This window comes from Choloepus didactylus, chromosome 11, assembly GCF_015220235.1.
Source record: "Choloepus didactylus isolate mChoDid1 chromosome 11, mChoDid1.pri, whole genome shotgun sequence".
Taxonomy (NCBI): domain Eukaryota; kingdom Metazoa; phylum Chordata; class Mammalia; order Pilosa; family Megalonychidae; genus Choloepus; species Choloepus didactylus.
Genome location: NC_051317.1, coordinates 41934723 through 42223080, shown reverse-complemented (window position 1 = coordinate 42223080; position 288358 = coordinate 41934723). Strand labels below are relative to the sequence as shown.

General features: G+C 41.3%; 3 protein-coding genes and 3 long non-coding RNA genes across 8 annotated transcripts in view; 3 read left to right on the top strand and 3 right to left on the bottom strand.

The window, feature by feature from the left end:
- MYO10 (myosin X) overlaps positions 1–53905 on the top strand; it is a 238625-nt gene extending 184720 nt beyond the window's left edge. Inside the window, exons 20-41 of the mRNA XM_037798873.1 lie at positions 12707–12831; positions 12928–13042; positions 19623–19729; positions 20573–20854; positions 21505–21550; positions 21896–22759; positions 23616–23739; positions 27256–27499; positions 30328–30423; positions 33919–34012; positions 35535–35590; positions 37221–37363; positions 37637–37831; positions 38852–39009; positions 42265–42388; positions 43557–43854; positions 44862–45069; positions 45874–46010; positions 46861–46981; positions 48004–48456; positions 50716–50907; positions 52391–53905. Of these exons, the coding sequence (XP_037654801.1) occupies positions 12707–12831; positions 12928–13042; positions 19623–19729; positions 20573–20854; positions 21505–21550; positions 21896–22759; positions 23616–23739; positions 27256–27499; positions 30328–30423; positions 33919–34012; positions 35535–35590; positions 37221–37363; positions 37637–37831; positions 38852–39009; positions 42265–42388; positions 43557–43854; positions 44862–45069; positions 45874–46010; positions 46861–46981; positions 48004–48456; positions 50716–50907; positions 52391–52492 (4284 nt within the window). The 3' untranslated portion in view covers positions 52493–53905. The remainder of the gene's footprint in view (positions 1–12706; positions 12832–12927; positions 13043–19622; positions 19730–20572; positions 20855–21504; positions 21551–21895; positions 22760–23615; positions 23740–27255; positions 27500–30327; positions 30424–33918; positions 34013–35534; positions 35591–37220; positions 37364–37636; positions 37832–38851; positions 39010–42264; positions 42389–43556; positions 43855–44861; positions 45070–45873; positions 46011–46860; positions 46982–48003; positions 48457–50715; positions 50908–52390) is intronic.
- A 24580-nt stretch (positions 53906–78485) lies between these two features.
- On the bottom strand, positions 78486–81500 carry LOC119505890. Its single transcript, XR_005210896.1, has 3 exons — positions 81144–81500; positions 80863–81037; positions 78486–80634 (listed from the first exon to the last, which is right to left on the bottom strand). It is a non-coding gene; the product is annotated as an uncharacterized LOC119505890 (long non-coding RNA).
- A 98-nt stretch (positions 81501–81598) lies between these two features.
- RETREG1 (reticulophagy regulator 1) lies at positions 81599–256033 on the top strand. 2 transcript variants are annotated; one of them, XM_037798769.1, is made up of 9 exons: positions 81599–82041; positions 149437–149543; positions 156306–156336; positions 243385–243505; positions 246210–246294; positions 248237–248374; positions 249102–249166; positions 249417–249543; positions 251663–256033. In XM_037798769.1, exons 1-9 carry the CDS (start codon positions 81713–81715, stop codon positions 252157–252159), a joined length of 1500 nt encoding a protein of 499 aa, XP_037654697.1. In that variant the 5' UTR covers positions 81599–81712; the 3' UTR covers positions 252160–256033. The 2 variants fall into 2 exon arrangements, with proteins under 2 accessions (XP_037654697.1, XP_037654698.1); XM_037798770.1 differs by lacking the exons at positions 81599–82041; positions 149437–149543; positions 156306–156336 and adding an exon at positions 205193–205334.
- LOC119505889 lies at positions 166408–180263 on the bottom strand. Its single transcript, XR_005210895.1, has 3 exons — positions 179144–180263; positions 177896–177964; positions 166408–166508 (listed from the first exon to the last, which is right to left on the bottom strand). It is a non-coding gene; the product is annotated as an uncharacterized LOC119505889 (long non-coding RNA).
- On the bottom strand, positions 210915–259906 carry LOC119505891. The gene is made up of 3 exons (XR_005210897.1): positions 259848–259906; positions 212563–212652; positions 210915–212400 (listed from the first exon to the last, which is right to left on the bottom strand). It is a non-coding gene; the product is annotated as an uncharacterized LOC119505891 (long non-coding RNA).
- Positions 259907–259981: 75 nt separating this feature from the next.
- On the top strand, positions 259982–279862 carry ZNF622 (zinc finger protein 622). 2 transcript variants are annotated; one of them, XM_037799277.1, is made up of 6 exons: positions 259982–260723; positions 261681–261944; positions 262188–262350; positions 269190–269302; positions 278211–278354; positions 279589–279862. In XM_037799277.1, the coding sequence occupies exons 1-6, from the start codon at positions 260111–260113 to the stop codon at positions 279714–279716; spliced, it is 1425 nt and encodes a 474-aa protein (XP_037655205.1). In that variant the 5' UTR covers positions 259982–260110; the 3' UTR covers positions 279717–279862. The 2 variants fall into 2 exon arrangements, with proteins under 2 accessions (XP_037655205.1, XP_037655206.1); XM_037799278.1 differs by lacking the exons at positions 278211–278354; positions 279589–279862 and adding an exon at positions 271779–274732.
- The last annotated feature ends 8496 nt before the right edge of the window (positions 279863–288358 follow it).

Below are 288358 nucleotides of genomic sequence, written 5' to 3'. Positions count from 1 at the left end.
TAGCCTTTGTAGATATTGCTAGAGTACTGCTAGTACTACTAACACTGCTAGTACTATTAGTGAAAGCACAGCCATGATGACCACCATCACAGAGACTTAACGCACACCAGTGGCTACACCAGAACAGAAGCACTTCAACTCTGTCAAGTCCTTGGCCACTCCCGTGGCGACCATTTGGACTTCGAATGTTGATTGGTAGAGGAGCCACCGCAGTCTAGGGACCTTTGGCAGAATTGGCATGGATTCTAACCTTAGAAGAGCTGGTTCCTATTGATCCTCTGTTCCGGTGATAGCTATGTGAGGTGACTCAGGTACTTACATTTTGGGGGTCTGTATCATGAAAAGACTAATAGCTGCCTTGCCCACCTCAAGGTTGGGAGAAATGAGCAAATGGTATCTTGCATGCAAAGTACTTTGGAAGGTGTAAAATGCTACACAAATGTTAGCTAATAGCATTTTCTGAATGGTTGCCTTTCTTTGCCTTGTAACACACTGTTAACTTTATCATTTTGGGTAGCATTACTTAATCTCTCTCCAAGGCTCCTTTTCCTCATCTTTAAATTGAGATTAACAACAGCACCTGCCTCATACAGTGGTTGTAAGGATTAAATGAGATAATAAAGGTAAAGGGCTTAGTCCAAACCTAGAAATACCGTCCCTGTTCAGTAGGGAGCCATTATTTTTAATACTAAATTTTCAGTTAAATAGAGCATTTTATCATACCCCATCCCTTCAGATTTCTAGCTATCATTTGTACTAGAAATATCATTAAATGGCCTTGTTAGATGGTGTGTCAGTGAAGGTAATACAAGCTGCTGTAAGAGATAAACTCCCACATTTCTGTGGATTTGCACACTAGAAATTTATTTCCCACTCACATCAAGTCCACTCGGCCTGGGCTGGGGTGTGGAGCAGTGGAGGCTCGGCCATCTTCAAAACAGATTCCAAGGTGGCCCTGCGTGTAGACAGACTTGGTAAGAGTGGGACAATTGCCCGTGGGAGGTGTTCTTTTGGACCAGGCAGAGGAGAGACACCTGTTACTTCCTCCTGGCTCCAGTACTCCAGAGCTCAGGCACATGTTTGCACCTGACTCGAGCAAGGCTGGGAATATGCCGGGGCTCTCTGCCCAGGTGGGCAGTCTAATGAGTCACCAGCTAGTCACAGGGCAAACGAACAGTTTAAATTCAGACAGTTGCTAGACCGTAACTAACCAAGGTCGTTTCTACAAACACACACCCATGACATTTATAAATGAGATTTATACACATTTATAAATTATATCTTCCAGGCCAAGGACCTCAACTTCTTCTGTCTCTTCTTCAGCATATGTTTGGAAACACAAGAGAAAAATTGGCAGAATTAAATAGAATCTTCTTGTTGTCAGTAATTAATCTCTGCCTGGCTGATTAATATGTTGACCTAATATTGATTCACAAACACTGACGCCTTATCAAGCGGGAGCTGAGGGAGTCCAGCGATGGAATCTTCTGTAGAACAACAGCCTGTCCCACAGCTGAGGCATTTCATCAGGAAGAGAGGTGGGGTGGAGACAGAGGGGGTTAGGAAACTTCCCATCCAAGTGAGTGACCGTCTTCCAGTCGGTTCTTTGTGCTTCTAACTAGTGGCCGGGGCAAGAGTGGGCGTGTATTCGCCTTGAAACACAGTATTGTTTGTGGGGCAGGGAACTCTCAGGTCAGGGACTGTGCATTTCCCCTTTTCTGTTTTCTTTTCATTCACTGAAAGTTGGATGAGAGAATAACAAAAACCATCCACAGGGGTCTGATTAAATACATTCTGAGCGTGATTTAACATGCAGCTGTGAAAAAGAACATGAGCAATCTATGGGTGCTAACAGGGAATCCCTGCTAAGATTCTTTTAGGTGAAAAGGGCGAAACGGAGAGTGTGTTTTCATTTTCATTTTTAAAACCAAAATGTTTGCCTGTATGCATATGTGAGCATGCACACACATGTATACTATGTGTGCACAGAATGTGTTTGGAAGGACACATAAGAAACTGCCAAGAGAGCTGGGAGGGTTCACTGTATAGATTTGAGTCACTGAAATAATGCTGATTTTTAAAAATTCTTTCTTGCATTATTGTTTCAGTTAAGAAAATAGTTGGGGAAAAGAGACAGCTTGGCTTTTATCTCCCAGTTTCTTTTGCACCTGTCCTCATGAAGCTATACTTGCACGTTACTTCATTACGTTCTGCAGCTGAGACATTTTCCATGGAAACATTTTCCAGTTATGTCATAAAAGTAATTGAAAAAATAATTGGACACTGGGCTGTGTTTTTGGCACATTCTGTAGAAACAGATTTTGAGGGCTGGCATCTTCTGAGGCACTGTTGAAGCCACATCAGGTCCCTGTGTTTTAGAACTCTTATATTTTTAATTAAAAGGTGGCTGAGGTTAAAGACTTACATCTAAGTGGTGAAAATGTTTTCATGAAAATCAGTCAAATCTGCTTGGATGGAAATTAATTCCATTTGTTTTCTTGCAAAATTAGCAATCTCAAAGCCTATGGCAGAGGGTCGCTTTTATGAATAATACTAAAAGGGGCTGGCAGAATTCATGTTTTGGATGCTTAAATATTTGGTTTGAAGTAATGTTCAACATGTATATATTTTTTTGTCTATAAATGGCTATGGTTCTTATTGATTTATCGACAAAACCTTTACCTCACTGGGGATTATTACTTCCATTTTAGACAGTGGGAACTATTCTGTATTTCATTGTGATAAATTGAGAAAACTGTCCTCCCAAGATTATGTATGTCAAATAAAATTGTTGGTGCCGCAGCAAGGACAAATAATCAGGAAAAATTTTCACTTGTCCATCTGCCTGGTTAGTTTTATAAAACATGAGTTGATGAGATTAAGTTCAGCACATGAAAATGTTTTGTGAAGCTGACTTGGTAGTGTTATCTGCATCAACTTAGTACTGACATATTTTTAAAGAAATTGTTATTATTAAGAGACTTATTTTTAGAACATTTTTTGATTTACAAAATATTTGATCGGATAGTACATAGAGTTCTCACCCCCATTTTCCCCTATTATTAATAGCTTACTTAGTATGGTATGATTGTCCAAATTAATGAACGAAAATGATGCATTATTATTTCTAAGGATATAGTTTATTCAGATTTCCTTAGTTTTTACCTAATGTCCTCTTCCATTCCAGGATACCACAGTACATTTAGTTCCAGGATACCATATTACATCCTCTGGCTCCTCTTGGCTGTGACAGTTTATCAGACTTTCCTTGGTTTTGATGACCTGAGAGTTTCGAGGAGTACTTGTCAGCTGTTGTAGGATGCCCCTCTATGGAAATTGTGTGATGTTTTTCTCCTGATTAGACTGGGATTATTTATGAGTTTGGAGGAGGAAGGTCACAGAAGTAAAATGAAGTTCTCTTCATATCAAGGGTACATTCTATCAGCATGACTTGGCATTGATGTTGAGTTTGATCACCTGGCTGAGGTGATGGTTAGCAGGTTTCTCCTGTGAAGTCCCTCGTCTCCTCTTTCATAGCGTGCTCTCTGGAAGGAAGTCACTATGTGTAGCCCACACTCAACAAGTGGGGTGTTGCTCCCCTCTAAGGTGGAGTAAGTACATATTTATTTGCAATTCTTCCATATGGGACAGTTGTCCCATACAGTTATAATATTTATTTATTCAGTCACCTGTTTATATCAATATGGACTCATAGATATTTATCTTATTCTTTTGGATTTTAGCCATTCTAATAGATGCATTTTGGTATTGTTTTAATTTGCAATTCCTTAATGACAAATTATGTTGGAAATCATTCCATATGCCACTTGATATCTGTTTATTCATTGGTGAGGTGCCTGTTCAGATCTTTCACCCATTTTTTAGTTGGGTTCTCTGCTTTCTTCTTGTTGACTGTAAGAGTTCTTTATATAAGTTGGTTATAAGTCCCTTATCAGATACGTGTTCTGCAAATATTTTCTCCCAGTCTGTGCTTTACTTTTTGTTCTCTTAGCATTGTCTCTCTCAGAGCTGAATTTAATTTTAATTAAGTCCAATTTACCAATTTTTTATTTCATGGATGGTGCTTTGATGTTGTATCTAAAATCTTGCCACCAAACACAAGGTCACCTAGATTTTTTTCTCCTATGTTATCTGTAGAAGTTTTATCATGTTGTATTTTATATTTAGGTCTGTGATGCATTTGGAGTTAATCTGGAGGAAAGTTAGTGAGGTCTGGGTCTAGATTCTGGTGTGTGTGTTTATTTGCATGTGGACATCCAGTTGTTCCCACGCTGTTTGTTGAAAAGCTGTCCTTTCTGCATTGACTTGTCTTTGCTCCTTTGTCAAAAATCAGTTGGTGACATTTGTGTGGTTTGGCTTCCTTTTTTAAACAAGGAAAAAAAAAACACACCACATTTTCATTTCTTGAAGATCCGCAATAGAGGCAAAAACTGTTTAATGTTATTAAGCAGATAGTTTAGAGACAGTTGTAAGCAGAACCACAGTTTTATTAGTATAGTACAAAATGTGTGTGTATTTGACGTGTTAGGTCTGATGCCAGGCAGTTTAGGGAATCATAAAATTCCACTTCTCCCCATAATCTAATAGGTGGTTCACAGGGATATAGCTAACGGATATGCAGAACTGTGTGATGAAAGGAAGAAGCCTAGTGAGGGCCCCTCACCAGGCAAGTACATGTGCCCCAGGACTCCAGGGAAGGGGAAAGAACACCGATGGCCCCAGGTGGTGCATTAGGAATGATTTTCTGGAGGAGAGAGCATTGGAGAGACACCTAGAAGAGGCTAGCTTCACCCCAGCTTAAGACAGGAAATGAGGGTTTTCATCACGGGCAACCAGAGTTACCTATAATTTGACTAAAATGTAGGGTTTGTGTAGGTGCATGTTGACTGGAAATGTGGAACGGAGCCAGATTGTGGGGCCTGGAATGTGAAATTGAAGGCTTTGCCTGAATTTGGCCTATGCCGGAAGTTCATGAAGAGGCCTGTGATGGAACCAAAGCTAGGCCTTTGGAAGATTTAATGAAAGGAAAGTTTTCTTTTCGTATTAAGTGGTTGAAGTTTGTGTGGACCTGAGGTAACTGTGACCGCTCCCAGCTTTGGTGTAGTTTGGGTTTCCCTTGCTTTGGGCGATGTCCGTCCTGGGTCTCGGGAGGGCGTGGTTTGAAGGCCGCCCTTGGGGAGTGGGGCATTTCCACGCACCATAATCTGACCCCAGGACTGTCCCATAGCTCCTCTCTTGCAAGTCGTGTACCCGAGTCGCTTCCTGTTCCTGCCTGAGGGGTCGCCTGTCTCTAGGGGAAGTTAATTTCTGCCTCTTTTCTCAAAATGCGAAAATTAGCACATGGCAACGACCGTGTAAAATGTTTAACAGCCCCAGAGTGAAATAACTGATGAAAGTACAAAGAACCTCTGTGGCTGGTTTAATTGGTCCTTGTTTACAGCCTGTTCAAGGTCAGGAAAATGATATTGCTGCTGTAGTGACCATGTTTTGAAAACGGTTCAAAGAATGATAAACTGCTTATCTGATAATATGTGTTAACAACCCTGAAGAGTTTGATGTAGCAAAGAGAGAACCGCGGTGCCTTGCAGAGTCCTCACCATTAAATAGTAAGAGGCAGGGACGGCAGTCTATGACCTCATGCAACCAGAAATGATATCTTATTAGTGTAACATAGTTGACCCTTAGTAAGCTCTTATGGGATCTTTAATGTCAGGTTGAAAAGGGTTGACAAAAGGTAAGGCTGGTTTGTGTTTAAGTTGAATAGGGTAGAGGTATATCCTGTAGGCTAATGCAAACCCAAATATACCTAAAACATTCCATCTTCTCTGGAAGGCTATGTGCAGGATGCCTTCCCGAGCCCCAGTATGTACCTAGCAAAATGAAGACTCGTGTCATGGTTCTTTTGTCTAAATAATCAGTTTCTTTTATATAGTTGAGGACACCAGGCGCTAATCCTCCATAATAGGGACTGTGTAATGAGTCCTTGAGTTGAAGATCTATATGTGTCTAAATAAAGTTGAAAGTATCTCACATAGAGATAGGTAAGAATTTCTTTAAAGAATATATGAGGAAAAGTAATTCTGTGATTAATTTTAGAACATGACACCACTTACTCTGGGAAACAATCTGCCAGTATGGTTTGTTTTGTTTTGTTTTGCTTTTTAAGTTTTAAAAGATACAGAGAGGAGATGTATGTGAGTGTGTGTGTGTGTGTGTGTGTGTGTTTTCACAACTGCTGCTCTGCGCAACTAGGCCCTGCTGAAATCGTGTTCAGCTCCTGGGGTTGGCTTTCCCGAAGCCACTCCTCTCTGTCCTGAGGATCTTCTGGAACGCCAGGCCATGGGCCTGCTGCCATGTTGCACCCCAAGCAGATTGGAGCCCAAGAGAGCCCACGTTTGTCAAGTAAGAGCAGGGATAGCTCCCCAGATCCCATACAGCAATCTGTAAGGTTGCTCGGCCTGTGGAAAGTGTTTAATAATATTTTTGATTGATTAAAATAGTAAGTGATGTTTTCTTTTTGTAGCTTTCCAGACGTTGTTATCATATTGAGTGATTAATTTTTAGACTTTGACGTTATCTCCATAAAAGGGAGGAAAGCACCCGTTCCCGACTTACAACCTGTGTTTCAAAGCACTGGACAAGGTGTCAAAGTTGCATTGGTTTTTGTTATTAAAGCAAAATTGGACATTATTAAATGTGTTGTCTCTTGTGGGCAACTTCCATGGGATTGCAGTCTTTGAGGTGTGGACAGAGTTCAACATTTCCCAGTGACCCGGGTCCTCTGCCCACTGTGTGTGTTGTATCTGCTCGGAGGCAGGTCCTTGGCCCAATACCCAAGAGAGAGAGAAGACATGCAAGTAGAGTTTCATCTGTGTTGATGAAAGTATTCAGAGTTGGATTTGCCCAGACTTTGCTATTTGATTTTCTAAAAGGTTTCCTTTGATAACTAGCTATTCTGTTAACTAGTGAACTAATTCTTTATCTACATTGCCATGACCCTTAGAAATGTAATTTTCAAATCTTCTGTATATTTAGACCAAGTCAGCACTTGACAGCTTGCTCCGTATGGCCCCTCCCAGCACTCAAATATTCTTTCTAGCACCAGAATCTTCAGAGCATGGCTCTGTGTTGTCAGGTGAGGGCTACCTGGAATGTACACTGTAGACACACACTGCCTGGATTCCATCTTAATCTTTTCCCTAAACAAGTTTTCAACTCATGCCTTTGAGAATTATGTCCTGTGGAAATATGGCCCCAGTTTTATAACATGTCGTTTAAAGTACAATTTGATGTGTACAAGTTTGATTCACATATGAATTTTGGGGAATGCCAAGAAAAGCTCTTTGAGACTTAATTTCCTAATCAGTTTGTACAAGTCATTTAGCCTTCCTCACGTCCAAATTCCTTATCCATGAAATGGGATAATATTATCTGTAACCCACCCCATCGGGGTTCCAGTGCTGTATGGGTTGAAGGATTGCTATCAGCATCTCACAAACATAACACAATAGCAGGATTCCTGCAAAGTCGCCTAACCAAGGATGTGAAGTTCTGTGCAAATAATCAGCAGCAGATCTTTGAGGATAAAATCATGGAATTATTTTTCAGAATTATTGTTTTTACTATGTTACGTTTTTGTGTTTGTAATCTTAGACTTGAAAAATCTGTCCTTCTAATACTTAAAAGAATTGAAACATCTACTGACTAACATCTATGAAAAGCCATTCAAAAATTAAGGCAAAATAAAACACCTGGTTAATGATAGTGGAGAATTAAATTTACATTTGAGCTTCCTGTCAGCCAAGGCAAAGAGGAAAATATAATGCTTTTTTTACCCTTTTACTTACTGTGTTTATTTTCAGTATATTTTATCTTGCCTTAAGTCCTCATTTGGCTCAAGGGGTTATATAGGTGTCAATTTATAGCCAAATAAAGCATGTCATTTCTTCTAGAGAATCCCCCCCCCCCACTTCAACCAAATTCTAAAAGAAATGTTGATCTCATAGATCCATGTTAAGTGGATGATGTTAGCTTGAAATGAGAAGCAGTTCTGTGCCATACCTGCCCCCTTACCTGGCTTCTTGTTCCCACCCTACCCCAACCCCTCAGTGGTGACAAGTATTAGGGTATCTATTCTTATCAAGAGATGGCAAGGTGCGGACAGGGTCTCACGTTAGTGGCAGTGCTGGAATGCTCCATTATCACCTGGCATGGTTTCTTGCAGATGTAGATACTTGGTGCACATGGCTTTCAGAGAGTACAGAGAAATGCTTTCTCCCTAAAGCTGTGGCAGCTGCCCATGGCCAAACCCAAGGGGCAGCTGTGTGGCAGGCTGGCTTTCCTGTCCTGCCTCCTCCTGGGCCCATGGTCCTTGGTTTGTTTTTGTGAGATTCTCAAATGCTGAAAAGCATTAGAAGAACTCGGAGGGTCTGTGGATCATAAACTCAGCTTCACTTTATTTTCTTTAATTAAATGAGCACAGCGTGAATATCCACTTACCTTGCTGCTTCCAAGTCTGACATATGTGTTAGTGTCTTTATGCAATATTTATGAAATTATGGGAGCCTAGGTAACTTTAGGGTAGTCAGATTCATTACAACATAAATGCATTTAATTTTGCTTTTTCACTGTAAAGTACCTCCCCTTGTCTTTATGTCCCTGTTAGTCAGTGCCTCTGTTTCCCTTTATTTAGATTTTAAGCTGTAGTGTGTCAGACTTCTTCTGAATTGATTTTTGCAGAGGGTTTAGGGTGCTCTGTTATCAGTCATTTGTTTGGTGTAGGCATTCTGTAATCTTGTTTTTTAGATTATAGGGGGGAAAAACTTTTTATCATTTTTTGGGCAGGATTAAATCACCTGAAGGCATACATTGAAATTAAATCTATTTAATCTCATTTCCAAATCTCTCTCTTGCATCAGTCCCTCCTTGCCCGTTCTGAGTGCCTGTGGGTCAGCCTGGCATTTAAAGTCCTCTTGGAGCAGCTGACTCCCAGCCTCACTCTTCCCCTTCACCCTTTTCCAGGCAGGCCACCAGAATCTATTCATTCTGTGTCTGATTTGTTCTTACTCGTAAAAGAAAATGTTGTTTTTAAATATCTTGAAACATATATAATCACATGTAAATTTTTCATACTGTGTAATATGATTAATTCCCTCATTTAGTGAGGTTTCCTTTTTTCTTTTGTTTTTCTTGTCTTCTTCCCACCACCCGTAATAGTGCCCACAACTCAGTGACAAACTAGTGTGCATCCTCCCATGTGTGTCTCCATGTTCATAACTAGACATATACACACACACACATAAATAGAGCAATTGGAGGAGTCACTGATTCTTTTATAAAAATGAGATTTATGATATATACACTTTTCTGTATCTTGCTTTTCTCAAGGAAAGGCCTCAGAGTGAGCTGCTGTGTCTTAAATTTTTTTTAATGGTTCTATAATATTTCATGATGTGGCTGGTGGGAAGATATGCCCAGCCATTCCCTCTGGTGAGGTTCTTATTGTCGGTGTTGGCTGCCAACAGGGCCTCTATCTGCAGCCCAGGCCTGCCCAGTTCCTTTCTGGCTCCGAGCCTCCTGCATCTCCTTACCTTGAACAAAGGAACCAGCAAATGCTGGAGTGCAGTGTCCACCCTCAGCCCATGTCCCTCCCTGCCTCCCCTGTTCTGTCCCAGGCTAACTGAGCATCTTGCCTTTTCCTGAGCATGCCACCGTCTTCTGCCCCCTCTTTGCTTTGGTTCCTGCAGTTTTCTCTGCGAGGCTCGCCCCTTCCGCTCCAGCACTGAATCATAGTTATAAGAGCACACGGTTCAAATCTGCACACACGGTTCAAATGCGCCTCACATGCGGCGTGGTTGTCATGTGATTTAAAGAGGTGACTTGTCCTCTCCACGCCTGCCAGGGACGTAATGAGCTCCCCGGAAGTGTCAGCGTAAATTGCAAACTCTGCACGCCCATCCTTACTCACCCTTCCCTGAAGAGCCCATTTAAAGCTCACCTTCTCCTTGAAGCCTTCCCTGCTGCCGCATCCTCAGGAGTTTTCTGTCTCCTGTGTTCCAAGGAACTGAACTTTCATCTCTGAGATGGTTTATGTTAGGCTTCCTTCCATGTAAGTAGCGATGTTTGATGCACTTTCACCAGAGTTCACCCTCCTGGGAAACAAAATCCAGATCTCACATCTTTTTTTTTAAATCCTCCCTGAGCACGACTCAAAACCCTGCACACAGTAGGTGCTTAATAAATACTCAGTGGAATGAGACCGGACTCTGATGTCCATAATTGCCCTGGGTTAGGGCTTTTACTTCCAAGATCCAACCTATTTGTTGCCATCAAAACGTCACTGTTGGTTCTTTGTGGGAAGGGACACAAGTTCTGGAAAACTAGTTACCAGTTCAGGCTCAAGTGCCTCGGCACAATTTTGAAAGGCGAAAGGCCTTTGAATTGTTACTTGTCCAGTCAGCTGTGTTCATCTTTGAACATTAAATTCTTCAGAAAATGAAGTTGGAAACCGAAAAGAAAAAAAAAACACCCATCGAAATGCAGGTTTCCCCCATCCTGATTGCAAGGTGGGTTGCCCAGTGCGACAATCAGTCTAAGGATCCCCCTTCCCCCTGGTTAAATTACTGTGAAGGGGCAGAAATCCAATCTCGCCGGGAGCCTGGACGCTTGGAAGCAGCGGCTGCTCTCTCCCCTCCCCTCCCTCCCGGGCTGTATCAAATCCTGCAACCACACCACACTAATTAGCCTGAGAGTGGAAGGGGTTGCCATGGTGACTGAGCACTTTTTAAAGCACCGGAATGGTGTTCATTATTGTTCAGTGTCTTTAACTGTGGGGAAAAGGTCAGCGTGGCAGTTGTTTTCCCTATGAATTTTGGCCTGGGAGCCAAAACGAAGGTGGAATGTCCCTGAGATTGCAAGATGGTAAGTGTTCCTGAACTTTTTTGGATGGGGCAGCCTGTTTTGGTAATGTCTTTTAGGATGTATGCATAACTCTAGTAGCAAACTGAGAAACTGTGTGGAATTGTTAAAGAGAGAGTGGAAGAAAATAAGCAAAAAAGCAAAGTATGAGTCAGGAACAGTGGAAGGTTTAGAGATATTTAGAGGTGTTTATTTACTACAATTGTTGAAGTCTTTGAGCAGCAAATGATTAAATAATAAATTGGAAGGATTTTCTGGCTAAAAATAATAAAGTTGAATAATTGCTATACGTTATTCTGTGTTCATTCTGTTAGTGCTATACTAGTCTTTGTAGATTGCAAGTGGTCAGATGATATTCCCAAAGAAATATAACAAAAGTATTTGAATCAAATACTTTCAGAAAGTTTGCTTCCCCCTACCTTTGCACACCTTTTTATTTCTAATCCCAAAATTTGGAATAAAAGAAACAAAGGATCATTTTGTTTTCATACTTCTCTTACTTTCTTAGGGATATTTAAAGTAATTAAGACTAAAAATGAGATGCCACATTTCTTTGGATATGTGTCCTAATTTGTTGGGCAGAGTATTGCAGAATAAAGACAATTTGACCACAGTATTTGTAGAAGAAATTAAATGTAAGAGAAGTCAGCCCACTAGAGAGTTTGGCAACTATTCAGTTAAAAGCTGTAAGGGAGATTTGCAGAGCATTCTTGAAATTTATTTTTGCCAGTTTTGAAAGTGCACAGAATAACATAGCTTCAAACTGGATTTTGTATTAATGACTAGCTGCGTTCTTAAGGGTCAAAAATTAAGCCATGTTACGTTTTGTATACTTTCTCTTTACTTAAATCTTGGGACCCTAGTTTCGGTTACTTCCTTCACAGCTGTGTACAATAATGAAATACAAATTAAATGAAAGGGAATGTGTGGTCAGATTTAAAAAAATCACTGTCCAAATAGCTGTAACTGGTAAATGACATGCTTTTTCTGCTTTATTCTGAAAAACGATTGCCCTGTCAGCACTGCCAGTTTGTTTAGCTACTGAGCAGATGAGAGAATCCATTTCAGAAAGTTAAGCCCTGGTTTGATTTTCTCTATATTTAAGTAGATTAACATTTTAATTTGTATGTTCTTGGACTTACTTTCTTTAGTGATAATAGTGTTGAGCACTCAATAAATAGGGTGCTTGACTAGAAATTGAGCAAGTTTAAATTCTTTTTTTATTTTGTCTCTCTTCTCTATTGACTAGCATTGTGTGTGTGTGTGTGTGTGTGTGTGTGTGTGGACATGCATGTCCATATCCATCCCTCACTGCATCACTGTATTCTTTAGCTAAAACAGTGCCTTTAATTGAAAGTTTAAAAACTATGATATTTGCATGACACTTTAGATTCTTTGAGTAAACTAGATTTTAAAATGGTGTGGTACATTTTTGTACCATATTTGTGAGACAACCAGAAATGTGAACAGATTAATATGAAGGAATTACTGGTATTTTTAGAGATGTGATAATGGTTTTGTGTTTATATTTTTAAAATGATGCATGATATGATGCCTGGGACTTGCTTGAAAAAATACAGGGGGAGGGAGGAAATGGCCCATGGGTGGGGCAGGTTGGGCCTGGGTAATGTTTTTTGAAGCTGGGTGATGGGCATATAGGAGTTCTGTTTTTTATTCTTTATGTTGGTGTTTGCTCAGAATTCTCATGCATGCATTGGTGGAGGCAGCTTTTGTTAACTTTATCTTCTTACCTTCTCTTATGTTTTAGATGCCAGACCAGTTTGATCAGGCCATTGTACTGAACCAGCTGCGATACTCTGGGATGCTGGAGACGGTGAGAATTCGAAAAGCTGGGTATGCAGTCCGAAGACCCTTTCAGGATTTTTACAAAAGGCAAGAGAGGACCGAATGGCTCCTTGTTCTTTTTAAAGGGACTTGGAAAACAGGGCATCTTAGCAAAAGGTGACACTGTGCATCCTTATATTGCAGGTATAAAGTGCTGATGAGGAATTTGACTCTGCCCGAGGACGTCAGGGGCAAGTGCACGGCCCTACTGCAGCTCTATGATGCCTCCAATAGCGAGTGGCAACTAGGGAAGACGAAGGTAAAATTATGGGAAAAGAACAGCCGTCATCTCCACATGCCTAGGAAATGTTAAAACGACACTCACAGGTTTAATGTTTGATGGCACTGCTACTTGATTATTTTTTAACATGGGGAACATACTCATGTTATCATGCCCACCATAATCTTCTGTCTTCCAAACAGTTAATATTTTATTTGAAGTCCACAGATACTCTTGTTTTTGCTCAGGGACAGCTCAAAGTATCTGATCCTAAGTGTTTTTGTGCATGTGTTTGTTCAGGAGATCAACAGATGTTGGCTGATGAGTGAATCAGTGCCACAGAAGCACTGAGTGGTCTCCAGAGTCTTAAGATTGTTAGACCCCAGACCCTTCTCAGTTTGCATAATTCAAATGCTGGCTGTTAGGCCCACAGTGTGGGAACCATTATGGTGGGAGGCCAACAGACAGGTCTCGAATCCCATAGATTGCCAAAACCCAATCCAGAAGGCCGAGTAAAATTTGGTCTTTGAACTTACTGGTAGTATCTTTCTGCTCTTGAAGAATGTTTTCCTGGTTAGGGATTTAAGATATAAACATTGAATGGGGTAGAGATGGCAAGCAGAGGCATTGTATTAGCTAGCTATTGCTGCATAACAAATTACCACAAACTTAGCATCTTTAGACAACACACATTAATTCTCTCACAGTTTCCGTGGATCAGGAGTCTGGGCACGACTGAGCAGGGTCCTCTGCTCAGGGTCTGACAAAGCTGCCATCAGGACATTAGCTGGGCTGTGTCACTTTCTGGAGTTCAGGGTCCTCTTCCAAGCTCACAAGGTTATTGGCATAATTCTGTTCCTTGTGGTTGGAGGACTGAGGTCCTCATTTTCTTGCTGGCTGCCAGCCAGGAGCCACTCATAGCTGGTAGAGCTTCCTGTATTCCTTGTTACGTGGTTCTCTCACAGGTCCCTCTCAACAGGAGACCCTCTCACTCCAGTACAGAGTATTATGTCATATACCATAATCATGAGAGAGGCACCCCATCACCTTTGCCATAAACTGTTCGCTAGATTCAAGTCTCAGCTCTAACCCATACTCGGGTATAACTCATCGGGGGTCATCTTCAGGTGTGCCCACCACAGGTACCTCATCCCCTCTGCCTGGAATTTTACTCCCCACTCATTTGGCGAACTCCTCCTTCAGGTCTTGGCTTAGACATAGACGTTGAAATGAAACCGTTTTTTAACAACCCACTCTTACCTCCAAAACTGAGGTAAGCCCCTGTTTATGTGGCCCCCCAGCACCCTGTTCTTAGCCCTGTCCTAGCACTTATCATGCCGTCTTGTCATTACCTGTTGGCTTCTTCATAACTGCCCAATGGAGAATGTAGAGTTGAATTATTGCTCCTATTTCCATTCAGTGCACATAGTAGGTGCTCAATCAATATTTGTTAAGTGCTGAAAAACTTTAAGGGACGTCACAAAGATGCCTTAGGTTTAGTTGTTCAAGAAAAACTGCAAAGAAAATGACTCAAGTGGGACTCATGACAGTACAATGTAGTTTGCTCTGATGTTTTCTTTCATCAAAAAGCCATTTTATTCTCTATAAAGTGATATTCCTCCATCTCACTGCCTTATTCAGTGGATTATCATAGATGTGTGTGACTCACCCCACCAATAGCAGTCTGTTTTCTGATCACCAAAGAACCAATCCAGTTTCCCTTATAGCTTATATTATGCAAATGAGGCCCAAGAAAAGTCTGGTAGAATGGGGAGGGTACAGAGCCTAAAGACAGAGGCTTTGTCCTCAGTTTGTGTTGCTGAAAGATAAGAAATCCATGTACAACTGATAAATTAAATCGTGCAGTATAATCTCCTTGAAGATGAGAATACAGCTTCTCTAGGAAAGAGATCACCATTCACGGAAATGATCAGGAGAGTATTCAAGAAAAGGAAACCTTTAAATGAGGAGTTACGTTTTAATTGGTAAACAGTTGGAAGTAGAAGTAGGGTGGAAGCCTTTTAGTCCACAGAAATATTAGGAAGTAAATAGAAATGTTAAAGCATTTAAATTTGTGTCCTCTAAATGGCTTTGACCTTGACCGATATTTGACCCTCGTTGTACACTAGCATGTGTCAGCATTGTCATCAGAAGGTCTCTGTATTTTAAGCTATGAATCTCTAATGAACAGCTGGATCTTAAGGTACAGAAATCGCAGTTGTACTTACACAGAGGAAGAGGAGGGCAGTGTTGTAATCAACATGTACTGAATTCAGATTCAACATAACACCAGGTCTGAATTGGCCGACATATGTAAAACATTTAATCCTTGAAGACAAGAATTCCTGTACATCACCGTGAAGTGTTCTGAAATTCTGAAAGATGGTGGGAGGCCTATGCAGGGGATTCTGGTATCTTTCCCCATTAAGAAGTTGAGATTTTAGGGTGCTAGAGCTAAGCCTTGCCCCTCTTCCCTCCCCTAGTTTTGACTTTCCCTTTGTCTCCAGACTCCAATGCAGTTTTCTTTGACACATTTCACTTTTCTGACCTGGATTCCATTGCAGGCCTGCTTTTCCCATCCGTTCTATAGCAAGAAAACCTGCAAGGGGTATTTTCATAAAGATAGCATCCTAGAACAATCCATAGAGTCTTAAGCTATCCAGGTAATGGTGGGGAAAAGTCTCATAAGACTGTTCTTGGTGGATATTGAATAAAATTAAGCCGAGGAGGTGGTTGAGGGTAGAGGAACTCAGACTGCAGTGGGCAAGCTCGTCCTTCCCTAAGCCGCTTTCTCGTGCCTCCTGCTGACAGCGCATCCATCCATGTTCACTGGGTCCAGCCGAGTCCATCCTTGACCACGGCCTGGGACGTGGCCACCTGATGCTGCAACCCACTGCTGACCTGGGAGAACTGGCGAGTTTTCCGTGTACTGTTGCATAAATCCAGGGTGGATATTCTTCATGAAGAAGCAGAGTCAGGCAGCTAAAAGCATTCTGCTTCGTTTGCTAGTGAAGGAGAGTCATCATAAAGATGTGGAAATTAGAAGGGAATTTAATTGAACAGGTATAAAATAACTGTCAAATTGTGAAAAATGTTGCTAAATGCTTTATCTCGTTGTGGAACAGGACAAATAGTTCTTATAGTCTAAGTAACAAAACGATACAAGCTCTTAGGCAGAGCCTAAGAGTTATCTTTTTAATGGGCATAAAAGTAAAGCAGAACAATAATCCAAGAAGAACAGATAAGCTATTTAACGTTCTGGGGATGCCCAGGAATGACTATGGTCTGTTAATTTCTGATGGATATAGTAGGAACAAGTTCACAGAAATGTTGCTATATTAGGTAACTTTCTTGGGGTAAAGTAGGAACATGTTGGAAGTTAAGCAGTTATCTTAGGTTAGTTGTCTTTCTCTTACTCCCTTGTTATGGTCTCTTTGAAATGTTCTTTTATTGTATGTTTGTTTTCTTTTTAACTTTTTTTTCATACAGTTGATTTAAAAAAGAAGGGAAAGTTAAAAAAAAAAAGAAAGAAAAACAAGGAAAAAAAAAAGATGTAGTGCCCCCTTGAGGAGCCTGTGGAGAATGCAGGGGTATTCGCCTACCCCACCTCCATGGTTGCTAACATGACCACAGACATAGGGGACTGGTGGTTTGATGGGTTGAGCCCTCTACCACAGGTTTTACCCTTGGGAACACGGTTGCTGCAAAGGAGAGGCTAGGCCTCCCTATGGTTGTGCCTATGAGCCTCCTCCCGAATGCCTCTTTGTTGCTCAGATGTGGCCCTCTCTCTCTGGCTAAGCCAACTTGAAAGGTGAAATCACTGCCCTCCCCCCTACGTGGGATCAGACACCCAGGGGAGTGAATCTCCCTGGCAACGTGGAATATGACTCCCGGGGAGGAATGTAGACCCGGCATCGTGGGACGGAGAACATCTTCTTGACCAAAAGGGGGATGTGAAAGGAAATGAAATAAGCTTCAGTGGCAGAGAGATTCCAAAACGAGCCGAGAGGTCACTCTGGTGGGCACTCTTACGCACACTTTAGACAACTCTTTTTAGGTTCTAGAGAATTGGGGTAGCTGGTGGTGGATACCTGAAACTATCAAACTACAACCCAGAACCCATGAATCTCGAAGACAGTTGTATAAAAATGTAGCTTATGAGGGGTGACAATAGGATTGGGAAAGCCATAAGGACCACACTCCACTTTGTCTAGTTTATGGATGGATGAGTAGAAAAATAGGGGAAGGAAACAAACAGACAAAGGTACCCAGTGTTCTTTTTTACTTCAATTGCTCTTTTTCACTCTAATTATTATTCTTGTTATTTTTGTGTGTGTGCTAATGAAGGTGTCAGGGATTGATTTAGGTGATGAATGTACAACTATGTAATGGTACTGTAAACAATTGAAAGTACGATTTGTTTTGTATGACTGCGTGGTATGTGAATATATCTCAATAAAATGAAGATAAAAAAATTAAAAAAAAAAAAAAAGAATTTATGGTGATAAAAAAAAAAAAAAGTAAAGCAGGATTTTTCACGGATTCTTATTCCAACCACAATATTCTTTAGATTTCTGGTAAGAGATGAGACATTTGTTTTATATAGTTTTCCACTTGTTTTTTTTAATATAGTTTTCTACTTGTTCACCTTATGAGTTTTATCACAAATCAGAATCTACAAACGTTTGTCTAATTATGTCACCACCAATAATACCATTATTCTCCCAGGATTTCACTTTATCACTTTTCTTTTACTACTCAGCACAGGAAAAACACTAGAGTAAGATACTTCATCCCAAAAAATACTCTTTGAAAGAGTAGTTCAAATACTGTATGCAATAAGAGAAGCACCTAGAAAAATGTGATAGCAATTTGCTTGTTGAATCTAATAATTTAAAAAAAATAGGGGTTACATTTTTTTTTTTAACTTTTATTTTGAAATAATTTCAAACGTATAAGACAGTTGCAAAAATAATACAAAACCCACACAGGGAACTCCAAGATACTCAGATCCTCCAATTTTAACATTTTGTCCCATTTGCTGTATTATTCTCTCTGTCCATCTATCTATTGATCTATGAATTTCCTAAACATTTGAGAGTTGTATGTATCATGATAAGGGCTTATATTTTATGTCTTTAGATTACATCTTCCTAGTAATATATTTTTATTGTATTTTACAAATGTCTTGAGGAGACCTGCTTTTGGTCCATGTTCTAATAAATACAGAGAGATTCATGTTTCTGAAGACCTTTTAGCATTATCAAACCAAGTACACTTTGTAGTTGTAGCTTATATCCTTTATGTTAAAAAAAAAAAAAACCACATGCACAACTTGCTAAAGGTACAGTCTCTTGATACATAAACAGAGCCTGTTAATTGCATTGCTAGGATGGGGATTGCATTACAGAATTTTCTGGAGAATTATACGCACAGTTGATTTTTAGAAATGCTCAGGAAATGAGTGGAGTAGGTGATATGTCTGAGTCACATGGTGGTTGGACTTTGTATTTGCTTTTTTTACCCAAATGTTAGTGAAGAGATGGAGCAGAGAGCTGGAAATTTGGGCCCTCAGTGGGGCATAGTGCAACATTACAAGCCAGAATGAGGCCTGGCAGCCTAAAGCAAGATTGGGAGGGAGAGGTGTGTCATTTAGTGCCCTCCCAAAATGCCTCCAGGCTGACCATCAACAAAAAAGCACAAAGATTTTCAGCATGAGTTTTCTTTTAGGGAATGATATGAAACTTCTTACCCCTTTGTTAAATTTGAAATTGCAGAATTAATAAGTCACCTTGACCAAAGGTGGAGGGGGGGAGGTATCTTAATATTTGCATATCTTTTCAAAACTTAGGAATTCTGATATAAACGGCCAGTCATCATACACCCTTATCTTATTTAAGAAGTATAGGATCGAGATGTCCATATCCAGATAGTGGACAGCAAATACCTTCAATTTATTTAGCACCTCTTCTGGCATTTGTGATAGTGGAATTAAGCTGTAGCTAAGTGGTTCAATCCTGATTTCAAACCAAGGTTTCAGAATTAGAGCGTTGATGTCAGTTTTTTTATGTGCATTCAAATTTTTGAAGCCCAGATGCCCTGACAGGCCTGAAGAGAAGGTTTTCATGTGACAGTAAACCACATTTGAGAAATTTCCTGTTTTTTTTCCCTTCCTTCCTTCTTTCCTCCCTTCCTTCTTTCCCTTCTTCCCTCCCTCTTCCCCTTCCTTATTTTGTTTTGAATCTAGCTTGTATCATTTTTGTTACTTAGACTATAAGAACTATTTGTCCTGTTCCACAATGAGATAAAGCATTTAGCAACATTGATCATAAACCTGTTGATCTAATCATATATATATATATTTTTTTAATTGGGTCTTTTATTTTATTTTATTTCATCTTTCTAGTAATATATATTATATTTTACAGATTAGTCCGTGACAGGAAATTTAAAAACCAAAAAAACTCATTCCCACAGGGCGTTTGAGCAGCACTGTTGTGGAAAGCATGCTTGGCGCAAACATAAGGAACAAGATAAGAACCTTCCAGGTCTCTATTCAGAGATGTCTTCCTCTGCCTGCCATGCGTTTGAGTTCTCACACCACCTCTCTCCCGGGCAGGTGTTCCTCCGGGAATCCTTGGAGCAGAAACTGGAGAAGCAGCGGGAGGAGGAAGTTACGCGGGCCGCCCTGGTGATCCGGGCCTACATCTTGGGCTACGTGGCAAGGTATGAGCCCCCGACACAGAGAGAGGCCGTTGGACTTCCCTGAAAAGTCCACTGTTCCCCTGTGTGCCACCAGCACAGTAGCACGAGCTGTTTGCCTTCAGTGGAAAATGGATCTGAGTCCTGGCTTAGACCTGGAGTGGGGACCTGGCTCCTAACCAGCAATGCCAGCCCCCAGTTAGCGTGATCAGGGCAAAAGAAGGAAAGGGGACGAGTCGCTTTTTGACGTCTCACTTGGGACAGTGACATTACGGGACTCTGTCCTGGTGTTTAAAAAGGTTTTCCTGGTTCCTCTGCATCGCTTATCGAAGCCGCAGGCCCAGCCACTGTGCTGTTGTCTCACTGAGTCAACGGAGGCCCGTGCTCCAGTTGTTTGTGGAATGAGGGTTGCTTTTCACATGCATTTTAGTTCTGTCCACCTGTGCAGAGCAGCAGGCCACCTGGAACCTGGCACATTGCATTTTCTGAAATCCAAAGCTGCCCTGCTGTGGGGATTTTTTCCCCCCATATGAAACAGGAATATATGTCAAATCTCTTTTGGTCCTGTTTGCAACCCAATTTCCTGCCAGCACTATTCAAAGTAAGCTTAGGGGTTGTGTGTTTATTTAGCCAAGATAATGCCAGAGTCCTTGCTCTCATTTTGTCTATTAGTATTCTTTTGTTTTTAGTCTCTTATTTGGGGAAAAGGGGCCTCCGTGTTCTCTCTAGATTCTATAATAAGACTCTCCACCCCAATCTAGGGCCTCTTCTTTTGTTTTGTGGCATGAGTGTAAATTCATTTGAATAGCTCGAAGCCTCATTACAGCAACAGTCGTTCTGTTGTTTTGTTTCGGTTTTCATTTTCAGAAAGCAATACAGAAAGGTCCTGTATTGTGTGGTGACGATACAGAAGAATTACAGAGCGTTCCTTCTGAGGAGGAGATTTTTGCACCTGAAAAAAGCAGCCATAATTTTCCAGAAGCAACTCCGGGGTCAGATTGCCCGGAGAGTTTACAGACAGCTGCTAGCAGAGAAGCGGGACCAAGAAGAAAGGAAAAAACGGGAGGAGGAAGAGAAGAGGAAACGGGAGGAGGAAGAGAAGAGGAAATGGGAGGAGGAAGAGAAGAGGAAACGGGAGGAAGAGGAAAGGTACAGTTCATTTCCTGCTTGGATGAAGCAGAAGGACGTATTTTGAATTTTATGCTCAATATCCATCCATGTGAAGTGTATACGTGAATTACAGTGTATGTTCAAGGATGTGTGCAGCTTGCTCTCATATGTTCAGAAGACAGAGCAACAGATGATGGATGATAGATAGGGAGGGAGGGAGGGAAAGAAATAGCGATGTGACAGTATGTTAAAGTTGGTGGATTGAGCTATCGGGGGAGGGGAGTCGGTATGATGGAATTCTTTGTATGGGGTTAGTATTGTTTTTGCAACTGTTCCTATAACTTTTAACTTATTTCAAAATAAAAAATATATATATATAGCCATCCATGCAGCAGGAATTCCCAGTGGATGCTGCAGAATCTCCTGTTTGAAACAGGAACTCTTGGTGGCTCAAGTGTAAAATTTTGGGGCAACATGAATGACCCAGTTCTGTGTGTATCTTTATTTGGGGCATAGAATAAGTGTATCACCAAAGCAAGAAGCTGTGTCCTTCATGCTTTTAAGTTGTCTGTAGCAAAGCATTTAAAAAAAAGAAAAATTAGATCTCTTCCCAGAGTGGTTTTTAGGATTTTTTTTGTTGCTTATTATTTTCACTTTTTCTTTTCTCTTTGTTTGTTTACTATTTTTAGAGAAAGAGAGAGAGCACGAAGAGAGGCCGAGATCCGTGCCCAACAGGTGAGAATGCTTTGACACCTTTCAACTTGTTTATCCCTTTCCTTCATGCTTTACCTGCTTTGACTCGAGGATTCAAAACGGAAATAAAGCAAAAAGCTAGAGGAAGACGAAAACTTTAGAGGCAATGGCTTATGATGCAATTTCTAATCCATGACAGTTGATTTCTGGCTGGGGTAAAGCTTAGTGACTAGCTAAGATTTTCTTATGACTACCTACCAGATGATATCTCTAAACCAGAATAACCACACTTCATCGTGGTTCTTCATTGCAAAGGGGAAATGAATGATGCTTATATATATTTTTTGTAGTGAAACCTTCTAATAACTACCTTCCCTGTATGTCTAGGAGGAAGCAAGGAAGCAGCAAGAACTTAAAGCCTTGCAGAAGAGCGAAAAGGAGGCCGAAGTGAACCGGGAAAACAAACAAGTAGAAGAGATCCTCCGCCTCGAGAAAGAGATAGAAGACCTCCAGCGCATGAAGGAGCGGCAGGAGCTGTCCCTGACCGAGGCTTCCCTGCAGAAGCTGCAGCAGCTGCGGGACGAGGAGCTCAAGAGGCTTGAGGACGAGGCGTGCAGGGCCGCCCAGGAGTTCCTCGAGTCCCTCAACTTCGACGAGATCGACGAATGCGTCCGGAACATCGAGAGGTCCCTCTCCGTGGGCAGCGAGTTCTCGGCCGAGCTCAGCGAGCTCGCGGGGAGCGCGTGCGGGGTGAAGCCCAGCTTCAACTTCAGCCAGCCCTACCCGGAGGAGGAGGTGGACGAGGGCTTCGAGGCCGACGACGACGCCTTCAAGGACTCGCCGAACCCCAGCGAGCACGGCCACTCGGACCAGAGAACCAGTGGCATCCGCACGAGCGACGACTCTTCCGAGGAGGATCCTTACGTCAACGACACGGTGGTGCCCACCAGCCCCAGTGCCGACAGCACCGTGCTGCTCGCCCCCTCGGCCCACGACTCCCTCAGCCTGCAGAACTCTTCCGGTGGGGAGTCCACCTACTGCATGCCCCAGAGCACCGGGGACCTCCCCTCCCCGGACGGGGACTACGGCTACCACCAGGACGACTATGAAGACGGCGCTGTCACCTCCGGCAGCAGCGTGACCTTCTCCAACTCCTACGGCAGCCAGTGGTCCCCGGATTACCGCTGCTCCGGGGGCACCTACAACAGCTCTGGGGCCTACCGGTTTAGCTCGGAAGGTGCACAGTCCTCGGTGAGTATCCGTCTCCTCTTGGGACCGAGGAATTGCCACATTGAGAAGGAAATTGTACAAAATCCACATTCCTGTTGCAACATCATTGGATTAAGTCACGCCCTGCAGATGGTGCAGAGTTTCCAAGTCACAGTCTTCAAGATAATCTCGAACCCCTTTCTCTTTCCAAAAGCAGTTGCATTGGTAAATGGAAGTTTCCCCGTGCCTTTTGTGTATTCAGTTCTCAAATCACAGAAGTGAATTTTGCCTAAAGCCTAAGAAAACTGCCATTTTAAATGGAGGCTTTTGCAGCAGGTTGGGAAATGAGAAACGCCCTAAATTGGAGCTGGAATTGCCAGGGGCGTATTGGGGAGCTTTGGTTATAGTAGCTTTACAGTCCTCGCCACAAGATGTTATTTCTTATACTGGTTGTAAAGGAGGAATCTTTAGGACTTAAACATACTTCCCAGTCTCCGGATTTATTTATTTTTCCCATTGGCCATGCATTAAATGCTCCCTTGTCTAAGACTTGGAAATATTTTTAGTGTAGTAATTTAAAAGGAATTAACTCTGGCATGGTTTGATTAAAATTATACCCTTAAACAGCAGTGTTGTTTCTTAGAATAGACAGATAGCCTTTGGATTAAAGTAACATTTGTATTTTAAGTATCAAGTCAACAGGCCCTTTGACCTTAAAAGCTAGTATTTTGTAATTCTGAGTTCTTTTGATCGTCACATCTGTTGTAATTTTACAAATCAGAGGATTGCTTCTTTGTTGGTTTTTTTGTATAATTAAAATTTTGATATATGCTGGGCATTTTTGGTGCTTGCTTTCTGTCCTCTCTGCTCACCATCAGCTTTCTCTCCCCTTGTCCAGTTTGAAGACAGTGAAGAAGATTTTGACTCTAGGTTTGATACGGATGATGAGCTGTCGTACCGGCGGGACTCTGTGTATAGCTGCGTCACACTGCCGTACTTCCACAGCTTTCTGTACATGAAAGGTATGGCCTGCAGCCCCCACCGAGCCTGGGTCAGGGGCAGAGCAATGGAGAACTGCGATTGTGCACTGAGGCTGATTGAAGGGGGTGCTGGGAAAGTCACCCAAATACCCCTTACCTTGGTGTTAGGTGCTCGTAGGTGAGTGGAGGATGCCATGGCGATATAACTTGAGTGACCCTGTCCTACCGCAAAGGATGGTTCCTTGACTCTCCTTGGGTAGGTGCAAAGTGGTAGGACAAAGAGTTTGCAGCCACTGTCCCTGTTTTCAGCCCTCTTTCCTTTCCTTTGCCTCCTCCTGTCTTATCCTGTATTTCTTTCCTGTCTCCATACCTCTTTCTCTTTCCTTCCCTGTTTCTCCTCTTTCACTCACTTTTCCTCTCTCTCATACACTCACACGGGCATGCACTGCTGGAATCAGTATGACCGGTTACAATGAGAACATGCATTTTTCTCTCTCCACAGGAGTATTAGGATAGGCCATGCATATGGAAAAAAAAAATTCAGAGAGAACACACCTTGCTTAAACTGCTAACTAGTATCCACCATCTGTCCTACTCTGTGAAGAGAGTTTTAGTCATCTGTTTCAGTTGCTATTAAACTTTGACTGTACTATTTACACTTGATCTTAGCCAAAAGGCAGAAAAGCAATGAATATACTATCTTAAACCTCAACACTTGGGAACCTTGAAAATACTCTTTTTGGAAAACTGTTTAATTAGGACCCTGTGCTCACACCTTATTCAGGTTTTTGAACTTTGTCATTTTCTAAGTTGGTGGCAGTTTCAGATAAGTAGGGATAATGCAATACCATAACCATCCCCAGTTTTTGATAGGAGCTTTAGAAGGATCCTTGAAAGAGGAGAGCATCTTGTTTTTCGCATTGTCCTCATCTGGGTAAAGGGAAAGAGTCAGAAAGCTTAGGAATAGGGCAAGGATAACAAGAACCATGATCCCCAGGTGACATCCTTTTTGCTACATTTTCTTTTCTCTTCTCTCCTTTTATTGTTTTCTCTCTTCTTCAAGTTTTGTTTGTTTGATTTTTGTTTTTTTTCTTTTTGGTCCTTGACATTTTTCTTTATTCTGTGCTGCTGTCTTCGTTTACCTTTGCTGTTTATCTCTTTTCCCCACTAATTATTATTATTATTATTATTATTATTATTAGCCTGACCTCCCTTTCCCTGTTTCTTCTTTGTTTCTGTCTTCTTTGGGCTTATTTATCCTTTTTCACAAGACTTTCTTTGTCCTCATGTTTTTTTTTTCCTTTCCTTTTCTTCCCACGTTTGATTTCTGTTTTGCTACTTTTTAAACTACCACTTCTCTTTTTCAGCATTAGTCTAGTTGCTAACATCAGCCATTTGCTTTTCAACGTTCTACTACTCTCAGGCTCAGAATCCACCACTGGATTTAGTTTAGGGGAAAATTACGGAGAGACCCTGGTTGGTGCCGATTTTTATAGGCATGTTGGAATGAAAAAGATTGAGGAATCCTAACCATGTGATGTATCCAGCATCAGAATACCTGACAAAGGAAAAACTATAATCACAAATCAGAACTGAAGAATCCACTAAGTACCTAATCATTTGAAGATTTTCTCATCCAGTTCTTGGGTGGAAGAAATATGAGCTTTTTATTATTATCTGGTCCCCTCGTTCCAATAATGTTTAGTTCCCTAAACTAGCTTTAAAACTCCCAGTCAGCAGCACTGTGGTTTATAATGCATGGCTTTGGATTTATAACATAGTTTTATCTGGTTAAAACAATGAGATTAGGAAAGTAAAAATACATTCAAAGCATTGAAATCAGCGCTCAAGAAGGTAAGTCGGTGAGGGTTTTTGCCAAACTTGTTTCTTAAAAAGAAATTATTGTGCAAATGCAGCATCATTTATTGTCAATAAGTCTTAAAGTAGTAACCAAAAAAATTGGAGAAACCATTGATATAGAAAATCCCATCACCAGATTATAATTATGAGCATAAATGAGTTTTTACCACCTGGAGCCTACTGAAGGTGTCTGCAATTAGGAAATTAATGACATTGATCACATTCTCAAAATGATAAAGTATGAAGAGAAGGAGGGCTGGGGGTACGATTAATAACACATGGGCCACAGATTAAATAAATTAGTGGTAAGGGCTATCGCGAGAATGGTTCTAATCTGTGTCTTTGAAACAATTGTGAATAACCCTGATCATTGAAAGATGAGAGGATAGCAGAATTATCTTCCTCTGGGCCTGTTTTGAGAAACCCAGATTAAAGTCACATATTTTTTTTTATAAAGTGTTTCATTCTGATAGTCCTTGGTAAGTTTACTCTTGGTTAGGAAAAGGTCTGGAGCTTGACATGCTTGCAGAGACTTCTCAACAAGGTGAGCAGGAAATACTTCAGGTAGAAGGAGGGACTGCAGCTTTGTATAGTTCAGCTAAGGATGTGCCCTATCTATCCATTGCACGCTGAACACAGAACAGCAGTGTCACTACTTCATTTGTTCCAATGTGAGATTTCACTCTTGATCATGACAGAACCGGTGAAAAACAATCTGAAAAGGTCTCCTGTTTTACGTGTATTTTCTGTTTATATTGCGTATATGTTAAATATCTATTTTTAAGTGTTCCTTGTTTTTATTACTGGCTGATCAAAAAATACTTTGTGGACATTTTAATAAATTGCTGAAGTAGATTATGTTTTTCCACATATTAAGGAAAAGAGATTTCAAAAGGTGGTAGTAAAATGTCACCCTTTAGCATCCTTGGGGAATCTGGAAAACTAAGGTAGAAGTTATCCTTCTAGAAGAATATCAGAAATATTTTATCCTACAAAAGATGACACCTGTATATCCTTGTCTGATTTCTTTCAACCATCAGTATTTTTCCACTAGATACATAATAGCTAAATTCTTGTTTTTTAGTACCATCCACAATGCAGTTTGGACTTTTGCTGTGTTTCAAATTCTAAACTATATACTTCAGACATAAAAAACATTTTAAGATGATGGTGCTTTTCTTTGAAATGACATGCTTATCTGAAAATGCCGTTTTTTGTTTCCCTAAGTAAATCAGAGTTTATTACTAAACTCTGGAGTGGCTGATAATTCCTGTTCCCATGCTGACCATATAGAGAAGGGAACATGTAAACTTTGACACCATTTAAAAAGAATCTCCGTAGGCATGCTCCATACATACGGAACCCATGGCCTTTGACTCATCTTTAGGATTAGAGGATCAGAACTCGCCTTTCTGTTAGCTCCTCACAGAGATTTCTCAGTTAAGTGAGCAGAAGCTGCTTTGGATGTCTGCCTGTAAGGAAGGTTCCACGTTCTTGTATAATTCACCTGAGCTTGGGTAGCATCTGTTGCACCCAGAGCACCGCCTGCAGGTGCCCCTGCATAGAGGACATTCTCGGGGGCTGTTCAGTTGGGGCAGATTTAAAGGTAGACGAAACCTTCAGGTCTTCCACTGATGCTGTTGGCATCTGCTTTGACTGACATTCCTAAACCCTCCCTCCCCAATCTTGGGAGCACAGGTGGCTTGATGAACTCCTGGAAGCGTCGCTGGTGCGTCCTCAAGGACGAAACCTTCCTGTGGTTCCGCTCCAAGCAGGAGGCCCTCAAACAAGGCTGGCTCCACAAGAAAGGAGGGGGCTCCTCCACGCTATCCCGGAGGAACTGGAAGAAGCGCTGGTTTGTCCTCCGGCAGTCCAAGCTGATGTACTTTGAAAACGACAGCGAGGAGAAGCTCAAGGGCACCTTAGAAGTCCGGACAGCAAAGTACGTAGACAACCCTCAATGTGGCCCGGTGGGGTGGTTTTCTGGGGCTTGTGTATCCCAGTGGTTACCAAGCTATCTGGTGCAAATTCTTTGCAGCAGTAGGATATACTCAAGAAGGATTTGGTTAGTCCTAATAATTCACGTTCGGTGGATTGAATTAGGAAACTGGGAAACAACTCAATCTGTGAAGAATTCACTTTTTGTGGTTGCATTCAGACATTTGGTTCTCATGTATAAGACAAAGGTTGACCAGTTGGACATATAATTAACCCGTGGAAATATAATTGCTGTATGCAGGGATAATTGTATGAATACTAAGCAGTTGGTTGAGTCTCTTTATTGGTCAAGAAAGCACTTTCACTTCTTCCTCACTCCCCATGGTTAGCCAACAGATTACCAATTGGAGAGCGGTCTTCCAAACTGAAGATATTTTCTTAAAATGAATTGTTTGCCTTCTACTTTAGTTGAATATACTAGGCATCTGCCTTCCCAGCCACGGGAGGAACAGAGCTGGTCTTTGAATCCAATATACCCCTTTTTCCTGCCACCCCATTATGGAACCAAAGCACCTGGTATTTTTGTTGAAACTTAAGTAACGTTTACAGAAAATTACTGAGGTTGGGAATCAGCTGGTTTTCTCAGGTAACCAGATACTGAACGTGGAAACCTATTTTGGAATGACCTATAGCTATACTCCACTCGATACTGAGCAACCACAAGAATTTAGACAACTGGTAAAATAAACTTTGAGAGATCAAATTAATTCCTGAAGTCATGAGACTTGAAAAATGAAATGTTTCTAATCAGCCAACATCAGCAACTTCAGAAAATTATTCATTGGAAAGTGGAAAGTTAAATGAGGAGAGTCTTTTATACATTTAATTTTAGGGCAAATAATGAAGTGCAGACAGCAGAGTATTTTTGAACTTTTCCAGGCTGCCCCTAGGAATTCATTTGGAGCCCGTGATCCACAACAAAGTGGCTTTGTGGAAATTCTGATCCAAACCGTAGGACAAGTTCTCTTGGCCTTATATACCGTGATGTTCTTCATTCTATTCACACACTCCCCTCCCACCCACCACTTCCCCCATCTCTACCCAGAAGGGGGACCGCAAATGCTGGGAGGCATTTGGTGGTGTTGAATTTCTCTAGAGTAAATGCATGTAGTATGTCATGTTTACAGCTCACTGTGCTGCTTAATACAGCCCTATTCTCTAGATGCTTCGTAGAAACTACCCTAAGTTATGGAAGTGTTAGCTCTTGTTCAGCCATTTCTGTCACATTCTGTAGAGGAAGGGCAATGAGTTATTAAGGATTCACCAAGTATCATTATGACCCTGTGGATTTTACCATAGTCAGTGGTTCCTGGTCATTGCTGCTGTTCTTTGGATGATCTATTGGGCTGATCTCTGGCCAGGAGCAGCCTCTTGACCTTGGCCCCTGAGTCCTCTTGGTAGTTTTCGCTGGTAGTTTGTGACAGCTTCTCTGCCTTCTGGTATGACAGGATGTTTCTTACATCCTTATAAGATTCAGGTTCTGGAAACAGAAGGCTGCCTGAAAGTTTGCTTTATTACTCTGAACTTCGGTCTTTGTGACTCTGAACTTCAGACTTTGTGGAGGAGTTCTGAACTAGGACTTAGCTATGTTTATTGCCGCCCTGACAACATATCATGATTCCCCCCATCCTGAGGGAAACTTTACACAGTACAAATCCTCAGGCATTTTTTTTTATTCCATTGACCTCAAGGGAGACCCAGCCCCCACCTGTGTTTTCTGAGAGTTTCCCAGGATTCTGATGGGTACCTGGGGTTCAGAACCACAGCCTTCACCCACTCATTTTGTCCACGAGCTAGCTGACTTCCTGGGTGGGGAGCAGCGTGTCCAAGATGACGTGGTTTGAACAGCTTTCCCCGGGGATGTCATCATACACAGGAGGCTCTGGTGCCAGCCCCATCTCCCTGCCAGGGTCACTTCTCACCTTCCTCTCTGAGGAGGACTCACAGGCAACTCTGTGAATTTTTATTTGTTTATTTTCATTTTTTCTTGTTGTATCTGTTCTCAATTATTCTAGCTATAAGGTTGCACAGTATTTATATTTTCTAGCCAGCTAGAATGTTCTAGTTTTGTTGATATAAGATAACTGTTTTCCTGTGAACACGTGCACTACCTCCTTTTTCAAAGAAAGCTGGCTTGATCCCAAGACCTTTCTGCGTCAAATTACTACAGTTCCTGCCCCGATCCTAACATCTGCTTGTGTTTTATCCTGATTGCGTTAACCCAGGCCACCTTTTTAATTTTTCGGGTTGTTGGGGAATGTGGGGTTGAGCTTGAGAGGTGGTATTAGCTGGGCGTCCAGGCACACCCAGATCCTGCCGGAGTCCTCAGTGGAAACCAGGTGCCTGCATCAGGCAGGCTCAGCCACAGCTCCCGCCTGGGCCTCGAACCACAGTGGAAAGCCGCGAAGAACCGAGAGGCCACCTTTGGGTGTCTACTGTAGACCCTGAGTGGATGCAAAGGAAGCTGCAGGCAGTATCTGGGGGCCACTGCCCCAAGCCTCTCCAGGGTCTGAGCAACAGGACAGTTGGGTGGGCCCCTCCCCAGGGAAGCCCAGGAAACCAGCCTTCCCGGGAACAGACTGGAGCCTGGCACCCCTGGAGGCCACGGGAATCTCCATCAGTTCTAAAAGAACACGAGGCTCAAAGTAGGTGTGCAGTTTTGTTCAGTTGCAGTTTCCAGTTTAATTACTAGTTTCAGGAAATTGCTTTTCTCGCTTATGATTGAGAAATCTGTGTTGCTGATTTGTGCTTGGTGCTTTTGTTCCCTTGCAGAGAAATCATAGATAACACCAGCAAAGAGAATGGGATTGACATCATTATGGCCGACAGGACCTTCCACCTGATCGCTGAATCCCCAGAAGATGCCAGGTGAGGGGCGGCGTCTCCGATTCAGCAGCGTCCTCAGACATGCACAAACCTGGGTGTCCCACAGATAGGGGATTGTTCATCCTGCTGGCTGTGAAAAAGTTTTAATCGATTTCTGGTTGGGTTTTTCTATGAAGATGGATGAAGAACTGAAAGTCCCATGGGGAATCTTTTTTTCTTTTTAAACTCATTTTTCTTTGAGGTATATTCGCATACCATGCAGTCATACAAAGCGTACATTGAGTTGTTCACAGTAGCATTATATAGTTGTGCGTTCATCACCAAAATTAATTTTTGGACATTTTCATTACCACATACAAAAAAATGATAAGAATAAAAATTAAAGTGAAAAGAGCAATTAAAGTAAAAAAGAACACTGGGTGCCTTTTTTTTTTTTTTTTTTTTTTTTTTTTTTTTTTTTTTTTTTGCCCCCATTTTTTTATTCATCCATCCATACACTGAGCAAAGGGGAGTGTGGTCCATATGGCTTTCCCAATCCCATTGTCACCCCTCATAAGCTACATTTTTATACAATCGCCTTCAAGATTCAAGGGTTCTGGGTTGTAGTTTGATAGTTTCAGGTATTTACTGCTAGCTGTTCCAATTCACTAGAGCCTAAGAAGGGTAGTCTATATTGTGCATAAGAGTGCCCACCAGAGTGACCTCTTGGCTCTTTTTGGAATCTCTCTGCCACTGAAGCTTATTTCATTTCCTTTCACTTGCCCCTTTTGGTCAAGAAGATGTTCTCCATCCCACAATGCTGGGTCTAGATTCTTCCCCAGGAGTCATATTCCATGTTGCCAGGGAGATTTACTCCCCTGGTGTCAGATCCCACCTAGGGGTCTTGGGGAATCTTTTACTGGGCAGATGTGTTCAAGGGGAGCACACGGTAAAGGATTTCCAGCTTCAGATGACTTTACACAGACCCCTGGTTATCTTGGCTCCGGCCGTCATTGTTGCTAGCAGCCTATGTAAACTGTACAGCTGCACACAGCTGACGGTCCACCCTGTGGAAGCTTCTGAGCTTTGAAAGTGAACAGCTGTGTTTGCTTAAGGATCGGCCGAGCAGGAGTGTTAACCAGTAGCTGTTTAAATAAGGATAGGGCTTGGGCGTGTGGAGTGTTGTAAAGGTCTCGATATTGAAGAATTCAATAAAGCAACAGAGAATTAACACTTACATAGAATTTTCCTATATTCCAGGTAGTATTCTAAAGTGTTTTACATAAATTAACTGATCTAATACTCACAGCAATCCCACGAGGGGGTATTACTGCTATTAGCTGCATTTTACAGATGGGGAGACTCAGGTACAGAGAAAAGGATGCTATAACGTGTAAGGTAGCAAAAGCTTATTAAATGGAAGTAGTAAGCCTTGTGCATTGCTTTTTTTAAGAAGCTTAGATGTATAGATTCTTGATGAACTCAGAAGACATTGGCTGTGGCAAGTTGTCTGGCTTTTCTGGACCTCAGGGATTCATTGTCCGTTTCTAAGGAGTGCTGAGGAGATGTAACCTACGATTATGGAGAACTGGTGTTTACTGTTCAGTGTGGCACTTCTCAGGGCCATAGAGAGGATCTTTTATGCAGAGGAGAATATCTCTGTTTCCACCACTTTCTGAGTCTTTGTAGGTGGCTGTCATCCCTCTGAGCAAAGCCAGAGACCATCTTCAGATGTATGAGAGTGAAATCCTTGGGTTCGTATTCATCACTTCTCAGCTCAAAAATCACTGGAACCTGCCAGCGAGGGCGGTAGGTTCTTACGGCTTCTCCATGCCACGTGCCCTTTGAAATGCCTCTGAGTTGCTGCAGCACCATCATAGCAGCAATAAGGGCAAAGCACCAGGAAATATTTCTTCCCATGGGAGCAACCCTGGTTGGAGCCATAAATTATAATGCAAGCGGGGAAAACAAGAATGCATGGAATTATAGCCCCATCTTTCCATTTAGGGCTCCTAGAAACCATGTGTGGTTTTTTGTGGTTAAGGGAAGAGACCACAGCATTTCAGCCAAATTGTAGGTCCAGGATTTGGTGGCTTTACTGTCTGTTTAGGCCATAAAGAATCTGCTTAAATTAACATTTGGAATATTTTTGTCAAGGACTTTTTCCCTAACCAGTGCTGGATATTTTTTTAGCTCTTTCCAGATTCCAGATTATACTTGATTCACGGTGAAAACGGTCATTTTAAAGGGTATCATCTGTAAAGATTGAAAGAACAGAATTTTATTCCTTTGCTTCTGTGATCACATGTGCCTACATCTTGAATGTATGTGTTTTTCCATGTTTGATTTGGAATATTTTTGAGCTTAATAAAGCCAATGTCTGAACTCTTGCCTTTTGGTTCACCAGAACTGATGGAGCAAAATCATATTAAGATGTTTCGCTTGGTCTCCCTTAGAGTCTGTAGGTGTTGAGTAATTTTTGTTGTTGTTGTTGTTGAGTGTTTTCAAGTGCTTGGTCAGATTTTTCTCCTTTAGGAGTCATAGGAGAAAGTTAGATGTTAGTGCTTTGCTGGAAATACATGTTTTGCTTTTATATATGGGTGCTATTTTGTCACATAGATATCCCTTTGCATACTGAGTACTTTTTCCTCTGACCTCGCAGGTTACGTATTTTTCCTGAGACGCTAGGCGTGTGATTCCTTATTCAGTAGGAGTTCACACATATGTCTTACAAGCCCCCTAAGAGATATCCTAGTATCCCTCTCACATTTGGTACCTCTTACATTTTGTAGTTAATTAAGAAAGGTTGGTTGAGCAGATGATGGATGGATAGATGGTTGGATGGATGGATGGATGGATGGATGGTTGGTTGAATGGATGATATTCATGGTCATTTTCCTCAAGCACATGTTATTTTTCTATATTATGGCTTTTATTCTGCTTTATTTCTCTGGGGTTGCCTTTCCTTTATTATAATCTGATTCTGATAAGGCTAGAAGGTAAGAAAACTCATTTTGAAATGAAGATAAAGGAGTTCTCTGGTCAAAATAATTTTCTACTTCAGGCAATTGTTTTAGATTTCCAACCCTCCTCTGGTACTACATACACTCTTAAGTAGAGATCCCATCAAGAAGTTAGAAACTACTCCCAGGAATGAGCAGGAAAAACAAGCATCACGTGGCTCTTCCAAGTTCATACTCTTACCCTATTAGTCCTTTCCTTTAAAGTTATCTTTTTTAAAAAGCCACCCGTATGTCCCCTAGGTTATATATAGTATCTTCAATCAAAGTATCATCATCCTTATATTTCTATAAAAGTCTGTGGACCTGAAGGAAGGGGTCTTCCATGGACCTAAAATTGGAATGATTGGTAAAAAGGTTCTTTGGCAACTTCTAACTTTTCTCGTTGGTAATATGAAACCCACATTAACCGATGGAAAGTAGACAAATTTAAAAGCAAAGATGCTCAGAGAGGATGTCTTTTTAAGACAGAAGGTGGAGAATGGCAACAGATCTAGAGGTTGCCTTTTCCTTGACAGTTGCTCTCTCCTTCTTCTAGCCAGTGGTTCAGCGTGCTGAGTCAAGTCCACGCATCCACGGACCAGGAGATCCGGGAGATGCACGACGAGCAGGCGAATCCACAGAATGCTGTGGTGAGTGTGCGTCCAGCTGGGGGGAGGCTCGGGGGGGCCTGGGCAGGCAAGGGGGGAGTAGTCATGATGGAAAAGGGGGCAGCACTGGGAATCTCTAGAAAATCCTTTTTTTTTTTTTTTAAGTAAAGTTGTTATAATTCAAGAAGAGGAAAAGAAGAACATTTGAGTTAAAAAATCATAGAGAAAAGCAGAGTAAATTACAGAAGCTTCTAAGTGGTAGTAGATGCCAAACCTCCCACCTTAAACACTTAAAAACAACCCCCTCCTCCCCTCCAAAAAAATCCCAATTTTTATGAAACCATGGCAGTATATTACCCTTTTCCTTCAAAGGGCTTGGTCATTTCTAGATCCTTTCCTTCTGTCTTCTCTTTATCCCAGAAACGTTTAGGGAGTCACACCATGATATTTTAGAAATAGGGTTTTTTTTTTCTCATAAGGAAAATGTAGAATCAAAATTTCTTAGAAGAATAAGTATGAAAATTACAGAAAGAATTTAAATCAGAAAATCTATACTGTTGAAAGAAATTCACAAATGCTCCTTGCTGATAATATCTTATGAACAAACGGGAAAGGTTAATACATAGCTGGGTTTGTTTTTGTTTTTTTTAATGACTGAGCTATAGATTCTGTCCTGCCTAGAGGCCATGTGTACTCGCTAAGTGAAGGGGACCTTTCACAGATGACCGTTATTTTACAGTTGACAAAGAAAGAGAAAGCATTTTTTGTCTGCCTCTTTGGGGAGTGTTCTAGTTTGCTAATGCTGCCGGAATGCAAAACACCAGAGATGGATTGGCTTTTATAAAAGGGGGTTTATTTGGTTACACAGTTACAGTCTTAAGGCCATAAAGTGTCCAAGGTAACACATTAGCAATCGGGTACCTTCACTGGAGGATGGCCAATGGTGTCCAGAAAACCTCAGTTAGCTGGGAAGGCATGTGGCTGGCATCTGCTCCAAAGTTCTGGTTGCAAAATGGCTTTCTCCCAGGACGTTCCTTTCTAGGCTGCAGTTCCTCAAAAATGTCACTCTTAGTTGCACTTGGGGTATTTGTCCTCTCTTAGCTTCTCTGGAGCAAGAGTCTGCTTTCAACGGCCGTCTTCAAACTGTCTCTCATCTGCAGCTCCTGTGCTTTCTTCAAAGTGTCCCTCTTGGCTGTAGCTCCTCTTCAAAATGCCACTCTCAGCTGCACTGAGTTCCTTCTGTTTGTCAGCTCATTTATATGGCTCCACTGATCAAGGCCCACCCTGAATGGGTGGGGCCACACCTCCATGGAAATATCTCATCAGAGTTACCACCTGCAGTTGGGTGGGGCACATTTCCATGCAAACAACCTAATCCAAATGTTCCAACTTAATCCCCACTAATATGTCTGCCCCACAAGTTTGCATCAAAGAATATGGCTTTTTCTGGGGGACATAATACATTCAAACTGGCACAGGGAGTTTTAATTTAAGGTCATTACTGTCAAGCACATTCTATCCTTGAATGACGCTCTTAACTCTGCCTACTCTTGCTCCTTCCCAGGGCACTTTGGACGTGGGGATGATTGATTCAGTGTGCGCTTCCGACAGCCCCGACAGGTAAGCTCAGCTGTGGCCTTTTTTTTTTTTTAACCTTGATCCTCACTAACATTTTGTTATGAAAAAGTCAGACATAAAGCAAAGGTAAAATAATTTTACAATGAAGTCTATTGATACCACCTAGATTTTACCATTAGCTTTTATTAATACAGTTTTATTGAGATATTCACATACCATACAGTCATCCACAGTGTACAGTCAGCTGTTCACAGTATCATCATACAGTTGTACATTCATCATCGCAATTTTTGGACATTTCCATTACTCCAAAAAAAAAACAAAAATAAGAAAAAAAATACAAGTAGAAAAGAACACCCAAAATATCCCATCCCCCACTATTATTCATTTAATTTTTGTCCCCGTTTTTCTACTCATCTGTCCATTCACTGGATGAAGGGAGTGTGAGCCACAAGGTTTTCATAATCACACAGTCACACCATGTAAGCTACATAGTTATGCAGTCGTCTTCAAGAATCAAGGCTACTGGGTTGCAGTTCAGCAATTTCAGGTATTTCCTTCTAGCTACTCCAGTACACTAAAAACTAAAAAGAGATATCTATATAATGCATAAGAATAACCTCCAGAAAGACCTCTCAACTGTTTGAAATCTCTCAGCCACTGAAACTTTGTTTCATTTCTCTTCTCCCTTTTGGTCAAGGACATTTTCTGAATGCTACAATGCTGGGTCCAGGCTCATCCCAGGGAGTAATGTCCCATGGTGCCAGGGAGATTTATACCCCTGGGAGTCACGTCCTGTGTAGCGGGAAGGGCAGTGAATTTACCTGCCAAGTTGGCTTAGAGAGGCCACATCTGAGCAACAAAAGAGGTTCTCTGGGAGTGACTCTTAGGTACAATTATAAATAGGCTTAGCCTCTCCTTTGCAGTAACTGGCTACTGTGGTCCAACTATTCTTCCCGTCCTTGAGTTTTTGCAGCACTTGATTACGGTGAACATTTGGAAACCCACAAAGCTTTGACATTGACTAGCTTAAGTGGTTAGATAGAGGAATTGAGTATATACAAGACAAGGGCCTATGGGTTAAGGGCATTGGCAGCCCAAAAGAGATGATGGAGAAGGGAAATGTCTATTCTTACTTTACGTGACAGTGAAATGCACCCTTGTTCAATCACTTCAAAAACATGGCCCCACATGGCGTTTGATACCAGGCATGATCAAGTGTGTAAAATGTTCCACTTACACCGATTTTCTGATCCTCTTCTATTATTGGTATCTGACATTTCATTACTAATCCACAGAAATATTATCCAAGGCAATATACAGAGGCAAAATAAGTTTTCTTTGGAGAGGCATCCAAAAAAAAGTTTTCCCTTGCAGTCACCTTATTTAGCTTTCCCGGAACTGAGATTCATCTGGAAAGTTTTGCATGAAGAAATGTTTTTCCTTCCCGCACCTTTGGAACGTGTTGCTCCAGATTTAAAGGTTAATGGTGCATAAAATAAATCCTGCAGAAATGATCAACATTTTCCTTAATATCAAATAGAAATAGCACAGCAGCCTTTCTCCCTGTGACCTGTAAGCCAGGGGGAAAAAACCAGAGTCTTGGTTTAAACAGAGGTGATGCTGGCAGAAGAGCTAAGAGACTTTGCTTCTTTCTTGCCCTCTTGCTCAGACCCAATTCTTTCGTGATCATCACGGCCAACCGCGTCCTTCATTGCAATGCAGACACGCCAGAGGAGATGCACCACTGGATCACGCTGCTGCAGAGATCCAAGGGGGACACCAGAGTGGAGGGCCAGGAGTTTATCGTGAGAGGTGACTATCTTGGTGATGCTTAAACCGCCTTTTTTCACAGAGCCCTGCTTTCACTTTGCTTTGATTCCTGTGGCATTTTTATATTAATCATCTTTTCTGAGTCATTTTGACTCTTGAAGTGTTAAAAAATAATCAAATAAGAAATGATCATGGTAATTTCTAGCAAATATGTAGAGAGGTGATTGGTTTAAAAGCATTACGTAAATTATTACCTGGTGTTGGTGGCCTCTCTTCATAGTTTTTAATTTGTGTTTTTTAATATAATCCTTCAAGGATGGCTGCACAAAGAAGTGAAAAACAGTCCGAAGATGTCTTCGTTGAAATTGAAAAAGCGGTGGTTTGTGCTAACCCACAATTCCTTGGATTACTACAAGAGCTCGGAGAAGAGCGCACTGAAACTGGGCACTCTGGTCCTCAACAGCCTCTGCTCGGTGGTCCCCCCGGATGAGAAGATATTCAAAGAGACAGGTAACAAGCGCCTCTGCTCCTGACCGACTGTGCCTGAAACTCCAAATATCAAATGAGAAAAGATCTGGGCTTGCTTAGCTCGAAGGAATGAGCTAGAATATATGCTTTTCCCCCCTGAAAAGAAGCTCTCTTCGTGAGCTTTCTCTTGAGGCCATCTCTGGGTAGCTAGATGAACACATGGTGTTTAGACCATAGTAAAAAGGTCTTGACTTACTGAGTTGTAGGAAGATTCTTATCAGGACCATAACATGTAAATCCAGATTATCCTATGAGAAATCTTCATTTTTATATGCCTGTATTTTCATTTCTTTCATCATTTTACCATGAAAGCCACATGCAACCTAAAAAAGGTAAATCCCAACTGGTGGTGAAATTAATCTAGTAGAATAAAAAGCACACATATAAGCTTATTGGTCTATTTTTTCTTTTTGGGATCATAAAAATGTTTCTAGAAGATAGTTTATTGTGATTTTTGTTGCTGGTTGCAGTTTTGTGCTTTTTAAGTGTTGTTTCTCCATTTGTGTCACATTTAAGGGTGGTGGTTTAGACAGCTTCTTTCTGAGCACAGACTGCTCAGCACAACTGTGTTCCTTTGGGCCAAGGTAGGAGTGGGGCTAAGGAAGGGAAGAGAAGAAATAGGAAGTAAAAATTAAATCTGAGAGACTAGCTTCTGTTTTTGTTCCAGAGCCTTTAAGGGAATATTAGCTTACATCTGTTCTTTCTTTCAGAGGAAATGTTAGTTTTTCTTTATGCATTTATTTCTGCTATTACCGTGTTAGCGTTTGTCATCTCCTCTCGATGACAAACTCCACAGAGCAAGAATCACATGTGTTTTGTTGACCACTGGGTGGCAAGCACAGGTCAAGGCAGATGTAGGAGTTTTAAGTATTCACTGAATTAAATACCTAATAAAGTAAATTTAAAGGTGGAGAAGAGAGAGGCTTCTAGTGATGCAGAGTTTCTGGAACCCTGGTCCCAGAGGTGAGCGTTAACCTGCGTGCACTGCCACTGCTGTCGTAGGCTACTGGAACGTCACCGTGTACGGGCGCAAGCACTGTTACCGGCTCTACACCAAACTGCTTAACGAGGCCACCAGGTGGTCCAGTGCCATCCAAAACGTGACCGACGCCAAGGCCCCTATCGACACCCCCACCCAGCAGCTGATTCAAGATATCAAGGTAAGACGAGCCAAGCACACACGGGGGTTAATAGGGCACAGATCCTCAACCTTGGAGTGGCAAGACCATTTGTCGAGCTTGGTTTTTAGTCTGTGATCAAAATTAGCTCTTGGTTAATTTTGTGTTTGAGTAGCCCTGCTTTTAGGAATCAAATGTTGAGATTTTAGGTAAAATTTGATGCTAAAATATTTTGTCCCTAGAGTGGTATTAGATGTCACCAGTGAGGCAAACCCAGTTGCTGGACTCTTCAGGCAGGAGGGCAGCCATCTGCAGTGGGGCTGTAGGGCTTCCTGAGCTTACAGATGTGCTGGGAGCTCTGTTAGGGACAGCAAGCTTGGCCATGTGTTCCACTTCAGCCCCAAGTTAGGGACCCACTGAGAGTAACAGTAATTCTGTTCTTACCGTATGGTTTCTACACCACACAAGTGGGTTCCCAGGGTCCAGATTGGTCTAGAAAACTTAGGATCTCCATCAGGTGCCTCCAAACTTATAGATGCTTCCAAGTCTCAGGCCTGGCATTGCTCGTGGTAAACTGTAATTTCTTCTTTATAAAGATTAGTTCCTCAGTAAATGTATGTTCAGTAATGCATCAATCAATAAATAGTTAAATGTCAGCCATGAGCAAGGATTACGGCTTCCGTTTTGCAGGCCTGGACACAGACACACAGAATATTCCGGTTGCCTTGCTCATTTAGCCAGTTGGTTGCTTTGCAGGACCAGGTCAGGGGAATTATTTTTACTGCCCTCCTTCCAAGTTCTCCGTGCAAGCAGATTGTAAATCACAGGTGGCAGAGCAGCCAGAGATGTCACAGAAGAGACGGTAGAGTGATGGTGAATAAATACATAAACATATGAGACAGGTGTTTTTCTAATGCACATCAAAGGAAATTAGCTAATTGGATCCCAGGAGTGTTAAGTGAATTCTGCCTTTGTGAGGTGGGAAAGGGTCTAATCTTAGCGGTATATAGTTTCTCACCAAATTGAAGTCTGCATCTTGATTCTAAAGTGATATGTTTTCTGGGCATTTGAGGCTAAATTCCATCAAATCAGTTAATCTCCAAGACATTGGACAACTTTCCATGGAATCCTGCATGCTATATACTTATACTAATAATCTTATTTCTCTTAAAATAAATTGTGTATTTTTAGTTTTGAAGCTTTCTTTTGAGAAAGTAGAAAAAAAAACATGTATTGGTCAAGCTTGATTTTCAAAACTATCTTACTTTATTAATTCTTCATTTTCTAATGAATTAGAATTTAGACATTAAAAGAATAAATAGAATTTTCTAAATATGAAACAGTGCTACTTAAGAAATTTTAGAGAAGTCACCGTAATTAAGTCCATCCAAAAATTCTTAAGTAAAAAATGACTTCAAGATGTTTTTCTGCCTTTTAATTTGGTGTTACTGAAAAAGTTTCTTAATGGAAATGAAATTATCACAGTAGAATGATTCATTAAAGTTCTAAAAGTGACCTTGGGTTTTTCCCAAATTTCCATTTTTAGGAGCATGAGTACATGCTGGAAATTCCATGAGAGGAGTGCCTCAATTTCAAGGATGAAAGGGAAGGTGGCATGTGGCTGGAGAATATTCTCCCCAAATTGATAACTCTGGAACATTCACTTAGAGTCATTCCCATTGTTGTTTTAGTTTAGCAGGCACATTTTTTTTAATTCAGTTTTATTGAGATATATTCACATACCATACAATCATCCATGGTGTACAATTATCTGTTCACAGTACCATCATAGTTTTGCATTCATCACCCCAATCTATTTTTGAACATTTTCCTTAAACCAGAAAGAATAAAAATAGAAATAAAAAATAAGAGTAAAAAAAAGAACACCCAAATCATCCCCCCACACCCTATTTTTCATTTAGTTTTTGTCCCCATTTTTCTACTCATCCGTCCATACACTGGATAAAGGGAGTGTGATCCACAGGGTCTTCACAGTCACACTGTCACCCCATGTAAGCTACATAGTTATAGAATTGTTGCAATTTGTTCGTTTCAGGTATTTGCTTCTAGCTATTACAATATACTAAAACCTAAAAAGGGATATCCATATTGTGCATAAGAATGCCCACCAGAGTGACCTTGACTCCATTTGAAATCTCAGCCACCAAAACTTTATTTTTTTTTTCATTTCACTCCACCTTTTGGTCAAGAAGATGTTCTCAATCCCATGATGCTGGGTCCAGGCTCATCCCTGGAAGTCGCATCCTAGCAGACACATTTTGATCGTAATTAGTTTTATTAATATATTTTTCTGTGCAGTTTTCAGGTAAAGGGAGAATACAAAAGAACAGTTAAAGAGCTAGCAGCACATACCCTTACAATGAATCCTAGGTAAAGAAAGCTTGATTTGACTAAATGATCAATGGCTAAATGATTAGCAAGAGAAGTTTAAATTAATTTTTTCTAAGTATATATAATCTCCAGGGAGAAAACTTTTTAAATGATGTGGGAAAAATAGATGCAAATTAAATGAGGAGAATGAGCTATGTAAGAAAAATTTATTATGGTGATTATTCTGCTAAAGCAGATTGTGGGCATCTTTGTGTTTGAAAAGCTAAGGTACCCCAGGCAACTCCCCTGCACTAGGCTTGTGGATGTTTTAGGATTTTGAAAAATATGTAGGAAAATACAGATGATTTTGTTCCTTAGATATGTTTTTTTTACAGTAAACGTTCTCCTTCTTTGTTTCTTAATTGTGCATTTATTTATTTATTTATTCAATTTTCCCTGAGTCCGGAATGAGCCCAGCAAATGATGTTTTATTTATTTTTAATAGTTTTATTCACACGCCATACAGTCTATCCAAAGTGTCCAATCAGCAGCTCTTGGTATAATCACAAAGTTGTGCATTCACTACCACAATGAATTTGAGAACATTCTCATTGCTTCAGGGGAAAAAGAGATCTCATAGCCCTTATACCCAACTATTATTCACTCAGCTTTGGTATAGCACCTTTGTTATAATTGGTGAAAGAATATTACAGTGTTACTGTTAACTAGTACTTAGTTTGCATTAACACCTTGTCATAGTGACTTGTTTGTTCTAGTTCATGTAAGAACTTTCTTAACATTTATACAAATTTTTTGATAAAGTTAAAAAAAAAGAAAAAGAACCATTTATACAATTAACCATAGTTTATTGTCCACAACACGTTTCACCGTCCCATGTTTTATCCTGTAGCTTTCCTTCTAATGACATATATGACCCTAGACTTACCCTGCTACTTTATTTTTAAGGAGAACTGCCTGAACCTGGACGTGGTGGAGCAGATTTACAAGCGGAACCCCATCCTGCGGTACACCCATCACCCACTGCACTCTCCGCTCCTGCCTCTCCCGTATGGAGACATAAATCTCAACTGTGAGTATAGAATTCCACCCGACTGATCTTTTCCCCCTCTTAACTCTTAGCTCTAACATGTTAGCATTTGCTTTAACTTAAGGACTGTTTTTGTTATAAAGAATGAAAAACAAATCATAAAATAGACTCAGATACATTACTAAAACAGGGATTTTGAAAACTTGGATGTAATGATGCTAAAGGTCCCCCACGGATTCAGGTACGAAAAGAAAAGATTTAAATGGGAGTCAGAGTTGGGTAGTTCCTCAGAAGATTAAACAGAATTGCCATATGATCCGGCAGTGCCACTCGGTGTATACCCCAAGGAACTCAAACAGATATTTGCACACCGATGTTCATAGCAGCATTATTCACAATTGCCATGGGGTACAAGCAACCCAAGGGTTCATTAACAGACAAATAGATAAACAAAATGTAGTCTAGACATACAACGGAGTATCATTCAGAGAAAAGGAATGAAGTTCTGATACATGTGACAAAGTGGGCAAACCTTGAAGGCATTATGTTGAGTGAAACAAGCCAGATATGAGGACAGATATTGTATGATTCCCCTTATATGAAATTTCTAGAATAGGCAGAATAGACGGAAAGTAGATTATAGATGACCAGGAGTTGGGGGAAGAGGGTGTGGGGACTGAAGACTTAATTGGTACAGAGTTTCTGTTTGGGGTGATAAAAAAGTTTTGTTAATGGATGATGGTGATGATAGCACAACATTGTGAGTGTATTTAAGTCACTGACTTACACACTTAAAAATCGTTGAAGTGGGAAATTTTATTTTATATGCAGGTTATCACAATAAGATTTTTCTTAAGTGGGGGGTGGGGAGGCTCAAAAATGCCAGCACTCTTCATGAAGTCAGGGTAGCCATTATTATTACTAGAAAATCAGATCCTAAACAGTTTTGCATCCCCAAAAATATGGAACCTGTTTAGTAGTAGACCAGCTTGTAAGTAAGCATGCTGTTCAATACAACGGTTCAGTTAGATAACAAAGCAGTGTAGTTTCCCTACTTCTGTGTTTTTATGACCCTGTTGCACTGATTCAAACATATAGGAACAAGGTGTGCACACCATATCCTGAAGAAGCTATTTTCCCATTCCTTCCTCTCATCTGCTGCTCGGATTCTCCAAGTGGGTGGCATTCATGTTTACTTTGCTTTTCCTAGTGCTCAAAGACAAAGGCTACACAACCCTTCAGGATGAAGCCATCAAGATCTTCAATTCCCTCCAGCAACTGGAATCCATGTCTGACCCTATCCCCATAATCCAGGGCATTCTGCAGACAGGGCACGACCTCCGCCCCCTGCGAGATGAGCTGTACTGCCAGCTCATCAAACAGACCAACAAAGTGCCCCATCCCGGCAGCTTGGGCAACCTGTACAGTTGGCAGATCCTGACCTGCCTGAGCTGCACCTTCCTGCCCAGCCGCGGAATCCTCAAGTATCTCAAGTTCCACCTGAAAAGGTAAAGCGGCCAGGAAAGGGAGATCTGTCTGCATGGCTGGTGCATACGATTGTAGTTCAGATCAAGAGGGCCTTGACCAGAGGACACCTAGTGTGGTCTGGAGCCTGCGTCAGATTCTTACGTCACTGGAGCAGCCCTACAGGGTGCAGTCATCCTATTTGTCACAGCCACACAAGGCTATTTCAGGGACCAAGTTGCTCTTTTGTCAGCCTATAGGACATTAGATAACTGTGCTCAACACTGCTCTATATAAAGAAACGTAACTTGGTTATTTACTCCAGATCAAAATGTGGGGACAGTCCGATGCAGATTTTGATTAACTGCGGAGAAACAGTTTTCATACGACAGTACAAGTCATGGCTCTTTCAAATTATTAAAAGAGCTGCAGACACAGGACATGTTCAGGGCAGTGAAATTCTTCTGTATGATACCATCATGGTGGGTAACATGACGTAACACATTTGTCAAAACCCATAGAACTGTGCAATACAGAGTGAGCTCTAAGGCAAACTCGACTTGAATCGTAATGTATCAATACTTAGCTTTGAAGCTGGGCTAGCAGGCACAAGCCATCTTTTAAACTGCATTTTATAGCTCCTGGACCTACAGTATTTCACCTATAACTCTTAGAAATGTCCCACACTAATGCAAGATGTGAATACTCGGGGAAACCGTGTGTTGGGCTTGGGGTCTGGGGGTATATGGGAACTCTACATTTTGCGCATATTTCTGTAAACCTAAAACTGCTCTAAAAATAAAATTTATGATTTTTTTTTAAAGTGCTGCAGAGATGAGCTTGCAGCAAAAGGACTCCAAGTCAACTGTTTGTTCTCTAGTTCTTAAATTTTTTGTACTTAAAATGAACCTGCAGGGGATGAAGTGGGAAACACAGGAAGTCGCTGTGTTGGGTGTTCTCGCCACCAGGGGGCGCCGCAGTCACCGCGCTGGGCTGAGCAGCCAGCCACCCTCAACCCGGCGATTTAAGAGTTAAAGTGTTTGTTTCCTAGGATACGGGAACAGTTTCCAGGAACCGAGATGGAGAAATACGCCCTCTTCATTTACGAATCTCTCAAGAAAACCAAATGCCGAGAGTTTGTGCCTTCCCGGGATGAAATAGAGGCTCTGATCCAAAGACAGGAAATGACGTCCACGGTGTACTGCCACGGCGGGGGCTCCTGCAAGATCACCATCACCTCCCACACCACGGCCGGGGAGGTGAGCGGGAGGCGCGGCTACCCACAGGCCCACGTCGGGGAAGTTAGGCACCCTTAGGTCCGCTTTAATGCACGGCTGTGAGCTGCATAGCGCAGCTGCTCGGTCAACATGGAAAGCGAGGTAACCTGCAACCACATGTATAAGGAGGTAAACATGTATTAAAGATGAGTGGAAACCCAGAGTTAACCTCGAGGCTGAGACATAATTTTGCTAATTTGAGAAGCAGTTGAGTATCTAGTGCAGGTGGCAGACTTGAATTGGGATATACCAACTATGCCAGGGGTTTCTTTAGCTTCAAACACAAGGTGTCTCAGTTTGCCACGTGAATATCTAGAATGTTTGGTCAGATGAACCATTTCCTTTTTTTCTAGTTTAAGTATTAGAAGACAATATTGGCAAAAAGAAGCAGTGCAATACAACTCAAGCAGCTTCTTGTGCAGAAGAAACATCATTCAAAGACACTGCTATTTCTTAAAATTGAAAAATTCATCAGATTAGGCTTTGGCTTTTGTGTACTTTTCCTACTAGGAGGGGCTTGCAGGAGATTGGCCCAGCACCTCCCCATACTGTTGGGCAAAATCCCACTGTTCTTTTTATCGGGGAAGAGATAAAACTGATTTCAGCAGGGTAAGGGAAAAGCAGTGCCTCAAAATTCCAGGGTGAGCACACATGACAGTTTTAGGGAGCTGTTTTGACCCTCACTTATGCCAGCAGCTCGCTCTCGGTTCAGATCAAAGCTTTTTGTTAAGCCATGTGTTGGGATCACAGCTTCTGGAGCTGCAGACCCCATAACGTATCTTTCAGGTGGTGGAGAAACTGATCAGAGGTCTCGCCATGGAGGACAGCAGAAACATGTTCGCCCTGTTTGAATACAATGGAACCATCGATAAAGCCATTGAAAGCCGCACCATCGTGGCTGATGTTTTAGCGAAGTTTGAAAAGTAAGTTCCTTCTCCCTAAAGTGCCACCCTATTACATAAAAGAATGTGAGCGCTAGGGTTGTGGATTCGAACTTCCATTCCATTTTTGGCTTCCTTGTGTATTTGAGTTAGTTTTATTTTACTTGTGTTAAAGCATATGTAGTTTTTCAGATCCCTTCTCTGCTGCTAATGTGTTTTTCAGGATTTCCAGATAAAAAAGCCCATGATTTCATATGATTCATCTCATCATTGAATATTCCTTTGCCCCATCTTTTCTCTCAGCCCTTTTTTAAATCATCACCTTGGAATTTCCTGATTCTTAGGCTTTCACGTGTCGTTAGCTTTGAAACTGGGCTAATTGGCTCAAACAGCTTATAAACTCTTTAAACTGCATTTTTATATCTCCTGGACCTACAGTATTTTACCTATAACTCTCATTTCTCCAAAGTAGCACACACAAAAAAAATAATGCAGCTTGGTATAAACACAACCCCATACAAAAGTATTCATATCAAGTTTTATAAGTACAAAATTATATGAATCATAATATTACAAATTTTATTTGATGGTTGATAAAAAGGATGAAAAATAACCCTTGTTTCTTTTTATGGATTCACCATAAAGCCTATCGAGTACTGATTGAACCAGGACCCTCGGAGATACTTGTCAGCACAGTTTAATTGAAGGCTGCCTGTTTGTTCTCTTAACGTGAGAGCAGGATGAAAGCATGTTTTCACCTCTGTTGCACGAGTGTGGACAGAATGTCTGTATTGCCAGGGAACATATAGGCCATATAAAGTCAGCTCCTGGGGGATCCCCAGGCCTTTCTCTGGTGGTCTTGTTTCTGAGTCTGTCCTGTCTTCTTTTGCAGGCTGGCAGCCACGTCAGAGGCGGGTGACCTGATGTGGAAATTCTACTTCAAACTTTATTGCTTTCTGGACACAGATAACGTGCCAAAAGACAGCGTGGAATTTGCATTTATGTTTGAACAGGTAAAAGGAACTTTGAGAAACAGGTTCCTTCCATGGTGAGCAGGGGTGAAACTTAAATATACCTGTTAATTAACTGCCAGTCCTAACACAGCGTGTGCAATAACAGAGCCCCCAGCCTGGGCAGGGTGGGCTGCCCTTGATTCATTCGTAGAATGAACTCCCTACGCATTTTATTTGAACTCCTGGACCAGGAACTTGTCATTGGGTGAGAGAGAGACAATAAGGAATCAAATACAGGAGATCCTCATTTTGGATTCTGTGTTTACGAATTCACGTACTCACACCAAATCAATACTTGGGCTACTTTCCCAATCACTCTGAGTTCCCTGGCATTAACATTCCCAGCTGAGGTCAAACAAGCTGATGGTCTGCCTTCTTGATTCGGTTCTCCTACTGTAAACAAATAGCCTTTCACGGTATATTTAGTGTCATGTGTTTTTCTAATCTTTCTGCTGCTTGTTGGTGATTTCGCTGTTTGAAATGGCCTACTAGCGTAGTGCTGAAATGCTGTCTTGTGTTCCTAAGGACAAGAGGGCTGTGATGTGCCTTAGGAAAAAAACACATATGTCAGATAAGCTTCCTTCAGATATGAGTTACAGTTAATGAATCAACCATACATTAAATAAGATATCTTTAAATAAAAACACATGTAAAACAAGATTATGTATTGATCGGTTGACCTGAAAACCGGGTGACCAGAGGCTGGTAGGAACCTATCGCTGAATTTCCCCTGAGAACAAAGGTTCAGCATTTCTTAATTAATAAATTAATAATAAATTTATTAATATATTAAGTCCATGATGACTTTATAGAATATAACTCCTGCGAACAATGAGAATTGACTATCTGTGGTGTATGCTAAATGATTATCAGTGCTGGAGAGAAATGTAAAGCAGTGGAGAGGCTTAGGGAATGATTTTAAGCAGGATGGCAAAGGAAGGGAACACTGAGAAAAATCCCCAAGGGATGAGGGAATCAGCCCCAGTATCCTGACAGTGAGCTGTTGACCGCCTCCCTTTCAGGCCCACGAGGCAGTTATCCATGGCCACTACCCAGCCCCGGAAGAAAACCTGCAGGTTCTGGCTGCCTTGCGGCTGCAGTACCTACAGGGAGATTATTCTCTGCACGCCGCAGTCCCACCTCTCGAGGAGGTTTACTGCCTGCAGAGACTCAAGGCCCGCATCAGCCAGGCAACCAAGAGCTGCACTCCCTACGAGCGGCTGGAGAAGAGGCGGACGAGCTTCCTGGAGGGGACGCTGAGGAAGAGCTTCCGGACAGGGGCTGTCCTACGGCAAAAAGTGGAGGAGGAGCAGATGCTGGATATGTGGATTAAGGAAGAGGTCTCCTCCGCCCGAGCCAGTATCATTGACAAGTGGAAGAAGTTTCAGGGCATGAACCAGGAACAGGCCATGGGCAAGTACATGGCCTTGATCAAGGAGTGGCCGGGTTACGGGTCCACGCTTTTCGACGTGGAGGTGAGAACTGGCCGCTGGTGGTGGCTGGGGGTGGGCAGGGTGCTGTCCCATAGCAGGTTACGCCTGAGGACCTGAATCCCGGCCAGGTTCACATGGAGGATAAGATATGGGACAGCTGGTTCTCCCACCCTCCTTTGTTAGAGCCCCCAATTTTTTTTTTTTTAATTCAGTTTTATTGAGATGTATTCACATACCATACAGTCGTCCATGGTGTACAATTATCTGTTCACACTACCATCATAGTTTTGCATTCATCACCCCAATCTATTTTTGAACATTTTCCTTATACCAGAAAGAATAAAAATAAGAACTAAAAAAAAGGTAAAAAAAAAAGAACACCCAAATCACCCCCTTCCATCCCACCCTATTTTTCATTTAGTTTTCATCCCCATTTTTCTACTCATCCATCCATACACTGGATAAAGAGAGTGTGATCCACAAGGTTTTCACAATCACACTGTCACCCCTTGTAAGCTACATTGTTGTACAGTTGTCTTCAAGAATCAAGTCTACTTGGTTGCTGTTTGGTAGTTTCAGGTATTTATTTCTAGCTATTCCAATATACTAAAACTTAAAAAGGGATATCTATATAGTGCATAAGAATGCCCACCAGAGTGACCTCTCAACTCCATTTGAAATCTCTCAGCCACTGAAACTTTATTTCATTTCATTTTGCATCCCCCTTTTAGTCAAGAAGATGTTCTCAATCCCATGATACCAGATCCAGGCTCATCCCTGGGAGTCATATCCTGCGTTGCCAGGGAGATTTACCCCCCTGGGAGTCAGGTCCCGCGTAGGGGGAGGACAGTGAGTTCACCTGCCAAGTTGAGAGCCCCAAATTTTTACTGTTAACACACCTACTTCCACTTCTCCAGAGTTTTTTCTTCTTTATAGTAAATGCTTCCATAATATTAGGAATGAATGGAAAATTAAGATGTCATCTATTCTTGAACAACTTCCTACTCTTTCTTATGAAGCTAGAGAGCCAGTTTAAAAAATGCTGTTAAAAAACTGCATGTGAAAAATAAAAATAGATATACTTTAGAACTCTATACATAAATTAGAAACTTTGGATGTGCTCACATTTTACATTTTTGGTTTTTGCCATGACCATCTGTTTAAAGGGAAGAATTTCTGTTTCATAATTGGAATTTAGCCGTTAGCATTTATCCAGTACTGGTTGATATCCTTTAAAAAATAGACCATTTATTGGAAGGAAATCTTACTGATGGGCAAGAGCAGGGGTCAACAAACTGTGACCCAGATCCTACCTGCCACCTTTTTTATAGATGAAGTTTTATTGGAACACAGCTGTGATCATTTGTTTACATATTGTCTGCAATTTCTTTCCTGCTAAAACGGCAGAGTTGAGAATTGTGACAGACACGATATGACCCACAAAACCTAAAATAGCTGCTATCTGGGCCTTTACAGATATGCCCCGGAACTTGGTGTAGGTTAACTTCAATTTTTCTTATGATAGAAATAATTCAGCATGTTATTTGGTGACCTTTAAATGAGGCTGTATAAAGATCTAAATATTGCTTATATATTCTGGTCCTTTAATGGCTTTTCATTGGATTCTCTCTTTGGTTGGTTGGTTGGTTCAGTTATTGCTGTTTTTTAGGTATAAATCAGAAACTTTGTCCAGTGTACTTTATTTTCAGGGTCACTAATTTATATCCCTCCTGTTTGTACTGGCTCAGATCACCCCTGTTGTTATACCCTACATCAGGGTGTGTTTTTCCCTTCGATTTATCTGTGCAAGAAATTCTGTGCTACCATCCTACATGTGTAAGGTCATCTCGGCTTCTGGTCAAGAGTCATGTTTTTCAAAAGGAGCCAAAACTCCTTAGGGCAGAGGAATTGGGAGAATTTTCCTCTGTGCTCCTAGATTTGGCATTTGAAGAGCAATCATGTAAAAAATGATTTGAGGCAGAACTAGAGAGTAAAAAGCACACCCAGCTTGTGCTTTGCCGGATCTTTGTCAAGTCCCTTGGCCAGAAGGTGTACATCAGGTCACTTCCATTTAGCTAATTAAGTGATGCAAAAAAATGATGGGGGTGGGTGATCAGGGTTTTCCAAATGTTCTGGATTGTTCACAACCACCCAAAACCAACCACTAACCAAAGAGATCTTATTTCTGATAATTGCATCCCCATGAAGCATATCTTCACATCTGTGCAGAGTATATGACTCCAAGGCTGTCTTATAACTCCTTTATGTTTTACCCTTTATACTCACTTTCTCGCCCACCAGTGCAAGGAAGGTGGCTTTCCCCAAGAACTCTGGCTGGGCGTCAGCGCGGACGCTGTCTCTGTCTACAAGCGTGGGGAGGGGAGACCCTTAGAAGTCTTCCAGTATGAACACATCCTCTCATTTGGGGCGCCCCTGGCAAACACATACAAGATTGTGGTTGATGAGAGGGAGCTGCTCTTTGAAACCAGTGAGGTAAGAAGCAAGCCAGGAGCACCCTCCCACTTGGCCTCAACGCAATAGAAAAACAACACCCTATTTCCTGCTGCCTTTGGCCAAATCATTTTATTTGAATATTCCGCGTGAAGACGTGTGTCAGTGCAGGATGGTGATCCCTCCCCAGGCACGGGTTCCTTGTGTGGCAAGACCTGGTGACCCCAAGTGTGTTCTGTATGCCTTTGCAACAGAGAAATTTGTTTCATTGGATCAGGGGGTCTTCCCCATGGAGGAAAGGTATAGAGAGGGGAATTATATCAATGTCAAATAAAAAGTATATTGTTTGGCAGTAAAACCTGTGAATGTTGGTGGATGGTTACAGAAGGCAGTGGGAGCTGTGGGGCTCGGCTCCGGGGGTGTCTGGGGAGCAGGAGAGTGCGGTGGGGCCTGACATTCTGGGCAGAGCTAATTCTGAATCACAAAAATCACCAAAAAACCCTCTTAAGTATGGGTACCAACAGCTCCAAAGCTTGAAAAGTAAAAACACAAGAAGCCTGTGGAGCCCTCCAGGAAGGGAACTGCTGGCAGTCAAAGGTGGTGAATTGGACTGAACCTCTAGCTTCCTGTCTGGCTGCTGTTGTCAAGTCACAGAAGGGGGAGGAGGAAGGCATTCAGGTGCTGCATGTGGGGCGGGTAGGTGGATCAAAGTGACAAGGATATGTGCTGTGGGATGGGAAAGAGATTTGGGGGGCCTGGCCAGGAGGTCAGCACCAGGCTGTGGGACTTGGTCGAACACCGTAGACAACAAGGCCCTGCTCTGGGATCTTTAGTGCACAATGTGACGTCAGTGGTTTTACAAATAATGATCTGGAGTTGGATTGGAGGGGAGGCCAGTTATACCCAGGCCAGCGGTGAAGAAGGACACGCCACAGGCGGTAACAAGGAAAGCATCATTGGAGGGAGCTAACGGGAGATGGTCAGCTTCAGGAGAGAGCTGGGCTGGAGCAGAGCTGAGCCAGGCCTCTGGGGGGCTGGTCACAGCCTCTGAGCGCCTCAGTTCTGTTCTCAGCCACATCATGAGGAGTGGACCAGAATTATGTGATCCAGTCTTTAGAGGTTGTGTTTACGGACTCTCCTGTTGCATTATCTTGTTTACAGGGATTATCATCCCAGTCCAGATGACACCACCAGACTTTACTGTCCTCAATTTTCGGTTTTTTTATAACACGCAGTTTGACGATTTATAGCAAGCAAAATTGTCATTTTTGTGGGGCAAAACCACCAGGTGGTACACATGGTATTTGCAAAAAGCCATGATCACCATTCTCCCTGCCTGGGAATAGGTAAAAGCAGCTAAACTTTCAGCTTAATACAAAATGTGAGCCAGGGTTTGGCAGAGCTGCTGGCTTTGGCATGGAGAATGGGCCCTGGCCTGCCTGTGTTGGGCCGAGAGGGTCTGGGTGTTGGGCGCTCTGGCTCAGTGGCCACGCCTGACTGTGAGCTGGTTCTGTTCCCCTGGCAGGTGGTGGACGTGGCCAAGCTCATGAAAGCCTACATCAGCATGATCGTCAAGAAGCGCTACAGCACCTCCCGGTCCGCGAGCAGCCAGGGCAGCTCCAGGTGAAGACGGCAAGGAGCTCCTTTGTCTTTTGTCTCTGAACGTGCCCCTGCGGGCCTCAGTGGGCTCTGCGTGCCAAGCTGACCTGAGCTGAGCGCCGAGCTGCCCAGGCTTTCCTTAAGCCCCTCATCGGAGGGAGAGATCTCTGAGGGGCCTTTCGCCCTGTCAACTTCAGCAGTCACGTATTAAGCTGTCAATTTTAACAGTCTGCACAGTTTCCAAAGCTTTAGTACTCTGAGATGACACATGCCTTAAAAAAGAAAGAGGGGAAAAAAAAACTCAGGCTGCTGCCAAGGCAGCCAGAAGTGCCTTAACTTGTGCAACCAACACTAACCGACCTTAACTGTGTTACTGAAGGGAAATGCATTCCCCCTTTTCTGGGAAACTTAACAGAGCTTGGAAGGGGGGTGTTTTGACCGTCAGTTCTGCACTAACCTCCCAGCCTGATTTCCCACGTTTGAGGGAAGGTGAGGGAGGAGGGAGGGGGGCGCGAGGGAGAGCAAGGGGACAGTGGATCTGCGTTGGAGCGCTGCTGGCAGCCATCCTCACGGACACGCATCAGTTTTTCTCTTCGTTTCATCTTTTAAGTATATGTTCTTGCCCAGGCATGCGTGTATCCCATAAACTCATCCCTTGAACCCTGGCCTCTTGAGCATTAAAAGCAAAGGGAAAAAGGATATGCAATGGTGTAAACAGTCTGTCTGTATATTTTAATAGTTCAGAGTTATAGTCATCAATTATTACTTTATAAGGTGGTTTTATTAACAGACTGGAATCCTGGATTTTCCTGTCTTTGCTGTACTTCGAAAAACACATCCTGACTCGGTTTTAATTTTACATGTAGCAAGTCTGCATTCTGTGTCTGCTGTATTATAAACAGATATGCAGCCTCTGAGATAACGGTATTTATAAACCACTTGTAAACAGAGGACTCCAGTGCCTGTTTTTAGAACAATATGAAGTTCATGTTGGAGTCTTTAGTTTCTAAAAGATTTGAAGTTTAAAAAAAAAAATGTTTCTTTGAAGGTTAGGCTTGTTTCACTCTCACTCTGGATAGATTAAAATATAACTACGTTGACTATGAGGTAAAGATGCTGCAATCCTGAAAGACGCACCATGTGAGCGAATGTTTAAAGGACCCTGACATTAAACAGAGAGGCTTTAATAAAACACATATTTTATCCCAATTTTATAAAGTGGTCTGAAGCAGGCACCTGTTGATAAATCAGCATTTATGACCAGAAATAAAATAAAACTGGTCTTGGCCTTTTATTTTTATATGCAAACGTTGTAAAGACTTAGCCCAACCAAGTTTGCCCACAAAGAGAAAAGAAGTCTGCTTTATCCCTGTGGAAACCCGGCGAGATCATGTTTGTTGGCTCAAAGAAGTTCTGACAATAAAACATATTAGCTAACGTGCCATGTATTTCTTTTATCATGGGTGAGCTAAGTAACAATGCATGTTTTTGTTTCCTGGGATACTCCAGCAAATACTATGAAATGGGTCGACTTAAACAATGGGGATTTATTAGCTTACGGTTTTGAGGCTGAAAGAAAGTACAAATGAAAGCAATACTTTCTCACCGAAGCCTGGCGTTCTGGGGCTGGCTGCCAGTGATCCTGGGTTCTCAGCTCAGCCCATGGCGAAGCATTTGGCGGTCTCCTGGTCTCTCCCTTCTCTTCTGGGTTCAGCGTCTTGCCTCTTGTGTCTTTTTTTTTCCCTCTCATGTCTGAATTCATTCCATTTTAAAAAGGACTCCGGTAATAGGATTAAGACCCATCCTGATTGGGCTGAGCCATGCACGCCTTAACTGAAGTGACCTCATCAAAAGGTCAAACTTACAATGGGTCCACATCCACAGGAATGGATTAGATTTAAGAACATGTTTTTTCTGGGGTACTTACAGCTTTTCAGACTACCACTGTGTGTGTGTGTTTTAATTGGTTTTTTTGTTTTTAAAAGCCAAGTGTCTAACCTTTTGTGTCTTGCACGTGATGACCAGCTCTAAAAACACTTGTGCAACAAAATGTGACAGCAAGGAAGTCGAGAAGGTAAAAGAAGGGCTGTTAAAAAGAAATCACAGTAATCTGAAGACTCAAAAGTATGTGTTTAGGCTGAACATCCTCCCATTGCCCATCTCCGAAACGTGCCTGACTGCAGAATCCAAGAGGCTGGAGCCTGCCTCTGGCCCTGCTGCCTGGCGAGCGGAATCAAGGCCCCGTCCTCCCACTCCTCGGGGATGGGAACATGACCTTGAGGCGCTGCCGAGAACCCGTGGCCTCCGAGAGCAGCAAGAAGGAAGCAGCTCACAAAGACTAGGGTGTTGGCTGGCTGTCTTTCATTTGAACACCAGGGAGAATTTGTCCAAGTGCCCTTTCCACCGCTGTCCCTCTCACTTCTTTTACCCTGGAAGGCTGTCCCACACCCCCACCCCCAATTACATAGGAGGAAATAGGCAAAGGAAGGGGAGGGCTCTCCTTCCTTTGTAAACCCATAAATGTCAGTAGCTTGTCTTGTTTTGTTTTAACTTTTTTGTTGCAAAAATAATTACACATTTAGAGGAGGTTGCAACAAAACGTACAGGGAGGTCCTTGTCCACTTCCCCTCATTTGCCATTGGTAACATCTTAAAGTGTAGGAAAATAATCCCAACCAGGAAACTCAACCCACAGGATTTACTGAGATTGCACTAGTTTTACATGCATTCGTGTGTGTGTGTGTCTGCAGCTTTTTAATTGGTCATGAGGTAATGTGGACTACCTCTGCTAATGCACATATGTGGTTTTTTTTTAATTCAAATGGTAAAAGTAAAAAGTTATTTTTTCTCCCAGCTATGACCCCCCCACTCTTGCTCATTACCAAGTTTCCTTCCCCTGAAGCAATTATTTACCATTTTTTGAATATCCTTCCAGAAAATATTTTTAAAAGACCAATCATCCTCTGCCTCTCCCTTTGTAGAACAATATAATGGTAGAATAAGCTCTTCTCCACCTTGTTTTTGTTTCTTTGTTTTGTTTTGTTTTTCTCAGTAATATTTTGGATAGCATTCCACACTTGTACCTATACAGGTGAGTTGTCTTATTCTCTTTGATGATTAATATAGTATCCTGCACAGCTTTATTTAAAAAAAAAAAAAAGACACCTAATTTCTAAAAATATTTCAGGATATTTCAGAATAATTGTTTGCTTTAAGAAGGCAAACTTTTTTTTTTTGTTTTTAAGACTTTATTCAGATACTACATTATGTTGAGGTCAAATAAATGCCATAGTAAAGTCCTTTATTGTTATCTATATATACTGGGGACCTTATCTGATAAACTCAAATATTTGTGTAAGTGCTTTAATGAATATGAAAATCCCTTCCCATCACAAGCTTATAATTTAATAGACAAAACAAGCATACCTAAAAATAAATTTAACCAGTGCATTTAAAGCACCTTCATGTAGTTTTTTATGATATGCTGGAAAATATTGGGCCTGGATTCTAGGTTTGGCAGTACCATTTTCATGGCATCTAACTTCATGGGCCAGCAAACTACAGTCCCTATGACACCAGGGTTGAGGAATTTGTAACAGCAACCATCCGCAAATCCGATCCTTTACAGAAAAGCTTACCAACCCCTGTTTAGGTCATTCTGGAAGTATGGTATTTCCTTTATAACCAGTTGTCAACTGTAGTTAGAATTTTGAGATTGCAGGTATATTATGCAAGGAACATAGTCCCTAATTCGGAGATCATTTTTTTCAGTGTTAGTGCTCCACTCTACAAAGCCATTTCTGGCAATGCCTCATGGCCAAAGGCACAGAGTATGTCTGTTTTTCTCTTTGAAATTGTTACCTAATACTGAAATATGAATGCATAAGTATAAGATGTGGAATGAAAGAAATGGGTGAAGGTTGTTGGCTTCTTAACTAAACCAAAGTGCTGCCACTGACTATCCTTTCCCGACAAGCACCTCTCCTTGGTGCTAGCTGGCTTGGCAATAGAGAGGGAGCAGGCCCGGGAAGCTTTTAGGTAGGTGGGTGATTGTTACAGCCAAGTATGATTCCTCTGGGGTGCTACCAGATTCAAGAGACTTAAAAAACTGAGGTCCTGGGATTGTTACGATGTCTACCTTTTTTTTTTTTTTTTTTTTTTACCTTTATTAGGAATTGCTGTCTCAAATCAAAAACCTTTACGGATATGAAAATTAGATGTGATATGGGAATCTTTTTTATTCCTTTTTAAACCTTTCAGAATCATTCATGTGATTTGGACTTGCACTTATCAAGGATATGCAAGTCTTGAGGTCAAATAGATGCCATAGTAAAATCCTTTATGATAAACACTAGAAATATTTGTGTAAATGCTTTAATGAATATGAAAATCCCCTCCCATCACAAGCTTATAATTTAATAGGAGACAAAACAAGCATACATAAAAAATTTAGTGCATTTAAAGCACCTTCATGCAGTTTTTTATGGTATGCTGGAACATATTGGATCTTGATTGTAGGTTTGGCAGTGCCATTTTCATAGCATCTAATAGCTGATGGATAACAGCAAACTATATCTGGGGTCCTAAAACCCATCTTTGCAGATGACCCTATTTATAAAGTCTCCTGTTTAGATGATTTGATACATTACTTTGCAAAAGGCTAGCCAAAGTATAATTTCATAAAGTTCAAATCATGCCTTTCCTACAAATATCTAGTGAGCATATATTATGGATTTATTTAACTCCTGAATGAAGGCACCAGTTGGGTGGTAAACTGGTTCAAAGATGAATACAAGAGACTGGGATATGTCGTGGGTAAAAGAAAGTGCTGAAACATGATCATTGAGTGAGAATACTGGTTAGTGTCCTGTCCAGCAATCAAACCATAACCTTTATGGCTAACTTTTCTTCCAGTCTGAAGTCATTTCCATCTTTTCCTCACAAAACAGCTTTCAACCAATCTCTGACAAGTTAACATCTAACTTCACAAAACCTGAGGGATGGTCAATAACGAAGAGCCAAAGTTTCCTTTGCACTTCGGAACACTGGTGGGGCTTGAAAGGGCACACAGTAATTCTTCTGCTTTATTTCCAAGTGTTAGATAATTAAAGGGTATGTAATTGCTTGCAACATAAATTTTCTAACGTTTCTAAACTTGTTAAACACAATACATTTTCAAAATGCCAACCATCCTTCCAACACCATCTGGGTCAAAGGAAAAGGAAAGCGTTGACCCTCTTGCATTGTGAAACTCCCCAGAAAACAACCTCCTTGCATCTGAACACCCACTACTTTCCTTTGAAACGTTTTTAAGCATATTTAGATCAGAAGGGAGCATGGAGGCAACTGTCCTGGGTATGGGGTTTCCAAAGGGATCTGTTGTCTCTTCCGTGAAAGCCTGGATTTGACTCCTCATGCTCATGCCAGGGTGGTTTTATCAAGTTACATTTGGCACTTCTCTTGTTATATTTTCTATCTTTACCCTGAACACTTCAAAGTGGTTGTTTCTATGATCATCACAGCCACAAAATCCTCCCAAGTAGGAATGTTTAACAAAAGGTGCCAAATAGCCAAATGATTACCATTGGCAAGCAGGATGAACATTTTTCCTATGGATAATTGTATAAGAAAAAAAACATAGTTTTTGAAAGCAAAATATAAAGAATTCATTCCCTGGTTTGAGATTCAGATCAAGAAAAAAAAAGTTGTCTATTATTTATTGAACACCCACCTTATCAGACCCTGTGCTGGATACTGGAATACAAGGGACATGACAAGTAAGTTCCTAGCCCTCATGAAGCATAGACTCGAGCTTGCTTTATCTTTTAAAATTTAACTGCAATTAATAAGAAATATATTTCATCTCCTTATTAGTACAAGAAGGGTACAAGAAATAAATAGAAAAGGAGTGGTACAGGAAAACACAATAACCTTTTCTCTCTGCCCTTCCCCTCACAACCCTCCCAACCCCAAATCCAGAGGGAAGCTCAGTTTCAGATACAGAGGCCAACGTCAGTCATCTTTACCCAAGTGACATTAAACCCCGCTAAAGCCAAGTTGCGTTTTCACAACAATAGGCATAACTGTGGATTAATACTTTGAGGTTCCCTCCCCTTCCCCTCCCCAGCCCAGGTGAAAGTAAATCAAGACCCTGTAAATCAAGGGGCTTATCTAATCCTTTGAAAGTTCTAAGTTTCCCACCCTTTTGAAGATAGCAATCCATGGAAACAGGTTCTCATGTACCCAAGAGAAAAAATTCCATTAGCATTAAGAATGATTTTGCAAACATGGTTTCGAAATCTGCTTACGTTTTCAAGAATGATAGTTAATTTTTTATAGCATACCTACCACCTACTGAACTAGGCGATGTGCTCGTTGTCATTCCCGTTATCTCGTTTAATCTTCCCATGGATGTTAGGACGAGTTTTATTTGACAGATGGGGAAACTGAGGCACAGAGCACCTTTAAAAACTTGCTCAGGACCAAAGTCGGGGTGTAAATCCAGGTCACTGACACGAAGGTCAACGCCCTTTGCACTGTGCTCTTCTGTGCCTTAGGTTACTCATCTATGAAACGATGACCCTATTTCCTACCTCGTGAAGCTGGTGCAGTGATTAGATGACACGTTATAGGTAAAACATTTTGAGCAAGGCCTGGCATTTCGTAAGGCTGTATCAGCGGGTCCTGAATGATCATATTAATATATAGTCACCACACGTCATTTATCTTTGGGTGGCTGATGGTGAGGCTGGCAACGGTGGCCTAGTTAAGAAGAAACATGAAGTTAACAGCAACATGGCTCAGGGGGAGTTAGGAAGATACCCGTGTGACTTCCACCCTATTTGGTAGGCAGTTCAAAGCTACTCAAGAAACAAAGAAGAGGTGGTGAGATTGGAAGCTCTGCACTATGGGAAGAGCCAAGAGCCAGAGGACATTTACCACCCAAAGAGAGGAGCAGAGGGTTGTGTAATGGTCATTAACAATAGATCACCTTTATTCAGCTTTTACTCAGCCCACTTATGGGCCTTAGCATTCTACTAGCATTATCTCATCTTCTCAACACCCTTCTGTTACCCCTATTTTATAGACAGGGAAATTGAGGCTTGGGGGATTAACCTGCCCAGATTCACATAGTTCAGATGGGGCAGGGATTTACATCCAGCACAGCTGACACTGTGCTTTGCTCAAAAGGCATCTACAGGTTTTAATGCATTGGAATAGCTAGAAGCAAATACCTGAAAATACCAAACTGCAACCCAGTAGCCTTGACTCTTGAAGCAATGTAGCTTACAAGAGGTGACAGTGTGACGGTGAGAGCCTTGTGGATCACACTCCCTTTATCCAGTCTATGGATGGATTAGTGGAAAAATGGGGATAAAAACTAAATGAAAAATAGGGTGGAGGGGATGATTTGGGTATTCTTTTTTATTTTTATTTTTTATTATTATTTTTACTCTTTCTGGTGTAAGGAAAATGTTCAAAAATTGATTGGGGTGATGAATGCACAACTATATGACGGAACTGAACAGCTGATTGTACATCATGGATGATTGTATGGTATGTGAATATATCTCAATAAAACTGGGTTTAAAAAAAAAAAAAAGGCATCTACACAGAAGCTGAAACAGAGTGATCTGAGACGTTCCACAGACAGAAAGTAAGCAAATACTCAAGAAAAATGTGGTTTGTTGCTGCTTGGTTTAGTTATTGATTTTTAACTCAGTTACAACTCCAGCACTTGTTCTTAGAGAATTTGATCATAAATAGAAAGTTGAGGTAACTAAGTTGAGTGATTTCAAACTCACTTTTCTTATCTCTACAAGATCCCTAAAGACTTTTTAACTGTAGAAGTCTATCGTTATCTGTTATCCAAATAATTAAAGGTGGGTGTTTTTACCTGAAAGAGCACTAATAAATGTATTAGGTGCACATCCCATTTTCTTTCATGACTTCCTAAATTGTCTCAGTTCCTACACACCTCCACCGAGCTGCTTGAGCCCCAAGGCCCATCTGCTTTAGTGAGAACCACAAAACTCCTCGGACCCGTGGCTAGAGAGGAAGGAAGCTGCCCTTGGAGATTTTCTGGCTCTGGTGGATGCTACAAGTTGCCTACACCACATCCATTCTCATGTATTCTTTGCTAACCAAACTCCAGTTTGTACAGATAGCAAATTGTGTTTGGAGCAATTAATTTGCTGTAGCAAGGGGTGGCCTTGTGAACTGTATCGGTCCAATGAAAAGCAGGTGACATTCCTGAGTAGACCTTTAGGCAAAGACTTTAAAGGAGCCACATTCAGGACGCATCCGGCCTTTTACCCTTCTTTTCTCTCGCCTAGAATGTGATGTCTGGATAAGGAGCAGCCATCTTTTGACCCAGAGAATGGTGGAGCTTGGAAAGTAACCCCATAATATTGTTTACTAACTCCTGGCTCACCACCACGCTGACCGTGCATGGATATGAACCCAAGATGAGAGAGTTCACCATCCAATATCAGCTCGGATACTTGGCAAACACATTTGACAGATGCAAATAGCATTGCAAACTTTGGAAACGGAAATCACGTTGAAACCACCAACCACAGAAACCTGGTTGGAACTTGTGACCTGAAGTCAATCAGATTGTCTGCTAAAACAAGAATATCAATATTTACCATAGGATTTAAACAGCCAGAATTTCATAACATAATTTTCAAAATGTCCTAGATACAATCCAAAATTACTCAGCAGATGAAGAACCAGGAAAATCTCAACTTTCAAGGGAAAAGACAATCAACAAATGCAAACACCAAACTGACACCTATGTTGGAATTATTTTACAAAGACATTGAAACAGCAATTATAAAAATTCTCCAAAAAGCTTGGGTGAACCCTCCTGTAATGAATGGAAAAAATAGACAATCTCAGTAAAGAAGAACCAAATGGAAATTTTAAAACTTAAAATACAGTAACTGAAATAAAAACTCACTGGATCAGCTCCATAGCAGAATGAAGATGAGGAAAGGGTCAGTGAACCTGAAGATAGATCAATAGAAAGTACTCAATCTGAACAACAGAGAGTAAAGGGGTGGTGGGGTGGGTAGGACAGAGACTCAGGTTTCTGTGAAGCAATACTGAAAGATTTAACAGTGGTGGAGTAAAATAGCCCCAGACACAAAAGGACAAATGTATGATTTCTCTTACATGAAATACTTAGAGTAAGCAAATTTATAGAGACACAATGCAGAATAATGGTTTCCAGGGGTGGTAGGAGAGGGGAATGAGGAGTTATTGCTAAATTAGTATGAGTTTTGGTTTCAGATGATGAAAAATATTCTGGAAATAGATGGTGGTGAAAGTTACACAGAACAATCAGTGTGCTTAATGTCAAAGAATTGTCCACTTAATAGGGTTAAACTGCTTTTTATGCTATGTGTATGTTACCAAAATTAAAAATAAATGAATTGATTATTTTTTAAAAAAACCATAATGATAGACAGCAGATCAGTGGTTTCCAGGGTTTAAGGTCAGGTGAAGGCCCACAGAGGAAAGTTTTTTGGGGTGAGGAAACTGTACTATAATCTGATTGTGGTGGTGGTTACAAGAATCCATACAGTGTTAAAATTCATAAAACATACACCAGAAAAGTCAATATTACTCTATGTAATTAAAAAAAAAAATTCCCAGGTAATTGGAACTTGCAACCAGGCTCTTGCAAACCCTGGGAGGACACCCTAGGCCAGACCGACTTTCCCTGTGAAGCCATGTTTTTATAGCCCCGAGAAGATAGCTTTCCACATCCATCAAGAAAATGAAGCCCATCGTTTCTTTATGAAGATAATAACAGCTTCTATTTTGTTAGGTCTGCTTTCAAGGTATTCAAAGCCCTTTGCTGACATTATCTCACCACCCCTGGGCAAGGCTACTTCAATCTTTTCTTGTGCACTTTTTGAATGAATCTCTTCCAGCAACTCTAGAGCAAGTCTGGACTTCCCTGCATTTCATCAGCAGCACCAGGTGGCTCAGAATCATCTGTTGGCTCAGCATCATCTGTTATTTTGAGTGGATGAATCAGGAAATTGAGTAGAACCTCGCTAGGGAAGAGACTCTGTCTTCTCTCTACACCTTCTAAGTAATCCAGCAGCATGCCTGCCTTGGACACTGTAGGAACTTAATTTAGCCATAAATATCAAACAAGTAAGATCCCCCAGTGTGCTCATTTGAATCCATTATGTACCTATAAAAGCCAATCTTGTGGGGGCAGACCTATTGTGGGTGGAACCTTTTGAGTAGATTATTTCCATGGAGATGTGACCCCACCCATTCAAGGTGGGTCTTAATTAGTTTACTGACATCCTCTCTGAGAGGATGAAAGGCAGAGACATTTTGAAGAGAGCTCAGAGATGCTTAGAGAGAAAACACCCAGAGACATTTTGGAGACAGCTGTTGAAACCAGAACCAAGAGAGAAGCTAAGAGATGAAATCCAAAGTTTGCCCTGGAGAAGCAAAGAGAAAACCCCCAGACACTTAGAGAAGAATGCCCTGGGAGAAACAAGCAAGGATGCACAGGATCTGAGAGAGAAGCTAAGAGAGACCGAAGACCAGAGAGTTCTTGTTTCAGAGATCTGAAACAAGAACCCAGGAGAAGAAGGACTAGCAGACATTGCCATGTGCCTTCCCATGTGACTCTGGAATCCCAGATGTAACTGGCCTCTCCTCAGAGAAGATATCTACCTCTTAATGCCTTAATTCAAACATTTTCATGGCCTTAGAAGTGTGAATGTGCAACCTAATAAATAAATTAAAAGCCAGTTCATTTCTGGTGTATTGCATTTCCAACAGCTTTAGCAAACCGCAACACCCACTTCCAAGAACTTCGTTAGAGATATTAGACAAATGCACATGAAAATGCTTATTCCCCATACAAGGCAGGGAAGTGGTGTTCCAGGTACCCAAAGCAAGTGGATCGATGTGGCTGGAATGGCCAGGGAAGGATTGCAGGGGGAGGAGTGGTGGGCCTTGAGCTGGTCTCACAATATGGCAGGACTTGGGTGGGTGGAGAGGAAGGTCCTGGTGGAGGACTCCAGAAGGAATACAAGCTAAAGGGGAGAGTTAGAGATGGGCATGGAGCAGGTTTCAGCACAGAGGTCAGAAGCTGTGCTGAGGCCCTGGGTCCCTGCACTGACTATACCATGTGCTGCTGAGGATGCAGAGCCACCAGAACTCTCATTCATCACTGGTGGGAATGCAGAATTATGCATCTAGGCTTCTTGTTGGTCTCCTTGCTTCCACGTTTGCCCCTCCAAAGATACCCACAGGAATCTAGGTAAAACATAAACTCATAAATTTCCTTCTAGCTTTCCATCTCACCAAAAGATAAATCTCTACTCCTGTAGGGCCTTGTGTGCTCTGCCCCTGGCTGTCTCGCTCACCTTGCCCCATGCTACTCTCTCCCTCACTTTTAATATTTCAGTCACACTGGCTCTGACTCAGCAGCACTTGCCTTGAACATGCTTTCACTTCGTCCCCATTTTATCAGTCCCTCAGCTTAGAGTATTGTGCTGCCCAGCAGTGAGGAAGGTGGCTCTGGTGTTCTGATGAAACCTGGTGTCAGGACTCAAGAAGACGAGAGCTGTAGTTCCTAGGCACATGGCCCTCTGGCTATAGTGAGCTGGTAAATGTTTATCATCCGTCTCTTCAGGGGAAAAAAGCCCTGATTTGTAGAGTTGCCAATTTCAGTAGTGTAAATATTCCCACTATGGCCAATTCCATGGTGACATAACTGAATAAGATTTGGAAAGAGATGCACACAGTCTATTCGTGCAAGCTGGTAGGGCCAGCTCCTGCACACCAATGATAGGACAAGTGATGGGAAGAGCATGTGCCTTTTATTTCAATAAAGAATTGGCATCTGCTCACTCAGAAGGAAACCTCTGAGTAAAGTAAAAAGAAGATACGCTTTGCATGGGGCGGGGAGGAGGGTGGTTAATGTGGGGAAATTAAAGATGTTTTCAGAGCATAGAATCTGTTCCTGTTTTAGTTTTCCCAGGGACTTTTATTTTCCCTTTCAAGTAGTAACAGGATTACTGCTGGTAAGCAGCCTGAGATATAAACAAAGTCTACTGCCCCTGAGGCAGCCAGGCATTTGCTTGGTGGGAACCAGTAGCCATGTGAGAGTTCTCATCGTCCCTGAAGACATGCTGAAAAACAAAACCAGTAATTCCTATAAAGCTGACCTCTTGGGGGAATCCTTCTCTATAATTTTACTTAGTGACTTGACATTGAGGAAATTTAACAGTCTTCTGATTAGAGATAAGAGGAGCCCAAGGATCAACACCAACCGTAACGTAATTTAATTGACTTTAATTTACCAAGCATTTACTAAATTCTAGCTGCTTGGATAGGAAAATAACACTGCCTCGTGGGGTTTGCAAAGGAAACAGAAGAACTGTCTTAAATTACGTAGATCCTAGTTGAGGATAAGATGTAAACATAAGAAACAACAAGACAATGATGACATAGCAAGAGTTATGTGGACCATCTGTATCTGTTTTGAAGGAGTCCAGAAAGGAAGAATGCAAAGATGAGAGATTTCAAAGGAGGAGAATGCTGAGCAAAGAGAATGCAGATTTGTGATGGGTAGTGCAAGGATATGCTGGTGAAGCAAATAAATTAAGAAAATTCATGAGACAAAAATGAACACTCTCATTTCTTTGCGTTATTCCCTTGACCACATCTCTCTCTGATACAATGAATGGCATTTGTTACCCTTTGCTTAGAACATAACATGTTTCAGGCTTGGTACCAAGTTTAGAACCATCATTATCTTAGTTTGTTCCCAGCACAGCCTGTGATGTCCAAACCTATTTTGGAGTGAGGAAATTAAGATTTAAAAAGCAATTTGTTTAACTTGTTAGAGCAGTTAGCTTTGCTGTGTAACTAATCACCCCAAAATTCAGTGGCTAAAACAATAGCCATTTACTTGGTTCATAATTCTGTAGGTTGTCAATTTGCGCTAGGCTCAACTGGGCAGTCTCTCTCTGCTGGGCTCACCCAGGGGTGTTTAGTTCAGCTTCAACCAGCTCAACTTTGTTGATCTTGCCTGGGCTTTCTCGTATTTCTGGGGCCTCAGATGAGATGGTTTATCTTTGCTCCACATGGTTGCATACCCCTGCTAGGCTGAGCCTGACTCACAGGGCATTTGGCAAGGTCAAGAATGCTGGGGGGAAAGGCAAGGCTTCTTGAAGTGTAGGTTCAAAACTGGGACAGAGTTAATTGTGCTACATTCTACTGGCCAAAGCAAGACACATGGCCAGCCCTGAGTCAATGGTGGGTGGGTGGGTGGGGGACAGGCAGACTCCTCATTGTGATGGGAATTGCCTCAAAGTCAGTAAGGGGTCATGGAAACCTGGAGGGGTGGAGAATTGTGACCATTCTTGTAAGCTAACACATGCTGAAAACATCAAAAAACCTAGTTGGACATAGAATTCAAATCCAAGTTCATCTCACTCCAAAGTCATGCTCTTCGTCAAAAACTACTCTAAAATTCAACACTTCTCTCTCTTTTTCATCAGCTTTCTCATATGGCCACACCCATTCTATATGACATCAATAAATGCTTTCCCATCACCAGCTTCCTTTAATTAAACACACAATTTTAATGCAACCAGATGCATATGCCCAACCTATTTTTCCCTTTACCAAATGTTCATATTCTTCTTTGACTGAAATGTCTTTCTATTCACAGTCACTCCATCCCTAAAAACCTTCTTCAAGTTTTAATTTTTCCACAAAGCTGCCCATGACAGAGAAACTGCTAACCATTCCCCAATACCACAACCATTCTTTCCTTTTGCATTTTAATAATGGAATTTCCCTAAGTTTTAGCTTGAATTGGCTGCCTAGCTATAGATTATATTTCACAGCCTCTTTTATAGCTTAGTTTTTTTTTTTTAAAATAGCAGTTTTTTTTTTTTTTTCTTCCTTTTAATCCTCATTCCACTGAGATATATTCACATACCATGCAGTCATACAAAACAAATCGTACATTCGATTGTTCACAGTACCGTTATGTAGCTGTACATTCATCACCCAAATCAATCCCTGACACCTTCACTAGCACACACACAAAAACAACAAGAATAATAATTAAAGTAAAAAAGAGCAATTGAAGTAAAAAAGAACTCAATTACATTTTACTGTTATATCACCTAAAATTATTAGCTTTACTTTTCCCTAATGATTTCAGAAAATAAAATTCAGTCAACACATATACTTTATTTAATAAATGTGAAGTATTTTTATACCGTATAGTAAGAGTTTCTCAATTTAAGAATATATTTTTAGTTTGCTGTTTGCCTTTTAGTGTTGCATGTAATTTTTGACATTTAAGTTGTATATTTGTAATTGTCAAATCTATTAATTCCTTTTGTATGCTTAGAAACTCCTTATCCATTCTGTATGTTAAATTTTATACTTTTCTCTTTTACATTTCTATTCATTTGGAAGTTATTTGGGTATAGCATAGCGTGATTTTTTTTAAATCATATAGTTTTCCCAGTATCATTTATCGTTTAATCTATTCCCACCCCCATTGGTTTGCATTCCTTCCTGTATTATGCACATCGGCACATGCCTGTTTTGTCCAATTGACTTGTCATTTCTTCCAGCATAACACTTTTTAATTGCTATCACTTTATGATGCATTTTAATAACCAAGAGGGCAAGTTCCCATTGCTATTCCTTTTTCTTCTTTTTAATCTTGGTATTCTGGCAAATTCCTAATGAAATTTAGACTTTTAATTTTCATATTCAAAAATCAAGTAAAATTTGGTTGAAATTGCATTATGCTTATAAGTTATAAGTTAATCAGTCTTTCCATCCATTAATGCAAATCTTCATTTAGATCTCGAAGTTCTTCTCTTAAGACTTGTCTCCATGGAGTTGGAAGATGCATTTCATCTCTTGTCTGATCATTCAGCATGCAATATACAGAATTGAGAAACAATGTGCACTGATACCATTTAGTTCCCTAAAATCAGCTCCTCCCTGCTCTTCCTCCAGTTTCTCTTTTTTTAGTTTAATCTACATCAAGTAAGTTTCTGCCACTGGCAACCAGTCAAATTGTTGGTGGAGAAAGGACTACTTCTGGTTAAAACATGCAGCATGTGCCCAATATTGTCTGTTTGCCCTCCACATCCATTCAACCCAGAAGGCTGACCTGTCCTCATCAGTGGGCTCTCTTACTTCCTGGTTTCCTGTTGAGTTCAGTCAATGAGGACCCCAGGGACTCCGAGTGGAATTCAGGTCTAGAGATTCTCCAGTCCACCGCTGTCCTGGATGCGCTGCATCGACCGGCGGACTCGGGGTCAGGAGCTGAGCCCCTGGCGCAAACCCGCTCCATGGCGACTGCACGACAGGCAGACCTGTCTTCTTCCTGCTGGACGCCGCTACCGGGAAGGTCACCAGGCGAATTTCCAATTCAGGCAGGATCTCTAGCAGGCGCCAACACGGCACGGGCCTCCTCCTGGCCGCGAGGGCCCGTCGGAGCCTGCTAGTATCTGCGCGGGAGAAGCACCGGACGAGGAGCGCGAGACCCTGGTGCGCGGAAGCACATACCTAAAATAGCAGTTTGAATGATCTTTATTTTACTAAGAAAATGGTGATCAAGTGCAAGGAATACCATTTTTTTTTACATTGAGTAACATGCCATATACAAATGCTTTTAATATATGTCCTTTCAGCAGTAAGACCTTAGCTTAATAGTTGTCACTTCAGTAAACCATCTCTGATTACCCTATCTAAAAGCACCCAATTCCTTCTAGATCATTCTCTCATTTAGCATCATGTGATAGGCTGAATAATGCCCCCTTTAAAGATGTCCATGCCCTAATTCCAAGAACTTGTGACTGTCTTACCAATAGGGAGAAAAAAGACTTTATAGATGTAGTTGAGATGAGTTTCTTGAGATGGGAGATTGTATTGGAGCTGGAATGATGCAAGCAAGAGATTGGAATGATGCAAATGATTGTAGCTTAGTTTTAAACATGTTTTAAAACACATTGCAAATTCTTAAGACCTTTCTCATAAAAATTCACATGATTGAGGGCCATCCTTAGTACCTCACTTCTAATGGCTATAATGTGACGGAAGTGATACTGCATGACTTACAAGGCTAGGTCATAAAAGCTGACAGGCTTCCTGTCTGATTCTTTCCCTTGGGACACATGTCTTAGAAGACCTGAGATGGCGTATAAGAAATATCAGTAACCCAAGCCACCATGATAAAGAGACTACAAAGAGATAGAGATGCCCAGACAGCCCCAGCAGCCCCATCCTCCAGCTCTGTGTCTTCCTAACATTAATTATACAACATGTGAATGAGTCTTCAGAAAATTCCAGCTCCCAGCCTTTGAACCACCCTACCTGATATTGAGGGGAGCAAAAATGAACTGTCCTTGCTAATCTCTGCCCAGATTGCAGTTTTGTGAGCAAAATAAATGTTGTTTTAAGTGATAACTAAGTTGGGGGGCACTTAGTTTCATAGCATTATACAACTGGAATGTATTTTGGTACTAGAAGTGGGGTGCTGCCTTAACAAAATCTAAAACATGTGGCTTTTGGACTGAGCAATGGGAAGAAGCTGGAAGGAAATTGAGAAATGTGGTAGTGAGAGTATAAAGGCCCTGAGAGATCATTAGTAGAAGCCTGATGACCATCTGGAAGGTTGTTGGTGAAGACTAAAAGGAAACTGAGGGAACTATTACTGGAAGCTGGAATAAAGTGAACCGTTGGGATGTAGTGGCAGGGAGTTTAGTAACACTGTTGCCTGTGGTAATGTGGAAAGTAGAAAATATACATAATAAACTGAATGTTCTAGTGAAAGAGATTTTCTGACACAATGTTGAAGGGCTTCTAAAAATCTCAAAGGAACTGTCCCACTGTAGCCTTTCAGGGAGCCCAATGTAGAGAAAGACTTAGCTCAAAGAAAGTGGCTATAGCTGTTGTTGAATGGAATTAATTCTGATAGTATACATAGTAAATCCACAATTTTTAAAAAGAATTGTATTGAAACAAGATATCCACAGGGAAGATGTAGGCTGAAAAAACTACTCCATGGCAAACACAGTTACATTTTATGAAAACATAAGCATGACTCAAAGGTTCTATCCAAGTATCTATGGAGAATCATTCCCAGTTAGTGGAAATGAGTCCTAATCAAGGAACAACCAACCATGGGCCCATCTATATTTCAGAAATGCTATGGACTAGTGATTGCAATACACGTCCCATTTCCCCCTTTTTGAATTAGAGTAGGTATGGCATTTAACCTATGCATGTCCCACCATTGAATGTGGTCTGCGGGAGACAGAAAACTTGTCTCTTTAGTTCACAGGTCTTCAGATCAAGAAAAATGTTACTCAATGAGCCATTCTCGAGGAACTATACCCATGGATCCTCATGAACACTAGACCTTGATTTAGACGATAAAAGCCTGGGTTTCAACCCTGAAACCCATGCCTTGATAGATAAGACTCGGGTAGGTCTTTAGAGCCAGCGTATTTTTACGCAATTTTATTGAGATATAATCACATAACATACAATCATTCAAAGTGTACAATCAGTTGTTCACAGTATCGGCATATAGTTGTGCTTTCATCACCACAATCAAACTTTGAACATTTTCATTACTCCAAAAAATAAAATAAAAATTTAAGTAAAAAAGAACATCCAAAACATCCCATTCCCCTCCAGCACCCATTGTTCATTTACTTTTTAAAAATACAGTTTAATTGAGATATATTCACACACTCTACAGTCATCCACAGCATACAATCAGTTATTCACAGCACCATCATACAGTTGTGTGTTCATTATAAGAATCAATTTTTGAAACTTTTCCTTACTCCAGAAGAAAAAAGAAAAAAAGGACACCTAAATCTTTCCATCCCCTTCATCCCACCCTATTCTTCATCTAAGTTTTGTCCCCATTTTTCCACTCATCTGTCCATACACTGGATAAAGAGATTGTAAGCCACAAGGTTCTCACAGTCACACAGTCACACTATGCAAGCTACATAGTTATACAATTGTCTTCAAGAATCAGGGTTACTGGGTTACAGTTTGACAGCTTCAGATATTTCCCTCTAGCCATTCCAACACACAAAAAACTAAAAGGTGATACCTACATAGCACATAAGAATACCCTCCGGAGTGACTTCTCGAATCCATTTGAAATCTCTCAACCACTGGAACCTTATTTTGTTTCATCTCTCTTCCCCCTTTTGGTCAAGAAGATCCTCTCAATCCCACAACACTGAGTCCAGGCTCATCTCCACGAGTCATTTCCCACAGTGCCAGGAGGATTCAAACCCCTGAGAGTTAGGTCCCATGTAGGGGGGAGGGCAGTGGGTTCACCTGCCAAGTGGGCTAGAGAGAGAGAGAGGGCCACCTCTGAGCAACAAAGAGGAGCCAGTGTATTTTGCATGCAGGATAAAGGTAAATAATTTTCGCCAGAGGATAGATTGTGGTGTTTTAAAGACATATCCACAAATTCTTTGACCCTCTTCCCATAAAAAGATAGACTCTAACTCTCTTTTCCTTGAATATGGGCCAACCTTACTTCTAACAAATAGAATGTGAGAAGTAACACTGTGTGACTCCCAAGACAAAGTCATAAAAGGTGATATAACTGTCTCTTTTTCTCTTGGGACACACGCCTTTAAAGTCCTGAAAGCACCATGCTGGAGAGAACACATGGAGAGGATACATAGGGAGAGATGCCTGAGAAATCCCAACTGTGCCAACCCTCATCTATTTAAGTCTTCCCAATATCACTCATTAGATATATGAATGAGAGAGGCTTCAAATAATTCCAGTTCCCAACCTTCAATCCAGCTCAGCTGATGCCAAGGGGAACAGAGATGTGCTGCCCCCACTGAGTCCTGCCAAATTGCAAATTCATGAGCAAAATAAATGTTATCTTTATAAGCCACTAAGTTTTGGGGTGCTTCATTACAAAGCATTAGACAACTGGAACAGCATGGCCTTGTGATTAGGATCGCACCAGTGGATTAAGAGTGGAATTGATGGATATATCACTCCTTCAAAGAAAGTTGAGAGAGGTGGGGCAAAATGGCAGCACAGGGAGGTGTGGAATTTAGTTAGTCCCCTAGAGCAACTAGTAAATAGCCAGGAACAACTAGAAGATAGTCTGGAACAACTGATAGGGGGACATCCGTGACCAGATAACATTGTACACCAGCCTGGAATGGGTGGAATGGCTGAGATTGCAGCATAGAACCGTAAGTAAAGCTCACCGAACTGTGGAGCATAGAACTGTAAGTAGTTTCCCCCACAGGCACAGCAGGCTGAGTTGCAAAACTTTGCTGTGGGAAAAAGAACCAGTACATGCCAGGAGCAAGGGAATGTAAACTCAACCAAGCTCCAATTGTGGTTTTAACTAACAAATTTGGACTACTGAATACATGCTATGAGCACAAATAAACCCAGAGTAAGCAGGAAAGGAACCGGAGGTTTATCCTGGCAAAGAGGAGATAGGGCTGCTGGAAAAAAAAAAACATACATAAATAAATAAAAATAGAGGCTTTTGGAGTCTGTTGAGCTCAGAATACTGGAAAAGGGCTGAGTCCCAAGAAAAGGGGCACACAGAACTGGGTACCAACTCCAGCACTTTCCTGGTGATCTGGAAGGCTTGGGATTGGCTCTAAAAAGGAGCCTTCTCACTTTTTTCCTTTTTTTTCCATCTCATTCTAAGTAGCTCATTAGAGAAAGCCTCAGGCAGTTTCAATTGTCAGCACTAACCCAGGCAAGGGTGGAGTTAAGACAGTCAGAGTCAAAGGAAAAACTCAAGTGTAGGAGACAATTCCCCAAAGGGCTTATCTTCTGTAAGAAAAGAGGAGGGGGGCAGGCAGGGCACAGCTCAAGTGGCAGCCCACCCTCAGAGAACTCAGACCCCAGGGACTAAGGGGGAAAAAAAACGAAACGGAAGCAGCCTAAGTTTGGCTTCTGACACCTTTGGTCCCCGGCCAGGACAGGGTCCACTGAGAATTAAATACACTGCACCACTTTATGCCAGTGGGGAGCTGTGGGCTGACAAGCACCACCTGCTGGGCAGGATAGGAAAAGCACAGAGTCTAAAAGCCTCACAGGAAATTCTGACAATCTGCTGTGTCTCACCCTGAGGGAAACCTGATACTGAATACAACCTCCTCCTGAGACCTGGGCCTGTCTGGTCTGGGAAAATCTAATTGGGGTAATCAAGGAAGCCAGATGCCTAGATAACAAAAAATTACAAATCACACGAGGAAAAATGAAGATATGGCCCAGTTAAAGGAACAAACTTACACTTCAACTGAAATACAGGAATTGAAAAAATTTATTATTTTATTATTATTTTTTTTAAATTCAGTTTTACTGAGATACATTCACATACCATACAATCATCCATGGTGTACAGTCAACTGTTCACAGTTCCATCATAGAGTTGTGTATTCATCACCCGAAGCAATTTTGAACATTTCCCTTACTCCAAAAAGAATAAAAATAATAAAAATAAAAGTAAAAAAGAACACCCAAAGCATTTCACCACCCCCGTCCCACCCTATTTTTCAATTAGTTTTTGTCCCCATTTTTCTAGTCATCCATCCATACACTGGATAAAGGGAGTGTGAGCCACAAGGTTTTCACAATCACACAGTCACACCATGTAAGCTACATAGTTATGCAATCATCTTCAAGAATCAAGGTTACTGGGTTGCAGTTTGATAGTATCAGGTATTTCCTTCTAGCTATTCCAATACACTAAAAACTAAAAGGGATATCTATATAGTGCAAAAGAATGCCCTCCAGAGTGACCTCCTGACTCCACTTGAAGTTTCTCAGCCACTGAAACTTTATTTGAAACAACTAATTATTAATCAAACAAATCTTCTAAACCCATTCAAAAATCAAATGAATGAGTTGAAGGAAGATGCAGCAAAAAAGAAAAAGGATGTAAAGAAGACATTGGTTTTGATAAAGTTTAAAAGAAATCCTAAAATAGAAGAACAAAGTGGGAGGACTTACACTTTCAGACTTTGAAGCCTACTATAAAGCCACAGTGGTCAAAACAGCATGGTATTGACACAAAGTAGAAATATTGATCAATAGAATTGAATTCAGAGTTTGGAAATAGACCCCCAGATCTATGGTTGACTGATTTTTGATAAGGCCCTCAAATCCACAGAACTGGGACAGAACAGTCTCTTCAACAAATGGGGCTAGGAGAACTGGATATCCATAACCAAAAGAATGAAAGAGGACCCCTACCTCACGCCCTGTACAAAAATTAACTCAAAGTGGGTCAAAGACCTCAATATAAGTGACAGCACAATGAAACAATTAGAAGATAATATAGGGAAACATCTTCAAGATATAGTAATAGGAGGTAGTTTCTTAGACCGTACACCCAAAGCACAAGCAGTGAAAGAAAAAAAATAGATAAATGGGAACTCCTCAAAATCAAAAGCTTCTGTGCCTCAAAAAACTTTGTCAAAAAGGTGAAGAGGCAGCCAACTCAACAGGCAAAACATTTGGAAACTATATATCTGATAAGAGACTGATATCTGGCATATATAAAGAAATCCTACAATCAACAATAGTTCAAATAGCCCAATTATTAAATGGGCAAAAGATATGAGAAAACATTTTTCCAAAGAGGAAATACAAATGGCTAAAAGACATAGGAAAAAAAATGTTCATCTTCAGTAGCTATTAGGGAAATGCAAATCAAAACCACAATGAGATACCATCTCACATCAATAAGAATAGCTGCTATCAAGCAAACAGGAAATGATAAAAGCTGGAGACAATGTGGAGAAATTGGAACTCTTATTCATTGCTGGTGGGAATATATAATGGTACACCTGCTGTGGAAGACGGTTTTTTGGCAGTTTCTCAAAAAACTAGATATAGAATTACCCTACAATTTGGCAATTCCACTTCTGAGTATATACCCAGAGGATAATCTAATATGTTCAGATACATTAATGACGGTGAATTCAAAGGTATGGGAATGGATAGGGGTGATGACTATTTGTCAATGGGATTATAAGTATCAGAGCTGTATTGAAGGTGAATAGGATCGAAAGGGGTTGTTTAAAGGCATGTATCCCACAGATCAGTACTACAAATATAGATAGGTGCTTGCATGATACACTTCTAAGGAATGACACTATACAGAGAGTTGCCGACAGAATTGTATATGGGAAAACTCTACCTATTGCATACTAGGGACCATAATTAATAGGAATACCACACTAGTACCACACAAATACTAGGGACAAATAATTAAGGACTGAAAAAAGCTACGAGGTGTGTTGGGTCATAAGATGTTTTTTAAATGGAGATTGATGAGGATTATACAACTAAGTGATGATAATGTGAGATATGGATGGATTATCATGGACATAACATATGCCATGCAGACTTAGGAACCCCCTACTTTATAAAGCAAGCTCTTGAGCTTGGTGCTTGCTCTGGTGAAACTTACGGTTGTAAAGGGGAGGCTAAGCCCACCTATATTTATGCCCAGGAGTCACTTCCAGAGAACCTCTTTTGTTGCTCAAATGTGGACTTTCTCTCTCTAAGCCTAAGTCTGCAACTAAATTCATCACCCTCCCCTCAATATGGGACATGATCCCTCAGGTGAATGAGTCTCCCTGGCGATGTGGGGCATGGATTCCAGGAAAGAGCCTGTCCCTGGCATTGAGGGGTTGAGAATGCCTTTTTGACAAAAAGGGGGGAAAGAAAGACAACAAAATAAGGTTTCAGTGGCTAAGAGAATTCAAATAGATTCAAGAAGCTGTCCTAGAGGTTACTTCTAGGCAAGCTTCAGCTAGATTTGCCAAATGAGCACACTATGATAAGCGCAAGTCAACAAGAGTCCCAAAAACCCTAAAGAATACCCAGATCCCTATCTGAGACTCTATAAAAGTTTCACTCCCTAAATTTATTCTTCAGAAACTTAAATCCTCCAGAGAACTCCTATGCCAGCTAAGTTCCAAAATCCAAAGGCAATAGCCTCTTCAGGAACATCAATAAGATGTGTCCCCTTCACCCATAATGTCGATACCCCTTTTCAACATGAACAAGTTAGGTTGATACCCCTTTTCAACATGAACAAGTTAATTCTGCCTAAACATCCTTGAAGATTGGGAAAGTGATTAAACTAGAGGAAGGGGTAGCAACAGACAGGATGGAATTTAACAAAGGATTAAGAATACTGAATCTCTATATAATTTTCTTTTTCTCAGTTGCTGGGGCATTAGAATAGCTAGAAGGAAAGAACTGAAATGATAGAACTGTAACCCAAAGCATCCTTTGAAATTTGTTCTATAGCTACTTGTTAAATTGTAATTTGAAAGTTATCACCTTTTTGTATATATGTTATATTTCACAATAAGGAAATAACCCTACCGTGGAACTGTAACCCATGACATTCTTTGAAATTTGCTCTCTAACTACTTGTTAAATGGCACTTGGAAAGTTGTTGCTTTTATGTATATATGTTATACTCTACAATAAAAATATGATAAAAAGATTAATGTCCATAATGAAGTCCAATATACATACATATTAAAAGAAATCAGAAATCAACCTACCAAAATTAAATAATGCTTGAAGACAACTGTACCACCATTTTTTTGAAGTATGATGAGCATCCTATTCATTTTAATTGCGGTAAAAAATATATAAATATATATAGCATAAAACTTGTCAATTTAACCATTTTTAAATGTTTAATTCAGTGGCATTAATTACATTCACAACATTGAGCAGTCATCACCACCATTCCCAGAATGTTTTATCACCCCAAGCAGACACTCTACCCATTAAACAATAACTTCCAAATCCCTATCTTCCCAGTTGCTGATAATCTCTAGTCTACTTTCTTTCTCTATGAATTTGCCTTTTCTAAACATTTTATATAAATGGAATCATGCAATATTTGTCCCTTGTGTCTGGTTTACTTTCCTTAAGGTTTTCTGGGTTTATCCATGTTGTCGAATGTACCAGAACCTCATTCCTTTTTATGGCTGAATAATATTCCACTCTATAGATATACCACATTTGGTTTATTCCCTCATCTGTTAATGGACACATGGGTTGCTCTGAACATTGCAAACATATCTGTTTGAGTCCCTGTTTTTAATTATTTGGGGTATGTACTTAGGAGTGGAATTGTTGGGTCATTCAGTGATTCTATGTTTAACTTTCTAAGGAGCCACCAAACCACAATTTTATTTTGATAATGAAAGTCAAACCAGAGTTTCTGGGACCTCAGGAGACTGGTGCCTTAAATCTAAAACTTCCTTGATAAAATCAAACCAACCACCACCACCAATAACAAGAAAGAAACCCACAAACTTCGGGAACTCTCATTGGCCACAGGATTGCATCTAAACTTCTGTGACTAATACTCAAAACTCGGGTCTGATGCATTTACCCATACTCGGCTTCTTGAGTCAATCTGATCTCCCCAGTGCTCTTGAACTGATCTTGGTCTTGCCCTCTGCTCACAGGATCATTCACTCTGCCTCAAGCTTTCTCTTGTCCAAACTCTACTGCTCTCTGAGCTGCCAGATTCTTGTGTCCAGCTACCCGACTGCCATCTCCAAAGACGTTCCAAGCGAAACTCATCCGCCTCTCTCCCAAACCATCTACCCTTCCTCGCCCCTATCTCATCTCAGTGAATGTCAGGGAAAAAGGTCTCATGCATCTTTCCTCTGCCAGGCTCTATTTAATCCACTGTCCTGAGATATCTTTCTAAAACACAAACCTGCTCAAAGCCTATTAATTGCTCCCCAGTGTCTCAGGACCAAGTGCAAACTCCTCAGCATCGCTTGGGAGGAGGACATTTGTGAGCGGGACTCCTGCTCAGCCCGTCCCTGCTCTCCGACTCAGAACTGCTCAGGGTTTCCTCCGAGAGCCAGGCTGGCTTCTCTCCTGCCTCCAGGTCATCTGTACCACGTGCTTCCCCTTTCCCTTCACCTGGCTACCTGAGACCCTTTATCCTTTGTCTGTACCCTAGCATCTTGAGGGAAATAAGCCATCTTGTTGGTCTTAGTGTAACCACAATATGCCCTCAATAAATGTTTAATGCTCAGTGGATGAAGAAATAATACAAAAGTGCAACGAGGCAGGCCAGTTCCCTGATAGTATAGAGGCTGCAGACCAGGGCCAGAACAGTGATGTGTCTGCTGATTCAGGTACAACTGACAGCCGGGTGGGAAGGAGCAGGCTTACAGTCAGCCTTCTGATGACACATGAGCATGTGTTTATGTGTGTGTGTGTGCATATATACTCATGTTTTAGTGTGATCTCAGTTCTTTTTAATTACCCACTTGAAGCCTTCAAAAAGCCCTTTTGGGTATTATTAGTGAGAGATACCCAAACTGGAAACCGCAACTGCTATATGAGTTGTCATGGGTTTGGTGCTAGGTTGTTCATTTCCGGTAAGCACGCCCTTTATCAAATGCTTGTTAAATGCTGACTATTCTAGTTTGGATATTCCAGTTCTTCTAAGCATGACAGACAACCAAAAAGAGAAGCAGTGAATTCCTCCTGTGAGCTGGGCACTGAGCTGAGTCCTAGAAACCTGAAAGAAACAGGACACAAGCTTCCCCTCCGTTTTCTTTGTTGTCGTTACTGCTGTGTGATTTTCTTATTTATCTGTGCTTACAGTGAAGGATGTGGTTCTCTTGGCTCAGTGACAAGCAAATAAGGAGAAATGAGGAATATGGAGTAGAGGATATGCTAAGAATAGGAGGACAGAATTGCTTTTTTTTTTTTAACTTTATCAGAAAATTAAAACAAACAACAAAAAAACACACAAGATTTCATACAAAGCAAATGATTAAGAAAAGCAAATAACCTAAAATAACTACTTTGCTTCCAACATGTTCCTACCATACCCCACGAAAATTAACAAACCATAATCAAAGGTATTAAAAAAAACAAATAAGCTAAAATAATTACATTGAAGTACATTTTTTTAATGCAATAGCTTTTTTTAAATAAAAGAATTAAAAAGCAATTCAAACAAAACAAAACAAAGGATTAAGAAAAACAAATAATGTAAAATAACTGTATTGCTTCCAACCAGAATTGCTTTAATAAAATTATCAGCACAAAAATTTTATATGCAGGGCTGAGAAACAATATGCCATGTATACACCGCTCCTTCCAATCAAGGAGTTATGGACCTACTATTAGGATTCTAATATGAAAACATGTTAGGGCAAAAGAAACAATACATTGTCCCCTTATTCTAAGGCTCACCCTGACGTTCCTGTGCAACCTCCTGTAGTGGGAATTAATTATTCATGATTTTTCTCTCCTATTACAAACTTTCTACCTACTTTTGGAAGAGAAAGCTGAGTGGCCTCTTATAAGCAATTCATATGTATATTTTGACTTTCTTTACTGCAGCCAGGTTATTTTCCAAACTGTGCCTTAGATTCCGAGGCTACATTTTGTTCTCTTTTTCTTTTCTCGGACATATTTCCAGTTTCCTTGTTATCCAGCTCATACCCAACATGGAGTGATGTAAAAAACAGAGGAGATTCTTAATCTGCGAGGTCAGCCACAGGGGTTTGAAGCTTTGTATGTTCTTGAAACTAGGGGACAAGGTTTATTGCAACCACTGTTAGCACTGTTTTGATGTCCTCTTAGCACGGAATAAATTACTCAAGCATTACAAAGATAATTAGGCACAGAAAAAAACACCCAGTAGCACCCATTTATGTGTCTACTGCAGGCTCTAATCCTTTCTCAATTAGACTGTCAGTAATTATTAGAGGTCAGAGGTGAAAATGACAGATTACAGTAATTAGTCCAGCCTTTTATGCAAAACAGTTCTGTTAGCATTTTCTGCATAGTAATTTTAAGAGAGAGAAAGAAAAGACTTCACAATGCATAGTTGTGAGTTGGGAGATTTATCATTAAGCAGAGATAGTAAGTATTGCAAAGCACACATAGCAACTGGGGCTTAGCTTTTATATGTCTTGGTTGTCAACAGCCTTTACTACTTTAACGGATCCGGAGAATAATAATTAGAACCCAAGGGTGAGGAGGAGGAACATGAAGAATCTTGCAAACATGTTTCTGGAAGCACATCAACCCTGGTGTGGACAATGGGGACACCTGGTTGCCCGTCTCCTCTGCCTTGAATTTTCTGCACCGGCTGCCATACAAAGTGCTTAGTAACAAATCCAAGAATATCACAAGCCCTGGGCTGTATCAAGCGCTAAACAAAGGACTAACGACACAATGAAGCATCGTTTGTCTTTCAAAAGCTCCGGTGCCAGGGTCAAATGAGAGGATCCACAACTGGGAAAAGGGAGTCTTACTTTTGCGGAAAAGAAAATACTTGCATTGTTTGCACCCAGGCCTCTTTCCTTTGGGCTGACAAAGGGGTTTTCCCCAAAGGCGAGATGGAAGTGCCAGAGACCCCACCTTGCCTTAAAACCAAACTCACTCATCATTAGTGCAGCATCCAAGGCCCTTAGTACCAGCGATTATACCTAACGAACCCTCCATCCCTAATGTGGCACCTCCACCTGCAACGCCATGCCTTCTCTTCTGTTGATTTCCTAACAGAAATCATTGCTTCCTTCCTCCACCTCCACTTCACTCCCCTTATAATTCAGGGCCGATGTCATTCATTCCAAAATGTCTCCTGCAACCTGATTCCTCCACACCTCCCCTAGTCTGGGATGCACAATTTAAGTACGGACAACCCCAGCACCTAGAGATGATTGCCGTCGCACATTTGTCAGCGTTGTAATCGGTCGGTGAGCTCCCTGAGGTGGAAGTCATAGTCACAGTGCTTAGCAACGCATTCGGCGCTTAGTTCGCGTGAACCCCCTTGAGGTCTAACACGAGTACAGCAAAGGGCACACATCCAAAATGCACAGAGCTACACATTTTTACCTATGTACACACCACTCTGAGCGCACATACAACATCCCCCTCGAGGCGCTCCCTTAAGGCAAAGAGCTTTGAACGCTCTAGGCGTAAGTTCCAACCATCCTAGGAAAGCAGGTTCCCAGAGTGGCCTGGAGAGAATGAGATATCATGATTCATCCTCACGTAGAACTCTCAGGATGGGGGGGGGGGGTAGCATTTCATTCTAGAGAAAATCAAGAACAGAGGGATTAAAGAATAGATAAATGTTGAAAATGCAAATAGGGAAAACTGAGCATAATTAACAATTAGCCTCCCCTCTCCCCCGCGCTCACTCAGAAGCCCCAGGCCCGGCACTGCGAGTTCTCAGAATCCCTGCCACCCCGCCCCCCGCCTGCCTGTGACTCGGAGACCCGAGTGACACTCAGATAACCGCAATCGAGCCTCGCCAAACCTTGGGCGCACGCAGAACGTCTCTTCCCCGCGGTGCTCCTTGCTCCTCAGCCCCCACGCGCTTGCACCTTGCACAGATCAACGGGCTTTTTCTGAGCCAGCTCACTTCACCCACAAGGAAACAAAGTCGAGAGAGGAAGCGCCTTCCCCCATTGCTGCAGGCTTGCGTTTCCTCCCTTGTAAAACGAGACGGTCAGACCCACCTTAATTTTAATTTTTTCCTGCTTCCTCAACCCAACACCTCTCTCACCACATTATTTCTAGGGTGCCAGAGACTTTTACCTATGTTTGTGCAGAGGCCCTACAAGGGCCCTAGGCCGGGGGCACTGTGGGGGGCTGAAATCCACTGCAGGGGGAAGGGCGACCCAGATAACGCCCTCAAAGGTTGCAGGGGGAACGGGCGGCGGCCCTGACTGGAAAAAAAGAGCGGCCAATTTATTTTGCCCGTAATCCTGACCCCTTTTCAGATAAGTAATCACGCAGCGGCGCCGCATTTACTTCACCCCCACCCCTCACCCTGCACCCCGCAGTTGGGAGGAAAGGTGGGGAGGGCGGCGATCACTTTCCTGGCGTCTCGGGCGAGGGGCCCGAGCGCCCCGGGACAGCGCGGGACGCGGCACACACCGCGCGAGGGCTGCCAGCCGGCCCGCCGCCCCGCCCCTGCGCGCGCTTGGCCGCACCCGTTTCTCCTGGGCGGGGCCCCAGCCGCGACCGGCGCTGACGTCGCAAGGCACCCAGCCGCCGGCGCCCCGCGGTGCGCGCCTATCGCCCGGACCCGCCGCCGCCCGCTCGGCGCTGACACCCAGGCGCGCCCCGCGCGTCCGCGTCCCCGCCCGGCAGCGCCGCGGAAGATGGCGAGCCCGGTGCCCCCGGAGCACGCCAAGGAAGGATGCCCGGCTCGGGCCGAGGAGGAGCAGCAGGCGCCGCGGCCCCCCACGCCCCGGGCTGCCCGCGAGGAGGAGCAGGAGGCGGCGGCCACGCAGGAGGAGGAGGAGGTGGCGGTGGCGGCGGCCCGCGCGGGGCAGCAGGTGGAGGAGGCCGCGGGCCGGGTGGCCGCCGCGGTGACCTGGCTGCTCGGGGAGCCGGTGCTGTGGCTGGGCTGCCGCGCCGACGAGCTCCTGAGCTGGAAGAGGCCGCTGCGCAGCCTGCTCGGCTTCGTCGGCGCCAACCTGCTGTTCTGGTGAGAGCCCGGGCTAGGTGGGGGCTCCCACGGGTGAGTGGGGGGCAGCTGACCTTGGGGCGCCTAAGGGTGGCGGAGGGCGGGCGGGGAATCTGGTATGGGTGTGTGTGTGTGTGTGCACGCTCAGCCCTTCCGCATTTTCTGGGCCACCTGTCTCGAACAGGTAAACACAGACCTCAACTTTCCTGTAGACGTGCCGCCCCGTGCTTCTCCGCCAGCGCGTGTATGCAGCCTCCGGTGCGAGGTGGGCAACTGACCCCTGTGCACCTGTAGCTACAGGTGTGCCCACCGTGCTCGAAAACTTCGGCCTTTGCTTTCTGATACTCCCAGGTCTTGACCTGGTCGCTCAAGCGTATCGGATCTTATGGGTTTGAACTTGGATTTGTCGCTTCCGCACCCCAACAGGCGTATCTGGACCAGCTTGAGTACACGTTCAAGATCTTCGTAAGCCACCTGAGATGGGCGTTAAATGATTTGTTTTTCCTTACCCCAGAGGGTTGGGTTTACTGTCTTAACTCCCTGGCAAGAAAACAGGAGGCAAACTAACAGGTAGATTGTGTACCTCACTCCACCCCACCCCAGGCAGCACAGTGTAGAAAACAATGTGAAGAACAAAGAGAATGCATAGGCATTATTCTCATAAAAGCCTGCGATCAACAGTTCTGCATCTCCAAAAAGTGCCGTTCATTGGTAACAACACAGGAAGCATCTGGCTCCTTCACTGAAGGGCATGCCTTCTCATCTGTCACCTGCCTGGACTGAGGGCAGAGAAAAAGCCGCCTTTGTTTGCTAAAGGGTCCTCCTAATAAGACCCAGGCAGCGCAGAAGCAGTGGACCTGGGGTATACCTTGTCAGAGGACGTGGATTTCTTAACCTTAAAGTTAGGAAAGAAATCAATGCACAGAACATACACGCCTGCCCTTTTCTAGGTCAGCTTGAGACATGTGAAGATTTTTCTGGAGAGTCTGTGCCAGTCCCGGTTTTCTCTTAAAATGAACTGCATCTTGTCAGGGTCCCTGGATGGACTTTAACTTTACTTTGGGTCTTTTAGATCTCTGTGTTTCTAGAGTTTATACCAGATTTCTTCATATACCCTGTTAAGAAGTTACATGAGTACTCACATAAGGAGAATATATGATACTATGCTGGACTAGTCAACAGTCCAGTATTCTTAGGGATAGAAGGGACCTCAGATCATTTCGTCACACTCATTTTGCTAATGAAGGACATGGTTTTTAAATTCTTTTTCTTAATCTTAAATTTCATTTATTTTTTAAAATAGCTTATAAAGTCTCAAGGTTCAAAAGTTTAAGGATACAAAAGGGTACACATTTTGAAAATCTCTTTCTCATGCCTGTCCTTGGCTACCCAGTGTTACAGTGTTAACAGTTTCATCTGTATCTTTTCAGATAGTATTAGCTGTCCAGATAGTATTAATGCATATTTCAGCAAATACACAGGATTCTGCAAATTCTGGAATACTATGTAGGCTAATCCTCTTCATGGTATTTCTTAGTGACCGCGTCCCTGTTCTTTTTCGGCCGCATCGAATTCCGTTGTAAGGATGTCTCAAATTGTTTAAACTGTCCCCTAATGATGGGCTAACGTTTTGAAAACTTTTGCTCTGTCAATTTTATAGCTAATAACCTTGTACATGCATCATGTTGCATACATGAACTTATTCCTGTAGGATAAAATCCTAGAAGTGGAATCAGAGGGTATATGCACTCATAATTTTGAAAGCTGTCACCAAATTTCACTTATTTGGGTTCTCCCAATTTATACTACTTCCAGTGATTGTAACTGCTTGTTTCCTGACACCCTTGTCAACAGTATTTTATCAAACTTTTATCTTGCAAATCTGGTAGGTGAAATTGGGCATCCCAATATGGTTTTAATTTGCATTTCTCTATCTATGAGATTGAGCATCTTTTCTTATGTTCAGAAGCCATTTTAATGATCTTTTCTCCACATTGTCTGTTTATAAATACCCTTCATTTTTTAAATTGGGTCATTGGTCTTTCTCTTATTGATTTGTAGGAGCTCTTTTTATATTAAGGGTTTTAGTCTAATTTCTGTAATATGAGTTGCAAATATTTTTTCTATGGCCTATTCTTAGTAATATCTATTGAAAATAGTGTTTTTTTTGCATAAAACAATTGAAAGGCATATTTGCTGTTATTCAGGAGTGATGTCCTCCATGTATTTTATTTATTACTCTGATGGACAGGCAAAGAATGGCCATGCATTCAGCCTCCTTCTAGCTTTCCGCTTATCTGTTATTTCTTCTCCTGTTTGCAGTATCTACATTCCACACATTTATTTTTCTTGACAGAACGATAACAGTCCTACTCTTTGAATTCTGAAATGCTTGTTATTGCTTTTGTGCTTTGTGTTATAATCCTTTGGAATTTCTAACCCATTTATTACTTTGATTAAATTTTTGGAGTGTTTTCCCCTCTCTATTTATTACCTCCAGAGTTAAAACACTTTTCAAGGATATTAAGTTTTCTTTTAATAGTATGTTTCTTAACCATTAATCTTAAATTATGTGACCCTCTGCCATTCTGTGTCCTAGGAATTCTAAAGCACTGTATTTTCTATGAGAAAAGCAAAAGATCAGTGTTTTAAAATACAAGGGACCCAAATCTTGTCTTAAGCAATAGGATGTTGTTTTGACTTTATGTGCTGTTATTCCATTTTTATGGAAATGAACTTTTCAAAATCAATTTTTTTTCAGTTATTTGGTACTTGATACCAACAGTAGCTTTCAGGAGTTTGAGTTTGATTTCAAAAGCTCTTAATACTTATCACCTGCCCATTTTCTGCAGTGTTAGTGCTAGGCACAAAACAGACAAAAATTGAGTAAGTGTGGCCATAAAAAATGGGTATAAAACAAGGATGCATGAAGCAAGTGTGATATAAGAGTCAGAGAAAGGGTGATTAGTTTTGATGCCGTAGTTTGGAGAGAGTGGGGATTTTCATTGCTTGGACCAGATCTTCACAGGCAGAAATGATCTGTGCAGGTCTAGTATGGGGCTATCAGCATTTCAGACCTAAGAAATAAAATGAACACAAGAATAGCATCTCAAAGGTGTATTTAATATTTCAGCCACAACACTGTTCAACTGATGCAGTGGCAGCATGGATTGGTAGAGAAAAATCATAGGAGATGAGATTGGCTAGATGCTTTGGGGTCAAATTGGGTGGCTGTGTGGGGTGGTGGCCTTGAATGCCATACTACGTGTTTGGACTTGTTTTTCCTATATGCTTGGTAGAGGAGAAAATGCCTTTAACAAATGTCCATAAATATTTTAATGGATAAGTGAATTGTGGCACAGTTAGTTCTACAATAGGTTACTGTAACAATGAAAATAACCTGTAGCTATAATGCAGCAACGTGGATGAATTTCACAAATGTAATTTTGGGCAAAAGAATCACAACATAATAGTGCAGAATGATTCCTTATATTGAAAGTTTTAAAATGTGCAAAACAAAAGAGTGTTGATTAAGGATACATACATAGGAGATAAAACTACAAAGAAAATAAAAGATTTTTATTTCTGTTGTCAAGTGGTTATCCCTGGGAGAAGTGAGAAGGTTATGATTAGAGAGGGCACATGAGGGGGTTCTGGGGTTCAGGCAGTTTTCTGTTTCTTGACCTGGATGGTAGCTACATGAGGTTCAAGTTATAATATAGCGTAATATATGATATGATATATATAATGAATATTATATATGTTTATGCACTATTATCTATGATATATTTTATGAAAAATACTACAAAAATGATATTCGTTCAGAGCTCAGAGGAATTTGATAAAATACAGACCAATATATAGTGCCTGTCTCAAAAAACAGGTTTTCCATAAAAGTTTATGTCTTAATTAAGGATTATCATGAAATAGAATGAACACAATGAAACAGCAAATGCCGGTTCTTGTTTGTAAAGAATCAACTTTTTGAGGTGTACTTTATACGTACAGTAAAATGCACGCTCTTTATTTGTACAGACAAACATACATACATCTGTAAACACAGCCACAATCATGATCTAGAACAATTTCCGTCACCCCAAAAGTTTCCTTTGTGTCCCTTTCCGGTCAGTCCTGACCCCCAGCCCTGGGCAAGCACTGTCTGTTTTCTATAGCTATCCATTAGATTTGTCTTTTTTTTTTTTTGTGGAATTTCATATAAATGAGATATAGTATATAGTATGCAGTATGCGGCCGCCTTTCACTCAGCATCAAGTTTGGAGATTCATCCATGTTGGGTGTATCAGTAATTCCATTTCATTGCTGAATAGTATTCTACTTCATAGATACATCACAATTTGGCCATTTATTAGTTGATAATCCTTTGGGTTGTTTGCAGAGTTGGCTCTTAGGAAGGAAGCTATTATAAAAATTCGGTACAAATCTTTGTGTGAATGCCTGTGTTTGATGAAGGGAGTAGCCTGCTTAGATCTGTGCTTTGCATGGCCTTGGGATGGTTGCCTTGGATAGAAAGGGAATGGAGCAAAATGCCCATCTGCCAAGTCTCCTTGCTAGTCATAATACACAGTTTGACTGGTTTACAGTGCAGCTCCCTCCTGCAGCCTAGAAAGCCACTCCAGTGTGATTTTGTTTTGAACCCCCTGTGGAAGACCATGGCGTAGGTAAGTTTACACATAGGCCCCTTTCCTCAGAGCAGCTGACATTGCATGATATTACCCTCTATTTGCATAAACAGAAAGACTGCAAGATCGTGATTTGCCTGAGGTGACTACCTAGGTGGCACACGTGACAGTGGGCCTTGGGCACTCTGACTTTTGAGTTGGCTCCCAGGCTGGGCATCCGTGCAGTCTGGAATGCCGACAAGACCCACTGGCTCCGTGGAGCGCTGTCCTCTTAGAGCAGGTTTGGAAGGTCTAACCTCCCGCTGGGGTCGGGCATTGGTGATGGGTCCCCCAGCTTGGCTAGGAAAGTGCCCTACCAAGTGCTGTCCTGGACCAGCATCTCCACGCCACCTGGGTGCTTGTTGGAGATGCAGGTTGGTGAGCCCATTCACACCCATTGAACCGGAAGCTCTGACGGTGGTGCCAAGATGTCTGGGTTGTCCCCAGCTCTCCGGGTGATTCCAATGCTCACCCAAGATTGGAAACCTCTGGGTCTGAGTGCTTTCAAGGATCATGAGCTGTCTTCTCCAGAAGGCAGCCATTTCCACTGTTGGACGACTCACACTGTAAAGTTCCCTCACAGTGAGTTAAGCCTGCCTCTTGGTTATTTGTGCAGCTGTCTAGGATCAGTGTCCCTTCCCCCAAGATGGCTCTTTGGCTTTTCAGAGCTCCTTCTGTTCTCGGTTCCTGCTGCATCTGCTTTTCCTGGGGTGTGAAATCCTGGGTTCTTTTCCCTCATTGCTTCCCTATGTGGTTTCCAGACTCCTCTGGACATGCTTCAGCTTATCTGGATTCTTCCTCAGATGCAGCATACCCGAGACGGTCTGAGCCACGTGTGCTTTCTCCCCCCATCCTGGACGGCGTCCTTCTGTTCACATAGGCTGAGATAGAACTTCTTTATTCCAGATGATAGTAACGCCCTTTGACAGCTGCCACCACTGATGACTAATAGACACAGGTCTTAGCCAAATTATAAGTACTAAAACTATTTTAAAATCCGTTCATATTTAGCACCCATTTAAATCTTACGGCAACCCAGTGAGGTAGGTATTATCTGCATTTTGCACAAGGGGAAACTGAGAATTACCCAAGATGATTTAGACCAGTGAGGGCTTGCAGTTCTCCATCTGACTATCCAGTACAGGAGCCACTAGCCGCTCGTGGCGATTGAGCATTTGAAATGTGGCTAGTGTGACTCTGGAATTCAGTGTAAAGTTTTAACTTTAAATGGCCACATGTGGCCAGAGACTCCCGTGTTGGTCAGCACAGATGGAGACACTGCGTCGTGGGGCTGAGTCATGAAGCCAGATTGTCTCTTTCCACCAGCTCAGTGTTTTTCCTACTCTGTCCCTCTAAAGGACATGTGGAGACAGAGCCTGTGACCCAATTAGGGCTCACTGTTTTCCAGTACTACAGAATTATGCTTCTTGATTCCAGTGGTAGGGGTGGGCGGTGGGGGGGGGGGATAATTATCTTGGGAAAGAGTTGCTGTTGTGTTCATAAGGATCTGCTTAGTGTCTTGGTGCAGTCCGATTTCCTCGCCGTCCCCGTTCTTGATGTTTGGGCATCGGCCAAGTGTCTCCTCCGTGCCCAATGTGGCACTGGGTTCAGGGGGAGACACCAGAAGCCCAGGGGCCTCCAAGAGCTAAATGCTGGTTCAAGAGCGAACTGATTGGAACGATACACCCAAGTTATTCATCATCTACCACCACCTCCAGTGCTTTAAACTTTAGGACTAGGTGGAGACCATGGGGGGTTGGCATATTTGATGGGAGCTTTGTGGGATCTATTGTGTAAGCCTAGAAGAAAGGGTGTATGCGGTCGGGGTTACTGCTTCTAGGGGGAGTGGCGGCCGGTAGCCGAGCCCTCAGCTCTCGGGGCTGCTTAAAGGGTACCGGCGGCGGGGGCTCTTTCCCGGAGGCGAGGGCGAGGCGGAGGACGTGGCCAAGGTCCTCGGCGAGAGGCGTGCAAGGTATGGAGGGCGGCGATAAGGACAAAAACCCTCTTCATCCAGTAGGAGTATGCGCCAAAGAGATTTATTCAGGGGTGATTACAGGTTATATAGGCTGGTAAGAAGGGCAGGGCTGGAAAGGAGGTGAAGTAGCCTAAAATGGCAATAATGAAGGGAGAGGGGCTAGGATTGGTTCTGAGAGGACGCAGGAGCCGTTGCAGCGGGCGGGGGTTGTTCTGGCCACGGTGCATGCGCACTGGCGGTGGCAGAAGTGGCCTTGGCACAAGGGAGTATGTGGGTAAGATAAGGAAGTGGGGAAAGGGCAGTTGGGAGAAAGGCGGTTTCCTCCGGCAAGCCTCCCCTGCCAGTGGCATTTTGGGTGAGGAAAAGGGAGCTGCCCTGACCTCGCTCCTCAGGCTCGGGGGGGCTGCAGAGGGCACTCACGCCCGTACCTACTACCCTCCCCAGGGGGTGATCAGGTCCCCTGGCCCAGGCCTGGCAAGCCGAGGTACAAGCTCAGTCCCCGCAATTCCCCTTTCTTTTCTAATTAGAGGAAGAGGCTTTACCGGAGAGGCCCGCTAAGGGTGAGGGAAGGGGGAGGTAAGGGAAGGGAAAAAGGGGTTGACGGTGGCTCAGCGAGGCTGGAGCTCAGTGTTGGTGTGGTGCCCGGGCGCTTGACAATGGCTTCGCTGCAGCAGGCTGGGCGAAGGTGAGGGGTTTAAAGTTCAGGGGTTTAAAGTTCAGGGGTTCAGAGAAGCTGGAACTCGAGGCGAGAGCGATGTTCAGGTGATTGAGAAGGGCCTCGCGGTCGGCGGGTTGACCGGTGGCGTTGAGGTCGCGGAGGGTTGGCTGTCATCTTGGAGTGGGGGGCGTCAGAGGTGGCGAGTCGCTGATACTGGATTTGCACGAACGAGGAAAAAATGGCATCTGTTTGTTTTCTTACAAGCTGGACAATTTTGCGGATGAGGCAGGGTCCTAAGATGAGAGCTAGAATAATTATTAATAGGGGGCCAAGAAAAGGAAGGATGTATGGGAGGATGGGAGTGAAAAAACTGGACCAATAATTGGTGGCTTCACGATCTCTTTTACGCTTTTCCAGTCCCTCTCGGACCCTTTTCAGGCTGTCCTCGACGAGACCTGTGGAATTGGCATATACACAGCACTCTTCTCCTAGGGCGGCGCAGAGGCCTCCTTCTTTGAGGAGGAGAAGGTCAAGACCTCGGCGGTTTTGGAGCACGACCTCAGAGAGGGAATTGACAGAATTTTTTAGATGGTAAATAGCGTTTTGTAAGTGACGAATGTCCTCGTCAACAGCCGCCCTGAGGTGAGTTAGGGCGGAGCCTTGACTGGCTAGTGCAGCGATTCCGGTGCCAGTGCCGGCAAGACCTAGGAGGGAGGCAATTGTGAGGACGGTGATGGGCTCTCGCTTTTGCAGAAGGGCAGGAGCTGCAGTTCTTTCCAGACGGAGGAAGAAGTCTTCTTCGCTGTGGTATAAGACCCTAGGGATAAGGACAATTAGGAGGCAAGTTTCTTTATATTCGCTGATGATATTCGTGCTGAGACAGGGGGTAAGTCCTGTAGAGGAGCAGAGCCATTGGGAGGAGTTATGAGGAATGAGAAATTTTGCCGAGCTGCTGGGAGATGAGTAGCTGGCACAGGCAGTGAGGTCGGGAGAGTTACTGGAGCGAGGGCGGACGCACTTTCCCGTATAGGAGACTGAATGAAAGGTCAGGGGGACGGCAGAGGTATTCCAACTGCATTCCAAGGGGCTGTCTTCTGTGCTTTCTGAAAAGGAGAGGTTGGAGGCAACGGGCTCGTACAGTGAGGAAGAGGTGGAGAGGCAGAGCCAGCAGGAGGAGGTAAAATTGGGGTTGGAGGAGTTCACTGAGGTAAAGGCGGCTTGGATGAGGCTGAGGAGGGGAGAGGAATAACGAGAAGGGGGCAGAGGAAGCTGGGGTGGTGGGGTTGGCGATGCGTTGTTTGCAGCTGAGGTGCGGCCTCCGGATGCGCTACTTGTACTTGAAGTGCGGCTGGAGGGCTGTGGAAAAAGAGGGTTAATGACCTTGTTGGGACTAATGTTAAAGGGCCTTTTTATAACAGTATTTTTCTTTGGTTGGTTTAAAGCCTCCTTTCTTATTAGAATAAGTGATCCTCGGTCGGCTCCTTTCTTATAGATTCTGAAGCCTCAAGTTTGACCGAGTAACCAGGAGGGATCAGTGGGGAGCTGCACTGTAAGATTAAGATGTGTGCAGGATCCCTTACTTTTTTGGCCGAGCCAGTTAATAGTAGGGAGTTTGCACCCTGTAGGGGCCCACTTTAGGGTAAGGTAATGATTAGGAACAGGAGGCTTCTAATTAGTGGCTAATGTTTCACACCCCCAGTATGCACAGTAGTACTCGTTGGGGGAATTACAGCATGATTTTCCAGGATTTGAGGATGGGCACATGTAATATTGGGCCTGGGGATCACTTACCTTTCGAGCGCAGGTTTCTTCGACCCTGGAGACAAAGGTGGCGAAAGGCCCACTCGGCTCCTGGAAGAGCTCGGTAAATTTGTTAGGTCGACGGGCAGAGCAATTGGCAAACGCGCGTAAGGCGATGCCTCTGAGGACAGTCCAGAAGGTGGCAGGGACATTAATATAAGCAGACGCATTTAGAAACGCTCCAGTGCCCAAATAGGCTTCGGAGGGATGATAGACTCCAATGGCTGCATCTTGCTCACTTTGCTTAGCTGCTTCTGCCTGGAAGTGAGCACGCCAGTCAACAAACTGACCGGGGTTAAAAATTGAACGGGCAAGCGAGGCCCAGTCTTGGGGGATGCAATAGTCCATGCTGAGATCCTGCAGTATTTGGGAAGCATATGGGCTACCTAACCCGTCCTCCTTGACGGCCCTGCGAAGCTGCTTGATAGCATCTGAGTCAATGGGATACCAGTCGTACGGTTTCTGTGGTGTGGGGGTAAGGTTAAGAGGAAAGCAGCGAAAAGCACGAGAGAAAGGAGGACGCGCTTGTAGAGGGCTTGGCGCGGGAGTGGGGGTAGGGGGAGCGTTGTCCCAAGGATTGCCTTGAGGTGTAGAAGGCAGCCAGGGGTTGTTAGTCGGCAGGGTGGGAGGAGCGGCGGCAGCTGCCGGTAGCGGCTCCGAGGGGGAGCTCGCCGGAGGGAGAGGCGGGAGTGGGAGGCCCCAAGCGTCGCAAGATGGCGGCGCGGTAGGCGTGGCTAAGACACAAGATGGTGGATCAGCCCCGCCCTGTGAAAGGGTGGGGCTCAAGGCATAAGATGGTGGACTAGCTCCGCCCTGTGAAAGGGCGGGGTAAAGCGTATGCGGTTTCCGGCCCAGCTTAGGGCTGATGTCATCGCCGGAGCATTTCCTCCCCTCGATGGAAGAAGAAGGAGGAAGTTCGCCATCTTGGCGTGGCGCAGTGTTATTTTGCTTTTTGGGAGTCACCTCGAGCGCGTTGTTAATCTGCTCGACTAAGGACTCCGTGTCCGAGTCATGATTTGAATTAGTATCGCTATCTGAGTCTGTTGGCTGGGTTGATAGGGCCTCTTTGGATTTAACGGGGCCTCTATCAGGGGGGAGGGAGCCTTGAAGGCAGGAGCGGATGGTTATTAAGGTGGGGAGCAAGCCGGGAGGGAAACGCTTGCTCTCATGTTCCATGGCGTTAGTGACTCGATCAATAAGACGATCATAAGTAACAGGGTCCCAAAGATGGCAAGTGGTGAGCCATGGGTTAAAGGGCAGCAGGAGATCCCAGTATATCTGCAGCTGCCGGACAGACACTTTACAGCGATGCGTGTCTAGGAGACCCGCTAGAGCACGAACTTGAGGTGCCTGACATGTAGATATACGATTACCCATAGCTGAGGGGAGAGGAGGGGGAGTTGCTCCCGAGCCGGGCCGGCCCGGCTGGCGGGGAGGAGAAGGAGGAGTAGTTTACTGAGCAGAGAGAATGAGATAAACTGTGGCTGCAAGGCCGAAGGAGACGGCGAGAGCAGAAAGCAGTGCCCTTTGGCAACGAGAGCAGTCAGGGGGGGCGGTTGCAAAGAGGCACACGGCACCAAATGAGGAAATAAAGATACAAAGAACTACAGCAAAGTAATGGAGGGGAAGAGGGAGAGTGTTAGGAGGAACGGGGGTCATAGAAGTGCGCATACAAGAGGACGAAGAGAGCGTGGGGGAAGGGAGGAGTTCCTACTGGATGAAGAGAGCGTGGGGGAAGGGAGGAGCGGCTTCGGAGCAAGGAACCTCCCACGGCTCCGGAAGCGGCGAGGGAGAGGCGGCCCTTACCTTGCAGGCGAGGAAATGGGAAGCTGGAGGGGCGTCCGGGCGAGCGGGTGACCTGCCAAACTGTTGTGCGGAGACGTCCCTCACACGGGGCACCAGTTGCGGTCGGGGTTACTGCTTCTAGGGGGAGTGGCGGCCGGTAGCCGAGCCCTCAGCTCTCGGGGCTGCTTAAAGGGTACCGGCGGCGGGGGCTCTTTCCCGGAGGCGAGGGCGAGGCGGAGGACGTGGCCAAGGTCCTCGGCGAGAGGCGTGCAAGGTGCGGAGGGCGGCGATAAGGACAAAAAACACTCTTCATCCAGTAGGAGTAGGCGCCAAAGAGATTTATTCAGGGGTGATTACAGGTTATATAGGCTGGTAAGAAGGGCAGGGCTGGAAAGGAGGTGAAGTAGCCTAAAATGGCAATAATGAAGGGAGAGGGGCTAGGATTGGTTCTGAGAGGACGCAGGAGCCGTTGCAGCGGGCGGGGGTTGTTCTGGCCACGGTGCATGTGCACTGGCGGTGGCAGAAGTGGCCTTGGCACAAGGGAGTATGTGGGTAAGATAAGGAAGTGGGGAAAGGGCAGTTGGGAGAAAGGCGGTTTCCTCCGGCAAGCCTCCCCTGCCAGTGGCATTTTGGGTGAGGAAAAGGGAGCTGCCCTGACCTCGCTCCTCAGGCTCGGGGGGGCTGCAGAGGGCACTCACGCCCGTACCTACTACCCTCCCCAGGGGGTGATCAGGTCCCCTGGCCCAGGCCTGGCAAGCCGAGGTACAAGCTCAGTCCCCGCAGGTGTAATTTTAAAAGTGAGGGAAAGGGTGAGGGCTTTCCCCAGAGGACACCCTGCGGGTTGTCAGCATGTGATGTTGTCAGAACGGGAGCCCCCGAATCAGGCTGAAGGGCTGTTTGGGGGAGTGGGGAGTGCATAACAATAACCCTGGGTGCCTGGCACCCACACAGGGTCTGAAGCATCTGCAGATGTTCAAAAAAGGTTTGGAGGACCGAGCTGGACTAGGTGGAATTCAAAAATGGGGTTGCCTAGATAGAGCGGGGCTGGCTTAGGAAAGGCCTGGGGAAATAGAAAGGAGTCAGTTCAGTTGAAAATTGTTATGGACATTTTTTGCATTCAGCACTCAGTGAATGTTCCCTGAGCCGTGGCCTTGTGTGCTTACACTTTGACACAGCGGCTCCTTTGTGACTTGCATGGGAGGCTGTGCTTGCAGACCTAAGTGCCAGGAAATGCTGGGTGAGGGCCCAAGAAACGGGGCTGTTTTTACCAGATGAATGTTCACTCTTGAAACCCATCAGGTTTTCCTCTCTGCCGTAACCACAACAAAGCTCAAACCCAACTTTTAACTCCTATTTAGTCATTTTGCAAAATTTTATCATGATGCTACTTGGGTAGTAACTTAATCTCAGTGTCATTATGCTGTTCTTTTTTTTTCTTTTCACCCTGTTGTTGTGTAAAAATGTTTTTAAGCTTCCTGATTGATCCAAATGAGTAAAAATAAATGAGATGTCAGGATTACTAGCTGCTGGGAATACAGTGATGACTAAGGCACATTTTGGTCCCTGGTGAGAGAAGCAGGTTAATTAGCAAGGAAGTAATTATAACACAGGGTTGTGCTGTTAGGGCCAAATTGACACACAGAGCCCGAGAAGAGCCAATAGGATTTTCTTAGGCAGGAAGGCAGGATGATCAGTACGTGAAAAGTGGGAGGGAACAAATACAGATAGAGTGATGATTTTGTACTAGGTGCTCATTTAATCTTAACAAATAACTGTAGACTGGAGGCATGAATGGGGTATGCAGTCGCGCTTAGTAAATATTTATTGAAACAAACAGATAAATAAAAAGAGAGAAGGGGGTGGGGGACAGGAGGGTGATTTTATTTTCTAGAGAACATCCAGAGGAGAAGTTGGGACCATTTTGTGAAGCGGTTACTACTGGACTGTGCTAAGGAATTTGGATGATATCAAATAAGCAGTCTCCTGTTACCCTAGTATAAATACCATTGTACCATTCCCTTTCAAGATCTACATTCAAAATTTTAACAAGTATTTATTGAGCATCTGCTACTATATGCCGACCCTTTTCTAGGTGCTAGGAATATAACAGTAGACAAAAAAAATAAGATCCCTTTTCTTATAGTGCTTATGTTCTAGTGGTGGAAAAAAGATAAGAAACAGATATAGAGAAGGTACTGGGTGCTGTGAAGACTGTTAAAGTGGAGACAAGGGACAGGAGAGACAGAGAGGTGCTACCTGGCTGGAGTGGTCAGTGCAGGCCTCTTACAGGAAGTGACATTGAGCACAGAGCTGAAGGGGAGGTGAGGAGTGATCCAGACGGAAACCTCCAGGTGTGGCGTGTCCAGGCAGGGGCACAGCACGTGCAAAGGCCCTGGGTTGGGAGCATGCCTGGGATGTCTGTGCAACAGCAAGGAGGCTGGCATGGCTGGAGCTGTGAGCAAGGGGGAGACAACTTTAGTTTCAGTTAGGACTAGACCGAAGCCTCCTTTTCAGTTTTCCATCGACCACTCTGGATGAGTTAGGGGAGTGAGAGCCTGTGACCGAGATGCCAAGTAAGGAGACCTTTGCAGGAGTGAGTGGTGAGGAGGGGCTGAACTAAGGTACTGGCAGTGGAGATGGGGAAGAAAGGATGGATTCAGGAGAGATTCTGGAGGTAAAATTGGAAAGATCGATAATGGGTGGGGGAAGACTCAGGTTACAAGTGTAAATAAATGGTCAGTGGGTACAGTTGCCTTTAATCAACATGAAGATTGCTGAGGTGGTGGCAGGGCAGGAGGGAAAGAAGCGTGATATCCTCCACTTGGGGATGTTGACTTGGACGTCCCTGTGGCCATCAGGTGAAGTTATCCAAATAAGTCATCCCAGGGTTAGATGCCTGTTCCGACACTCGGGGTACAGGTTGGGGTGAAGTATAGATTTGCGCGTACTGGTGTTGAGTTGGTTGCAGCCTTGGGAGTGTGTGAAATTTCCTAGAGGGCATTTGTTGGGTTACAATGGGAACTGAACTTGGGCGAGAATGTTGAAGAAAACTGACATTGCCGTGGCCGGGTGACGGAAGACGAGTCGGCAGAGCGGTCTAGAAGGAGAGCTCAGAGCGTGGGGGAGCCCCGGGAGAGGTGTTCCAAGAAGCCAACCAGTGGAAGAACTGAAGTTGTCCAGCATTTGACCTGCAATCGCTCCTTCCTGACCTTAATGAGAGCAGTTTCTGCAGGGGCAAGGCGTTCCCAAATCACACCAGAAGAGCGGGATGCTCTCTTCTTTCCTCACTGCAGTTCGTGGCTCCTTCTCACAGGAGAACAGAGCAATGAGCTCTAGATTTGGGGACCCCCTTTGATTTGTTCCTCAGGCTCACTCCTGACTTGTTAAGTGGGAGTGCAAGGTGTTTAGGAAATCATTTCTTCATATACAATGCCTGGCTTTCACACCCGATAAAATGCCCTGTTTTGAAAGTCAGAAGCTGACTCTCACCTCTGTTTCTATTTGCATTCCTTCTGTAAAAGCCCTAACCCCATCTGCACCATTCTCTCATCTCCACTCTTCAGCTGCGTCGAGTTGTCCTCTGGAGGATGGTGGAGAAGAGCCTACTGGAATTTGCAGGGAAGGAGGCCATGGAGAGTGAGGGGGAAGACACAGAGGGAGACGGAACTTAGTTTTGCGGCTGCCGTGACAAATACCACAGGATAGGTTGGCTTAGACAAAGGGGATTTATTGTGTTAGGGTCTCAGAGGCTGGAAAGCTTGCTTCCTCCCGGGAATGGCAGTGTTGGGGCTGGGCCTGGAATCCTTGGCTTTCCCATCCATGGCCATGCGGTCTTCTTTCTCTTCCGGGTTCCCACTGACTTCCGGCTTCTGGCTCTTCCTGGTGGCTTTCTCTATAAGGACTCCCAAACGGATTAAGACCCGTCCTGAACTAAAAATAACATCATCTTCAGAAGGTCCTGTTTACAATGGGTTCACACCCACAGAAATGGGATTGCCGTTACAAACATTTTTTTGTTTTTCTTTCTTGGATTTATCCCCAGAAGGGAATAAGTGACAGTCTGAGGCTCTGGGAGATTGAAGGGGCTGGGCTTAGAAGGACACCTTTTCCTCTGATACCTGAGGACAAGGGAAAAAGATGGATGTACCTGCAGTTGAAGTGGCGAGGAAATATGTGCCTGCTCGGGGGCTGCTAATTTCTCTCCAAACAAGGCTGAGATTGATGTTGAGGATGTTGAGAGAGTTTAAGGTCCCTGAAGAGATTGCTTATAGCTTTAGTGGGAAATCCTATCCAGAAATCACAAATGCTAGTTTGCATGGTTTTCTTGGCTTGGTTTGTGTTTGGCCATTTCTTCGGTGAATACATTTTGTATCAAATTCCAATATTTTCACCTCTGTTCTCATCCACCAGTTTTTTTCGAGGTGCGTTTTTTTGTGGTACAGTACTATATTTAGTATTGTAGTCAACCCTTTATTGTATTAGTTTAAAATAAAATATTTTATGAGAAATTTCCCATTTGCCTGGCCCCGGGCTATGCTCCCCTAATTCATCCAGAGTAGCCCAGGGAGATTGACAGGCAGAATCTGGCTCAGTTATAGCTGAAGCTTCAAGCTGAGGAAAGCAAGATAATATGTGTTCACAGTCTCCACATATCCATACAAAAATACTTTTAAAAGCATAAAATTCTTAACTATTTTCAAAGACTCTTCAGGAAGATTCATGGCAGAGCTCTGTTCTCTGCCAATTTCTGTTTATTTGGAAAGGAAATATTTTTGTTTCGGGGCTAAAGGTGGCAAGACCTGAGCGAAAACATGTTGGGAGTGGTGTGGCCCACTCCCTATTCCTGATGGAAATCTGGGAATTGAGGGAAAGGGTTGAGCCCCCACTGGGCAGCCAGCCTCTCCCTCTCTTCTACCCCCAGACACCAGCACAACAATCAGAAGATTAACTCAAATGACGTAGAGGGCTCACCTAAGCTGTGGCCAGGAAGGTCCACCGTGTTTCTAGATAAACCCATTTGGCTACTGTGCGATGCACCAGCTTTCTTTTGGCTTTCTGTGGCCTTGCCTGATTTTACTACCTGATACCTGTGGTGGTAATTGACAATAACAATGCAGATTATTGGGCTTCTGTTGTGCCAGGCACTTGACATCCTTATTTAATTCTCATACCACTCAAGCAAGGTATCATTGTCCCATTTTGCAGAGGAGGATGTTGAGGCTCCCAGCACTTAGTTTATTTGCCGCACGATGACAGAATTTGGCAGAACTTGGATTCCAGCCAAGCTTCTCTCTCTGTCTTTTTCCCAATAAACTAGGCAGTAGGGCAAAATGAGGCTGCAACAAACAATTAAAGCCCAGGCCTCATTTCCCATAACCTATACCTTCTGCCTTCTAGAGGACCAAGTTACTTTGCTTCTTGAATTAAAATACCTGCTCTCACATCAGCTTTAGAGAAAGAAGTTAGTTTATTATTCAGAGTAAAATTCTGACATGAACCACGGCATCCTCCCCACAGAGCCCTCCACTCCACCACATTTGTTTTTCCATTTTGGGCATTAATTACCAAACTCCAGTGTGGACTTCTTTGAGTTGTCAAGTGGTAAGTCTTCATCATTTTCCAGGTCCCTTTTGCATTTGTCCTTCAGGCCCAGGGATGGCTCTTTCTTACAGACGAAGTGTCGTGTAGCATCTTGCCTGTCCTTTGATGATTTTACCACTTTGTGGTGTGGAATGGTGTGTAAAATAAGTACAGGTTGGGATGTGATCCTGGGTGAATTTATTATTGGGGAAAATGACTCCTTGTCTTTAAGGGTGGAGTTGGGCTGGCTTGGAGGATGGTGGTTGTGCTGGTTTGGATGTATTATGTCCCCCCAAAGGTCATTATCTTTAATGCAACCTTGTGGGGACAGATGTATTTGTGTTGATTAGGTTGGAATCCTTTGAGTGTTTCCATGGAGATGTGACCCACGCAACTGTAGGTGATAACTCTGATCTAATGTTTCCATGGAGATTTGGCCCTGCCAATTCAGAGTGGGTCTTGATTAGTTTACTACAGTGCTTTAAAAAGAGCCACACAGGTACAGACACTTGCTGGCTGGCCTTGATGCTTAGACATGCTTGGAGCTACAGCTTAGACAGACATTTTGGAGATGGCCGTTGAAAGCAGACTTTTGCTAGACCAGAGAACCTAAGAGAATGCCTCAAGACACCTAAAGAGAAACGTCCTGGGAGAACGCCATTTTGAAACTCAACCTGGGAGCAAGCAGATGCCAGCCACATGTCTTCCCAGCTAACAGAGGTTTTCTAGATGCCAATGGCCTTTTCCCAGTGAACATACCTTATTGTTGATGCCTTACCTTGGACAGTTTATGGCCTTAAGACTGTAACTTTGTAACCAGATAAACCCCCTTTATAAAACACCAATCCATTTCTGGTATTTTGCATAACAGCAGCATTAGCAAACCAGAACAGTGGTTTCGTTGAAGGAGCATGAGAAGGTGTTGGGAGAGCCGAGATCAACCAAGTCCTCTTGTCCATCCCGCGGCAAAGCCCTCTTGCTCCGTGTTCTGCCTCCCAGGCCTCCTTCTCTGCCCCCTGAGGTTCAACCTCTAGGTCTCTGGGTCACCTCCCCAGCTGGGTCTTCCCAGGCCCCCATCCACGTCTCACCTGTTACTTTCAGTTTCACATCTGCTTGTATCTTTCACGGCACTTGATGCAATTATTTTGTTTATTTTTCTGTTTATTTGTTTTTCTAATTTTTAGAAATCAAGACTGTTAAAGACCACTTGGATCAAAGAAAAACAATCAAAACTACAATTGCAGAATACTTAGTAAATGATGTGGAGAATACTAAATTTGAAAATCAATCTCTTTCTTTCTCTTTTCTCCTTCTCTCTCTCTCAGGTCAATTAATTTTGCCAGGCATTTCATTGAAAAGAGATGGCCTCTTGCCCTCCCTCTCCCTTCTTCCCCGTCCGGTTTCTCAGAGCAACTGCTGTTAAATTTATGCTTTTAGCTCTAGTTAGATTTTCTAAATAATATGCTTAAATTGCCATTGCTTGATTTAGCAACTGGAGATGTTTTCCTCCTCCTTGCCTTACATGCACATCCATCCCCTCCTCTATCCACTCTTAATTATGCCACAATTTCGGTTAACTCCTTCTGACTGTAAAACGCTGTTCACACATGAGCAGAGTAGAATACCAGGCTTACGTGTTTCCTTTCTTGGACAACCTTTTTTTGCTATTAATATTACCTTTTTTCTTTTTTTCCTCTGTTGATCTTTTAAATTCTCTACCAGGGAGACCCAAACATATCAGCCTATCAGCTGACACTTCCGTTTCTCTATTTTTCTTTCCCTTGGAGCTGGCCTCTTGGAGTCGTCCTCCTGCTCTGGTCTCCACTCTCCGCTGGGCCTGCTTAGGACAGCCTGTATCTTCGTCCCCTTCCTTTTCTCCTGCGTTGGAGCCTCTACTGCTGTCCCCCATGTCATCGTTTTCCTGGATGTGTCGTGCACTCTGGGGAGGGCTTGTTCTCTAGCTTTGAGACAGTACAAAGGAAATGCGTGTTTTGAGAACACATGTCAGAAAATGTCTTTATCCCACCCTTACAGTTGATGGATAGTTTGGCTTGGTTTAGAATCCTGGGTTGGGAATAACTTTCCCTTAGGATGCTGAAGCACTGCTTCTAGCTCACTTCCAGTGTTGATTTTGGGCTGCCTGATGCCCTTCTAATGTCCGATCTTCTCTAGATGATTTCTTTAAATTCTCAGGAAGGTTTTAGTATCTTTATCCTTTATATTTTATCTTTATATATGTCTTTATCCTTGATATTTTGATATTTCATATCATGATACTGCCTCCCCTGGTCTTTTGTCATTCATTCTTCCAGTATTTATGAACCTTCTAATCTGGAAATTTAGATCCTTGGGTTCTGAAAAATTCCCTAAGCATTTCTTTGATACTTTCTTCCTCTCTGTTTTTTTATTTTTATTTTTATTTTTTTCTTGCTGTTAATCTTAGTAGTCAAACATTGGATTTTTTGGATTGCTCCTAATTTTCTTTTTTGTTTGTTCCTACTTTCATCCTTTTGTTTTTCATTCTCCTTGCAGGGAGATTTCCTTAACTTTAGCTTGCAACCCATTCCCAATGACTTAAAATTTATGCTCTCATTTTTAATTCCAAGAAGCTTTTCTTATTTTTGATTTTTTACTTTTAGAATCTATCTTGTTTTCATTCTTGACTTTGGGGTCTTGGGTTTTTCTTCTTGAGAATATTCATGATAGTTTGTTTTAGGTGTTTTTTTTTTAATGTTTGTTCTGAGTCCCTTATTTCTGTTTGTTTGGATTCTACTAGATGTTGGAGACTTTGTTTGACTATCTAAGATGAGTCTTAGGTACTCATTCCTATTTAAAAGTAAAAGGCCGCAGAGCTGACTGGAAATGCTGTGTGCAGGCATGAGGCTTGCTTGGCCTTTTGATGGAATTTACTGTAGGGTCATCAGATCCAGCCCCCTATAAGGGACCCCCAAGTGGGAATGCCCTTAGGTATTTCAGCTTGCCCAGTTTCAAGAAAGAAAATGCTGGCGTCTCTTATGGGGACAGGGCAAGGGAAGGGGTGGAGCCTCCCCATTCAGGACACTGACTTCTATCCCCCCCCTCTGTTTTCTGTAAGATTCCTCGCCCCTGCTCTCTCTGTGCTGGTATCCCCAAGGCTGACACCTCTAGGCGTTAATTTCTTCAGAGAACAAACCACCATTTTCCTTTAGGGTGGACAAGGAGTGCCATTACTTGTACAAGATGGGTGATGAGATCTGAAGTTCTCCTATTTTCAGTTCTCCTGGTCCCTGTGGTTCCTGAGCTTTTCTGAGTTCTGCAGCATAAGCCAACACGTCTTCTAAAGACATTTGTTTGGCATGCTCTTGGCTTTGCATTGTCTTCTCACTGCTACCTCTGTTATTACTCCCTGTCTTAGCTTTTCATCTTCCAGAAATTTGTTCACATCTTGGTTGTTAATTCCTTTCCTGTTTTCTTTTTACCTCATGCATGGATATCTTTTTTATTATTTTACTTTGATTTTGGCATGGTTTGGGGAGGGAGGAGGACACAGACACATGTTCAGTCTATTCTGTGTACCCCCAGGCTTGTCTTCCTCTCCCCTCAGTGCTGGTTTCAGGAGGGCAGAGGCCGTGTCCTTAGCTTCAGCTGTGGGCTCCAGCACCTTGGCATGTAGGATGTGCTTTATAAATAAAGTTATCTAAAAGTGCAACTGCAGTGACCCATCTTGGACTTTTAATCCATTTTCTCATGGAGCCAGTGATTGTGGAAAGAGATAGATATGGAAGTCCTCTGCAACCCCTCCTTGACAAGTATCATCTTTGCTGTTTTCCCATGTACTTCCCAAAATACTGAGTATGCAGCCATGAGAAACCTTACACAGTCTTAAGTGCAGCACTTTGTAGTTTTAAAATTAAAAATTAGCTTGATGGTAATTTATTACTGAGTAATGCATGCCTAGATTCTAAAAAATTTACTAAGAATATTTATGAATGAGATATATTTGTTTCTAGCTAGTCTTATTAGCATGAGAATGGCATTTTATTATGGGCTATTGTGAACATTTTAAAAAGAAACTAAACAAATAGAGCATAATTTGGGAAATGACTCTAAATTTCAGGGGTCTTGATTGGACATTTAACGTTAACTGGCAGTGGGGCTGGAAGGACTCAGGTGGGTCTATAGCTGCTGGAGGTGGACAGGAGAGTTCCAGGCTCTCTTACAACCTTAGAGCCACCAACATCTATGGATCTGGTGTTTAAAGTCTCTTGGGAGAGATGGCAAGTAAAGCAGCAACTGTAATTTGGTGCAGTAAACATGAGGAGCACGTACCCAGGCTGGTACTGTCGGAGCATAGAGGTCATCTAAAGAGGATGACCCCAGTGAGGTTGAACTTCTGCTAAGTTTTGAATGACAAGTAGAAGTTGTTGGGGTAAATAAAGGTGAGAGGGGCCTTCCAGGCCAAGGGAGTGGCACACACAAGGGCACAGAGGGATGGAAAGGGATGACGTGGCCCTAGTTCACTTTGAGAGCAAATAACCCTGAGAACCTGCCAGGTAGAAGCCACCATGCTAGACCCTCCTGGAGCTCAGAGTCTGGGGAAGAAACTCAGGTCAAAGATGCTTGTGAGATGTTCTCATCAGTGCCAGTAGGTCGGAGGGTGACCACGGCGGCTTGGCGAGCTTGACCAACCCGGAGGAGGTGGTGCTTTAGCTGAGGCCTGTTGGGTCATTAGGAGGTTGCTGGGTTGCTGGCGGCCATGTAGGGGAGAGTTTTCCCAAGCCAAGAGAGCAGCATGAGTAGTGGATTGTTGAAGGAGTTACAAGAAAGTCAGTGTGATTAGGGGATTGGGGAGGTGGAATGATGAAGCGTGCAGAAGATGAGGCACAACAGGCTGCCCATCAGGGGCCTTCGGAGGGTGGGGTGGGTGGTGGGGCCAGATCCAGAAGGTCTCGGGTGGCACTAAACCAAGGTCTAGGACCCTTTGCAGGCCTGGAGAACCGATGGGGAGTTACAAACTAGGGAGCTTCTGGGATTGGATTCTGTACTGAGAGCACCCGGCTGGCAGGGAGGAGGACAGATGTGGAGGCATGGAAACCCATTTTGAATTCTGGAGAGTGGGGCATGAGGGTGAAATCTGTAAGATCCCTAGAGCTTTTCACCCGAGAACACCTCCATGGGAGGTGGGGGGAGGTGACCGGCAGTGCAGCCTGGGGTGGAGGGACCTTTCCCCAGGAGGGGCTCTGGACTGGCAGCTGGTGTCCCACTGAGTCTGGGGCCTGGCCCAGCCCCGATTGCCCCCCTCAGAGAGACCACAGGGCTCCTGGGTATGGGGGAGAGGCGGGGATACTCAGGGTCCAGAGGAAAAAGGCAACTTGTTTTATAGGGCACCAAGGTCAGGGTTGCTAAAAGACCTGTGATGCTTTTGGCATTAATGATGAAAAAACAGTGGTATACCACAGATGAATAATATTGCAATTTACATCCAACATATATTGAGTGCTTCCCCAGTGCAGATGTTTTAGGCAATTTACCAAGTGTTCTCTTAATTTGTGTGTAACAACTTTATGAATAGGTAGGCATCATTGCTGATATTCCCATTTTACAGATGGTACAGTGGCCCAGAGGAGTTAACTTGCCAAGGGCATGCCGCTCCTAAGTGGTTGAGCCTGGTTTATACCAGGGTGTTTTGCTTGGAGAGTTTGCCCTCGACTCACTGGGTGTTTTCGCTCATCAGTTGCAATTTGGCAGCTTGCTCGTTCAACATTCTTTCTGTGTCATGTAGTGTAGATGGATTTCTCTGTAGTTGGTCCAAGTATTGATTTGTCATTTCTACTATTTAGGGAAGCAGAGAATCAGGCAGGCTACTGTGGTATTACTTCTCGTCTGTTTGGATCTTCAGGGCATGCTTCAAGTTTTTCTTTCTGCCTTTCATACTTTCAGTACTCAACATTGGCTTACTATATACAGGCTGCTTATGAACTTTGCAGTCCTTTCTCTAGGTGAACAGAATTCAACCCAGGTCTTTGGGTTGCACATCTCCAAGCAGCATTCACAAAGAAAACAGTGTGAGTGGTGCCCCCTGGGGTTGTGCAGTGAGGCTGTATGACTGAATCTTGTCTGCTTTGCTGAATTGTGCTGGGTGGAGGTGGGAGGTGGGGTGGGGTGTTGCCAGGCCAGACATGAGTTTCCAGGAAAAGTGTGAAGTCCTGGAATAGGCTGTGCTTAATCAAACCAAAAGGCGGAGAGATTCATACCTTGGCCTTGTTAGCACAGCACTCAAGTCAAAGATTCTAACCTGTCATAGACCAAGATGCATCCAGTTTAGAGAGTGTCACTGCTGTTTACATTTTGGATTTGGTTTGGAGCTTCTTGCTACTTAGGTGCCAAATTCCACTTGTCACCTTCCAGAAAGCCACCCAGGTACTTTTGCTTGTATTTTGCCTGTCTGCGTGGCACTGAAAGAAATGTGCAGTAGCCAATTTCAGCCAAAGAATCATAGAATGAATCTATTAAGGTCCCCCCATGATCCTGTGCTCCCCAGTTCTTTGGCGGTAGTAATCCATTTTCGGAATTTCAAATGACCTCATGGAAGACATATACTTACTTCTGTGATCAAGCTGTGCTAGCTCTGACCCAGCAAACACATTCTATCTGTTTTCTTTCGGTAGCAGCTAAAACCTTTCAAAAGAAGGCATCCTTACGAATAAATAAAAAATAGGGAACCTTTGATCCAGTGTAACCATCTCATTTTAAAACCAGATACTGCTCAGTGTTGAAACAATGAGCATGAGGAAATTTAGGAAAGCAAAATAATTACCTTCTCAAGTGCTGGGTCACTGATATGCTTTATGGGTCAGTGTAGAAACTTTGTTGATCCAACCTTCCCTTTGGGGTCTGGAGTGGGTGCATCGTCTGATCTCCCCATGATTTTCCAGGACCCTCAAACACTCCAAGCTGTGGATCTCAGGCATTTGCCTCAGATTTTACCATCACTACTTGACCTCCTCACAAATGAGCCAGGGCTTGTCAAAAGGCCCTGCTCCCAAGAAGTCTGAGGGCTTTCTCTCACCCTCAGTGGCTTGCATTTGGCCACATCTACTTGAAACAGGGTATTTTAACATCTAGTTATATTGCTTGCTTCTTTCAAATGAAAAGCATAACTCTATCCTTGAAAATCTTTCACAGGGGGAGTTCTTCTAAATTGAAACATATTTACTCTATAAAGGAACCCTTCTGTATATTCCTGAACTATAAATTGGTGCCTGTGTTTGCTAAAATAACACAAAGGTCTGTTGAAATGCATTCTTTTAATAGTTATATTAGTTGTCATAACATAACTTGAGGACTGTTTTGCTAATAAAATCTCTCTGATTTGGCTGTTGGCCTCTCATTAAGCTCCTCCGTAGCTATTGCACATCCTGCACTGGGTTCACAGACAAGAAACATGCATGCACTTGGTATTTAATTCACCTTGTGGGTGAAATTAAGACAAAACTTAAAGCAAGGGCCAAAAGAATCAAGAAAAATGGCACAGTTTAGGGGGCTCGATGCACAAGATTGCAACTACTAGAAACTTCCACATCACCAGTACCCTGAGAAGGGAATTTCAACATAAGTCAGAAGATGACTTCGTGGGTATTGTCTGGGGCTCAGGAGTTGCATCAAATACAGATTCATTTCTGTATGTGGAAGAAATGGCTCATAAGCCAAAGCAGGGACATTACATAAAACCCTTGCAATTGAGTTCCTGTAACCTTGAATGGGAATATCTTGGGGTATTGACTATTATGGAATTGTTGCTTCATCTTTTTCATCCTCTTTTTTTTTTTTTTTTTTTAATTCAGTTTTATTGAAATATATTCACAAACCATACAGTCATCCATGGTATACAATCAACTGTTCACAGTATGATCATATAGTTATGCGTTCATCACCACAATCTATTTCTGAACATTTTCCTTACATCAGAAAGAATCAGAATAAGAATAAAAAATAAAAGTGAAAAGAGAATACCCAAACCATCCCCCCATCCCACCCTATTTGTCATTTAGTTTTTACTCCCATTTTTCTACTGATTTTTTTTCAATTTTTTAACTTTGTTTATCAATAAATTAAAAACAAACAGGCAAACAACAACCAAAAAAACCCCACAACATTTCAAACAAAGCAATGGATTAAGGAAAACAAATAACCTAAAATAATTACTTTGCTTCCAATATGTTCCTTCCATACCCCAATAAAATTAATAAACCATGTCCAAACAGAGGAGTAAGAAAAACAAATAATCTAAAATAACTACATTGCTTCCAACATGTTCCTACCATACCCCAAGAAAATTAACAACCCCTAAGAAAACAAAGGAATAAGAGAAAAAAAAAACCTAAAATAACTCTATTGCTTCCAACATGATCTTACTATATCCAAGAAAGTTTACAAACCATAATCATTCCTGAGCATTCCCATAACATTGAGATTACCCTCCATAGTTTATCTGTTCTTGTTAGATTATCATTCCCCCTCCACTAATTGGTATCTCTAGGTCCCCTACATTCTACAGTATAAAACATTGTACATTTTTCACAGAATTCACATTAGTGGTAACATACAATATCTCTCTTTTTGTGCCTGGCTTATTTTGCTCAGCATTATGTCTTTTTTTTTTTTTTTTTTTTTTTTTTAATCTTCATTTTATTGAGATATATTCATATAGCATGCAGTCATACAAAACAAATCGTACTTTCGATTATTCACAGTACCATTACATAGTTGTACATTCATCACCCAAATCAATCCCTGACACCTTCATTAGCACACACACAAGAATAACAAGAATAATAATTAGAGTGAAAAAGAGCAATTGAAGTAAAAAAGAACACTGGGTACCTTTGTCTGTTTGTTTCCTTCCCCTATTTTTCTACTCATCCATCCATAAACTAGACAAAGTGGAGTGTGGTCCTTATGGCTTTCCCAATCCCATTGTCACCCCTCATAAGCTACATTTTTATACAACTGTCTTCGAGATTCATGGGTTCTGGGTTGTAGTTTGATAGTTTCAGGTATCCACCACCAGCTACCCCAATTCTTTAGAACCTAAAAAGGGTTGTCTAAAGTGTGCGTAAGAGTGCCCACCAGAGTGACCTCTTGGCTCCTTTTGGATTCTCTCTGCCACTGAAGCTTATTTCATTTCCTTTCACATCCCCCTTTTGGTCAAGAAGATGTTCTCCGTCCCACGATGCCGGGTCTACGTTCCTCCCCGGGAGTCATATTCCACGTTGCTAGGGAGATTCACTCCCCTGGGTGTCTGATCCCACGTAGGGGGGAGGGCAGTGATTTCACCTTTCAAGTTGGCTTAGCTAGAGAGACAGGGCCACATCTGAGCAACAAAGAGGCATTCGGGAGGAGGCTCTTAGGCACAACCATAGGGAGGCCTAGCCTCTCCTTTGCAGCAACCGTCTTCCCAAGGGTAAAACCTGTGGTAGAGGGCTCAACCCATCAAACCACCAGTCCCCTATGTCTGTGGTCATGTTAGCAACCATGGAGGTGGGGTAGGCGAATACCCCTGCATTCTCCACAGGCTCCTCAAGGGGGCACTGCATCTTTTTTTTTTCCTTGTTTTTTTTTTTTTTAACTTTCCCTTCTTTTTTAAATCAACTGTATGAAAAAAAAGTTAAAAAGAAAACAAACATACAATAAAAGAACATTTTAAAGAGACCATAACAAGGGAGTAAGAAAAAGACAACTAACCTAAGATAACTGCTTAACTTCCAACATGTTCCTACTTTACCCCAAGAAAGTTACCTAATATAGCAACATTTCTGTGAACTTGCTCCTACTATATCCATCAGAAATTAACAGACCATAGTCATTTCTGGGCATCCCCAGAACGTTAAATAGCTTATCTGTTCTTCTTGGATTATTGTTCCCCCTTCCTTAATTGTTCTCTATTGCTAGTTCCCCTACATTCTACTTTATAAGCCATTTGTTTTACATTTTTCAAAGTTCACATTAGTGGTAGCATATAATATTTCTCTTTTTGTGCCTGGCTTATTTCGCTCAGCATTATGTCTTCAAGGTTCATCCATGTTGTCATATGTTTCACGAGATCGTTCCTTCTTACTGCCGCGTAGTATTCCATCGTGTGTATATACCACATTTTATTTATCCACTCATCTGTTGAAGGACATTTGGGTTGTTTCCATCTTTTGGCAATTGTGAATAATGCTGCTATGAACATTGGCGTGCAGATATCTGTTTGTGTCACTGCTTTCCGATCTTCCGGGTATATACCGAGAAGTGCAATCGCTGGGTCGAATGGTAACTCTATATCTAGTTTTCTAAGGAACTGCCAGACTGACTTCCAGAGTGGCTGAACCATTATACAGTCCCACCAACAGTGAATAAGAGTTCCAATTTCTCCACATCCCCTCCAGCATTTGTAGTTTCCTGTTTGTTTAATGGCAGCCATTCTAACCGGTGTTAGATGGTATCTCATTGTGGTCTTAATTTGCATCTCTCTAATAGCTATTGAAGCTGAACATTTTTTCATGTGTTTCTTGGCCATTTGTATTTCCTCTTCAGAGAACTGTCTTTTCATATCTTTTGCCCATTTTATAATTGGGCCGACTGTACTATTGTCATTGAGTTGTAGGATTTCTTTATATGTGCAAGATATCAGTCTTTTGTCTGATACATGGTTTCCAAAAATTTTTTCCCATTGAGTTGGCTGCCTCTTTACCTTTTTGAGAAATTCCTTTGAGGTGCAGAAACTTCTAAGCTTGAGGAGTTCCCATTTATCTATTTTCTCTTTTGTTGCTTGTGCTTTGGGTGTAAAGTCTAGGAAGTGGCCGCCTAATACAAGGTCTTGAAGATGTTTTCCTACATTATCTTCTAGGAGTTTTATGGTACTTTCTTTTATATTGAGATATTTGGTCCATTTTGAGTTAATTTTTGTGTAGGGTGTGAGGTAGGGGTCCTCTTTCATTCTTTTGGATATGGATATCCAACTCTCCCAGCCCCATTTGTTGAAAAGACCATTATGACTCAGTTCAGTGACTTTGGGGGCCTTATCAAAGATCAGTCGGCCATAGATCTGAGGGTCTATCTCCGAATTCTCAATTCGATTCCATTGATCTATATGTCTATCTTTGTGCCAGTACCATGCTGTTTTGGTAACTGTGGCTTTATAATAAGCTTCAAAGTCAGGGAGTGTAAGTCCTCCCACTTCGTTTTTCTTTTTTAGAGTGTCTTTAGCAATTCGAGGCATCTTCCCTTTCCAAATAAATTTGATAACTAGCTTTTCCAAGTCTGCAAAGTAGGTTGTTGGAATTTTGATTGGGATTGCATTGAATCTGTAGATGAGTTTGGGTAGAATTGACATCTTAATGACATTTAGTCTTCCTATCCATGAACATGGAATATTTTTCCATCTTTTAAGGTCCCCTTCTATTTCTTTTAGTAGAGTTATGTAGTTTTCTTTGTATAGGTCTTTTACATCTTTGGTTAAGTTGATTCCTAGGTACTTGATTTTTTTAGTTGCTATTGAAAATGGTATCTTTTCCTTGAGTGTCTCTTCAGTTTGTTCATTTCTAGCATATAGAAACATTACTGACTTATGTGCATTAACCTTGTATCCCGCTACTTTGCTAAATTTGTTTATTAGCTCTAGTAGCTGTATCGTTGATTTCTCAGGGTTTTCCAGATATAAGATCATATCATCTGCAAACAATGACAGTTTTACTTCTTCTTTTCCAATTTGGATGCCTTTTATTTCTTTGTCTTGCCGGATTGCCCTGGCTAGCACTTCCAGCACAATGTTGAATAACAGTGGTGACAGCGGGCATCCTTGTCTTGTTCCTGATCTTAGAGGGAAGGCTTTCAGTCTCTCTCCATTGAGTACTATGCTGGCTGTGGGTTTTTCATATATGCTCTTTATCATGTTGAGGAAGTTTCCTTCAATTCCTACCTTTTGAAGTGTTTTTATCACAAAGGGATGTTGAATTTTGTCAAATGCTTTTTCAGCATCTATTGAGATGATCAATTGATTATTCCCTTTTGACTTGTTAATGTGTTGTAATACATTGATTGATTTTCTTATGTTGAACCATCCTTGCATGCCTGGAATGAACCCCACTTGGTCATGGTGTATGATTTTTTTAATGTGTCTTTGGATTCGATTTGCAAGTATTTTGTTGAGGATTTTTGCATCTATATTCATTAGGGAGATTGGCCGGTAGTTTTCCTTTTTTGTAGCATCTTTGCCTGGTTTTGGTATTAGATTGATGTTAGCTTCATAAAATGAGTTAGGTAGTGTTCCATTTTCTTCAATGTTTTGAAAGAGTTTGAGTAAGATTGGTGTCAGTTCTTTCTGGAAAGTTTGGTAGAATTCCCCTGTGAAGCCATCTGGCCCTGGGCATTTATTTGTGGGAAGATTTTTGATGACTGATTGGATCTCTTTGTTTGTGATGGATTGGTTGAGGTCTTCTATTTCTTCTCTGGTCAGTCTAGGTTGTTCATATGTTTCCAGGAAATTGTCCATTTCCTCTACATTATCCAGTTTGTTGCCATACAGTTGTTCATAGTATCCTCTTATAATTTTTTTAATTTCTTCAGGATCTGCAGTTATGTCACCTTTTTCATTCATTATTTTGTTGATATGGGTCTTCTCTCTTTTTGATTTTGTCAGTCTAGCTAGGGGCTTGTCAATCTTGTTGATCTTCTCAAAGAACCAACTTTTGGTGATATTTATCCTCTCTATGTTTTTTTGTTCTCTATGTCATTTATTTCTGCTTTAATCCTTGTTATTTCTTTTCTTGTACTTGGTTTAGGATTGGTTTGCTGTTCATTTTCTAGCTTCTTCAGTTGATCCATTAGTTCTTTGATTTTGGCTCTTTCTTCCTTTTTAATATATGCGTTTAGTGCTATAAATTTCCCCCTTAGCACTGCTTTTGCTGCATCCCATAGGTTTTGGTATGTTGTGTTCTCATTTTCATTCGTCTCTATATATTTAGCAATTTCTCTTGCTATTTCTTCTTTAACCCACTGATTGTTTAGGAGTGTGTTGTTTAACCTCCAGGTATTTGTGAATTTTCTAGGTCTCTGATGGTTATTGACTTCTAGTTGTATTCCATTGTGGTCAGAGAATGTGCTTTGAATAATTTCAATCTTTTTAAATTTATTGAGGCTTGTTTTATGTCCCAGCATATGATCTATTCTGGAGAAAGTTCCATGAGCACTAGAAAAGTATGTGTATCCTGGTGATTTGGGATGTAATGTCCTGTATATGTCTGTTAAATCTAATTCATTTATCAGATTGTTTAGGTTTTCAATTTCCTTATTGGTCTTCTGTCTGGTTGATCTATCTATAGGAGAGAGTGATGTGTTGAAGTCTCCCACAATTATTGTGGAAACATCAATTGCTTCCTTTAGTTTTGCCAGTGTTTCTCTCATGTATTTTGTGGCACCTTGGTTGGGTGCATAGACATTTACGATTGTTATTTCTTCTTGCTGAATTGCCCCTTTTATTAGTACGTAGTGGCCTTCTTTGTCTCTCAAAACATCCCTGCATTTGAAGTCTATTTTATCTGAGATTAATATTGCTACACCTGCTTTCTTTTGGCTATAGCTTGCATGAAATATTTTTTTCCATCCTTTCACTTTCAGTTTCTTTGTGTCCCTGTGTCTAAGATGAGTCTCTTGTATGCAACATATTGATGGTTCATTTTTTTTGATCCATTCTGCGAATCTATATCTTTTAATTGGGGAGTTTAATCCATTTACATTCAACGTTATAACCGTGAAGGCATTTCTTGAATCAGCCATCTTATCCTTTGGTTTATGTTTGTCATATTTTTCCCCTCTGTCTATTAATAGCCTTTATTGTACCCATACCGAATCTCTTTAGTACTGAACCTTTCTCCAAGTCTCTCTGTCCTTTCTTTGTTTCTCTGTCTGTAGGGCTCCCTTGAGTATCTCCAGTAGGGCAGGTCTCTTGTTAGCAAATTCTCTCAGCATTTGTTTGTCTGTGAAAAATTTAAGCTCTCCCTCAAATTTGAAGGAGAGCTTTGCTGGATATAGTATTCGTGGCTGGAAATTTTTCTCACTCAGAATTTTAAATATATCGTGCCACTGCCTTCTCACCTCCATGGTGGCTGCTGAGTAGTCACTACTTAGTCTTATGCTGTTTCCTTTGTATGTGGTGAATTGCTTTTCTCTTGCTGCTTTCAGAACTTGCTCCTTCTCTTCTGTGTTTGATAGTGTGATCAGTATATGTCTTGGAGTGGGTTTATTTGGATTTATTCTATTTGGAGTTCGCTGAGCATTTATGATTTGTGTATTTATGTTGTTTAGAAGATTTGGGAAGTTTTCCCCAACAATTTCTTTGAATACTCTTCCTAGACCTTTACCCTTTTCTTCCCCTTCTGGGACACCAATGAGTCTTATATTTGGACGTTTCATATTATCTATCATATCCCTGAGGTCCATTTCGATTTTTTCAATTTTTTCCCCATTCTTTCTTTTATGCTTTCATTTTCCATTCTGTCATCTTCCAGGTCACTGATTCGTTGTTCAACTTCCTCTAGTGTTGTACTATGAGTGTCCAGAATCTTTTTAATTTGGTCAACAGTTTCTTTAATTTCCATAAGATCATCCATTTTTTTATTTAGTCTTGCAATGTCTTCTTTATGCTCTTCTAGGGTCTTCTTGATTTCCTTTATATCCCGTACTATGGTCTCATTGTTCATCTTTAGTTCTTTGAGTAGCTGCTCTAGGTGCTGTGTCTCTTCTGGTCTTTTGATTTGGGTGCTTGGGCTTGGGTTATCCATATCGTCTGGTTTTTTCATATGCTTTATGATTTTCTGTTGTTTTTGGCCTCATGGCATTTGCTGAACTTGATAGGGTTCTTTTAGGATTTGTAGACCAATTGAAGTCCTTATCTCTAATTTATCAGATCTACAGCTTCGTGGAGTACACTTTCTCTAACTAACCAGCAGGTGGCGTCCACGAGCCAACTGTTCTCCACAAGCCAGTTCTCCCCTGCTTAGCCTTTTTGGTGAGTGGGGGAGTGAGTATTGTGGGGTCCAATTGGTGTACCAAGCTTGCGTGTGTAGTTGGTGTTGCCTGCCCTGTATATGGGGCGTGTTTCTGGGCAGTCAGGGAGCGGGGGGGGTGGCTCTAACAATCAAATCTCCCTGGTGATCCTAGAGTTTTAAAGCTGCTGCAATAGTCTAATCCTTCAGTTCAGTCCTGCCACAGTTTGTCTCTGCCACTGACCCACAAGTCCTTGGTATTGGCGTATGGCTCCTGAGACTTGCAAGTGGGCCCCTCTTCCAGGCCGTGCACCCCGGGTCCTCTGTTGAGGGATGACTGTGCTATGTCACAGGTGAGTGCCGTCCCCCCAGGGCAGTCCTGGGCTGCTGGGCTGTATAGGGAGGCTCCCAGTCTGCTGAAATGATGGCTGAATGGGGCTTTGTTAATTCACACTGCTCTACCTTCCCAACTCTGGGGCAATCAGCTGAGGTTGCAGGGAAGGCTAATGTCCACGCCCAGTTTTGTGGTGTGTGCCTGTTATTTGAAGCACTTCCGTCACACTGGGTTGTCTGGGGCAGTTCTGGGCTATGGGGCTGGCGACGGGCAGGAGTGTTTCCTGTCCACCAGGATAATGGCTGTGAGCGGACACACCCCTTTTCTTGGGAAGTTGTGGTGTTTAGTGAATTTTCTCAGCCACTGGATTATTGCGTTTTGTCTCAGAGCTCTCCTAGTTCTGCTCTTGACTTGACCTGCCCAAATATCAAGTCTTTGAAGCTTTCTGTATTGGGCTTCTTAGAGTAATTGTTTTAGAAAAAGAAAAAAGGATTAAAACAAACAAACAAACAAAAAAAAAAACGGGCCCTCCTGGGAGATCTAATGGGTTATTGAAATGCTAAGAGACAAAGCAACCAGGGCCATTAAGGAAAGGTCCACAGGGCAGAGAGATCAGCTTTTCTTCAGGATTTGCATATGCGCCTCAGGGCCCTTCCCCTTTCTATGTTCACCAGAACTCCAAAAATCCTCAGCTTTTATTTTGGAGTTTTTCGTGTTGTTTTTTTTCTATGCCTGTCTCCTCTCTGCTGGGCTGGCTGCTCTCAGATTCTCTGGTGTCTGGTCTCAGTCTATCTATGGTTGGAGTTTGAATCAGTAGAATGAGTTTCCGATAAGGGCAGCCACTGCAGTTCTCCCTTCTCCTTCCCGGAGCTGACAGCCCCTCCTCTCCCGGGACTGAGCCTGGCAGGGAGGGGCGCGGGTCCCCTGGCCGCAAAAACTTACAGATTTCGCTGATCTCAGCAGTTCCACGTTTTCATGAGTGTTGTATGAAGTATGCCCAAAGTCAGATTGCTCTGTGGTGTCCAGTCCATGCAGTTCCTGGCTTTCTACCTACTTTCCTGGAGGAGTAACTAAAACATACAGCTCACCAGTCTGCCATCTTGCCCCGCCTCCCTTCATCCTCTTTTTAGGAATGGATGTCTATCTTCTTGGTAAACCTTTTGAATTTAATTTCCAAATACCTTCTGAGTAAATTAAAAATAGCAGCTTGCATCATTATATCACCTATCACATCAGAAATTTTTGGTGTGAGACTAACCAATTTATTATGGCAATTGATGAAAAATGGTGTGCTTAAACCTTTAGCATTTTTCTTATAGAATTTCTTTAATATATTTAAAGATATTTAGTAAGACAATTTCACTTTTGACTCAAAAGCTTAAAAACTGTTAGAATAAATTTTTAAGTATGATTCAATGGAAATGAAAATTAAGATTTAAACATTGCTTTTCTATCATTTTAAGTTCACTAGTATTAGTGAATGCTAGTTTCACTTATCAAAATGGAAATTGGGCTTCGAGAAAAACTTTCACTTTTAATAATATCACTATATTTACCTGAAAAGTTTAGCCAGAGGAACAGGGGGGAGGACAAGTGACAGCAGAGGCAGAGATTGGAATGATTCATCCACCAGCCAAGGAGCACCAAGATTGCCAGCAAACACCAGACCCAGAAGAACCAAGGAAGGGTTCTCTCCCATTGGTTTCAGAGAGAGCACGGCCCTGCCACCAGCTTGATCTTGGCCTTTTGGCCAAAAGGATAATTTGTGTTGTTTTAAGCAAAAAAAAAAAAAAAAAAAAGTTGAGCACATTTGTATATGGAGGCTAAGGTTGACTAAGACGTTGACTCTGCATAGCTGCCTGCTTTTAGCTCTGATGTTGCCTGGGGTATCCCTGGCTGTGTGGGGTTTGCCCATTGTAAACAGGTGTGTGTCTTAAGGCTTATGAGGACATGATTGTTACCTGCCTGCTGTGGCGTTCTGCAGCCTGGCTGGGAGCAAATGAGCCACTCTGAGGTCCATATCCCCATATCCCCAGGATGTAAATGGTGATCTCTGGCTGTTGGACCTGGGAAGAAATGCAGACACACGCTGTGCAGTTGGGTGACTTTCAGAGTAAGCCTGGCTGCTCAGATTTGAAGGAGGCACAAGGTCAATGAGTCGGCCAGGTCACCGTCCCCTTTGACCTGACCAACCACCCCATCTCAAGGGGGTTTTAAGCTTGGGGGCAAATGAGGAGAGCCGGACTTCAGAATCCAGCACTTCCTTTAAAGAAATAAAAATTAACATAAGCCAAGCTCCAGGGCTTATGCTATCAGTTGCCCCCCAAAAGCTCATCAAAAATTGAATAGTATTATTTTTCCTATGTTGGCCAACTGTTACCATTACAGTGTGCTTTAGGGAATTCACAATTAATGATTGTGTTTGTTACATTCACAATTAGTTAATTACAGTAATTGTGTCATTCATTCAACAAATATGGAATGAACAACAACAGAAACAAGTATTGATTGAGCATGTGCCACGGGCCAGGCAGTGACCTAGCGCTAGGGTGACGTTTGGTGAACAGGGAAAGTGGTCCCATCCCTCATCGAGCTTGTAGTTTGGTGTGGGAAGGACAAATGGTAAACAAGGGACAAGCAACTATAGGATTGGGAATCAAAATGAGTGCTATGGAAGAAAAGAACATGACTCTGCGAGAGTAGCAGGGTGACCTGATTTTGACTTCAGGCTGAAACTGGGTTTTGCTTTCTGTCCTTGTTGCTACCAAGTGTGACCGGTGGGCACGTGGTGGTGTCTTGACTCATGTTGTGGCTTTGCCAAGCTTCTGAGAACAAATGCCTTTGCCAAAGAACCCACGTTCTCATTTATCAAAATGAGAATAGTAGATTTGAAGCTTGGAAGTGGTTGACTGCATGATTGGGGCTATTTTTAAAAGACGGTTTATAGAGTGAATGAATTTCTGGGTCATTTGTAAGCATCATTTACCTCCCAATCACTTCTTGTCTGATTGAAACGTAGGCTTATTATTGAAATATAATTTTTCCAGGTTCATGGTGCTGCCTAGGTTTGTGGTTGAACTCGGGTATTTTCTTCTGTTGTTCATTTTTAATTTCCACTATTGGAAACACAGAAGCTGTGTCATTCATTGGGAGAGCTTAGTGAGAAAACGTGATCTCTCCTTACTTATGTATTCTTTTATCCTTGTTCCCTGCATTGTTTTTCACCGGCTTTTTCTTTCTTGTTTGGAGAGTTAACGTGGCCCTGGAAATCTCAGGTGGTATTATCAGGAGAGACATATGTTTTTCCATCGGAGCTTGGTTGGGGCCCCTTGCGAAGGAAGCGTTTTGTCTCCCTTGTTTAATTAGAGAACGTTGTCAGGGTTGTTTCTACCACTGGGTTCCCAGTCCATGTGGGCTTTCAGGGGAGCAGAATGGACAAACCTGTGGGGTAAAGATGGCACCGTCTAGCAAACCCGGGAGGGTTGTTCAATGGTGAACGTCTGGGGAAGCGGCTGGCTAATCACCATTTCTCATTCTTCTTATTTTATTCCTCCTTTTTGGCAAACAGTTAAAAAAAAAAATTAAAAACAGACACCCCTAGAGAATCACTTTTAACACATCAGGGTGGTGTTGCTGTTCAGCTCATTCTGGCTCTTGAACTCTCAGAGTGAGCTTGGGGTGGTCATCTGTGATGGGCACATATTTTTATAGGCTTGCTGCTTTATTAGTGGATTCCTTTTATATTAAGAAGATATAGAAAACATTCTTTGCAATTTGCTAAATAGCTACTCGTTGACTTGCGCTTTGAAAGTCTTCGCGTTTCTGTATATATCTTATATTTCATAATAAGGAAGGAACTGAAATGTGGAACTGTAACCAATAACAATTTTTGAAATTACCTATATAACTGCTTGTTGAACTGTACATCAAAAGTTAACACCTTTCTGTATGTATATTTTATTTTACAATAATGGAAATAGCTGAAGTTGTGGAACTGTGACCCATGACATTCTTTGAAATTTGCTGACTACTTGTTAAATTGTACTTAGAAAGTTATCACTGTTATATATATATATGTTAAAGTTCACAATAAAAATGCATTAAAAAACAGCTTTATTAAGGCAAAACTGTAATACAATAAATTACACCTATTTTCAGTTGTTCTCGTTTGCTAATGCTGCCATTTTTCAAAACACCAGAAATGGATTGGCTTTTATAAAGGGGGTTTATTTGGTTACAAAGTTACAGTCTTAAGGCCATAAAATGTCCAAGGTAAGGCATCAACAATAGGGTATCTTTGCTGGAGAAAGGCCGATGGCGTCCAGAAAACCTTTGTTAGCTGGGAGGACACATGGCTGCCACCTGCTTGCTCCCAGGTTGTGTTTCAAAATGGCTTTCTCCAAAACATCAGTGTCAGCTATCAACGGCTGTTGAAAATGTCTGCAGCACATTGGGGGTCCACAATTCCAAGCTTCTTTGAGCTAAGCCAGCTAGCTTCTGGGTCTCTGCCAGCGTTTTTTTTTTTTGTTGTTGTTTTTTAATTTTATTTTGAAATAAATTCAAACTTACAGGAACAGTTGCAAAAACAATACAAACCCCATACACGGAACTCCAGCATACCCCGGCACCCCTCCCCTGATACCCCGATCCACCAACTTTAACGTCCTGTCACACGGTTTCTTTCTTTCCCTCCCTATCATCCATCATCTATTGCTCTGTCTTGTGAACATATGAGAGCAATCTGCCAGCGTTTTTAAAGGACTCCAGTGATTAAATCAAGACCCATGCTGAATGGGCGGGGCCACACTTCATTGGAACATTCAATCAGAGGTCACACCCTACCCAAAGGTATCACTCACAGTTGGGTGGGTCACATCTCCATGGAAACAACCTAATCCCAATATCCCAAGAGATTGGATTAAAAGATCATGGCTTTTTCTTGGGGGACATAGTATATCCAAACGGGCACATCAGAGGGAAAAAAAAAAAAAGAAGATGTAGAAAAGTTCACTGTATTAGTTTGTATTCTTCTCCTTTGGGGGTCCAAAGGGGAACCCTAATGATGAATTATTAATTTCTTACCCTGAAGAGATCATCTCAAAACTGAATTTGTGGCTCGTCTTCTTGCAGCTCAACTGTGGATTGAATTCTTGTGGTCTAACCTTAAACCTGAGGAATCTTCTTTTCCTTAGTTTATTTTCCTTTTGCCTGATTTCCTTATCATTTTGTATTTTTTCCTGTGTTAAATAGATATATATTTTTAAAATTTTTTATTGCAGTAACATATACACAATGTAAAATTTCCCGTTCCAACCACCTTCACGTTCACAACTCAGTGATATTTTACAGTTTATAGTTTTGTATTTTATAGCTCTTGGTTTTTGGACTGAGGTGCGGTGGAAATAAATGCTCACAAAGGTGGGCTATGTGTGTGTGTTAGGGAGAGCAGGGGTTCTGGACTGAGGTAGACTAACTTCTGAATCCAGGCAAGTGACAACCTTTCTGAGCTTCAGTTTCCTCATTTGTGAAAAAAAATGGGTAAGGTTCTCGCCTCACAGAACAATAGTGAGGATTCGGGGGAACCCATACTTCAAGTCTGCAGCCTCTAGGCAAAGAACTGATGCAGGCCTGTTCCCTTGTCCTGTGGTTCTTTTTCACAATCACTCTTGGCTCATTTAAAAAAATATTGTATTAAATTTTATATCACTACTTGTTCATCATATTTACTGCAGGTTATTTTTTTTAATTAAATTCAGTTTTACTGAGATATATTCACATACCATACGATCATCCATGGTGTACAATCAGCTGTTCACAGTACCATCGTATAGTTATGCATTCATCACCACAATCTAGTTTTGAACATTTTCCTTACATCAGAAAGAATCAGAATAAGAATAAAAAATAAAAGTAAAAAAGAACACCCAAATCATCCCCCCATCCTACCCTATTTTTCATTTAGTTTTTGTCCCCATTTATCCTCTTATCCATCCATACACTAGATAAAGGGAGTGTGATCCACAGGGTTTCACAATCACACTGTCACCCCTTGTAATCTACATTGTTATACAGTTGTCTTCAGGAATCCAGATTACTGGGTTGGAGTTTGATAGTTTCAGATGTTTACTTCTAGCTATTCCAATACATAAAAACCTAAGAGGTGTTATCTATATAGTGCATAAGAATGTCCACCAGAGTGACCTCTCGACTCCATTTGAAATCTCTCAGCCACTGAAACTTTATTTTGTTTCATTTTGCACCCCCCTTTTGGTCAAGAAGATGTTCTCAATCCCACGATGCTGGGTCCAGATTCATCCCCAGGAGTCATATCCTGTGTTGCCAGGAAGATTTACACCCTTGGGAGTCAGGTCCCATGTAGGGGGGAGGGCAGTGAGTTCACCTATTGCAGGTTATTTTAAAAACCACCAGATGCCAAAGAAGACATTTAAAATGATTTATTATTTGAAGTAAAAATACCTATCCAACTGAAAGAAGCCTGATTTATGAGATAACGTGTACTCATACTGGTAAATTAACCTGTAGGGTTAATTTACCAGGGTCAGGAGACTGACTATCGAGGTCTGAAGTGAGTGTAGGATCATCTGTGTGTGTGAGGATCTCAGACCCTGCCAAGGGCTCCTGTCGGTTTCAGGATCAGGGACTGGGGCTGGGGGACGCCAAAGAATTGACACCCACCAAAAGAGATTTGTTTGCATCCCAGGTCACTCTCCATTTGGAATGTTCTAGAAGCACAGGGTTTAGGGAATCTTGAGAAGTGTCCTTGAGGCAGCTGTCAGTTCTTTTTCACCCTCATACCTGGGGGTGCTTGTGTGCTCACTTGTGTTCCCTCTCTTTCTGGGTTTGTCATCTCTCCTAATTTGAACCTTAGGAAAGAATCATAAAGGGCTTTCCTTCCTGGAGTGACATAACAGTCTCCGGCCTTGAGGTGGCCCTGCCAGCCAGTGTCCAGCTGGAATGTGGCCTGTGCTGGTTTGGAACTATTATGGACCCCAGAAAACGCCATGTTCTTTTAATCCATTCTTGTGCGTGCAGACCTGTTGTGGATGGGAGCTTTTGATTAGGTTTGTTTCTATGGAGATGTGACCCTGCCCGTTCGGGTGGGTCTTAATCCTTTACTGGAATCCTTTAAGTGAGCTCATGGGGGTGGTGGTGGGGGTCGATTAGAAAGAAAACGCTGTGGGAGAAGCAAGAATGACCCACAGAAACAGAGAGAGCAACACCCAGAGACATTTTGAAGATAGTCATTTGGAAGCCAGAGCCCAGGAAAGAAGGGCCAGCAGACTCCGGCAATGTGCCTGCCCATATGACAGAGGGCCCCCAGATGCCATTGGCCTTTCTTCAGAGAAGGTATTTTCCCACTGATGCCTTAATTGGGACATTTTTCATGGCCTTAGAACTCTAAATTTGTGAACTATTAAACCCTCATTGTAAAAGCCAACCCATTTCTGGTATATTGCATTCCGGCTGCTTTAGCAAACTGAAACAGTGGCCTTTGGCTTGTGGGCCCAGAGTGGGCATATCTGATATGTTGTACAGGTGCCCCCATATTTGCTAACCCTAGTGTTGTGTCTGAAGTGGGACCACAGACCCCCAGGCAGTAGTAGCTGCCCACACACTGGAAATGACTGAGGCCTTGGCTCTCCCCCTGTTGCCAGTAACAAGAAAGACACCTGCTGGACACGCCTCAACTCCTTTTTTGTTTTAAAACTCAAGTTGCTAAGGCTTTCCCACCCCATGCCCTGTTGGTCAGGGCAGCTGTACCAGTGGGATTGTAATGCCCAGCTCTGCAGTCCTAGCCCAGTGGGATGGGACGGGAAACCAAGAATCTCATCCCTGTTCTACCACCTGCAACAACAGGAGCCCACACCTATTTCTGGGTTTTGTATGGTTTCTCGAACATTTTGGCTTTGAACAAGAAATAAAAGTGGGTCATGTTTTCCGAGAACAGCTATGGGATATGGTGTTAGTGACATTACAGGCATGGGAAGGGAAGCTGCTTACATGAGCCAGTGATCTGTGTGCCCTAGACAGGGCATTTTCACAAACGGCCCTGTGTCTGCCCTGCTGAGCAGCGTCACTTCCGCCTGCTGATGAGGGGCCACTTGGCCTGCGCCTCCAGATGAATGTCCCTCCAGGGATGACAAAAGTGCTCACTCTGGGCTCGGCGTATTTTAGGTTTTGAACTTTTGAAACAAATATGACAGTTCTTCTGTGTCATGTGTTCGCGGCTGGACCTTAGGCTGCGTGGCTATATAACTTATTGTCCAAACCTTAGTGTGCCAGGACAACAGGTGTAAACCAGGACACTGAGGGCCCTCTGATCTTATGTAACCAGTTGGTCCTCATCTGCAGTTTCTTAAGGTTTGCTCAGATGTTTCAGCTTGTTTTCTTTGTGTTCACTAAGTGCAGCAGCCTCAGAGGATGTTTGCCTTTTAGCAGGGAGTCCAGGAGGAGATGGGCTGGCTCCTCAGCCCCGTGGAGCCGACAGGGTGAATGGGCAGGTCTAGTTTACCTTGATGTAGAATGGACCTTGGAGTAGGCAGAGTCATCCAGACACTTGGCCCAAGGGATGCAAAAGTCTTCTTCCAGTTCTGGAAGTAAATGTTGGGGTCTCAGACTGGGAGAAGGAGGGTCTTGTTGCTGAGCCCAGGATCTTGGCAGGGAACATTAGTTCCAGGAGATCATTTCTGAGTGGCCGTGATGCTGCACAGGAATTTTTAGAATATGATCAAGAGTAAGGTATGGAAAGGGAGTGGCTGGAGCTAGGCAGCAACACCTGGTAGGCTTCACGTGAGGCTTCAGGTGAGGAGGGGAAAGAGAGGAAGGAGAGAGAGATGGACAAAAGTGGGAGAGCCAAGGCAGAGCCGGATGCCATGTGGAGGCACGTGGGACAGTCCAATACTTCTCCACTAGTTACATCCTTTGTTTTTTGGAGTGAAGGAGGTAGAGGAACAGAGCATCACCTACAGCTGTGGCAGTGGAGAGTGGGCAGATTCCTTTTTGAGACTCTGGACAGGGCCAGATACATTGGAATGGGTTCTTGAACTGCACATGGATGCGAGCTGATGCGTGGTTGACCATGAGTGAATGGGTATTTAAAGGGCAGGGGATGGCCTGGGAGAATGCTCTTTCAACTCTGCTCTAGAACATTCTGGTGCTGTAGATGGGTTGATTGAAGCAGGGAGTCCACAGGTGGCAAGTACAAGTGGCAGTGGACTGGGAATCAAGAAGATCCTTGTTTATACTCAAACTCTTTCAGTTACAGGCTCCATGATCATAGAAAATTGCTTCAACTTAATTCCCATATTTTTATTTATGGATATATCATTTCCCTATCTCTAACTTCATCAGGTTGTTTAGGAGCAATAAATAAGATAGAAGTGTGAAAATATCCTGCACATGGGAGGCCCTCGTTGCATAGCAGCTGCTTTCTTTCTCAGGTGTGCCTCTACAGGTTTATTAATTTCCCCAGTGTGTGTCTCTCCCCTCAGCCCCCTCCCCTCAGCTACTCATTTGGGCGCCTCTCCAGCACCCATCACTATACCATGCACCTAGTGTGTGCATTTGTTTATGGATGATGGGTAAGGCCCTAGAACTCAGCTTGCCCTCTAGGGTCGTTAAATGGTCTGACCCTAGGGTTAGGATTTATGGGCCCAGAGAGATCATCCAATCCTCTGGTTCTCCAACCTGGCTATTAACATGCAGATTCCTGCACCTTACCCTTAAGATCTTGATTTCCCAGGTCCCAAAGGGACCCAGGAATCTGTGTGTTTAAAAATACCCCATGTTATCCTGATGATGAGCCGGTTAAGGGAAGGATTTATCTAGTTAATGCCTCAATTTAAAGATGAAAACCATCAGGGGTACAGAGGAGGGTGGGAAGGGTGGTTCCCACTGGCCTTACTGGCTTCTCTGCACAGCTGTGACTCGGCCCAAAATTCAAGCAATGCCAGTCAGTTCTCACAGGGTAGACACAGGCTAGTATTCCCATGTGTGTAAAAACCCAAACACACCATCCAGGCCTTTCCATAGGTGCATCAGCGTCCTCACCTTCAGGTGTCTATTTCTTTCTTTCTCTGAGCCTCTGCATTTCACTTCCCTCTTGCCATCCTGTACTTTCTCTGCATGACTTTGATCGGATACTCCTTTTTTTCTCATCGCTCCTTCCTGTGCCTGAAAGTGATAGTATTTAACTTAAAGGTAACTCAGCCAGAGCGGGCTGCAGGGGTTGACTCACCTGCCCTGCAGTGACCAGGTCAGGCAGAACACACCTTGGATGGGCAGATATTCAGTTTTCAGAATGTGGTGCTGCCCTGGGGAGGTCCTGACAATTTACTCGTGGCTTTTCTCCTAATTCCTGCAAGGTAGCAGTGGAGTCGGTGTGGTTTCACCTTTGCTTGGACCTCAGATGAACGGGGCTCCGTTCCAGCTTTGCCCTTGGCTTCTCGCAAGAATGCAAACTCTCTGCTGTCCCCTCCACGCTGTCCCCTCCCCGCTGTCCCCTCCCCACTGTCTTTGTCTTTTTCTCCACTGGGCCTTGCTGACCTGGCACATTCTCTGAACCCACTGGCCTATCACCTGCAGTTTCTACTAAAACCCCTGCTGCCCTCCTCCGTTACAGCTGACCCTTTCTGACGGCTGCTACCCAGCATTTCCCGGCCTCCTAATAGCTTTCAAATTATCTCCCTATAAAAAGGAGACCATCTTTTTGTTTTTTCCCTTCATATTTCTCTCCCCTCAGACTTCTAATTTACTTTTTTGATCATCACAATGAAAGCAGTACTTCTCTAGAAAAAAGTCTCCGTGCTTCATTTAATCTCTAAGGTCTGATTAATTGGGTCATTACTTTATCTTGCTCCAATTTATCATTGCCACCTTCTTTCTCAATTATTCAGAGCTATATATTTTGTTGATTTTAAAGAAGTATATCCTCCCACACACATGCTTCAAACATCGCTGAACTTGGGATACAGTTTACGATTGAGAGGGTCATACTTTATTTGGCAGCTTTTCCCCTCAGTGGCACATAATTTAATTTCTAATAGCATCTTCTGTCTTATTTCGCAGGATCTGTATAAAAGGCCAGGAAAAATTAATACCAGCTTTAGTCAAGATTTAGAATTTTGTGATTTTGATGGGGATGGCTGCCAGTAGGTCTAACTCTTAACAGGAAAATAGGATTATATTTTCCAGCAAAATGCACTGATCTGGACTTTAATAAAGTCCATCTGATAAATCATTATGCCTTAAGAGGCTCTTCTTTCTCTTATGATTACAGCTGCTATAATAAATAAAGCCAACAAAAATTCTGTCTAAGCTAAGTTTGTGATTGTATATATTTCAGTAAAGGAAAACTAAATCCCTGTTTTGGATCTCTAATTAAAAGCAAATAATGTAGATTAATTCCCAGATCAAAACTATGAATGGTTCCAGTGATTCTGTCTATGACCTTCTTTTAATTTTTTTGTTAGGTTTATTGTAGATAATTTACGCACAGTAGAATCCATCCATTTTAGATATACAATTCTGTGAGTTTTGACAAACGCATATAGCCACGTAACCACCACCAAAATCCCAATTGTATTTCATGTTATTTTTAATTGGGCAAGTTGCAGGTTTACAGAAAAATCATGCAGAGTATACAAAGTTCCCATATAACCCCCTTCACACACAGTCTTCTCTTTTTCTAAAATGCAGTTTTAATGAGATATATTCATAAACCATGCAGTCATCCAAAGTGTACAATCAGCTGTTCACAGTATCATCATATAGTTGTGCATTCATCACCACAATCAATTTTCGAACATTTTCATTACCCCCCCCAAAAAATAAGAATAAAAATAAAAGTAAAAAGAATACCTGAAACATCCCATACCCCCTATTATTCATTTACTTTTTGTCTCCTTTTTTCTACTCATTCGTCCATACACTGGATAAAGGGAGTGTGAGCCACAAGGTTTTCACAGTCACACCATGTAAGCTATATAGTTATACAGTCATCTTGAAGAATCAAGGATACTGGATTACAGTTCAACAATTTCAGGCATTTTCTTCTAGCTATTCTAATATGCTATAACTGAAAAGGGATATCTGTATAATGCATAAGAATAACGTCCAGAATGACCTCTCGACTCCATTTGAAATCTCTCTGCCCCTGACACTTTATTTTGTTTCATTTCTCTTCCTCCTTTTGGTCAAGCAGATTTTCTCAATGCTACGATGCTGGGTCCAGACTCATCCTCGGGAGTCATATCCTACATTGCCAAGGAGACTTAAACCCCTGTGAGTCATGTCCCACATTGAGGGGAGGAGAGTCAATTTACCTGCAGAGTTGGCTGAGAGAGAGAGGCCACATCTGAGTAACAAAAGAGGTTCTCTGGGGGTGATTCTCAGGCACAGTTATAAGTAGGCTTAGCCTCTGCTTTGCAGTAAGAAGCCTCATAAACGCAAGCCCCAAGATCGAGGGCTTGGCCTACTACAATAGTAGTCCCCAATGCTTGTGAGATTATCAGGAATTCCCCAGGCGGGGAAGTTTGATTTTTCCAATGTTTCCCCAGTCCCTCAAAGGGGCTTTGCAAATGCATTTTTATTCTCTGCCCAAATTACTCTGGGATGTATCAGGGCTTCATGCTAACCTGTACAAACCAACCAGATCTTACCCCTATTCAAGGTTCCATGTAATTATGGTGTTTGAATAAACTGACCATGCAAGTTATATTACATAGCATACTACAGAAAATACAGATTTTCCACCAAATAAACATCTCATCCTTTGGTCTCACATAAAAGTTGAAGTTTTAAAACACAGTATCATCCTTTTCCCTTTAGTCTGGTTTACCTTAGTCCTAACCAAGTCCATTTTGTTCCTATCTCTAATTAAAGTCTGATCTCTTTTTCAGCTTCTTTAACATTTGCTGCATGGGATAATGCTGACATTCATAGCTGCCGAACTCTGGCTCTGAGTCTCAGGTGTCACACAGATACCTGAAGTTCCAGGGACTGACCAGGTTATACACAAACAGCTCATCATCTCTGAATTTAAAAATAACCATTACAACTCATGAATAATGTGACTGCTGTAAGAGCGTACAATCTAGGAATTTTACCATAAGCCTTTCCTGATAACCTATCTTCTCAGATTCAAATCTCAGAGTTTGCACATTATAGTTAGTCCATATTAGTGAGGCATTACAATGTTTATCTTTTCAATTCTGGCTTATTTTACTCAACCCACTGTCCTCAAGGTCCATTCACCTAGTTGCATACCTCGCAACTTCATTTCTTCTTGCCACTGCTCAGTTTTCCATGGAATGTGTACTCCATAGTTCGCTATTCCATTTATCAGACAACGTACTTGTAGGTCACCTCTGTCGAAAATCATGAATACAGCTTCTGTAAACACCAGTGTGCAATGTCCATTCGTGTCCCTGCTCTCAGTTCGTCCAAGTATATACCCAATAATGGGGTTGCATGACCATATGGCAACCCCTAGTTAGCTTCCTGTGGAATCACCACACTGCCCTCCAGATGGGCTGCACCAACAGTGAATAGGTACATCCCTCTCTCCACGTTTTCTCCAGCACTGTATCCCTCTGCTTGTTTTTCAAACAGTTTTATTCATACACCATACAATCAATTCTAAGTAAATAATCAGTGATTCCTGGTATAGTCACATAGTCATGCATTCATCTCCACAACCTATATGAGGACATTTCCATTTCTTCCACAAAGAAAGAGGAAAAGGAGAAAAAAAATGAAGAATAAAAATATAAAAGATAGAAGAAAAATAAAAATAAAGTAGACTATGATGAAAAGGTTAGACAACACCACCACCACCAAGAATCTCATATCACTCCCCTATCACCCCCCTCTTATAGATATTTAGCTTTGGTATATTGCATTTACAATTGAAAATGCCTGAGGCTTTCTCTAATGAGCTACTTAGAATTAGAGAAAAAAAAGGAAATAAGAAAGAAATCCCCTTTTCAGAGCCAGTCCCCAGTCCCCCAGTTAGCACTCAAGAACCCGAGTTGGTGCCCGGTTTGGTGTGCCCCTTTTCTTTGCATGCAGCCCCTTTTCAGTATTCTGAGCTCAGCTGGCTCTAAAAGCCTATGTTTTTATTCATGTATTTTTCCCATCAGCACCACCTCTTCTCTGCTGGGAGAAACCTCAGGTTCCTTTCCTGCTTGTTCCAGGTTTGTCTGTGCTCATAGCTTGTATTCAGTAGTACAAATTCCTTAACTAAAACTGCAGTTGGAGCTTGGTTGAGCTACCTTCCCTTCCTCCTAGTAGACTGCTGCTTTTTCCCACAGAGAAGTGTTTCTACTCAGCCTGCCGTGCTGGGGGGGAGGGGCACCAGCTCTGCAGTTTGGGGATCTTTACTTACAGTTCTTATGCTGTGATCTCAGCCATCCCACCCATTCTAGACTAGTGTATGATGTGTTTTTGGTTACAGATGTCTCCCAACAGTTGTTCCTGGCTATATGCTAGTTGTTCCAGAGGACTAAATTCCGCTCCTCCCTATGCCACCATCTTGCCTATAGAATTTTCCCTTTTAACACTTTGCATTACTGTGGTGCCTTTGTTAAAACTGATGAAATGATATTATGATTACATTATCAACTATAGTCCATAGTTGACATTAGAGATCACGGTTTGTATTGTACCGTCTTACAGTTTTTTTTTAAATTTTTATTCTGGTTACATATATGCAACCTAAATTTTTCCCCCTTTAACCACATTCAAATATATAATTCAGCACTGTTAATTACATTCACAATGTTGTGCTACCATCACCACCATCTATTACCAAAATTTTTCCATTACCCCAAATAGAAGTTCTGTACCAACTAAGCAGTAACTCCCCATTCCCTACCCCCACCCTGGCCCCTGATAACCTGCATTCTAGTTTCTGACTCTGGATTTGCTTATTCTAATTATTTCATATCAGTGAGATCATACAATATTGGTCCTTTTGTGTCTGGCTTATTTCACTGTAAACATGATGTCTTCAAGGTTCATCCATTGTGTTGCATGTATCAGAACTTTATTCCTTTTTAAGGTGGAATAATATTCCAGTGTATGTATAAATGACATTTTGTTTAGCCATTCATCTGCTGATGGACATTTGGGTTGCTTCGACCTTTTGGCAATTGTGAATAATGCTTCTTTGAACATCGGTATGCAATTATCTGAGTCTCAGCTTTCAATTCTTCAGTTCCCTAGAAGTGGGATTGCCAGGTCGTATGGTGATTCTATACTTAAATTTCTGAGGAACTGCTTAACTGTTTTCCACAGCAGCTGCACCATTTTATATAACCACCAAAATGAATGCACATTCCTATTTCTCCACATCTCCTCCAGCACTTGTTTCCTGTTTTTAAATGTAGCCATGTTAATGGTGTAAATATTATTTCATGATGATTTTGATTTATATTTCCCCAATGGCGAATGACATTGAGCATCTTTTCATGTGCTTATTGGCTATTTGTAGATCTTCTTTGGAGAAATGTCTATTCAAATTTTTTTGCCAATTTTTAAATTGGGTTATTTGCCTTTTTGTTGTTGAGTTGTAGGATTTTTTTTTTATATATATATTCTGGAAATTAAACCCTTATAAAAATGTGACTTCTGAACATTTCCTCCCTTTCAGTAGTTTTTCTTAATATTATGATGAAGTCCTTTATTGCACAAAAGTTTTTAATTTTGAAGACGGGCCATCTATATATTTTTGCTTTTGTTGTTCATGCTTTAGCTAACCCAAGGTCCTAATGATGTTTCCTGATGTTTTCTTCTAGCAGTTTTATAGTTTTTGTTCTTATATTTAGGTCTTTAATCCATTTTGAGTTAATATTTGTATATAGTGTTAGGTAGGGCTCCACCTTCATTTTTTTGCAGATGGATATCCAGTTTTCCCAGCACTATTTGCTGAAGAGACTATTCTTTACCCATTGAGTAGACTTTGCACCCTTGTCAAAATCAGTTTGCCATAGGTGGGAGGGTTTATTTCTGAACTTTTGATTTGAGTCGTTTGTCTATATGTCTGTCTGTGCTAGTACCATGCTGTTTTACTATAGCTTTGTAATATGTATTAAAATTTGGAAGTATGAGTCTTCCACCTGCTTTCTGCTTTTTTCTAGGTGGTTTTGTCTGTTCAGGGCCCCTTACATTTCTATAGAAATGTGATGATAGGCTTTTCCATTTCTGCAAAGAAGGCTGATGGAATTTTGATTGGCACTGTGTTGACTGTAAATCATTTTGGGTTGAATTGACATCTTAACAATATTGAGTCTTCCAATCCATGAAGAAGTTATGTCTTTCCATTAATTTAGGTTTTCTTTGATTTCTTTTAGTAATGTGTGGTAGTTTTCCCTGAACAAGTCCTTTATATCCTTCATTAAATTTATTCCTAGATATTTGATTCTTTTAGTTGCTATTGTTTGGAAGTTTTCTTGATTTCCTCTTCATATTGTTCACAGTGTATAGTAATGATACTGATTTTTGCATGTCAGTCTTATACCCCACCACGCTATGCTGTCTGCAACCTTGAAGTCAAAGATACAAGTAGGTTGACAGTGAAAGGATGAAAAAAATATATACCATGCAAAGGTGAGAGTCTTGTTAATAGCATATGGTTAGGTAATACTTTTAAATCCATTTTTCCATTCTCTGCCTTTTGACTGTAGTGTTTAATCCATTTACACTAAAAGTAACCACTGCTAATCAGGACTTTCTTCTGCCATTTTGCTATTTGGTCTTTGCAGTCTTACACCTTTTTGTCCTTCAATTCTTCCATTAATACCTACTTTCATATTTATTTGTTTTTTTGGAGTGTACCATTTTGGGTCCCTTCTCATTTCCTTCTGTGTATATTTTCCAGATACTTTCTTTGTGGTTACCTGTGAGGCTTACATTTAATATCCTAAGTCTATAAAAATCATGGTTGATTTGATACCAACTTAAACAGCATACACAGACTATATTCATTTACCCCTCTGTCCTCCTACCTTTTATTATTTGTTACAAATTATATCTTTATATGTTGTGTCCAAAACCATAGATTTATGAACACTTTTCTGCATTGCATTTTAGCACCTGTAAGAAGTAAAAAGTGAAGTTGTATACCAAAAAATATAATTCAATAGTACTGGCATTTATAATTACTCATTTGGTTGCCTTTACTGAGCTCTTTATTTCTTTATGCCACTTTAATCTATTGTCTGGTGTCATTTCCTTTCAGTCTGAAGACCTCCCTTGAGCGTTGCTTGTAGGACATGTCTGGTGGTGAAGAAGTCAGCTTTTGTTTATCTGGGATGCTTTAATCTCTTCGTTATTTTTGAAAGTCTCACTAGATACAGCCTTCTTGGTTGGTATTGGTTTTCTTTCAACACTTTAAATATTTCACCTCACTTCCCTCTTGCCTCCATGGTTTTTGGTTGAGAATTTGGCACCTCATCTTACTGGGACTCCCTTTTACATAAACACGTTGCTTTTTCTCTCTCTTTTTTTTTTTTTTCCATTTTTATTGAGATTGTTCAGATACCATACAATTATCCAAAGATCCAAAGTGTACAATCACTTGCCCCTGGGTACCCTCATACAGTTGTGCATCCATCACCACACTTAATTTTTGTTCAATTTTTAGAAACTTTTCATTACTCCAGACAAGAAATAAAGTGAAAGATGAAAAAAGAAAAAAGGAAAAGGAAACTCTAATCCTCCCCTACCCCTAACCAACCCCCCTCAATTGTTGACTCGTAGTGTTGATACAGTACATTTGTTACTGTTTATGAAAAAATGTTGAAATACTACTAACTGTAGTATATAGTTTGCAATAGGTATACATTTCTTCCCTATATGCCCCTCTATTATTACTTATAGTTATCTATATAACTATATATATATATATATATATATATATATATAAAATAGATAATTATAGTTATACAATTATCTAATTGTAGTGCATACATTTGTTCTGGTTTGTGGAAGCGATTTCTAGTATTTGTACAGTTGATCATGGACATTGCCCACCATAGGATTCAGTTTTATACATTCCCATCTTTTGATCTCCAACTTTCCTTCTGGTGACATATATGACTCTGATCCCCTTTCCACCTCATTCACACACCATTCAGTGCTGTCAGTTATTCTCACATCTTGCTACCGACACCTCTGTTCATTTCCAAACATTTAAGTTCATCCTAATTGAACATTCTGCTCATTCTAAGCAACCACTCCCCATTCTTAAGCCTCATCCTATTTCTTGGTACCTTATATTTCATGTCTGTGAGTTTACATATTATAATTAGTTCCTATCAGTGAGACCCTGCAATAATTGTCCTTATGTGTCTGGCTTATTTCACTCAGTATATTGCCCTCGAGGTTTTGTCATCAACCCATTTTTTTTTTTAATATGGTTTTGTTCACTCACCATACATTCCATCCCAAGTAAATAATTGATGGTTCTCTGTATGGTCACATATTTATGTGTTCACCACCTTCACCACTATCTATATAAGGGCATCTACATTTCTTCCACAAGGCAGGAGGGAGAGTCAAAGAAGGTAGAGAGGCAAAAGAAAGAGGAAAAAAAAATGACAGCTAGGAAGCAGCAAAAGGAAAAATAACCTTAAATCAAAGTAGAATAAAGAATCAGACAATACCACCAATGTCAAGTGTCTAACATGCCTCCCCTATCCCCCCCTTATCTGCATTTACCTTGGTATATCACCTTTGTTACATTAAAGGAAGCATAATACAATGATTCTATTAGTTACAGTCTCTAGTTTATGCTGATTGCATCCCTCCCCCAATGCCTCCCCATTTTTAACACCTTGCAAGGTTGACATTTGCTTGTTCTCCCTCGTAAAAGAACATATTTGTACATTTTATCACAATTGTTGAATACTCTAGATTTCACCAAGTTACACGGTCCCAGTCTTTATCTTTCCTCCTTTCTTGTGGTGTCTCACATGCTCCCCACCTTCCTCTCTCAACCATATTCATAGTTATCTTTGTTCAGTGTACTTACATTGTTCTGCTACCATCTCCCAAAATTGTGTTCCAAACCACGTACTCCTGTCTTCTATCACTCTGCAGTGCTCACTTTAGTATTTCCTGTAGGGCGGGTGTCTCGTTCACAAAGTCTCTCATTTTCTGTTTGTCAGAAAATATGTTGAGCTCTCCCTCATATTTGAAGGACAGCTTTGCTGGATATAGGATTCTTGGTTGGCAGTTTTTCGCTTTCAGTATCTTAAATATATCACACCACTTCCTTCTTGCCTCCATGGTTTCTGCTGAGAGATCCACACATAGTCTTATTAAGCTTCCTTTGTATGTAATGGATCGCTTTTCTCTTGCTGCTTTCAGGATTCTCTCTTTGTCTTTGACATTTGATAATCTGATTATTAAGTGTCTTGGTGTAGGCCTATTCAGATCTCTTCTGTTTGGAGTACACTGTGCTTCTTGGATCTGTAGTATTATGTCTTTCATAAGAGATGGGAAATTTTCATTAATTATTTCCTCTATTATTGCTTCTGCCCCTTTCCCCTTCTCTTCTCCTTCTGGGACACCAGTGATACGTACATTATTGTACTTTGTTTCATCCTTGAGTTCCTGGAGACGTTGCTCATATTTTTTCATTCTTTTCTCCATCTGCTCCTTTGCATATAGGCTTTCAGGTGTTTTGTTCTCCAGTTCCTGAGTGTTTTCTTCTGCCTCTTGAGATCTCCTGTTGTATGTTTCCATTGTGTCTTTCATCTCTTGTGTTGTGCCTTTCATTTCCATAGATTCTACTAGTTGTTTTTTTGAACTTTTGATTTCTGCCATATATATGCCCAGTGTTTCCTTTACAGCCTCTATCTCTTTTGCAATATCTTCTCTAAACTTTTTGAATTGATTTAGCATTAGTTGTTTAAATTCCTGTATCTCAGTTGAAGTGTACGTTTGTTCCTTTGACTGGGCCATAACTTTGTTTTTCTTAGTGTAGGTTGTAATTTTCTGTTGTCTAGGCATGGTTTCCAAATTAGGTTTTCCCAGACCAGAACAGGCTCAGGTCCCAGAGGGAAGAAATATTCAGTATCTGGTTTCCCTGAGGGTGTGTCTTAGAAAATTGCCCCACCCTGTGATGCCTCAGGTCACTGTGCTTTTCTGCCCAGCAGGTGATGCCTGTTAGCCTATAATTCTTGCCTGGTGTGAGGAGGTATGGCTGTGTTCCCCCAGGCTCTGGGGTCTGATTCTGAATGGAAAGGGCCCCATCCCTTTCCTCCTAGAGAAGACAGACCCCCCAGTGGAGGTCATTAGCATTTCAATGGTCTCGTTCTCTGCTTGTGCTGTCTCCACCCTTCCCCGAGTCAAAGCCCTGGAAACTGAAAATGACTGGGGCTGTCTCCACTGAGCCAAAAAAGAAACAGATAGTCCCCTTCAGACCCAGTCCAAGGCGACCCTCTGGCTCTCCAAGGTCAGTCGTCACCCAAAGCCTCTGTCTGTGTTTTGGGGATTCGTACCTGTAGTGAGCAGTTCACACTTGCTACTTAAAACCCCAGTTGGAGCTCAGCTGAGCTATATTTGCTTGCTGGGAGAAAGCTTCTCTCTGGCACCATGAGGCTTTGCAGCTCGGGCTATGGGGGAGGGGGTCTTGCGACTTGGATCCGCAGGTTTTACTTACAGATTTTTTGCTGTGTTCTCAGGCATTCCTCCCAATTCAGGTTGTTGTATGATGAGTGGATGGTCTCGTTTGTCCCCCCGCAGTTATGCTGGATTATTTACTAGTTGTTTCTGGTTTTTTGTAGTTGTTCCTGGGGGACTACTTAGCTTCCTCTCCTCTCTATGCCGCCATCTTGCCCCTCCTCCGGGTTTTGCTGCTTTTTCTCTTGAAGCTTTCAGAACTCTTTCTTTGTGCTTGGTATTTGACAGTTTGACTACTATGTGTCTGGGCATGGTTCTCTTTAAGTTTATCCTGTTTGGGATTTGTTGGGCTTCTTGAATTTGTGTGTTCATGTTTTTCATTAAATTTGGGAAGTTTTCTGCCATTATTTCTTTGAATATTCCTTCTTCTTCTTTCTTCCCTCTCTTTCTGGGTCCCCCATAATGCATATATTGGTAAGGTTGATGGTATCCCACAGGTGTCTTAAGCTCTGTTCCTTTTTCCCCTATTCTTTTTTCTTTCTGCTCCTCAGTCTGTATCATTTCAATTGTCTTATCTTACAGTTTACTATATTTTTTTTCTGCCAGCTCCAATCTGCTGTTGAAATGCTCTAGGGAACTTTTCATTTCTGTTATTGTGTTCTTTCACTCCGGTATTTCTGTTTTGTTCTTTTTAAAAATTTCTCTCTCTTTATTGAGATTCTCACTGTTTACTCATTGTTTTCCTGAAATCCTTTAGTTCTTTCTCTGTGTTTTCTTTTATCTCCATCACTTTGAGGATTTTTTTAAAAGTCTTTGTCGGGTATGTCCAACATCTGGTCTTCTTCATGGATGCCTTCTGGCTTTTTTATCTTGTTCCTTTGGATGGGCCATCATTTCTTGTTTCTTGGTTTGTCTCATAATCTTTGGTTGCACACTGTACATTTTACTATTTTAAAGTGTTACCTCTGGGGTTTAGTCTCTGAGCTCACTGTTCCTTAGACTTGTATCCAGCTGGTGATGTAACAGAAATTTTCTTGAGTGCCAGGAGCTGACAAAAACAAACCAAGCAAAAAACACCTTTCACGGTATTTGCCCATTGGCTCTGCATTGACTGATGCTTTCCTTCTGAGTTTAGCCTTCCTATCAAGACGATCTTCCCAAGGCAAAAGTGAAGTGCAGGGTCCTCTCCATCTTTTTTGTGGCTGTGTCTTGTCCTGGGTTTGTCCTTACTTGTAGCCCTAGAAACTCCCCCATTTGCAGGATTTCCAGTGCCCTCTCTACTCCTTGTGAAATAGACTCCCCTCCCTTCTCAATCAAAGAGACAAGAAAAAGGTGTGGCCTTTCCAGGGATCAGAATCATCTGTGCATGGAAAGCTGAGATTATAAATTACCTGAGAGTCAATTTGTTGCCCAGCAGGCCAGTTTCCTTGTTTGCTGACTGTCTTTACAGAGTGAGTGCCCCAACTCTCATGTTGCTTCTGAGCAGTGAAAGCAGACTGATTTTGATATTAGTCAAAGTCCATAATTTGATTGGCAAATTTTCTGCTTGAAATCATGGTGCAATCCAAATGGAAACTTTTCTACTTAAAATCATGGCACATTCCAAAATGGGCATAATTTTGGGTTGACCCTTACAGTTCCTTGGGCTTCCCCTGGGTCTCCTCCTGTATGTTCACTTTTCTTGTTCTCTGAGCTTATGGATTGGGTTTAATTTCTTAGCTGACCCAGGCAGCAGAGTAAAGTCTAGCCTCATGAACCATCCCAACGATACCAAGTAGGATAAGACTTGCTTGGAAACTAGATTAAAATTCAAAATATCACTGAATCAGAGAACGGAAGAGAAATAAGTGTAGAAGAAATAAAAAGCTTTAGGGAAAAACCAAATAGACAAAGTTATCTGGTATAAAAATGAGTCAGTAAATGTTTGGAAATGGATAGAGGTGATGGTAACGCATTATTGTGAGTATAATTAACAATGCTGAAATTGTGTGTGTGATTGTGGCTGAGAGGGGAAGTTTAGGGTCGTGGGTGTCACTAGAAGGAAAGCTAGAGGATAAAACATGGGACTGTATAACTTAGTGAACCCTGTTGTGGATAGTGACTGTGGTTAATTGTACAAATACAAGAACATTCTTCCATGAACTAGAACAAGTTAATGTCACTACTACAAGATATTAATAATAGGGTGGTATAAGGGGAAAAATATGCCTAATGCTAACTCTGGATCATGGTTGACAATAATATTATAATATTTGTCCATCAGTTGTAACAAAGGAACCACACCAATGCTGTCAGTAATAAAATGTTTTTCTTTTTGGAGCAATGAAAATGTTCTAAAATTGATTGTGGTGATGAAAGCATAACTCTGTGATTATACTGAGAGCCATTGATTGTACATGTTGGATGGATTGGATGGTGTGTGAATAAAACTGCTTTAAAAAAAACTTCATAAGAAATAAGCAAGCACGTCTTCAGAAAGTGGTATCCATAAAAAGTTAGAAATGATGTTATACAAGCACGGCCAGAAATCATCCATTGGCTATAATAATTACAAGTTACACATGAGTCATCTGGGTAGTGTGGTGTATTTTTTAAAGCAGTCATCATGTTGAGATGTAGAAATAGGCCACATCTTGCTAAAAAAAAGGTGTGTGTAGTGATTTACAGAACATTACCTTTCTAATAGCAGGTAAACCATACAGTGCTCCTTTATAAGACAAATGAGGTATTATATATATATGATTTTATATATTTTATATATAGCATATACTTTTATGAATGCTTACCTATCATATGCATATGCATGTTATAATTGTCATGTATAATGGTTGCCCATCTTGGTTTCCACAATCTGGAATGTCCTTTGTCAGATAAAAGTTCTAATGTTTGTTCAGCTCAAAGAAGTACATATAACTATTTTAGTAAACAGAAACAGTAGTTTAATTTAAAAAGTATAGTAGTTTTTCCTTTGGTTTTAGGAAGTCCATCAATCTATAGAAAAGTGTTTGTGATAGCTGGAGACTTAGGGAGCGGTGGCTATGGTGCGTCTGTATTTTCTTATTTCTAGGATCTGTCAATGAGGTTATGGATCCCTAGGCTAATTTGGATAAAGACAAGGGTCACTGGCCTTTTTACTGAACTGAAAACAATTCTTAGGAGAAAAATAAAGCCTTGCTCGCCCACTGTGATGAGGATCCGCCTCCAAGACAGGGCTGGCTTCTCCAGCAGGTGACCTGTGCCAGCTGTAGGGCCCCTGTTCAGAAGGGCCCTGGCTTGGGGGTTAATGTTCTGCAGTCTCAGTCTTGAAGTTATTAATAATTTTACATTGAACTTGTGTTTTGTAAGTAAAGTCCGATGGGACAACAGAGTACCATGGGGACTCAGAGCCTTGGTGCACGTGTGATTTTGTGCCCCACCTCCACACCCACTCCTTGCTGCTTGGTGCCCCAGCCCTGCCTGGCCTTCCGCTTAGCAGCCTCATCAGCCTGGCTGGGGCGTGTGCCCTGCAGCTTCAGGACAAGGTGGCCACCGTCCTGGCCCCACCAGCAGTGCCACAGTGTGGAAAGCAGGTAACTGGTTGGGGGTCTCTTGCACACCCCGAGCCAGGCACTGAGCAAGCCCCACAGCACAGGTGAATCAGGAATCACCCTTTTGTCAAGTTGGGGTGTTCTGTCAGTGGGAGGGGATACTGGCTTCTTTGGCCTGGCCAGGCCCTGCATTTTCATTTTGCACTGCACCTTGAGAAATACATAGGTGGCCCCGGTGTTGGTGGCGGTGGTGAAGGTTGTATTCACAGACCCCCCTTTTCAAAGTCTCAGCAGCACTCCACTTCTCATGCCCTGCTGGGCATATGCTGCATTTTGACCACAACCCATCTCATAAAAAATGTTCTGCAACATTCAGGAGTCCTCTGTGGACCTATGGGTGGCCATCGTTTTCTGGAAATTCCTCCCTGAGTAAGGTGGCTGTCCCATGTTTCGGTGAATTCTGCTCATGGGCTGATCAACAAGGTCACCTTGGGGCTGGGGATCAGACTGCCATGAGACTCTCTGGCATGTTCTAATGGTTTTTAGTTCTCCTGAGAACTGTTACATACCTTACCATCAACCAAGCAAATCAACACCTGTAGACATTTAGACCATAGGAGTGCAGTAGTAGACATAAAAACCTCTTATTATGTCTCTGTAGATATGATGGATTAATAAGGATAAGAATATAGTGGCAGACTATCATTAGCTATATTCATAAAATGCCAATTAATAAACCTAAGTCAGTCTGGGAGCAAGTCTCTAATGGGGAGTGACAGGACTCCAGTACTGAGCAATATATCTGATCAATAGTGTGAACCAGGACCGATGACATACAAATATCAAACGTGTAGGTGCCATGAAGCTGGACAAGAAAACAAAGGTGATTGATGCTGTTGTTAATGTCCTTAGGTTTGAATGATGGGCTGTGGCAAACAAGAAATTCAGTAGAACATTCTTGGGCCCAAAAATTGCATCTGAAAAATAAAATCCTTAGAATTAAAAAAATTATTGTGGTAAAATATATATAATGTAAAATTAGCCATTTTAGCCATTTTTTAAGTGTATAATTCAGGGGCATTAGTTATGTTCACAGTGCTGCGCAAACATCACCACCATTTCCCAGACGTTTTCATCATTCCTTCGGGGTTTTAACTGCCTGTAAGCTCAACAGGAACCAGCCTGCAGATAGAGCTGTAGAAAAACACGGTATTAATAGAGCATTCAAACAAAGGGATTTAAGGTCCCTCCTCGCCCCCCCACTCCCACTCTGTGGGGATAAGATGCCCCTTGGGGACATTTGCTATGAAAAGAGTTACCACTTGGAGTTTGGCCAGAGGGTGGGGAGATGTTTAGGGAGGAGCTGAAGGCACCAGGAATCAGCTGAAACAGGCAGCTCTTGCAGGAGGCACTAACATTACCCTCCCGAGCTCTGGGCTGCAGCAGGAAGACTGGTTATGTTTCTCCGCCAGCTGCTCACCCAGTGTTGCCTGGGGAGAACTGTCGATTGCAAACCTGGGCATGCAGGTCCCTGCTGTGGCTCCTGGGCAGCCTGTCTCGTGGAGTTGTCCAAGTGAGAAGTGGAGAACCTGCCATCAACAGATGTCACGTGGGGCATCTCCATGGGGAGCTTTTGATTCGAGATCCATGGTGGGAACCACGGAGCGTTTTCCTGGCCCTGGCATCTCCATATACGCAGCAGGCTCTCCAGGTGCTCGTTTCTGCAGCTCAGGAGGTAACTGCTGGTGTCTCTGAGGGGTGTTCCAGGACCCCCTCAGTTTCACTATACCCCAAGTAGACACACACTCAGAAATTGGTGAAGTCCTTCTAGCAATTTTCATGTGCTAGCAGGCAGATGGAGAGGCAGAAATTTGCATCTGGGAGGCATTTAGCAAAGTGGTAAGATATTCTGATCTGGTCTCAGAAGTTACTTAACCTCTCTGCTCATCTGTAAAATGGGGATTATTGTAAGGAATACAAGAGTGACTACATGTAAAGCTCTTAGAACAGTTCCTGTGCTCGTATCCACTGAACTATGTATCTACAGCTGTGGATCTACTGAGAATTTGGTTCTGGAGGACAAGGCTATAGTGCCACTGGGTGGAGGGAGGCAGAGGTTTCGGGCAGCCTTTCTCAGTCTTATGCTCTATCCTCATTGCACTCCTGTAGTGCCCTTTATTTATACTGGTTCCCTACCTGGAATGCACCAAGTCAAGTCTGACTTCTCTGGCAAGTCAAAGCTTAAATGCCACCTTTTCTCAAAAGCCTTCTTCAACTTCCTCCTGCAGTTAGGCCTCTCTCTTCTCTTCCCACAGCATTTTGAAATGTATTTAGGTTATACATAGTTGTTTACATATCTGCTTTCCTAGCTTTCTGGGATTGGCTTAGATTTAGTCCTCAGTGTCTTTATTCCCAGGAGCAAGCTAGTGTCTGACAGACAATCAGCAAGTATTACTTAATGGAATGAAAATGGAATTTCCCCTTTCCCAGGAATAGTAGGATATGGCAGGAAATTGGATGCTGCCAAAAGTGTTGAGTTTCCTGATAGGAGATGTGTTTAAGTGGAGGCAGGTAATTCTAACAGAGGGCATTCAATGGTCAGATGAAAGTTTAAATCAGACAAGCACTGAGTTCCTTCCAACCAGGTGATTCTTCAACAGTTGTTCTCCAACTGGTGCCATAGGCCCCCGACATCCAGCAGACAGGGATGATTTGATGGTCCTATAAGACAGCTTTCATCTAAGAAAAGATTGGTTAGAAATAACTTTGTTCAACTACTTTTTCGAAAATCAGCTTTACTGAAATACAACTCACTTACTATACAATAAGCTCATTTAAAATACACGATCACTGGTTTTTCATACAGTCACAGATTTGTGCACCTTCACCACGGTCAATTTCAGAACACTTTCATCACTTCAAAAAGAAGTCCCTTGCCCATTAACTAATCCCCTATCTGCCCCCTCCCCACTCCAGCCCTAAGCAACCACTAATCTACTTTCTGTCTCTATAGATTTCCCTATTGTAGACTTTCAGATGAGTGGAATCATATAATACTATATGGAGTTTTGTCACTTATTTCTCTTAGCATAATGTCAAGGTTCGTCCACGTTGTAGTGTGCATCGGTACTTCATTCCTTTATATGGTCAAGCAATATTCTATTGTATGGATATACCACATTTTAAAAAACTCATTTATCCTTTGTTGGACATTTGGGTCATTTCCACTTTTTGGCTATTATGAGTAATGCTGTCATAAATATTCACGTACAGGTTTTTCTGTAGACATATGTTTTCATCTCTTGGGTATACACCTAGGAGAAGAATTGCTGGGTCATATGGTTTTCCAGTTTGCCAATGCTGTCATTTTGCAAAACACCAGAAATGGATTGGCTTTTATAAAGGGGGTTTATTTGGTTACAAAGTTACAGTCGTAAGGCCATAAAGTGTCCAAGGTAAGGCATTAACAGTAGGGTACCTTCACTGGAAGATGGCCAATGGTGTCCAGAAAACCTCTGTTAGCTGGGAAGGCACGTAGCTGGCGTCTGTTCTGGGGTTCTGGTTTCAGAATGGCTTTCTCCAAAATGTCGGTGTCAGCTTCCAACAGCCATCTTCAAAATGTGTCTCTTAGCTGCAGCTCTTCTTCAAAATGTCACTCTCAATTGCTCTCCAAAATGTCACTCTTAGCTGCTCTGAGTTCCTCTTGTTTGTCAGCTTTTTATATGGTTCCAGTGATTTAATTCAGACAACCCTGAATGGGTGGGGTAACACCTCCATGGAAATTATCCAATCAAAGGTCTTGCCCACAGTTGATTGAGTCACATCTCCATGGAAACACTCAATCAATAGGTTCCAACCTAATGAACACTAATACGTCTGCCTCCATAAGACTGCATCAAAGAACATGGCATTTTGAGGGACATAATACATCCAAACCAGCACATTCCACCTCCTTGGATCCCAAAATGACATGATCTTTCCATATACAAAATACATTCATCCCATCCCAATATCACAGAAACTTAAATCATTTCAGTAAACAATAGATAAGTACAAGAGCCCATCAAAATCAGTCACATGTGTGGTCTTGTCCTAAAGCAAAATCCCCTCTGGCTGTGGACCTTTGAAACTTAGGACAAGTTATCTGCTGCCAATATATAAAGGAGGGATGGTCATAGGATAAATGTTCCCATTGCTATAAGGAGAAACAGTGAGGAAAACAGGGTTTAAGGGACTAAAACAATTCCTAAAACCTGCAGGGCAAACCCTATTAGATTTCAAAGTCTGAGAGTCATTTATAGAATGACGTTTTATCCTTAGGGCTTGAGAGAGTGGGAGTCCAACCCTTTCCAAGGGCTTCGCGACAGCCCTTTTCTCTCCAAATGCTGGGGTGAGGACAACATATCTACATATTGGGGAGACCACCTTTTTCTTAGCCCCACCCTCTTCAAACATCGGGGTGCCACCCGGACTCTGCCTCTCCAGGGCAAAGGCTCTCCTCTGAACAGTGGGGTGGCAGCCAGGCTCTCCCCAGTTCCTGGGGTATGTGCTCCACCCTCTCTGGGGCTTGGGGTGGCAGCACTGTTCCTGAGCATCAAGGTGGAAGGCCTGCACTCTGCCTCCAGGACAAACACCCTTTCCACGTGCATGGGCTGCTCCACTCTTCCAGCCCAAGACCTCTTGACTCCAGACCTCTGTCCTTGAAGAAATTTTTCCTTCTATTTGTTCCTTTTCTATTCCCTCCAGTCCAGACTGGCAGTGGCTCTGTCTATACAGATGTTGTGAAAATCTCATTGGCTGGGCATGAAGCACCCAGGGATCAAAGCCGTCAGACAATAGGACTTTCCACAAATCCTTTCTGGATAACTCCATTTCCAATCCTGGCTTGTACTGAAATTGCGGTTGGGTTCTGTGTTTGGTTAAATCCTCATGTGGGGCTATAGCCTTTGGGGTCTCTCTTTCTGGAAGCCTGGAATTTTCCAATCTATCCGTTTCTGATTTCTTTGTACCCAAGTGTTCTTTTCTCAGTATATCTCTGTCCTGTCACATTTTACTATATGCTGCAAGCAGAAGCCAGGCTACATCCTCCACATGTAATCTGGAGATCTACTCAGCTAAGTATCCCAACTTGTCGCTTTCAAATTCTGCCTTCCTTCTGACACCAGGACACAATTTTGCCAAATTCTCTGCCACTTTAAAGCAAGGATCATCTTTCTTCGAGTTGGCAATGATGCATTCATCATTTCTGCTCAAGGCCTCATCAGAAGTATCTTTAGAGTCCATATTTCTACTAACAGTCTCTTCAGAGTCATCTAGGCCTTTTCTATCAAGCTTCTCACAATTCCTCCAGAATTTTCCCCTTATCCATTTAAAAAGCCATTCCAACATGTTTGGTATTTTCAAGCTCAGCAGCACCCTACTCCTGGTACCAAAATCTGCTCTGGTTTGCTAATGCTGCCATTTTGCAAAACACCAAAAATGGATTGGCTTTTATAAAGGGGGTTTATTTGGTTACAAAGTTACAGTCTTAAGGCCGTAAAGTATCCAAGGTAAGGCATCAACAATCGGGTACCTTCACTGAAGGATGGCCAATGGCATCCAGAAAACCTCTGTTAGCCGGGAAGGCATGTGGCTGGTGTCTGCTCTGGAGTTCTGGTTTCAAAGTGGCTTTCTCCAAAATGTCAGTGTCAGCTTCCAACAGCTGTCTTCAAAATGTATCTCTCAGCTGCAGTTCTTCTTCAAAATGTTACTCATAGTTGCTCTGAGTTCCTCTTGTTTGTTAGCTTTTTGTATGACTCCAGTGATTTAATTCAGACCCACACTGAATGGGCGGGGTAACATCCCCATGGAAATTATCCAATCAAAGGTCTTGCCCACAGTTGACTGAGTCACATCTCTGTGGAAACACTCAATCAATAGGTTCCAACCTAATGAACACTAATACGTTTGCCCCAATAAAGTTGCATCAAAAACATGGCATTTTGGGGGACATAGTACATCCAAACCAGTACATATGGTAACTCCGTGTTTTATCATTTGAGGAATGTTCAACTGTTTTAAAATGAAATTTTGGTTTAGTAGAGTTAAAAATTGCCCTTATTTCCCTTTAAGCTTTCAATTTTAGAAGAAAAAAAATTTATTTTTTTAAAAAGTTTACTAATTTTTAACAATTATTTTAAGGAGTTTGGTGAATGATTGGTTTCATTTACAGATTTAGTTCCACTCCTTTAAACATTTTTAAACTGCGTTTATAAATTTCATCTTTCCTATGTTCCTTTAAAGTACTTTGTTATCGAGGGTTACTAAGGTTGTGCCAAGGACATTCGGGAGCCGACATGAATAAGCTCCTGCCAGCCAATGGGACTACGTGAGGATTGGTGTGGATGATGGCTGCAGTGGAGTAAAAAGTATCAAATATATTCATATTCTTCAGTTCACAATAACACTAAAGAAAAAAAAAAAGGGAAAACCAACTCATTAGTCACCTTTAGAGAATATAGGGAACTGCCTCATTATCCAGAAAACTGATAAACAAAAGGAGACATTCAAGCATTGAGCCTGCTTCTCCAGTGGGATCCACCGCTTAGGGTAATCCGTCACTGATGAAGCGAAGTTTCTCTTTGTAGATATAATCCAGCTAATACATGATGGGAGAATGATGGCTCTCAACACTGTGTAACCCCTGATAGATTAATGGAGGCATTGATGGTCATTGTGTGCCACAAAAACTTAGGCCCCAGACACCCAGGCAGTGTGTGTCTCCTGGCAGAAATACACACCACCACCTACTGGGTAGTGTTGCTGAAACAAGTAATTGAACCTAAATCTGATCAAGCCTTTAGATCCGATTACCAGTTTACAGGCTGTGCAAGGAAACAGGAAAATGTTAAAGTAAACCACAAGGATACAATGATTGATTCTCAGAACTCTGGAAAACATTGTAGGACAAATGAGTCTGTTTCTTTAACAGAAAATTTCAAGGATAAAAGAAGGAGATTGTGGGTGACCTGTGGATTACAAGAAACTTAAGAAGCACATCTACCAGTTTAAATTTATGATCTTTTTCAGATCCTGTTTCAGACACTCTTAATGTGAGTGTGCGTGTGTATGTGTACACGTCTGTGTTTCTCTGTGACTCTGTGAATGTGTGTGTGTGCGTGAAATTTAATCGGGGAAACATGATCACTGATAGGATATCTGATGATATTAGGGAGTTAAAGAACTTTTTTAGGCACCATAGTGCTGTTGTGGTTAAATTAAACCTTTATTTTTCAAAGATGAATTGCATTATTTACGGATTAAATTATATGATGTTTCAGAATTGCGGTGAATAATTTTGGGCAGTGCTTAGTGGGTGGGAATATACAAAAAACAAGACTGGTCATGAATTCAGAATTGTTGAAACTGGGTTTATTACTTTTGTCTCTTTTTGTATATGTTCACAATTTATCAAAGGAAAAGTTTTTAAAAAACCTACTTCAATTGTCTAAGAGCCTCAAACCTCCCACATACTTAGGCAATTCCTGTAAAATGAAGATGGTAAACTTACAAATGTTTTAGATTTTATCTTGAAATCACAAATCTAAATAACTCAACTATATATTTTAAATTGGAACCCCTGTGAAGCATTTTAAATACTTAGAATACCAAATAGGTCCAAATGCCTCTAAATACAAATTAATAATATTAGGGATTCATTTATCTTAAGCATTTCCACACTTAATTCTAAGTCTTGGGCTTAAAAGGAAAGCATTATATAACCCCATACCATTTTGGCATTACTCTCCCAAGCATTTGGAGTTGCCGTCTCAGCTGACTTCTTAATGACCAAGGAGACCCTTTGCCAAGATGCTGCTGACTTGATCCTTGCCTGGGAGATGGAGGGGGTGTACTGCCCCCTGTTTGGAGTTGCTATGGCAATGTCCTCCAAATGTCCTCCTCCAAACGGGTTTTTGGGCAGCCAGATCTCTGGGTCAAAGTCCTGTCATGACCTAATTTTTCTATTCCTGGAATTTTGTAACTTCCACTCAGAAAATAACCATGTTCTCCACTGCTTTGGCTGATTTTGTATTCTTTGGATTTTAAAGATACCCAACTGTCTTCCAGGCTATCTTGAAGGACCTTTAAACTTGAGGGAATTTTCTGCAGTCATGACTTCTAAGAAGGTCTTTCTACTGAAATGCATCAATCTAAAATCTGCAGACCCCCAGCCCCCTCAGATGCCATGTGAGTCGTATTGTGGGCCACAAGTCATTAGTGAGTCCGGAATCAGTTTAGTGAGACACAGCTAGCATTTAAAAATACAAAAGAACTGCATGGAGCATATCCGAAGGCGTTACAAGTTGTAAGGATGAATATTATTTTTTAAAACTTTGGTTACATTTATATGTTTCTTGATGTAAACAAATTTCTTACCGTGGGTCCCTGTCAACAGTTTTTGAACAACCATCCCTTTAATGTGAAGTGGGGAAAACTGGGAGCGGCAGGGACATGGGCAATAGTAAGAATCAATCATGAACTGATAGTAAGGAGACAGGTCAAAAACAAAACAAACACAATAAACAACACCAGTTAAAACAAATATAAGACTCAAAAAATTGAGCAAGTGGTGGTCCTTTAGTGGAAGAACAAATTATTGTTACTGAAGAAATAGATGGTAAGTTTAAAGAAAAGCAGGTTGCAGCCTGAGGCTGCCATCTGTAGAAAGTCCTGCTTGCCAGGTTGGTCCTTGGCTGGAGTCTGGGAATTTGCATTTCTGGAGGGTTGCTGCTGTCCCCAGAACTGCTGAGAGCAGCTCACTGTGCCTGAACTGTCTGTGCCAACAACATGGTTTCTGCTGAACACCTGCTTTCCTTCTGGGAGTTGGGAATTTTGGTATGAATGAGGCAGAGGGTGTCTATACAATCAACCCCAATGAAAACCCTGAGCACTGAGTTTCTAATGAGCTTCCCTGGTAGACAGCATTTCACAAGTGTTGTCAGGAGAGAAGTGCTGATTTTGCTTTACATTCTTTCACTGCTGTGAATCTTAGCCAGGTGTATGACTCTGCGCTGAGGATGGTGGGTTCTCCCAGTGGATCCTGGAACCTGGGGCGTGGTCTTGGGGTCCCCTGACAAGCAGCCAGTGTGGGTTATCTTACGTGCCTGTCTCCTCACCTTGTGCTCCTTGGTCTCTGTTTTATTCCCTTTTCGCAGCACAGTGCCTGGCCCGCTGTAGGCCATCTGTAAATAAATATTTATTGTGTTCAAATGCCAGTAATTAGATCACCTGTTTCAGGGCACCTAGTGGGAGGGTCCTGGCCCTGGGAATCTGTATTTTAACAAGCCTTCCAGAGAGCCAACCAGGTGGCAATTGCAGACCACTGGTTTAGAATCCATCACTCTCTATAGCCAAAAACTCCTGTTTGTAATCATCCCAAACTGGAAGCAACCCAAACGTTCATCAACTAGCGAATGGATAAACAAATAGTAGTGCATCCGTACAGCAGAATACCACTCAGCAATAAAGTGGAGCAAACTACTGATATGTGCAGCAACATGGATGAATCTCATAAGTGTTATGCTAAGTGAACAAAGCTAGACACAAAAGGCTACAACGTATACTGTTCTGTTTCATGACATTCTGGAAAAGGCCGAACTCCAAGGATAGAAATCAGATGAGTGGTTACCAGGAGCTGGGGGTGAGAGGAAGTGTTAACTACAGCAGAACATGAGGGAACTTTTGGGGGTGATGAGAATATTCTATATCTTGATTGTGATGGTACACAATTGTATATGGGTATCAAGACTAATAGAATGTAAACCTTAAAAGGGTGAATTTTACTATTTGGAAATTAATCTCAATAAAACTGACAAAAAAATCACTGGCCTAGTGTGTCCCCTCATTTCATTGGCCCAAGTCACACACATACCTTACATTAGAAGAACTAGAATTTGGGTTTCCCATTTTCTGGTAGAAGGCTTTACCCACAGCTTCACTCAGCATATCGTGTTGAGCCACTTGTCACCAAACATATTGCATGTCCTTCTGCTAGGTGTCCTTGATTCCATACTACCTCTCTACCCCAGCTCATCCTTTCTGCTGCCCCCAGGACATCTTCCTAAATCACTTGCTATTTCATTTTCTTGCTGTATACCTTTGGCTTTCTCTCTATTGCCTGTACCATAGAGACCTACTGCCTTAGCCTATCATTTGTGGCCTGCCACCATCTGCCCCAGCCTGTCTGCTCAATTTCTTCCCTCTTTGCCAGTCTCCCAACTCTCTTCTTTATGTCTCTCCTCCTTCTGGGGCCATCCCAGCATCCCTCACCCTTCCCTGACTCTGATTTTCTGTTCGTGTACCCTGCAACTGGAATACCTTCTGTTTTCCTCTGAATTGCATCCGTCCTCCCAGACCATGTTTTCTATGAAACCTTCCCTGATTTGGAGTTACTCATCCCTTCCTCTGTGCTTCTGTTTGCATTCTACTAGTATTCTGCAGCAGCACCTAAGGTGTGTTGCGTTGGACTTTGTTAGCTTGACCTGTGTTCATCTCTCTGATGAGAAAGTGAGTTCCTTGCAGACCGTGGTCATGTGCTCTTTACTTCTCTCTGTCCCCTGCAGCACCTCGCAACTAGTATCAAATGACTTAACATTTGTTAATTTTTCATGAGTTAATGGTTACATCAAAGTTAATATTAATTGGCAGCTTGGCCAATTAATCGTGTCAAACAGGGGTTTCGACCTCAGTCTAATATGAAGACCCAAAACTCACTGTGCCTTCTTTGCTACTCTGTGCCAAACAAACAGAAAAATTCTGCAGGGTTTGCATGCTGTTCATGGTAAAGAATTGTTTTATTTGTTTCCCTCTGGAGAGGAGGTGGGCAGGTGGACAAAAGGGTAGTGATCTTAAAAAGGAAAGTTAGCAAATTGTATCAATACCTGCTATTTTTAAGAAATGGAGTTGGGGAGGGAAATGAATTTGGCATAAAAAAAAAAGACAGAAGACAGCAAGTAAAGGGCATCTACTGTAAACCCTCTATGTGGATTAGAAAACCCTGTCTCTTAAGCCACATCGTAATTCCATTTCATGTCACTTCCATTCTCCGTCTGTTAGCGGAGAAACGCAGCACTGTGAGTGATATCTGGGCCATACCTGAGAGAACAAATCCTCTGCTCAAGTTAGAGTTTCGAACAGAAAGCCCAGCACAGAAGCTGTGGGTCAAGTATTTTTATTCTGCTGACTTTGATGCCTGTCAAACAACTTTCCCGTGGTCATTACTGGGGTGATTTTTGAGCAGAACCAATAGGGAAAATAACTATTGAATGCATTATTTTTTTTTTTCTTTTTTTGGTTTTTGTAGCAGGAGCAAAACTTAAAAAAAAAAGAAAAGATTTACAAATCCTCAAATTGAAAGAATGGTTTGTCTTGTTTTTGCTCTTCTAGGTTCCTTGCATTGACTCCATGGAGAGTGTATCACCTGATTTCAGTCATAATGCTTGGGCGTGTTATTATGCAAATAATAAAGGATATGATTTTGTCTAGAACAAGAGGTAAGGAAACCCAGGTTTTCTTTTTATGGTAAATATTTAATTTTCTGGATCCTGAATGTCTGATCTTTGTGTAGGTAAATTAACCAATTAGTCCTTTGAAACGGAGCAAAATAATAGGCTTTGACTTTCAATTTATTTAACTGATGTCATCCTTAGTCTCAGCTGCTATTCCTAGGCAAAAGGTTTGTGTGTGCTGATTTCTCTTTTGGTGCTAAGCACTGTTATTTTAAATGCCATTTTGATATTTAAGTAGGCTGCAGTGAGGATGATCAGTAAGTTATTTATTACCACCTGCATGATGAAACTGGGCCACTGGATAATGGACTCACGCTCCCTCCGGAGGCTCTAGGGAGAAGGTGTCCCTGGCCTCGTCCAGCTTCTGGCTTGTAGCTATATCCCTCCAATCTCGGCCTCTGTGGTCACATTGCCCTCCTCTTCTGTCTGTGTCACGTCTCTCTCTGCCTCGCTCTTCTAAGGACACTTGTGATTGCATTTGGGACCCACCTTGATAACCCAGAATAATCTCCCATGTCAAGATCCTTAACTTAATTGCATCTGCAAGACCCTTTTCCACAAGGTCACGTTCCCAGGTTCCAGGGATCAGGACCTGACATCCTTGGGGGCCGTTATTCAACCCATGCACCTTCTGCACATCTCTATCCTGTGAAAAGCCATCCTCACACCACTGACTGGGTGAGAGTTAAACACAAGCATAAAGTAGGAATGCCTTGTGCACGGTAACTGCCCGCGCTATGGAACCCTGACAGAGTCCAGACAACATGGGGCTTGTTCCTTCATTGGTCACTACGTGTTCAGTGCCTTCATGTGCCGGGGCCTGGTGTGGGTGCCGGAGATACAGTGGGGATCCCGTCCACCAGCCTCTACCCGTGTGGAGCTCTCACGCTCCCACCCTGCAGGGCAGCCATTTGTCAGTGGCAAAGCTCCCTGCCAGGGTTTTCGCCAGGCGACATGGCTCTGAATGCAGCATTTCTACTTCATGAAAAAAAAAAAGGAGACCCAGGATTAATTATAGTGCCAGTTGTCCTTTCCCAAGCTTTTCCCAGTCTCCTGTGATTGTGAAGACACAGTTGCCTGCCTTGGCTTCCTTTAGTAAAATCGTTTGGGACAAAGACCCAGTTGAGCCCTATAAAGAGTTGGCAGGAACCCTAACTTTGCAGGCCTTTCAGCCCAGGGAGCTGCTGTGATGAATTGGTTTCTGGGAGGCACAGAATCAGCGTCAAGTTAGATCCAGATGCAGTCCTGGTAACTCCATGGCTTCAGTCAAAACCATCAGCGCTCTCGTTAGGTACCTCAGCTTACGGCAGCGACAGTGGAAGGACAGCCACGTCATAAAGGCTCAGGGACGAGTCTGTGTCTCTCGACTGCCCCACTTCTCTTGGCACTTTGGGCTAAAGATATTAAACTTCCATGGTTGAGAATTTAGTTGTCTCCCTCTCCCTCAATTATTATCCTAAATACCCTCTTAGATGTCAGAATGAAATAGGTGGGCAAAACAGGTGGAGATGCCATCTTGTGAGTGAATCTTTGTGATAAATAGGGAACCCTTGTCTCTGAGTTTGAGTCATCATCCTGAGAAACTGCCGTCACCGATGGACTTCTCTCTCACCTTATTGCTGCGTATCCTGAGTTCACACTTCCTGCCCTAAGCCCTTCCCCTGGGCTCTTTCGTGTGTGGGAAACTCCTCCTGTGCCTCTAAACTTTTCCTTGGTGTCTTTTCCTTCTCTCTCATTGCCACCGGCTCTCTTGAGGATCCTCTCCAACCTGGGCCAGTTCTCCTTCCCCTGCCCTGAGTGGTGAGGAGGAGGGGGCAGCAGGTGACCACGCTGCTCCCCAGGACCACCTGGGGACATTCCAGCCACTGTCCCTTAACACCTTCCTCCTGTGAAATCTGCGCTCTCCACGTCAGCCACGTACTCATCACCCCGATCGCTGTTGACTCTGTCCTCACCAGGGATGCTGGGCTGTGGACTGTGGTCCTTCCCACACTCTCTGTTCTCTGGCCTTCCTCCTCCCGCCCTGGTGGCCTGGCCAGGGGCCTGGATTTGTCACTGACAGGTGTGGCCTCATCTTTTTTTTTTTTAACTTTTTATTTTGAAATAATTTCAAATTTGCAGGACAGTTGCAAAAATATTACAAACTCCATACAGATAATTCTGACATACCTCACCAGATCCCCAGATCCACCAGTTTTTTACATTTTGCCACCTTTGCCTGCCCACCCTTTCTCCTTTCCTTCTGTCATTCCCTCTCTCCCTTCCTCCCTCCTTCTGTTCTTTGATTCTTTGATTCTTTCTATTTTCTGAATATTTGAGAGCAGACTGCACACATCATACTCCTTGAACACATAATACTTTAATGTATGTTTCCTGTGAACAAGCATATTTACTTAAGTAATCACCTTAAGTGCAGTTATCAAGTTCAAAAAATTTAACAGTCACTAGGATAAAAACTTTTAAAGATCCATTGGACTGTGCAACACATTGAACCCTAATGTACAGTTGTAAAAAAGGTACCACACTAATGTAAAGTGTTAATAATAAAGGGGGTATTATTATTAATAATGGGAACTCTATTTTATGCCTGATTTTTCTGTAAGCATACAACTTCTCTAATAAAAAATACATAATAAAAGAGAAAAGAAATATTTAATATTGATAGGAAGCTCATGTCTATATTCCAGTTTTGTCTTATGTCCTAATAATGTCCTTTTTTTTTTTTTAATCATCATTTTATTGAGATATATTCACATACCACGCAGTCATACAAAACAAATTGTACTTTCGATTGTTTACAGTACCATTACATAGTTCTACATTCATCACCTAAATCAATCCCTGCCTAATAATGTCCTTTTGAACCTCTTCTTCTCTGTTCTTAGATCTCATCTAAGTATATCATGTATTGCATTTGATTGTCATTATCTCTTTAGTTACTCTTTCTTTTTTTAAATTTTGGAAACATATATACAATATAAATCTTTACATCCCAACCCCTCCCAAGCAAACCAGTCATTGGGATTAATCACATTCACAGTGTTGCAGTATTCTCAACTCCATCCATTACTAGAACTTTCCCTTCACCCCAAACAGAAACCCTACACTCATTTTGCATTAATTCCTTAGTGCCCCTGCCCCCCACCCCTGGCAACTGTACTCTACTTTTTGTCTCTATGAGCTTGCATATTCTCTGATATTTTCTTTGTGGTTACCATGGGGCTTAAATTTAACATCCTAAATCTATAACAATCTCATTTGTTTTGATACCAACTTAACCTCAGCAGCACACAATATCATGTTCCTATATGCCTCCATGCCCCCAATTTATGTAGTTAATGTCACAAATTACATATTTGTACATTATGAGTCCCAAGCCACTGATTTGTCATTACATCTTATGCATTTGCCTTTTAGATCCTGTGGGAAGTAAAAATTGGAGTTATGAATAAAAAATACAATAGTACTGATATTTATTTTTTCCATGCCATTATCTTTACTGGAGATCATAATTTCGTCATATGGCTTCAGTCGATTGTCTAGTGTGTTCCTTTCAACCGGCAGAACTCCCTTTAGCATTTCTTGTAGGGCCAGTCTAGTGGTGATGAAGTCTCTCAGTGTTTGTTTATCTGGGAGTGTCTTAATCCCTCCTTCATTTTTGAAAGGCAGTTTTACCGGATTGGCAATTTTTTGTCTTGAGCACTTTAAATATGTCTTCTCTCTGCCTTCTTGCCTCCATGGTTTTCAATGAGAAATCGGCACTTAATCTTATTGAGTCTCCCTTGCACATGACATCTTGTTTCTCTTTTGCAGCTTTCAGAATTCTGTCTCTGGCATTCACCTGTTTGAGTATAACGTGACATGGTGTGTGTCTACTTGAGTTTATCCTGTTCGGAGTCTGTTGAACATCTTGGATGTGTTCATTTACATCTTCCGTTATTATTTCAGCCATTACTTCTTTAAATATTCTCTCTGTCTCTTCTCTCTTTCTTCTTGCTTTAGGTCTCCCACAGTGTGTATGAGGCATGACTGATGATGTTTTGCATGTTACTCAGACTCTGTTCACTTTTCTTCTCTCCTCTTTCTCCTCCTCAGATTGGATAATTTCAGTTGTCTTATCTTCAAGTTCACTGATTCTTTTGCCAGCTCTATCTGCTTGTTGAAACACTCTAGGGAATTAAAAATTTCTACTAACGAGGTCTTCAGCTCTGTTTGATTCCTGTTCATAATCCTCTTCTCTCTATGGATATTCTCTTTGTATGCTATTATTTTCCTGATTTCCTTTAGTTCTTCGTCCATATTTTCCTTTAGCTCTTTGCATATATTTAGGACCGTTTTTAAAAAAGCCTTTGGAATGTCCTAGATATGATCCTCCTTATTGAGGGTTTCTAATGCTTCAGTCTTATTCTTTGCCTCAGCCATCACTTCCTCTTTCTTTGTATGTTTTGTAATTTTTTGTTTAAACCTGGACATTTTGATATTGTAATGTGCTATCATGGGAATTTAGGCTGAGATATCTGTTTCTTAAGCTTGTATACAGCTAGTGTTTTTAAGACAGAGCTTTCCTTGTAGTCAAGAGCTAGCAAATAGAAAAAGAAGGAAAGAAAGGAAACACCTTTCCCAGTCTTTGCAGATGGACCTATGTGAATGCTGTCCTTCAGGGCTTACCCATGCAGTGAGTTTAGGGAATAGCTCCAGGCTAAAGTGTAGGGCCTCCCTGATCCTTTCTGCCTGTGTATCTAATCGTGGGCATGGGTGTGGGCCTAGGAATGGAATTCTGCTGTTTACATGGGTACGAGTGTCCTCTCTTCCTAGGGAACAGTTTCCTCATGGTCCTGGGCACTACACTGTATGTCCTACAGTCAGCAATCCCTTGCCGTTTGTTTGCTCTCCCATGGCGTTCTGTAGGAGAGCTCTGTGAACTGCTTTCTACATGCAAGGTAAATTCTGGGACAGCAAGTTCCTCAGGTCACCACCAGACAGATTGGGCCAGGCACATATACTCCCAGTATGTGCATAAGGGTTTCTCTGCTCCCTCCAGAACCAGAACCAGGGATCCATACTGGGGGTGTGAGTTGGTGAGGGTGGGAGACGGCCAGCCAGGGTACCATATTATTGCAGTCCTTTCACTGTTTTCTGGAACTTTGAGAAAGATGTTTCTGCCAGTTCTTGTTGGTTGTTCAAAGCTTGTGTAATAGGATGAAGCTTCTCACTCTGCCATTTTGAGTGAGGTCCAGCGTGACCTCATCTTTAACTTTAGCCTTTGGGAGTTTTGTGCCTCTAATACCTGCAGTCTTTGAAAGTCAAGTCTCAGCGCACCCCTCTGTCACCCTTCCCCGGCCCTTCACTCCTGTTGAACCAGTTCTTTGCTCTCAGCTTGACTCTTTCCCGGCTCAGCCTCCGGCCACTTGCACTGTGCTCAGACCTGTCTTTGGCCTGACTTGTTACCCCACTTGGCCCCGACTTGGTCTATGGCCTGTTACTGCCATAATGCCTCCTTTAACATTCTAAATTTCCTGCTCCCTTATCCATCAACCATACTCATTTTTCCAAGTTTCAATAATAAAAACAAGAAAACAAACATCCCACACTGTTACCTGCTTTCTCCACTCTTGGTCCTAATATTGTCAGAGACATATGGCAAAGTGAGTTGTTACCTTGAAAATTTAGTCTAACTTTCTGACTTCAGTTGAAACCTCCCTAGGGTTCAAAATTGCTTGGATTCTTTTGAATTATTTACTTTGTTTTGTTCTGCTATCTAACTCCAAAAATTTGAGGCACTTATAAGTAGCATGAGGAACAAGACCATTTAAAAGAGGTCTAGTAAAGGAACAGAAGTCTTAATGCAGAGAACATAATTGAGCAACAGATTTATCCTCATGCTTACTGGCAGCCAATGCAAAAAGGGAAACTAGGTCAATTGCAAAATTCTAATTGTCTGATAAAAGGATGCAAGCAATTTTGAGAAACTTTTTCCTGGGGCTAAATTTTAAGAATTTAGCACACAGATTCTTGATAGAACATATTAGTACACAGATTCTTGATAGAACATATGAGACAAATCTTTAGCAATTGTTTGGTGGTAAATGGAGAAACTGCCTCATGGCCATTTCCTGTACTGAGCTTCATCAAAGTGGGTGGTATAATAGTAAAAATAATCCAATGAAGACAGTCATTGGAGAATTCAGAAAGAAAGATCTAGGTATTTATATATTTTCTGTTGATTTTGTTTGAACTTAGGTATAAGCTCAACATACCTAAAGAATGAACAGATAAAAATCTTTCTGAAATAATGATTGTCTTAGTTCTCCTTTTGTCAGCCCCATTTCATGGGTCACCTGAAAGGCCACCTCTCTGGTGCTTTCTTGAGCATCCATATTTCTCTCTTCTGTGAACTCTCATGCCACGTGGGTGTGCCTCTTGTCTAGTTCCTACATGACCCATCTTGCTTCATATTTATTTGGGTGCATATTTTATCTTCACCTCCAGCCTCTGAAGTCCTCCAGGGCAGCAATTCCATTTCCCATGGAACTTAGCTTAAAGGTTTGCATGTAGTAAGAACTTGAGGTAGTCTTGGTATCATAAGTATGAACTATGATTTAATAGTTTCTAGATTTTAAATATTTAAGCATTCCACTTTAAGTGGCTTAGAATATTTCTAAGTTGAGAAATGTTTCAGCAGAAAAATATCTTGGTTATTTTTTAAATACACTGGTTAATTTCACATTTTACTTCTCCTTACTGCAGGTGCCCAGTTGTGGAGAAGCCTCAGTGAAAGGTAGGGAATTTTCTTTCAATGTTGTGTTTAACCAAGAGTAGGGTGGGGGGAGGTGACTGAGCAGCCAAGATGTATTTCTGAAATAGTATTTTAATGACAGGGACCTAAATCCTATAGGAATTGACAAACATGGGAAAATAAATAAAAATAAAAATAAATGAATTGAGGATAAGAATAAACTTGGGACTCATTCTAAGAAATGTTTCATATCTTGCTACAGTAGTGGATGACGTAAATTTTTGAGAGTCACTTCCAAATCTTCACACTAATGTGATTTGATGTGAAGGGAAGGTGGCGTTTTCATTTAGGATTTCCTTTTGGAATTCAGTTTGGTGCATGAACACTGCTGGTCTGTTGGGAGAAGAACAGGGCCACAGTGAAGAAAGTCACAGACCTCTGCTGGAACATTCCGGAAAGGTTAACCAGCTGTCGGTTGAGAGGACTTGAGTGAGGGTGGGGGGAGCCAAAGAGGAGAGGCTGGGAGGTGGTTGGGTGTGACACTGTAGTACGTGTTGACCAATCTCGTGATTCCTTACCCAGCTGGGGCAAATGTCAGTGCCCCTCTCACTTAACAGCATCACTGTGGTAAAGGTGTTGTTTCAGATGGAAGAGGAAAGGGCTGGGGCAGCTTACTGGGGGTAGCACAATTTACTTCATGAACCGTGTATATGAGAGGTAGAAAAATGAGGAAAAGTGTGAGAATTGATTATTCCTGTAAAATGAGTTTTTTTCTGGTATTTATTATTATTATTTAATCCTGCCTTAAAAATATTTTTGCTTTACTTAAAGTGGGTGGAGGGGGTGCTTGACTTATATCAAAGTGCGTATCACGCAATTCATGCTCAAAAAGTAGGACCAGAAAATTCTGTTTAAAATCTAATGAAAAAACCATAACCTCCAAATCCTAAGAGGAGCTGGTATTTTCTATAATAAAATATATAAATATATATTATATTTAAAAATACATATTATATATTACTATATAATAAAAGCTCTGTTCATGGAAATGATGTTTATTTCAAGTATAGAGACTAATTTGTGACTTAGGACTGCGTGCTTGCCTCTTCGTTTCTGATCCCAAATTATCACGGGTAGAATATGAACTTGCCAAGAGACTCTGGAGAAGGAGACGTTAGAGAAAATGAGGAAAATCAGATGCCAGGTGTTTTTCAGGGAGTGGAAGGATAAACCTTGCCTAGGGAGGGAACCTGCACAGCAGGCTCTGATGGTCATTTGTCTTGAGTAGCTTCTTGGACCCAGTGTTCAGAACCATGTGCCATGTGTGAATAGTTTAAAATTCTCTTTGTGTGTTATGGAAGTTCCCTTAGGGGAGTGTAAAGATGAAGAAAACTCTAAATTAAATTATTCTTTTGAGAGGGTTAGGAAACCAGCCATGTGTTTTGGAATTGTTGAAATGTGTTTTTGGGTTTTCTTCTGTCTGCTTTCATGCTTCCATGGGCTTTTCTACATTGTCATCTTTTAGGAAAAACATTTAAATTGAGACCTGTAAGAAAACATTATAGCCAGAAATAGCGTCTGGGTTAAGCAGTGTGACTTTGGAAATCAATAGAAGATATCTTTGAATAAAAGGTATTTTATTTGCAGTTTGACCAGTATGAATTTCTGTAATTATTTTAAATTGCATTTATATACTCACAATAAATTTCTTTGCTAACAGACTTTTATCATTAGTAAAGGATAGGTTAAAGAAGAGAATGAAAAGCAAATTGAGGATTTAAAACATGGTTGTTAAGCAGAAAATACATTTCTGTCCCAGTGACTGTGTAAATAGAGCAGATAAATACTGCTTAAATTTCAGATTTCTTCTAAAAATGAATGACAGAGTTTGTATTCATGTACATAAACTAATTTGTGTAATTGGTAACACAATTTTAAGGCATACTGTAAATCGATATGACTAATTTCTACAATCATAATAAAATATGTACAGTGACTCATTTAAATAAATTTCCTCTTTTCTAATATTTTAATTTACCCAATAAATAAAGTTTGCCGTATGTTTTATATGTGCTTCAGAGCTCTTCAGGACTTAAACAAAAATTCTGTTTCTCAGACCTTATTAGCAGAAATAATGTTGTAAAATTTTTTCTGCAGTAAAAAGTAATAAGCAAAAAGTAATAAGTTTTACCCACACAGGGAAACTTAAATTCAAGTCATCTTAACTACCCATTCTGTTAAGGTTTCAAATGTACAGAGGTTATATTTGCAGTGATGGAAACATTTTGGTAAGGGATGCTGGTGATAATAGCATAACACTGTGTGAACATAATTAATAGCACAGAATTATTTGAATGTGTTTAAAAGGAGAAATTTTAGGTTCTATATGTGTTACTAGAATAAAAATTTAAAAAAAATCCATAGAACTGCACAACACAGCGAACCCTAAGTAAAACCATAGATGATATAGTTAATAGTAGAATTATAAACATGAGTTTCCATCAGTTGTAACAAATGTTCCACACCAATGCTAGTGTTAATCATAGGGTAGTATATGGGAATCCTATATTTTATGCATGATTGTTCTGTAAACCCACAGCTTCTATAATATAAAAAAATCAAATCATCTTAAATTAATTCATTGATTTGCGCATTCATAATTTAACAGAGAGAGGCCTCAGGAAGGGATTACTATGGGTCCAAAATTTGCTCCCTGGCTCTGTGCATGTTACAAGAATATACTTGTACCAGTTTGTATACATTATGTTCCCCAGAAAAAGCTATATTCTTTAATGCAGTCTTGTGTGGGCAGATGTATTGGTGTTGATTAGATTGTAATTCTTTGGTTGTTTCCAAGGAGATGTGACCTGCCCAACTGTAGGTGATGATTCTGATAAGATAATTTCCATGGAGGATTGGCTCCACCCATCCCACATGGGCCTTGATTAGTTTAGTAGAGCACTATATAAGCTCAGACAGAAGGAGCGAGCTTGCTACAGCCAAGAGGGACACTTTGAAGAACGCACAGAAGCTGAGACAGTAGCTGCAGCTGAGAGACACATTTTGAAGACAGCCGTTGGAAGCTGACACTGACATTTTGGAGAACGCCATTTTGAAATGCCACCTGGGAGCAAGCAGACACCAGCCACGTGCCTTCCCAGCTAACAGAGGTTTTCCAGATGCCAAAAGCCTTTAGTGAAGTTACCTAATTGTCGTGCTACCTTGGACACTTTATGGCCTTAAGACTGTAACTATGTAACCAAATAACCCCCCTTTTATAAAAGCCAGTGCATTTCTGGTGTTTTGCATTCTGGCAGCATCAGCAAACTGGAACAATACTTACCTCCTACAGAGGTGGCCAGGTCCTATTAACTAAAGTCCCAGGACAAAAATTTATAAAGGCAAATGAAACAGAGTCATTTTTGCAGAGGAATTGAACCATCCAATGGATTCGAATACTCACGTCAGTTGTCTCTCTCTCTCTCTTTCTCTCTCTTGCTCTTGCTTTCTTTTTTTTTTATGGATTTTATTTTTTAGAGCAGTTTTAGATTTACAGAAAAATTGAGATTTCCTGTATACACACACAGCTTTCCCTATTATTGACATCTTATGTTAATATGGTACATTCGTTACAATCAGTGAACCGGTCTTGATGCATTATTATTAGCTAAAGTCCATACTTTACTCAGATTTCCTTGTTTTTTGCCCAATGTCCTTTTTCTGTTCCAGGATCGCATCCAGGAGTCCACATTTCATTTAGTTGTCCTATGTCCTTAGGCTCCTCTTGGCTGTGACAGTTTCTCAGGCTTTCCTTGTCTTTTCTGATCTTGACATTTTGAGGAGGACTGGTCAGCTCTATTGTAGGATGCCCCTCTGTGGAATTTGATATTTTTCTCATGATTAGACAGCAGGCATGGATTTATTTGGGGGACGAGGGGGAAGACCATAAAGGTAAAGGATGCTTCTCACCAGTCATATCAAGGGTTAATACTATCAACATGACTTCTGACTGTTGAGGTTGACTTTGATCACCTGGCTGAGGTCATGTTTGTCAGTTTTCTCCAGGCTGGTTCTCTTTTAAGCAAAAAGTCTATTTGGGAAACAAAATTAAGATCAGAAGGCCGTTGATGAGTACAGAGCCAGAGAAAGGGATTTGGATGCATGCCCTTGTGGCATATAGCAGCTGCTTCCATGGCCCCTCCAGGCACGCACCCACCTGGCACCTGGCAGCTCAGGGCTGCGCTCTGGTCTTGCCCACAGACAGGCTGGGTCACCTTGGGCAAGTGCTCTAAGCTTCCTGTGCCTGCCTGTCTCCATTCATCAGGTGAAGAAATACAGCTTGCCTCTCCGACTCTGGCTGGGGAAGGATGAGAATAAGCAAGCTAGTGCAATGTCAAAGGGTTTTTAAAAAAGGACTGCATATTTTTTGACGCAGTGCTCTTTCTGATTGACCCACACTCAGCTTTACTGGTCAAGGCATTGTCCCTTCTCCTTTTCTGGAGTCCTTGCAGCCCGCAGCCGTTCTGAATACATCTCCTATTTGGACGTGAGAATTTCCACTGTGAGCTTTCTCTGAATGCAGAAGCTGTTCAAGTATTTGGTAATGAAACAATACTAGTGAGGACAGCAGGACCAGGGGACGCCCTTTGCTAATAATTGGATTTGGTTGGAGAGAGAGTATATAAGCTCCTTATTATATGGCTTTTAAAATAATTTATAATATTTCAGTATTCTTACACCCCAGAGAAGGCAGGATAATGGAAATAAACTTTTTTTAAGAAAGTATTTCATTCATTCCAGAATTTCTATCCTGAACAGTGATTAGGAGCCAGAGTCCTAGATTTGGTCCCCAACCTGTAACTTGTGACTTTGCCAAGCTCGCTTCTCTCTTGGCCTTAGTTTTCTCGTCTGCTTGGTGAGGAGGTAAGATTGAATCATCTCGAATATCCCTTCCAGTTCTCAGAAGTTCACCATGGTGTGACTTGAGGAATCCAAGTTCTCCTTTGATGTCATTGTCCTTTCATGTCTTTGGTCCATGCCTCGTTCAAAGCGACTTAATTCACACCAGAAGGGACACTTCCCTGTGTTCTTAGCAGTTTTGTAAGAGGTGCTTTTTGCCTCTTTTTTGAACAATCATGGGATTATGGTCTCCACTTCCAACCTCCCCCTCACTCGGCTGAAGTTAGGGCTCCCCTTTCCCCCCCACCTTTGGCCAGCACGACTGAGGTTCCCACGTTGGTCACTAAGGGTTAGCATTTCCTCTTTGCAGAATTGCAGCCCTTTGTGCTGTTCTCAGAATGAGCCAGGCCTTCCCTCCAAGGGTTAATTGGTTCCTTTAAGGAGCATTAACTTCCCTGTTTAAAAAAAAAAAAAAGGATAACTGGACAATTCAGCGTTCATAATGCCATTGTAAAGCTTTCAAATGACAGGACTTCCTCCCTTCCCTTCCCTAATGACTCCTTATTTTGCAGAGTGTTATTTATTCTTTGGGAATGTTGCTTTTGTCAGTGAAACTAAGCTGCAAGTATTTCTTCAAGATTTAGCACGAAGATGGTGTAGCATGAATATGCTGTACACTTAGGTGTGTGTGTAGTTTTCCTGGATAGTTCCAGAGGGTGTTATGAGGTTCACATGTGTTATGCTTAGCTAGTGCATAATATTAAAACCAGGCTCTGATTTCTGCTGCTGTCATCCACAGTAAAAATAAGATAATTTTAATCGAACGTCATTCACCTCAATTTTTGTAGCTGGAAAATTCATTTAGCAAAAATGTGATTCTCACTCTGTTTGTTCCACGAAGGACTCATGTTTGACCTGCTTCTTCAATAGACATTAAATAGACATTGTGCTCTACAGTCTGTGAATAAGATTTATCCAGAATACTAACCAAACCAGTATCTCTTATGACTCATTCCTAGTATTGAATTGAAACCTGATCCATGGTATCATAATAGCTTTTTATGACTGTGAGAGACTGTGGTAACTGGTTGAATGGAATCCTCTGGGAAGGGTCAGAACTTTTGCACATGGCCTTTTAAAAACCAGAATTGTTTCAGTTTGGCCAGGTTTTTCTAAGTATAAATTAGAGAGATAAAACTTTACTGACATATACCATTCATTCACAATTTCTTTACCTATTTCTTTAATGATTTTGTTTGTTGTACATATAACCCAGATTAAGACGTTATTTGCATTGTAAATCTTGTTTTATTGTTCACTGCCAATTTACAGAAAATGAAAGTTTTTTTCATGGGAACTAAAGTTTTTGAAAATCATGACTGAGAGTTATGGGACTCTTTAACAGACATTCGGGGAATCCAGAAGTTTCTAGCAAGGTGTTGGCACAGGAGATGGTGGAGGCTTTCCAGTGATGTAACTGGGGTGTCAGATCTACTTTGCCTTACCTTGAGCTGACTCTTCAGGCGCTGAACAGAGAATTTACAGGATCAGTCTTTCTAGAGCCAGCAGGGATTAGCCCAGGAGCTGTGAGCTTTATTGGGGTCCTCTTCTCAGCCCATGTCTCTCTCACCTGCTCTTAGGGGCAGCAGTTCTGTGGCCCTGGGATGAGATGCCCCTTTGTTACTCATGAGTTTCCAGCTAACTGCCAGTCAAAGCATTCTAGTTGGTTATATATTTTTTTCCCTAGTTGGCTGCATTTTTGGGGAGTAGGGATGGAGTGAGGGGAGAGGAACCAATATTTTTGGTTGTAAAACCCAAGTCCTAATTTTCTCTCAGCTCATAGGCCCAGAACAAACTGGAGCATTTAAGTGAGCTTAATCCTTGAATGACAGTTTATGCAACAGTTAAAAGTAAAAACTACCGGAGTGGGAATATAGTCATTTAGCATTTTTAAATCGTCCTCTCTGAGGAATGGAACTGGGTGTAAAAACTACATTTTTCTGTATTTATAACTCGTAACATTGCTCATATCAAAGTTGCACAGACAGGGTTGCTGATCAGGATTCTCAAGTAAAAAGCATTAAATAGTCACTGGGTGGTTTAAAAAGGGTTACTCTCCATGTTTGGCACAATAATTTTAACTTAGGCATTGAAACAACTAAATTTTCAGTTTTAATATGTAACCTTGCAATCTTGTACCATTGCAACTTGTACAAGTAAGAGTTGTACCTTTTTCATAATGTATAATATTTGAAAGCTGCATTTATTATTTAAATTTCAACCTGAATTCATTATTATTTTAATTTCAGCCACATCTCTGTGAGTTTTAAAAGAAAATCTTGTTGTGAAAGATACATTTGATTGGATTAAATGACAAATTATTTTCCTTGGAAAAAACATTCACTTAAGTTCAGAATATGCTGACCTTTAGCAGAAGCTTATCTGGGCTGGGATAAATCTTTAGCTGAAGTTGCCTGGGCTGGCCTGGGAGCCATGCACTTCTTTTAAAGTTTGTGCTCTGCCATAATAAGAAGTCAAATAGGCCTTTTATTCATTTTTTTAAAAATAAATAAAATTGAACACAATTCTGTGGTTATATATTACACAATGGATAGTAAAGCCCTTCTTTCCTCCCCACACGGAAGAATGGATCCATTCATTGACTGATAGCGTGCCCTTAGCCAGAGCTGCTGAGATTTGTTCTGAAAATTTCTCAGAATTTTGTATCTGATTCCAATCTGCTGTTAATTTTCTAAAGTTATATTTTTGAAAATCAGATCAATTAAAGACAAGTATGGGACAAGGAGCTAGAAGCAGTTTTAAAGCTGTTTTGGAAAAAAATGATATGAAGAATTAGGCTTATTATTGCTTCACTATCAGTGGTGTCCTACACACAGAATTATTTACAAGTTTGCAAAAACACCTCTTGCCAGATATTCAAGGACTGCTCTTTTCTCCCAAGGGTCTGTCTGAGAATGCAAGTTCAAAGGAAAAGCCCCTTAGGAAATTAATGGATATCTTCCTGACAGCAACTGATAAATTTCGGAGGCATTAAAAAGAAAATGAAATAGGAAGTACATTTCAGAACCTCCTTGCTTCAATGGCTGAGGGGAGTAAATTTTCAGACCTGGTCCTGGTGGTATATTCCTTTCATGTGAATCTCATTCTCAAGTTCAACAGATTTATCAAGTCAGAACATGTGCAGAGAACCAGGGGTCAGGCTACCTGTGGGTCTGGGAGCAGCAGACCCACCTGATTTAAACTCAGGTGTCCCTAAATGGAAAGTGTTCACTAATGTATTTTCTTATAGTTTTATAATTGTCGTTTATTATAGTTTTTGACATTCCTTTAAGTTAATGTAATTCTGTCATAGTCTGATTTAGCATGAGTTCAGTCACCTGTTTTTTTCTTCTTCATTATTTTGGTTAGTCTTTGAATTATTGAATGTGTGTGTGTCCTGCAGTTCCCCATGGCAGTTCATTTTAGATCTCTACAGCCACTTGAGAACAGATGAAAATTACAACTCTGATCATTTTATCCATGTTTTCAGATTCTGTTAACACCACGTTGATTAGGTTTGATTAGGTAGCAGATCCTGGCTGAGTTACTGAGGATTTGAAAATAAATTAAGTTCATTTATAAACATCTAAAGTAATTAAGCTAGACTAATTAAGTGTTATCTGATAGCATTCTTGCTCCAGTAAATTTAAATTACCGGAGAAGTAAGAATGATTAGTGGTTAACAGTTCTCTTAATTCTCTTTGACCTGTGTTGCGAATATGTGAATATAAATTAAGACTTTGCAGGTGGTTGGAAATCTATTTCCCTCATTTATTTATTTTGGGTTCCCAGACATTGTTATTTATGGTCATTATTTGCCTAACAACATTGAAAATATAACTTTGATTTTTTTTTCCCGATTTTAAAAGTAGTGCCTGCTGATTTAGAAGATCAGAAAATATGGAAAAATATAAAGAAGAAAACCCAACTCACCTATAAATCCCTCACCCAGAAATTAAATTCTCTTTCAAGTTTTAGTTTATTCCAGTATTTTCATAAAATTATATATATACTTATCTATTCATCCTTTCAACAAATATTTATCGAGCCTCTTTATCGCCAGACCTTCTCTGGATGGTTTGTGGAAAAAACAATCTGGCCCTCATGAAGTTCACATTCTAGTGAGGCAGAAAACAGAGAAATAAATTACTCACTTATATGTGGTTAGATGGTGAATCGTATTTAGGAGAAACTGAAGCAGGAAACATTGGGGACTGGGAGTGCGGAGGGTACCAGGGGAGCTCCAGTTTGTAACAGGTGCTCAGGGAAGGCCTCGATGGTGAAGACTTTTGAGCAGAGACTTGAAGGAAGTGTGGTTGTGAGTCAGGTGGAGATCTGAATGAGAAGCTTCCAGACAGAAGGAAAGGGCAGTTCAAAGGCCCTGGGGCAGGAGCCAGTAGTAAGGGGGATGGTTGTTTCAGACCAGTAAGTTTTCTGTTGTTATGCGGTCGGGGTTACTGCTTCTGGGGGGAGGGGCGGCCGGTAGCTGAGCCCTCAGCTCTCGGGGCTGCTTAAAGGGTACCGGCGGTGGGGGCTCTTTCCCGGAGGCGAGGGGGAGGCGGAGGACTTGGCCGGGTCCTCGGCGGGAGGCGTGCAAGGTGTGGAGGGCGGCGATAAGGACAAGACACTCTTCATCCAGTAGGAGTATGTGCCAAAGAGATTTATTCAGGGGTGATTACAGGTTATATAGGCTGGTAAGAAGGGTAGGGCTGGAGAAGAGGTGAAGTAGCCTTAAATGGCAATACTGAAGGAAGAGGGGCTAGGATTGGTTCTGAGAGGACGCAGGAGCCGTTGCAGCGGGCGGGGGTTGTTCTGGCCACGGTGCATGCGCGCTGGCGGTGGCAGGAGTGGCCTTGGCACAAGGGAGTGTGTGGGCAAGATAAGGAAGTGAGGAAAGGGCGGTTGGGAGAAAGGCGGTTTCCTCCGGCAAGCCTCCCCTGCCCGTGACATTTTGGGTGAGGAAAAGGGAGCTGCCCTGACCTCGCTCCTCAGGCTCGGGGGGGCTGCAGAGGGCACTAACGCCCGTACCTACTACCCTCCCCAGGGGGTGATCAGGTCCCCTGGCCCAGGCCTGGCAAGCCGAGGTACAAGCTCAGCTACCCGCACAAGTTTTAGTTTATTCCAGTATTTTCATAAAATTATATATATACTTATCTATTCATCCTTTCAACAAGTATTTATCGAGCCTCTTTATCGCCAGACCTTCTCTGGATGGTTTGTGGAAAAAACAATCTGGCCCTCATGAAGTTCACATTCTAGTGAGGCAGAAAACAGAGAAATAAATTACTCACTTATATGTGGTTAGATGGTGAATCGTATTTAGGAGAAACTGAAGCAGGAAACATTGGGGACTGGGAGTGCGGAGGGTACCAGGGGAGCTCCAGTTTGTAACAGGTGCTCAGGGAAGGCCTCGATGGTGAAGACTTTTGAGCAGAGACTTGAAGGAAGTGTGGTTGTGAGTCAGGTGGAGATCTGAATGAGAAGCTTCCAGACAGAAGGAAAGGGCAGTTCAAAGGCCCTGGGGCAGGAGCCAGTAGTAAGGGGGATGGTTGTTTCAGACCAGTAAGTTTTCTGTTGTTATGCAGCCATAGTAATGGGAACAATGGAATATTATGCAACCAGTAAAAATGATATCGTAGAAGAACATTTAGGAATATCAGAGTTCACCCTATATTGATAAGTGTAAAAAACTGCAGATTTAACGTAAGCACAGTGAGGTACGTGCATGCTGCATTGACAGTTATATGTTGGTAGAGAAGCGATCATCTCCCTGCGAGAGGATGATGGGTGGTTTTTGTCTTCTGCATTTTGTTTACCTACTTCATGTTTTTTCCTTGCAGTGTTAATTGCAGAGCCTTTTTCCTGAGGGGAAACACAAGGTATTCTGTGAAAGAGCACTGTCCGTCCAGGCGGGCAGGGTGGGGCCTGTGCCTGGGAATGTGGGGAGATGTCATGCAGCCTTCCGCCGGCAGCACCACTGGAGGCGTTTGCTCAGTTCCCGGCTCACAAGGGCTCTAGCTCCCGAGCTGCTGATCAGAGATGAGGCTCTGTTTACCTGGAGAGAGACTGGCCCGGCCCCGTCACTGGAAACCAAGGTTCAGGCACAGGGAGCAGGGGAGAAACAGGTTCCAGGCTCCCCTAGCCCGGGTGCCACTCCTGGAAGTGGGGTGAAGAGGACTTAGATCAATTTCCAAGGCCAGGCAGTGTTCCAAAGAGTGGGATAAAGATCTCCAATCCTTCCTTTCTGAGGCTCAGAGTCAAGTCCCAAGCTGAGCTTCCAGATACAGGTGAAGGGGCCTGGTGAGTGTTCTTAGGATTTAGGGATGCTCCCAAGGGCGTTTCAAGGAAAGATGGGAAAACTCTTTGTACCTTCCAGAAAAAAAATATATAAATCTCTATCTTTATGCTCCACACTGTAGTCTTTGGACAGATGGAACAAGAATGAGGGTGATGGAAAAGTTTTGGTAATGGACGATGTTGATGGTAGCACAGCCTTGTCAGTGTAATTAACACCACTGAGTTGTATACTTCTCTAGTGGTTAAAATGGGAAGTTTTCGGTTGTATATGTGTTGAACCACAATAAAAATGGAAACAACAACAACAATATAGAACTGTACTACACAAAGAGTGAATCCTAATGTAAACTGATGGATTTTAGTTAAAATTACATTGGTTTGTCAATTATAACATATGTACCACACTAAGGCAAAATGTTATTAATAGGGAAAACTGTGTGTGTGGATGGGTGGAGTATATGAGAATTCTGTACTTTCTGCATGATTTTTCTGTAAACCTACAACTGCTCTAAAAAATACAGTAAAGAATAAATTTTTAAAAAATGAATCTGTGGGAGCGTCAGGATGTCTTCCAAACCTTTCCCTGAATTTTGTCAGCCTATTTCTCTCAGTCTCTCCATCTATTGACATGCATATATTCCTTAATTATATTTTAATTATCCTATTTGATGTATCAGAGTATATAAAACATCTACATAAGTTATAGAACATTATGATAAAATGAAAACACATGAATCTACTGTGCAACCAGGACTGGCGCTGGGCAATTCCCTCTGGGCTCCCTAACCCCAACCTGCTAACTCCCCACCGAGGAAAGCATGATCCTGAATTTTGCGCCTTTCATTCCATTGCTTTTATAAATAGTTTTTGAAAATATTGCTAATGTATGTATCCCTAAGTAAAATTTTTGTTTGTTTTTGAGATCTGTAAAAATGGGACCATGATTATGTTGTCTTTGAGGATTTGGGTTTCACACTCACTTGTTTTTTAAAAAGATACCTCCATGTTACTCTGTGTAGCTGTAATTGATTCATTTTTTATTAGTGTATAATATTCCATCCCATGACTATACCACAACTTATTTATCCATTCTACTTTCACTAGACTTTGGATTTTTATCAGATAGCCCACTGTTTCTGTGAGTTTCCAAGTTGACTACGAGGCAGCACTGAAGAGCACAAAAAGATAAAAGGTGAATGCTCTAGGAAAACAGTTTTTTTTTTTTTTTTTTTTTTTTTTTCCTTTGGTCATATTTTTTTTTTTTTAATCATCATTTTATTGAGATATATTCACATACCACGCAGTCATACAAAAAAACAGTTTTAATATATAAAGTGAATAGCTTCCTGAAACAGGATGCTGTGTTTTGGAAGCTTGTGTAAAGTCTATGCCAATATGTGGGCTCTGACCCTTCTTTTCGGAACACTTCTGGAGTTTGTGCAAGTTTTCCTGGAGCCCTGAACGCGAACGTGCTCAGCAGTGTGTTCTACTGCTAGCTGCCACTAGAGGGCGTGAGAGAGGTGGGCTGTCACTATGCAATGAATCACTTTACTAGCTGTGCAACCTGGGTGCAAGGCTCTGCAGTGTTACTAGTTCCAGCATGTTTCAGCAGAGCAAAAACATTAACATTGCAATTGTTATAAGAAAAAAAAAATCCAGTTAAAGGTTATATTTATATCTGTGGCTGTGCACATAAACTCATGGATACACATATATTTTAATGTGGTGGGGGAGTGAAAAAAATGAACAGGGACTAAGAGAGGAGTCAGAAGGATGTGTGGATGCAGAATAAGGCAAAAGACTGTGGGTGGGAGACATTCATATTTGAGTGACACGAATTGTGACAGATGGCTGGGCCTTTTCGTTTGGAAAGAGGTGAATGATTTTTGGGGCCCCCAAGAACAGAGTACTTTTGATTTCCATCACCCTCTCACTGCTTGCTTCTCTCCACTGTCTTATGAAATTTTTTGAATTTTGTTTCTTCTGGTATCTTAACGGTCTCTTCTTCCCTCCTTTTTCTCTGACTTAGTACTTTTTCCTCTCTTGATGTGGATGCGTGGATTTTATTTTCCCCACAGAGCTCTAAATAACCTTGCATAGTGAATCCCAGTTAATTGCTTAATTTGCAAGTGATTGGTGGAGGAAGGGCCTATTGGAGAATTGCTGGCCCCCAGTCATGAATTGACAAGTACCTGGTAAACACAGGGGGATAGGTTCCTGCTTGCTAGAAAAAGTGTACAAAAGTGACAGGTGCCTAAGTATCCTCAGGACCTTGATTTATTTGTAGTCGTTGCCTGAATAATGGACCCCCAAAGATGACTGGTTTCTAATCCCTGAACCCTTGAATATGTCATCTTCCATGGCAAAAGGGACTTTGTAGCTGTGATTAAATTAAGGATTTGGATGTGGGGAGATTATCCTGGATTATCTGGGTTGGGCCTAGTGCAATGACAAGGGTTCTTATAAGAGAGAGGCAAGGGGGTCAAAGCGGAGAGAAGATGCTTTGCTACAGGCCATGGAGATGGAAGAAGGGGCCATGAGCCAAGGAAGGCAGACAGCCTCTGGAAGCTAGAAAAGGCAAGAAAACAGATTCTGCCCTGGAGTCTCCAGAAGGAACTTAGCCCTACTAGACTGACCTTCAGAACTGTGAGATGATAAATTTGTGTTGTTTTAACCCACTAAATTTGTGGTAATTGATTACAGCAGCAAGAGGGAACTAATCAGTACTCCTTATGATGTGAAAGAACCAACTTTCATGTGAAAAATGTCAAGAGCACGTTTGCCAATTCACATTTCCATCCACTGAAGAAATGCAGTTTGACACTGATTTGCAGGAGAACGGCATCCTAAAACAAAGGGTTCGTGATGTGGGACAGGAGGGTTAAGTACACGAAAGCCAAGGGAAAGACCAGGGGGCCTGGGAGGATGTTTCCACTGGGCAACGAGGAGTAAGAGGATTTGAAAAAGAAAACAAAATAGTTAGGAGAGTTGAGAGTTGTGAGGCCGCCATGCTTGGAAGCCCGGGGCAAACAGTGGTTCAAGGACGGTGGCCACCCACCTTGTTCTGAGAGCACTGTGGGAGATCACTGGATTTTACAAAAATGTGTTTGGACACCTTTAGAAGTAGTTCTCCATGCTTTTTGTTAATGGTGGAGGAGGAGGAGGTTTGCAAGAGTACAAAACCAAATTCAGCCAAATTCAGTGGCTCACCAATGAGACAAGGTCTGAGAAAATGGAGGTAGCCAGTGAGTGGTGGTGAATGAATAGAGAGAAAGTAAAACAGTGATGCAGAAACAGAGGAGCTTGCCACTATCTTTTTTTGATTCTTTATCAAAATATGACCATATTTAAGGCAAGGCAAAGAGGCAAGCAGCAGAGCTGCACCGCCTTTGTCTAGCAGGCAAGGCCTTGCTCATTGTCCTAGTTTCCAAGGGCTGTCGTCGCAAAGTAGCACAAACCAGATGACTTAAAACAACTGAAATGTATTGCTTCCAAGTTGGGGAAGCCAGAAGTCCAAAATCAAGGTGTTGGCAGAGCCAGGCTCCCTCTGAAAACTGTAGGGTAACTCCTCTCTCGCCTCTTGTAGCTTCTGGTGTTGGCCAGCAATCCTTGGTGTTCTTGGCTTGTAGACGCCTCACTCCAATTCCTTTCTTCTCTGTCTTCCCATGGCCGCCTCCTTACATCTGTTTGTGTCTTATCTCCCCTTCGTATAAGGGCACCAGTCATTTTGGATTAAGGGCCCACCCACCCTAATTCAGAATGACCTCATTTAACTAGACTACGTCAGCCAAGAGCCTGTTTCCAATAGGATCACATATGCAGGTACTGGGGGTTAGGATTCCAACATGGCTTTTAGGGGTGCACATTGCAGCCTGTAATGCTCATGCCTGCTGACAGAACTTGCAGGGAGGGACTAGACATTTTGCTAGTGGGCAGGGCTACAGAACAGGACAGGTGATTGGCTTGCTCAGTGTCCATAAATGTCCCCTGGAAAATCAAAGGCATTAGGTCACTTGCAGATGCTGGAATGCCAGCTGGGTAAGTTGAATTCTAGGCAACATCAGTGCTTCCAGCAGTGAGGACATTGCTTCTAAAGGATGTGACCTTCACATTGCCATCGGAGTTCTCTGTTTCCTTTTTAATCTGTTTGAAAGAGGAGAGTATGTAGGAAGAAGGGGAGTGAGGGGGTCAACAGTATTATTTGGAGATAGTTGGTAAAGGACTCAAGGTAGCCCATGTAGCACCCTGCCTGGAGTCTGCTGCTTTACTGGTGGGCTGTTTATTGAGTTTTTGAAGGCTATTCTTACTTGTGCCTGTTTTTAATACCTGAACAACTGGGAGAGAGGACTTATAATCCTGCAGTCATTTGGCTTGTATTCTTAGAGTATTTTTAAACTATTAACACACAGAGCCATCTCATGTCATTTAAAGCACAGGATTAATTTCTCCTGGACTGCAAGCTTTGCATTTTGAGAAGTGCCTCTACTTCCACTGAAAACACGTTTTGAGATCTTTTTTATTGATGTTTGCCTTATTTTTCTGGTCAGTTATTGTTATCGTTATTAAAATGACGGATGATATTTTCTAATCACAACCCAGGATTCATCACCATGGAAAGAAAATGGTTTGATTTCCAAAACTCATCAAGCTAAAAACATCCTCAAAGTCAGAAATGATGGTTTATTTTGAATAAATTGCACATTTAAATACTTTTTTCTTGGGACTACGTTGGAATGAAATCATCTCACTTTAAAGGGCTTTTAATGGATGCTAATTTAAGGGCCACTGTGTTTAGAATATATAATGAAGAGTCTGATTAAGAGAAACTTCTATTTTTAAACTTGAGAAATGGGTCTGAAACTGATTTGCGGTCAAAATGGTATACTGTCCCAATCTGGATCCTTAAAAAATATTAAAGTGGAATAGAGAAGACTGCCATTCTTCAGTCTTGAGTCTATAAGGAAAAGTGTGGGGCGAGGGGTGGGGGAGGATGTATGGGAAGTTAAGGGACATATGTGTCATAGCCTACTTTGCTCATTTACATTCTGACATCTTTGGAAGATAACTTTACCCCCACTAACGCAAGTCTGACTTTGGGCAGAAAAAGGATGTATTGTACCTCTTGGGGACTGGCACTATCTTCTGCTTGGTGGGCAGTGTGTATCGTGTAATAGGGTTACTCAATGTCAAGTCAGTGTCAAGGATGAGGCGTTAACCAATCCTGACCATCCTCCCCTCCCCCAGGTGTGATAGATCTTGGCTCCCCATTTGTGTCACCAGAGGAGAGGATCCCAAGAAAATATAGAAGTGGATACAAAATATTTTGGTTAGAAAGGTTGTTAAGATGGAATGCCCAAGATCCTGTTAAAATTTTTCTCAAGGAGCAGTTCATGTGACGCAAAACAAAACAAAAACCCAGGAATAATACATTCATTATGAGCCCCTGATTTTCCATATTTTTCTCTTTATTGTGTAAGGACATGCCATAATCAGGTAGTGCTCTGTATCATCCAACCATAAAATCTCAGTGGCTTGCAACAAGCATTTATTTCTTGCCCATGTGTCTGTGGGTGAGCTGGGGTTCAGCTGATGGAGGCTGGGCTTGGCTGCGGGTTTTGGGCTGTATCCAGGCCTGCTTCACAGTCTTTCAACCCAAGGCATGTAATTCAAATGGAAAAAGGCAGGAGGAGCTCGAGGGCAAACCCAACCATTCCAACACATTTAAGCCTCTGCCTGTTAATATCCGCCTGGCCACAGCAAGTCACATGCTGAGGTCTGAAACCAAGAGGGGAAAAACACATCTGCCACCGTGAGGCAATAGCAAAGTGTGTGTGTGTAATGTATCTTCAAGGGAGTGAAGAATTGGGACTCATCATTTAAGCTGACGTTAGTTTATTACGTGAGAATACTTTTCAGGTCATTATGTTGGTTTTCTTTCTATGTTCAGTGTCTGCCAAATAATGTTTTTTTTTGTTGTTTTTTTTTTTTGCTGTGTACATGTATATTTTTTCATTTATAGGATATAAGCTTATAAATCTTATAAATCCAATTTCCCCTTTCATTATTTTTAAGGATGGCTACTCTCAATATCTTTTTCTAACCCTTGTTATTTTATAGTTGCTTCTTTAATTTTCCACAATCTCATTAGTTTTACCAAGCAGTAGTTTCAAGGAATTTATTCAATATTATTATCCCTCCCCTTTTCAAAACCAGAACATTTTTTCCTAGTAATAATTTCAGGATATAAAATTATTGATAAATTTGACATTATAATGGTATATTTGTATGCCTTTCATTCACATATTCAGGGCTAAAGAGTTTTATGAAACCTGTTTTTATATGGCTTTGATCATATCTCTTACCGTAAAATTGATAGAAGGGCTTTATTGAACACACTGAAAGGGGAACTTGGGAGGACAAAGATAAATTCTTTGGCAAAATCATCCACCTATTTCTCTAACCTAAATTTATGCTGCTGAAACATGATTTATTTTTGGTTTGTCTCTTGATCATAAATTAAACTCTGCTGGTAATGCTTGTGGTTATTCAACAAATGTTAACAGAAGGCCAATTATATGCTAGATTTTGTCCGACTATGGTCCAAAGTGAACATGGAATGTATTAAAAATATTACTTTTATTGTGAAGAAACCAACTTCTCATGTTATCTATTCAGGAGTTCACTAGCTATTTATGCTTTCCCTCAATAAAATATCTTTTATCTTGGCCTGGCTCTGAAATTCTTCACTTGAATTCCCTGTGACATTTGTAAAGGGATGAAACACTATAAATGTCAACCTTTTTAGTTGTGAAGAGAGAGAAGGAGGTGCCATGTTCTAGTTTTACCCTCTATGTCTCTCACAGAGCTGCTATTTTGGATTCCTGCTTAAACTTTGGGGTCATCTTTCCCGTGGCTGTCTTGAGCTTGAGTCAATGGATTCATTTTTCCAACATTTATTAGGCACCTGCTGGGTACAAGATATTTTGCAGGACACCTAGAGTAGTACCTGGTATTATATTAGGATTTTATTGTATATCCCACGATGTTGAAACAAGGGCTAAAGGTCTCTGATATCAGAGAGGGTTTGTAAGAGTTGTACATTGCTGGGCAATAGTTGAAGTTGGGTGAGTTCACCTTTTAAAATAATTCTAAAGAGATTGCAGTGCTATTTGCACAGAGAGGAAGGGCCTGTGATACCAGATATAAACAGCTCTATTACATCATTAGAAAAAGTTTTCATTGGTTCACCATGCTTTGGGGGGAGGAAGTATGCTGCTATACTAAATTTATAAATAGCGCTTAAATTAAAGGAGGACTTATTATTTGAAATCAGGATACCTCATGGAACTCAAGAGCAAAAAATGTAAGGAACCAGGAGCTGGAAAGTCATCAGGGACAGAAGCAGTTTGAATATTCCACTGGAATCAGAGGGAGCTGACGAGGGCTTGAGTAAAAGGAGAGGCAGCCAAGGAAGGGTGGTGGCGGGCATGGGGGTGGGGACCCTGAGTAATCGTCACCATCCCCATCACCATCACCTTCACCATCATCATCTTCTGCGCTAAATGCTTTCTGTGTATTATCTATTTTATCCTCAGAACAACTCCATGAGGCAGGAACAATTCGCCTTATTTAAAAGATGAGGAAACCAATGTTCATGGTGGTTAAGTAACTTAACCAAGGCACCAGAGGGAAGATTTCAACTCATGCCCCTCTCCTCCCCACAGCCAGTGGGTTTAACCTGAGTGTTCCACTATTTCCTGTATCAAATGGATTAATTGCCTGTCCCCAGAATATAGCTTCTTAACAGCCAAACAGCATTTAGTCAAACCAGATTACTGCTAGGAGTTTAAAATGTTTGCATCACATGCCACAATGTGGAAGCAAATGGAATGATGTCATCATCTGTGTTCAAGGATTAGAAATGATCAGAGCCTATGGGGGTAGCTAACCTAGATGGAAATAAACCCTGACTTGTAAGGTTTCAAAATACTAAAGAAGATAGGTTATGCTCTTTGGCTTGGAAAGGAGTCCCTTGCTCCTGTTAAAAAAGCTTATTTTTAGTAGTTTTAAAGCTTGTTTTCATCACAAAAATTAGGCTTTATTTTTAGTAAAAATATGTTGATTTCTGTCATATCAAATAATTTTTTTCTTGGCACCAACTTGTTTGTTACAAGTGGAGGAATTAAATCTTAGGAGATAACGTGGTACCAATGGAAGGATCTTTGGACTGTGAGCAAACCAGGTCAACTCCCTGAGCCTCAAGTTCTTTATTAGTGAAAACAAAGTGGGCAGACTCACTATAAAGCTATGGTAATTAAGACATTGTGGTAAAGCAAGCAATGGGACCCAGTGGGGATTCTAAAAATAGACCCACAAAGATATGAAAAGTGAATTTTTGACAAAGGTTCAAAGGCAATTCAGTAGAGGAAAGAGAGTCTTTTCAACAAACGGTGTGAGAAAAATTGGATATCCACATGCAAAATTATGAACTTTGATCCCTGTTTTAGTTTCCTGGCTGCCAAAGCAAATGTTATACAGTGGATTGGCTTAAACAATGGGAATTTATTGGCTCATGGTTTTGAGGCTAAGAGAAGTCCAAATCAAGGCATCATCAAGACGATGCTTTCTTCCCAAAGACTGGTGTTCTGGGGCTGGCTGCCGGTGATCCTTGGTCCTGAGCTCCTCTGTTACATGGCAAGGCACATGGCGGCCTCTCTTGGCCTCTGCCTTGTCTTCCAGGTTCCACTGACTTTCAGCTTCATGCTTCCCATGACTTCTTTGAATTTCATTCTGCTTATAAAGAACTCCAGTAATAGGATTAAGACCCATCCTGATTGAGTTGGGCCACACCTTAACTGAAGTAAGCTCATCAAAAGGTCCTACTTACAATGGGTTCACACCCACAAGGATGGATTAAGTTTAAGAACATGTTTTTCTGGGGTACATAGCTCCAAACCACCACAATTCCTACCTTGTACCAAATGTAAAACTTAACTCAAAAGGGTTCATAGACCTAAATGTAAGCCGACATCATTGCAAAATCTTTATAAACCCAGGCTGGGGAAAGTGTTCTAAGAAACAGTAGTAAAAGCATTATCCTTAAAAGACAAAGTTGATAAATTGGACTTCATCAAAATGAAAAACCTTTGCTCTTTAAAAGACGCTGTTAGGAGAATGAGAAACCAACCCACAGATTGGGAGAAAATATTTGTAAACCATGTATCTGATAAAAGACTTGTATCCAGAGTATGTGAAGGACGCTAAGACTTAGTAATAAGAAAACAATCAGTCCAGTGAAAAAGTCCAAAAGGTTTGAACAGACATATCAACAAAGAAGACAAACACATGAAAATTTGCTCAACATCTTTAGTCATTAGAACTGATCAGAACCACAGTGAGATACCACGACACCTATATGAATGCCTAAAATTCTGAAGGACTAGTCATTTCAGGTGTTGTGAATTTGTGGGGCTGCAGGAACACGTGTAAACTGCCACTGGGAGTGTCAGTTGGTGCAACCATTTTAACTGTTTGGTATTTCTTAAAAAGTTAAACATGAACCTACCCTGTGATTTAGCCAGTCCATCCTAAGTATCTACCCAAGATAAATGAAAGCTTATTTCTGCACAAGGCCTCCTACATGAATAGCAGCTTCATTTGTAATAGCCAAAAAGTGTCCATTAACGGGTCAGTGGATAAATAGCATATCCAGGCAATGGAATACTGCTTATCAGTAAACTGGAATGCACTATTGAAAGGGGCAACAACATGGGTGGATCTCAACAATAATTACGTTGAATGAAAGAAGCCACTTTAAAAAAGAGTGCCTATTGTGTAATTTCATTTGTATAAACTTTTAAAAATGCAAACTAATCTACAGCTACAGAAAGCAGATCAGTGGTTATGTTGGAAGGAAGGAGTGGTGCTGGGAGGGATTAAAAGGGGTACCAGGAAACTTTGTGGGATGATGGAGATGCTTGTTATGCTGATTTTGGTGATGGATTCAAGGGTATATACATACATCAAGAGTTATTGAATAATACATTTTAAATATGCACACTTTATTGCGTCATTTATGCATTTCAATAAAGCTGTTAAAAATGAAATAAAGCAGGTGCAGTGATCAATGCCAACGTGACTGAGAACTGAAGAAGAGGTAGGAGCTGTTCTTTTTAGAAGCCAGCAGGAATTTTCAAGAACTCGTTCCGACACCCTTTCCTGTTGCTGAATTCTCTTTCATATGTGCAGTCTGGCACACATTTTTTTGAAGTCAAGATGATTCAAAGGTTCTTTGATTTTTGAGAATTTCATAACACTTGTTTAAAAAAAAATAAAAGATGCTTACCATAGTGCAAGGATGAACAGTCCTAGGCCTGAATGATCAGTTGAGTTTACTTGGGGAATTTCTTTCCACCTTTTTGTTTGCACATCATGAAAAAAAAAACCCAAGGGAAGATGAGTGAGTGGAGGAAACAGGTGCTATTGACTCTGCCTAAACCACCCCCACACCCTCAGGTCTAGCTCCTGTTTTTCCAAAAGCCCTGTCACCTGTTTGAAATAGATGATCAAAATGAAATATGCATGTGCTTTACAAAAATATACCTGAAAAGCCTTCGGGCAGAATTCAGGTTTTTCTTTCCCTCCTAGTAGCATTAAAATGTCCACACCTTTCAAACTAATCTATAGTGACAGAAAATTGAGCTACCTGGAGGAGGCATGGTCTGCAAAGGGAGTGAGGCAGCTTTGGAGGGTGCTGGAAACGTTCTATGTCTTAATTGTGGTGGTGGTTTCACGAGTATAAACATCTGTCTAAAGTCATCGCATTTCACACTTTAAACAGGGATAGTTTATTCTCTGTCAGTTATGCCTCAATAAAGTTATTTTTTAAACTCCACACCTTTCGGCCCCCTGCCCTCAACTTTAGGAATAGTGCACACAAGTATTAATAAAATAATCATATTATTGCCTCCCCGAGTAATTTTCTGCAGGAAACAAGAATAAAATCTCTCTTTTAGTTGCTGTTTCAGCTCTGGCCATATAGATTAGTTTTAATTTTAAACTTGAATGGCTCTTTCTATACCTCTGTGGTTATGAAGGGCAGAATCCAATGTTAAATTGATGCAATTTTTTTTAGCTAATTAAATATGAAAAGTAATCGTTTGATCATTAGTCATTTCTCCTCAAACATATAGCTGTGGGGCAGGATGGGACCCTTGATGAGATGTTCCTTGAATCTCTCACAGTGGTGAAGGCATTTTGACACATGATAAATACTTGTCATTTGGCTGAATGGATTTTTTTTTCCCCTTTTGATGTTTGGAATCACCCATATTAGCTAACTGCTCTATTCCCGGATCCCCAGGGTTTACACAGACCTAAAGCACACACGGAACAGATTAGCCAGCCATTAAAAAGTTTTGGCAAGATGCTTTTCATCGTCTCTTTCTCGGTTTCTGAGCTCTGGCCATTAGGAGGTCGGGTTGGTTTGGAAGAGCACTCCCATTTCCTGCTGAGCTCTTAGGAGGGTGGCTGATCTGCTCTGTGCAGGGCAAGCAGCTTGGAGCTGGCATCAAACAGACACAGTGCTACCTACCTTTTCCCCTTCCCTTTGTGTAAACTTCAGTTTCCTCCAAGTCGAGATCATTCCTGGATTTGGTTTTCCTATCATGATGAAAGCGACTCATTTACTGGTATAAGTGTGAATTTCCTGAAAGTGACAGAATCAAAGGGTTTGAGGTTCCCAGGGTTTCAGCTCCTCTCTGTAGTAACTGAATTCATAGTAGAGTTGGGTCCGTGGTGTCCACAGCAGATGGGTGCTCTGTGACAGGCACGTGCAGCCACCCGTCAGCCCTGAGCTCCCAGTCAAGCTTCACCACATTTTCCTCACTAGGGCAGGAACATTTTGTCCTCTCAGGTTTTATAAATTAGTGACTGTGTAAATGACTCTGTTCCAAAAACAAGGGTAATGAGGATAATTGATTTGCTCTTAACAAATTTACAGGTGCTTCAAGTATATCAAGAGGGTAGATGTTACTATAGAGAGAATCCTGCCTTAGGAAATAGAGCTCCTGAGTAAGAGCTTCTCGTGCTCTTCGTTAGTAAGGGGTCTGCGCTGGGATCGAGAAAGCTGCTCTCTTCTCAACCCCATCACAAAGGCTTTCCATCAGAAGACGATTCCAAAATCAACCAATTTTTGTAAATCTACTCACTGAATGTTTGCATTCTTATCAACAGCCAAATCTTTTGTTCCCACCGGAAAGCATTCAGAAATCATAATAAAATAACCATGAGTTTTACATTTAAAAAGCTATTTGAATGTGTACTTCCTTCGGGAAGAATTCTTATCTGTTCATTTGAAAATGTCATTCACAATTACCATACCAAGCAAACATTACTTACCAAAGAAAAGTTATTTTAAAGCACGTCATTCAGTTCAGACTTATTTGGTTAGTGGAGAATCTGGTCCCAGTAATTATTTGACATCTAAAAAGGCTGGTGAATAAACTCATTAATTTTTTACAGTTACTCAAATTGTGTTCAAGGCATGTCAAGGAAGAGCTGAAAATGTCTTTAATCAAATAAGTGAGGTTCTGCTTTCGGAGATAAGGAGAGAAGTGAGTGAATGAAAGGATGTGGCAGGACCAGGCTCCTGGGACAGTGGGCTGGCTGTCATGGGAAGGGGCTTTGAGGCTCCGGGCTGGCCGGCAGGGTGCGCACTGCGGTGAGAGCAGCAGGTTGGAGGGGGGCAGGGGAGGGGCAGAGCAGGTGGGGGAAGGGGAGAAGGGGGTTAAGGTGGAGGACGGAGAAAGTGGAGGAGGGGGCAGGTGAAGTGTAGGGGAGGTGGAGGAAGGGAGGAGGTAGAGGGGGTAGGTGGGGGAGGGGGAGGAAGGGGGAGGGGGATCTGGCGAGGGGGGTAGAGGAGAGGGGTGGGGGGGTGGAGCAGGTGAGGGAGAAGGGGGAGGAGGTGGGGAGGGCTGGGCGGGCGGGACAGGGGCTGCGCTCTGACCTTTCCCTGTCTCCCGGCTCACCAAGTCCCGGCACTGGATTACGAAACATGTTCTGGAAATTATTTCCAGCGGGCACATGTCCCTTTGGTGACAGCTTATTTCTGGGTTCCTGGGGCAGATGCCTGGACTCTGAGGACACTCAGGGGTGTGTTTCATGCCCCATCATCTGATTAGTCGCTGGATTCCGAGGACTCTTCCGGCTGCCTCGGATCAGACACGTGAGCGCAGAAGCAAAATAACTTGTTTACTTCCTCCAGGTGCATTTCAACAGACCGTAGTGTCAGGACTCCCTTCCTTCCTCGGTGTCCCCCATATGGATGTCCCTAGCCAATTGGAGATGAAACGCTGTGGCCCCTTCCAGGGAAAAGGTCTCAAAATTTTGAGGCTCCTCGAAGGGCTATGTGGAGCTTTGTATCTGAAGAGATAATAATTGATCACCTCTGAAAAATCTTGGAAAGCAAAGTGCGTCTGTATCAGATTCTTACAGTCAGTCCTCAGTTTGACTTTGAAGGAGGTTTTTTGGTTGTCGTTCCTCCGTTGCTTCCATCACCCCACTCACGGGGTCCCTGGGTGCCTGTAGGTCACCGATGTGCTGAGAGGCAGGAAGTCCTGGTTAAGACGGGGGAGCTCAGCCCCTCTCTGTGTCTACTGTGCTCTTTAACATGGGAAAGTAATGGAAAGCCCCCTCACAGAGCTTGGGGGAGGATTAAATGCAATCCTGTTTGTTTAGAAGTTAATAGTGCGGCATCTGGTGAACATTCAGCTCATTTTAGCAATCGTCAATATTGTTATTTACCGCTATCCTCATTTTTTGAGAGATGTGAAGGAGCCCCGGATTTGAAGCTGCCAAGAACAAGACACCCAGGGGGAGCCAGGAGGCCAGTAATCCTCCAGCTGCCCAGAGCAGTCACATCACAGCCTCCTTCTGTCCAGAGCAGTCTCTTCATTCTTTCTCCTGAGGTTGACAGCTTGGTCTTGAGACTCGGAGCTAGGTGTCATCTGCTCTCTGCTTTAGTGAAGGGGGTGCGGTGGGGGGACAGTTAAAGCTTCTGTGTCCTCTCCGAGGCCCAGATCTGCCCTGTGGCTCTGGAAATCTCGTTATGATTTGGAGTCCTGCTAAAATTTAGCCTTTGACATTGCGTGTATCATTTCTCTGCTCCAGGCCTGTTTCTTCATCTGTGAAACAAAGAGGCTGGGCTAAACTGATCCCAAGTTTCTTCTTCCATAGTGTTCTGTGATTCTCTGAAGGTGCTTAAGAGCTGAGAATTCCTGAGTCAGCTAGCTAGGTTTTGTCCATCCGATATTTGCTCCAGAGACAGTGGACCACGTATGCAAGCAGGGTGAGCGCAGTCCCCAAACTGGAACGCCACTCCTTCCTCCGTGGGGAAAGGGCACTGCGTCTGTGCGAGGTGATCTGCTCAGTGGTGCCGACCCCCTTTCCTCTTTAAAGAACTTGAAGTCCTTGTTTGATCTGTGGCCATATCCAGGCACAGATGCCACACATCCTGCACGTTCTCCTGCCATCCCTGCATTGCTAGGTGCTGTGGATGTATGCAGCTGGCAGCCTTGCTGAGCCCTGGCATCTCCAGGCAGCATAGGGGTGGCGTGAACGGAGCCGTGTCTGAGGCTCGCTGCTGGGGTTTCACAGGTGCCTGACCCTGGGCAAGTTAGGAAACTCAGAGCCTCATTTCTTCACTTTTATATGTGGAAAATGCCATTTATTTAGGAGGTTTCAGCAAGGATTAAAGCACACGGGCGCTTCTGAAGTGCTTGGCGGAGGGCTTGCTGAGAGCAGGTCTTCATTTGATTGGTACAACTGTGGGGGGGGGCAAGGGTGGGGATAGCCTTCCACCCTGGTGTGGATGTGCTCGTCCTGGTGAGTGAGGAGACAGGCACGGTGGGACTGGCATGGAGCCACTCAGAGATAGGGCAGAGAAGGGTGGTAGGTGGAGACTGAGCTTCTAACATGACCAGGCCCCGCTGATGGTAGCTCTTGCCATCTTGGGAGTGTTGTGGGTGAAGCACGATGAAGGACTTCCTCCGCCAGTTCCATTGGGCTTTATCTCCTATGACCCGCAAGCAAACCCGTGTTTGAAAAACATTATTTTAGTCTGCCAGAATGCTCCCCAAGATGAGAGTCTGAACCAAACTTTGGAGCCCTTTACTTGATAAAACATTGCAACTCTAATTTTAATTTGTAAAAAAACATAATCTCAGGCATCTGTTTACTCTTGCGCTGGATTCCAATCTTAAGGCAAACAGCTGTACCACCCCACGATGATCTGTGATTTTTCCACCCAATGTATGACTACTGTTTTAGCCTTCACTCTGACACATTGAGTTAATGTTTCCTGTTGGGTGGGATAAGGGTATAAATGTCAGAATGTTGAAAAAATGAAATAGGAGATACACGTTTGTCCAGTGACCTTGTGTCCTTTGTGGCTCCTTGGGAGAGACGTTAAAATGTGTTGAAGTGCTGGCGTGTCCTGGCCTGGGGGGTGAGCCTGGCTGGCCTCATGCTTTGTGAGGTGATCCACTTGTGTGACTAACAACCCTGTCACTTTCATTGCCACTCTGAGTGGATGCTTCACATTTGAAGACATGAAGCCTAAGTTTGGATTTTTATCCAACCACTGTCCGTCTTCAGGGCATTTTATGAGAGCTTTGCTCTTGAATGAATGAGTGGGTTCACTGATTTCAGGTCCACCTCTGGGAAGAGGCAAGTTTCTTCCTTTGTGAAAGCTGCCCTAAAAGTTCTGGTCAATCCTAGCATTTGGATGGTCAGTTTCAAGCTAGAGAAGTGAAGTGGGTGGAAGTCAACCTTCTCCTTTCTTGGGGTGGAAGAGGGAGCTGGGTTTGAGAGGAGTGAAAAGGGCCCGTTAGAATCTTGCTTTACACGTTGCTGTGCATTTTTAGATCAGGCAGACGTACTGGGAAGATGGCTCTTCCATCGACTCAAAGCCGTGTTCATCCAGTTATCTGCAGCTCAGGTTTTGTAGAAGGCTTGTTTCCGCACTTGGCATCTTTGTGATCGATTAGAACATTCCAGTCTTGCAAGGATTGATACCAACTGAACAGCCTAGGAGTGAGCGGACTGAAACTTTGTTTGTAAATTAATGCTTTACAAGAGAGAAAGAGAAAGGGGTATATCAGAGTCCAGTTTCTTATAGCAGCTTCTCACCGCTCTTAACAAAATAGGTATTTATATATTTATCTGTGTCTCTTTCGTCCAGCCCTGTCTCCCCAGGGCCTCACACAGTGCCTGACTCTTAACGAGCACTCGATAAAAATACTTATCAAATGTCTTGGCTCCTGTAAAAGCGACCATCATTTACAGAAGAAGAAAGATGGTATCAGAAGATGTTTCTTCCAGAAGTTTAGCAGGAATATGTTTTTGGTTTAGCAAACTCTTATGCAGAATATAATCCTGAGGGGCTTCTCCTCTTACCAAATTAAGGAGAGAGGTTATTAGTTTCATGTGAAAAGCGGCTGGTAAAAACTCAGAAAAGGAAAATAGGAGTTGGCCAGCACTGAAGTGTGAATGTTGATATGCGGACAGAAATACCCGGGCTACCCCTTCTGATTCATTCACACATTATCACATGATGGCTTTGGCCTTGAGAAGGTTGGCTGAAATGCCTGGTAATCTCTCCGCTCCACCCGGCCCCATACGTCCTTGCTCCCTGGCAACTGCCACGTGCCCGGCTGGGCTGCAGAAGTGTGGGGCACTCTGCACTTGAGAATGATAACCTTGGGGAGCACCCCTGCTGGTCTCTTCATGGTGCTTCCAATCAGTGGGTAACTCGTATCTCAGTTCTTAGAGTATGTGTAGACAGCATCAGCCTTAGTTACCCTGAGTATACTCTGGTGTTGGATTTCTCGTTGGTAAAATGTTCATTATCGTAAATCAGTGGGTGTAGGGAGAATGTGTCATTCCTGCTTGCTGCCTAGACCTTTCCTATGGAGGGGAATTTTTGGCCTTATGAATCTCTGCGTTTCCAAAGTAGAAGCTGGAAGCCCGCTTTGCCAGCCTCCCTGAAGCTGGGGTGTAGTCGTGTAACCCAGCTCCACCAACCTGATAGACCCATGCCTGACCTGGAGCTAGTAATTCATTCCGGTGAGGGTGGCAGTAGATACATTCCATTCTCCAAGATAGCAAAGGTTGAAGGTTCTAGAGTGCCCAGTATTGTGTGAGCTGCGCCAGGTGTTTCCACTGGTGTTTCTGGAACAGTTCTTTGGGATGATTTGGGTCGCTTTCCTGGATGGGGTAGCCTCTGACCTGGTTCTCTGGTCCTTGTAGAGACTCTTCAGCTTACCATATCCTTTAGTGAATTCCTTTTCTGCTTAAACCAGCCAGAGTCAGTCAGTCTTATTTGCCACCGGGAATCCCGGCTGATAGTGTAGGTAATGCAAATTCTAGAACCCATGGGGTGTGAATTATCACCATAATCCCCTGGGGTTCCCTCAATGGGACCCTCTGCTGGTTCTCAGAGAGAGTTCACTTCCGTTCCTGGGGCCTGCAGGCCTCTAGGTCAGTCTGCCTTTGGACATACTTTCTCTGCACTTGAGATTTGACATTTCTTCCAGGAGAGGGGGCGAGGTGTGGGGTAGTGATTAGGTTCTTGGGTTACACAGTTGAGAGAATCTGAGTTAACATAAGAAATTCTTCCTCTGTCTTGTCAACTGCTGAAGTATGCATTTCAGTCCTTTACACAATCCCTTCAACACTGAAGTCTAGAAGACAGGATGAGCATCTTGCTAAAGGGTTTTGCTTCAGATCTTTCGAAAGTGCCCCATGGAATGAATTCAGATAGCATACTGTATCAAATTCATATTTGTTCTAGATTGGGATTTGGGATTTGTTTCATGGAATGAAATAATTCTTCTAAATGCTTTGTCTTCAAAGTTGTGTTATTGTTTTAATTTCACCATAGTCTTTAACATGGGCTGTGTTATGTGAGTTTTTATGGTTTGTGAAACAAAGGTGTTAATAAACAAGGAAGGAAATCCGGCTCACTATCCCAAGACTACTAAATTGCGTTCACTCAAATGTCATGTGGAGAATTTGCGTAATTAGCTAGATGTTCAGGTAATTTTTGACGGTTTCTTCAGAAACATGCAGATAATACAGGCACACTTTGTAAAACAATTTTTAAAAAAGTTTCTAGGTAATTGCTTTATTCTTTCCCTTTACTGTCTGCATGGAGACCCAGCAGAAGGAAACCAAAAAGGGCAAAGACAAACGCCTTTTAAACACTAGTAAATAAATTGAGACGAAACCCCTGATGTTCTAGAAAATTGTGCATGCCCGCTTGTACCCCCAGACTTGAGTGACAGATGAGCTGATAAAACTGGATGCCATCGGGTCTCCTCTGGATATCGGAAACGCAGTCTGATCTCGCTGTGCGCCACTGTGTGTATCATTTCAGGAAGATTTCCAAGACAAGGAAGGACCTGAGTCCATTCCTCCGTCTTAGCAGCCTAAGCACCTCAACAGGGTGGACGCGGCTCTGAATTTTCGCTCATGTTCTTTCTAAGTGATGCCACTTCTAAAGAAGCCTGGCAGTTACAGGAAGGGCACACAGAAGCCCTTCTAATTAGCTTGCTTACTGCCTGTGCCCACAGCCTAATTCGTTAAAAGAATTCCTTTTCAGATCCTGGTGAGTGGCTCCGCTATCCCCTGCAGCTCCTCTCTACCCACTGCCTTCTAAGGTCCTCTCACCTGTCATACCTTGTCTTGCTTCCATTTGGAATCCCTCCCCCTTTGAGATGGTCTAACTCCAACACATCCTTGAACTTCAGTTAGGCATTCCTTTTCTGGGAAGCCTTTTCTGCTCACCCCCAAACCTCCAAGCTGTGTTCTGTGTACATGTCATATGTTTCCGGATCACTCTGTACTTTCCCTGCCATAATAGTATAGATTGCATTGCTTCATAATTACTCCTTGATTTGTCTGTGTAACCCACAAGGTTAAACTTGGTGAAGACAGGAGCCATGGCTAATCTTTGCCTTCCTAGGGCACAAATGCTCTGCGATTGTTGTTAAATGAATCATTTAGTCGTGTAACCAAACCGTAATTAATAAGCATCTGTGATGAGCCTAGAACTCTGCTGTGAGCAATGGGTGATTTGAGAGACAACTAAGAAAGCTCTGCAACCTTGGACACTATACTTTCCCTGTCTGAACCTCAGTCTTCTTCCCTGTGAAATGGCATTAGAGCGACCCTTCCTCAGGAGATGGTGAGGATTGTTTGAATCAGTTGACCCAAAGCACTTGGTACTCAGTAAGCACTCAGTGAATGTTAATTGCTCTTTTTATTATCTGTCTTCAAGGGGTGAACTGGCTAACAGGAGTGAGGGTCTGTGTTTGTTAGGGTCCTCTAGGGGAAACAGAATCAACAAGGGATATCTATAAATATAAGATTTATAAAAGTGCCTGACACAACTGTGGGTATGCATGAGTCCAAATTCCTTAGGGCAGGCAGCAAACTGGCAACTCCAGTGAAGATGTTTGATGAACTCCTCAGGCAGTGAACTAGCACTTTGATGAAGGTGTTCAATGAACTCCTCAGGAAACAAACTGGCAACTTCGATGAACTCAGGAAACGCTTCGCTGGTCAGCCAAAGAAGTGAAGGTCCTCTGTCTGTCTCACTTAAAAGTCTTCAACTGATTGGATTAAATCCAGCTGACTGAATTCTCTCATTGTGGAAGACATGCCCTTCATTGATGTCATCAGTCACAGCTGCAATCAATTGACTGATGATTTAATAAACCAGCCTTCTGGTTTATTAACCAGCCACAAATGTCCTCGTAGCAATGGTTAGGCCAGTGCTTGCTTGACCAGACAGCCGGGTACCATCACCTGGCCAAGTTGACACATGAACCTAACCATCACGGTGTCCAACAATGAAAGAATAGGAGATCAAAAGTAATTTCATTCATTCATTCATTCATTCACTCACTCATTCGTTCATTCATGTTGAAATTCTGATGGAAGGCAGGGAAAGGAAAGACCATTGTGGCAGGAGAGAGCAGGGTAGAGAAGTTGAGATGAACTCTCTTGGGTATTTTTTTATGCAAAGACTCAAGTAGGACCTTGAGTATGCCAAGGACTGTTCTCAGTGTTTTGCATATGCTTGTATTCTCCATCTTAATCCACTTTACATACATTTACATACACATTCTTCATAAGAAGTGTCTGAAGCACTGCTGTTATCCCCATTGTACTGATGAGGAGACAGGCACAGAGAGGTTAAGTAACCTGCCCAAGATCACACAGCCAGGAGCTGGTGGAGCCAGCATCAGTACTCAGGCAGGTGGGCTCCAGAGACTGCACCTGGTCACTTGGCACAGTTGCCCCTCTGAGCCCATGCACTGTGTGAGAGGACACAGCGAGAGGACTGGATGACAGAGAAAACCTTTTAAGGGTTTACAGTCCAGGTGAGCAGCCACAATCTCATTGGGAAGTAAATTAAATTTGGATACAGAGGAGAGGACTGTAGCCAGGGTGGGTTCCCCGAAGTGGACTGTGAGGTGGAGATTCACAAGCAGGACATTTATTAAGGAGTGCTTTCCCACATCCTACCCAGGAAAGGGAGGAAAAGGAGCAGGAAGGGGCTGAGGGAGGTGGACTGCAGGGTGGGCGGGTCGTCTGGGACAGGGGAACAGCATGCGGTGACCCAGAGGGTAAAGAGCGCCGTGCTCAGGGCACAGGTGGAGCCGGGTTAGACTTTGCGTTAGACTTGACTCGATGCTGATGGAAACGGAAAGGTTGAAAATTAACCTGCCCCTCCCACTGGATGACTCCAAACGGGAGCGCGTGAGGAGGGTATGTATGTACCAAAAGTCCACGTAAGGCTATGTTTCACACCCCACCCTATTCTGCAGAACTCACAGTAATGCAATTAAGGACATGAAAACCCTAGCTCAACTAGCTGAGATAGCTAGGAACTTAATTTCTCAAAATAAGGTTTAGTTTGCTGTTGAAGAATGATGGAAAATAACCTCCATATGTTTCTGATGATAATATTCACTCAAATATTGATACATGAAAACAGTTTTTCTGATTTGTTAAATTGCCACATTAGCAGCATGTGCTGTTGCTTTGATTTGCACCTGATATGGTAGGGGCTAATTATATGACAGGGTGACCCATGTGGCAGGGCAGTTTGAGTCATAGCAACACAATATTTATCTGGACGGCAGACAGTCAAGCTGCTAATTCAAGATGCAATCTTTTCCAGAGAGCCGGCCAATGCAGTAAAAAACAACTTTCCCCATTCCTCACCCAGATACTCTCGAGTTCTAGGAAATGCAACTATAAGTTATTTTCTTGTCAGCTACCAATTTAGAAATTACTGATGACCTTTTTTTTAATGAGTATTTTCTTATTAAGCAGCCTCAATAAAAAAGGATAATCAATGACAAACATCAAACCACAGAATCTCAGGTTTTGTTTTCATTTGTAGATTTTTAAACCCAGGGTCTCAGACTTTATATTTCATTTGTAGATAGCATATGATTATAAAAGGAATGTGTATATGGGGAAATTTTTGAAAATATTTAAAACACACAAAAGAAAATAAAAATCAGAGAGATAATCATATTAATATCGGGGTATGTATTTCCATACAAATGGTTTTGTAAAATGAATTACAAAATAGATAAATCAATTTTTTAAAAAAAGAATATGTTATTGTGAAAGTCACATGACATAGAAGTAACCATTTTAGAGTGAACAGTTTAGTGGCATTTAAGATGTTAATAATGTTATGAATTAACACCTCTGTCTAGTTCCAAAACGTTTCCATCACTTCTGAGTAAACCCCTCATGGTAAGGCAGTTTCTCCCCATCCACCCCTCCCCCGTCTTTGGCATCCACCAGTTTGTGCTCTTTCTGTATGGATTTATCTATTTTGGACATTTCACAGCAGTGAGATCACACACTATGTGCCCTTTTGTGTCTGGCTTCTCTCACTTTGCATGTTTGGGGGTTCATCCATGTTGTAGCAGTATCAGTACTTCTTTCCTTCTTATGGCTGAATAATATTCCATTGTATGGATAGACCACATTTTGTTCATCCATTCATCCACTGATGGACATATGGGCTGTTTCCATCACATATGCACATATATCACTGTGCCGGTTTGGATGTATTATGTCCCCCAAAATGCTATGTTCTTTAGTGCAATCTTGTGGGGGCAGACATATTAGTGTTGCTTGGGTTGGAATCCTTTGAGTGTTTCCATGGAGATGTGACTCAATCAACTGTGGGTGAAATGTTTGATTGAATTATTTCCATGGAGATCTGGACCCTGCCCATCCAGGATGGGTCTTAATCACTCGAGTCCTATAACAGAGCTCACAAACAGAAGGACTTCAGAGCAGCTGAGAGTGACATTTTGGAGAGAGCTGAGAGACACATTTTGGAGATGGCCATTGAAAGCACGCTTGCTGATGCTTTGGAGAAGCTAAGAGAGGACAACACACCCAAAGAGCAACATTTTGAAGAATGCAGAGGAGCTGAGAGAAGAGCTGGAACACAACCTGGGATCAGCAGATGCCAGCTACATGCCTTCCGAGCTAACAGAGGTTTTTTGGACACCATTGGCCTTAGTTTGTGAAGGTATACTAGTGTTGATACCTTAATTTGGACATTTTCATGGCCTTCAGACTAAATTTGTAACCCCCCCAAAACCCTTTTATAAAAGCCAATCCATTTCTGGTATTTTGCATGATGACAGCATTAGCAAACCGGAACAATCACATACTTGTTTAAGAACACAGTCTTTTATAATGTGTGTGTATAACACCGGGGTCAGCAAACTATGGCTTGCGTTTGTTCATTTACAGATTGTCTAGGGCTCCTTCACACCACAGCAGTAGGTGAGTAGTTGTGACAGAGGCTATATGACCCACAAAGCAGAAAATATTTACTACCTTGCCCCCTTTTCACAAAAGTTTTCCAACTCCTGTTCTAGTATTTCGAATATCTCATGCCCTCAGACGTTCTTCAGAAGTGTGTCTTTAAGGCCTGCATGCTGTTCAGTTCAGTGGAGGAAGTAATAATTGATTTCACCTTTTCCCTTATTCCATACTCTCAGCCTGTAAACCCTCTGGGCTCTGTCTCCGGAATATGTCCTGGGTTCCCCCACTCCCTGCCCCCTCTCCTCTCGCCTCAGCCAGCCTCACCCCTAACTCGTGTCTCAGAAGAGGCACAACTCCAGCCAGAGTCCCATTTTCCTACTATAATGACTTCCCTTTCTGCTCAGAGGGTGACACAAGGGTGACACAAGGCACAAGCTCTTGGCTACCTTGACTATATAAGCTTCCAGGAATGTATATTTAAAGAGTCAGAATTTTCTTTTCACATTCATTATAATCACCGTTTCTGTTTGCTAAAGCTGCTAAAATGCAGATACTATAGAATGGGCTGGCTTTTACAATGGGGATTTTTTAGCTTACAAGCTTACAGTTCTGAGGCCATGAAAATGTCCACATCGAGGAACCATCAGGACGATATCTTCTTCCTGATGACCGGCTCCTGGCCATCCAGGACTTCTCTGTCACATGGCAGGGCACACGGTTGTGTCTGCTGGTCTCTCCCTTCTCCTCTGGGTTTCCTTATGTTCAGCTTTTGGCTTCAGTGGCTTCTTCTCTGTTTCTGTGGCTTCCTCTCTCAGCTTCTGTGTGTTTCTCCCTGTTTTTCACCCTCTTATAAAGGACTCCTGTAAGAAGATGAAGACCCACCTGGAACACATCTTAACTGAAATACCCTCATCAAAAGGTCCCACCCATGATAGGTTTACACCCACAGGAATGGATTAGCTTTAAGAATGATCTTCTGGGGTCCATAAAACTTCAAATCATCACGATCACTAATTGTCAGTTTAGTTACATACTCATACATAAAATCACATCTGATTTACATAATATATTTAGAAATGCTGCTTTTCCTACCACTGTGTTTTATTGAAACTGAGACCACTTTTTTCACCCTCTAAAACATTTTCAGGAACAAATTATCTTCACTCCTAAGTTGATTGTGATAGAGCACTTCTGAAACGTGGAGTCTCTGGAGTAGAGGATATTAGGTGTTGGCAAGAATGTGGAGAAACAGGAACCCTCGTACATTGCTGGTGGGTTTGTAAAATGGTACAGCCGTGGGGAACAGTGTTGCGGCTTCTTAGCGAGTTAAGCGTAGAATTACCATACGACTCAGCAATCCCACTTCTAGATAGTGTACCCAAAATAAATGAAAGCAGGGACTTGGACAGATACTTGTGCACCAAAAGTTCATCGTGGCGTTATTCACAATAACCAAAAGATGGACGCAACCCCATTGTCTATCAGTGGATGAATAGATGAATAAAAGATGATATATCCATATAATGGAATATTATTCAGCCATGAAAAGGAAGGAAATTCTGATACATGCTACAATGTGAATCAATCTTGAAGACATCATGTTGAGTAAAATAACCCAGACACAGAAGGACAAATATTATATGATTTCATTTATATGAAATTCCTAGAACAAGCAAATTCAGAAGACAGAAACTAGATTACTGGTTACCAAGGGGCTGATGGAGGGAGGTGGGGCATGGGGAGTTTTTGAATTTCTGTTTAGGGTAATAAAAAAGTTTGGGTAATGGATGGTGGTGATGGTAACACACTATTGTGAATGTAATTAAATCACTGAATTGTACACATGAGAGTGGCTACAATGGGAAATTCTATGTTGTTTGTATGTTACTACAATAATAATTTTTAAAAAGAAAAAAATTAGTCACTTTAAATTGTAACACACTGTAAACCACTATTTGATCATATTCAGGGTATCTGATCTCCATCATAAAATTGCTTACTGTATTCCATTTTAAAGTAATTTTTGAAAGGCTTATTTACAATGGCACTGAGCCTCTTCAATTGTGAGTTCAAAGCCATACAAATAATTAGGAAATATGTGGTAAACTTATTTTTCTCTCATTATTACTATTATTATTACCAGTTCTATCAGGTAACCTCTATGACATCTAGAAGCTTCCCCAACTAGCAATGATTGAGCCATTTTAGCCATTCTCCCTTCTCTGGTACTTTTCTGTTCAAAATAAAGAAATTGAACCTAAAGCTCTGGTATGGGGCAGATATTATAAGATCACAAACATGTGGCCACATTTTCTTTTTGAGGGATAGTTTTGGGTGAAACAAAACAAAGAAGAAAAACTTCCTTATGTTCAGACATATATGGTGATGCCCCGGTTCCCCACAACCCTACAAAACCGCACCGGGGGGCCCAGTCTGCTTGGTTGAGGGCTCTGGTCTGGAGCGGGTGTCCTGGGCTCCACTCTGGGTTCCAGTCCCAGCGCCACCGTTTACCAGCTGTGGTTACTTAGGGGCTTTGTCCCCGTATGAAACTGGGCCTTGTCTCAGATTGGGTTCCCCAGGAAGCAGATTCCAAGTGGGAGGGTAGCAGGCAGGAAGTACCATAGGAAGTGCTGTTGGGATGAAGCCTGGAAGAGAGGGGGAGGAAGTGGTTTTGGACAGAAGGAGAGGTTGAGCCATGACAAAGTCCCAACCGAGCCCTCAGCCGAGCCCGCGGGGCGCTCTGGAGCTGACGTGGCCTTTCAGAGTTGTCCCAGGTTGGGATGAGGGACCCTGGGCTCATCAGTTACCAGTTTGGCCCTAGGAGGAAGGGTGACATGGGGAGAGGCAAAACAGCCCCCCAAAGAGGCTGGCAGCTGTGGGCTGTCCTCTGGCAGCATCTCCTGCAACTGGACGAATAAATCCTTCATTCCCGAAGGGGACCTGTGCAGAGTCCACTATGGGCGATAATAGTGGTTCCTTTATCATACAGTTGACATTGACAATTAAATGGGTCAATAAATGAAAACGTCAGAACTGTCTGATTCACAGTAACCGACCTGTGTGCGTTAAATTAAAATTACCTCTTGGACCTGACTTGTCTCTTATCACTGTCTTCCTAGCCTCACTCCTGCCTTACTAGATTGCAGCCAGGGGCCCTCTGTTTCTGGAATATGCCAAGTTCACTCTAGCCCCAGGGCCTTTATAGTTATTTCTGGAAAGTCTCTTCCTGGTCCGTGTTTTCTCGTGTAATCCATGGGATTGAGTCTTGAGACTTGGGTCTCTGAGCCTCCTTCCAGCCTAGCACTTCCCAATAACTGAGAGCTAGACTCACAGCTTCTTATATGACCTGGGATCTGGCACAAAATATGCCTCGGTAAAGATGGGGCAAATGAACAAGTCAGGCTGGCGATTCTCTTGTCTGCTCTATGGCAGGTCCATAGTCAAGAGCCACTGATTTTGATATTCTCAGAAACAGAAAATATTTTTCTATAGCCTTTTCTTGATCCATTTATTGCCCACAGGGATGGCACTAAGGTGTGGGGATTTTCTCTAGGAGCCCAGTGTTCTGTTAGTCCTTGTCCCCTGACTTTGCCTAAACTGCTGAAGATGTTACTCACACTTGGGAGGAGGGCACCATCTTGCCCATTTAAGCCTGTTTTTCAGGCTGGCTTCCCCAAGAGGACCCTTGCTTTCACCTTTAGGACTTGCAATTCTGCATTGTTCTGAATTACCTAGGAAAAGTGTTTCTCACTGTGGTTAAAGGGACTCCTTGTATATCTCTGCTCTGTAGCCAGCTGCTCTTTTATGGGCTGTACAAAATGTATGTCAACATAATATCCTTACTCACACACCCATCCATAGATGGTGTGGAAACAAATGTTGTTTCCTGGGCTCTCTGATGGCTTCTGACACAAGAGTGTTCCTTTCTCTTCATTTATATTTAGGACTGAGGTGATTTGTAAATTTTAACAGCTGTGATGATCACAGACTCTGGCTTAGGAGGCGTCTTAAACTGGTCATTGCCCTCTACTGTTTTCAGTACAGCTTGTGATTTCATCATCTTATTAAAAAATATAAAGTCAAGTTTGATATAAAAATTCACGTGGGGTATAAATAAGCAGACAGGGAGCAGCGTCAGGCAGTGTGGATCCACTGTGAAGATTTATGATGAGCTGTGTGTATGGCGTTGCCATGGTTTGATGCTAAAACTAGGTGTGCATAAAGAAGCCAAGTTTCATTTCTATTTTTAAACTTTGGACTTCCTCTAATCCTCAAAATAGGAAAGAAACATGAAAGGTAAGGGCTAACGGCACATGTAGAAAGGAAATCTGAACTTGGCCTAAATAGTGGAAATTTCTTCAAAGGGAGGACAAAATTGCAGGTTGTCGTGGCTTTGGTGAGAACACATTGGACACGGTCCACACGTGCACAGGCTCACCTCTGCGTCGCTACCCAGGATCTCTGGCACGTCAAGAAGGAACGCTTGCATGGCCCCATTGAGTGTGTGTGTTCACGGAGGTGGGCACATGTGTGGAACACAGGCGTTAGTCACCCTCCTTGGTTGAACTCTGTGTTCAGTTCGGGGTTGCCTCTTGGTGTGTGCCGATGCCGGGGGCAAAGGAAGTGAGAACTCCTTTGGGGGTTGAGGGGAACTGAGTACCCCGTGATTCACACAGCCCAGCTGGAGAGTGTGGGGCACAGTGCTCTTTCCTGGGCATGTTGAGTGGAGCAGTGTTTTGAGGATAGATAGGACCCCTGAGCCAGGGGTCGCATAAGGGGTTGGAAGGGGAGTCATTGGAGATGGCAGGGCAGGCAAAGACAAGTTTGGTGCTGGAACAATTTGAGCACCAAAATAATGTGGCATTGAATTACAGTTCAAAGTATAAAGTAAATACTCAAGTCTATACTGATAAAACTAAATGATTGAATAAATAAGTAAATGGGGGAGAGGACATCTTCCTTACTGAAGAATTCCAAATAGTAAATGTCTGTACTCCCCTCTTCGGGAGGTAGAGCTTTGTCCCTGTCCCCATGCTAACTCCTCTGAATATAATTTGGACTTAGTGACTTGCTTTCAGAAAATAAAGTATGGAAAGGGGAGAAAAAGTAACTTTACAGTGGGGAAACCTGGCAAATGATCAAGTTCATCACGTGGACATCATATACCCCTGATATGATGTCAGGGTCATAACAAACAAGGAAAGACTGAGAAATTGTCATAGACCAAGGAGACTAAGGAGATTAAGTACAGTGTACTTCCTTGATCCTGGAAAAGAAAAAGGACAGTAGGAAAAAAACAGGGAAATCCAAAGGAATCTGGAGTTAACAGTGATGACCATTGTTGGATTTTAGTTTTGATAAATTTTACCATTGTGCAGATGTTAACAGTGGGGATACTGGGCAAGGACTGTACTGCAACTCTCTGTATTATCTTTGCTCCTTTTCTGTGAATCTGAAATTATTCAAAAAATAAAAGTTTATTAAAAAACAAAAGCCACCAGTTTGCCTGTGCTCATAGGAGAGGGGTACCGGATGCAGGAAACACCTCATAAGGAATTACCTTGGAGGCCCAAAATCAGAGATTGACACTGTCAGGGTCTCGCTGGGCCCGGGTTCTTTTCCAAGACTCTTCAGGATTCAAGTTTTGGGTTTGTTTTACTCTGTTTTTAAAGCTCATTACGTTAGGAGACATTGGAGTAGTTTTACTTATACCCTGATAGAAACCACCTTTCTGAGAGGGCTGGTTTACCATCAGACAGGATGTATCAGTCAGGGTTATACAGAGGGTCAGAACCAATAGGATACATACATATCTGTATTAAGAGGTTTATTTTAAGGAATTGGCTCACACAATTATGGGGGCAGGCAAGTTTGAAATCAGAAGTGCAGGCCTGCAGCCTGGAAATTCAGGCAAGAGCTGATGTGTGGACTTGAGGCACAATTTCTTCTTCTCTGACGAGACAGCATCGAGGGCAGTCTCCTCTATTTAAAGTCAACCGATTGTAAATGCTACTCACATCTACAAAATAGCTTCACAGCAACATCTAGACTAGTGTTTGACCAAACAACTGGACGCCACGGACACATAAAATTAACCACCACACAGCAGTTGAGGCAATAAGGAGATGATGACTCAGTAGGTTACTGGATGCACCTGCCCTTCTACAAGCTGTTATGAGGTCTCTTAAGTTAAGGCTTTCTTCTTTCCCACTTAGCAAGATCAGCACCATGCTCAGCCTTTCTTGTAGCAAATGCTTCTAAAGGGGATGGCTCCTCTTCAAAAACGCCTGGAGGCTGTAGTATATTGGCCTTGAGCACATTTCTTCAAACTTCATTGCCTGGAGAAGTTCTTTCAGTGTCTGGAGAGACATCTGATTCATCTGATTCCTCTCAAGGTGGTGTCAGCAGTGGCGCTTCCTCAGGTCAGCCAAAGCCATAGCCATGACATTGACAGATAGCATACAGGGAAGGTTCTGGTCACCCAGCCCATACCTACAAAACTAGGATGGAAATAATGATTAACTATTGTAGGGTTGTTGAGCTGAAAAGTCTCCGTTTCTGTTTGGTTTCTCCACAAAATACTGGGTAAATGTATAGCCAAGAAACATCTTATCACTTGCTAGTCAGGATGAAAAACAATTTTTAACACTGACATAAGCAGAATGTCATTAGGAAAGTCAACATATAACAAAAGTATTGTATAATCCATGGTTAAACAGAAGGTTATAGTTGTCCCTGTATTTCATTGTATTTTTAAGCTCCAGAGACAACATTTGAGTTGTGTGTCACCCTTGTTGATTAACTCCAGGCTTTACTGTTCACAAAACCCCTCCATGTTTCTGATTTGCAGCCTTAGAAATTTTCTGTTTCCTCATGTTCACTAAAAGCAGCAAGATCTGCCAGAGTTCTCTCTCTACTGTGACTATCTGCTCTAAATTTCTTGGAACCAAAGATTCTGTCAAGGACTTTTACCCCTGAAATACACATATGGCCTTAGAAGACAACTTTAGATGAGAAAGCAAGCAAGGAGATTATTCAGGAACAGATGTGGTTGCTAAGGGTTTGGATGCAGCAGGGTGATGCTGGGGAAGCTAGCGGTGCAGGCTGGTGAGGGCGAAAAGGCCGAGAGTGGAGGATGTGCACGTGTATAAGAAGGTGAGAGGCAGGGGTGAGGCAGCGCCAGAGAAATATGGGAGAGTCAGACGACGGCAGGGCGGGGAAGGGTGAGGGGTGGAGGGAGGCTGCATGGAAGAGAGGCCAGCAGGGAGCCCGGAAGAGACTCAAGAGCACCCCGATATTCATAGCAGCACTAGTCACAATAGCCAAAAGGGGAAAGAAATCCAAGTATCCATCAGCATGTGAATGGATAGACAAAATGTGGTACATTCCCATACGATGACATACTATTGAGCCATAAAAAGGAATGATACATGCAACGATATGGATGAACCTTGAAGCCAACATGGTGAGTGAAAGAAGCCAGACACAAAAGGACAGATATTGTGTGATAGGAAATAATTAGAATATGCACATCATAGAACCAGAAATGAGAACGCAGGCTACCAAGGGCTGGGATGAGGGTGGGGAATGGGGAGTTAATACATAATTGATTTAAGAGCTTCTGTTTGGGGTGATTGAAAAGTTTTGGTAATAGGGGACATTGATGGTAGCACAGCATTGTGAATGAATTAATACCACTGAATTGTGTACTTGAAAGTGGTTTAAATGGGAAATGTTATGTTGTGTATAATGTATGCTACCACAGTAAAAGTTGAAAAGAAAAAAAAAAGTAGCATTCCAAGAGTTGTGTCCTATTCTGGCTTCATTTTGTCATGCCAGTCTTTGTGGTGAAATATTTTATGTCCTAACTTTCTGATGGAAAATGTGTCCCAATAAAAAGTTCAGTATGTGGTGTTAATTTTTAAATTATGATATTTAGACATAATGACCATTTGAATCTATGAAGCACAGTGTGAGACAGCAGGTGACCCATTTATCTTGTGTTCAGGGGTCACATGGGGAAGAGGGGGTGATGGTGGGTGGAAAGAGGAGGAGGAAGTGGCAGTGAATTCAGTACAGGAGCAGCCTCAGGAAACCTGGAGAGGAAGCAGCAGCAGGTTTGGTGACAGCTTAAGGAAGGGGAGAGAACAGGGCAGGTCCCCAGACCTCCTGCGTCGTCACTGAGTGGTGTGTTTTTATGTATCCTGCGTTTACTGAGATCCATTTCGTTAATGCTGAACATGGTCTCTACAAATGCTTGTGAATCTCTCTTGGAGATCCTGTTGGCCCCTGTGGCTGGCTTCCTTCCTATTAACTTCTTCATCTCTTCTCTCCATAAAACAATGATAAGCCTCTGTATGGAGCTGATTTTTCTCTCTTTATCTCTTCTCCTTCCAGTGCCCACGCCCCCCCCCCCAAAAAAAAAACTTTTAAAAAACTCCTCCAGGGGTTTTATTTCTGCTTTCTCCACATGTTTAGATACTGACAGAACCCGAATTCCATAGTGGGCCAGATGTTTCTAGTTGGTGCCTGCTCCTGTCACTCTCACTCTGTTATAAATGAATGTTAAAGGGTGCTTTAGACTCACGCATCCCTTTGAGTATGAATTCTGAACACAGTACAGTCTCCTCCATTTTCATGTAGCCTCTTTCACTTTTAAAATGAATACTTTTATGGAAACTCTGTTCCTTATGCATGATTTTTCTGTAAACCTACAACTTCTCTAATGAAAAAAATAAAATAATTAATGCATAAATTCTATATCCCATTCAAAAGATGCTCTGATTTTTTCTTATTTTACTCACACATCAAAATATGCCCAACCCAGTTTAGAACACTGGTTCTACCCAAAGCTCTTACAATGGTTAAAAGCATACATTCTGAAACCAGCCCTAGCTGCCTGCATTTGAATTCCAGTTCTGCTGTTTACCAACTGCAAATGATTTCTGACTCCAGCTGGATTCCACAGGATATCAGCATGGTCCCTACGAGACTGCCCTCACTTCAGACACGAGCTGCGAATTCAGGAGTTCCCAGGGCCACCCTCACTTCTGAGCAACTGGCTACAGAGTCGGGGATTCCTGCTACCCTCCTCAGGTTTGATAATTTGCTGGAACGACTCACAGACCTCAGGAAAGCACTATAGTATACGATAGCAAAAAGGATGCAAATAAGGAAGAGCCAAAAGAAGAAATGCATTGGGCGAGGTCCAGGAAGGTCCTCAACAGGAAGTTTCTGGTGTCCACTGCCAGTGGAGTCACGGTGCATCACCCTCTGGCACATCCATGTCTTTTACCAACCAGGGACGCTCATCCGAGCTTGGATGTCCAGAGTTTTTATTGGGGTTTCATCTTGCTGGCATGATTGATTGAATCAATCCCTGTGGCTGAACTCAACATCCAGCCCCTCTCCCACCCCTGCCCTCCCAGGAGGTCAAGCCCCAAAGCTCTAATCACACAATTGGTCTTTCCAGTGTGACCGGCCAGCCCCACCCTGAGTGGCCAGCCCCACCCTGAGTCCTGTCATTAGGGCCCCGTAAGTGATAAAAGATACCCCTAGCACTCGGCAAATTCCATCACTTACAACCGTCCAAGAGACTCTCTTTGGAGGCCGAATTCTTTACTACACAAACCTGTAACTTTGGACAAATTCCTTAGTAACCCTGGGCCTCAACTTCTCCATTTGTCAAATGGGGATAATAATCGTACCTACCTAAGGACTTAAATCAGTTATAACTATGTGTATGCAATGCTTAAAACAAGGCTAATCACACATTAAGTGCTAATTATTCTATTATAAACTAACATTTTCATTGGCATCGATTAAAAAACTACAAATTATAGAAAGTGTGGAGGTGTTGGGCTTCCTCACCTGGATGGCTGCTGATGTTCTCACAAACATTAGGACTGGAGGTTCGATGTGCCGAGCCCTCTATCATGGGACCTGCCCTTATGAAGCCCCTTACTTCAAAGGAGAGGCTATACCTGCTTATAATTGTGCCTAAGAGTCTCCCCCTGAGTGCCTCTCTGTTGCTCAGATGTGGCCCTCTCTCTGGCTAACCCAACTTGGCAGGTGAACTCACTGCCCTTCCCCTTTCATGGGACCTGACTCCCAGGGGTGTAAATCTCCCTGGCAATGCAGGATATGACTCCTGGGGATGAATCTGGACCCAGCATCGTGGGATTGAGAACAGTTTCTTGACCAAAAGGGGAATGAGAAATGAAATGAAATAAAGTTTCAGTAGGTGAGAGATTTCAAATGGAGTCAAGAGGTCACTCTGGTGGACATTCTTACTTACTATATAGATAACCCTTTTTAGGTTTTAATGTATTGGAATAGCTAGAAGTAAATACCTGAAACTATCAGACTCCAACCCAAGTAGCCTTGACTCTGGAAGATGATTGTTTAACAATGTAGCTTACAAGGTGTGGCAGTGTGATTGTGAAAACCTTGTGGATTGCACTCCCTTTGTCCAGTGTATGGATGGATGAGTGGAAAAATGAGGACAAAAACTAAGTGGGGTGGGATGAGGGGATAATTTAGGTGTTCTTTTTTACTTTCATTTTTTATTCATATTCTGATTCTTTCTAGTGTAAGGAAAATGTTCAGAGATGGATTGGGGTGATAAATGCATAACTATGTGATGGTGCTGTGAAGAGTTGATTGTACACCATGGATGACTGTATGGTATGTGAATATATCTCAGTAAAACTGAATTTAATTAAAAAGAAAAACAGAAAACTACAAATTATAAACTCTTTCTTCCTAAAGTGTTCTTTAAAGTCAAAGAAAACTGCCCCCTTCTCCAAAGATTTCATAATAAACATCAGAGATCTATCCAGAATAAAGAAAAAGGAGGGTGACGAGAGCTGGGGTGGGTTTAACTTCAGAGGGTCAGGGTGTTGGTTTTAGAGTGCTGGCTATTTCTGGACAAAGAGAAATTTGAGGAAAACACTTCATTTGCTAAGCTTTATAACGGGAAAAAATGATAAAATGGGTGAGTGGGTTGAATCTGTCCTAATTATGAAAATAGGCTGAGAAAAAGGTTCTCACTTTCTCTTTCGGGGTGTCCAGATGATCTAGGTCATTGTTGTCAACTGTATCTTGAGCAAGTCTGGGTTTCCAAGGACCTGATTCAGGGACTGCCTTTTCAGGGGGCTGAGGGCACGTTTTAGTGCCTTGTCCCTATAAACCTGAGTAACTTCTTTTGGTTGTTGGTTGATGTGGAATCTTTTACGAACTGAGCTGTGGCCTAACACTGTGTTTGAATGGAAAAGTTTTTATTGCTTTGAAAAATTGTTTGAAAGCCAGTGATCTAGGACAAATCTCAGTATCCATTACACCAACCAGAAAGCAAGAGGGAGAGAGCATCTCTCTCTGCAGTGCAGGATGCCGTGATGTAATTGTGATCTTGGGGCATCGTTCACACCAGGTACATGGTCATTTAATTCTTTTGATTTGGGTTTTTTAGGTTTGATCTAAGGAAAAAAAGTTCTCTTCCACTTTGTTCCAAAGAAAATACTGATTTTGATACTAGTTCCATATGCTTATGCCACTTGTGCAGAGTGCAAAATTACATACTCTAAGTTTTCATGAGAAACCAATTTGCTTCTGGCTATTTTGGATAGGAAAGATGGAGAAGGGGAATTCCTAGAGTCCTGAGCCGCCATGTAGGAGACTTAACTTTGGTTTTCTTTCTTGTTCCCCACCATACAGCCAGCAGCGTCTTCCATGGAGCAGGGAGCTCCCAGTCAGGGACTTGAAGTCTGGCTTCAGAACAAGAGCTGAAGCTGGAGAGTTCAGGCAGGGGGGTCTCCAAGGCCTTGTTTCCCAAGAGAAAGAGCAGGGACTTCTTGCCTTCAGTGACAGTGAGCCACTGAAGCAATTTATATTTATTGCTGAAAATGTATTTACAAGAAAATATATATCTATTGCTGAACAATTAGAAAATACAGTCAAAAAGAATAAATGGAAAATACTCATTATTTCTCCAGGCCAGAAAAGAAAACCATAATTTACATCATGGTGGAGAGCCTGTAAAATCCTTCTCTCCCTTCTCCTCCTCCCTTATCCCTCAAGTTTCCTTTTCTTCATGTATTATCTTTCTAGATATTTCCAATAAGATATAAATGAACCTTTTGATCTAAATGGGATGCTGTGCATTGTCTTTTTTTCAATTAAGTTTTATCGAAATATATTCACATACCATACAGTCATCCATGTTGTACAATCACCTGTTCACAGCACCATCATATAGTTGTGCATTCATCACCCCAATCTGTTTCTGAACATTTTGCTTACATCAGAAAGAATCAGAATCAGAATTAAAAATAAAAGTAAAAAAGAACACCCAAATCATCCCCCCTTGCATTGTCTTTTCTTCTCTGTTTTTTTTCCACCAACTGTATTATGGAAACACTTTCATAACAATCATCCTTTTTAGCAGCATTAGAGAATGTCATTGTACCATAATTTAATTACTCCCTTAGTGATGGGACTTGAGGTGTTTCTTTTTTTTCCTGTTTTTTTTTTGACTGTTTACATAATGATTGTATTTATTTTATCCCTTAAATTTTAAAAATGTATAATTGCACATATATTTGGGGGTGTGTACCGCTAGGAGTGCTTGATTAAAAACACTTGAGTGCCCCAGCCTAGGCTACAGAAAACACTGTCACAGTGGAGGAGTGAAAAGAGCATCTAGCCGAGGGCAGGCAACCTGAGGTCCACTCCAGCCCTGTCACCAGCACGTCCCCTGCCTTTGCTGGGTCACGACCCTTTCAGCATCTGGAAGTCTTGGTGGTAACTTCAGTGACCCTCACGGGCTCCTCTGGTACAACTTCTGAGTCCTTACCTTCTGGATGCCCAGTAGGTTTTAGGTCTGCAACGATGAGGGGACCCTTTGCACCCGAGTCCCTCACCACCCAGAAGAGGAAGTTGGAGAGGAAGTGGGCTGTCAGGGGAGAACAGTGTCAGTTGTGAAGCTGCAGTCTTGGTTTGTGATCTCTGCCATCCATTTTTTTCCCCCTGGTCCCTCTGAAGTTTAGAAATGACACTGATATACCTACCGGGGAATCCATGGTTGGAGCAAGTAATTTTGAAATACATGAGGGAGTTCTTTAAAGGAGTTATTTTAGTAAATATTTCATGATAGTAAATATTCATGGTACTTAATTGTTACAACACTAATCAGTTAATTGAACCTTTAAAATTGAAAGAGAATTTTCAGGGTTGTAGTCGTTTCTGCAATGATCAGCTAAATTCAACAACAGCCGCATCCCAAGACTCAAGAAATAGTAAAACAGGAGCTTAAGAAAAAAGATAAAATTAATAGGATAGAAGTCTCAGAACTGAGATTTAGAAAATAGAATTAGCATTTTTTGTTAAGTTTAATAAAAGGTGCTGAAATGTTTCAACCTTTCTGTTCTTTAAACCTGAAATTTCTAACCATATAGCACATTGCTTTGGTTTTAATTGAGTGGCTCCTGCATGCTCTCTAATTCTTCAGAGCTCTGCTTGTGACTGTTTTCCCCCAAGTTCATGGTATTTGAGTTATTAATACATACTTACTTAACCCTGGACTTTGAAGTGTCTAAAACTTAAGGTTTTGTTTGGAATAGTAAATCATTTAAAGAATGGAGTCTCATTGTGACATGCATGCGTCACAATATAGCTAACACTATCCAAAGGAAAGCCAATTAATATATGTGTTTTCAACTTTTCAATTCTTTAAGTCTCCAGAAAAATCACCCTGACAATCATAAAATGTTAAATAGATATTAAATATAGCTACAATGTTAGGATTAGCCACATATGGTAATGCAACACCCATTTTTAAAAGAAAAGTGTATTGTTTCTTAATAATCAGAGTCTGCTTTCTGCCTTACCTAGTGTTCCCAGTCAGGGGAAAAAAATGGCTTCGAGTTTTGATGCAAAGCTTTCAGTTTATAGTGCAAAGGAATCTCAGTAATACTTCTCTTAGCCTTTCTCAAAGCAAGAAGAATCGAAGGGATTTTTGTCCTACTCTTAAAAGTTGCAGCAAATGAGAGAGTCTAGTGATTAAGATCCCTAAGCAAGCTCGAAGCCCATCTGAGCCTTAGAGCTCGGCTGAGTGCCCAAGTCAGGCTGCTCCCTGGTGGCGAGGGAAGTCCTGGGAGAGAGAAACCATTTCCCTGATGAACCATTGGCTCACATGCACGGACAGGCTTATTCTGAGTTGGGAAATCTAGAAGACCTGAAGAAAGTTTTTCCTGCAGAACGAGATCCCTCAAAACGCAATTGTGCATTGACTGTTTTGTTTTGTCTTGAGCAAGGGATCTTTTTGCTGAGTGGCTAAGAGTTCTCAGGAAAACAACAAGCCGCTCAGCGTTTTGTTCTCTGTGACTCGAAGGCGACGTGATAGCCCAGGCTGAAGTTTCAAGCACCTCTGCCCTTCAGAGGGGACCTGCTCATGCCAGAAAAAAAAAAAAAAGAGAAAGGGCAGGCCTAGGTGGAGTCATCCCAGTAAAGGTTAAGAGCTGGGTGGTGACATCTTCTCACACGACTGGAGAGAGAATGTTTGGCAGGTGGGCACGGTCCTGGGAGTAAGAGGTGACCTATTTATTTTTAGAAGGGGGCAGTCAAAATAACCCGGCTCCCGGCTTCATTCAAGGCAGGCACCCACTCGGGAAGTTTGTAAACACCTACTCCCTGGGTAAGGGAGGAGCGCTTTTTTTTTTCCAAAAAGGAAAAGAACTTCTCTACTGGGGTTTTTTTTTTTTCCCTTCTGATAGTCAACGTTTGAGTCAAGAAGAGGCTGTCGTGTGGGCTCGAAGCTGTGGGACCCAAGTGCTGCAGCCTTAGCCACTTTATTATTATTATTTTTAAAGGGCAGAAATGCCTGAAGCTGAGGACTTTGGACCAGGCAAAAGGTAATTATATATACTTACTTTTCCTTGGGTCGGTTTCATTTGCTAGTTATCTTTGCAAAAATATTGTGAGTAATTTATAAAGTAGGCTGCTAAATTTTTTTAAAAAGGAATAAAATTATGTAACTCCAGGAATCTCAACCTGTTTTTTGCATGCACTAATTGAAAACAGGGACATAAACCTATCTTAATGTACTCTTAGAAACATGTGGAAATGTGTGTTTTTCTTGAGTGAGGAAGTGCTGGCCTAAAATTAAGAAGAAGGAAAAAATGAGTGTTTCCTCCAATATGTTAAGTCTACTTGAATTTTTTGATTTTTGATTTTTGCCTTTAGATGATAGATGTTGGAACATTTTATAAAATGTTTTTATATTAAATAAAGACTTAACTGATCATTTCTTAAGGTTCAATATTAGACCAGTATACCAGTATTGATATTTCAAACCTTTTTTTAAACCACAGTACTTATCTTTGAAAAAGTGATCAGTTTGGCCCCATATGCAGTTTATTACATATACAATAATTATTGTTTTCAATTGATGCTAGTTCTAAGAAAGAGGGGGATAGAGAAGAGGGAAAAGGAAGCAGGCAATTAAATCTTGCTAATGCGAGCATAACTTGTGCCCATATTGAAAGTCGGTCCATTTCAAACCCCACTGCTGTGTTAACAAAATTTGTACGAATCAATTAGATGTCTTCCCTGGAATTCTAACTGGGATCATTGAGTTCAGATACTAAGAAGTAGAAAGAGAGCTGTTAAAAAAAGGAAAGGGGTCATTAACAATTTTATTGCCATAGAAAGTGGAAACTGGTAACTCTAGGAAGAGACCACCAAAATATTTTTGTGTTAAAGACAAGCATCCCTTTTAAGGGGCCTGGTCATTTGACGAGAAAGTTTGGTCAGAAATGTTGCAAGGGTTGTTTTAATGAAATGCAACATTGTTACTATTAAATTAATATTAATATTAATTACTGATAATTAAATATTTAGAATTAATGGTTTGTGATGTGAACTAAACAAACATAAGGTTTTTTTCTAAGAATGTTTATTACCCATTACAAAGGACAAGCAAGAACACACACACACAGGAATAAAATATTTGATTGAAAATAGGAAATGCCTTCTCACAACTTTGAGTTACTGTAACTCCTTTTTTTTTTTTTTTTTTTTTTTTTTGATGAAGTAAACTTTCAGCTCTTAACAGTTGCTGGTTTTTTTATACAATATACAAGGTTTGCGTCATAAATTTGTTTTTTCCCTGCCTGTGCAGAAAGTTAGAAAGGACACTCAGAATGAAAGAATAGAGCTAGGCTAGAAGTAACATTGCAATCGAGATGGAATTTTACTCTTATTAAATTTGGGGCTAAATATCATTAGACAACTCGGGTGCCATGTTAAAAGAGAAAGAACTATTATAGGTTGTATTTCTGCTGACAGAATTTGTTCTCAGAGATCCATTGCCGCAGGTTCTGGCTGGACAGGTTCAGGCTTCTTCATGTTACTTTAGTCTCATCTTGGAATTTAGGGACTCCAATTGCTCTGTAACTGGCAGTGAGCTAGAGCTGAGTTTGGTCTTTCAATAAAATCAGTGGAAACCCAGTGATCTGCAGCTTCATTGGTCTTTCTAGAATTTGCCACCCTGACTGCTTTCTGCACCAACAGTCCTATGGCTGTGAGGCACCATTTTATAGTCAACAAATGGACGAATGTGAACAATGCGACTGCTTGGGAGGGGAGGGGCAGAGGAGAGACCCTTTTCCTTGCTGTGTTGTCCTTTGTTTCCAGTAATAACCATTTTCAGGAAGGACCTTGGAAGAGTCTGTGCCCGTTTCAAGGTCAGAAGATGGATGTGTGTGTGTGTGTGTAGAAGAACGCTGTTCTGGAGCATGCTGGGGAAGGCAGAAACCCAGGCAGGGAACATTGGGTGCCAGAGAAGAAGGGAACATGGCAGCAGCTGGGGAAGCAGGCAGGACCAAGAAATGCGAGGAAAATGTTCAGAAAATAGAGAGAGAGATGACAAATAAATATAATGATATGGCAAAGGTGGCAAAATGTTGAGAAATTGGTGGATCTGGGTATCTGGGAGGGTGGGGGTAGGTTGGATTTCTCTGTATGGGCTTTGTATTATTTTTGAAACTGTCCTGTAAGTTTGAAATTATTTCAGAATAAATAGATTTTTTCTTTTTTTTTAATGAAAAAAAATTTTTTTGAGGAAAATTGTACCCTGGCCGGTGGCCCCAGCTTTGGAATGGTTCGTCCCACCTCCCTCTGGGTGCCAACTGGGAGGCAGTGGCCCAGGCCTCTGAAACGCCTTCAGATGCCTGGGTGGAAGGGGCTGCATGGGGATGGACAGCAGGGGCGTCCCTATTGCAGGTGCCACGGAGGGAATCAGATCCTGGGCAACCAAGAAGCACTTCTGCACTGGGTCAGTGTGCCCACACTTTCACTGGTTCACTCGGTAGTGGCATCCTGTCTGTGTGCCGGGAGACAGGGCAGTGGGCTGGGTCTCTGCTGGCGTGGAGCAGACAGCCTGAGTGGGGTGGGCAGACACTTAACAGGGTTAAGTAGATAAGAGTATTTCAGATAAAAATAAGATAAAGATAAAATAAAGATCCTGAGATGGGAATGAACTGATATCTCTGAGAAACCGAAAGGCAGTGGGGATGGAGAGCAGTGAGCAGCAAACACGGACAGGTCAGCTCTGTTGTGAGCTTTATAGATCACAATAAGAAAGATGGATTTTATTCAAGGTCATGGGAACAGTGGGGGGGGAGGCACATAAATACTTCAGAGACATTATGAGTTAATATGCTTTTGTGGATTGGCCTGAGAAACTCAGCACCATTTACGACTTCTCATGGAAACCTGCCTTCTGAGGTCTAAAAATGCTGACTTGTGAAGCATAACCAACTTCACGAGTTGGGCCCATGTATATATTTCAGAAATTGGTATAAAATAAGCTACACGAAAACCCAGGGATAGATGTTGATATACTGGAAGTTTGAGACAAGACTCTTTTTTGCAGAGCAGACCCTGTGGTCACCCGTCAGGTGGTAGGTAGCTAGTGCTCCAGGTGGTGGTGCCAAGCCTGTACTGGGTGCTCGGGCTCATTGGTCTGACCCATATGGTGACTTGCCGGGTGCACCCACTGTATGACAAGGCTCCGGTGTCTTTTTTTTTTTTTTTGCCGAGTGTCCCATAAATCCATAATGGGGAATGGTGATTTGGTGTCTTGATTACTGATATGATGCTCCCTTGAAAATCACACAGTTGTGTTTTTAGATAGTCAGAAGCATCTGTTTATGTTTTGTACATCTCTGATATGTAGTCAATAAGTAAAACATTTCTGGAAAGAAAATGTGCCTGTTTTAGGGTTTAAGAAGCAAAATGTTGCCTGCCAAGACAGGATTCTGCCAAGCCTTGTTACTTATTTATCAAGACTTAAAAGCTCGTCTTTTAACTTTGTAATATCAGTTTTGGCTGCTCACAGACCTTTTCATTGTTACTTTGCTTTGAGAGGTGATGTCGCCATATTTTTGAGTTCTGGATATATGAAAAGTTACTGTATTGAAGAACACTCAAGGTCTTTGAAAGTACAGTGGCCTGTGCATTTGGGAATGTCATTTGCAGTTACATTGAATGTTACTCTTAGAAGGTTTTAAAGAGATCAGTTTAAATATATTCTTTAACCCGGATATTTTATTATTTCATGTTGGCCAGAATGTAGGTTTCACATTGTTAGTATAATCCTATCCTTTGATAATGCCATTTCTTTAAATCATAGGGTGAGGACGATTCCACGCCTCACATGGAAATCCACCCAGTGCACCCCAGTTTGAACTTTGTGGGTGTCTCCCTCAGTTGAGATGGAGCCCTGTGTGCAAGCGTCTTTCACCTTCTTTATGTGTACAAAGGTTCTCATTCTGGAAACAGGCATAGAGGGGTGAAGTAAATAAACCAAGTTCATCTAGCCTTTCGGTGGCAGCGGCATGATTTGAAGGCACGCAGCTGACTCCTGAGCCTGGGCAGTTAGCCTTGCACATGGTTGTGACTCCAGGTGATGACACACTGGGTGGGTTTGACAGTCAGAGACAAGGTCAGTGGGGTTGACACATTGGGAGAAAGGAGGGGGGCTGGAGATGTGTGGCAGAGTCTGTAGGAGCCCATCCTTGGGCCTCGAAGGCCGTGGTGTGCTGGTAGATGTTTAATAGCCAGCTCTCAGCAAGGGGTGGCGGAGGCAGGGGGCACTCTGATCTGTAGCATTTGCTGATCCACGATGGCCCATTGCAATCCACGTGAGGCCACTGATAGTGGAGTGGAGATGAGATGAACAGATGTGGAGGGGCTAGGGGGCTAGGGGAGTCAGCTCCAGCACATCCTGTTTGTGGGCCAGGATCAGAGTTAAGTGTCTGATTTGAAACGTGATATAGTGTCCTCCTTGATATGTCCACAGGTCGTTCAATAAAGGCTTGTGAAAGGAATTAACGATTTATTTTTCTCCCCTTCTCCATCACAGTCATGGAAAAATTTTTATTGGCCCTGGGAAATGCCCACCACTTGTGAAAGTCGACTTTGAACCAGCTGGGCTAATATTTGAAATTGATTAAGAACACGTAGAACAATGCAGTCTGTCTTTTTGCAAGAGTGTTTGTTTTGTGTGCGATATCTTAGTAACCAGTTAACAGGCAATAGGCTTCCTAAACCCTTGTGCTCCACAATAAGTTTCTGGTAATCAATGCCCTGTTAAAGCGGGTGTGTATTTTATGATCACAGGGTGACTAACCCTTTGCTGTCATCCCTAAAATGTGATGGGAGGCTCTTTGGTTTACAAAGCCAGAGGAGGGCTGCAGCTGCTGTGTGCCAGGCCCTGGAGAGGCCTGTCCCGGGGCCACCAACAGAAGCTGTCCCTGGCGACTGATGAGGAAAAGTTTACTTGTGTGGGCCTTCTTGTACTCCCTGCGCATTTCCCTTCTGGGCAAATCCGTGTCTAGATCTGTTCAGTCACTTTGCTTCTCCACGTGATGATCTGGGTCTAGCAGAAGGTATGTGAGTGCACGGACTTGTCTGCGGGACAAACCTTATTCAGCGTCATTCATATTTTTAAAAAACACTGTTTTCCCCACTACAAGATGTTATAGCTGTTGATTTGGAGAAATAAAAACAGCATAGGGTGTCCGGCGCTTCTCCGCCCCGCCTCGAGTCCTCGGTCGGCCGGCGATGGGGACCAGAGAGATAAGGGGAGAGAGGGTGCGGACAACGTCTTACCCGGAGCACTTGTGATCACTCAGGACTCGCGGTGGTAAAGCAAATAAACTTTTAATGGGACTAGGCAATCATCATCTTTACAGGTTCCACCCGGGGCGAGACACCTCGGGGGAGAACAACCTCGATGCGGCCGTCAGGTACGGCTCCTTGTGGGCTGTCTCCCCGAGCTTTGCCCGGGAACTTTCTTATAAACCTTGCGTGTATCCAATGGGCTAACGCCACGCACACAAGCATGATTGGTGAATACAGCGGGTGGTTACATACATCAGAAGCCGGAAGCAGGATGTGGGCGCCATCTTGGCACCACTCGATGGGCGGGGGGACTTTGGAGCAGGTTTACAGCGCATGCGCTATGCCCGTCCCGGGAGACGGCTCTCCACAATAGGGGAAAAAAATCGCATGAAGAAAAGAGCAACTGTAATCTTAAATACACTGTTATATTGTCTTCTGGTACTTCTATGGACATATTTTCTTGGCAAGATTACCATAAGTATATGACATATATAATTTTGTATGCTGCTTTTCTCTTATAAGCATTTTCCAGTGGCATCTAGAAAATTTGGAAGCATGTTTAAATGGCTGCAAAATATTCTGTCCTTTGGATTTACCTACCTTTGTTAATCATTACTCTATTATTGAAAATTGTTTTGGCATTTATAAATGAGACTGGGATATAACATTTTTTTAAACATTTTTTATAGGTCGGATTTGCAGAAGGTAAATGATTGAAGGGTGTGAATTTTTTTAACTCATAATAAACATTGCAAAATTGCTTTCTAGAAAGGTCATTCTGATCTACATACTCACAGGCAGGGCGTTAGTAATTGTGTTTTATAATTCAGGTATGTGCAGCTGTTCATTCATTCAGTCAGTCAGTTAAATCGGGTGTGCCTACTATTTGCCAGGTTCTGTGCTCTCTGTGAAAATGCCAAGTGAAGAAACATTGTCCTACTAGCAAGGTGTTTCCATGCTAATAATCTAAAAAATAAACCATGGGTACCTTAAGATCTTCAGAGGAAGGTAAACACAATAGTGCACCTATTATCTATTGCTGCATAGCAAGCCACCCTAAAATTTAGTAGCCTAAATCCAGGACAGTCATTTATGTTGCTCAGAAATTGCAATTTGGACGGAGCTCAGAGACGCAGTGCTTCTGGACTCTATGCAGTATCGGCTGGGGCAGCTCACCTGGGGGCCGGACGGTCCATTTGAAAGATGGCTCACTTGGGTGGTGGCAGATTGGTGGTGGCCATCAGCTGGGGCTCACTCAATGATGTGGCTCTCCACGTGGGCCTCTGCTTGAACTTCATCGTGGTGAAGTGGCTGGGTCCAGGAGCAAGACTCCCAAGAGATGGGAAGTGTATGCTGCCAGTTTCCCAAGGCCTGGGCCCAGAAACTGGCCCAACGTGTTTCTACCATGCTCTATTGGTGAGGCAGCCAAAGAGCTTCTCCCGTCACTTCTACCATATTCTACTCCTTGGGAGAGAGTCATTCATCCAGCATGGAGTCCAGGAGGCAGGGCTTGGGGACCTTAGAGGCTTTCTACCCTAATGACGGAGGGTCACAGAGGGTTGAATGAAGCAATTCTTTGTGCTGCAGTAGAAAAGTAGCCTTATGAACTCCAGCTTTACAGCAGAGGCTTGTAGTGCTGGGTTTATTTTTAAGCTTTTCAGTCTTTTGGAAAAGAAAAGATCTTCCTCATTCCTATCAGCAAATAGCTGTTAACTCCCAGTGTCTGTAGTATACTTCCTCTGTCAGCAGTTGTTTTTATTTTCTTACTGACTCCTTCAGATCTGCAGCTGGCTGGGAAACAATGACCAAAAATGATTTGAAAAATAGTCTGAAATAAAGAAAGGTCTTTCTTAGGAATAAATGTTGGGGACTTTTGGTGTGTGAAATTTTTTCCAGGTATTGTTTATGGCACTGTGATGTTTAGTTTATTCATTCATGTGTTCACTCACTCACTCAGCAGATGATGGCTGTGCTCCTGCTCTTTGCCAGATGCTGAAACACAGAAGGGAGCAAGAGAAATGGGGCCTCTTCCCTCAGGGCAATCTGTGAAAACAAACCATTGAATTACAGGAAATCTTAAATTATTAGAAGGGGAAGAGCTGGATGCAAATACCAATGAAAAGTGTCAGGGGTGGAAGAGAACAGCATAAACTTGTCTAAGCAGGGTTTTCTGCAGGAAGTAGTATTTAAGCTGAGCATAGGGTGAAAGCTGGCAGGGAGAGGGAAGGGTTGGAAAAGGGAGTGAGGCATCTCCAGAACTGGAAGAGGTTCAGAAGTGCTGATGTCTGCACAGTGGGAGGAGGAGAATGGCAAGAGAAGGGGAGGAGAGAGGTAGGAAGGAATCAGGTCATGAAGGTTGTCATAAGCCAAGATTGGGCTTTTAAGGGCAGTAGGAAAAGTCACTGAGTTAATTCCAAAGAGTGTCATTAGGAGATTTGCATTTTAGCAGCATCACCCCTTATGTCATCATCCTCTGACAACACAGTGAATGTGTAGTTGGCTGGAGCAGAGTGGTGGTTCCTGACCCTGAAGTATGTATAAGGCTGAGCTTGCTCAGAGAACTTAGGAATTGCTTGCATCCCTTTCTATCAGAACAGTTTCTTCATTAAGAAAATTCCTCAGGACAAGAATACAGAGAAATTGGAATCCTTGTACATTGCTGGGAGGAATGTAAAAGGTTCAGCTGCTTTGGAAAACAGTTTTGTGGTTCCTCAGAAAGTTAATATGGAATTACCAAATGACTGGCAGTCCCAATCTAGGTATCTACCCAAAAGAATCAAAAGCAGGGACTCAAATAGATATTTGTATACCAATGTTCATAGCAGCATTTTTCGCAATTGCCAAAAGATGGAAGCCACCCAAGTGTCCATCAACTGATGAATGGATAAATAAAATGTGCTGTGTACATACAATGGAATATTATTCAGCAGAAAAAAGAATGAAGTTCTGATACAAGCCATGACATGGACGAACCTTGAAAATAGGATGAGTGAAATAAGCCAGACACAAAAGGATAAATGTTGTACCATTTCACTTATATGAAATATCTAGAATATGCAGATTCATAGGGACAGAAAGTAGATTACGGTTGCCAGAGGAAGAGTGAGGGTGGGGTATGGAGAGTCGATGCTTAATAGGTACAGAGTTTCTGTTTGGAGAGATGGAAAAGTTTTGGTAATGGATGGTGGTGATGGTAGCACAACACTCTGAATGTAATTAACACCATTGAATTGTATACGTGCAAGTGGTTAAGATGGGAAATTTTATGTTGCATCTATGTTAACACAATAATTTTTTTTTTTTTAAATCCCTCAAGGAAGTTTCCAGACCTGCCTAAGTGGGTCATCTGTAATCCCATCTCTCCTGCAGTGGGATGGGCTCCCATAGATGCCTGCCTTTATTCAGGCCCTTTAATTTTTACAAGACCTGAACCCTCTTGCTTCCGCATATAGGCAGTACAGAATAGGTCACTTGAGTAAAAACTGCCCAACCATCTGTGGGCCAATCCTTGTAAATATCTTGATTCCCAGACATGAAAATACGGAGGGGACAAGTACAGTCTAGCCACTGTCTCTAGATGGTGTTCCAACCAGGGGTGTACACAGAAGTGCTTGGGGCCCCTTAAAGCCCTCAAACTCTAAACAATTCTGCAGGGCATTTTTTGTTGAAAACCAAAACTAGGTGGTCTGTGTGCCCTTTGTGTTTGGCACAGGGCCATCGGGTGTCGGTTTGGTTCACGTTGTTTTGATCCTTCATAGAATTGTTTTCACTGATGTGAGCTTTGGTCTTGTACCCCAAGCCTGTGCTGAGTGAATGAAAGCATGTTCCCCTTCCAGGGGCTAGGCCAGGATGCCCTCCCCATGTCTTTCAGTGAGAGGAGAATTCACAGGAGGAATCTCAGGCCCTGGGCATGTGTATACTTCTTGAACAGTTGGTTTCTTTTCATCTTGTGGGCGTTGTGAATCTTGTAAATGATCATCTTTGATTTAACCTTTTGGAGCCAACATTACAGCTCACCTCCAGCAAGTGTATAGAACCTTCTGGGATGCACATCCATATGCTCTTTTTCTCCTTGTCTTTTTTCTGCTTCCCTTGGGGTCCTTTAGCCCATGGTTACATAGCATGTGCAGTGCAGCTGGGTGCCTAGCTGAGAGGTTCAGGGGACAGGGCATGGGGGTTTATGATGTCTGTCCCAGGCCTGTCCCACAATCTGTGCACCGAGTGTGGGTTGTGCTTTCTGGAGGAAGGTGCCCCATTTTCTATTTTGTGTTTGAGAAGATAGGGCATCTGCCTACACGGCTTTGAAGGTTGCTTTGGAAATCAGTATTTTCTTCACCTATCTTCCCTTTCAACGAGTATCCAGGGAGTTTAGTTAAAACTTTTTTTCACCTATTCTTGTGGAACTGCCAGTAAACTCTGAATGGGAAAATACAGATGAGCTGCTGGGGAATATTGGCTTCTGGCCCTTTGGCCAGAGTAGAATTTCCTCATTCAGTGTCTCCCGTGAGCAAGATGGAATTAAGCAAGACACTTCTACCCCTTGTGTCCTCCTGGCTATAGTTTTTCTGAGTTCTCTCTCTTGCTCTCGTTTGCCATCCTACTCTCATTCACCCATGCTCTCTCTGGACTCTCTTTTTGCCCCTCTTGTACCCTCACAACAGTGAAGTAACTTCTGTCAACCACGGTAGCTGTCGTCTCTGAATCCCAGCTTGACAAAGGCAAGGGACAAAACCTGGATGTAGCAATGCACCACAGGACACCTAGGTCACTGTCAGGACACTCAGGTCACAGTGTCCTGAGATAGAAGTTGGGAAAGAGTAGGGGAGGGAATTCCCAGCTGTCCCTGGGCGACCCACGCATGTTACGTGGGAGCCGGGAGGACAGTTGTGTTCCCTGCTCCATATTGACAAACTAACCCTCTGATTAGGGAGGACAGGTGAAATAATTGTCTTAAAAGGAGGCTCCCGAGTGGGTCCTCCAGGCAAGGGCACACTCTCTTCCCGGCTTCAGTCTCTTTCCGTGGAGTTGGCCTGCCTCTGGGAGTGACTGTCACCCACCAGGCAAAGACCACTAAGGCTAGTAGAGATTGTTCTGTGGTCTTAGTGGTGTCTGGAGAGGAACCACTAGACTGCGGGTTCTTTGCCTTGAAAGGAAGCCTGCAGATGCAAGGAAGACGTGAGGGAAAGAGGTGAAGCTCAAAGTGCCCCCTCTCCCTGGTGTCTGGGATTTAGGAGGGGTGCTCTGTCTTTGACATGCGAGCATTTCAAGGATGGGGACCGGTGCTCCCTGTGGTGGACTGACACCCACACGTGATGGTGCCGGATGGGTGTCACCCAGTAATTACACATCAGGAAGCCTCCTCACTAGCTGTGCAAGCAGAAACAGAAGCAGCTGGGCACAGATATTACTCTGTGACTCAGGAGGTGACATTTCATGGTGGTGGTTTAGTTGAATTATAAGCAAGTGCTTTATTTTGAAGAGAGAACAAAGCCATCTGTCAATGGAACATCTTAAATGTATACCCGTCAACTCCATCTATGGATTTAAGGTGCGGGGATTAAAAATGTGTTTATATTCCTTGGAGATTAGTTTCTACAGTTTAGCTTACTCTACAGGAATCACACATAATGAGGCAAATGTATGATTAAACATGACTCTTTTCTAAGAAGTTAAAATGTTTCTGGAGTAGTTTATAACATTAGTGGCATACAGCTTTCCTTACAAAGTAATTAAATTAAACACATTCTAAATAGTTACAATTTCTCCTCTCTGAAATATTTTGAAAACTTCGGAGCATGTTTGCTTGTGCCACAGAAGGCTTTCAGAGGTGAATATTGTTATAAAGTGAACATGCATATAGATAGATAATGAACCTAGAATTAATCAAATTGTTTGCTGAAGCAAGATGAAATTCGCTCAGTGAAATTAAGATACAACAGACACTGGCATTGCTGCTGATAAAGAAAGCAAATTATAATCCCTTTTTTTGGGCACAGAGAGGGGAAATTGGGAAACTGTTGTGCTCCATAAGGCAAGCGTTGAGAGTTTGATGGAAAATGGCTTCACTCTCATACCAACATCTATAAACTGGAAATGGTGCCTGGAGCTCTAACTGATAAGGATTGTGAGGCTTTGTTGGGAAGTTTCTGGAAAGGGTGCTGTGATGAATTAGCATAGTCTGCCACGCCACATGTGGGAAGGGAGGACAGGGGTGTAATCATCTTCTTGTTTATTTAGGTAAACTTTGAAACTGTGTATATTTTTCAGTGATATTGATTGCATCTTGGCTTTTTTCTTCCATTAGTTACTGATGTTCTGGAGTTTGAAGCCTTGTTAAGTTTACCTGAAAAAAATCTGAAGATTAGGTGCCTCTTTGCTAAAATCTGGATAAACTTTTAGGGCAGGGCTATTTTAAGATCAGAGGGAAACCTTTGTCATTGTAATACTTTCCAAGTCAAGCATGGCATATGACAGCACTACCTATAATCTGACAAGAAATTATAGGAATCCAGTTGCGTGTTTATTTTTCAATTATTATTAGCAAGAGGACTAATTGTCATCCAGCCTCGTGTATTTGGAAGAGAACAAGGGTTGGAGCTGGAAATTCCTGGGTTCTACTCCTGGTCCTGCCACTTACTAGCTGTGTTTGCTTTTTCATCTAGAAAATGGAAGTCCTCCTGTGTACATTGTCAGATTGTTGTGAGGATTAGAGATAATATAAATGAAGCTCCAAGTGTAGTTCCTAGCACTAGCACACGTGTTGGCTGGGTGGTGAGAGGGGGTATTATGATCATAGAAGCTCTCTCAGTGGTTCCCAATAAACTTTGTAATCAGTGATCTCCATCCACGTCTGAAGCCCATGACATCTGAACCAGCAGACTTCTCTCTAGTGCAGGGGTCAGCAAACTGTGGGGCCAGATCTAGCCTGCAGCCTGCTTTTACGAATCAAGTTTTATTGGAGCACAGCCATGCTCGTCTGTGTACATGTTATCTATGGTTGTTTTAGTGCTGTAGTGGCAGAGGTGAGTACATTTGACAGACAGTATGGCCTGCAAAGCCAAAAAGAATAACTATTTGTCCTTTACATTTGCTGACCCCTACTCTTGTATATAATTGCTTCCACCATTTGAGTTGTGCTTATGGAGGCTGTTGGGTTTGCTCACATCAGTTTATGTCCATTGTTCTTGCTCTTGTAATTGTATAATTATAAGTTTTGTAAACTGATGAAGGAAAACAAAGAAGAGCATTGTAGTGGCAGACTCTGTTGGCTGTTTCTGGATTCCCATCTTCCCTTTCTTGGTTTGGTAGTAGGAACCTGAGTTGGGCACAGATATAAGATATAATAAGAAATGCACTCCATTTCTTAGAAGCTCTGCAGCTAGACATGGCTGTGTAACTGTGTTCTGGCCAGTGGGAAGTGAGGGAAAGTGATGCATGCAATTTGCAGGCCTTGACTTTAAGGGGAAAGGGTATGCTCTCTGCTTCCCCTATCCCCTTCCTGCTGGCTGCAAAGTGGTTTTGGTAGCAGGAACTAGAGTTACTGTCTTGGACCATGGGATAGAAGTCTCATCTTGAGAATGTCTGAGCAACAGGATGGAAAGAGCCTGGATCTCCAAAATTACAGAGATTCATATCATCCCTGGACCACTTAGACTCTGCTGAGGGAGAAACAAACTGCTCTCTTGGTTAAGCCACTGTCATTTTGACATCAAATATAGTAGATGAACATATATCCGAATACGAGTGAGTGTTCATCTCTATGAAAACTTATTTGAATCCATTGGGAAGAACCAATAAAGGCAATTTGCTAATAAAAATTGCCTTTAAAAAATGGTGACAAAACAACTTGAAAAGATTGGCTGGGGAAGAGCATAACAATTTGGAATGATCTTTTACACATGTTGCTTTGCTTGTTAATTTCTTGCTCATCTTTAGTAAATGAAACAAGCAATCATAGATGATGCGTGGGGGTGTGTTTTATGCAAGAACACCAATGTTTGTTCCAAGCCCTAAATCAATTGGTATTTTTGTATCTCCCTCAGAACTTATATATGTTATAAGCATATTCCCTAGCATATGCTTATTTTCTTAGTCCCCAATCAACATTCAAGTTATACCCCAGTCTTAGAATATTCATATCAATATCTTGTTAATATGGTTTAGATTTAATAGATAATCTAAATCTATACTGTCCTGTACAAGGGAAGGAGTAAGTTATCTAATACTGAAAAATCAGCTTAAAAGTGACCATTGTTTGCAATATGTAAGGATAGGCCATGATAGCCCTTTTATAACCCGTGATGAAAATTTGAGAAAGGAAGATCTGCTTACTCATACGTGATTAGGCTCAGACTTTTAGCAGCACCCATCGTTTTTGTTAAATTTGCCTTTACATCATAAGTCTCATATCTGGAATATCCAGTTCCATGTTTCCAAGGAAATCATAGGTCCCTTCTTCTACCAAACACTGAATTTCTAGTTTAATACGTTACTGACTTGTGACAATGACATCTAATGAATGAAGGGTTGTAGTATCTAGGCCACCCTCAAAGATAGAGCCAACAAAGTCTATTAAAGATGGGCCAACAGGGCATCTTCTGGCTGTGTATTCACAAAGGGCCTGAAAACCAGTCTGGGCTTTCACAACAATCACTTGTAATGAAAGAAGAAATCCCATATATGACTTTAACTTCTCCATGACAGGACCATAAACAGTTGACATAACCCTAGTTTGAGATTTTACTTTTTTAATATCCTTACAGCCTCAGAAAATAGAAGTAGACTGGACCCTTCTCAACTCACTAGGAAGCCTGTTTACTGGGAATTGCTTTTGGCCTGAGATCTGACACTTCAAAATTAGTACTTCAAGTGTCACTGATGGCCACTGTCTTAAGATTATCTTTCCTGTCCGCATCTGACCACGTGTGCTTTTAAGGGATATTGCCGACTTTAAATATTCCTCTCTCAAGATAATATTGGTTTCTAAATCCATTCCTTATATAAGAAAGTAAAAGTTGTTTATTATATAGAAGTAGTAGATTAGAGTATTCAGTGTTGTCCTAAACTCAGATTTTCAGGTAAACACATGAATGAATAAGTACCCTCCAGATTATGAAATCCTTGAGCAGAAGGTACCGTTGATGGTCTCATCCTGTAATATTCAACCCAGCATTCATAGACTCTGATTTCCTAAGATATTTCAAAGGGTGCCATAGTCCTAAAAAGGTTAGCATCCGGGCTTGCCCACTCATTTTACAGGCAGAGGAACCCAAGTTCCTCATGGCCTTCTGGTGACTTCCCTGGTAGTCATGCTACTGATCAGATTATTAATGTAACCTCAAATTCCTTAGCAAAATTTGTTAGAAGAACATTAATTTCAGAGGATTGTGGGAAGATGGTAGAGTAGGAAGTGCTGGGAATCAGCCCCTCCACCAAAAGCAACTATTGAACTGGCAGGAACTGTTTGAATCAACTATGTTGAAACTCTGGAGTCTAGTGGAACATTGTGCAGCATCCAGGGAAGATCTGGAGGAAGAGGCTGGTAAATTCCAGCACATATTGGTGAATTTCACCCTCTGTGCAGTGGCTACCATCCCCCAACCACTTGGCAGGCAGCAGTGGAGACTGCAGCCATGGGTTCCTGGTGCCAGGGCAGGCTATAAGGATCTGTTCCTTTAAATCAGCTACTTCATATCACTGGGGGGCTGGTTCTGAGAGTGGCCATTGTTCTAAACCACCCCCACTCCCTGCCCTCAGACAGAGACAGCAGAGGAATCTTAAAGAGGCAGTGCCAATTTTTTTCTCCCCACTTCCCCATTTGCAAAAGTAGTTTGGAAAAGTCACAAGTTGATGGATGTAGACTTTAATAACAACAAATACAAATCAAACAATCTCAGAGGAGAGAACTAGATTTCTAGAGTTAGAACAAAATAATAGAATGTCCAGTTCTCAACAAAAAATTTCAAAACACACCAACAGAAAAGTTTGGCCCATTCACAGGAAAAAAAGAATTTGTCAAAAACCATACCCAAGAAGGTTGGGAAGATGGCAGCATAGAGAGGAGTGGAAGCTAAGTAGTCCACCTGGAACAACTGAAAAAAACCAGAAACAACTAGTAAATAATCCAGAGTAACTGGGGGGGGAAAAACGAGACCGTCCACCCATCATACACCAACCTGAATTGGGAGGAATGCCCAAGATCACAGCATAAAATCTGTAAATAAAACCTGCAGATCCAAGTCGTGAGACCCCTCCCCCATAGCCCGAGGTGCAAAGCCTCGTGGTGCCAGAGAGAAGCTCTCTCCCAGCAAGCGAATATAGCTCAGCTGAGCTCCAACTGGGGTTTTAAGTAGCAAGTGTGAACTGCTCACTACAGGTACGAATCCCTAAAAAGCAGACAGAAGCTTTGGGTGATGACTGACCTTGGAGAGCCGGAGGGTCGCCTCGGACTAGGTCTGAAGGGGACTATCTGTTTACTTTTCGGCTCAGTGGAGAAAGCCCCAGTCATTTTCAGTTTCCAGGGCTGTGACTCAGAGAAGGGTGGAGACAGCACAAGCAGAGAGCGAGACCATTGACATGCTAATGACCTCCCCCTAGGGGTCTATCTTCTCTAAGAGGAAAGGGGTGGGGCCCTTTCCATTTAGAAGCAGACCCCAGAGCCTGGGGGAACACGGCCATACCTCCTCACACCAGTCAAGAATTATAGGCTACCAGGCACCACCTGCTGGGCAGAAAAATCACAGCGACCTGAGGCATCACAGGGTGTACCAATTTTCTAAGACACCCTGAGGGAAACCAGATACTGAATAGTTCTTCCTTCTGGGACTGGAGGCTGTTTTGGTCTGAGAAAACCTGATTGGGGTAACCAAGAAAACCATGCCTAGACAACAGAAAACTACAAACTACACTAAGAAAACCAAAGTTATGGCCCAGTCAAAGGAACAAACTTACACTTCAATTGTGATACAGGAATTGAAACAACTAATAATAAGTCAATTCAAAAAGTTTAGGGAAGATATGGCGAAAGAGCTGAACTGTATAATGAAAACACAGGACGTACATAAGGTAGAAACTGAAAGTTCGAAAAACCAACTGGCAGAAACTATGGAAATGAAAGGCACAACACAAGAGATGAAAAACACAATGGAAACATACAACAGCAGATCTCAAGAGGCAGAAGAAAACAGTCAGGAACTGGAGAACAAGGCAACTGAAATCCTACACACAGAAGAACAGATAGAGAAAAGAATGGAAAAATATGAGCAGCATCTCCAGGAACTTAAAGATAAGATAAAAAGCAAGAATTTACGTGTCGTTGGTGTCCCAGAAAGAGACGAGAAGGGAAAAGGGACAGAAACAATAATAGAGGAAATAATCAATGAAAACTTCCCATCTCCTATGAAAGACATAAAATTATGGCTCCAAGAAGTGCAGCATACCCCAAACAGAATAGATCTGAATAGGCCTATGCCAAGACACTTAATAATCACATTATCAAAAGTCAAAGATAAATAGAGAATCCTGAAAGCAGCAAGAGAAAAGCGATCTATCACATACAAAGGAAAATATGTGCAGATTTCTCAATAGAAACCATGGAGGCAAAAAGGAAATGGGGTGATATATTTAAGATACTGAAAGAGAAAAACCACTAACCAAGAATCCTATATCCGGCAAAACTATCTTTCGGATATAAGGGAGAGCTTAAAATATTCTCTGACAAACAGACAATGAGAGAGTTTGTGAACAAGATACCTGCTCTACAGGAAACCCTAAAGGAAGCACTGCAGACAGAAAGGAAAAGACAGAAGTGAGAGGTTTTGAAAACAATTTTGGGAGATAGTAGCCCAGCAATGTAAGTACACTGAACAAAGATGACTGTGAATATGGTTGAAAGACGAAGGCTGAGATCATATGGGACACCAGAACAAAAGAAGAATGATAAAGACTGGGACATTGTTACTCAGGGAAACCTAGGATGCTCAAGGAGTGTAATAAAAGGTACAAATATGTTTTTACATGAGGTAGAACAAATGAACGTCAACATTGCAAGGTGTTAAAAAGAGGGTGGGATTGGGGGGAAAAGACAATTAATGCAAACTAGAGACTAGAATTAACAGAAACATTGTATTATGCTTCCTTTAATGTAACAAAGGCAATATACCATAGCTAAGTGCATATGGAGGGTGGGGAATAGGGGAGTAGTATGGGACTCCTGGCATTCGTGATGTTGCCTGACTCTATACTTTAGGTTAGTGCTGTCTTTCCTTTTGTCACTTTCTAGTTATCAAGTTCTTTTTTTTATTTGTTTTTCTCTCTTTTTCTTTTGTCTCTCTGCCTTCTTTGACTCTTTCTCCATCTATGTGGAAGAAATGGAGATGTCCTTATATAGTGAGTGGCAGTGGTGCTCAATACATAAATACATGACTATACGGGGAACCAATGATTGTTTACTTAGGACGGAATGTATGGTGTGTGAAGAAAACCACCTTAAAAGAAATGGGTTGATGAAGAAACCTTGAGGGCACTATATTGAGTGAAATAAGACAGACACATAAAGGCAAATATTGCAGGGTCTCACTGATATGAACTAATTATAATATGTAAACCCATAGAAATGAAATATAAGTTAGCAAGATACAGAAATGAGGCTAAAGAATGAGGAGCGGTTGCTTAATATGAGCAGAATGTTCAACTAGGGTGAACTTAAATGTTTGGAAATAGGGGTGATGATATAATGTTATGAGAATAACTAACAGTGCTGAAAGGTGTGTGAAGGTGGTGGAAAGGGTAAGTTCAGAGTCACGCATGTCACCAGAAGGAAAGTTGGAGGTTAAAGATGGGAATGTATAAAATAGTAAATCTTGTGGTGGACAATGTCCGTGATTAACTTTACAAATATTAGAAATCTCTCTCACGGACTAGAACAAATGTATGTCACTGTAACTAGAAGTTAACAATAGAGAGGCATATTAGGGAAAAAATATATATGTATTACAAACTATATCCTACAGTTAGTAGTATTTTAACATTCTTTCATCAACAGTAACCAATGTACTATACCAAAACTATGAATCAGTAATGGAGGGGGGCATGGTTAAGGGTATGGGAGGATCTGAGCTTTGTTTTTTTTTGGTCTTTATTTCTTTTCTGGAGTAGTGAAAATGTTCTAAAAATTGAAAAAAAAAATTTTGTTGAGGGATGCACAACTGTATGGTGGTGCTGTGGGCAATTGATTGTACACTTTGAATCTTTGAATAGTTGTATGGTACCTGAAAAACCTCAATTAAAAAAAAAAAAAAACCATCCCCAAGGAAGTTCATGCTTTGGAACTATTAGTCAAAGACTTTAAATCAGCTGTCCTAAATATATTCAGTGAGCTAAAGGAATCCATGTACAAAGAACTAAAGGAAATTAGGAAAATGTTGACCTAACCAAATAAAGAGAAATTATAAAAAGGAACCAAATAGAAATCTTGGAGTACAGAGTACAGTAATTGAAATTAAAAACTCACTAGTCAGATTCAACAACAGATATGAACAAGCAGAAAAAAAGATCAGCAAACTTGAAGAAAAGACAATTGAAATTATCCACTATGAGAAGCAGAAAGAAAAAAACAATGAAGAAAAATGAACAGAGCCTGAGGGACCTGTCGGACACCATCATGTTTACCAACATATGCATTATTGGACTCCCAGAAGGAGAAATGAGAGAGAACGTTGCAGAAAAAGTATTTGAGGAAATAATGGCTGAACACTTCCCAAATCTGTTGAAAGACATGAATATACACATCCAAGAAGCTCAGCAAACTCCAAGTAGGGTAGACGTTATAGATGTACACCAAGACACATGATAGTGACTTTCTCAAAATCCAAAGCGAAGATGATTTTGAAAGCAGCAAGAGAGAAGCGACTTGTTACATAAAAGCAATCTCCAATAAGATTAACAGAATATTTCTCATCAGAAACCATGGAGGCCAGAAGACATATGGAGGCATTGTTAAAGTCCTCAATGAAAAAAAAAGAATGTCAACCAAGAATTCTATATCTGGCAAATTATCACAGTAAATTTTAAAATATTGAAATCATATGAAGTATACTCTCAGACCACAATGGAATAAAACTAGAAATCAATATTAGAAGGAAAACTGGAAAATTTACAAATATGTGGAAATTAAACAACACACTATTAAATAACCTGTAAGAAAATACAGGGAAATTAGGAAATATATTGAGATGAATGGAAACAAAAGTATGATATACCAAAACTTTTGGATGAAGCTAAGGCAGTCTTTAGAAGAAAATTTATAGCTCTAAAGCCCTACATTAAAAAAGCAGAATGATGTCAAACAAATGACCTAATCTCACAACTGGAAGATCTGGAAAAAGAAGAACAAACTAAACCCAAAGTTATAGGAAGAAGGAAATAGAAAAGAGTAGAGCAGAGATCAATGGAATAGAGAATAGAAAAACAACAGAGAAAATCAATGAAACCAAAAATTGGTTCTTTGAAAAGGTCAATGAAACTGACAAACCTTTAGCCAGACTGACAGAGAAAAAGAGAGGACTCAAATAATTAAAATCAGGAAAGAAGGTGGGGACCTTAATACCCACCCTACAGAAATAAAAAGTATTATAAGAGAGTACAATGAAAAATTATATGCCAACAAATTAGAAAACTTGGACAAATTCCTTGAAACATACAAATTAGTCTGATGCAAGAAGAAATAGAAAAACTCAACAGACCTATAACAAATAAAGAGATTGAATCAGTAATTTAAAACCTCGCAACAAAGAAAAATCCAGGACTGGATGGTTTCACTGCTGAGGTCTACCAAACATTTAAAGAAGATTTAACACCAGTCTGTCTCAAACTCTTCCAAAACATAGAATAGGAGGGATTACTTCCTGACTCATTCTATGAGACCAGCATTACAGATACCAAAGCAGAGACAGCACAAAAAAAGGAAATTAGAGATTATTATCCCTTATGAATATAGATGCAAAAATCCTCAAAGAAATACTGACAAACCAAATCCAACAGTATATTAAAAGGATTATACACTATGAGCAAATGGGATTTATCCCAGCTATGCAAGGATGGTTCAAGATAAGAAAATCAATTAATATACCACATTAGCAGAATGAAGGAAAAAAAACAACACATGATCCTCTCAATTGATGTGGAAAAGGCATGTCAAAATCCATCATCCTTTATTGATACAAATACTCAGAAAACTAGGAATAGAAGGAAACTTTCTCAACATGATAAAGGACATTTATGAAAAACGCACAGCAAATATCATAATGAATTGGGGAAGACTGAATGCTTTTCCCCTAAGATCAAGACAAGGATGCCCATTGTCACCACTGTTATTCAACATTCTTCTAGAAGTTCTAGCCAGAGCAGTTAGGCAAGAAAAAGAAATAAATGGCATCCAAACTGGAAAGGAAGAAGTCAAGCTACCCCTATTCATGGATGACATAATCCAACATATAGAAAATCCCAAAAAATTACTAATGAACGTATTCATAAAAGTTGCAGGATACAAGATAAACACACATAAGTCAGTAGGATTTCTATATGCCAATAATGAGCAATCTGAAAAGGAAATCAAGAAAGCAAATTCCTTATACAATAGTATCTAAAAGAACAAAATACCTAGGAAACAACAAAACATTACTGAAAGAAATTCAAAGAAGACCTAAATAAATGGAAAGACATGCCTTGTCCATAGATTGGAAGAGTTAATATTGTTAAGATGTCAATACTGCCTAAAGCGATCTACAAATTCAGTGCAATCTCTATTAAAATTCTGCCTTTTTTGCAGAAAGCTGATGCTCAAATTTATAAGGAAATTGTAAGGGACCTCAAATAGCCAAAACAGTCTTAAAAAGGAAGAACAAATTTGGAGGACCCACACTTCTAAATTTCAAAATGTACTGTGACACTACAGTAATTCAAAGAGTGAAGTACCAACATAAGGATAGACATATGGACCAATGAAATAGAGTTGAGTCCAGAGGTAAGTTCACACTACAGCCAGTTGATTTTCTATAAGAGTGCCAAGTCCATTCAATGGGGAAAGAATGTCTTCAACAAATGGTTCTGGGACAACTGGAAATCCACCTGCAAAAGAATGAATGTGGACCCCTGCTTCTCACTATATACAAAAATTAACTCAAAATAGATCATTGATCCAAATATAAGAGCTAATACTATAAAACTCTTATAAGAAAACATAAGGAAATGCCTTCAGGACCTTGTAGTGGGTTATGAGTTGTTAGATTTCACACTGAACACACAAGCAACAAAACAAAAGAAAATTAGATAAAATGGACTTCATCAAAATTTAAAGCTTTTGTGCATCAAAGGACATTATCAAGTGAAAAGACAGTCTGCAAAGTGGGAGAAAATATTTGGAAACCATATATCTAAAAAGGGTTTAATATCTAGAATATAGAAAGAACACCTACAACTCAACAACAAAAAGACACCCCAATTTAAAAAATGGGCAAGGACAGGTATAGACATTTTTCCAAAGAAGATAGTCAAATGGCCAATAAGTATATGAAAAGATGGTCAACATCATTAACCGTTAGAGAAATGCAAATTAAAATTACAGATACTACTTCACACCCACTAGAATGGCTGTTATTAAAAAAGCTGAAAATAACAGAGAAACAGGAATCCTTGTACATTGTTGGTGGGAGTGTAAAACGGTGCAGACACTTTGGATAATAGTTAGGTGGTTCCTCAGAAAGTTAAACATAAAATTACCATATGATCCAGCAATTCTACTCCTATGTACATATCCAAAAGAATTGGGACTTGAACAGGGACTTGGACAGATATTTGTAAATGAATGTTCATAGCAGCATTATTCATAATAGCCAAAAAGAGTGTCCATCAAAAGATAAATGGATAAACAAAATGTGGTATATCCATACAATGGAATATTATTCAGCTGTAACAAGAAGTGAAGTGCTGGTATATGCTGTATCTTGGATGAGTCTGGAACACATCATGTGAGTGAAATAAGCCAGACACAGAAGAACAAATATTATATGATTTCTCTTATTTAAAATATTTAGAATAATGAAATCCATAGAGACAGAAAGCAAAATAGTGGTTACCAGGGATGGGAGGGAGGGGGAAATGGGAAGTTATTGCTAAGTGAGTATGAGTTTTTGGTACGGGATGATGAACATAATCTAAAAATAGAGGTGAAAGTTACACAGTATTGTCAATGTACTTATTGTCAAAGAACTGTTCATTTAAAATAGTTAAAATTATTTTTATGTCATGTATATTTTACCATAATTATATTTTCTTAAAAAGAACATTAATTTCATTTGCTCTGATGATTCCAAAGTATTGTTTCATAATAGAATTCACAGAGTTAATTACTTCCTGCCTCTCTGACTATATATTCATAGTCTCTTTTGTATAAGATTTTGATTTAAAAATTAAGTGAACCCAAATATATGCTTAGCCTCCTACTGGGGTATCTTTCTGGCTGTGATTACCCAAATCATGTTGCAACAGGATAATTTTATTAAAGAGTAATTACGTTATATTATCCAAGGCATTTATGGCAAGAGAAGCAATGACATAGATCTGTCCTTAAAAATAATTACCTTTTATAAACCCAACATTTTGATGAGCTATTTTTTCATTTCTTAAACATGCATTGTGGTAACATGAGTTAGAAAAAAGGGAAGAATTTGTATGGTAGGTTCAGTTCTGATCAAACTATAATTCGAAACAGAATATATTGCAAGACAGTGATTAAGGGATATATCTGTCTCTTTCCCTCAGTGTCTTCCATTGAATGCTCATTTAAAATGGTCTTTGTGTTGTTTATTACTAATAGGTAGTTGTCTTTTGGCCAGCTGGCTCCATCGATTCCATTTTGGCTGTAGTCCCCTCTCTGGAGACTCATGGCTTTCACTTATGGGTTATGAGCTCCCAAATAGGACAGGGTAAAAAGTTTAGCAACGTTTAACTGATCTACTTAACTGGGTGGAGACAACCCTTGGAATATCTAGGCCTAGGTGAATACAATTTCACAGTACTGTTGTTCTGGTTCTAGATGGTTCTTAAAGCAAAAGTAAATGATTGAGGTGATAAAAGAGCTATTTCACCTTTCTAGAGGATCTTATGGAGTCTTTTTCCTGAATTGTGGAGTACAAGAAGAAAACTGAAGCCCTGGCTTTATGACTTCTACTCATCATGGAAAGCTTGATGCGTTTATCCTTATTCACAGAGTAGATAGACGGCAGTTCATTACACCAGTTCTTATAATTTAAGATAATTTAAATCTGGCTGGCCCCAGCCAGGACAAAGAGTCACTGAGAAATCCTGAAGGGATTTTAGACAAGCACTAAGGACCCAAGCCCTAGCAAGTTTGTCAACAATACACAAGTCAGGAAGGAATGCATACAGAATAATTTAGCAAGACATGTTGTATGGGAATAAGAACCTTTAAAACTGAATAAAAAGTTCAGTACCATCAAATAGCCAACCAGGACAGTCATGCAGCTATGTATAGGGGACACATGAAATCATGCACTTATCCCTGTCTTTGTGCATTTTTGCACCAGGAGTGTCATCCTCAAATATATGTAGATGCAAATATTAATAAATATATTCCATGTATTTTTTGTCATGCCATGTTAATAGCTAATGTCTGTGCCAGTTACTTTGCCTGCAGTAACTCATTTAATCCTCACCACGACCCTATGAAGTAGATATATTATTTTCACTGCCTTGCAGACTAGGAAACTGTAACTTGCCCAGGGTCACAACCTAGAAGAAGTGGAGCTGGGATTTGCACCCAGGGAGTTTGACTCCAGAGCTTTGCTCTTGAGCATTACACTCTGTGTCTAACTTTTTACACCACCTACGTTGTGATGGTGGCAGTAATTATAAATTGTCTGTGTACTTAGCACATCCAGGAAACGATGACTTAGCATGAGAGGAGTAAGGGGCCTGGGTGCAATAATACTGCCTCCTAGGGAGCAGTGGTTAGTGCACGTGCACAAGTTGCCTTCCTATGATGCCAGAGTTAGTGAAAATGGCTTCCTCAAAATGGTGTTGGCTAGAATATTGGGCAGGCACATGATCTCCAGTGTGCAGGCTTCTCCGGAACACCACTGGCAGGAACTTGAGCGAGCAGAGAACACTGGGGGCAGAGAGGAGTATTCCTGACAGATAAAAGTCAAGGAGGAGGGACTGGCTGAGCAGGCATTTTTTACTAGCACAGTAAGGTATTGCCTAGATCAGTGACCATTCCAGTCTCATTTATTTGCACTGAATTACATTTCAGAAGAGAATACCAATTTTTTAAAAATTCAGTTTTATTGAGATATATTCACATACCATATAGTCATCCATGGTGTACCATCACCTGTTCATAGTACCATCATATAGTTGTGCATTCATCACCCCAATCAATTTTTGAACATTTTCCTTACACCAAAAAGAGTAAAAATAAGAATAAAAAATAAAAGTAAAAAAGAACACCCAAATCATTCCATCCCCCCCATCCCATCCTATTTTTCATTTAGTTTTTGTCCCTGTTTTTCTACTCATCCATCCATACACTGAATAAAGACCTGTGAGCCACGAGGTTTTCACAATCACACAGTCACACAATGTAAGCTATGTAATTATATGATTGTCTTCAGGAATCAAGGCTACTGGGTTGCAGTTCAACAGTTTCAGGTATTTCCTTCTAGCGATTCCAATACACTAAAAACCTAAAAGGGATGTCTATATAACATATAAGGATAACCTCCAGAATGACCTCTCGACTCCATTTGAAATCTCTTAGCCACTGAAACTTTATTTTGTTTCATTTCTCTTCCCACTTTTGGTCCAGAAGTCTTTCTTAATCCCACGATGCCAAGTCCAGGTTCATCCCTGGGAGTCATGTCCCACATAGTGGGGAGGGCAGTGAGTTTACCTGCAGAGTTGGCTTAGAGAGAGAGGCCACAGATGAGCAATAAAAGAGGTTCTCTGGGGGAGATTCTTAGGCACAATTATAAGTAGGCTTAGCCTCTCCTTTGCAGTAACAGGCTTCATAAGGGCAAGCCCCAAGATCGAGGGCCCAGCATACCAAATTGGCCAGTCCTCATGTTTGTGAGAATATCAGCAATAACCTAGGTGGAGACATCCAGCATTTCTGCATTTCCCCCAGCTCCTCAGGGGGGCCTTGCAAATATATTTTTATTCTCTGCCCAAATTACCTTGGGATGCATCACTATTTCACACTAACCTGTACAAACCTACCAGATCTCACTTCCTATTCAAGGAATAGGAATTCCATGTAATTATGGTGTTTGAATAAAATGAACATACAAGTTAAATTATTTAGTGTGCTATAGAAGATAAATATCCTGCACCAAAGAAACATCTCTTCCATTGGTCTCACACAGAAGTTGAAGTTTTAAAACAGTCAATATTGTCCTTTACCTTGTGGCCTGATTTGCCCTAGTCCTAATCAGATCTGCTTCGTGCATACCTCTAATTAAAGTCTGAACTCTTTCAGCTTTTTTAATGGTTGCTGTATGTGCTAATACTGACATTCATAGCTGCTGAGCTCTAGTTCTGAGTTTCAGGTGTCACACAGATATCCAAAGTTCCAGAGACTGACCAGGTTATACACAAAAAGATCAGCATCTCAGAATTTGGGGATAGCCATTACAACTCAGGAATAGATGTGACTGCTGTAAGAGCTCACAATCTAGAGACCTTTACAATAAGTGTTCCCCTGATAAGTTGTGCTCTAAGATTCAATTCTCAGACTTTACACATTGTAGTTAGGCCATATTGGTGAGGCATTATAGTGTTTGTCTTTTTGTTTCTGGTGTACTTCACTCAAAATGCTGTCTACAGGATCCATTCAAGAATACCAATTTTTAAAAATAGTTTCCTAAGCAAATTAATAATGAGAATGCAGATGAAGTGGTGGAGTACTTTAGAAAATAACGGCTTTCAGGAACTCTTTGATTCTCCATTTATAAGCTACAAAGTGATTGTTATCATGGTAATTAGAAATAATTCTAATTATCGGTACATTGAAGGGCCAGTCCTTTTCCTATTGCTATTCCAGGTGTATGAGAAAGTGGGACAAGGTACATTCCTATAGAGATTCCCTTTAAAGCAGGCTGGCTGGATTAATTAATTCTTATATTTTCCAAAAAAAAACTACCTCTAGGAGACCTGACTTCCTTTGGTATTTGCCCCCACTCCATAGAATCAGTGGCTGCACAGCCAACCTGGGCAAGGGACTCCTCACAGTAACAGAATTCCTGAGCCCATATCTGTATCTCACGTCCCTCCCACACATCTATTCACCTCTCAAATATTATTTCCTGATTCCACCACTTCTCTTCTTGTTTGTATCCTCCACATCCCCAAATACGTCCCCATCTTCCCTGCATGCTTGTGGTTAAACTCTGTATAGAACAAATTTACTATTGACCTGTGCAGTATTTATACAATAGCTTAGTCTCAAAACCTACTTTTTGAGGGAGGCTGATGGCAAGTTTAGCAAGAATTAAGACATTGTAATGAGGGATTTGTGGGGGTACTGGTAAGGGCCTGATCCTTTTGGTAAGGTGTGTTCCTTTAAAAGTCATTGATTTTTTGTTATTCAATGGGCAACCTATATATGAAGGCAATGAGATGCACTTTTTAAAGGACTACGGTGGGAATGCAGCCTATAAGTAATTATTCCAGCATCTCAATTGAACATCTCAGTGAGTGATGGTCACTCTGGGTTTGTCAGACATTTGTATTCCCCCTCATTACAAAGGCTAACACTAACGTCCCCAAACTAAATTCATTTTAATTGACCTTCCTAATAAGAGCACTTTGGAGGAACTTGGTAAATTTAGCCTTTTATATATACCAGTTCAGGCCCAGTATGATGGGTAAGATTGGTTTAAAAAATAAATTGGAAACTATATTGTTGTTAAATTTTTTTGCACTGTATGAAATTCTTTAGTATCGTCCCAGAAGTTTAGGTTTCATATAACTAGGCCAAAGTTGAAAAAACTGGAGAGGGGACATTTCCTTTTGACTAGAACCGCAGTAAATCATGGATTGTATTTCATTGGAAATTGTAGATTCCAAGTGGAATGCAAGGGAAGGCTTATATATGCAAATTAGCAACACAGTAACAATTTCTGTTTTCCCTGAATGTTTCTGTACCATCTGATATTATCAGTCCTTCAGGAAAGAAGTAGAAACCTTCCCCCCCACCTCGCCCCGCCCCGTTCAGGGATAGCGATTGAAGCACATTTTGGCATTCACAGCGGAAAAGGTGTTTAGTCTACTGCCTGCCTCAAGTAAGTGCTTGTCCTGTGCTAGTTGTGGAATTTAAATTGTTCATGCCTTGGGCTTGTGAAAGTCTAGTTATTGAAACTTTAATGAAATTAAACTCTGAAAAATGACTTCTAACTGGCATCTGCTCATGGACGCTTGAATCTGGAGTAGCATAAAAAGTCATGTAATGAGCAGTTTAGTGTCAGGCTTCCTTCCACATTATCCGGAGGGATTGGGCCATTGCCCATATATGTCCCGGGGAAGTAGCAGGGCTTGGTTTCATGTGGAAGGGAGAAAGGGACAATTTCACAAAGCAAGGGACTGAGCTCTTGATTCATTGGGAACTTGGTATAAAAAAGAGAGCCCAGAAATAGCACACCAACTTGGAGGGAGGCAAGACGCTGATTTACAGCCTAGAGGGAGGCCGGGCACAGCTTCAAGTGGCAGAAAAAAGCAGGTGCTCAGGTGGCGTCTTCTGGTCCCCGGCTCTGGAAGAAGGAGCTGCTCAAGTGGCTAATTTGTCTGAGAAAGTTGAGGTTTCAAATTGAGTGCTATGTAATTTCTTAATCTCCTGTTTATTTATCTAATCCTCCAACTGACACATCTTACTTGCTTTGTCATGCTTCTAATTTAGTGAGTGCTCAGAGAAATAATCCATGTATTTTGATGTTGTTTTCCTTCCTACCTATACACATAAACACCTGTACACACGTGGAGGAACACATTAGGTATCTGCAGGATTAAAAAAATTCCAACACATTGCACTAAGAAATGTTAAAATCTGTAACTGGATACTGACTGACCTTTCTAAGAAAAATTTGACAGGATTTAACATCAACAGATGTTCACTACCAACAGAAAGCATGAGACTGTTAGTCACGAGCTAGGAACGAAAGGGCCACAGGTCTGAGGCCAAAACATATTTTTAGGTGTGATGGTTGAAGCAGCTGCCTGTCATGGTTGCCAGGTGACAACTTCTGTTACAACAAATCTTTTTTGTTTGTTTGTTTGTCAGTGTGGGTGATGACCCAACTAACTTGCTGAAAAATGTTGTTTGGCTTCAATTTCCGTGTCCTGTAGATGAAAATAAAATCATAAATAGTGTGAGATAATTATATTCTGTATGGAGGTATTATGACAGAATGCTTTTAAAAACCTTTGGAAACGGTTATTACAGTATGAAGTTTTGGGTGAGAATTCTTAGTAATAAGGGATGTGAAAAATCCAGAAAGTGACTAGAGGGGTGTGTGTGTGTGTGTGTGTGTGTGTGTGTGTGTGTGTGTGTGTGTGTGTGTGTGTTTGTAGGCAACCATATCCTGACAGTTTTCTCAATTTCTCATGAAATACTGAGTTTCAGTTCAGGAAAGTCTTGGAATCTATATGAGGCATACTTGTTATTACAAAAAGCAGTTTCACTGCCCATTTGCAAGAAAGAAATGGCCCATTTAAATGAAAGTTGACTTCCAACATTTTGAGAATCCTTTTGTTCTATTTTAATATATTTTTATAAAAATAAAAGAATACATGCTAATTACTGCCAATATGGAATGTAAAAAAGGACTCAGATAAGTGAATTAAAAAAACACACGGGACCACTAAATAACCACTGTTAACTATTTTTGATATTTTTTTCTTCTTTTAATGTCTATTCTTCATATTCATTCATCCAGTATTTTTTATATGCCTCGAAGATATTGGGCTCTGTCCTAGCTTCTGAATACAGAGCGAGGTACCCAAGATTTCTTTCATGGAATTTAAAGTCTAATGGAGAAATGGATATTACAAATATCATGACTTAATTACAAGTGATATCCATTACAAAAGAAAACCACAAGGTGCAATGGTGATCAATAGCAAGGAGATCCACCCACCCCCAGCCCGTGTTCTCCTGGGTAAAATGGAGATAACTGCCAGCCCCAGGGTGAAGGACTGAGTGGGGTTCACGCTTTAAGAAGAGTGCTTATTAGCACAGTGCCTGGCAATTTGGGGGGGGGGATTAGGATCAGAATTCTCACTGATGCATCTCGTAGTTTAGATTTGAGGAGCTAGACTCACAATTATAGAATCACTTGTGAGTCCTGATTTAGATACAGCCAAAAGAGAGGGAAAAAAGAATCTAAACTCCTTATTCCTTCTTTTCACCTGGGAACCAAAGCTGCTTTTTAGATCTTTCTATTTACGGAGCTTGGCATTTAGGGGTTCCGGAATCCTGCCCTTGTTTCTGCTCCAGTGCTCTCCCCCACTCATCTTTGAAATGAACCCCGAGTTCCAATCTGGAGAGAGCTCCTTCCTGTGCCTCACCTTACCTCGCGAGCTTCCCTACTTCCACTTATTACCTTCAGATTCCACTGTGTGTGAGTTCTTCTGCTTTTCAACAAGGTATTAAATGTATCTGGGCCTCAATTCCCTCACCTGTAAACAGCAATAATAAATTGCACTGCTCTCTTAGGTTGGGTGCAAGGATTGAACGAAATAGTAAGTTTAAAACAGTGCTTGGTCCTGGTGTTAGCAATTTTTCTTTTTAAAAATTTTTATTGTGGTAAATATATACAACATAGCATTTCCCATTTTAACTGTTTTCTAGTATATAGTTCAATTATGTTCATTATGTTCAAATGTGCTACCATCACATCATCACCACCCATAACCAAAACTACTCTTATTTCATAAGAGGGGCTGGCTATAAGTCCCTTTATTTGAATTATTAATCAACTCCCCTTACTTGAATTATTACAAACTATATCTTTCCCATTTCAGTGAACATTGCCACCTAAAAAGTCATTATCTCTTCCTCTAATCTTATTCCATAACTCTTTTTTTAACTTTTTATTTTGAAATAATTTCAAATTTATAGAGTTGCAAAACTCATACAAAAGCAACACAGAGAACTTCAATATAATCCCTACTCAGATATCAAGACTTACCAATTTCTAACGTTTTGCCACATTTGCATAACTTTTAAAAATAGTTATCTGTACCATGAGGTAGATAGAATATTTAAAATGTATTATACATCATTGCTTCTACTGAAAAATCTAGCACTTTAGTTTCTGTTGCAAATGCCAGAAACCCAGATGAAACCAGTTTTTGGCAAAAAAGGAGTTGGCTCAAGAAATGGGAATGTCCATGGATAGTTTTGCCTTCTGGCTTGACTGGACCCAAGAACTCAAACCAGCCCTTCAGGATTCATTCAAATTCTCTTTCTCTCCCACCCGCACACCCTTACCCCCCACCATAGCCTTCTCCTTTCACTCCAGGTTGCTTTATCTCTTGTTGCTAATTCACCCCTCAAATCTAAGCTCAAGAAATACGTGAAATGATTTGATTTGATATATAAAAAAATATTTTTTTGCTTTGAGAAATAAATAACAGTTGTAAAAAAAATTCTTTTGATACACTAGTATATGCTAAAAGATTGTACCTTAAAATGTACAATAATGAAAAATGTACAATGAAAAAATATCATATTTAGCAGGTTCTCCTCACATATCCAACTCCCAGTTTAGTTTTCAGATACTTTGTTTCAATAGCCCTAGGTACAATTAAATGCCATTTTATAAAGTTGAGTTTCATGCATAATGAATATATATATGTATGTGTATGTATATGTGTGTGTGTATATCTGGAATCACTTTGGGGACACCTGTAAAACTTCAGTTATTGTTTGGGGGCTTTTCCTTAGTCATCTCTAATTCCTAGAACCTAGAATGGCGACTCACAGTTAACATACACTCAATATACATTTATTCAAATGAACGGAAGCAAAATGATCCTGAAAGATGTTATTTGTTCTATGCCAAGATTCATTTATTTCTCCAGCATCACTTTTTCTAGTGCTCAAAGACACTTTGGGCAAAAGAGATGAAAAAGGTTGTACTGTGTCTTCTAGCTTACAAAATTACAATCTATTTTTAACAGAGTACAAGAGTGTCACATTTCTTAGTCTTATAGAACCCCCTAATGGAGAATACTGCGTGCTGCACCCTGAAACTATATACAAACTTTGTTCAAATTTTATGTATGTAGCCATTAAACCATACAAAGGCAAATTCTTGGAATGTAAAATTGAAAAGTTGTTTTTGCTAGGTATATTTTTTAAAGGAAAAAAAAGGTACACAAAATTTAAAAGATTTGTTCGAAAGGAAAAAATAAAAGAATTCAGATCCCAGTTTGACAGTCTGAGCTATTTGGTTTATAAAAAACAAAACCCATCACTGGGTTTATAAAAAACAAAATTTATCATTCTTCATTCCTTTGAATAATGCAGTTAAATTATGCGACATCACTTTGATCCTTTTGGGGATTGCTTCTAAGATTTGTTGAGCAGGACCAGAGTAGCATTTAGGGCGAATTATACCCTTCCATGTGGTCTACGTCGTGCCTGTGGATTTTCCACTCTAGTTGGTGGGAACAGCCTGATTCCCAGAGGACCCTGTGCCCTCTTGTCATCTGAGAAGTTTCTTTCCTGGCCTCAGGTTTCCTCACACACATGAGGACATGAGGGGATCCCTCAGTAGGTCATGAGCTGGCTCTGGGCAGTGTTCTCCCCTCCTCTCTGTCCTGCAAACAACCTCGGTCCTGTCCTCAGATGCTTGGCTCTTGTATCAGTCCCCTGGGCCCCCATGGCTGGGAAACCCTCACCATGGAGGGAACTGGGCAGTCCCAGAGCCCACTGTTTGTCTCCATCCTCCCGGATCCCTGTCCTTTGTCACCAAATGCCAAGATCTTCAAAACCATTTCATCTCTTTTGTCTGTTTTTCCTTTTTGAGGGGCTGTTCCAGGTGGTAGGGTAGTCTGGGTCCCTGTTACACCATCTTGCCCAGAAGCAGAAGTTTCCCTCTTGTCTATTTTAGGGGAGGGGGACAGGCATTCGGTGTGACTTTCTTACAGGGTGTTTCTCACAGTAATTCTCAGGCAGAAGCACCGGCCTCAGACTCACTGGGACCCTGGTGAAAAATGCAGATTTCTGAGCTCCCTCCCTGGCCTGCCCAGTCAGGCCCTTGGGAGCGAGGCCAGGCTGCTGCTGTCTGGACAGGGACACGGCCTTAAGAACCGTGTGGAGGGTTCAGCTTGGCTAAACACCCAGCATCTGTAACTAATTATACTCTGACAGCCCCTGGGAGGACAGGAGGGTGTTGCCTCCAAATTCCACAGGGAAGCCAGAGCTCCTCTTCTGTGGTTATATAAAGTGAGGCTGCCTGTCTTAGGAATTTCTACTCCCTTAGAATTTTATAGGTGGGTAAAACTATCAGTTCTTCAGCCACTGAAAAAGCACTTGGCCCTGATCAGGGTTCTTTGGTAAATAATTGCTTATCTTGACCAGGCACAGTGTCCTCTTTCAAAACACCGACTTTAGTTTTTCATAGGAAGCGGAATTTAACTAAATGGGATCTGCTGGGGTTTCCATTTGGGTGCCTTTTGGGGACACCCTGCACAGCTGTACGTGCTCAGGTAGAGTCCATTTTAAAGATGGTATGGCTTCAAGGGGGCTGTGAGTTCTAGCAACTTCTCCCTTGGACTTCCTGAACTGGACCCACAGTGTGTGGACATTAGAGGATGGGCTGCAGATAGCAGCAGGTTCACTCCTTAGTGGTGACAACAGTTGGAAGGAAGGAAGGGAGAGGGAGGGAGGCAGGGAAGGAAAGGTGGGACAACCGAAGGTCCTTACTTCCCTGTGAACCTGTGTTCCGGTTTGCTAATGCTGCCGTTACGCAAAACACCAGAAATACATTGGCTTTTATAAAGGGGGTTAATTTGGTAACAAAGTTACAGTCTTAAGGCCATAGCATGTCCAAGCTAAGGTGTCAGTATTAGGGTACTTTCACAGAAGAGTGGCCAATGGCGTCTGAACACCTCTGTTGTCAGGGAAGGCACGTGGCTGGCTTCCTCTTCCTTTGCTCCCAGGTTGTGTTTCAAAATGGCTTTTTCCTGGGACGTTTCTCTCTAGGCATCTGGGGGCATTCTCTTAGTTTCTCCCAGATAAACTCTGGAGTAGCAAAAGTCTGCTTTCAGTGGCCATCTTCAGAATGTCTCTCTTGGCTGCAGCCAACATCAGGGGTCTGCAACTCCAAGCGTGTCTACGCATCAGTGTCAGCAAGAGTCTGGGCCTGTGTGGCTCTCTTTTAAAGTACTCCAGTGATTAAATCAAGACCCACGTTGAATGGGGCAGGGCCACACCTCCATGGAAATAATCTAATCAAAGGTATTACGCACAATTGGGTGTCACATCTCCATGGAAACAACCTAATCTGAAGATTCCAACCTAATCAACACTAATACATCTGCCCCCACAAGATTGCATTAAAGGACATGGCATTTTGGGGGACATAATACATCCAAACTGGTACAACCTGGAAAATGCATGTTCTGTGGATATTAACACTGAAGCCATGGGTAACTAACTTTTCTGAGCATTAATCACGAAGACATGTAATCTTTTATTAAGAACTTGTTAAAAATTCAAAGTGTTTTTAAGCCTTACGTATATTTCACCTCTTTTTATGTTAGTTAGGCCTTACCTTGTACATCAGTCAGTGCCAAGGATGGTGGGAAGATGGCCACACACCATGTAAAAGATCTGTTTCTCACACATCGTCCAGTATTCACACGAGATCATTTCTCTGGTTATGTGTTTTCCAGACAGGGCTCTCCAGGAAAACCCAGAGTTTCATTATGGAGCAACTCTGCGCATGTGTGCAGATGTCACCTGTATTAAACATCAACCACCACCAAGCATGGACCTTAGTTTCTGCTGAGTATTTCCATTCTGCCCTTGAAGTGCTCCTTTGTCCTGGAAAGCTGATCCTAAATGATGCCGCCTGGCTATTGGCCACCCATCCCTCATCCCTCCCGACTCTGGGAAGGAGGCAGGAGGAACATCCCATGTCCCTTCTCATTCTAAACAACAACATTTGGCCTCTTCAGAGGATATTGGTGAATTCATTCACCCTTTGAAGTGACCACATATTGTAATGGAAATAGATATTGGAAATTTGGAGCTTACATTCTTGGGGTAGAAACAGACAATAAACAAACACATATATAAAATAATGACATACACCATAGGGAAACACAATTAAGGGTTGGACTTTTAAACAGGTGATCAGAGAGGGCATCACCAAATGGCCAACTTTCGAACCAGCCACTTGGCTACCTGGGGGAAGAAAATTCTATACAGAGTAGCGATACAAAAGCCCTAAATTGGGGTGTGTCTGACTCCAGGAACAGCAGGGGGGGCAGTGTGACTAGAATAGAGACAAGGAGAAGAATAAGAGTCAAGGCCAAAATAAGGAGCCAGAAAGAGTAGTCCTTGTAGACCGATTATTAGCACTGAGACTTACACACTGGATGCGATGCGAAGCCATTTACAAGTGTTGAACAGAGGAGTGACATCATGTAACTTAATGCTCAACAAGGATTATTATGGCTGATGATTTGAGACCAGAGCATAGAGGGCCAGATTGAAAGTGGAGGGGTTAATTGGGAGGATACTCCTGCAGCCATCCAGGAGAGGGAGATAGGGTTAGCTCAGACCATGGTAGAGAAGGTGAGAAGGAGCTGGAAGCGAGATACTTTTTGAAGATACAGTTGGCAAGATATGCTGATGGATGGATAAGGGGTGTGAGAAGGAGGACAGAACTCCAGTATACAGCTAAAATGTTTGGTCTGGGCAACGGAAGAATAGAGTTATGTTTACCAAGGAGCAGATTTGCCAGATGACAATCTGAAACTCAGTTTCAGTTTCAGACATGTTAATTGGAGATGCTTCCTGGACATCCAGACGAAGCTGTTGGGAGGGGACTGGGCGTATAATTTAGCATATTGTTATATAAGTCCAGAAACTGGATGACGTAGGCAATAGCTTGTATTGTCTTACTACAGAGAATATTCCAGTTTGAAATGACTTTAGAGATCAGCCAGTTCCCCTCATTTCACAGATCCATCCAGAGAAAGCCAGAGCTTGCGTCAAGATCAAAGAGTCCTTAGGCTTTAACAGCGACAGAGAAACAGAAACTAGCCCATGCACCATATATGCAAGCAAGCCAGAGGCAAACACCTTGACTTTGCAATGTATCATTTCTCCTTGAAGGATCCAAGATTTAGAAAGAGGTGTTTAAAATGTTTTGTTTAAATGCAGGTGGTCGGCCAGTATTTAGGTGCCTTTTCTGATTCCTGTAAGCCATCACTCTTCTTGTAGGCTGTCACAGCCTTTGTTAATCCAGCCACTTAGCATTTGTTACATTTTTTAATGTATTATATTACCTGCTTACATTTTCTGAGCCCAGGGACTGTCCCATCTGTCCTATCCACTGCTTAGCACATAGCTACATAGCTTGGCACATAGCAAGTGTTCAGTTAATGTTTATGGAATGAATAAATTACTTTGCAAGAATCATAAACCTAAATTTTATCTGTCTTTCCCTTTTTGATTTTCTGTATCATTATTTTTTGTAAACCCCCCCCCCCCATTAAGTATAAAGTGCACATGTTATTCTTTTTAATGTTCTCATTCAGGGCCAGCAAACTCCAGCCCCCAGTCCAAATGTGGCCCTATGCCTGTAGTTTCTACATATTTAAATGGTTGAAAAAATCAAAATAGTATTTTGTGATGTGAACATTATATGGAATTCATACTTCTGGGTCTGTAAATAGAATTTTATGGGAACACAGTCACACTTACTCCTGTATGCCCGTGGCTGCTTTTGTGCCCCAACAGCAGAGTCGAGTAGTTGCGACAATGACTTTAAGCCTAAAATATTTACTATCTGTCCCTTTACACAGAATAAAAAGTTACAAGTTTGCCAGCCCCTGCTCTAGATGTCATTGAAGAGTGAGCTGGCCCAGGTTTTTCTTCCCCCATCCCCCCCATTCTTCACTTCTGCCTTCCTTAACTTTGGGAAGACAGTTTCTCCTGTAAGTTGGCCATTGTGGCTTTGAGATAGCAGGAACTTCAGGGAGTCGATTTTCAACCCTGGTGAAAGATTATATGCATTATACTCTAAGTGCTCCAGCTCAACTCAACCCCAAGGCCAAAGAACACACCAGCCAAAACGTTCCCCAAGAATTTTAATAGGGACTTACTTACAGGAGGATCTCTCCCAATGGCGATGGGTTGGGAAAGGAAGTCAGTGATCTGCCCAAACAGGAGGAAGTGGAGTACCTTATAGAGCTCAGCAGGGCCTCACTAGATTTAGTTAAAAGAAACCTCAGCGGAGTCTCCTGGAAGTTGATAACCAACAGTGATTAGGCTCAGTGACCTTCAGTGTCTTTGCCCTGATCTTGGGGCAGCTGCCTGCTCGAGGCTCCACCCTTTTCTCTAAGGAAGTGGGGGTGGGGTTCTGGCCCCTGGGCTGCCACAGTAAGCTCCAGTGGGGCAGGGATTTGGGGTATCCCGAGACCAGAGCAGTTCCTGGCCCCTAGAAGGGCTCAGTGAATTGTTACTGGATGAATGGAATGAGTTTGCCACTGTTCTTTTCAATGGGCATGAATAAGGGGCAACCCATAAGAAAGGACAACGGTACATATATGTAAGTTTCATATATAATAGTTAACTGTTGGAGGGGAAAGAACTGGTCTCAGAAGCATAACTTAACTCAGGGGAGGTTTCTTTATCCTTTTGAATGAGAGCAATGATCTAGGAATTCCAAGATTTTCTTTTCTCTACCAGATTAACCTTATAGTTTCTGTCTTACTGAGAAAATTAAAATTAATTTAAATATTAACCTGAATTTATATCAAGTAATGATTGGGAAAAAATATCCCAGAAAAATATGGGGTATTGTGAGATTGTTTTGAGTTTAGCAATTTGTTCTAGGTAATCAGAGTTGACTAACCATGGTATATATAGAAAGCACATTGTTGGCAGTTTTTAAAAGTTATCATTATATGTTTAATGCCAAGCTCTTTCTTTAAAAAATATTGTGGTTTCCCTCTCCTTTTAGTTTTTTTGTTTTGTTTTGTTTTTTCTTCTTTTTTTTTTTTAATTTCTTCCTCCTCAGCTTCATGCACTTTTCCTCCTGGCTCACTTTGCTAGGGCCACACTGGGGCTCTGGGTTAGTATTTTCAGCTCCTTCTCACTCAGGGCCTTTGCATAAGTTGTACATTGTTCTTTCTTTCTGGAACTTTCTGAGCCCTCATGGTCAACTCCTCCTAATCCAGATTTTAGCTGAAAAGTGACTTCTTCAGGGAAGCTGTCCTGAAGCCCTTTTTTTTAACTCTCTCATAGCTTGTCCCTGGTTGTAATTGAATAATTAACTGTGTAGCTGGTTGTTAAGCCTGAACCTCTTCTCGTGGCCTGTGAGCTCCTTCACCTCTGAATCTACAGGGCTTTGCCAGAGAGTGTGCCTAAGGGGAGGCGTTTGATAACTATTTGCTGAAGCAATGAATGTTGAATGAATCATCCAAAGTTCAGTTAAAAGTTTTGCTTTCTTTTGCTCTCTTAAGCTGGGAAGTTATTAAACCAGAGGAAAGACCCAGACTCAGCCACTGTATTGCAGAATCATGGATGAACTTCAGTGTATTTCTTCAAGAAATGTCTGCTTTTAAACAACAGAGCCCCGGCAAGGCAAGTGTCCCTGAACAGGAAAATAACTATGTGTGCTTTAAAATGTCCAGGAAATTTGGAAATGAATGAACTAACCCATTTTATCAGCTTGTAAGAGTTCTCTAATTCTTAATATAATATACTACGAACACGTGCCGTAAAAGCTGATGTTAGCAAGGTTCCGAAACGTTGGTGTGTTAGCACTACAAAATTCTCAACCTCATATTTTGCAATTGTGTTGCTGTCATATCTTACACATATTTATCCAACTCCTTACTTAAAATGAATGGTGGTTAGTCTTATCAGCCAGACCAAGATGGAAATAAATGCCTTTTTAAGAAAATCCATTTATAATATTTAGCCAGTTTCTGAAGCGCAAGGGAGATGAAATCAACCCAAATTCCTTTGAGGGTGCTTTTGGAGATAAGTGAGTCTCACTTTTAATCTACAAGGTGGAGAATCATGTGTGATTTATTTAAAAAAGAAAACCTTTGGCAAAAACATCCATAGTGATTATATAAATGAAATGAGTATTTTTCCAATTAACCAAAAAAAAATTCATTAGGGGAAGAATCTTAAGTGGTTTGAAAGGGACTGCATGGTGAAGTGCATGCCCTGTTATTCTTATGAGTAGAGGCAGCTTCAGCTCTGATGGGCAGTGTTGCATTCAAGTTTCTTGAATGTCTGCCTGTGGTGGGAAGGAACAGTCTGGGAATGTCAGCACTTAAAATCCTTTTCGTTGTAGCATGTACAGGTGACTCTTAACTTCCCATTGTATTAAATAACAATTACACTTGGAAACATTTTAAGCACATTAAAGTAGCAGTGTTTTACATGCAATTTTAAAAAAAATCACTAAATATAATTTTTGGAATAGATATCCACATGGGGGGGGGCAGCTATATTTTAAACTGCATTGTATTGCATTAATGTGCCCCAACTCAAATACTTTAAGAAGTTTATGCTTCAATTCTAGTGGATAATGTGAAATGATTATGAAATCCCTTTGCAAAACAATTCTGGATATAGTAATGCCTGCACGTACCTATTGTCCTTTCAACTTTTACGGCGTTTCCTACTTCCATTTTTTTTCTGAAACTCCAGATTCTTTTAAGGATACTTGCTGTTTTAGAACAGCTCTTAACTTTGCTCCACAAGTTCATCTTTTCTCCTTTTGACTCATTCCCTGTGTCGAAGAATGAAAAACCAAACTTAACCTGAAATGTTAAAAAAAAACCCACTCTTCTCTTTCTTGCAATCAGTTATTGCTCAGAGATGTATATTCCTTCCTCCTGTGTCTTTTAAAATTCCCTTAATCAATCTTCTTTGCTAGCTTATCAGTTTAATTTTTTTAATTCAATTTTGAGATTTATTCACATACCCTACAGTCATCCACATGTACAGTTATTCACAGTACCATCATATAGTTGTGCATTCATTGCCAAAATCAATTTTCAAACATTTTTATTACTCCAAAAAAAAGACAAGAACACCTTAAAAATCCCATCCCCCTGTTATTCATTTAATTTTTGTTCCAATTTTTCTATTCATCTGTCAGTTTTTCTATTCATCTGAGCCACAAGGTTTTCACAATTGCACAGTCACTCTGTGTAAGCTACATAGTTGTACAATCATCTTCAAGAATCAAGGTTATTGGGTTGCAGTTCAACAGTTTCAGGTATTTCCTTCTAGCTATTCCAATTCACTAAAAACTAAAAAGGGATATCTACATAACTCTTAAGAATAACCTCCAGAATAACCTCTCAACTCCATTTAAAATCTCTCAGCCACTAAAACTTTGCTTTGTTTCATTTACCTTCCCCCTTTTGGTTAAAAAGACTTTCTCAATCCCAGGATGCCAGGTCCAGGCTCATCCCTGGGAGTCATGTCCCACGTAGGGGGGAGGGCAGTGAGTTTGCCTCTATCAGTTTAATTTAATACCATGATTTACAAATAAAGTAAAAAAAGAAAACAGTTTATGACTGGAGTGTGGAAATCGAGTAAAGATCTTTATGGTGAAAATTTTGTCTTGTTGCATCCAATGGGAATTAAGGACATTTTTTGGAGACTACTTTTAAATTTCTTAAAATAACCAAGGTTTTTTGTTTGTTGGTTGGTTTTTTGTTTTAACTGACAGGTGTGGGGAAAATAATGTCCACATTTGAGTGTAGGAATTTCATGTCAATTGGCAGTTGGTTTCTATGTGACCTGTAACTGGGGGTCATTTGAGGTTGGGGGGGCATGGCCAGAGAGGATGCTGATGGCCAGTAGAGTTATCCCAACAGCTTACTGGCTGTGCACATTACCATTAGATTTGTCTAACTTCCTCTAATTTCTGTGACATATTTTGGGGTCTTTGTAGATTTCAATGGACTTAGAGTAGTTTGCTTTTGCAGATTTAGTTACCAGGCTGTATTACTTTCAGAAGATTCAGTTCCTTTGCACCTGGCGGTAACTCAGCCACAGGCCCGATTAATGGGAGTTGTCATTCCCAGTGCCAGAAATTAGCTCCTGCCCCCTCAAAGTGATTATTACTAAGTGTTAAAGTGGACCACGGCTGGTTGAATGTAGAGGCTATCAGACCTACATGCGAAAGAATGCTGTTTGAAAAAACATTTGCTATAACCTGACAGATCACATATAGATAATCATATGTTTGGTATCCTATGCTCTAAAATATCTGGAGTTGCAAATAATTGTCATGTGTTATTTCTGTTATTTCTAGTTTTGTCTCCTGGTCTGCAGTGTGTGCACATTTTTCACAGTCTTGGGAAGTTACGTTCCTGGGGTTATACTCAGCTATCTATTGTGTAAGTATCGTAGAACATTGCCCTAATTCATGTGATGCATGTGTTATCATTTAACTGTCTTGTCAGCAAGACCTTCCATTGTTTGGAAAAGGAGAGATGAGTTCTTAATTATAAAACAAGTTGATGATTATTTGATCTCCTGCTATACAAAGTTTCTTCCTTTACTTAAATACATGCTTATGTCTTAAAATTGGATGAGTAGCTGCAAAAGGCAGGATTATAAATGAGTACATTTTCTTTAAATTATGTCAGTAAAACTATAAATGAGCTATACCCACCTTCCATCACAAACATACCAATATCTTAGGTCTGGTGCATGTTTTGTGGCTCAAAAAATAATAAAAACCACAATGAGATAGCATTATAATCCCCACCAGAGTGGCTAAAATTAAAAATATTGACCATACCAAGTATTAGCAAGGAATAATTGGATTTCTCACACACTATTTGTGGGTAGGAAGAATGGCACAACCACTTTGAATTAATTTGAGTGGTTTCTTACAAACTGCTATATGACCCAGCTATTCCACAGCTAGGTATTTATACAAGAGAAGTGAAAGCAGATGTCCACACGAAGACTCATACACAAATGCTCATAGCAGCTTTATTTGTAGTAGCCCAAAACTAAATACATTCCATATGTCCATAAACAGATGAATGGATAAACAAATTGTGGTATATTTATGCAATGGATTACCACTTAGAAGTAAAATAATGATACATATAAGAGGACAGATGAATCTCAAACATTAGGCCGAGTGGAAGAAGCCAGATTAAAAGAGAATATATACTATATGATTCCATTTATAGATAAGTCGATAAAATTCAAAGTAGTCTTTAGTGAAAAAGCAAATTGGTGGTTGCCTGGGGATGAAGTTGAGGAAAAAATTAAAATAAACATGAGGGCACTTTGGGGAGGGAGGGTACTACACATATATTCACTATCTTGATTATAGTGATGGTTTTTTGTTTGTAGGCCTGTCTCAAAACTTACCAAATTGTACACTTTATGTGTAATTTAGTGTATGTCAATTATACTTCAAAAAAGCTGTTAAAAATTGTAAATTTCCTGCTTTTCCTAAAAAATTGAACTGGTGATGCTACCATTAGAAGGGGCATGCACTCCTTCACTTAACTAACCCTCATATTTCCCTATTTTTTTTTACAACAGCTTGCTTTATTAATTTACATATACCCCCTTGGCTTTTAGAGATATTTGAGTTTGTCACTCCTGTTTTAAAGGGTAATAGGTTATGATAAGAAAATAAACGTTACAAGTAGTATGGCAATCTTCATTTCTTTTTGTATTCCAAATGCACAACCTAATGCTTGGCAAATGGTCTGAGCTCAAGTCTGTTCTCTTGAATAGAATGCATATAGAATATCAGCCTCTTGATCTACATTGTTTAGGAAGGAAGAGAGAAGAGGGCTACAGTCTGATGTGGGGCAAGGCATTATTCAAATGGTTTACATTCATCTGGTTTATTCTTCATAACAACCCTTAGCAATAATGTTAGTATCCCAGTATTCTAATGAAAGGCTAATAGAGAACTTTCCCCATGGTAAAATGGCATTTAATAAATGAGTAGAGTTGAGATTTTAATCCAGGACTGTTGTCTTGAAAGCATGTAAGATTTCTGTAAATTTTGATGGTAAAAGGATGGAGGGGAGGGAATTGATCTAGTTGCCAGTCTTTGAAAACAGTGACGGTAAGCATGAGTGGGTGTGTGTGTGTCTGCACCTGCGTCTGGGTGTGTATTAGAGAAGAATGTTTTGATGGCCGGGGGTGGAATAAACGTTATGAACTTATTTCACACAGGCATTTCCACAAGATATAAACTTCTTTTGTCAGTAAGGGCACTGTAGTATTTTTATGGAATTCTGAGATATAGCCTCTTGAAAGAGAGGGCGTCTTACTCATACTCTTTTCCTTCTATTTCAGTACTATGTGCGTTTTTGTGTCCACTTTTTAAGTGTAATGATATGGGACAAAAAATATACAGCAAAATCAAGTCAGTTCTGCTGAAACTAGATTTTGGAATCGGAGAATATATTAACCAGAAGAAACGTGCGAGATCTGGTAAGTAAAGTTTGAACTTTAGATTCCGCACATGAAATGAGACGTTAGCGGGCTATTTATTATAAGGTCACCTTCAGTACATTTGAGAGTGCTTTTAGCCTTCTGCTAAATGTTATTAAAGAAGCCAATCCCCAAAAATAATATAACCTCTTCCTATTTAGGCTTTTTTTCCCCCCTCAGACATTTCAATAAGTTGACTTTATCCAAATTGTCAGGAGATAGGAAAGGGTTAAGCAGCTGTATATTTTGGTATTTATGATTCATTTACATTTAATTGTTTTAGTTTGGACTGGACTATTGTTAAAAAAAATTGATAAAGGTAGAGTAGCATGTGGAAACTGTATAAAAGGGAGTTGAAAGAACAGGGAAAAGAAAAGGAAATAGAGGGGAAAACAGGAGATCACTTTTCACTTCTTAACTTGGCCTGTAACCTTATTACATTGGTGATTCTCAAACTAGCTGTGCATCAGAATCTTCTCTGAGAACTCATAGTTCTCACAATTCCCAGGGTTACCAACGCTACTGATACAGGGACAGCCGTTTGAGGACTACTGATAAAGGACATTTCCTTTAAAATCGAGCATTTTACAAATATGTGAAGCTTTTTATATGACATTTAATTAAATGGAGAATATTAAGAATATGGGGTAAAAATATATAATGGGTAAAATACGGAATGTCTAAGCTGGCTGGGAAACTGAGAGCTTCCAAATTTTTTTCTCAACAGAAGCAGATAAAGAAAAAAGTCCCAAGGATGACAGTGAATTAGACTTTTCAGCTCTTTGTCCTAAGGTATTTTTTATTTAGTTTTCAAGTTTTCTTCCTGTGTGGTTTGACTATAAATGTGTTTACATGCTCCAAAGCTGAATGATTTTCCTATGGGACTCCTCTTATATCTGTAAGGTGATTGAACAATTTCAAAAGGCAAATACTCATCTGGTTTTTATTATTCTGGCATTTTTGGTCTTGAGATGGATTGTTTCAAAAGATTTCCCTGAGAAGTTTAAAAGATGCCAATGGTGTTTCACTTATATTAACACAGATTAGCCTCACGGTTGCAGCCAAAGAGCTCTCTGTGTCTGACACGGATGTATCAGAGGTTTCCTGGACTGATAATGGAACCTTCAACCTTTCCGAAGGGTACACTCCGCAGACAGACACTTCTGATGGTATGTTAAGATTTCTGGATGCTCTTATTTTGTTATTATGAAATTATTATTATATTTATAAATTATAAACTTATATTTATAAATTTATGTGTATTATTTGTAGAAATTACATTATTAATAATTTATTATTATGCAAAAATATTTAATTTCTGCCAGCTAACTGTTGAGTGGATAAAAAAGTGGTATTCCATTTTATGAAATATTTTGCTATAAAAGGCAAGGAAGTACTGATACATGCTACAACATGGATGAACCTTGAAAGCATGCTAAATAAAAGCAGCCAGAACACAAAAGGCCACAAATTGTATGATTCTAGTTATATGAAATGTCCATTATAGGCAATCCATTTAGAGACAAAAAAATAGATTCATGGTTGCAGGGGCTGGGAGAAGAGGGCAATGGGAAGTGACTGCTAATGAGTATGGGGTTTCTTTTTGGAGTAATAAAATGTTCTAGAATTAGATGGTGGTGACAGTTGCACAACTTTGTGGCTATACTAAAAAAACACTGAATTGTGAATTTTGTGGTATATGAATTGAATCTCAATAAACTGTTCATTTTTAAAGTATGAAAAGAAACTAGCCAGTGTGCAAATCTGCCTTTATTTTGAAAACAAACCCTTTGACGATGAAAAGAATTAATTTCTGAAATATCTGGTGTTTTATGGCAACATTGAGAGAAGCTACTCCATACATTGAGGCCTAAACCTTATTAAGAGGGCCTGAAGCATGGAGGGCAAAGTCCCCACTCCAAAGCTGGCTCCAAGGTTTCTCATGTTTTTCCTCTTCTTTTTTTTAAAAAGTTGGTTAAATCCAATTGAAAATACGATAGCATAATACTCTCTGCTAATGCAAATTGAGGTACAGAAAATGCCATAACCTAAATTGAAAGACAACTCTTTGTGCAATAGCTTTAGATTTTGCTATTATCATTGGGTTTTTTTCAAGTCATCTGAGCCATACACTGAAAGCATGAGCAGACTATAAATGGGGGTCACAAATAAACTGCTTTATATGTATTTTACAAGTAAGAACATACTTTTTCTGTATGAAGAAGGGAGGCAGGCTATGCAGTGATATGAAAGAAGACTGGCATGGAGATGGGGAGGAGACCCAGGTGTAGTCTTGCCTTTGTCACTAGCTGTGTGACCTCGATCAGGTGACATAATTTATATGGACCTCAGTTTCTTGTAAAGTGCATTAGAACAGTAACATCACTGAAGTCCACTCAAGCTCTCTAGCTCTCAGTATCTCCAACTGGGGTCATGCTTTAAAGACCAGGATAACATTGTACTTTGTTCTTAAGCCACAGTTATCCAACCCACTTGAAAGCCTTCGCATTAAATTGATTAAACCGAAGATTTCAAATCACTGTTGTAAGGAGTTAACTATTATACTAAAAGATCTTATCTATGCAAAGTGAAAATAATAAAAGCACTGCCTGCCTCCTAATCTGACATTGCTTTCCAATGTACTGAATCTTAAAGTATTCCTGTATATATGCAAGACCAGAATTTGATTAAATGGTATGGTCAATTCCAGCTATATTTATGGAGAACCTAATGTTTCCACAGCTTTTGGGTTAATTATGGAATAGAAGGTGAAGTAAGCATCTTTTATTCCAGCGTTTTAAACAAACACAAGGTAGGGATACTCGAATTGATCTCCAGATATATTAAAAAATGGTGAATGATAACATTCACCATTTGCTGTCCTAGAATCCACAAAAATTTCCAGTTGAAGTATTTACTATTTCATGATCATACATTTCCACATTGGCTTAAACTAAACTATTCCCATCTCGTGTACGGGATGGAATTTTTGTTTGATTGTGGTGAACATTTCAACTTCAGTTAAAGCCCCAACCTAATGTTAGACAAGGTTGATTATTAAATCATCACCTACCTGTTTTGTGCTTAGCAGAAGAGTGAAAGCTGTAGGGGAGATTATTGTGTTTATGTACTTGTGATTAAATTGATTCAACTGACCAGGAAGCCTAGCTGCAGGCCAAGGCTGGCCAGGAGGTTCAGATTATAATCAGATCTCTTTTTGTGACACAGCTCTTTTATTTCAAATGTGTTATGATGCTTCAGCATGAGTGTCTGTTATACATTTCACAGATCTCGACCGACCTAGTGAACGTGAAGTCTTCTCTCGAGACCTTTCGGATTTCCCATCTGTGGAAAATGGTACAGGAACAAATGATGAAGACGAAGTAAGCCTTGGCTTGCCCGTTGAGCTCAAGAGAAAAAAGGAGCAGTTGGACAGTGTCCCCAGGCCCAGCCAAGGGAGGCAGTCGGCAGCTGGTCTCACTCTTCCTCTGAACAGTGACCAAACCTTTCACTTGCTGAGCAACCTGGCTGGGGACGTCATCACAGCCGCGGTGACTGCTGCTGTCAAAGACCAGTTAGAGGGTGTGCAGCAAGCACTTTCTCAGGCAGCGCCCAGCCCAGGAGAGGACACAGACACTGAAGAAGGTGATGACTTTGAGCTACTTGACCAGTCAGAGCTTGATCAGATTGAGAATGAATTGGGACTTACGCAAGACCAGGAAGCAGATGCACAGCAAAATAAGAAGTCTTCAGGCTTCCTTTCAAATCTACTGGGGGGCCATTAATCTGGCAGTCAGCTGGCAACCGAACAAGATAAACCACCAAAAAATTTCAAACAAGCAAAAAAAAAAAAAAAGAAAAAAATGAAAAAAAATTTGAACTGTGAGCTTTAATGATTACTTTAGATTTTGTCTTATTTTTCCCTTCTGCAGTGAATTAATTGGATATATATCAGCTGACACTGATAGACTGATATTTCTGATAGTTATTTTTATGTAATAAGCATGGAAAACTTTATATATGTATATATACTGTGGTGTCAGAGATAAAGATTAGAGGTTGTTTTTAAAACAAAAAGAAAAAAAAAAAACACCACCACCAAATTGTTGAAATCCTTCTGTAAGTATTCTTCATTTTTCTTCATAATTAATTTTTCAAGCATGCAAAACAAGTTTATTGTTACTCACTGACAAATATTGACAATTAATTGTGAGTACACGCTGTATCAGCTCCCTTGTTCCTAATACTTGGAGACAGTTAAACAAAACAAAACTTTTGGTGGAATTTGATGTCAAAAGAGAAAAATGACCAAAATATCTTTAGTTGAAGGACTTGAGAAATACGATCAAAATTAATTTCCTAGGAAAAATTTAAAAAACATATTTAACTCCTTTGGATAGGCTGATACATTTCCACGTTATTTCTGCAGTTGTAGACTTAGGCTTCTTGTACAGTGGCGTGCTCCATTAGCCGCCATCTCTAGTCTTGCGGTGGGTGGCGTTAACCCAGAGAGTGCAGGTAGTTGCATATCACACAGATGCAGGTTAGGATGTATCCAGGGGTTCTCCTGTTTTGTCATTCATTTGTCCTACAGACATTGTCAGTGCAGATGTATTCTGCTTGCTCAGACCCAGCTTACACCCTCATCTTCTATAGTTATGTCCTGGAAAAAGGTTCCTAAAATTGTGAAACTGGTTCCTGATATGTTTTATGAGTGACGTGGTCATCGGCGATAGAGAAATAGTTAATAACCCTGTTGTCTTGGTCTGAATAGTTAAAGGCGAGGACTTACTTGGCTTTTTAGGTGTATTTATTTACCATTGAAGTCTCAATATATAACTGATTTCTTATAAAGAAGCTAGAATATATATTTTTTGCTTTATTTTAAACGTTTTAGATCACCTTTAAATAACCAAATCTGGCTTACAGTTTTTAATAAAGGACTAAAAAGAGAAATCAAGCTAGTTTTGTCACTGTGATATAAACTTTTAGTAGTATTGAGGGACCATGTCAGCAACTACCAAAACTCTGGCATTGCTGCAGATGTGTAGACATCTGAGACCCTCAGAAAGGAAGGATAATCCAAGAATATAGGAAATCTATTTTCCTCTCCTTTCATTTCATCCCTTCTTATATTTCTAAAGACTAATTACAGGTAATGCGATGTTTCAATGTAGTATGTTTATTTATTTTTTCTTTCTGAGGTGTTAACGTATCTAGACTGAATTTTGCCAAATGTTAAAGGAAGAAAAGTTATTGAAGATTTTGGACACTTGCTTTTTGTGATCGCCTATGCTTACATGTCATTAGTGCCTCATGACTGTGTTTGACGTCCTTTATTGATACAAAGTGAGCCTGTGCCTTCATTATCTTGCCTATTTTGGTACAAATGAAAGCTTGGTGTTAGATCTATGAACTGTGTGGTTTTTGGAGGAATATACCTGAATTCCATTCAGTCAGAGTTTCTGGACATGAAGAAAAGTACAGTCACATATTTATAAAATACCCGTTATTGGGTTTCTTTTTTCTAAGCGTGTGTTTCTTCATTTAAAAACTATTCATGGCTGTGAAGTCACAAAGGTTAAAGGTCATTTCAGTTTCTTCATTGAGACAAGATGTTAAATAATCATGGTAATTAACGAATATGTCACAAGTCACTGAATAAGCTTGCAAGAAGATAAACTCAAGGGATGATAATGTGTGATGATAGTATGAACAGTAAAGCTAGAATAAAATGTTATAAATATAAATTAAAGGGAGTTCAGGAACGGGGAGGTTGATAGGGTAGAAAACTATGTTCCCAGTACTGTGGAGGAAACATACCAGCTCTATATAGCCCATAACATGTTAACTATATATGCACTTTGATTTGTCAAGAATATGTGTGAATACAAATTTATACAATACAATAATACTCTTCTCAATACTTTTAATTCAAACACTTGAATGTTGAGGGTTTTTGTTTTTGTGTGTGTTTTTTCAGGGATAAGAGGTGTTGCGTGTATTACTGTGTCTGATTTTAAAATATCATAGCAAATCAACCCTGTGATCCAGTACAGTAGGGGACTACATATCCTTGATCATGAGAATTTATATCAATACCAATATTTCCCCAATATCTGAACAAATTGCTGAAGAATGGCTTATAAGATCAATGTGGAATGTAGTCATTAAAATGTGGATTTTTTTTTCAATTGTAGAAGAACTGTGAAAAACGTTTTGCTTGTTTTCTGTATAAAATGCTGAGCAAAATCATACAAACAGGAAGAGCATACAATTGGTCATGCATTTTGATCTGAAACATTAAAACAGGGCTCAAGAAGGTGAAGCTTGCTTTGGAAGACCAATCCAGGCTTGAAGCAGTGCTTCTATTCTCATTTGGAAAAATCTTTCCTCTTATACTGAAAATCTAGCGTTTTAAAAAACTGCCCTCTCCCCAGTTTAATAGAATATTATTAGGAAGAAAAGTGTTTAGTTTCATAAGGTTTTGCAATTGGCAACTGTCCTTTACATATTTAGGCAGTTCACTTTTATAATTGAAATAAGTGTAAAATTTCTCTTTTAAGAAGGTGGCAAATGCCAGTATGCTACTGGTTTTAGGCAAGAAACATATCCACATTTGTTTTAAGAAAAAAAAAGTGATTTACTTTTTTTTTTTCCTTTTCTGTTTATAATTGATATTGGTATATTTCTTTACACTGCCCCAGCTGTGTTAGCAGCAAGATAGGAAAGTATTCTGAAAACCCTGACTAAACTCTTAACATCATTTGTCTCATGATGAAGTTAGAAAGTCTCAGGGCTATATTTTTATGTCTTCTTTCTCCATTTCTTTCCCAGCATTTACGTTAAGAAGAAAAGGTGGAAATATGGGTTCTGGTTCTGACATTAAATATTATGGCCTTAGGATACAATGTCAAAGTCACATAACATCCCCAAGCCACCGCCTCAGTTTCCCCAAAAATAAAATAAGGAAGTTCATTCTTATCTTCTGACACAGGGATGTTTTGAGAATAAGTCTGAGGGGAAAAGTGTCTGAAATCATTTTCTGGGGAAAAAATTTAAAAGGCTGTATAAAACCAAGATAGTGATTTTTTTTTTTAAATGACTGTTTCTGCCAGGCCATTTTTTTAAACATTAAAACAAAGACAATCAACAAGTACCTACTCAAAGAAAACTCTGAAAGGTTCTTCTAATGACTCTCATGGGCCTACCAAATGCTTCAGGCTCATACTCTAATAATTGCTTGTGGCATAAATGGATGGAGGACAGTGTTGCAAAAATTTCAGTTGGCTCCAGACCATGGTTGAGGTTTTGTATTATTCATTTTTAATGGTTCTAATACTTTCTGGCTCTGGGACTTTGAGAAAGTCACTTCACATCTCTTATGCTGGATTCTCTCATCTACAAAATTAAGATAAAATAGTTCCTACCTCATAAGATGTTGCAAGGATTAAGTGTCTAAGATTGACTTTGGCAAACTACGGCTTGTGAGCCAAACCTGGCCCAATGAATGTTTCTGTAGAGCTTGCAAGCTAAGAATTATTTCTACCTTTTTTAAATAGTTGAGAAAAATGAAAAGAAGAATAATGTTTCCTGACATGTGAAAAATGTATGAAACTCAGGCTTCAGCATTCATAAATAAAGTTTTATTGGAACATAGCCCATGCTTATTCATTTACGTACTGTCTATAGCTGCTTTTAAGCTATGACAGCAAAGTTGAATATTTACGACAGAGGCCATAGACCCACAAAACCTAAGATATTTACCATCTGACCCTTTACAGAAAAAGTTGGCCAACCCTTATCTAAGACATAGAAAACAATTATAGTTAGGATCATATTTAATCCTCATGACTCTATAATTAGATGCAGAAGGGCAGGGTTAAATACATTTTCTAAGGTCACATAGCTAGTAAAGGGAAAAGCCAGACTGACCTTAAAACCTAGTCTCTCTTCACTATATCACCTAATCATAATTTTTTTGATACATTAGGAATGATCATAATTTAAAACAGTTTAACAGAATTTCACTAAATAGGAGACTGATTTTATTTAACTTTTTTTTTCTCATTTCAAAGACTCCAGAAATTGGTTGATCTATACTCTTTTAAATGCTATGATAAATTGGCTTTGCTGTAAATTCCAATTCCTTATTAAGAACAGAAGGCACATCTAGATAAGAAATTAAGTGGTAGCAAAATCATTTGATGATTGAAAATCTTTCATAGCACTTCACATTTTTTGTAGAACACAGAATGCATAGAAATTTTAAACCATGTAATAAATGTATGTTGGTCTTTATGTTTCTTTGACATTTGTTACTCCCCAAAGTTAGCCTCAACCAACCCAATCTCTTTTATGGTTTTCCTTTTAAAAACCCAAGTTGCCACTGCAATATAGTAACATGAAAAGTAGTAAGCCTGTCACAACAGAATATTGTGATCAGTAGATCAGTTGACTTGAATGTGACCTTATTAGTGTTTATTTAAATTCTGTAATTATCAAAGACTAATATCCCAAAGTCTTCCAAGAATGAAAGAAGAACCATATTGCTGTGTTTACTGCCACTTTTAGAATATGCACCATAACTCAAGAAGTGTGGGAATTAAGTGAACTATGTCACACTCTCCAGAACAAATTCTGATTTTCAGTATTTTCAAGTCTAATTTTTTTTCCTTGGGTGGTTTAGTTTAAGTATTTCTGTAGCACATGTTGAGTTATCACACACTGGGTAATAAACATTTTTTTATAGTAATCTCAGCAGAAATTAGACAGATGAGGACAGTCCTCTGGATATGTTGGAGTTTTCATTTACCAAGGAGCTATTAGCTCTAGACCTGTTCCTTTCTTGCATTTCTCAATCAATTCCAGATACTGCTGCTGGATCTACCCAAGGCAGTTCCACCCTTTACGCCCATAAAAACATTTTCTGACTCCCTACTGCTTACCCAATGAGGAATGAACACCAGACTCCAGAATTTAAGGCTTTACCCAATGATACCTTAACATCTTCCAGTTTTATTTCCCTCTATTAGGAAAGCTTGAAAATATACATTGTTTTGTTTATCCCAGTTGATAATTAGCATAGCTACATTTCTTAAAGTGGGTGTGTTGCATTGAATAGTGTCCTCCCCCCCCCCCAAAAAAAAATTCATGTCCTTTTGAAACTTCAGAATGTGACCTTATTTGGAAATAGGGTCTTTGAGATGTCATAGTTAAAATGAAGTTATACTGGGTTAGGGTGGGCCCTAATCTAATGTAACGGGTGTCCTTTTAAGGGAAGGTGGCCAGGTGAAGACAGAAGTAGAGGTTGGACTTACGCTGCTATAAACCTGGTAAAAGCTGCAGCTGCTAGAAACTGGAGAAAGGAAGGATAATCTCCCAAGGCTTTGGAGGACCATGGTCAGTCAACACCTTGACTTCAGACTTCCCACCTCCAGAACTGAGAGAATACACTTCTGTTAAGTCACCCCACTTGTGGTACCCTGTTATGGCAGCCCTATGAAACTAATACAGTGGGTATTTGTCCAGAGGGTTCAGATGCTTTCAAAGATTTTAATCATCTCAAAATCAAGTTCTTCTTAATTTCTGCATTTACAAAATGTTCATTTTGCAAATACTGAGCATTCTATGTACATGCAGTGTTCTAGCATTGGGAAAGAAGTCCCTGCTCCCATGGAGCTTATATTCTAGTTGGGGATAGACTAACATATAGGGTGACTAACCATATTGGTTTGTCCAGGATTGAGGGGTTTCCTGAAGTGCAGGACTTTCAGTGCTAAAACATCAGTGACATACAAATGCTAATGGTAGCCAATTTCCCCAAATGTCCTCCAAAGACCCCATCACCTAATATTCATTCTCTTATGTAGTCCTCCTCCACAGTAAATAGGACTGACCTGCATAAATAATAGAATATTGTGGAAATGACTGACACCTCTTCTAAGGTTAGGTCATAAATGACATTGTGGCTTCTGCTTTGCTCTCCAGGAGAAGCTAACTGCCATGTTACAAGGACATTCATACTGTCTTGAGAAAGGTACACTTGGGGAGGAACTGAGGCCCCTGATACCAGCCAAGTGGGTGAACCATCTTGGAAGGGGATCCTCCAGCCCTAGTCAAGCCCTCGGATGACTTCAGCGCTGATCAGCATCTTTATTAGGGCCCTTGAACCAGGACCACCCAACTAAGCCACTCAAATTCCTGACCTACAGAGACTCAGATAATCAAAGTCTGTTTTAAGGTGCTAAATTTTGGAATAATTTGATACAGAATAAAAGATAAGTAATACAATGCTATAGAGGAAAATTATGTCTGTTAAGGACTTAATAGGCACTATTTTTGATAAGAGGGTTTGGATGGGCCCCTGGTATAAAGGCATTTGGGCAGAGATCTAAGAAGTTAGGGAGCAAAGCCAGCAAAAGAACATTCCAGACAGAATAATAAAGGATTTCCAAGACAATACCAACAAAAGGTGCTTAACCCTGTTAGAGAAATACCAATGGTGTTAATGTGACTGAAGTGAGGTGAGCTGGGTGGGGGGAAGTCTAAGGTAGATCAGACGTAGAGATAGGGATGGAAGGAGATCCTATGGGGTCTTGCAGAATAAATCAGAATTATTTTATTCTGAGTCATCAGATGCCACTGAAGGGTTTTTGAACAAAAAGCAGCATGACCTGATCTATATTTTAAAAAACGTCTCTGTCTTTTCTTCTGGTGAAACTAGCAGCTTAGATTCTGAATAAGCAATGTTAAAATCTGTAACAAGGCTAAATCTGTTTCAGCTAGGCTATGCAGATGAATCTATATATGAACTCCCCACGCTTTGAGGCAACTGATCACATGAAAGGAAGCAAGTTCGAACTGAGATGTGCTGTAAACTGTAAAATACACACCGTGATATCCCAGGCTTACTACCAACAAAAGAATGTAAAATACCTCATTAATTCTTTTAGACTGATTACATGTTGAAATGCTATATTTGGGATCTATTAGGCTACATTCACTATATTAGTAAAGGCAATTTTACGTCTTTTTTAAACTTAAAAAAAAGGGGGAGCCACTAGAAGATTTTAAATTACGTATGTAGCTTGCATATTTGTTCGCCAGTGGCTTGGCTGCGCTCTTTCCTCCTAGCCCGCAAACTCAATTCAAGAGCTTCGCCTGTGCCCTTCGCTGGAAGGGCAGCTTCGAAAGGCTCTGGCCGGACTCCTGGGTTTCCCCGTGAAACACCTCAGCCGGCCAGGTGAGGGCTCGGAGGTCCGACGCCAGGGCTAAAGAGCGCCGCTCGCTTTCCCCGACATCCATTCACTGCGCTCCCAGGGAAGCCACGACAGTCGATCGCCACCCCACCAGCTCCTCAGAGGCCGCCCAGGACCGGAAGCCGCCCTGCCGCCACTGTCGCTCTTCTCGCGCAGCCACTGCCCTAAACGCGTCACATCCCGATTCCGTAACAAGCACAACCACAACTCACCCTGCTCGGCGTCTTCAACCAATACGGAACTCAGTTTCCCTCGCCTTCCGGGGCTTCTCCCCGGCAGGGGCGTGGCCATGGACCGGGAGGCGCGACTTCCTGTCCAGTTGGAATAACTTCCGGCGCCCAGCGGAAGTTCTCGTGGTGAGACTCCGGCTGTTTCTGCTTGGCGGTTGGGTTTGGTTGAAGGCCGAGAACTTTGCGGAGCCAGGTCGGTAGTCACTCGGTTCTTGGCCTGGTCACCTCTTATTTCGCGCCTGGAAATGGCGACGTACACTTGCATCACCTGCCGGGTGGCGTTCCGCGATGCGGAGATGCAGCGGGCTCACTACAAGACGGACTGGCACCGCTACAACCTGCGGCGGAAAGTGGCCGACATGGCCCCGGTCACCGCCGAGGGCTTCCAGGAGCGGGTGCGGGCGCAGCGGGCCGTGGCGGAGCAGGAGACCAAGGGCACGGCCACCTACTGCACCGTCTGCAGTAAGAAGTTCGCCTCTTACAACGCCTACGAAAACCATCTCAAGTCCCGGCGGCATGTGGAGCTGGAGAAGAAGGCCGTGCAGGCTGTGAATCGGAAAGTGGAGATGATGAATGAAAAGAACTTGGAGAAAGGGCTGGGTGCGGACAGTGTGGACAAGGATGCCATGAACGCGGCCATCCAGCAGGCCATCAAGGCCCAGCCGTCCATGTCTCCCAAGAAGGTCCCCCCGGCGCCTGCGGAGGAGTCCCGGCGGCCCGCTGACGGTGGACATGCGAGTCACGACCGAGACCCGGCCGAGAAACCGCCCCGACTCCAGTGGTTTGAACAGCAGGCGAAGAAGTTGGCAAAGCAGCAGGGGCAAGAGAGTGAGGAGGGAGAGGACCTAGACGGAGACGGTAATGGTTGTGTCTGAGGGGGCGGGGGAAAGAAAATTGGTTCTCCTTACGTTTCCAGATACATCCTCGAGGTGAGGGTGGGGGCGGGTTCAGTTTTCTAGTTAAAATGAGCGAAGGTGGATTAGATGCTTTTGAAGGTTTTTGTCTGGTCGGCATCTCCCACAAAGAATTTTGCCTTGTTCAGTTCTCTGTTGTATTTTCAGGTCCTGAAATATTACCTGGGGGCAAAATGGGTGGCGAAAAAATATTTGTAGAAAGAATTGATGCTTTTTGTGTTTTGGATGAGGAGGCTTTTAGCCTAGCTATATAAGGACATGCTACCTCTACACCATCTGTTGTACAATCTGTTATTCCAGTTTGTTTCCAGTTATGATAGTTTTGCACTTAACTGATGAAAACAAATGAAGGGTTCCCAGTTAGCTAGCTAACCTGAAATACGGGGTTTGAGCCAGCAACCCAGCCTCCTTGACTTTATGAGCTATTTATTCCTGCTTCTCTTATCTCATATCTTGTTAACTAATACTGTGTGTTAACATCATCACACACACAAATATACAGACACCGACACGCCACACTATTCCTATGAGATAGTAGATACCCGCATATTCTAGAAGTTAAAAAAATATATCATCCAGCCAGATAGGAGGCCACTTAACTGTATGTTGGGCACTAGGCTAGGTGCTACGAGACAAGAAAATGCGAAAGACTCTTCAGGGTGTTTGCTGTTTACTGGGAAGGGAAGATTAACTAAGGAATCTCTTAACCAGGCTGGTCTGTGGTAAATGAGTGACTGAAGTTTAGATTTGAAAGGATTTGTTCTCCATGGGATGTAATTAGAACCTTGTCTCCCCAAATATAGGAACTGTACCACCTCATCTTTGTGAATCTTTATGTGTCTTTGATCACACTTAATACTTTTATTAAACTTAATTTGTTTTTCAAAATTCTGCCTTCAAGATTGGGAAGATCTTGATTCTGATGAAGAATTGGAATGTGAGGATGCTGAAATGATGGAAGAAGATGCTGACGAGCAGGATGCAGAGGAGGAAGGAACTGTGGAAAGCCCACCCCTCGGTGCCATCCCTGTAACAGACTGCTTGTTTTGTTCCCATCATTCAAGCTCCCTGATGAAAAACGTGGCACATATGACAAAAGTCCACAGCTTTTTCATTCCTGATATAGAATATCTTTCTGATCTTAGGAGACTGATTAAATATTTGGGTACGTATAATAGTTTTATTTTTAGTGAGAAAATACCACATTTTGGGGGGCCAAGTCTTAAGGGAATGAGGTATTTCTGTTTTTATTAGTTTTGTATATCTTGTCTCATTCTTTAATATAATTATCTCCTTATTTTGTGAAAATGAAAAACTTGCATGATTTTTGAGTTGTGGAGATAAGTGGTTAGATTTGATTTGGCTACAAAAAGCTTCTTTCTTTTTTTTCCTCAAATTATTTTTTCAGGGGAGAAAGTTGGTGTTGGAAAGATTTGTTTGTGGTGCAATGAGAAGGGGAAATCCTTCTACTCTACGGAAGCTGTACAGGCACACATGAATGACAAAAGCCACTGTAAGCTCTTCACAGATGGTGATGCTGCTTTGGAATTTGCAGACTTCTATGATTTTAGGTAAGACCATGGTTGTAATGTGAAGTAAAGTTGACCTAATTGCATTGAAGTAATATGCTGTTATGTGTTTGGCACTGTCCAATATATTTTAACTCTTACAACAGCTTTAAATGAAGGTTATTTCACACCATTTTGTAGATGAGAAACTGGTTTAGCACATCTGGTAATGAGAAGAGTTGGAGCTGAAACTCAGGTTTGTCTGACTTGAAAACCTTTTTTTTTTTTTTTTTTTATCAGAAAGTTATGGGTCTACAGAACAACCATGCATAAAATACAGGGATCCCATATACTACCTTTTGATTTTTGTTGTTAAGGGGTCAGAAGTTCAGTTTTGCCAGTTACCTTGTGAAGATAATATCCAAACAGAGGTCTGGAAATTAGGTTTCTTGTTTGATTTCGCTAAGAATCCTTGAATCACAAGCTCTCTCCTACGGGAATTGAGATGGATGCTGAACTAAGTAGACCCAAGCATTTGATGGTGAGATTATCCATGGGTGTTTTATCCCTAACTAGAATCTTGAATAATTCACTCATTATGTAACAAATATATGTTAGGTACTCGGGAGCGACCATCTATTGTCCGGATTCCTGGAACTTAGCATGGTCTAGATGATACAGGTGTTCAAAAAAGAGAGAGACTCTTAGGCTTTTAAGTCTTCCTTTTGCATTCTCTCCCTGATCTCTCATTTTGCATACTGGGGGTGAGAGGGGTGGGGTTTAGTCATTGGATATAACTAGAGGGTTAGGGGTGGTGGCGGTAGGAAAGTCAGATTGCATGACTGTTGGGGATGCCAAGCATCCTCCTCCAGACAAGGGAGAATATTTATCCCTCTCAGATTTCATTTCAGACAGCAGTATTTATGGCCTTTTGGGCGATCTTATTGCAATCAGAGTGCTTATAGCAAATACCAGGGATTGATCCCAATGGCTGCAACCAGCAACTGTCCTGGAATGCTGCAGTACTCAGTCTCTAATCTCATCTGTCCACACACTCTTGTGATTTTATTCAGGATCCTACACAATCTCATAGCTCCTTACCTTCTATATGCTAATGATTCCCAAATTTATTTTACAAGTATAGCCTTCCCATCAGCCCCTGAATTATATATCCAGTTCTACTTAACATTTCGAATTGAGTGTCCAGAAGGTATCACAAACTTAACATGTCCAAAATCAAATTCCTGGTATGACTCTCAGCCTCCTCCCTAAGTAAATGACAACTCTTTCCTTCTAGCTACGTAAGCCAAAAACCTTGGCTTAAAACTCTTCTGTTTTCTTTCATGCTTGCATTAAATCCATTACCAAATCCTGCTGTATTTACCTTCAGATTATCTTCAGAACCTGACCACTTTTTAGTACCTCCACTGCTACTTCCTGAGTCCAGGTCATCATCATTTCCCACCTGAATTGTTGTAGTCGCCTGCCTGCATGGTCTCCTTATTTTCATTCTCCCCTCCTACATTCTATTCCCGAAATTGAGTAGCTAGAGAAATCCCTTTAAAACAGAAATCAGATCAAACTCTCCTCAAAATCTCCTAAGGGCGTCCCATCTTACTCAAAGTAAAAACCAAAGTCCTGATAGTGTGGTATGCAAGGCCCTACGTGATCTGGCTTCAGGCCTGTTTTGGTCATTTTCTATTTCTTACTGCCTCAGTCAACGTAGATCCGCAGCCATTCTTCTCTTATATCAAGCATGTTTCTCAGGACATTTGCATTACTATTGTCTTTGTCTATGACAGTTTCCCCTTAGATATTCACATGCCTGGACCCCTTACTTCCTTCAGGGCTTGGTATAAATTTCACATTTTTATTGTAGCCTTACATAAAATAGCAACAGCTACCCAATTCTTTTTAACTGGCTTTATTTTTCTTCTTAGCCCTTACTACCATTTGTTTATTCTCTCTCCTACTAGAATCTACGCTTCAAAAGGACAAGGCCTTTCATTGGTGTTTACTGGGTGTTGCTTATACTGTTGGCTTGAATTAAAATATATAATTAATGCAATGGGTTCAAGAAATAAATTTCCCTTAGTCTAAATGATGCTCTTGTGTTTTATTTAATGTACTAGTATCTCGAAAGGGGAATGTGCCTTTGTAAAAATGAATATTAAGTGATTTTTTCCCTTAAAAAACAAAAGTTGATAATGCTCAATAAAGGAAAATCGGAAAATGGAAAACCCTTACACACAAAGCTAACATTTATTAAGTGCTTAGTACCTGCCAGACACTGTTCTAAGCACTTTACATGAAGTATCTCAAATACTACAAAGAGGACGTTCTTCTAAGTCTAACTTATTTTGCTCAGTTTTATGTTTGTGTGATTCATCCATGTTATTATATGTAGTTGTACATCATTCATTCTCAGTGTTCTGGAGTAGTCTGTTGAGTGCAGCACAATGTCTAGTCTATAGTTAATGCACATTTGGGTGGTTTCCAGTTTGGGCCTATTATGAATAATACTGCTAGATCATTCTATCCAGTAAATCTCTTTTATTAAATATTTTTACACGTATATATTGGGTATATATCTGGGATGGAATTGTTGGACCAGAGGATATGCATATATTTAATTTTAGAAGGTAATATCAAATCATTTCGCAGAGTGGTTCTCTACATTCCACTTGTAGCAAGGGAGTTCTGCCTCTTCTCTAACACTGTTTTTTTTTTGGCCACTTTGTTGGCTGTGTAGTGGTATCCCATTGTGGTTTTAATTTGTATCCCTGATGATGACTAATGAAGTTGACAACCTTTTTCTATACAAACTGGCCATATGGGTATCTTTTCTGAAGTGTCCGATTGAGTCTTTTGCCCATTTTTCTTTTGGAGTGCATCTTTTTTTTTTCTTTTTTTTTTCTTTTTACTTTTTATTTTGAAATAAATTCAAAGTTATAGGAACAGTTGCAAAAAACAATACAAACCCCATACACAGAACTCCAGCCTTCCCTGACACCCCCCCGATACCCCGATCCACTAACTTTAACATGTTATCAGACCGCTATTTCTTTTCCTCCCTCCCTCCCTCTCTCCCTAGCTATCATCCATCATCTATTGCTCTGTCTTCTGAACATATGAGAGCTAGCTGCACACATCCTTTAATAAACACTATAATTCACATATACAATTCCCATAACAGAAACATTCTTTTATGCAATCCCATTAAGTGCAGCTAAGAAGTACAAGACATTCAACAATGATACAAAGCTTACATTCTATATTTCCGTTTCCTTATATCTCAGCTGTGTCCCTTTGAGCCTCCTGTCCTCCATCCTCAGATCCCATCCAGGGTCATCCTTGGCATTCAATTGTCATCTATTTAGACTGTCTCCCCCCCCCCCAATTGTGGAAGCATATATACAGCCTAAATCTTCCCATTCCACCCCCTCCCTAGCATTCCATTAGAGGGATTAATCACATTTAGAATGTTGTAATGCTGTCACCTTCCCACCATCCATTACTAGAAATTTCCCTTCACCTCACACAACAACCCTACACTCATTTCTTAACTCCCCATTGCCCCTTCCCCCATTTCTCTTAACCCATATTCTGCTTTTCATCTCTGTGGTCATATTCTATGGTAATTTCTTTGTGTTTACTGTGGGGCTTAAAATTAAACTCTTAAATCCATAACAATCTTGTTTTTCTTTGATACCAACTTAATTTCAATAGGACACATAAGCTATGTACCTATACTCCACTCCCCTACCTTTATATAGTTCTTGTCAAAAAGTACATATTTTACATTGAATTCAAAACCACTGATTTGTCATTAAAATTTGTGTATTTTATATCATATAGGAAGTAAATAGTGGAGTTACAATTAAAAAATTATTGACTTCTATTTGTATTCCATTGTGGTCAGAGATTGTGCTTTGAATATGTTCAATTGTTTTTTTTTAATTTATTGAGGCTTGTTTTATGTCCTAGCATATGGTCCATTCTGGAGAAAGATCTGTGATCACTAGAGAAAAATGAGTGTCTTGGTGATTTGGGATGTAGGGTTCTATATATGTCTGTTAAAATTCTCTGTATCTCTTTCTCCTTTCTTTGTTTGTCTGTTGGTAGGGCTCCCTTTAGTATCTGAAGTAGGGCAGGTCTTTTATTGGCAAACTCTCAGGATTTGTTTGTCTGTGAAAAATTTAAGCTCTCCCTCAAATTTGAAGGAGAGTTTTGCTGGATAAAGTATTCTTGGTTGGAAATTTTTCTCTCTCAGAGTTTTAAATAGGTCATGCCCCTGCCTTCTCTCCTCCATGGTGGCCACTGAGTAGTCACAACTTAGTCTTATGTTGTTTCCTTTGTATGTGGTGAATTGCTTTTCTCTTGCTGCTTCCAGAACTTGCTCTTCCTCTTCAGTATTTGAGAGTCTGATCAGAATATGTCTTGGAGTGGGTTTATTTGGATTTATTCTGTTTGGAGTTTGCTGGGCATTTATGCTTTGTGTATTTATATTGTGTAGAAGGTTGGGGAAGTTTTCCCCAACAATTTCTTTGAATACTCTTTCTAGACCTTTACCCTTCTCTTCCCCTTCTGGGACACCAATGAATCTTAAATTTGGATGTTTTATTTTATCTGTCACATCCCTGAGATCCTATTTGATGTTTTTGATTTTTTTTTCTCCATTCTTTCTTTTGTTCTTTCATTTTCTGTTCTGTGGACCTCTAGGACACTGAGTCGTTGTTCAGCTTCCTCTAATCTTGTATTATGAGTAGCCAGAGTCTTTTTAATTTGGCCAACAATTTCTTTTATTTCCATAAGATCTTCTATTTTTTTTTTTTATTTAATCTTGCGATTTCTTCTTTATGCTCTTCTAGGGTCTTCTTTATGTCCCTTTTATCCTGTTCCATGGTTGTCTTCATGTCTTTTATATCCTGTGCCATGTTTTCATTCCTCGATTGTGATTGTTTGATTAATTGTGCCAAGTACTGTGTCTCTTCTGATATTTTGATTTGGGTGTTTGGGATTGGGTTCTCCATATCATCTGGTTTTATCATATGCATTAAGATTTTCTGTTGTTATTGGCCTCTTGGCATTTGCTTTGCTTGATAGGGTTCTTTCAAGTTGTGAAAAAAAAATACCAATCTAATTTTTCAGAAATACAAGTTGGTGGCGTACACTTTCTCCAACTAACCAGCATATGGCATCTGTGAGTCACCTATATCCCTCAAGTCATTTCTCCCCAACTCTGTCTCTGTGGTGTGTGGGGAAATGATTTTTGTGGGGCTCAGTTGGTGAACTCAGCCTGGGTTTGTTGTTGGAGCTGTCTGCCCTGAACGTGGTACGTATGTCTGGGTGGTCAGGGAGGCAGGGCTGCTTTAATATTCAGACCTTCCAGGTGTTCCCGGAGATTCAAGGCCCTGCAAGCGTCTAAGCCTTCATTTCAGTTCTGCCCCAGACCCTCTCTGTTGCTGACCCACAAACCACCGGCATTGACATAGCGTCCCTTGGTTTTCCGAGCGGGCCCCCCTTCTCAGCTGTGATCTTCCAGGACCTCTGCTGAGGGAAGGCTGTGCTACATCACTAGTGCGCGTTGTCCCTCAAGGGAAGCCCTGGGCCACCGGGCTGTGCAGGGTCGCTCTCTGCCTGATGCAGAGATTAGTATATAATTCTTGACTGGTGTAAGTTCTGAATGAAAGGCAAGTAGTAGAGCTGGGCCCCACCGCTTTCCTCTTAGAGAAGATAGACGCCTTAGGGGGAGGTCATTAGCATTTCAGTGGTCTCTCTGCCTGTGCCACACCCCTGTTTGGGTCACAGAACTGGGAACTGAAAATGGCCGAGGCTTTCTCCACTGAGTCAAAAAAGGAACAGAGCTAGTCCGAGGCGACCCTCCCGCTCTCCAAGGTCAGTCATCACCCAAAGCCTCTGTCTACTTATTGGGGATTCGTACCTTGTAGTGAGTAGTTCACACTCACTAATTAAAACCCCAGTTGGAGTTCAGCTGAGCTATATTCACTTACTGGGAGAAAGCTTCTCTCTGGCACCATGAGGCTTTGTAGCTCAGGCTGTGGGGAAGGGGTCTCTCGATTTGGATCTGCAGTTCTTACTTACAGATTTTATGCTGTGATCTCGGGCATTCCTCCCAATTCAGGTTAGTGAATGATGAGTGGACGGTCACGTTTGTCCCCCTGCAGTTATTCCAGATTATTTACTAGTTGTTTCTGGTTTTTTTTTTAGTTGTTCCAGGGGGACTGCTTAGCTTCCACTCCTCTCTATGCCGCCATCTTAAGAAGCTGGGTTGTGTCTTATTAATGTTCTAATGTGTGTTTTTCCAGGTAGTTTCCACATACATGTGTGAATATGAATTTGTGAATATTTTAGGAACATAGCAATTCTTCTAGTACTGCACCGTTCTATATGGTAATCACTGGGTGTATTCATGTGGCTATTTAAATTAATTAAAATTAAATTTAAAATTTAGAAATTTAGTTCTTCCGCCACACTACCCATACTTAAAAGTACTAGCACTTGGCTAGCAGCTGCTTGGCTAGCACAGATATAGAACATTTCTGTGATCACAGAATTGGATAGCACTGTTCTAGAACTTGTTTTTATAATGGTTCCGTTGACTGGAGCTGCATCTCCTCATACTCTCTAAGTTTGGCTGCCTTCCTAGGGAGAAGCAAATAGGTAAAAGAATTCAGATATAGGTCATCTGCTTACTTTTAGTACAGAAAAAATGCTAACAAGTTGTTTTCCCCCAAAACTTTTCACCTGGCTATCCCTGCATCTCCCCCCTCCACCCCTTTAAGTAGCTAGCAGTTTTGCCACATTTGCAAATACAATTAATGTCTTTTAATTAAAATTGAAGTATTAGTGTATTTATTAATGCCATTTCATTGTTACAGGAGTAGCTACCCAGATCACAAGGAAGGGGAGGACACTGAAGAGGCTGAGCCGTTTCCCTCAGAAAAGAACTTGGAATATGATGATGAAACCATGGAGCTGATTTTGCCTTCTGGTAAGTGCATTTGTCAAAAATAGTTTAATGCCAAATGAGATTGCTAGAGAGGCATATCTTCCATCAGTTACCTTCCATACTGAGGGAAATAGAACATGAAACTTAAAAATGTATGTTTATGTTCTCATTTACATGGTAAGTAAACTTTGAAGGTTGCTACTTAACTCTTTGTTGCCTATTTTGTTTAAATTGGGTTAGTATTTTTACTCTCACTTCAGTATGATTCAGAAAGTTTTGATCAGCATTTCCTTCCTTCCATCCTTTCTACATTTCTCCTTCCATCTCTCTTTCCCTGTTCTTTTTCCGGTTTTTTTTTTTTTTTTTTTGGTCCCATCTTGATTTTGCTCGTTAATCTTGACCTTACTCTTCTTCTTTCAATTAATTCCTTTTGCTTCCTTTATTTTTTTCTTCTTATGCTGTAAGTATCTGTTATTTTTTTGATTTTCAATTAATTTACCTATTCAAATGAATTAGTGCATTCTAGCAGTTTTAATGTCAGCATTCAGTCTAACTAAAAGGAATACACTTATGAATGAAACATCTTTATCCTTAATTGGATCATTTTTTTCCTTTCATCTTTAACTAAGCTGTACATCATCGTTTGTATAAAGTACCTAAAGGAACTTTAGTTCCTAAAGTACTTGTCAGGAAAGATCAAGTTTTGACTCATATTGGGCTGCATAAGTGAAATACTTACCTTTGGTTGATTGAAAATGTAACTTACATTTGTCAAAGCATCAGAAATAAAAATATACAACGTACTGTTTTTTCTTCCCTTAGACTTCTTGCACTTGGGAAGGATGTTATAATAACCATTTATATATGGGTTATTCATATATATTATCTTTTAATCTTCACAAAAACTGAAAGATACTGTTATTCTTAACTCATTTTAGTAGAAATTAAAATTTTAAAAGTCTTTGTAAAGATCTGATGTATCATCCATAATATGTCCTGGCAACAGTGAATTTGGAATTGATATCATATAGAAATTTGATTATTCATAAGAAAGCAAAATCAAAATATAATCTGATGTTTTGTGGATGATGAATATAGTATTCCTTTTTTCATTCATATGATTCACATTTTAATTTTTTGGTAAAGAAAATTACATTTTTATTCCTCTAATACTTGGAAAATACAGAAAAAAACAGAAAAAGTAAAATTCACCTGGCACTTCTAACATGCTTTTTTTTGGATGATTATAAAATAAAAAGCGAAAGCCTTTTACTTCTCCCATATGCAAAGCTTATCACTATTAAGAATTTGGGGCTCTTTTTTCAGGTGAATATGCATACATGCAAATGTATAGTATTGATCTTAAAATTGAAATGAGATCTCATTTTAAGGATTATTCTGCCTTTTTTCACTCAGTGTTTCATATGTAGCCTTTCATATTTGCCTTTTTCACTCAGTGTTTTATATGTAGCTTTTCAATTCGGTATATGTAGTTCCATTTCATTTAATTTTAAGAGACGCATAATTTTTATTGCTTGGATGTCTGATAATTTAACCATTTAGTCATAGAATTTAAAAATGCAATAAGGATGAGGTTTTAAATCTTCATTTTGGAAGGCAGGATAATCCATTTTTCTTGTAAGGAAGTAAACCTTTTAGTTTTCTTTCTAACTCTTTTTACACTAATTTCTTAGTTTTCCTATTGATAGCATGTATGGAAGCTTATACCACATGTAAAAAAAGAAAAGCAGTGCTGCTTTATGACTGTCCAAGTTGTAGATATCTTTCTTTTTCTAATTTAAAAAAATTTATTGTGGTAACATATATAAAGTAAAATTTGCCATTTTAACCATTTTTAAGCATATGATTCAGTGGCATTAATTGCTTTTACAATGTTGTGCTGCCATCATCACCTTCTATTACTAAGACTTTTTAATCACCTAAAACAGAAACTCTTTACTCATTAAGCAATAACTCCTCATTCCCCCATCCCCAGCCCCTGGTAACCACTAATCTACTTTCTGTCTTTATTCTAGATAGTTCATGTAAATGGAATCGTACAATATTTGTTCTTTTGTGTCTGCCATATTTCACTCAACACGATGTTTTCAAAGTTTATCCATGTTATAGCATGTATCAGAACTTCATTCCTTTTTACAGCTGAACAATGTTCTATTGTATGTATATACCACGTTTTGTTTATCCACTCATCCTTTGATGGATACTTGGGTGGTTTCCACCTTTTTTGCTGTTGTGAATAATGCTCTATGAACATTGGTATACAAGTATATGTTTGAGTCCCTGCTTTCAGTTCTTTGAGGTATGTACCTAACAGTGGGATTGCCATGTCATATGGTAATTCTATGTTAACTTTTTGAGCATGTGCCAAACAATATCTTTCTTAAATATTTGTTTCAATAAAAACAAATTTCCCTGAAAAAAAAAAAAGTTGCAATCTTACATTGCGTTTTTTTCCCCCAGAGTTTTCAGGCTATCTGAAAAGTTATTTTTTTCAAAGTTTACAGGTGATCCTGATTATCTGGAGGCTGGTCTGCCAGAATCCTTAGGTTTCTACAAAGGTGCTGGACCCAGATGTATCCAACAACAAAAAAATACATCAGTGGTAGATAAACACCATTTTTTAGCACACAAAAAGTGAACACAATTGAAAAGAGACAAAAGTTGGTTGATTTATGTATTGGTAAGATGGCTTATTTGCAAATAACAGAATTTATTCTTCTAGTTTAAACAGAAAAGGAGTTTTATTCCAAGTTATTAAGTACCCCACATAATCTTTTCAAGGGCTGGGGAAACGAGTTCAAGGCTGAGATTTTAGGATTAATGCCCAAAACCAGACCTCAGAACTTACCTGCAAGGAAATAATTGCTGTTGACTTCGGCACACCCTGAATGCCAGGGCCTGAGTCTGCTGCGGCAGGGAATCCTGAACTTGACCTGCAGCCACAGCTGCCTGGGAAAACTTTTGGAGCCACCCTTGCCAGCCAAGATGGATGCTTCCTGCAGAGTCTGTTTCTTCATGTTGTTCCCACTTCCAAATGATAGTTTGGTTTGGCTGTGTTTGATTGGCAGCACCTGGGTTATCTGTTTGCATTTTAGTGGTAGAGGAGGTTTGAAGTTTGAATTCTGCCTTCTTCGTTTGGGAGCAGGTCTCATAATGGTGGAAATTTATTCCAGGTATGAAAAGAAGAAATCCATGAATTGGAGATGTGCCCCCTGTTTGTTGTGTGGGAAGAAAGAAATGTTGCAATTAACTGACAAGAATGGGAGAAGCTACAGAAGATACATCAGGAAGGGAATGGGAAAGGGAAGACACCTGTCAGAAAGGGAAATGTGACCGTGAAAGAGAATAGAGTGGTAGAGGTGACAATAACGATTCTAAAAATACTTGGTAATTACTGAACAGTTAGCATACCAGGCAAATATATTATTTTATCTTTGCAACAAGCCTGTGAGGTAGATTATTTTATCCTTATTTGATACATGAGGCATCCAAAGCTTATGTTGAGTAACTTACCCAAGATGACAGACCTAGCAGCAAAGCCTTTTTTCCCACTTCACTACATTACCTCTGGAGATGTGCAGATAAGTTGGGGGCAGGAGCAGCACACTCTGCCCAAGAGGTCTGTGATGAAGCAGCAGCCCTGTAGTACTGCTTTCCACATGGAACATCACTGCCTCATTTAGACAGCCATCTTTCACTCAGAATGATAACCCCTTCAGGCTAAGGGCAGCTGTATTATAGTAGGATATTAGAAGGAAAACACAGGCCGAATCTGTCTTAAATATACACTTCTTCCTACAGTGAATAGTATAATTATACAGGAAAGAGAATAATGACTTTTGTGGCCTGTTCAGTACTCAGTAGCAAAACAGGCCTAAATATACCACAGACTTCTATTGATTCTGGTCTTCCTCTTGTGAAAATACCAAGCATAACTTCTAAACTATGTTTAATGACTTATTTTTCAGGACCACTGCTGGATTAAGGATTTGTTTAACCCCTTGTCCCATTAGCTTCTCCTTCCTTAAGTGTAATATAGAATAACAAGAGAATTTATGCAGAGGCTATTAGGACAGTTGGATAAGTTAATCCCTGTAAAGCAGCTTCTGACATGTAGTAAGCTCACTAGATGTTGTCTTCATTTTGCATCTACTTTAGCATATTATATTATAAAATGTTCATAACAGCAAGCATATCCTATTTAAGAAATGTGTTTGAGAGAAATTTTCATCTAGACTTTAAATTTTTGAAATATAAATGAATCCTCTACTCTCTAGAAAACACATCTTCCCAGGGTGATTGAGCTTTCTAAGGTTAGCCAAAACCAAAAGTGTGGCTGTCTTAGGTTACTCTCCCACATCCAGATGATTATAAAGTTCACCTCCTGGATGTCTTTTGAGCATTTTTTCTTTTTTTCTCTTTATCCGTTTGTCCATGCCGTCATTATAGTTTCCTGTCTGGCCGGTTCCAGTCTTGTCTCCACATGACTACCAGAATATTCTTTCTAAAACAAACAGCAGTCCATTTTCTTTACCAGTCTATTTCCGGGCTATTTTCTTTGGAATTCCTCCAACAGGAGCTAATGCCTTCAGGATAACTTTTAGTTTCTCCAGTGTAGCACCCAAAGCCATTCATCATCTGGCCCTTCCAGCTTCTGGTCCCTCATGTGTCCTGGGCTTTTCCTTTACCCACCCACTTGCAGATCTCCCATGGGTCTTTGCATGTGCTGTACCTCTGTCTTTCTGCTTCTCCTCCTTTAAGACTACGCTTACCTGGATCAGGATTTGCACCTCTGGGAAGCCTTCTTGAACTCATTTCCTGTGCATTTGCTGCATAACAAGTCTCTGCCCCTGTTCATGTCTCTCATAACAGCCATTCATCTCAATTCTTCATAATTGTCATCTCCCATTACATTTGAGAACAAAAACTGCTTCTTTCAATTCATTCATCTCAGTGCAGGGTCTGACACACAAGAGCCAAATAAATATTTGTAGAACAAGTGACTGCGAGGATGGAGGCAACTTTTAAAAAGGAAAGGAAAGTTGATTCCCTTGAGCCTGCTGTAGTAAAGGAAAAGAAGAGGAAGGGGAGCCATTCCAGGCTAAGAAGTGGCCTTGGAGGGTTAGCATTGTATTTGCTTGCAGTGGAGGAGATTGCTTTACTCTACATGTATAGTCAAAGAAGAAAGTGGCATGAAGTTAGCTTGAAGGCCCGTTTTCTTTGATTTTTTTAAAGCCTGGGTTTCCTTGTTCATAGTTGCAGGTCCATTTACTGAGTCATGTTAAAATTTTTGGATAAAAACCTCAGGACAGTTCTTTGATGTAGATTTAGAAGTAGTGAGGTTGTCAGTTTGGTAGTAGGATACTGTGAAATATTGTACTTTTAGACAGACAGATTGAGTGAAAGCCTTAACCAAGTCAGATTATCTTAACCCAGGGGCTCTTAACTAAGCAATGCTTTTCTTTCTTTCTTTTTTTTTTTTTTTAACTGTGCATTTTTCTGAGAAAAGGCTATCATTTGTTTCTTATGAACATCTGTGATCTGGAGAAGATTAAGAGCAACTAGTTAAAAGTATCCACTGAATACAGACCATTTGCTGCCTTCCACATTATCACACATGACTGAGTGCTAAGATCCAAGAATAGAATTTCTTTAAATAGCAAGAAAATATAATCTTAGTGAATAAAAAACTACCAATCTCAGATTTCTTCCAGCTAGACTGATAGTGCTTTTAATGTCACACATACTTTTACTAACTCAGATTTTTAAAAAAACTAGTCATCCTTAGTCATGTTTACAGTGAAATATGATAGTTTATAGTCCATTCATTTGCTCAGGCCTCATTACTGGTTTGGGGGGTTTTGTAACAAGCCAAGAGAATGGGAGATCTCTGAACAAACACCATAGAAACATGTAGTGATATTACACCAACATATTTAATCACCAGTTTATCTTTTTGAAAAAGTTTACTCTTCAGAAACCTATCTGTTTCTCTTCAGATTCTTCTCAGTTGTGTGACTTGGGTTAGCATGAAGCTGCTTTGGAAAGGCTTCTGATACATTTTTAGTGGCACTCACAGGCTGTTCATGTGGAGTGTATGTTATCTCCTGTAGAGTCTGATTTGAACTGGTTTCTGATTTAAACTGGTTTCAGAACCAGTAGCTGTGATACCTTAAATCTGATTAGGTCAGATTGGAGTTTAGTGAACTTAAGCAGATGAACCCAAAGCCAGTGACAGAGGGCATCCGGTAGAGGGCGCTGTGAGCATTTATTTTGAAGATTGTTGTGGGCTTGGTTACTTCATTGCTCTTCCGTTGTTACGGAGTAAGTTGGCATGAAAGACACTTCAGCTAGCTGACGACTAGCCAGATGAAACTGTCAGTGGGTGCACGAGGCATACATAATCACGTTCTTAGGAAAATTGCAGTTTGAGGTATTTTCCTCTATCTAATATCATCAATTGTAAAGCTGTTTAAGTAGGGGTAGACAGTTTTGTCATCAAGTATTGCTGTGGTTGAAAAGTAAATGGACAGGTTGTGTGCTTCCCCATAACTTAACAATCTGTTATTTAATGGGCAGTCGATCTGTGTCCTAAAAATAAATTCCCTTGATGAGAACCTTCACGTTGAGCTGTTCTTTCTTAACCCATTTTACTGGTGCTTAATGTCAGGTGTCTGCATCACTGACACAAGCCTGAATAGATTCTCCAAAGACTTCATGTTGACTGTTTTCTTCTGTTGGCTGTCAGAAACCTTGGCATTGAGTAATGAAAACCTTTTCAAGGATGTTTACAAAAGCCAATTTTAATAAAATATCTTTCCAGATACTACTAAAGGATGTAAATACATTGATTTATTATATAATAATGGCCAGCGTTATCATTTAATGATTGAGGTAATGGCCACTGCAAATGGAAAAAATTCATTGCAAACATAGAAAATCAGTAAGTAGTAAAATGCTGGGGTTTCCTGCTACATAGCCTTCATTTTGGCTTCTTTATCCATCAGCTACATCTCACATCTTGTGGTCAAGGAGCTTTCACTCTGATGCTGCCAGAACAGTCAGGTTTCAGGGAAACATGTTTTTATCCTTACACTGCTTTGAATCAAAAAGTTCTTTTTTGTCGTATTTTGAGTATGATCACTAAACAATTGACTGAAAGTAACTACTTTTCTGTATCTGTGTAGCAAGCAAGTTATTTTCCAGGTGGCTTGCCAGGGAGAGGCGCTTCAAACAAAATAACCTGACAGCATTCTTTCATGCAAGTTAAAGGTCTAGGTCCTTAAAGCAAATACAGCCACCTAAAATATTTTATTTGTGATGTTTTTGCACAAAGATTTTGAAAGAGATGGTCTTATATATGTAAATGTAAAATTTAACTAGAAGCTATACACATGGTTCAACCTAGCTTTATTTCCTTTGGTTTTTTTCCAGTGAAAGTTGCTGTGTCATGCCTTGTATATATGCTATTGGTAAATAGCTACATGTTTTTGTCTGGGTGGGTATTGATGTCCTAATATTCTGAAAGCATATTTTGTATGTAGTAAGCTCTCAGGGGATGCTGATGTCACTGGCCCAGGGACCATTTTGAGAGCCCTGGTTCTGATGTAGCCTGGAGGTAGTCATCACTGCAGCCTGCCACCCTCAGTTTTATCTGCTGTGAAGCTAAGATACAGAGGTCAGCACATTTTCTCCTATAAAGACCAAATAGTCAACAGTTTAGGCTCTGCAGGCCATTCGGTCTCTGTGGCAACTACTCAGCCCCACCATTGTAGCATGAAAGCGGTCAGAGATCATACCAACAGAGTTGTGTGTGGCTGTGTCCAATAAAGCTTTACTTACAAAAACAGGCGGCTGGCTGGATTTGGTATGCTGGCTGTAAATTGCCAGACCCTCAATTAATATAGCAGATGTGCTTCATCCTTAAATAGGAACCTCAAATTGTTAACTCTAGTGAGTACCTTTACTTCAGGTTTTCATTAGCCCAGCTACAGAAGCTCCAAAGCTTTTGGTAGAATCAGTGCCTGTCTCTCAGTTCTCTTATTTGAAACTTATAGGGTCTGTCTTTTTTTCCCCACTATGTTAAAAATTGGTAATGGGCCTATGAGACTGATATATACAGTCATATGTTGTAATGACGTCAAAATAAGTTGGAAATTAAAATTAGAAATTCATTGCTGAAAGCCAAATTAGCTCACATGGTTTTATCCGATCCTTCTATAAGCAAAAGCTATAGGAAGAATTCAGCTTCATTATCTTAAGGTTTCTAATTTCAGCACTGTTGACATTTTGGATCATATAATTCTTTGTTGTAGGGTCTGTCTTATGCACTGTAGAATGTTTAGCAGCATCCCTGGCCTCTACCCACTAGATGACAGTAGCACCCCTCTACTTTTAATAACCAAATCTGTTCCAGTCATTGCCAAATGTACCCTTGGCAGTGGGGGTGAGGGTGTAAAATCACCCCCAGTTGAGAACCACTGCAATAGAGAATTTAAGGAAAGGAAAAGATAGATTGATTTCTGTTCTAGACCCTGACTTGGCTTGTAGATCTAAACATCAGGACCATTCTCTGTGCTTAAACTCCTTCCTATAAAAAAAGGCTAAAATCCCCTATGTCCTAGGGCCCTAACCTTGGTATTGTATTGAATGCAGTTGTTGCAGTGTGAGTTTCTGGGGAGGCATAAAAAAGTACAAGATGCTGAGGTTTTCACTTAACAGTGACTTGCTGTTCTCTTTGTTTTTAAAAACTATTTATTCTTGATTTTCTTTTTTCTCTTTCCTGTTATATGCTGCTTCACCTTTCTTCAGCACATCCATTTTTCAGCTAGATAACCTTAAAAGTCTGGTTTGGAATGTCATTGCTTGATAGCTCTGCCTTGAAAAACTGTCCAATTCAGTGTTTAAATATTGCTGTTTTGGAAAACAGGTGCCAGAGTGGGTCATCGTTCCTTGATGAGATACTACAAACAGCGGTTTGGTTTGTCAAGAGCTGTGACGGTTGCTAAAAACCGGAAGGCCGTGGGCAAGGTCCTGCAGCAGTACAGAGCCCTCGGGTGGACCGGCAGCACAGGTGCAGTGGGGTTCACAGCCTGGACAGCCCAGGAACCTGTATTTCAAAAAGGGGTTTTGATGAAGTCATTTCTACTTCCATTGTCCTTATGGATCCTTTCTAGGGGGAAACTTCTTGGCTCCAGGGACGTCCGTTACCACTTGATACATCTGTCTACAATAAGCCCAGTTCTCCATGACTTAAAAACGTCATATTCCTGACACAGTTACTTTGTAAAAATACATTACACCATTCACTTTTTCAGAAGACAATAATTACAAAAATAACTTATTTAGTAATCATCAAAGGTTGATGATGCACAGAGGAATGAAATAGTATACTACTGGCTAATACTATGAGCTGTGGAGTCAAACATAACTCATTTGATGTACTTATAGGTACTTGTACAATGGTCATGAATAATTTAATTCATCTCTTTAAGCCTCCGTTTCCTCATTTACAAAATGGAGATGATGATAATAGGGCCTACGATAAGAGTTGTGAGGGTTGAATATCAAATGCTGCCTGACACAGAGGCAAGGCTGGCTATCAGTTCCTCTTTTTGTAATTTTCCCAGAGAAAACTTAGTCAGAGTCAGAAGACTAAAGCAAGTCACTGAATTTTTAAACTTTGAAACCTCATTGTTATGAAAGGATTAAAATCCATTCTGCTGATGTGTCTGCTGCATGAAGCTCATTATCCTTAGATCTTCAGGGAGAGCTTCCATCCACCTAGAGAGGGCCGTGGAGAGGGTAAGAGTAAAACAACCTGCTGAGGGCCTGGAGAGCTCAGACTAAAACCCACTTGTAAGTGCCGCTGTGTTTATGTGTCTGTGTATTTTCCTACACTGTGAGTACTTGTGAGCTCCAGGGCCACTTGAGTCCGGCAGAGAGTGATTTCATTGTACTTTTGTCGGGAATTATTGCCTGACTTGATTTGTGCTCTCTGCCTTTTCTCTGTCCCCTTGAATCAATGGGGTTTCACCTTTTGGGATTCATAGACCCCTTCAAGATGATGAAAACTAAAGATGCTTGTCCCAGAAAAATGAATAAACACAGAAGTTCTGCCATGCAGTCCTGTGGCGTTCATAGATCCCAAGATCTGTTGTTTGGAGAACGCTAGTTAGCACCTCCCGCTTTAAATAGAAGAATGTACTTACATCAAATTGACTTTTGGATTATCTTTAAAGATTAAGCTTTCACTGATCACAAATAATAGATCCTTCACCTTATTTCTCATCTGCTTCTGACCACAGGAGCAGCGCTTATGCGGGAGCGGGACATGCAGTATGTCCAAAGGATGAAGTCAAAATGGATGCTGAAGACAGGAATGAAAAACAATGCCACCAAGCAGATGCATTTTAGGGTCCAAGTGAGATTCTGAGTGAATGCTGGAGATTTACTAATCCATCTCCTTCATAAGTTTCCACCTTGCCTGAGGATCAGTGGAACCTGGATTATATTTTGCTGCTACTTTTCCCTGTGCTATATCTGTTCTGACCTAATAATAAAAGTTGATTAATCCTGGTTTTCAAAAGTCTTTTTGGCAGTTTTTAAAGTTTCCATTTTTACAAAGTGAGTGGCGTATCTACTGCATTACTTACTATTGGCAGTTGTCTCATTGCCTCTGCTTTTAAATGGTTTATGGCTGTCAGAGTAACACAGGAAATATCCAGAGTGACTTGTCCACTCCAAACTGAGTTTAACTTTCTAACTTAGCGCATCATAGCACTGGCTTTGAGGCTTTTGTGTAGTAGAAGATTTGAACATCACTCCTTTGAATGTATCATAGCTCATGAGGTGGCAGGTGGCTCTGGGCACTTCATTGAATCCAGGCAGGTATCGAAAACTGTCAATGATTTGCGGTTAAGATGCATTATTTCTAAAGGTGAGCATGTGAATAATGACAGTGTGTGCTTAGACTCAGTTTCCAGTGCTGCCTTCACTTGAGCAGTTAGTTTAGGAAGAAAATGATTGTGAAATGTTTAGATCTCATTTTAGCAGAAAAATTTCCTCAAGGTTAACACTCTGAAGAGATTCTTGGATTAGGTGGCTTAGAAATGAAGCTAGCCATGAGGTTCAAATCCATTGAGCTACCTTTGTGACTTTGGGTAAGTGACTCAGTTTTTTAAATCACTAAAATGGTGGTGGTGTGGGAGTTAAATAAGTCTGCCAAAGGACCCATCGCATACTCAGTCCCTGGCACAAAGTAGGAGCTTCCCGATTTTCCTTAAGGAGTGAACGTGCCTCACTTAGTAAGGCCCATGTTCCAGCCAGTGCAGGACTCTTTTTGAGTGCTGAGTTCAAGGACACCAGGAGAACGTTAAGTGCCCTCCCTGTGTATTAACCGGCCGTCTTTTGCTAGGGATATGTCTTTTTTCTAAAATTTTGGAGATAGAGTTGAATTAATTATATTCACTCAGTGTGTGGATTTACTGTTACCCAACAGTGGAGGGCTCCTCTAGTTTTAATTTTGCTCGTAATCTTGTTCTAATATTCTCCTCAGAAAGGTACCCTCTCTGTTGTGTTTGACACGTCTTTAAATATACCCTGGGAAGTGTCTGCATCTAATATGTTTTTAATGTAGATTTAATTGTGCTGCAGCTCTTGCTCAGTTTTCTTTTCTCATTCAACATTTTTCACTCAACCTTATATGTATATCTAGTTCATTGCTTCTCATTGCTGCCTGGTATCCCATAGGGTGTGTCTACCATGTTTTACTCATCTCTGTCCTTACAGGTGATACCTTGGTTGTCTCCACATTACCATGCTTTGTTAGGGTATATGTCATTTATGTACATTTTTTGAACTGTTTTTATTTTGAGTCTTTATTACCCTTTGGGAGGCAATGAGGACTCTGTGTTTACTGGCCTGTATACTACTGCTTCCTTTCATTTTATTTGCTACTGCTTCCAACTTTTAGGAAGTATCTTCTTTGTTCTGATTTTGGGTTTGTAAAACAAGCCATGGTCTCTCACCCCCATCTACATCATAATTTTATAAAATTATTTTTCTTTATCTCTGGGCAAAGAAAAAAGATTTAAACATCACCTCTTTATAGTTAAATAAGCAAGACAAAAAATAGGAAACGGACTTGTTATTTTGGGGAGACCTTGTGGTATAGGTAAGTGTGGAACTGTCTGCAATAAAATGTCTTTTATTCCCTTGTCATTCTCCCCTTTGATAGGTGTTTATTTTACTTTTTCTAGGTTCACTTGCTTCCTCATTCTCTCTGTAAGCAGAATTCCTCAGCCTTCCTGGCCCATTCCCACACAGTTAATGCTATCAATTCTCCCTGTTTTGGTATTTTTACAGGTACCTGTTCTTTACCTGATACCTTGTATGTATCACCGTGGAGAAGTGAATACGTGCATGTGGGCAGAACCAGCCAAATATATAAGCTTAAAGCTTAGGGAATGCTTATAACCTTAGCGCTTTATAATTTTGAAATTCTCTACTTAAAAATTTTGTTGACATACTGTTTTTCTTCAAATTTTGTATTTGCATTTCATTTTGATAAGAGCTAATCCAATCTGTTGTTATTTCCCCCAAATGCCTGCTGTTTTACGACAGTTGTCTAAATGTGCAGTGGATACCAGACCAAGTTAGCATTGTCTGCTGCCAGTGGCTGAGAATGACTCATGTAGAATCTTTCCTCCTGGGAGGAAGCCCAGGACCGGATGGTCCTGGCAAGTTGGTTTGTCTGTCTTTAGCTCGAGACATCAAGACTGGGATCAAAAGTGAGAGAACATAATCTTTCTCCCTCTCTGTTGATGGCTCAGAAGTCCCTGATGACTTTGCTGATGGTTCTCATGTTCCTCTCCTGACTGGACACTGTTTTGATGTATTCTTTCCACTTTGTGTAGTATAAATTTGTATTGTACTTTTACTGAGTATAAAGTGCTTTCAGATACCATTTTTTGATTCTCCCCAGCAGGTGTAGGCAGTATCGTTTCCATTTTACAGATGAGTCAATAGGCTCGGGAAAGTTCAGTAACGTTTCTAAGGTAACACAGTTAAAAGGAAGCCAGAAATGATTCTGGTCCAGTGTTCTTAGTATCACAGCATGCTTTTACAGTATCCTGCACATCACCGCATCCTAGAAGTACACTTGGAAATACACACGTTTACTCAAGTCCATTAAATTTGCCGCAGCAGTGGGAGAATCTCTATAAATCTAGAAATACCTGCAATTTAATGTTAACATTAATCCATAAAAGAAAGTATCGGTCTTTCTTGCCTGGATCAATGAATTTTGTTCCCAGATTTTGTTTTTTGTGGATTGTTATTGTTAAGCTGTTTTCCTCCACCTTGATTATCATTTCTAAACTGTTTATACCTCATTGGACATTATTAATTTGGAATTCACAGGAATTCATATACACGAGACCAGGTAAAAGCCAACTCTGAAAATGCAGATAGTTTTGCAAGAGATCTAGGCAGTCCTAGAGAAATTTATAAGTGCTTTGAAGAATACATGTCATTTACTTTAGACTCATTTGCAATTGACAACATTAATTATGACACTGAAATTGATGGAGATTAAGATTTGATTAACTTCTTAATGCTGCAAACATTTGGATGTTCGAATGATAATTTGATCATCTGGGAGCAGACCACTGTGCTGGCAAATCTGTTCTTTCCTTCTTTTTGTGCATCCAGAGACGTTTTTCCAGGTTCCTGTCCAGCAAGGTGTGACTAAATATGTGACTAAATATGGGCTAATGGATGTGAGCGAGGCGATGGATGTAACTTACAGATCATTCCAAATTTGAGACAGGCTGCTTTTCTAGATTCTGCCTCTTTTTCCTTTTTTAGGAGCTGGAAGTGAGGTAGGCCAGTGTCAAACCCATGCAGATAAGGACAACACCTTAGGGGAGGGCAAAGCAATAGTATGGAAGGAACCCAAGTTGCTAAATAACATCATTTAGCAGAGCTGCTGTGCCAACCCAGACTGGCTGGGAAATAAATGGAAGTCATTGTGGTTTGGAGTTTTTGTTACATTAGCCTATCCTATAATCTAACAGAATAAACTCACATGATAATGCTATATGACCTGGCATAATACAGATCTGTTTAAAATGCAATTAGCAATTGGGTCTTTCTTGTCTTACCCCTAACCCCTGTTCTCAAACCTACGTGGGCCAAATTTTAAAATTAAATGGTTTGGAGGGGAGTGGACAGTTAGGAAATAAATGCTTCATGATCATTTGAGAGTTTCACAGGTCAGTATGTTCAGTATTGTCTCATTATTTTGGTACAGCCTGAAAAATAATAGTTTTCCTTAGCCTCGATGCCACAGCTTTACAACATGTCTGCTAATTCTTTGACTCTCTTCCCACGGAGAAATTGAGTCTATGTCCCCTCCACTTGAAGCTAGAATGTTCTTAGTGACTCCCTCAACCAATAAAATGCAGCAGAAGTAATGCAGCTGACTTCTGAGGGTAGTCATAAAACATAATTCAGCTCCTACCTTGCCTCCTGGGACACTTGATTTTGTATAGCTGAACCACCAAGTAAGAAGTCTGACTACCCCAAGGAGGCCGAGCCATGAGGAGTCCAGACCACATGGACGATCATGTGGATGGTCTCAGCTCAGGTCCCTGTCCACAAGCAACACCAACTGCCAGCATCTGAGGGAGCCATCTTGGATGTCCAGCCCTACTGAATCTTCAGATGACTGCAGCCCGCCACTGACATCTGACCAACTTCACCACAGATCCCAAGCGAGAACTGGCCAGATGGCCCCTTCCCAAATTTCTGATCCACAAAATCTGTAAGCATAATAAAATAGTTGATTACAGCACCAGATTTTGAGGTGGTATGTTACAAGCAATAGTAACTGGACACCTCACTGTTAACACCATCATGTATTTTTTTAAACAGTTATATTCACATACCATACAATCCATCCAAAGTCTACAATCAGGGGCTCACAGCCTCATCACATAGTTGTGCATTCATCACTACAATCAATTTTAGAACATTTAAAAAAAACCCTGAAACATCTCATACCCCTTATGCCTCCCTATTATTGACCCTAAACATTGGTGTGTTATGTTTGTTATTGATGAAAGAATATTTAAATATTACTGTTAACTATAGTTCATAGTGCGTAATAGGTGCATTTCCCCCCCATATATCACTCTGTTATTAACTCCTTGTAACATATATCTGTTCTAGTTCATGAAAGAACATTTTCGTATTTGTAATATGAATCACAGTTGTCATCAACCGTAGGGCTCACTGTATTATAGAGACCCATGTCCCATGTTTTATCCTCTAGCTTTCCTTCTAGTGACATACACAACTCTAAACTTCCCTTTCAACCACAATCACACAAATAATTCAGTGCTGTTAATTATACTCACCGTAGTGTGCTACCATCACCTTATCCATTTCCAAACATTTAAGTTCAACCTAGTTAAAAAGTCTGCACACATTTAGCATCCGCTCCCCATTCTCTACCCTCATTCTATCTGCTGGTAACCTATATTCTAGATTTTAACTCTATGAATTTACTTATAATTAGTTCACTTATAATTAGCTCATATTAGTGAGATCAGACAATATTTGTCCTTTTCTATCTGACTGACTTCACGCAACATAATGTACACAAGGTTCATGCATGTTGTTGCATGCTTCAGGACTTCATTCCTTCTTACTGCTGAATACTATTCCATCTTAGGTATATGCCATATTTTGTTTATCCATTCATTGGTTGATGGACACTTGGACTGTTTCCATCTTTTGGTAATTTGTGAATAATGCCACTATGAATATTGGTGTGCAAATGTGTGTTTGCTTCCCTGCTTTCAATTCTGAGTATATACCTAGTGGTGGGATTGCTGGGTCATGGCAGTTCTATACTTTGCTTCCTGAGGAACTGCCATACTGTCTTCCACAGTGGCTGTACCATTTTACATTCCCACCAATAAGTGTTCCTATCTCTCAACATCCTCTCCAACACTTCTAGTTTTCTATTTGTTTAATAGTGTCCATTCTAGTAGGTGTAAAATTATGTTTTGATTTGCATTTCCCTGATAGCTAGTGTTATTGAGCATCTTTCCTGTGCTTTTTAGCCATTTGTATATCCTCTTTGGAAAAATGTCCAAGTCTTTTGCCCATTTTTTTTAATTGGGTTGTTTGTCATCTTTTTATTGTTGAGTTGTGGGATTTCTTTCTATATCCCGGATAGTAAACCTTTATAGGATATGTGGTTTCCAAATATTTTTTTCCCATTGAGTAGTCTGTCCTTTTACCTTTTTGATAAAGTCCTTTGATGCACAAAAGTATCAAATTTTGAGGAGGTCCCATTTATTTTTCTTTCATTGCTTGTGCTTTGGGTATCAAGTCTAAGAAGCTGCCACCTACCACAGGTGACTTCTTAATATCCTTTATCTCTTTAGTTATATTTTCCTTCATCTCCTTGAATTGGTTTGGATTTGTTTGAAAATCTTTGATTAGTTGTTCCAAATTCTGTATCTCCTCTGACTTTAGAACTTGTTCCATTGGCTTGACCATATCTTCTTGTTTCTTAGCATGTCTTGTAACTTTTGCTGGTATCTGAGCATCTGATTATCTTGATGAGATTATTCTGAAGGTTGGCTTCCCTTTCTCGTCTAAGATTTTGTTGTTGATTGGGTTCATGTTAAAGCTCTTCTTTGGCACTTGGTTTGTCAGTATTTCCCAGCAGATACAGGGTCAGGGTCCCCCACAGAGGATGCAGACTAGTTCGGAAGGGCCCTGGGGAGAGAGTCAGGAAAGCAGCTTCTCAAGACTACACTTTCCCAGCCTGCCCAGAAGATGGCACTCTTCAGCAATCTGTTCCCCATAGCCCTACAAAGGCAAGTTATTTTTAATCCTCTGTTCCCTCTGCTTCTGAGGTGGGTGAAAACAATGGCACCTGTCCAGAAACAGCCAAGGTCACGAGGCCCAGGGGTCCAATTTCCAACCATTGGATCAGAACTGTGCCACAGCCCCCTCTGTTTCCTGGGAGAGGGCTTCCCTGATCTCCCAGTCCACAGTAGCCTGCCGGGCAGGAAACGAGCTGACCAGAAGCTGCCAGGCTTGAGGATGGGAGATGGGCACTGGGAGCTGTGGCTGAGCAAGTTCCTCACCACAATTTCTCCATCACGGTTTCTCTATTTCTTCATCCAGTTCTTCCCTGTATGTTGCACAGTCCTCCCCTGGTTTCCGGAGTCCCAAAATAGCTGCTTTGGACAGTTTCTGCATGTTGTCTGGGTGTTTTTGGTAAGAAGTAAGTTCCACTACTTAGTCCACCATCTTCCTGGAAGTCCCCATCATGTATGCTTGAGCAGCAAAGGTTGAAAATTTTGGATTCCACCTACTGTCTTATGGTGAAGTTTCCCTGTCAATATGGCTTCAAGGGCAAGGAGTTTATTTATATATTATATTAACATTTAATCATCACCATACCCCTAAGAAGTAGGTACACTTTTACAGATGAGGGATCTTGGGCATAATAGCCCAAGGTCTCCCCATTCTTACTCATTATGCTCCCCATTGCCTATCTGAGAAACAGTAGCCTGAGTCATAGGATTATTAGACTCTGATGATACATCTGAACTGACTTAGATCAACTCCCACCACCCCACATCTTCGCTCACATCCTGGTTACATGCAGGAATCTGGATGCTCAGAATGGTGTAATGTAATTTATCCATGGTGTGCATTAGCAATTGACAGAGAAAGGGAAGAATTTATTTCTCTATATTGTGTGTGTTGGTCTCTATATTACTCTACAAAATCAATCTGTTTTCAACTAAAAACCTTTTAGTAAAAACTATTTGCTGAGTAAGCCTGATGCATTTCTTCAGAGAAAAGTGTGCCTATATTTAACGTGTACTTAATACTATATTAAAAGCATCAAATATAGTTTTTAGCATCAAAAATACCAAAATCATCAAATTTATATTTCTTAAATCTACAATTCTGATCTCATTGGATAAGATCCCTAAATCCTGAATTCAAGGCATTCATTTTTACCACTATGTTTTATTATTACTCCTTACATTTGGTATTCCATCCTCAAGTACCACTTTTGCTTGGGGTAATTTGTCTCAGGTATGTTGCCCTGCCTTAGTTTACTCATTTTCAAAACACAGCATTTGCAAAGGGGGAAAATAAGACCCTTGTTATAAAAGTGAGGGATTTTAATTTTTCTGAAGAGATTTTTAGGATGCTTAGTGCCAGGGAATGAAAATATTAAATTGAGAATAAATAGACTAAATGGAAACTGTTGTAACATTTATTCTTGAATTGTGAATTTCATTTCAAGATGTCTTTCCTTTTTCTAATCCAAGTACATGAAACCTATTTGGATAATTTGAAGACGTATTTTTTTTTATTCACCTTGAAACTTGGGAAATTTTTCCTGGAAATAAACACCAAAAAAATAGATGACATGTAAAAATTCAGGAATGATAAAAGCTAAAACACAAAGTACTTCCCAAGTACCAGACACTGTTGTATGCACTTCACACGTGTTAACTCATTTTGTCTTCATAACAGCTCTAGGTGGTAGCAAATATTATTATCCCTGCTTCCCCGATGGGGAAACTGAAACATAGAGAAGGCTCCCTAGCTAGCAAGTGGCAAAATTGGGATATAAATCCAGGAAATCAGGCTCCATAGTTTGTACTCTAAACCACTACACCAGCTGTTCTTAAAATTTTGGGTCTAAGAACTCCTATGTGCTCTTAAAAATTATAGAGGTCTCTGAAGAGCTTCTGTTTTTATAGGCTGAATCTAGCAATCTTTGCTATATTAGATGTTAAAATTGGGAAACATTTAAAATGTTTATTAATTCATTTTAAAATAATAAAATCATTACATTAGCACAAATATATTTTTATATTATTTATATTTAAATTATTTATATTTTTATGTTTAAAAAAACTAGTGGGAAGAGTAGAATAGTTTACAGTTTTGTAACTATCTTCTCTGTACAAATTAATAGAAGACAGTTGAATTTTCATATCTTCTTCTGCATTCAGTGTGTTG

Excerpts from the sequence above, each read along its gene's own strand:
- RETREG1 (XM_037798769.1), top strand. The coding sequence starts at position 81,713 with ATGGCGAGCCCGGTGCCCCCGGAGCACGCCAAGGAAGGATGCCCGGCT. Across the intron at positions 82,042-149,436 it reads GGCGCCAACCTGCTGTTCTG|GTTCCTTGCATTGACTCCAT; the intron begins GTGAGAGCCCGG and ends TTGCTCTTCTAG. Across the intron at positions 249,167-249,416 it reads TTTCAGCTCTTTGTCCTAAG|ATTAGCCTCACGGTTGCAGC; the intron begins GTATTTTTTATT and ends ATATTAACACAG.
- ZNF622 (XM_037799277.1), top strand. The coding sequence starts at position 260,111 with ATGGCGACGTACACTTGCATCACCTGCCGGGTGGCGTTCCGCGATGCG. Across the intron at positions 260,724-261,680 it reads AGAGGACCTAGACGGAGACG|ATTGGGAAGATCTTGATTCT; the intron begins GTAATGGTTGTG and ends TCTGCCTTCAAG. Across the intron at positions 269,303-278,210 it reads GGAGCTGATTTTGCCTTCTG|GTGCCAGAGTGGGTCATCGT; the intron begins GTAAGTGCATTT and ends TTTGGAAAACAG.